This window comes from Solea senegalensis, linkage group LG1, assembly GCF_019176455.1.
Source record: "Solea senegalensis isolate Sse05_10M linkage group LG1, IFAPA_SoseM_1, whole genome shotgun sequence".
Lineage (NCBI taxonomy): Eukaryota > Metazoa > Chordata > Actinopteri > Pleuronectiformes > Soleidae > Solea > Solea senegalensis.
Genome location: NC_058021.1, coordinates 17418286 through 17640437, shown reverse-complemented (window position 1 = coordinate 17640437; position 222152 = coordinate 17418286). Strand labels below are relative to the sequence as shown.

The window sequence follows — 222152 nt, the reverse complement described above, 5'->3', positions numbered from 1 at the left end:
ACATGTTTCGGACGGGTCTGAGGTCTCACATATCAAATTTCAAGTGGATACAACAATCCCTGTTCGAGCAGCATGATAAACTGTAAATGTAATTTTGTCTGCCGTCACCAAGGGGTGCTGATTTTGACATGGAATATTTTCATGTAGATTTGTATGCAGGTACCTCCATCATGTGGCGAAAAATGACTCAGTTGAGTGAATCCTTTGCAGTGTTGCCATGGCAACACCGTTGAACGGTTTGTTATCATATTCAGCACGCATCATCTACCATGTGTTTTGAGTGTTTTCACTAATTTTGAGTTTGATACGATGAACTTTGTAAAAGTTATAAGGGAAATTGTGAACTTGTATTTTCTGTTACCACCAGGAGGCGCTGTTTCAAAATGTACAGTTTTTGCCTAGGCATCTTCAGCAAGGCCCCATCATCAATCGTCACAAATTTGGTTAAGATCTGACCTTCCATCGCAAAGTTATAAGAGTTTGTTGTGTGTTGCGAAATACCAGACGTCATAGTGTCTGCCTTCACCAGGGGGCGCTGTTTTTGAAAGTGAATATTTTCATATAGGCGTCAACGGTGTTGCCATGGCAACACTGCAAAGTCAGATATTTGTGTCAAAAAAACAAACTGCTACAACTTTGCGAATCCTAGTCCAATCTGAGCCAAACTTGCTAGGATTGATGAAAGTCCGGTCCTGAAGACGCCTATATGAAAATATTCACTTTCAAAAACAGCGCACCCTGGTGACGGCAGACACTATGACGTCTGGTATTTGAATGAACTAGTCCTAGAGCTTTCATGGGATCACTTTTAAAGTTGGTGAGGTCACTGTGGACAAGTTGAGGATCTAAAGTTATCGAAAACTTTTCAATAAGTATCATGGCATACAAGATAGGGGGCGCCAAAGTTGGCGTTCATTCATATTTTTCACAACAAAAGGTGAAACTCTTAAAACCCCTAAAACTTGTCCTCCTGAGGAGCACGTTTAATGTACATGCATGAAACTTGGTACACACGTTCCTTAGGTCGGGACGGTCAAAAAAGTCAGCGTAGCCTATGCTCTAAAACGAACAGGAAAGCAGCCATCTTGGATTAAAAGTACATTTTATGCAGATTTTGGCCATTTCGCACCAATGGTATTTGAACAAACTTGTCCTACAACTTTCATGGGATCAACTTCAAACTTGGTGAGGTCACTGTGGACAAGTTGAGGATCGAAAGGTATCAAAATCTTTCCAATAAGTATCATGGCATACAAGAAAAAGGGCGTCGAAAATCACGATTCTTCACAACACAAAACAAACTCTTATAACTTTGCGATGGAAGGTCAGATCTTAACCAAACTTGTGACAATCGATGATGGGCCCTTGCTGAAGATGCCTATGCAAAAACTGTACATTTTGAAAAGTTCACAATTTCTCTTATAACTTTTACAAAGTTCATCGTATCAAACTCAAAATTAGTGAAAACACATAAAACACATGGTAGATGATGCGTGCTGAATATGATAACAAATTGTTCAACAGTGTTGCCATGGCAACACTGCAAAGGATTCACTCAACTGAGTGGTCTGTTTGTTCATTTTCATGCAGTACCTTTTTTTCGCCACATGATGGAGGCAGCTGCATACAAATCTATATATATCTATATCTATATATTTCTACTTGAAGCTCTTACTTTCTACTTGAAGCTCTTACTTACTTCTAGCTCTTATATGTACCCAAATGTTTAAATGCACTTTTGTAAGTCGCTTTGGATAAAAGCGTCTGCTAAATGACATGTAATGTAATGTAATGTAATATATGAAAATATTCCATGTCAAAATCAGCACCCACTGGTGACGGCAGACGAAATTACATTTACAGTTTTTCATGCTGCTCTAACAGGGATTGCTTGCCAGGCCAATCCTGGTGGGAACCGGCGGGTCAACTACGTCAGCTGTCCGGGGAGCCCAATACAGAGGCCGCAGGTTGCGGAGATTTACCCCGCGCCAGCAGGGACGAGGAGCGCAGCGACCACGGAGCTGAGACACCCGGATCGGGCCGATGACAGGAATCACACTGGCGTCCGTAGGCAAGTGGAGCCAGGGAGAGCGCCGGGAAAAGTTGATCCTACAATCTGACGAAAGACGCAGACAGGCCTTCAGCCTTACCAGCTGACCGTTGCGTTTTCCCCGGCGGCGAGTGCACTTATGCCGCAGAGGTGAAGCCGGGGCGCGGCAGAGGTAAGTTGGGATCCTCGATAAGAGCGGAGGCAAGGTTTTATGGCCATGATGATCGAAATTAACTAAATCTTTTGTTTGTAGTCGAAAATTTAGTAGAGTTTGGCGATCGTACACCAGCAGAGAGTAGACATTCAGAGTTAAAAGTGACACAAACACACACAGCATTGCCGCGACAGACGGCAGGCCACACACGGGCGCCATCTTCACCCAGGTTTAACCATTGCATATGAATATGAATGTGTACCGGCTTCTTGTATCATTTCCGGCTATTAGCCAGTAGTGGACACTGGTGCTTTGTAGTACTTTTTTACACCACTGTGACACTGTACACAGGACCAAGAGTCGTTTGTGAAGTTTTTATGCAGCAGTAGCTCGGCTCCCAGTCACATTATCTGGGTGTTACTTTCAGGAATTAAATTCTGTAGTTATCTAAACTGTGTGAACTTGTGGTTTGAATCTGTCTAACAGACATTTATTTCTTTTATAGGTTCAGCTCTACAGTTTTAAGATTAATTTAATCTGGAGAGCAGAGTGTTCCCAAATGCCTGCTGGGAAAAAAGGGGAGTCTGATTTGTTCTAACATGCCCGCTCTAGAAAACCACAAAGCTGAGGATGGGGGAGAAAGAGAGATCTTTGGAAGGAAGAAGAAGGTAAATAAACTGTTGTTTTACTTTACTCGGATGTGCTTGTGTTCAGACCTGTGTCAGAGAGATGGTGATTAAAGGTACACAATAGCTTCAGATAAGTCCTCTTATATAATTGCAGCCAGCAGGGACTTGTGCAAAAAAGCATTGGACAAATTTGTAGCTTTGCACAGACAAGCGTTTGTGTGGGAATACATGGTTGGAGGTGAAACGTCTAAAGGGGTACAGGAGTGTGAAAAGTCTGGGAACCACGGGTCTGCAAAGAGAATTAAAGAATGTCTTCAAAGTTTCTACTGTGAAAGACTTTGGTTGCAGATTTTGATCATAAACGTGGATGATGCACAAAGAGGCTGTTTACATATGAAATATTATAGGACAATGGTAGGATATAAATTGTAGAAGATGGTGGTACTTTATAATGTCTCGTATTAATACCTGTAATTATCTTGTGTGGTTCTTTATAATCTGTGTGGTATGGACCAGAGGGCATAGAAATAGTCATTAAAAAAACTAATTTCCATATTTTTGTGTCAAATTACAAGACAGTTTGATCATATTTGTTCAGAAGAACAGAACAGTGGCAACAGAGCATCTTTTTCCCAGGTTCTTTATTCACTCAGCACTGTTCAGAGCACCACAGCCACAGGCAGGGTGCTGATAGTGAGCAGCATGGTGGACATGTGACATGTGACACTGTGTGTTCACACAGAAGAACAGAAGGCAGGCAGCATTACACTTTTTCTCACTAGTTTTTACACTTTTACACTTTTTCTGTGAGCCACAAAAAGAAACAGTCGCTTCAGTGGTTCAGCATCGACTGAAAATGTATAAAAATATAGTACAGTACGGCATGTGCCCTTAACTTTTGATCATCACATATTCAGTGCATTTTTGAAATGTTAGCGACACCTGTGTTTGGATCATTGAGAGGATGATACAGGCTGGAGAACCTGCCTGTGTGGCTCAAACACAGCAGTTATATTTACAACCAAACAAAACGTATAAAGAAACGCAATGCTAACTTTTAAGGGAGGCGTGGTCGTCAGACGGCTGAAGCAGTTTAGTAAAAAAGCAAGGCATATTACAAATAGTTGTCACCTGTTTGTGCTATTAACTGTGGTGCTTGTGTTCAGTGAGAAAGGGAATTGATTAAATGAGGAGAAAGGCTGTCGCTGTAAAACAAAGCATCCATGCTTCCTCCTTTCACTAATAAAACCCCTTTATCTTGAACACAAGACGCTTAAATGAAGATATCAGTAACTCTTAACCCCCTCTTAAGAACCCTCAGTCTGTATTTAGGCAGCAGTTTCCTTGACCTTTTCAACCACAGCGTCAAGCTGTTCGCGGATCTTGGTGGCGTATGGGGACAGCAGATCGGTCAGATCGCCAATCTTGCCCTCCAGGGAGGCGCGCAGCTCATCAGCAGTGGCCTCCAGCTGGGTCTTGAGAGACTCAGCCTGGGTCCTCAGATCTTCGGCCTGGGTCTTGAAGCCCTCGGCTTGGGTCTCCAGCTGCTTGCTCAGAACCTCAGCCTGGCTCTGCAGCATGGTAGAGAGGTCGCTGAGCTTCTTGGAGGCGGTGTCACTGGTCTGCTGGACATAGGGCTCAACATGATCCCTCACGGTGCCGAGGTTCTGGGAAGTGCGGGACTGGAGCTCGCCCATGTAAGTGGCCACGGTGCTGGTGGTGGAGAAGAAGGAGACATTTAGGTTTCAGAAGACACAGATTTGAAGAGAGTTCTGAAAGCCACCACTCTACTCACTTGCGAATCTCCTCGGTGTCCTTGTCCAGGCGCTTCCTCAGCTTGCTGGTGTAGGCACCGACACGGCCACGGACGTCATCACTGTTCAGCTCCACCATGCTCTTGAGCTCACCCAGATAGTCGGTGGTGCGATCCTTGGCATCCAGCATGTCCTTCTGCAGTTTGTTGGCCAGAAGCTGCAGGTCCTGAGTCAGCTGACTGGTGGAGGTTTCGGTCAAGGGGGTCAGCTTGGTCTGGATGTCATCTCTGTAGGTTTTCAGCTCTGCCATGGTGTCGGTGATCAGGGTGCTGGAAACAGAAGAGCAGGGAAAATAGTTAGGAATATAGATGAAGGTCAAAGGCCAAATGCATCAAGTTTGAATGGGAGGAAAAAGATCTGGACAACACACACACACAGGTGAAGGTAAGGTAAGGCTTAGAAGGAAGCAAACTTACTCTAGCTCCCTGCTGAGCTGAGAGCTCTTGACGTTTTGCAGGGCTCCATCGGCTTGCTTGTTCAGCTCAGAGATGTACTGCCAGAACTGGTCCACGGTGTCCTCCCAGCGACTTACAGAGACATCAGCCTGGGGCAACACACGGGCATTGCAGCCTGGGGTGGACACATATGGAATGGATGGTTGAATAACACACAACTTGTGAAAAATATGCTTATTGTAAAAAAAAATTACCAGAAACACTTACCGGTGATGACTGCCAGAGCAAGGACCAGAGCTACAGACTTCATGGTTGTTTTGAGTGTTAGACCTGTGAAAGAATGCAGCAATACCATGAAAACACATCCAAGTAGACTCATACAAGTGTATAACTATGACTACAACAGCAATAACCACATTATAAGCTACTAAATGCAATAATATAGTTAGAAAGTTAGCTGTAAAAGTGAGACATGTGGTGTCTCTGCATGCTGTGCTGTCCCAACACTCACCTGAGAGAGTGAGCTTCCTCCGTGCTCCCTAACCGGTGACTGAGGGTTTTTATATTAGTCCTGGGAGGAGACTCCTGCTGGGGGGAGGGCGTGTGTGAGTGAGTGGGATTGGCAGTATGTGAAAGTGACTGTGTGTTTGTGTGATGGTGATTCGTGCACACAGAAATCCAGTTTGCCTGCACGCAATGTGTCACCAATGGTTTCACCGGTTTGCAACATGTGAGGAGGTTTGATTGAGCAACCACATTATATAAAAAAAAAAGGTCAACTTCAGCCTTGATAGTTGTTTTTTTATTGTTATGTGCAGATTCCCCACTTTAAATTTGGAAACTGTTGTAGCTGCTCACTTAAAAGCTCGAGGTAGACTTGCCCAAAAAGCATTAGCAGGTGACAAAAAGGTAAAAGAACCTGACTACCTCTACAGTGTCGTGCAGGGACTCCATATGTTTGTGCCAAAAAATGTTAAACTGTTATCTGATCATTTTAACATTATATATGTTTATACCATACACATTACTATTTATTAATACAGCAATGAGCCATAACTAAGAAGCCAATAAAGAGATTACATAAAGAAAATCAAAAGGCAAAAAAGACAGCAAAAAGAATTCTAAAACGTTTTTAGCACGAACATGGCCCGGCTTGTATAGAGCATTTAGAGTCATTTTGGGGGTGGGGGGAGGTTTAAGCCTTATCACATATGCATTAGCTCGGCCTTTAACACCAATGGTGCCAATGGCCGTCTACTTAACCCAGACAGACACACAACCCCCAATCGTTTTACATGGCAATCCCACTCTGATACACTCTGACCAACTGGTGAATGCAGCAAGTGTGAGTTTACTGCATTTGCTCAAATAGTATATAATAATGTGGCATCAGTGACCTTTATGTATTTATTTATTTATATACATGACATACTGTAAATGTATGCACTGAGGCACAAGAGGGGTAAGAAAAAAAGAAGAAAAATACCTCCCTCACAAACACAAAACATACATGTGTCAGCAGTTATTCCCAAGGAATTTCCAGGATTTTGAAACATACTTTGGAAAGAGAGTGTTTTTTTTCCCCAGCCTATTTAACAGCAAATATTTGTTTAATGTCAATATACACTGTTGCCATGTACACCGGTGCATGCCTCGATTACATAAAACAGACAGTGAAAAAAGAACATGGTTGACAGACTGAAAAAAATGTCTTACACCGAAATTAATTAAGTTCATTCAAACCAAAGCAAGCGTCTACAAATGACTTGGTCAGATTTTCATAAATCAACCAAAGATTCAAATCCAGAGCTCCTGTAAATTCATACTGCATCTGAATTAGATTTACTTATAAGAGGAACTTTGGGCGGGTGTTGCATGATTCTCATTAAGAAAGTAGAAGCAAAGATCCTCATTTTGACCTTTATGTTCAGTGAAGGATCCTCATTACATTATGTTCATTTAAAGCAAGAGCCCTGGCCTGGAAGACTCTGCATAAATCATATACTGTTGTTTCTACCACTGACCACGTGGAACGACCAATGCCCTTTAGAATTTGGCCTCTTTGTTGTCAACACACTAGATTCCAATGTGCTGTAGTTTTTCACAGAAACCTGACACAGGAACAAAGTTTGAATAGTCAGGTAATTAGTGTGAGGACACGATAACACTGCTGTGTGATAACTAACACTGTTCAAGTCAGTGATTATAGAGCAGAACGGTGAGGTGTTTTTGTAAAGACTGTCTTTAAAAGACAAAAACACTGAGGTGAGAAAGGGCGTTACTTTTGAAGCGTGGCTGTACTGGGACGCCCCGCGGTGCTGAGAACCACATTGTGATGCAGATCGTCACTCTCACTAAAAACTGGCTGCCAGCAGGGACACAAAACAGTGAATGAACCTAACAAAATCTACACCAACTGAAGTCTGCATTATCTTAAGAGCTACTTTATTCAGACAAGAAAAGACGCTTCTCTGCACAAAATAGACATAATAGAGAAAATCAACTGCTGTCTCCATCAGTAGTTCCATGTCTTTTGTGTACATATTGTGTGACTTTGTGTTTGAAATACTCAGTTTTCACCAGTGAGTTAAAAATGCTGATAGTTCCTGTGGACTTTGGTGCAGGAGAGTAGAACATGCTGTGTGATAAAGCAGCAAATACACTCTTAAGATTAATTAGATGAGTATTTTGCAGTTCTTTGTGCACCCAGTGGCAGCCATGTTTGGACGGAGAACGTGCATCAGTGTCTCCAGGTTGACGAGGGTGAAGGCAGTGAGCGGGGGTGTCAGTACCTCAAGCAATCAAACACTTGAAGAAGAAAAGACCTTTGAGCGTTTGTGCCACTCACCGAGACCGTCTGTATCTTCAGGTTGATAACAACACACAATCAAATCAAATTGAATTCTCTCTGAGTAAAATGATCTCCTGCAGCGACGTCTTTCTCTTCTCTTCTTTCATTTCACAGGATGGTTTGCTTACACTACACATTTTAAGGATCCTAAATGAAGATAACAGACATTACCACATAAACATGCAATACAGCGAGGACAAAGAGACAGGAGGTGTATGGGGTGGGGAGTAAAACTTGAATCAATCAAGAACTGTGACGTCACACAGGAAAATATCTTACATCTACACTATGCTGCTTCTCCAACACAGGCAATGTACAATGTTTATCAGGACAGTGTGTGAGAGGGCATCTTTAAACACTTTGACCGAAAGTAACCCGAGCCTTTGGAAGAGTTGTGTTTTTAGTTGAATCTGAATGATCTCACCCGTCTGAATGTTAAAATATCTGTTTGGATGAGTCAGCAAGGTTAGTGCAGTTAACATATGTGGGTGAGGAGCTGCTGAACTTCATATTTGAGGTCAGAAGACTTGTTGTTTTTCTTGGTGACTTCTCCTCCATCTGAGTCAGACTGGTATCAGCTGATGGAGATTTGTGCTGAAGGGCTGCTGAGGCTATCGCTCCATCTGTCTGTAATGATGGGGTTACAGGGCTGATGCATGCGGCGTCCAATGCTCGAGGCGAGATGGTAGAAGCTAATGGCTATGGCAACACGGTGTCTGCTGTTGTTAGCTGCACTCTCTCCGACAGAGACACCATCAGTGTGTTTTGATTCTAAAGGAGTGTCCACACGAAGGGAGTGTCTGTAATGAATGAATCTAGGTGAAAAGTTTCGTATTGTATCATCGATATATGCATGGAAACAGCATTTCGGGAGCACTGAAATGCTAATTTCAGAAAAGGGGTCCCAGAGTGGTTAAATCTCAAAACGCCACCCTTGCATTTTCATGAAGAAAACCAATATGCAACTTTGAGAAAAAGATGATGTCATAATCCCGCCTCTCTCTTGCTCCGGAACATCACTGTCGCTGATCTTTGTTGTTTGAGATTGTTTGGCCCGTTCCATGTATCATAACCTTTCTTTTCTTTCCTTGGTCGCCCTCGCTTTCTTCATCCTGCCTCTGTTTCTGTGATTGTATACATTGTAATGTATACTTACTCAAGTAAAGCTTTATTTCAGTGTTTGTTTTTAAAAAGTTTGTTCACAGTGCACATGCCCAAAGCGACCTCTCCTCTGGTTTTGGTGTATTTCTTGAGCAGCTCTACAGTGCCACATACAGGCCTGGCATTTCGTGTGGATGAAGACATTTCCTGAAATGGAAAAGTTTTTCAAAATGACAAAGAAAAAGATTGCTAATGTTTTGTTTTCAGTTCACATTTAAAGAAATGTTTGTTCCTGTTTTTGGATAGGGCCAAACATTTCTCCACTTCTGCCACAAGCAGCTCCAGCAAGGCATAGCAACAGATCCACAAAGCTGATTAGAGTTTTCTACAAACATTTGCAGCCATTTACGTGCTAACAAAAGAAAGAGAAAGATTTGTATGTCATTTCAAGTTGATAAAGACTCCAGCTTGTTTGGTACTGTAGATGGAGGTAGGGTTTATTCATTTGGTTCCAATATACACTTTCCTTGAAAGTCACTAAATCAATAGATTATGACTATGTTAAAAAGCAGCCATCCAACTGTTATACAATAGTGCACTGTGTGGGAAAAGTAGCTGATGTGTGTAATTATGCTATGTTATGTACGTTAGGTATTCAGAAGACGACTTGAAGCCTTCACACAATCAGACAAAAAGACAAACAAATCAAATCAGAGCTGTGTGTTGGGAGGGTTAATGGTGATGTGCTTTGCCGGGAAACAGCTGGGGGGCGAACACAGGAATGTTGTTTGCCACTGGATAAGGCAGCGTGGGAGCAATCTGACAGCAGGGATGAATACATCGAAGAAAAACAAAAAACAAGGTGGAAGCACATTGTGTTTATGAACTCCCAGACTTGCAGAGACACACCAGGACACGTCCTTTCTGACACCCGCAACTGAAACCTAATATGGCGTGATTTTGTCAGTCGACACCGGGGAAAGAAAAAAAGTTTTATTCCTCTATGATATTTTTGTTGTGGAGTTTATATTAAACATCTGGCTGTTATTGTTGTTGATATAAGCACGTGGATGTAACTGACTGACTGTTCACTAGATGGCACTCGTTCTTTTAACGGAATGGTTTTATCTGGTGTTGTATCACAGCAAAGTCCAACATGATTTATTTTCTTTGTGCTTGTTGACCACTGACCACATGTAGGGGTCAACATTACTGCCTGTTGTACCCTCAGTCAACCAAAAGTCCTATTACATGGAAAAATCTAATTTGTTTGACAATAAACAATGTATTTTAATCTTAGGTAGATTAGATTTTCTCCTGAAATATAATCTGATATAATGTAATGTAATATGATATAATATAATATAATATAATATAATATAATATAATATAATATAATATAATATAATATAACATAACATAACATAACATAACATAATATAACAACGTGGACCATTTCACAACCACATTTGGAATTCCCCATACCCCCAGAATTAAATATTTTTAAATAATTTTTGTGATTAAATTCTACGACTGATTATTCTCACAACAGGATTTTATTCATTGACAATGAAACTTCATGATTTGTCTGGTTATTGTCATATTAGTCCTTGAAAATCTAACTTCTGATCAAATATTGTGGTTTATGTTGTACTATGTCACTTTTTTGTTCAGTTCCCTGTTGTTCTACAGTGTATTCACCTTATGTTCCTTATGGTTTGCATGTTTGAATATTGTTTAAATAAATTAAAAAGGCAAAAGCAAGCAATAAATCTTATCACCAGAGAATAACAATAATAATCATTTCACCACCACTTAATAAATGATACAGCAGACTCTGGCACTTAAGTTTGGCTTTCACTTTATTTCCATATTATGGGGAGAGAACACTGTGTGGTCATAGACCAACACTTAATATTTATAATTTATGTGTTTTTAATACGGTGAAAATATCTGTGGACTCTAAATAAGTGAGCTTGTTTTTTCAATGCAGTTCCTTCTGGTGAAACGTGGCGTGGAGATGGACTTAGTTGCCGTTGACAATGCTTTCGTAGAGGCTGCTGAGGTGTGCCTGCACCTCCTCGATGTATGGGGAAAGCTTTTCCCTCAGGTCATCAACATGAGGGGTGGCCATTTCTTTCACCTGCTGGACTCTCTGGGTCAGCTCACTCTGGACTCTCTCGCTCATGGGGGCCACGTGCTGCTTGAAGTCCTGCAGGTGTTGGTCCACCTTCTGCCTGAGGTCCTCGGTGTAGGGACCCAGCTGATCCTGCATGTCACTCACACTCTGCTCCAGACTGGCCTTCAGCTCCTCAGTCTTCTGCATCAGTGTGGTCCTCAGGCCTTCAGAGTCCAGGGAGTCTGCGTATGGGGCCAGCTCGTGCTTGAACTCCTCCACTTTCTGCTGGATCTTGGCCTTCAGGTCCTCAGTGAAGGGCTCCAGCTTTCCCCTGACAGTGCTCAGCTCCTGGGCCATGCGCTCTCTCAGCACGTCGGCCTCAGCAGTGACTTGGATGATCAGGTCCTTGGCTGCAGGGGGAAGCTGCTCCTTGGCGTTGGTTGCGTATGTGGTGGCCATGCTGGCACTTTCCATCAAACGGGCACTGGACAAAAAAGTGAGCAATTATTTGCATTTGTAAGAGAAATGCAAAGTCAAGGTGGTGCTATAGACTGTATATCAAAAGTGGATTATATAGTCATCCAGTTTGCAGAGTGAATCTAAACCATCAAACTTCCTAAAGAGCCACCAGGGGGTGACTCTACTGGTGACAAAAAGAACTCTGTTTGAAGTCTATGGAGAAATAGTCCATAGATCTGTCCCCCAGAAAAGTCTTTGGGAAACTGAGCTTCTACGTCTCATTTGATTCATAACGTCAGTAAACATTTTCCTGTGGAGTTTATGATCTCATTCATTAGTCTTTAGGTCTCCTTCAATGATGGAGCATGATGTTGAATGTGTAGATTTTCCACATTCAGAGGAAATTAGACAACAAAGCATGGCACTTCAGTGGACACGAGTGTGTAATCGAATGTTAGTATCGTCCAATAGGAGCCTGGTTGTGTCAGTCCGACAGAAAATGGACTTTTAAAATACAGGTTAACATGTTTGTCATCCTGGAATTACAACTCCTTGTAATCATCCTTATCTAGTTATGTAAGATCTACTTTACAGAGGCAATAAAAGCCCCCTATCATGGTCAATTTCAGATACTTCAACAGCCTTTTGCCCCATAACCCCACTAATTTCCTACCCCGCGTACCGTTTATCAGCATTATTCAATCCTGGAATGGACACCTGCAGTTTTCAGGTTTCAGGTCCTGAGGACCAGGATTGAGAAACCCTGCTGTATATCACCTCATACCTCATACACCCCTACTTCACATAACCTAAACTATATCCTTCAATCATGGTGACACATTTTGTAAAAACCTACCTGAGTTCCTGTCCAAAGTCTGATTTCCTGATCATTGCCAGGGTGTCATCAGCTGTCTTTGTGGATTTGGCAACATAGTCCCAGAAAGTGTCAACCATCGTGTCCATCACTGGCTTGGGTGCATCAGCGAGGAAGAGGTTGGCCTGACAGCCTGTTCAGTGGGAACAAGAGTGAATGTTTTTCAACCACACGCCAAGACACCCGGCTGATCATGGAAGAACGTCTCACTATACTCACCGCTGAAAACAGCAAGGACGAGCACAACGAGGACCTTCATGGCTCTGGATCTTGTGAGGAAAAAGAAGAAAAAGTCAGACACGCAAAACACGGCAAAGCAGCAAATGGCAAGGTCTTCCCTTTGAGTTCTCCAGCTTACCTGAGTCTGCGAGTGTACTAGCAAGTCCATTTGGCAGAGCTTATATAGCGAGGAATGATCCCAAAGTCCAGGTGCTGGCTGCCTTGCTGTCATCCTGCCTCACCCTGTCGTCATGAACACTCTGTTCCAGACAGAGTTTATGCATGCACAAGCCCATGCTATCAGACCACTGCACATACATGCTGTACATACATAACTGGTAGTTAGCTTCATACTGTAAGTCATGTGATTGTATGGATACTAATTATTCAATGTGACACTAAACCTCTCACACGTCACACACTGTCTTACACGTTGGTGTGAATCATCAGTGCGAAGACAAAATCCATACATTTAACCTCAAACAAACAGACCTGTGGCTGCAATGATCATGATCAGTGGTTACAGAGATATAATCACTGTTTCTCTGTCCCATGATAACGCTTCAGCGTAACACACATGATGTCTGTCTTTCATTTATTTCATGCTTCATGCATCCATTTTCTAGTGCTTTATCCTCGTCTGTGCTCTGTGACTGGTTTGTGAATGTCACAATATTAAATCTGAATTTGCATATGATGGGGCTGCAATTGTTCATTATTTCTTATTGTCATTATGTTTGGGGGTTCTTAATCAACAGTGGTGAAATATTTCCTGAAGCAGCGGATGGCATCTCATCTAAAATCTAGAAATGTGGCAATTAGGGCTACTAACTTTTGATCATGATCGACTAATAGATTGGTATTCATGTCAGAAAATGGTGAAAAATGTCGGCCCGTTGACACAAAATCACGACTTCCTCAAAGCAAGTGTCAAAGGGGAGCAAAGAAACTTAGAACATATCACACTTAAGAAAAACACTTAATCAAATATTCAAATTTAAATATAGTTGGCAATTAAGTATTCTATCAATTAATTCCTGCTTTCACAGTCAGTTAATTAAAAGAAAAGTGTCAACTCAGTATATATAGAAGTTTGAATTAGGAAATTGTGTGGGTTTTTTTTAAAGGAAAATGACTATTCAGGCTCATTTGGGCTGTGTCTGTTCCCCTGGCAGGAATGCCAGAGGAGGGATCATCTGAGCTGACATAGGGCGATAGGCGGGGTCGCACCCTGGACAGTTCGCCAGTCCATCACAGGGCCACTCTCACCTATGGTCAAATTAGAGTGACCAATTTACCTAATCCCCATATTGCATGTTTTTGGATTATGGAAGGAAACCCGGAGAAAACACACGTGCACACGGGGAGAACATGCAAACTCCATGCAGAAAACTCCTTGTTCTGACAGGGTCACGAACCGGGGTCTTCTTGCTAACCACTACACCAGCCGTGTTGTTTTGATTCAATATATTTTAAGTTACTTTTTAAACGACATCTAACTTGATTGTAGTTACTCATGGCCCTACTTTGTGTGTCACGTACTTTATATCAGTCTGGCCAAAGGTTAGCAGACTCAGACACCGTCAGCTCTTGAAGGACAAAGTATTTTATTGCCCCGTCTTTTCATACGTGCAGTGTCTGACATGTGAAAGTTTGATAGTTCAAAAGCTTGTTACATTAAAAACAATGTCACACTGATTAACTCTATGAGCTCCGCGCGACTCACTCAGTATTTGACAGGATAGTCGAGTTTAGATCTTAGAACATTCTGAGCACCAGATCATTATTATTATTATTATTATTATTATTATTATTATCTTAAAACTTTAGTGCTTAAAAATACTTTACTGATGTCTCACCATCTGTCAGCTCTATTAGAAAAGCTTGGGGAATGGAGATTGAGGATGTGCTTCAAGTATGGGAGACTGCACTATCTCGCATCCATAGCTGTTTCATTAAGAGTAGACGCAGGTTAATTCAGGTTAAAGTCCAGACTGTCTTGTCTTTTTGGCATTAGCCAACCTGATCGGATCTGTTTCTGGATTCTTGATGGCCATTTATTGAATTAGTTTGCCTGCCTGGTTAGACTGACTACATTTTTTGATCAAGTAAACTGGACACTCTCTGCCAGTGTACTTCACATGTAGTGCCTGACTTAAATATGAGCAAATGTTAAGTTAGATTCAAACCATTTTTCTCTTTAGACTTCACACATAAAGCCTACGAGCTCCACACGACTCTCTGTGCGAATTATTGTGTTAGTCTGACTAAAAATTGACTTTAAAATACTGACTGAAAATTGTCCTGAATCAAATTTCTCAAAGTTGGACTAACACGCCCAGATAATGGACTGAGATTTGAGCTACTGGATATAGAGCAGAAGTCGGACTTAAGCTGAACTGGGTGCTCTGCGTATGTGCTACAGTTGTCATACCAACCTAATACCCGTGCATAATAGAAGAAGACAGCGACAAAGACGTGGAAAAATTGAAGCTGTACATTTTCTTATATTCTGCCAGCTTATATAATTTGATATCTTTAATCGATGGTAGGAAGATTCTAAATGGTGCTGGACATGCTACCAACGAGCCACACTCAGATGCAGCAAACTCAGAAATCCAACAACGGTAGATTACAGATCAGAAATGATCACTCAGTGCTGCACAAACCTCTGCCACGACTGCTCTGGTTTAGAGTCACATATTGATCATGTGTGGTGTCTAATTCTAAATAAGGCAAAAATAGGCATACAGTAGAAAAGACTGTATCAGACTGTTTTGCTGTCAGAAGATACTTAAGGCTGTGATCTTGGTATCAGTAAAAATGTATTTACATGAACCTGAACATTAAATCTATTTTTGTTGCCCCTGTTTTCATGGAGACTGGACCTTTTATATTCTGAAGGTGGCAAATAGAATTTTATAAATGAAATATTATGTAGCAATAATTCATATTTTCTATTTTCTTAGCCATATAGCTCTTCATATTCTCATTCTTTATGCTCGGAGAGAGTGTGCCGTGAGCTTTTTGTTCCATGAAAAGTAAGGAAAATACAGAGCGACCTTTTACGAGCAGCAAGAAAATATTGTACTAAGGTTATGCAAAAGTAACTCATTGTACCTGCTGAAGACAATTAACTAGGTTAATCTCATGTTTAGTTCTTTTCAATAGAAAAATAAAGACGGCATTCAAGGGCCTTGTGCCAATTTATCCGCATCGCCTGACCCTAATACAAAGTCCACTTGTGTGTGGATGCCAAAGTTATCTGGAGTTATCTGTGGACTGTTAGTCCTGAGCTAAGTGGTTCGTTTATCGATACTTCCTGTAGAGAGGTCAGAGGAGAACTACTGCTCGCACATCAACGTCTGCCCTGTGATAGGAGCCCAGAGAAGCCGCAGAAACAGGAGGGAGAGCCTCAGTGACAACAGGGCAGGGACTCCTGGACTTTGGGCTCTTGACGACAACAGTCACCATGCTTCAGTATATATACGCGGAAACACTCACTCACGACACACACTCGCAAAAACACTCGCTAATCCCTGAGCCAGCCAGTGACAGGAGGTAAGAGTTACACGACATTACAACAGGAACATCCTCAGAGCAAATAAATGGTTTGGATTTTAGTCAGTAAAATGTAACTAACTCCATCATTGTTTTTCAGCAAGAAGCAAGACAACAACCATGAGGCTGTTTGTGGTACTGGCCATTGTAGTGCTGTCTGGTAGGTTTTTGTTTTAATAGCTAATGCAAAACTAACATAAACCTAAACTGATGCTGGATTTATTGTTGTTCAATGAGAATAAAATCTATTATGTTCATTTCCTCTACAGGCTGCCATGCCAACCTTCTCTATGCGGATCCACCAAAGCCGCAGATGGAAGTGCTGATTGACTCTTTCTGGGACTACGTTGCCAAGGCCACACAGACAGCTGATGACACCCTGCAGATGATCAGGAAGTCTCAGTTTGGTCAGGAAGTCAAGTAAGTGACATGATTGATTGATTTGTTGGTATTATACAGCCTTCATCCTGGTCTAACCCCCACTTTTTATTTTCCTCCTAGTGCTCGTCTGGAAGATAGCGTTTCCTTTGGCAGCATGTACGCAATCTCCCTGAAGGAGCAGCTTCCCCCTGCCGCTCAGGACCTGATGGCTAAGATCCACAAAGAGGCTGACACACTGAGGAAAGTGCTCACCAACGAGCTGGTCGTCGTCAGGGACAGCCTGGAGCCCTATGCTGAGGACATGAAGGCCCAGATCCAGCAGAAAGTGGAGCAGTTCAAGCAGGAGCTGGCTCCCTACGCAGACTCCCTGGACTCCGAGGCCCTGAGGACCACGCTGGTGCAGAGGACCGAGGAGCTGAAGACCAGCTTGGAGCAGAGTGTGAGGGACATGCAGGCTCAGCTGGGTCCTTACACCGGTGACCTGAAGGAGAAGGTGGACCAGCACCTGCAGGACTTCCAGGATAGGGTCTCCCCCATGACCGAGAAGGTGGAGGTTGAGCTGAGACACAGAGCCAACCTGGTGAAACAAATGGTGGCTCCCTATGCTGAGGACCTGAGAGAGAGGCTGGACCCGTACACCCAGGACATCCAAGCCCAGCTAATGTCCTTCTATGAGTCCTTCGTCAATGCTAACTAGTCCTCCATCCTCCTCCATCACCAGCCTTGTTTACCTCCGTTTCAACCATGACATAATTTAAATATCTGAATTGTACTGTATCCAAAATGACAACACATATTTATTTCTAAATACAACGTGTATATATGTACTTTTTATTATATGTTATGAACTGAGTATTTTTTGTAATTTCTATTGGATGTTAAACTAATAAATTCATGAATCTGGAACATATAGTTTGTCATATTTTAATCTTCTTTGTGCTATATTTATACAGAATGTGTCTCACATGGAAATGATGGTGTGTGTTTTAACACAGTACACAACATACAGTATATTTGAGGATCACTGTGGTCCTGAGTCACAGTTAACAGGCAGCTGGTGTTTTCATCTAAACTGTGTGTAAACGTGCCTCGGCTTGTGTCACTGCTTACTTTATTTCCAGAGCGATGCACTACTGTTCTTATTCTCTGACTTGTCGTTACTTGCCATGAAACTGCACTTTACTGGTGGCACCACTCAAATGGAAAACATGTGTGAGGCCCAGGATTACAGAAAATAACAGAGTTGCATATGAAGATGTCTTCGTTTGCCTCCCTTCAAAGTGATTTGAGCCAATATTAATAATAATATATTATTATAATAATATAATAATAATTATTCTGTAATATGTAACAAACATTGTGTAACCTCCTATTATTCCACAGCATGACACAGAGTCTTATCTGTCTCACTCTGCTGCTCTATTGACTGTGCCAGCATCCAACATGGAGGGTCAGAGTCTAATGACAATTATAGACACACAATCACACACAAACACACACGTACACACTGCCTCACCACTTTATTAGGGACACCCGTACTAGAATTAGTTTATTTAAAATGTAGAATTAGTTATTTTTGCACACACACCTTTTTGAGACCGAGAGCTACCTGAAGGGTAGAGAATAATATGGAGGGCCACAATATTAACATTGGGGTCTCAAATTCAAATGACAAAGTCCACAATAAAAAAATATGTTTATGATGCAAAATGGATCAGGACCTGATGTTTGAGTTTAAGACCTCTGCTGTAAACAATGACATGTGAAAGAAGGCGGCCAAATGTGTCACCTAAAATCAAAAGACAAACCATTTATTTATGAACATGTTATAGAAAGATATCGTGTGGGCTTAATATTTACAGTTTATGGTTTTTTTTTTATTTACTGGATAAATGAATATAAGTTTGTTCTCCTCAGAACTCAAGTCTGCCCCTGGGATCGTTACAGCATTTTAAAGTGTTAAATCCTCTGAGATGCAAACTGCTCCAACTCCCGCTGACTTCTCCGAGACTTTACAAATGCAGATGTTGAGCTCACATTTTCACGTGTCAGCCCGCTTTATACCTGATTAGCACTTGTGTGGGTGCCCAGCATGATGCATTATCAGTCAAAACAGCCAAAAGGCACCGTTAAGGTGATAATCCTAGTGGCTGCATTCTAAACCGAGGGCCTGCTGCATACTGGGGGGAGGGGTGTTTGAACGAGACACATCTTCAAACATTTCAGTGTTGTTGTGATGTAGATAAGATGCTGTGTTAGCAGTCGTGTGATAAGCAGATCAGTGGCTACGTGAAGTCTCACATCACACTATCACACTGATGCCCTCAGGTTTGTTGCCCCCTATGAATGGGGCTGGTTTCAGGGCACAATCACTGTCACGAGATGTACTGCAGTGTTAAGTTAGATGCTTTACAATGATTTTATATTTCACTCATTCCCCTAAAAAGTGAAATGATGTTAAAATGAACAAAAGACAACACATTTTTACAACATAACCTGATTTGGAGGGCAAAGATAACTTATTTATAGGCTAAAGAACATCCACTTACTTACTTTAGTTCAGTACAGCTACTTGTTTACTTGAGTTCTTGGATTTACTGACCCCCTTATTCCAGAGAGTACATTCATTTTATAAAAGAGTATCTGAACTGTACGGATTATGTGAATTTTAATTCACATAATTAAAAAAAAAACAAAATTAATAGAATTTGCCAGAATTTAAAAACAACAACAAAACTTTCACTCAGAAATCCTCCTTTATTTTTCTCTCAAAGCTATCATTTTACGTTTACATATAATATATATATATTGTGCAAAAATAAAATAAACTACGCTAAACTCTGATAAATAAACTCAGACTTTTCTGAAAATTCTGACTTGAATCTCAGCATTCCCTCTGAGGTGTTCTATTTATTTTTTCTATTTAGTGAGAAAAATGTCCTCTTCTACAGTGAGATAAGTAAGGTTTATTATAACCCAGGAGTTCTCAAACATTCTGGGGCACAGAGCATTTATTTTGAAATGGACCAAAAATCTCCCTCATTGTCTTAACACCAATTAAGCATTGCTACTCCTAGATGTCGAAAAAATACTCTGAATAAAAGTAGAATTATATGTTAAAATACATGTTAGTCGAACTGAAATTGTGCACAGAAATAATGTGTTTGGGAGTCAAATTACTATAATTATTATTGCATGTGTACATTCAGTGGGACCCAAACTGGCCTGGACAGTCGTTGTAACTTAACTTAAGCTAGACATAGTAGTTTGACTGAAAGGCATACGCTACACTGCAAAAATTAAAGGTGCAGTGTGTAACTTTTGAGAGGATTTGTTGACCGCCATTTTGTGCCATCATGTTTCTGCAACAGGCCAAACAGACATACAAAAGCCAGATGATGTTTTCTACCCAAACGATGAACGTCTCTGGCCACACAAACACAATGGATAAACCTCTGCAGATTCACCATGAGCTGTCACTGAATGAGGCACTTTATATGTCACGCAGGCACACAAGGACATTTGTCTCTTTAGCCTGTGTTCTTAATTTAGTCTGTTCTGTGTTTGTCTGTCTCTATTTTAAACTCTGGTTTCTTTTCTTTATCAATTTATTTTGTTTCATATGTTTTTTATAGTGAGAGCTTGCGTCCGCTTTCCAATGTGGTGTTCTTGTAAACATGACAATAAACTGCCTCTGCCTGCCTGTAATTAGTAGTAGTACTAGTAGTAGCAGTGGGAGTTGCTGTAGTAGTTGTTGTCGTGTGGGGCATTGCTGCTTACTTGTGTAAAAGGACACTTGATCAAATGGGATGCGAGTGTTTTCCCAACAGATGGTGCTACACTGCCACCCAGTGGCAGAACTGTATAAATACTGCATCACATGGAGAATTACAGTACTATGTGTAGTATAGGCAGAAGTATTATAGGAGCAGGTGTAAAGGTTTGTTGCCCTTGTCTAAGCACGTCATTTTAATGTTTACTAACTTTGTGGTGTTCTGTATCTGGCCAATGAACATTCATACTCACTGGAACTGTATTTTTGACACTCACTTAGTTCAGAAATGTTTTTGTTTGGTTTTCATTTTCATAATGTCTCAGTGTCTTGAATGAAAGCTTGAATATCAGTCAGTCAGTCATCATCTAACCGCTTTATCCTCAACCAGAGGGTCGCGGGGGGTGCTGTGCCAATCTCAGCTACATCGGGCGATAGGCGGGGTACACCCTGGACAGTTCGCCAGTCCATCGCAGGGCCACACACAGATAGAGACAAACAACCATTCACTCTCACACTCGCTCCTATGGTCAATTTAGAGTGTCCAATTCACCTAATCCCCACATTGCATGTTTTTGGACTGTGGGAGGAAGCCGGAGAACCCGGAGAGAACCCACGCACACACGGGGAGAACATGCAAACTCCATGCAGAAAGGCCCTTGTTCCAACCGGGGCTCGAAACCGGGTCTTCTCGCTGCAAGGCGAGAGTGCTAACCACTACACCACCGTGTGGCCCAAGCTTGAATATGTCATTGCTAATACAAATATTGTTTATGAGAAGGAAAGTAAATACAAAAATGAATGAGTTTAATGAGGGAATCAATAAATGAGGAGGAACTGTCTGTAAATGGTTAGAAGAATCTGACAAAACTGGACTGAGGGGTTTCGAGAGAAAAACACAAAGCGTGTGTGAGAAAGGAGCACTTGTGTAACTTGAATTTTAACACAGTCATTCTTGTGACAACAACATCTGGTTTGATGGCATTGTTGATGATAAGAAAGAGGAAGGGGAGGTTTTCTGACTCCCACACTGGCAGCTGCTTTCAGGGCAGCACAAGTTCCTCGAAACCTGAAAAACTGAGTTCCACCAAAACCATAAACCCCAACACTGATCCACACACACGATCAAGCTTTCGTTGATACATATTACATATGACTATAACTTTACCATATTGACCATATTACTACATGCACATGAACCGTTTGCAGATCAGCTTTTAAACATTGATGAGTAACAGTTTATCAGTTTTCTGGGCAGCCCGCGGCTGGGCGGATAATAATTAGACTTGTAACCAGAGGGTTGCTGATTCGAACCCCCATCAGGTCAAGGGCTGAGCAAGGTACCTAATCTCTACGACTGATCATAGGCACGGGGGACATTTGCCCGAATAAATGTGAGGCTTACATCAGGAATGGCATTAAACGGGCGTTAAATCTCTGCCAAATGAAATATGCCGATGATTTGCAGTGACAGAACTCGACAGGAACTCGAAACTGGCTCAGGTGAATCTGAACTATAGACCTATAGGCTGGGGAAACTCCCATACTGAGAGCTTCATTTTTTCACTCCCCTTTGTTCCTCGCTCTGCAGGTACCTGTAGCTCCGTGCTGCAGGTTCACCCTGGACAGCTAGTACATATAGAGATGAATAACCCTTTCCTCTCACGGTCATACTTGTCCAGTTAACCTAATCCCATGGAAGTCATACTACCCAGTAAGTATTAGTAGTATAGTCATAATTTTATTAATGAAATTGATATCAGTATATATAGTAATCTAATTTAGTTGCCTATTGTATGAATAACATTATAATATCATCAAGACATTAAGACCATCTTTAGTACTTGGACAGTTCCCAATACAACCATCTGCTCGCGGTCTTGAAAGAATGTATGTTGTGATTTCGCACTTGACAAATAAAATTATTATTAATTAACCCTAACCCTAATAAAATTTGATTTGAAATACTGACACAAATTCATATGCATCTCTTTGAGTTAGACATGTTAAAGACTGTAGTGTAGACGTATGGGAGACAAAAGACAGTGTGTTTCATTTAAATAAACACACTGTAGCTGCTGAGTCTTTTGGATAAATCTGTTGTCAGGATTCTGTTGCAGGCCCAATGTTACTGTTTTTACATTTACATCCTTACATCTAGTGATCCTGTCCTACAGGTTAGGGTCATTTGCATTTTCAGTTGCACTTCATGTTCATGTGCTGTCAGTTGTCATTGTCTCTTGGTATGACATGAAGTCTCACATATCATACCACAGGCTACAAAGGACGTGCCTTTGCCTGGTGAAACTGTCTGGAATGTCTCTTTCTTCCCTTGTTCTTTTTTTCCCCAGGTATACATGGTGCACACAATCGTCTACTTTAGTGTGATGAGTGTATTTCACCGGCTCGTACAGTAACAGATAAAATAAATGAATGATGCACTGCAACATAGCAACATGAAATAATATTTTTTTTTACATTAAATAAATTGGTATTTTAATTAATTAATGACACATTTAAGTAATAATTTAATTATTGTATTTTTTTATTTAATTGTGGCACTTTCCGTCCTCCGCGAATCACAGGTGACGTGGTGAAATGCGAGCTACACCCTGGACAGGTCACCAGTCCATCACAGGACCAACTTATGGAGACGAACAACCAGTGTACCATATGCAGTGTACCTCCAGAGGTGGTACAACTGGACTAGTGTTACTTGCGTTAGTGTAATTGAGTAGGTTTTTAGTGTACTAGAGTCAAGTCAAATCAATCAGAATTTCCAGGAGCTTTTAGTGTTAGTTTTTACAGCACACGTCGACCTTTGTAACTGTTCCCTTTGTTTGTCATGCTTCCAGTCATCACATGATGAATCGCTCGTCTCCTGATTGTCTGATTATTTGCACGTGTCCACAGCCCATTTCATCTCTAAATGAGGCACTGATGGTGATCTGGAATAGACTCAAACAAAAAGCTTTGTAACTCATCACAACTGGTAATGGTAACTTTTATATGTAAAGTAACTGATTTTTAATTTAGTGTACCACAGTTAATTCATGTAGTGAATTGTGTCTGAACAGGTAACGTGATATAACAAAACGATCAACATGTGAAGAAAAAAAAAACACAGCGTACAAACGAATGTGCGAGTCATGGGTGACTGTGACAAAGACTGTGGAAATACCTGTGTTTCAAAACCTGCATGTCCAACACCACCTCCTCATCTGACAAAGACGTGACATCGTTTCTTTGATGCAGGTGCATACTCCTGTACTCCTTACTCCTGTATCGATGAGTACTCAACCTATTTTAACATTGACAGATAAATGTGAAAATCTCAATTTTAATGTGAAGCATGTCTACCGTGCTATAAATGAAAAGGATTTTATGTTTCAAAATCGGTTGAGACAGATATAAATTATACAGACTGTTCAACGCATCTGCTCTGTCTGACAGAGGAACACGTGGACCACCTGTTGCATAACAATAACTTATTCCGTACTTTGCACAAACTCTGTACTTTACCCAGGTTTTATGCTAATTTAATGTCATTTTTTTGCACACGCTTGCACAGAATTTCTCATTTGAACTGATTATTTATTGTCGTACATCTGGATATATACAGTATATACATTTTTTAATTCCTTCCTTGTACAGCTGAGGCCATTTTGCCCGAGGCCCCCCAGAATCTAGGATCCTCTCCTGGTGTGTAAAATGGATTGGTTCAGTGCAGAGGTTAAATTCATCATCACCTTTTGTTGTGTGTCATTCTTATTCTAGAAGAGGCAGCGAACGTGTTGAGCGCCATAGACCTATCTTTTGTGTTTTTACAAAAGATGTACTAAACCTAATCCTATCAAAAAAAATCTGAGAAGCCTGACTAGCCGGTAGGTTACATGACAGATTTTTGTCTTGACAGCAGCGATGCTTTGCAATGCAAAACCTGTTTCTGTTATGAAAACGTGTTGTCGTCACTGCGTATAACTCAGCCAGTGACAGACAAACGCTCTCATTGTTGCTCAGAAACCGGACAGTCCCTGTGACAGACGGTAAGCATCAATGTCATTTTCATATCTTCTTCCACGTAAAATACAATTGACAATTGAGAGAAATGAAAAATCTGTATATAGTATATAAATTGTATATGGTACACTTATTCCATTTTACTTTTAATATTTAGAATCACTTCAATTGTTTCTGATAATATCTCTTGTTTTAAGGTTGGACCACGAGGATGAAAGGCTTCATTTTCCTTGTGATGAACTTGGCAGTTTCATCTACATTCAGCCTAAAAGTAATGAATGATTTATTGTTACTGCAAACTTTCAAATGTGCAGTATCTTGTTGAACTATGACCACTTAAATGTTCTAAATTCAAATGTTTAATTTGAGGTTTTTACATGTAAACTAGTGTAGTCACAGTCGTTGTAATGTTCCCCACTGATGACATTTTATGTGATGTGTCCTGTTTTTCTTTTCTTTCTTTCCAGAATACACCAACATTCCAGAGTAATATTATTACTGGTTTTCAAAAATGATTTTAACTTGATTAGTTTCACTTTAACGGGAATCATCTCATCTCACCTCTTTTTCTTTTTTGTAGAATGGACAACCGACGACATTTTAGAAATAAACCATGGTAACATCTAAAAATATCAATCCATGAAATTTGTCAGCTTTATATTTGACATAGCAACTTTTCCATATAATGCCAATATCCATAATGATGCCATTACTGTATGACCACTAATTATTGGTCTGCTTATCTTGTGCTCAGGAAAAGATGATATTATGGTGTCAAAGTTTCTAAGGAGTTCTGTTAGTGATGTCAACAGACTGTGGACGTCCCCTATCGCCTATGTGTTGGATGAAAGCCTTGGTAAATGCTTTTTTTCCTGTGTGATCAAATACCTAGAGAGAATCATCAGTGAGTGTGAGTGAGCAATATACTGACATTGTCATCTTCTTGTTTTTCTTCATAAAACAATGGAAGAAATCAATGCTAAAGCAGTCATCCTGAATGCCTTTGAGCAGTTCCGGTTGAAGTCATGCATTGACTTCAAACTCAGAGACTCTGAAGAGGATTACATCATTGTCAAAAAGTTAGGCGGGTATGTATTGTTTACGTTTGTGTCTTTTACCCTTACAGTTTTTGATTAAAAAAATGTTTTGCTACTCGTAGTCTGTCTGCTCTTCTGGTTTTTTGGGTCGTTGAGAACTGAAGTGCGAACGATAGAAAAGGTTTGATGTTGAAGTTTTAGTTCATTCTTCATCACGATGGGTCTTTGTTACATTTACACTCTTTCCATCCTGATCGGTCTCCCATTCTGAGCATGACTGGCCCTGCTTAGGTGTTAAAATGGGGTGTGGTTGTGGACGTCGTTGAGGACAATGAGGGATTTTTGACAACAAGCTCTGAAGTCAATGGAAAAGTATTTTCTGTATTGTTTTAAGGATTTTCAAGACACTATGTGCCAGCCGGGGTCCAACTTGGTCTGCTAATGCACAAAGGGGTAAAAAAAAGCAGAAGAGAGAAGTGCCTCTGCACAGAAGTGTTTTTTCTTTCTCTATAAAGGCTCCCAGTATAATACCAGTATAATACCAAACTATGAAAGCATGTTCTTTTTCTGTTTTAGATGTTTCTCATACGTTGGGAAGGTGAGTGGTGAGCAGGTGCTCTCCATTGGCCGATTCTGTGATGAGATTTCCACGGTTGAACACGAGTTTCTCCATGCGCTCGGCTTCGATCATGAACACAACAGATTTGACAGAGACAACTTTGTGACCATTGACTTTGACAACATCTTAACAGGTTTAATTATTTTATTATTCCCATAATATAACATATATATATATATCATTATATAATTTATTTGCATGGAAAAAGGTGTCATGATCCAAGTTTGTCAACCAGTCAAAATGCAACCATGACCCAGGGCTTTACCATTCCAAACCGTAGCCTACTGCACTGTACCAAACCAAACCATACTATGATGGAAACACAGCACATCAGTTCAACTGTTCATATGAACCCCAATTTGGGTGACGATCGGCATATATCAGCCCTGTCGTTTGGAATGATTTTTTTTCCCAAACGGGCTGGACCGCACCAGAGTTTTTGGATTGGCATCTTTATAAGACATATTTTTATTCCAATCAGGCTTTTAAAGTATTTTGATTACTTGAGTCCATGTAAACATAGCTACTATCTGAACTTGCAGGAATACTTTTATAAATGGGATATTTCCCGTCCGAGACCTCGACCATGCAAAAGAAAAGGTCTACCACAGAAACAGTGCAGCAATAAAAGTATTCTAATTCAAGTTCAACTTGCAAGAATACTGAGCTGTCCGTTGCTGGCAGCATGTGAACGTGTATGAAAAATGAGATGTTAAGTGGTCTGTGCTGTGGATGGCAATACTGAAGTTTAAAGCAGCTTTGAGTGGTCATCAAGACAAGAAAAGTGCTATACAAACAACTCATCTTAATGCCTGAATATTTTCCTAATTATATATATAAAAAGAAAAATATGCATGTTTTTGCAAGTGTATAGCAGATGCTAAAGTAAGTGGAGATTGTTCATTTAATATAGCAGATACAATAGCTATAAAATTAGGTATGATGAAAATTTGTCAGTCAAATATGTGATCATTGTGAAAGGTTTGGGTCCAAATAATAGTAATAATAATTAGTGTATGATGTTGATCTCTTGTTTTAATTTAATTAATGGTGTGATTTGATTTACTGTACATCACATAGGTTTGGATTACAATTTTGACAAAGTGAACGGAGAAGATTATACTGATATGGGAGTCCCTTATGACTATTGGTCAGTGATGCATTATGGCAAATTTGCATTCAGCAATGGTAATGGGACTACCATTAACAGTAAAGATCCAAATTTCGAGGATGTGATTGGTCAAAGACGGGACATGAGTCCCAGTGATACTCTGGAGCTGAACCGCCGCTACAAATGCAGTAAGTGCTTGGACATAAGTAGTATAATTCCTTTTTAATGAATATTTATTGTTTGATTGAATGAATAATTAATTGGTTTAATGCACAAAACACAACATGTTGTTATACACCGAAAATAAATTGTTGGCAATGTTTCACTTACAAGAAACAGGTTTTCTAGACAATATTGTAAAGAAAAAACTGTTATAAAAATGATTCACATGAGACCATTATCAACTGTATGGTTAAAATTTTAAAATTTGGAAAACATTTATCCATGATGATGTGTAAAATGTGTACAGCAGATAATTTAAGCATTTAAAAAGGTCACCAATTGGTGCAACAGACCAAAACACCAAACAGAAACAGAAACAGTTTGCGGCCTGGAAATGATCATTTATTTTATATATATTCTTAATTCTTAATTCTGATTTGTATTGTATGTTTTAATATAATACATTTCTTAGAGATTTCACCTTTAAATTAAAGTTTTTATTATTATTATTGAATAAGACTGAGCTCATTAGTAAACCAAATCCAACCAACCATTACATTCATTCATTCAGGTGATTAAACAATTGAACAGAAATGTCTTGATAGGGAAAATGATATAATGCACGTCAAAAATAAACCACTACCTGCAAAACAGATGTCTGAATTATAGTTACGGCACACAACTTGTTTACGGTTGATTGACTGAAAATGCAACGATACGTGGTCCTAAATCCCTTCTTCACTCACCTCTACAGATTCATCCCTTGCATTTAAGATGTACTGTGGCTTCTCCAAGAGGAATATGTGTCAAATGAAACACTGTTCAAATTCTGACGTTGAATGGGAGTTGGTGACACGTGCAGAGGGCGGTCCATACTCTGACCACACTAATCTACCCACAGGCCTTGGTCATCGTGGTGGTGAGAAACTTCAACTTTTCTGTCATCTACATGTTTAATTTAATAAATACATTTAGATATCTGTGGGGGGATCATTACCCTGTATCAGTTGAGGGACCATAAAAAGGGGCCTTTGGTATCAGTTATTGGCAATCAAAGATTAATAACATTAGCAATGAAAATATCAATTTTATAATCATAGAAAAGATAGCTAATTCACTGATTCAGTCTCATGAATTAATTACCAATTTAGGTTATGATTAACAATTAACTTCATAGTGCCACAACAATTGTTTTACCAGGGCCAGAAAGGCATTAAATAAATGTAGGACATGTTGTGACATTACCACAAAAATACAGCTAAGCATACGTTCAGTTGAGGGTGAGGACAGCAGTTTACACAAAACAGCTAACAGGGAGAAAGCAAACCCCAACCAAAGCTGTACAGTTTAAGCAAAGTTAACACCAAAAAAGTCCGTGAAGGTTCCAAGTCATTCGTCCCAGTCATATGCTGTGTTCCATTTACATCGGAACTCGGAGCTGGGAGTGATGTCACCTCCAGCAAAGTTGCTGAAGAAAAGCAATACCAGTTGATGTAGTAACATGTCTATTGTTAATAATTGAACGGTACTAAAAATGATTTACTGCGCAGAAGTGTAAAAACAGTAAAAGTGGCAGTCCTAACTTTGGGGGACGTGACATTTCTCGGAGTTTCTGAATTCACAGGGCCTGACCTCTGAAATTTTAAGATCCAAGTACAAATGGAATACAGCAATAATCATCTAGTCTGGTTTTTAGGGGGTAAATAGATGGAGTGGGGCCACACGTTGAGGCTAGCCCTGTTGCCTCCCAGCAAGAAGCTTGCCAGATTTCTATCCCAATTCAGGCCTTTTTTATCTGGAGTGTGCATGTTCTCTTCTTGTGTGCATGGGTTTTCTCCAGGTTCTCTGGTCTTCTCCCACAAATTTAAAAGACATGTAAGTTAATAGGACACTCTAAATTGACCATAGGAGTGTGAGAGTGAATGGTTGTTCATCTCTGTATTTTTGGTCAGAAGCTTCAACTGAGAACCTTAACAGACAGAACACAGAACAATTATTCTAATTCTTTTTAGATGTATATATTCTTTCAGCTGACTTTGCTCTTAATTCCGTCATTAGTCACAAATTTTAATAATCATTTTGTTCTCAATCTTAGAGTGGCTTTTTTTTTACATTGCAATGTTGGGCTAAGAAAAGTTAAGGCTTCTCAACTGTGAGGCACCTGGGCATGAGTGTTTCTGAGAGACTGCACTTCACAATTTCAAAAACGGTTGTTCCTATATTAGACCATGGGTTTTCTGTCCATGTCTGTCCAAGTAATAACCACAATTACCAGTGGGTAAATTGTCATCTCATTTCTTTAGATCTGTCATAAAATAAATTCTAAAGGTAAAGGTAAAGGTACACAGTAAGATTTTTATAGAAGAAGAATTGAGTTGTATAACATTTAATTACATTGAACCAAACAAATCTAATCCCTCCATAGGTAATAGGGCTATTGTGAATTTAATCCAAGCCCATATATGTGGATGCATATAGAGTCATCCTATAAGTGAGAGATGTACACCCCTAAGCATTAGACAAATGAATTTTGGACACCCTCTTAGGTCGAGATGACGGTTACTTCATGCATGCTAGCACAGTAAGTGGAAGAATGGGAGACTCTGCCCTGCTGGAGACCCAGAGGATGACCACCACCAGGAAGTGTAATGTCAAGTGTCTCCAGTTCTACTATTACCACAGTGGACATGAGTCTGACGACCTCAACATTTGGATCAGAGAGTTTCAAAGTAAAAGGGACTCAGAAGGAAGTCGCCGCCTCATGGGACAGATCACCGGTAATGTTAGACTCCATGTTGATAAGTATCATCTTCCGTAATTGGCATTAAAGACTCAGGTAAATCATGAACATGTGATATTTCCTTCCTCCAGGTTTGCAAACATTTCACTGGCGGCTCCACTATGTTACATTAACTGCCACCAAGGACTTCCAGGTGGAATTTGAGATTGTTAAAGGCGCAGGGATTTCCTCAGGTGGCTTCTCAATCGATGACATCAATCTGTCTGAGACAGAGTGTCCACATGGAGTCATGCAATTGAACGATGTTGTGAAAACTTTCAACACAACTACTGCACAATTCATATTCGGCCCAAAGCAATACACGCAAGTGGGCTATGCTTACAGGATAGTAGTAGCAGGATATGACGAGTTTGTGGGAATGGGTATACAACTTGTGTCGGGTAAATATGATGACCAGCTGGAGTGGCCTTGCCCATATAGGCAGGTGGTTCTTCAAATAGTGGATCAGACACCTGATCTCCAGCTGCACATGTCCAAGGAATTAACCTTCACTACTGACCCAAACGTCAACACTTCTGCAGGTACATTTAAAAGAACAATTAGCAATTAATTCAAATATACAGTCAGTGTACTTCATGATATGCCACTGTATTTTCTCTGGACAGCGATTGTCTGGTATGATGATCCTCGCAAGACTGGCGACATCATCACCACTGAGAAGAATGAGACTTTTTATGCTGGACCAGTGAATGGCTTTTTCATGCTCAGCTTTGAAAACCTGATATCCAGAGACTTCATTAAGGGAGGAAATGCCATGTTTGCCTATCGCTTCCAAGGCAAGCTGATTGAAAATGATTTTCTTTGTTGACCTACTTTTAAAATGTTACGTCACAAAACCCTTTAATGTCCAGCATGGTAAGACTGCAACTGTAACAAATGGATTCCTACACACATCCCTCCTTTTCCCAAACACATTGGCAAACTACAGAGGCCTTTGTCTACCAGAGAGAATGTTGTTCTTCTCCATGTGTTTGGAAAGCTTCCTTCATAAATCATGAAGTGTATGCTCTGGCCAGCTTTTCCATTTGGAATGCAAGATCGCAGCATCTATAATGTAATGCCCTTGCATAGAATAAATATAAAAGGCTAATTTTATGGCAATGTTTCTCAATCCTGGTCTTCATGACCCACTGTCCTGCATGTTGTAGATCTTTCTCTACTCCAGCACACCTGATTCAAATGGTCAGCTCATCAACAAGTTCTGCAAAACTCTGGTAACGTCCCATTAATTTCAGTCAGGTTTGTTGGAGCAGGGAAACATGCAGGGCAATGGGTCCCGAGGATCAAGATTTAGAAACACTGTTCTAAGGTTGGGCTCACTGTTGGGCAGCCTGTGGCCAAGGGGAAAGGGAACTTGACTTGTAACCGGAGGGTCGCCGGTTCAAATCCCCACCCGGCCAAAAAGGGCTGGGGTACCCCTGAGCAAGGTACCCAACCCCCAATGCTCCCCGGGCGCCACTGCTCCTAATTCTAGGATGGGTCAAAATGCAGAGGAAAACTTTCCCTAAGGGGATTAATAAAAACTAACTTTAAACTTTAAGGCACACTTACACAAAAATATGCCACTCTCAATGTTACACACTGGACAATTCCAAAGAGGTTCCAAACAATACTAAAATGTGACGTCAACAGACTGCCAGGCACAGATTGGAAGAGAGTGTCGGAACGGGAAGAATCATGCACGTCGCACTCATGGATCTTCCAGTTCCGACACAATGACCAAACCAAATGATGCTTAAAATCCCCAAAACATGCTTTAATCTCCAACCTTTAGTTTTAATGATATAGATATAATGATGATACAATGTGCCTGATACCAAACCATGTAGAGTCGAGTAGAGCCAAGTAGTGCTAGAAATGTATGATGGAAAAGCACCATGAGTTTAGTTGCACAATTATATTGAAACTTTCTTTGTTGTAGATATCACTCCTCTAGTCAATGGAAGCAAGCTACCTTGTAATCCTTGGACACCAATGAAAATTACTTATCCTCCTAGGGGTGTGGATTATGGCTCATGCTCATCACGGTAAAACATTATGTCAATTAACTCAGACAACTTCTCATTTTGAAGCAGTTGAAGTTGAAAGACAAATGTCGAATTGTTATATAATGATATGTCTTTCACAGGATTTTACCCACCAAACAACCAACAACTGATGACAGGTATTTGGATTTACTCGCACATTTTACACTTGTGAAATTGGTTAGAACAGCAGCCGAGTAGTAAAGCTGTTGACTCTAGTTAGCAATGGCTACAGTTTGACTAAATACAACTGATATGTCACAACCTTTCCTGTCAAAGTGTTATCTGGCAATCATACAGTCCAGGAAATGTCTTCATCCACATGATGACAGATTTTCTCACTCTGCGACCCATTAGCGTTTCAGTGCTCCCACAATGTTGTTTCCATGTGGATAAAACACAGATATGCTAACCCATGTGTCAATTTTCATAAAATGTCATAAGATGTCACAAGCACAGTAAAAAGTAAGGTTTCCCTACAAACATTTGTGGGTAAAAGCCTATACGTACTCCACAAGAACAGAGAAATGAGTTCTCCCTCCCAGGGCTGTGAGACATTAATGATGCCATTATGTTCTTGCAGCCCTTGTTTTTGGAGTTCTTGCAGCTTGTTCTTGACACATCATGTGGGCAGAACTCAGATGATGTAATCATTACATTACATTACATTACATTACATTACATTACATTACATGTCATTTAGCAGACGCTTTTATCCAAAGCGACTTACAAAAGTGCATTTAAACATTTGGGTACAAATAAGAGCTAGAAGTAAGTAAGAGCTTCAAGTAGAACAAACTATGAAGTGCTAGTCATAAGTGCAATACAAGTTTTTTTTTTTTTTTGTCGTCTTAGTCGAGGTAGAGTCGGAAGAAATGTGTTTTTAGTCGGCGTCGGAAGATGTGGAGGCTTTCAGCTGTCCGGATGTCGATGGGGAGATCGTTCCACCATTTGGGAGCGAGGACAGTGAACAGTCTGGAGTTCTGCGAGTGCCTCTGTGATCCTCTCAGTGAGGGAGCAGCAAGCCGGTTTGTCGATGCAGAGCGGAGTGGGCGGGCTGGGGTGTAGGTTTTGATCATGTCCTGGATGTAGGCTGGACCGGATCCGTTTGTAGCATGGAACGCAAGCACTAGAGTCTTGAAGCGGATGCGAGCAGCTACAGGAAGCCAGTGAAGGGAGCGGAGGAGCGGTGTAGTGTGGGAGAATTTTGGTAAGTTGAAGACCAGTCGAGCTGCTGCATTCTGGATGAGTTGCAGAGGTCGTATGGCACACGCAGGAAGACCAGCCAGGAGGGAGGTGCAGTAATCCAAGCGTGAGATGACAAGAGCCTGGACCAGAACCTGTGCCGCCTTCTGGGTTAGAAGAGGCCGTATCCTTCTGATGTTGTGCAACATGTATCTGCAAGATCTAGCTGTTGAAGCAATGTTGGCAGTGAGGGAGAGATGGTCGTCAAGTGTCACACCCAGGTTCCTTGCGGTGTGAGAAGGAGTTACCACAGAGTTGTCGAGGGTGATGGTTAGATCTGTGGTGGGAGAGCCCTTTCCTGGGAGAAAAAGAAATTCAGTCTTGTCGAGATTGAGTTTCAGGTGATGGTCAGACATCCACTGAGAGATGTCAGTCAGACAAGCGGAGATCCGTTCTGCTACCTGTGTGTCGGAGCTGGGAAAAGAGAGAATGAGTTGGGTGTCATCGGCGTAGCTGTGATAGGAAAAACCATGAGAGCGAATAACCGAACCAAGAGAGTTGGTGTATAGAGAGAAGAGGAGAGGGCCCAAGACAGAACCCTGAGGGACCCCAGTAGCTAGAGGACAGGGTTCCGACACGGATCCTCTCCAGGTTACTCTATATGTTCGGTTTTGAAGATAGGACAAGAGTAGGGTAAGTGCAGAGCCTGAGACACCTAGTTCTTGAAGGGAGGAAGTAAGGATCTGGTGGTTAACTGTGTCAAACGCTGCAGAAAGGTCCAAGAGGATGAGCACAGAGGAGAGAGAGGCAGCCCTGGCAGTGTGGAGTTGCTCAGTGACAGCAAGAAGTGCAGTTTAGGTCGAGTGACCTGCTTTAAAACCAGACTGAAGAGGATCAAGAAGGTTGTTCCGGTGCAGGTAGGAGGAGAGTTGATTAAAGATAGCGCGCTCCAGAGTTTTGGAGAGAAAAGGAAGAAGAGAGACAGGTCTGTAGTTATTTACTTCAGACGGGTCAAGGGTGGGTTTTTTAAGGAGGGGGGTCACTCTGGCCTCTTTAAGAGAGTCCGGAAAGCAACCAGATGATAGAGATGTGTTAATGAGGTGGGTGAGGAAAGGAAGAAGATCAGAAGCAATTGACTGAAGAAGGTGAGAGGGGATAGGGTCAAGGGGGCAGGAGGTGGGGCGGGCAGAGGTTATTAGGGAAAGAAATTGATCCTGAGATAGAGGGGAGAAAGAGGATAGAGAAGGAGCTGAATGTGTGGTTGGTAGAGTGGTGAGATCGGGAGGTGGGGTAGAGAAAGAAGAGCGAATGTCATCTACCTTTTTTGTGAAGTAGTTGACAAAGTGAATTTGTAGAAGGGAGGAAGGAGGAGGGGGGGTGGGGGGATCAAGGAGGTTAGAGAAGATAGAGAAAAGTTTTTTGGGGAGAAAGAGGATTGAATTTTAGTCTGATAGAAAGATTGTTTGGCTGCAGAGATAGAGGCAGTGAAGGTGGAGAGAAGAGAATGATAGGAAAGCAGGTCATCAGGGTGTTTTGATTTCCTCCATTTTCTTTCTGCTGCCCGTATCGTGGCTCTCTCAGCACGCACTGAGTCCGACAACCACGGGGCTGGGGAGGACTTACGAACCCGCCGGGAAGTAAGAGGACAGAGAGAATCAAGAGAGGAGGACAGAGTAGAGAGGAAGGTGTCTGTGGCAGAGTTGGGATGCATGAGGGAGAAGGAGTCAGCTGAAGGAAGTGCTGATAGAACAGTTGAGGAGAGAGAGGAGGGAGAGAGAGAGCGAATGTTGCGACGGACAAGTGCAATATCTGATGAGATGAGATCATCAGATTGGGAGAGTGGGAGAGAGTAGGAAATGAAGAAATGATCAGAGACATGAAGTGGGGTTACCTTGACGTCGGAGGTGGAGCAGTTTCTGGTGCGGGCCACACAGTAGGTCTTTTCTGCCCGGCTCAGTGCATGACTGAAGTAGGCTACAGCCCGCTCTCCGCCTTCCTCCTGCTGTGACAGGACAGCTCCAACTCCCACGTTGCTGGCGTCTGTGTTCAGCGTGGGCATCTGGGACAGCCAAGACTGGAGCTTCAGTGAGTGCTGTCTTGAGCCAGTTGAAAGCTGTGGCACAGTAGTTGTCCCAGTTGAACGGTTGCCCCTTGTCTGTCAGACAGTGGAGTGGGCTGGGTATGGTGGCAAAGCTCTTGATGAAACGATGGTAGTAAGATGCCAGGGCCAGTCCTGTACAGCAGCTACTTTTGTTGGATTGGTGGCTACGCCCCTGCCACTGACCACATGGCCCAGGAATTCAACTGTAGCCCTGTCTGCCGGATGAAGGTGAATACCTCTCACAGGTTAGACAAGGCCCTGTCAAAGTCATTGGCATGCACCAGCAGATCGTCAAGGTACACAATGCAGTGGCTGCGGGGTACATCTGCCAGCACCCTCTCAAAAGTAGCTGGTGCATTGCAGAGCCCAAAGTGGCAGTCTTTGGTCTTGCATCAGGGGCCAGTTCCACCTGCCAGTAGCCACTATGCAAGTCAAGGGAGCTGAACCAAACAACGCAGTTGAGGGTGTTGTTACAGTACAGGGTTATTGTTGCTTGACGGGCTGGATGGTGAGACACAGGAGGGTGGTGTTTGCTGGGATATTGCTGCTTGGCAGTTGGAGCGCTGATCCCAGGCCCCTTTCGTCTCCCCCTGACCGGGCTGGATCGACATGGTCTCCGTACCAAGAGTGATGGTTGCCCTCACCACGTCTACACAGGCCCCCCAGTGGGTCAGTAGGTCCAAGCCTATAATGCAGGGGTCCTGGATATTGGCGAGCCAGAAGTCAAGTTCCTGGTCTCCGGCCTGTATTCGCAGTGGCTTTTTCCCTCTCATGCCAGCCTTTTCTCCTGTCACCGTCATTAGCTCTGTGTTGGTTGGTGACCATGTAGCTGTGAGTGTCCAGTGGTGCCCAGCAGGATGCCAGGTCGTACCAGGAAAATTGTAGACCGTGTATCTACCAAGGCCTGGCAAAGTTGGCCATCAAGTTGGCAGGTCAGATACAGTCCTTTGGCGTGCCTTAGGCTTCCAACCAGCGTGCATTAGCCGTGGAGGGGGCTAGAGGCTGGAATGATGGGGCCCTCGTAGGGCGGACGCAGCTGTCCCCTGTGGGCGTCGTGCCGGATAAAGACATATTCAGCCGTTTGAAGCCCAGCTGGGACGTGGTATGAGGTAGGAACGGGTGCAAAAAGCCTCGTATTGTCCAGGATCGTTTCCCAGAGTAGAGTCGCTGACCAAGGGATGGTGGTGTTGGGGACAAAATCCCCTGGAACCCGCAGCGGCTAGCCATAAACAAGCTCCGCAGATGAGGACTGTAGGTCTTCCTTTGCTGCAGTCCTGATGCACAGCATTACCCACTGGCACCGGGAACATCTCCAATGGGGCTTTAGTGTGACGGTGTACTTTGGCCCGCTGACATTCAAGACAAGTGTTAGCCCAGTCTCTAATGTCCTTTTTGAGGCCATGCCACATGAACTTCGCTGCCACCAGTCTCTGTGATGCTTTCGAACCAGGGTGGGAAAGACCATGGATGGCATCAAAAACTTGTCGTCGCCATCCCATTGGAACGATTGGCCGAGGACTGCCCGTGGAAATGTCGCACAGGAGTGTGGTGCTGGCATCACCAAAAACCATGTCCTCTATTTTCAAACCCTCAGGAGCTGCACATCCTGGTCCGTGGCCTGGTCTGCTGCCATGCGGCTGTAATCCAAGCCAATGCAGAGCTTTGACAGTGAGTGGGCGTGGAAAATGTGTGACCACTTCCACCTTCGATGGGTGCGGGACCGCACTGTTTTTGGTGACTCTGTGCCCCAGGAAATCAAGGGTGGAGAGCCCAAATTGGCACTTGGCGGGGTTGACAATAAGTCCATGTTGGCTGAACCGCTCGAAAAGCGCTTGGAGGTGCACAAGGTGCTGGGATTTGGACGCACTCGCTACCAGGATGTCGTCCAGGAACACAAAAAGAAAAGGCATGTCACGTACCACAGAGTCCATGAGACATTGAAAAAGACTGGGCTGAGTTAAGGCCGAAAGGCATCCTCAAAAACTCAAAAAGACCAAATGGTGTGTGTAAATGTCTTTGAGACAGATTTCATTGTTATAAACTGGAGTTCTTTAAGTGTTAACATTAATACATAGGAGACAAAAAGGGCTGTACATTTATGCATAAGTGAATTAAATTATGTCTGTATAATAATTTTAATGTCACTTAAATACCTTGAAGTAAGGTCATTTTATTTTGAAGTGCATGCTCACATGACTGGGGTCAGTTTGAGGTTAAACTGAGGGATTGTGGGTCAGAAGCCGGAACACTGTCATGGAGATAAGAGGTTAAGATTTCGTAAGTTTTCTGCACTGTGTTCAGGGGGCGCACACGGTAATTAGACTTATATTAATTGTCATATGTATTTCATTTTTGGTTTGTTAAAATAAGCCTCAATGGACTCATATGGACTTTTATGTTTGTATTTATAGTTTTCACAGTGTCTTATGATTTATTGATGTCGACGGCGAAGGAGAAGAAAATAAACAGAAAATCAAGACAGCTGTACGAATCGTGGCCTTTTTGTTGAACCTGTGTAGCTACAGTGTGCTTACTGCTGTTCTGGGAATGTCTAGTGAGTGTACAGGCACCTGATGATATCCCCTCTAGAAAAAAATCACCATACTAGCCAGGTGTGCTGAAAAATCCTGAATGTTGGGGACTGGGTATCGGTCAGGTGTCGTTGCTTTGTTCAGCCGCCTGTAGTCTCCACATGGGCACCAGCCACCACTAGGCTTGGAGTCACGACTCACAAACTCCAGATGTTGATCCACTTAGTGGATCATAAGTCAGTGTCATAAGCCGCCCCATGATTTTCACAAAGGTTATGCAGAGCACAGCAAATCACCACCATGGATTTCACAAGTTGGAGATGACAGTGATTACTTTTCAGGTGAGGCCACCTTCAGCCTGCCGAAAGCATTTTCAAACACCACCCGTGCTCTACTGATTTTTTTTTTTGGTTTAATATGTGCTGTTCTGCTGTGAGCCTTCCAGTGTCATGAAATGTTTTCAAGAGCCAGTTCTGCAAGGGATATGCTGAGTCACCTAGGATGCCTGTTTCAAAGTAATCACTATCTCTTAATGTAAAGTAGGCAATAGTATGTATCATTAAATCATTATTATTAATGTACAATTCTAAGTTAAATTAAAAATAACATTTCATATTCATATCATTCACATTTCATTTCTTTTTTAATGACCACATTACAGCATTAGAAATAATGTGTTATTTCCTTCTGTTATGAAATTGTTACCATACACACTCAAAAAATCATTATAGCCCCTCTAAGGGGTGACACATTTTAATAGCATTTAACGTATATAAATAAATCAGTTAAAAAGCTATTTAAGTATATTTCATTGATGTAACACAAAATGTCTAAACATTTATTCAAACATTATGTATGACACAAAGTAACCTAAAATAATTGAGTTCACTTGAGAGACCGCCTTCTGATTTTAAATCTGGCAGGCTTTTGAGCTGTTCACTCTGAGGAGTTTCTCGCATCGGACATTTTCTCCTCTCCCTGCTTGATTGAGGACATTGCGTGCTAAATCATTATTGGGTAAGTGTTTTGTTTTATTGTTTTATCACGTATACATAACTGTGTAACAGTCATGATAACATGCGTTACAACCTGACTGGCTCAGTGTTTTAGAGCTCCTGCCATTGTGGTGTTATGTTGTTTGAATGAGATAAATTAACGTGAGTTCCTGTGATGGGTCGGTCGTGAACAGAGCTGGATTAGTGCCGCGATCGAGAGAACTGGCTTTTTTTTTTAAATTGTCTTTTAAAGCCGCATTGGTCAACATGTGTGTAGGTATTTGGACTTGAATTAAAACCTAATTATGGGTTGGTTTTAGATTTTAGAGCCGGAAATAAAAAAAAATTATAATGCTGATATAATGAACATAGCCCTGTAACACTGGGTCAAACAATGATAATAATAATTTACATTACATGTCATTTAGCAGACACTTTTATCCAAAGCGACTTACAATACGTGCATAGAGCTAGAAGTAAGTAAGAGTGCTAGTCATAAGTGCGATGTATAAGCAAGTGTTTTTTTGTTTGTTTGTTTGTTTTGTCGTCATCTTAGTCAAGGTAGAGTCGAAAGAAATGTGTTTTTAGTCAGTGGCGGAAGATGTGGAGGCTCGATGGGGAGCTCGTTTCACCATTTGGGAGCTAGGACAGTGAGCAGTCTCGAGTTCTGTAAATGCCTCTGCGATCCTCTCAGTGAGGGGGCAGCAAGCCGGTTTGCCGGATCAGTAGTCCAAGCGTGAGATGACAAGAGCCTGGAACAGAACCTGCGCCGCCTTCTGGGTTAGAAGAGGCCGTATCCTTCTGATGTTGTGCAACATGTATCTGCAAGATCGAGCGGTTGCAGCAATGTTGGCAGTGAGGGAGAGATGGTCATCAAGTGTCACACCCAGGTTCCTTGCGGTATGGAAGGAGCTACCACAGAGTTGTCGAGGGTTATGGTCAGATCTGTGGTGGGAGAGCCCTTTCCTGGAAGAAAAGGAAACTTGGTCTTGTCGAGATTGAGTTTCAGGTGATGGTCAGACATCCACTGAGAGATGACGGTCAGAAATGCGGGGATCCGTTCTGCTACACGTGTTTCGGAGCTGGGAAAATATAGAATGAGTTGGGTGTCATCGACGTAGCTGTGAGAGGAAAAACCATGAGAGTGAATAACAGAACCAAGAGAGCTGGTGTACAGAGAGAAGAGAAGATACAGACAGAACCTTGAGGGACCCCAGTAGCTAGAGGACAGGGTTCCGACACGGATCCTCTCCAGGTTACTCTGTATGTTCGGTTTTGAAGATAGGATGAGAGTAGGGGAAGTGCAGAGCCTGAAACACCTAGTTCTTGAAGGGAGGAAGTAAGGATCTGGTGGTTGACTGTGTCAAACGATGCAGAAAGGTCCAAGAGGATGAGCACAGAGGAGAGAGAGGCAGCCCTGGCAGTGTGGAGTTGCTCAGTGACAGCAAGAAGTGCAGTTTCAGTCAAGTGACCTGCCTTAAAACACAGACTGATGAGGATCGAGAAGGTTGTTTCGGTGAAAGCAGGAGAAAACTTTGTATTTACTCTTCAATAATCTGTGCTTCCCCATAACCTTATTGTATTATGTAAGGAAATTATTGTATTTTTGTATAAGTGTATAAGTCTTGCTGTTTGCATGGATACTTGAATGAACTTAATCTCAAACAATTGCATTGAGTTCATCCAATGAGTCATTTTTATGAGTGATGTAGCACAAAGTGCTTTACATGATCAAATCAAAGCCCACCTCTATAACTAATCACAATCATCAATGACGGAATTATGGAAGGATTAGGACCATGCTTGAAAATTGAAGTTTTATTGTAAAATAAAATGGATACTGTAATATTGTTGATAGAACATTTTAAAATACACGTGAAGGTCAACATACTTCATACTAGAGATTTAATTCTCAATATATAAACACTGTTAATAACAGACTGTGAGTTCTCAGAGACAAAGTGGTTGGCTCTTAAAAGAGCCGTTGTTGTTTTGTTTGATGACAAAGTGAAGTGAGTTTAACCGCCAAAGCCGTACAGAGTTCTTCCCTGTCTCTTCAGAGCATAAACCACGTCCATGGCGATCACAGTCTTCCTCTTTGCGTGCTCGGTGTAGGTGACAGCATCACAGATCACATTCTCCAGGAAAACCTTCAACACACTGCGAGTCTCCTCGTAGATCAGACCAGAGATACGCTTCACTCCGCCATGGCGAGCCAGACGGTGGATGGTGGGCTTGCTGATTCCCTGGATGTTATCACAGAGAACTTTGCAGTGACGCTTGGCGCCTCCTTTACCGAGACCCTTTCCTCCTTTTCCGTGAATTGTAGAATTCACAAATATGGTGACTATAATGCTAAAGAGTGACATCAGGAGGGGGCTGGAAAGGTAGGAGGAGGCAAAGGTTTTAGCAAAGGAAGACCAAGGCACAAATAAGGAGAAGAAAATAAAGAACACAAGAAACATAACACCCTGTGTGTGTGCATGTTATTTACATTAATATGTGTGTGTGTGTGCATGTGATGTTTAGGAGAAGTGCTCTACAAGTGCATTTATCGGGTTATGGGGGCTTTGTCCAGTTCTGTGAGTGGGGGTCCCTGGCCAGCTGCAGCATGAATGACATGGGGGTATCAACAGTGGTGTGTGCTTCCTGAATAGTTTTCTGGAGAGAGGGGTTGTTTATTGCTGTTGTCATGTATTTCAGTGCTATGACTTGGTGTCTCTGTCTGACGGTCTGGATGCCGGTTATGGTGCGGATGTAATGGTTGCTGATGTAGGACGGAAGCTTGTGAACCAGTTTCAGTGCTTTGTTTTGAATGACCTGAAGACGTTGTAACTGGTTGTCGGAGATATTGATCCAGGCAGGGACGGAGTATTCAAAGAATGGTCTGATGTATGCCAAGGTAGACTTTAATGACTGTTGGTGGTGATGCACCATGTTTTCCACAGAAGGCTTTGAGGTGGTTGAGTCTATTGTTTGCTCTTTGTTCCAGGTTATTGATGTGTTTGGTCCAGGTCATGTTGTTTTGAAATGTTACACCAAGGAATGTTGCTTCTTTGCTTATAGTGATTTTGTGATTGTTGAGTGACAGATCGATATTGTTGGGCTGCAGGTGTGAGTTCTTGGTGAAGATGATGCATTGTGTCTTGACAGTTTCAGTTATGCATGTTTGGAGTTTCTTGGCTGCTAGATTTGGGTGTTTAGAGCTGGACCAGTAACAGAGGTCATCTGCAAACTGTGAGACTTTGGCTGTGGTGGCTGGGGGATAGTAGATATCAGAGATGTATAAGAGGAATAAAAGTGGGCTCAGAACTGCACCCTGTGGGACTCCAGCTTGAGGGAGGAAAGGTTTTGAAATGGTGGAGGCAACTTTCACTTTGATTTGGCGGTTATCCAGAAAGCTTGAAATTGGATTGGGTGGGTTTTGGCAGTTTGAGGTTGGTGTCCAGTAGTCGGTATTTGAGTCTGTTGTGCCATACTTTATCAAATGCTTTTTCAATGACAAAGAATATTGCCAGGGTTATTTCTTTTTTGTTGAAGTCTATATTAATGTCTTCTGATAATCGGAGCATGTTGTCTGTGGTGGCTCTCCCCTTCCTGAAACTGACTTGGTGTATTCCCAGGAGGCCCATTGATTCGATGTGGCTGGTGAGATGTTAGGTGAGTATTCTTTCAAATAATTTCCTGATGTGGCTGAGAAGGCTTATGGGGTGATAACTTGAGGTGTTGTGTGGGTCTTTTCCACTCACCAAGGCCACTTGGTGAGGGGAATGTCCAGTGGAGAGGCAGGTGGAGAAGAGCTGTCCAAGGTATTGAAAGTAAGTGGCTGGTGTTTGTTTTATTAGAGTGGTGTCAACATTATCTTCTCCTGGTGCTTTGTTTTTCATTTTCTTTAGGTACAATTGTATTTCCTGGATGATGACTGGTTTTGTGAGTAATTGGGACATACACAGTCCCGTATGTTCACCTGGCTAGATCAGTGTTTTTATTAATTATTGTGCCTGATGATTTGAGTGGTGGTGTGTTGGTCTCTGGGTCTTCATTTAGGTTTTTTGTTTTTTGCCAGAATGTCCAGGGGTTTGTGTAATTTGGGCGAGTATTCCATGTTTTCTGTCGGTGGAGGGTGAGTTGTGTTTTCAGAGCGCTTTGCAGTCTGTTTAATTCTGTTATTATGTGGAGTGATCTGAACCTGATGAAAACTCGTCGCAGCTTCCTTTTGTGTCTGATGAGTTGGAGGAGGTGAGCAGGTAAAGTCTGTTTTGCAGAATATTGGGATATGGTTTCTTCTCTGGCTTGGATGAGAATTTGGCTTAGGAGTGATGCTTGTTGGTCCAGATGTTGATGTGTGGTGATGAGAGTGATGTTCTTCAGTTTGTCTTCAATGTTTGATCTATATTTTTCCCATTCTGCTGTTTTGTAGTTGTATTTCTTCTTGTCGGTGACTTGTGGCAGGAAAAAGAATGTAGTGAGAACAGGTAAGTGGTTGCTGGAGAGGTGGTTGGTGGTGGAGAACTTATGGAGTTTAGAAGCCAGGTCGGGGGAGCATATAATGAAGTCCAGGATGTCTGTGTTGCCAGTTAGTGGAGATATGTAAGTGTGTTCATTTGTGTTGACGATTGTTAAGTTGGTGTCAGTGAGAATCTGTTCGTGGTCGAGCCACTTGAGTTTATTTTATTGCAGTAGAAGTCAACATGTTTGGCATTGAAATCTCCCATGATGAGGGTGTGGCTGGGGGTGGATACGACTTGGAACAGGTTTGCAGAGGGTTTTATTCCGGGGGGACAATAGATACTGATGACTCTGATGGAGTGATTTAAATGAGTTTTAATTTTTATTGCAACATATTCGTTTCCGTTGAGTTCTTCTGATGTGAGACCAAAATATATTTCACTGTATTCAATGTTATTTCTGATTAAGATGACTACTCCTCCTCCATGTCCTGTATGTCGCTCTAGGAGTATCTAGGAATTTTGATCTGTGATTTGGTTGATAAAAGTGTTTCGTTACAGAGATGTTCTTGTCATTTAGCAGTTGGATAGGTTCTTCTTTATTTCCCCTTATTCCTCTGATGTTTATATGTAAAAAGGTGCAGAGTGTCATGGTGAGAATTATGGGGAAAAAAGACCGGTGTAGAGTTCTTGGTGAGAGGGTTTTGTTTATAAACTGTGGTGTGTGTGTTTTCTGATGCTTTTGATGACTTCTTCTATTTTTGTGTCGTCCATGGCCAGTTTTTTAGGTCATCTCGGAGAAGGGCAAGATGGGTGCTGTCTCTAGAGTGCAGGCTCGGGCAGTTGGTGGGTTTTCCAAGGGGTGGTGGCTTATTGGCAAGTTGAGTCGTACAGGTTTTGTGATGGTGATTTTCTCCGCATCTCAAGCAGACAACAGGGTTGTTGCAGTTGATGGATATGTGATTGAACTGCTGACATTTGAAGCATTGTTTAATGGTGGATGGAGGCCGCGCCTTCTCCACTCTGTACTGGAAGAGGTCCACTTAAAATCCTTCGTGGAGAAGGCCGGCTTTATTTCTGCTTATAATTCTATGTAGTCTGGTGATGTGGATGCCTTGATTTTCCAGTTCTTCTTTAACTTGTGTTTCAGTGATATTGATGTTGATGCCTTTAATGACCAGTAGTTTTACAGGGGGGTCAGATGGGGTTTCAGTGCCTTGTTTACGTGCTAGTCTGCAGGTGAAATGTGCTCCGTTGAATGCTCCTTCGGGCCATGGTGACAGAAGACTGTTCAGGGAGGAGATGTCCTTAGGGAAAATGAGGAGATTAGACTGGTTTTCATGTGGACAGCCCCCGAAATGAAAATGTCTGACCTGGGGCCCGTTTCAGAAAGCAGGTTCAACAAACTCGGAGTTAAAACCTGAACTCTAGGTTGACCAACTCTGAGCTGTCAAACTGAGTTTTGGGTTTCAGAACAGCTGATCAGCATTAGTTCAATCAACTCAGAGTATGTTCACTCTGAGTTAAGCGTGTGTGTCGGGAATGAAAAAGCCATCACCAATGGATCTTTGACACTACAATTCACCATGGCAACGGATAAACAAAGAGCACACCCTCTATTTTAATCCAATTGAGCAGAAACATTAACGCATGCCAATGACCATGACATTTATGTTCAAAAACAGGAGTGAAGAGAGAAGTCAATAAAAGAACACCATTACATTTTTTTACAGTGTAATCCACACTTTCATCATTTAACAGACTTCATTAATGATGATAAATGCTGCAGTCCAGTCCATATGTTACATTTGGACTGGACTGCACATCACTAGTAGAACCCTATTGAGAGCCAATGTCCGAGGGGCGGTAACGTATTGTGTCACTTCCTGTGCTTCCACTGGTGTTCCGCTGTGTGTCTCCTGCGCTCTCTGCAGTTTTATATCTACTGGAACTATAGTTTCACTGAATAAACACTCGTTTTATTACTAATACTAGTACTAAGACTAATACTTTCACCCGCTACTTTTGCGTAAACTCTATCGTTTACGTAGATCACATACGGTGTTTCTTTCTAGCTAACTTCTAGCGTAAAGTTAGCTTAGCAGCGATGGCTTCTCTCTCTCCCTCTCCTTCTCCTGCTCTGTCCTGTGTTGTGTGCCACATGTTTAGTTACTCCTCTGCCTCCTTTAGTGATAAAAGTACTTGTAAAAAATGTAGCTTGCTGGCTAGGGTGGAGGCAAGGCTTAGTGAAGTAGAAACTCGGCTCCGCACCATAGAAGCTAAATCAGTTAGCCAGTCCCCTCTAGTCAGTGCGGACCACATAGCATTAGCTTCCCCAGCAGCTCCCGTGCAGCCGGGAGACAAACAGGGCAGCTGGGTGACTGTCCGCAGTAAGAGGCGTAGTGTTAAGCCTAAGAGTCCTGTCCACCACCAACCTGTTCACACCTCAAACAAGTTTTCCCCTCTCAGCACCACACAGACTGAGAAACCAACTCTGGTAATTGGTGACTCCATCCTGAGGAACGTGAAAATAGCGACGCCAGCGACCACAGTCAGGTGTTTTCCCAGGGCCAGAGCGGGCGACATAGAGTCTTATCTGAAACTGCTGGCTACAGATAATCGTAAATTCAGTAAAGTTATTATTCACGTCGGCAGTAATGACACCCGATTACGCCAATCGGAGGTCACTATAGTTAATGTTAAATCTGTGTGTAGGTATGCACAATCTATGTCTGACAGCGTAATCTTCTCTGGTCCTTTGCCCAATGTAACCAGTGATGACATGTATAGCCGTATGTCGTCATTCAATCGCTGGCTGTCGAGGTGGTGTCCAGAAAACAACATTGGGTTTTTAGATAACTGGCAAAACTTCTGGGGGAAACCTTGTCTCATGAGGAGAGACGGCGTCCATCCCACTTTGGATGGAGCAGCTCTCTTATCTAGCAGCTTAGGGCATTTTATTAGAAACCCATGACAATCCAGAGTTGAGACCAGGACACAGAGTTGCAGTCTTTCATGCTTCTCTGTGCTTCTTTTCGAGCAGTCACCTATTAAAAACCCCATAGAGACTGTGTCTGTCCCTCGACCTACTAAAGTAAAAACTAAAGTAAATAAAGTAAATAAACCAATAACAAATAGAAGAGGAGTTAGACATTCTAACTTAATAAAGATTAATACCAACAATAAAATAGAGTCAAATAATACCACTTTCAAATGTGGACTATTAAATACAAGGTCTCTCTCCTCAAAATCTGTTTTAATAAATGATCTTATCTCTGACAATTGTATTGATTTATTCTGTGTAACTGAAACTTGGTTACATGAAGACGATTACGTCAGTCTAAATGAATCAACTCCACCCACTCATGCTAATACCCATATTCCTAGAAGCTCAGGCCGAGGAGGAGGAGTAGCAGCCATTTTTAATACTAGATTATTAATCAATCCCAAACCCAAACTAGGATATTCATCGTTCGAAAGCCTTATTCTTAATCTATCTCATCCTAGTTGTAAATCACAGAAACCAATTATAATAGTCACAGTTTATCGTCCACCTGCACCTTATTCAGAGTTCCTATCAGAGTTCTCTGAGTTCTTATCTGAGTTGGTGCTTAAAACAGATCAAATCATAATTGTAGGGGATTTCAACATCCATGTAGATGTTGACCGTGATAGTCTTAGCTGCGCATTTAACTCGCTGTTGGAATCAATAGGTTTTATTCAACACGTTAATGAACCAACTCATTGCCTTAATCACACCCTCGACCTTGTTTTAACTTATGGTATTGATATTGATAATTTAAACATAGTTCCTCAAAACCCTCTCCTTACTGACCATTATTTACTCACATTTAATTGTTCAATAATGAACTACAATAACATAAATAAGAAATACAGCTACAGCCGGTGCCTGTCTGATAATAATATTAATACATTCAAAGAGACAGTGCAACCTTTATTTAACTTGGTGCCATATGTCATTACATCTGAAGGTACCTTTTGTGATTTTACTCCCGCCCTCATAGATAACCTTGTTGATAGTACAGCGGCCTCACTGCGTACTACATTAGACTGTGTTGCCCCTCTGAAAAAGAAAGTGGTGAATCAGATGAGACGAGCACCATGGTTTAACTCCAATACTCGTGCTCTTAAACAGACGTTACGTAGATTAGAAAGAAAATGGCGTTCCAGTAACCTAGAGGAACTTCATATAGCCTGGAAAGATGGTTTTGTAGCTTACAAAAAAGCCCTACACAAGCTAGAGTTGCCTATTATTCTTCTCTAATTGAAGAAAATAAGAATAATCATAGATTTCTTTTCAGCACTGTAGCCAGGCTGACACATAGCCACAGCTCCACTGAACCATCTATTCCTTTAACACTGAGCAGTGATGACTTTATGAACTTTTTTGTGAATAAAATAACATCAATTAGAAAAAAAATTGATCATTTCTTCCCTCATATTGGGACTGACTCATCTTCTAGCACAAGAGCTTTAGAAGCACCAGGTGCACAGTTAGACAGTTTCTCCCCTATAGATCTCCCTGAGTTAACATCATTAGTTTCATCATCTAAGCCATCAACCTGTCAGTTAGATCCTATCCCCACCAAACTGTTTAAATATGTGTTTCCTTTAATTAACAACTCTATATTAACTCAAATTAATCTATCCTTATTAACTGGATATGTGCCCCAAACGTTTAAAGTAGCAGTTATTAAACCCCTTCTAAAAAAAGCGACCCTTGACCCAGATATTTTAGCTAATAATTACCGACCGATAGAAAAGGCAGTTGCCAATCAATTATGTGAATATTTGCGCATTAATGTCCTGTTTGAAGATTTTCAGTCAGGTTTTAGATTAAACCATAGCACAGAAACAGCACTAGTTAAAGTTAGTAATGATCTTCTCTTGGCGTCAGATAATGGTCTAGTTTCTTTACTTGTCCTGTTAGATCTTAGTGCTGCATTTGACACCATTGATCATGATATTCTACTGCAGAGATTGGAGCAGACTCTTGGTATCACAGGTGCTGCCCTCTGCTGGTTTAAATCATACTTATCTGATAGATTCCAGTTTGTTCACGTTAATGATAAAGCCTCACTACAAACAGAAGTTAATTGTGGAGTTCCACAAGGCTCAGTGCTTGGGCCTATACTTTTTACCTTATATATGCTTACTCTAGGGAACATTATTAGAAAGCATAACATACATTTTCATTGTTATGCAGATGACACACAGCTATATCTATCGATGAGGCCGGATGAAATAAATCAGGTTGTTTAACTCCAGGAATGTCTCAGAGACATTAAGTCCTGGATGACCTGTAACTTTCTACTTTTAAACTCAGAAAAAACTGAGGTCATTATACTCTGCCCTAAACACCTCAGAGAAAAACTTTCTGATCACATTGTCACTTTAGATGACATCACCCTGGCTTCCAGTTCCACTGTGAGGAACCTTGGAGTTACTTTTGACCAGGAAATGTCTTTTGATTCACGCATAAAACTAATTTCCAGAACAGCCTTCTTCCACCTGCGGAACATTATGAAAATTAGAAACATTCTGTCTTTACAGGATGCTGAAAAACTAGTTCATGCTTTTGTTACATCTAGATTAGATTACTGTAACTCCTTATTAGCAGGATGTTCTAACAAGTCTGTTTGAATCCTTCAGTTAATTCAAAATGCTGCAGCACGAGTTCTGACAGGAACTAGAAAGAGAGACCATATAACTCCAGTGTTAGCTTCTCTACACTGACTCCCCATACAGTTTAGAATTAAATTTAAAATCCTCCTCCTCACGTACAAAGCACTTAATGGTCAGGCCCCTTCATACCTGAAAGACCTAGTCTTACCCTATCATCCTAATAGCCCACTTAGGTCACAAAATACAGGTTTACTTGTGGTTCCCAGAGTCTGTAAGAGTAGAATGGGAGGCAGAGCCTTTAGCTACCAGGCTCCTCCTCCTGTGGAACCAGGTCCCAATTATAGTTTGGGAGGCAGACACTCTCTCTGTATTTAAAGTTAAACTTAAAACTTTCCTTTTTGATAAAGCTTATAGTTAGAGCTGGTTCAGGGAAACCTAAACCATCTCTTAGTTATGCTGCTATAGAACTAAACTGCTGGGGGATTTTGCTGTGGTACACGCACATTCACTCTCTCACACTCAGCATTTGATTATGACTTTTTATATGTCATTAACCTTGTCTCTTTCTCTCCCTAGTTTGTGTCTTTCCTTCCTTCCCTCTCTCTCTCTCTGTATTCTCATCATGCAGGTTGCAGGATCAAGATCCAGTTTCCGAGGCTACGCTCATCGTCACCATTATTATTATTTTGTAATTAAAAAGTCGATATCAGTAACTGTATAAACTTGTAACCTGATACAGTTGTTGTGTATCTGCTGCTGGTCTCCCTCTCTCTCTTCTGTCTCTCCCTCATCTCCCTCTTGTCCTTTCTCTCCCCCCATTTTCTGTCCCCCACCTCTCCACTGTCCCCCATTTTTCCTTTCACCCCAACCGGTCGAGGCAGATGACCGCACATCTCTGAGCCTGGTTCTGTCAGAGATTTCTTCCTGTTAAGAGGGAGTTTTTTTCTCTCCACTGATGCCTAGTGCTTGCTCATTGTGTGAACTGTTGGGGTTCTCTGCTCTCTTTGATGTTGTCTATGTACAGTGCCTTGAGATAATGTATGTTATGATTTGGCGCTATACAAATAAAATTGAATTGAATTGAATTTAATTGAATTTAATTGAATTTGATTTGATATTTATTCAGCTGTAACCTGACCGGGACAAATGCATGAGACAGAAACTGACGATGAGAATATGGATCAAACTGATGAAACATAGTTTACTTATGGAACTATAATTATTAAGTCAAACTTAAGTGTCGATGTTCAAACTGACTCACTTCTTTGAGCTTTTTTTTTTTACATGAAAACATTTTGCTCAGCACTATTATTATACTATATTTCCATGTGTAAATATAAACACAGTCACTGAAATGCTGTCAAAGCACATTAAGATTTGTTTGCAGCTAGATTCAAATAGTCACTTCTAAACTATATTGAAGTTAAAGTGTTTCCAGCTGCTGGACTGGTTTACTATAGTGAGAAATGATGATGAAACTCAAATCAAACTAGTTGATGATTCATGGTTAAAGTTGCTTCCCTACATTTCACATAATTGATAACTGATCAACCTACAACACATCAAAATTATTATTATGAAAATAACATGACCATCTTATAACTATTGTACTTACCAAGTCATTACATTAGAAATGAGCTGCTATTACTATAGCATCACCTCCTATTATATGAAATGATGTGACAAGACATGTTCAGGAGGGTGCTATAAAAGGAGACATTGGTGTGGGTTCTTATAGTATATATAATATATATGTAAAACAATAACACTTTCGTTAATCAGCAGTTGGCAGTCAGTAAATAAGGATGAGACTACTTTATAAATGAAGTTAAGGACACTTTTCTCTACTGTAACAGTTTGAACAGTATAGTTCTGTCAGTGTTTACCACATTTATGATGACAGCTTTGATTTTAGTGATACTGTAATAAATCATATTTGTTTATTCATAATAGACAACTATTGATTGTTAAGTCGCAGCAGAGATATGTTGTCTAGAGTTGAGAGTGAGGTGGCTCTTAAAAGAGCCGTTGTGGTGGAGGTTAGTGAAGCAGCACAGAGTTTAAGCTCTCTCTCCACGGATGCGGCGGGCCAGCTGGATGTCCTTGGGCATGATGGTGACTCTCTTGGCGTGGATGGCGCACAGGTTGGTGTCCTCGAACAGGCCGACCAGGTAAGCCTCGCTGGACTCCTGCAGAGCCATGACCGCGGAGCTCTGGAAGCGCAGGTCGGTCTTGAAGTCCTGAGCGATCTCTCTCACCAGGCGCTGGAAGGGCAGCTTGCGGATCAGCAGCTCCGTGGATTTCTGGTAGCGACGGATCTCTCGGAGAGCCACGGTACCGGGCCTGTAACGGTGAGGCTTCTTCACGCCGCCGGTGGCAGGCGCGCTCTTACGCGCAGCCTTGGTGGCCAGCTGCTTCCTGGGAGCTTTACCTCCGGTAGATTTACGGGCGGTTTGCTTGGTTCTTGCCATGTTTCTGCTTGTTGCTTTCAACAGGAGAAAAAGTGAAGCAGACACGAGCGACTCTCTGCTCTTAAACTGTGGGAGCAGCTGTGACACGGTGACGCTGCTTCAGTCCTCCGGCTCCTGATTGGTGGTGAGCGGCTCTTCCAGTGCGAGGCCGCCGCTGGGTGATCCCCCCTCTGCTGCTCTGCTCTGGTTGGTCTGGCAGGAGTCTCCCGCGCTTTCGTGGACATATAAACGAGGGTTTGAGCTATCTGAGTCACAGTTTCTCTGAGTTTGTCAGAAAAATCTAGTAAAAATTAACCATGTCAGGAAGAGGCAAAACCGGCGGAAAAGCCCGCGCTAAGGCAAAGACCCGCTCCTCTCGCGCTGGACTCCAGTTCCCAGTCGGTCGTGTTCACAGGCTGCTGCGCAAAGGCAACTACGCCCATCGTGTGGGTGCCGGCGCCCCCGTCTACCTGGCCGCTGTGCTCGAGTATCTGACCGCTGAGATCCTGGAGCTGGCTGGAAACGCCGCCCGCGACAACAAGAAGACCCGTATCATCCCCCGCCACCTGCAGCTGGCCGTCCGCAACGACGAGGAGCTCAACAAACTCCTGGGCGGAGTGACCATCGCTCAGGGCGGCGTGCTGCCCAACATCCAGGCTGTTCTTCTGCCCAAGAAGACCGAGAAGGCCGCTAAGTCCAAGTAAACCACAACAACTCCGCAAGCAAACAAACAAAAGGCTCTTTTAAGAGCCACACACTCACTCTGAGAAACTGCTCATCCTCTTTGGATAAGTACTTTGTACTGAACATTGTAACTACTTCATCTTAATATCCTGTCCAGAATACACATGAGGAATAACAGCCAAATAATGTATGTAATTGGGACATTTTGTAGTTCAAATTGTCTGTATGTTGTTCTCTTCATATTTATACACTTGTCTTAATTTACATGCAGCACAATTGACAAGAATGACTAGTTTTAAAATAAGCTCTTCATATAGAAGAGCTGCTTGGCGGCTTTTCACACTCGTTTCTCTCCTAAAAGCAGGAGAAAAACACCAGAGCTTCACCAAAACCTGTTTTGCAGCTCCTCAGCAGCTGCTGATGATCACTGTGTAATAAAGTGCACTTATTGTGCAGCAGCAAACACACACTGCTGATGGCCGAGGCTCATGCTCAAGTTCACACACACACACACACACACACACACACACACACACACACACACACACACACACACACACACACACACACACACACACACACACACACACACACACACACACACACACACACACACACACACACACACACTTGTGTCACAGCTGTGAACTGAAATGACAACAAACCTCAGGCAGTGATGACTCTCCAAATAGTTTTATAGTTTGATATAAATAATTTACTACATATTTATTATTATTTCACAAAATAATATTATGACGCCTCATCTTCTAGTTTGTTCTTGGAACATTGTTATGATGTAGCATATGTGCTGATCGTGTCTTTGTCTCTCATTAGTTCTTACAAACTCTTTTAAATCATGTTCTGAATAAAAGGCAAACACATTGTGATAATATAAATACATATGTAAAAAACAGGAAAAAAACATTAGTCATAAAAAAAAAAAAAACAAGAATTACTCAGAAAAAAAGATTTTTCCTTTTTTAAATGAATGCAATGCACTTCCGGAGAAATCAGAGACAAACATTTAATTAATGTATTAACATGTCATTACTGTGTTTTTAAAGCTTGTGTGGACAATAAATATATGATTGATGTATTTATCTCATTCATAATTTATCTAACATCAACATCTCAACTCAAAACAACCGGGATTGACCAAAGTGCTGTACAGAATGAAGACCAGAAAGAGGAAGAACTGAAGGACAGTAGCGATTTGTTTCTTTAATAAAATGTATCATGTATTTGTTTCTAAAATGTCTCCAGTGTGTTTCAAACAAAGACAACACTATCTCCTCCTCATCCAACCTCGGTGAGAGAATCAACCAATCACAGGAGGGGGAGCACACAGTGGTGTTTGCATGGAGCCTTTATAAGTAGAGTCTCCTCCGTCTGGTGCCACTTATTGATCTGTGTGAACTGTCAGGATGCCTGAACCCGCCAAGTCCGCGCCCAAGAAGGGCTCCAAGAAAGCCGTGACTAAGACCGCCGGCAAAGGAGGCAAGAAGAGGAGAAAGAGCAGGAAGGAGAGCTACGCCATCTACGTGTACAAGGTGCTCAAGCAGGTCCACCCCGACACTGGCATCTCGTCCAAGGCCATGGGCATCATGAACTCCTTCGTCAACGACATCTTCGAGCGCATCGCCGGTGAGGCGTCTCGCCTGGCTCACTACAACAAGCGCTCCACCATCACCTCCAGGGAGATTCAGACCGCCGTGCGTCTCCTGCTGCCCGGTGAGCTGGCCAAGCACGCCGTGTCCGAGGGAACCAAGGCCGTCACCAAGTACACCAGCTCCAAGTAAACACACTGCTTAGACTGGAACCACCTCATCAACCCAACGGCTCTTTTAAGAGCCACACACTTTATCTAACAGAGTTCATATGATCTTTATACAGTGTGAATAACATCTGTGAGGCTTGTCTGTTTTACCCTTCTCGTCCTTTCTTTGTTTACTGTAAGATAAATAAAACTGTGTACAGGTTTGCAGCATTAGAACTTGCTTCTTCCTGACGTCATTTACCCGCATGTGTGCACATCGCACAGAATCATTTACCGCCAGTTTGTGAATGAACCAAACTCAGGAGACCGACTGGGGGGGGAGAAGAGCGCGCTCCAGAAAACAGGAAAACGGTTTTCTACTCACGCAAATCATAATAAATGATAAGTCATTAAATGTTGTTCAGTACCACATGAAGATGTTTAGGAAAAGTTGCCATTTGTTTTTTTCATTTGTAATGGAAGGACAATATTTTGTAGTAACTGAAAACTTGAAGACTTTCTTTCTCTGAACGAGGGATTGTCTGAATTATCTTATCACACTGGTTAAGATATAAAGCCACTAGAGCCAGAAATAGATTAATCCTGGAGGAATTAGTTTAAATCATTTATTTTGTCACAGTCCAAAATACAGGATTTGTTTTTTAATGTTTCTTTTTTTCAAAAACAGAATTTGAAACAACAATATTTTTGAGTAAACTGACCTAACTGAAGAAACATAAGTTACGGTCAAGACAGTTATTAATCATTTATTACCAGAGACATTTAATGTTTACTTCACTATTGATGACAATCAACAAAGTTATATCTGCAAATCTTACACACTTACATATATATGTATTTATATTTTCACACTTTATTTTGCCCTTCATTCAGAACATGATTTAAGTGAGTTTGTAAGAACTAAAGAGAGACAAAGACACAATCAACACATGAACTATACACATATTACAAGGTACAGGAAGTGATTGTGTTTGAAAATAAAACAAATAAAGACTTGAAGACATGATTAATTTAAAAGTAAAACTACAGTGTATTTATAAAAGTATTGATATGTAACCTAACCAGGTAAATATTTATTTATTGATAATTATATGATCCAAGTACTGCAGACTTGATGTCTTATATGTTGCAATCATCATCCCAAAGTAAATGGTACATGATTTGAATCACTTCATATTTAAAGTATGAGGTACATGTAAAAGTAATGTCATTTCGCAAGTTGCATATATTAAGAAATGTATAATGATTTGTTCATTTGCTGCTAATGTTTGAACAAAGGCTGGGTCAGAGAGTTACTGAAGGAGAAATGGAGACTAAAGCACCAGAATCTATTCTCTACATGAACCACTGACAAACTCCTTTGAGCAGACAGTGTAGATATCATATACTCATGAAAATGCTCTTACGTTGCATTTAGAATGGAAGGACAATATTTGTGAAATGAATGTGCACCAAACACTTGTTTGTTTTTCCTCATCTGAATGAGGGATTGGCCGAATTATCTGACTTTAATCACTCACTGATTACAATAGAAATACCACACTAGAGCTGAAAATAGATGAATCTTGGAGGAACTCTTCAACTCTTTACTCCAAATCTCTGAAGCAAACACCGCAAGACCAGAGTCTTGTATTTAATGTCTTGGACTGATGAGTGACATCAGTAATCACTTTGATCAACTTTCATAACTGAAGGAATATAAGTTGCAGCTACGGTAGTTATTAACCATTGAGTAATAATTTAATGTTTTCTACATCATGATTAATAAACATCAACAAAGTCAAACATGCAGATCAAGTTAGTTTTGCTGCTATTTAAGATACAAGCAACACAAATACTACTCATTTATTATGAGGTATAGAAAGTTATTGTGTTCACTACACCTGCAGAGAGAATCATAACAATGTTCCAAGAACATGATCCAGACAAATCACAGCTGGAACAAACTGTAGAAGATGAGGCATCATAATATTATTTTGTGAAATAATAATAATAAATATGTAGTAAATTATTTACATCAAACTATAAAAGTATTGAGAGAGTCATCACTGCCTGAGGTTTGTTGTCATTTCAGTTCACAGCTGTGACACAAGTGTGTGTGTGAGAACTTGAGCATGAGCCTCGGCCATCAGCAGTGTGTGTTTGCTGCTGCACAATAAGTGCACTTTATTACACAGTGATCATCAGCAGCTGCTTGTTTTGACTCGGACTCTGAGAACAAACGTGTGCAGCAGCAGAGAAACAGGTTCTGGTGAAGCTCTGGTGTTTTTCACCTGCTTTTAGGAGAGAAACGAGTGTGAAAAGCCGCCGAGCAGCGCTGCTCACCGCGGTGAACAGCTGAGGTTCGTTTGCTCCACAAAGAAAACACAGAGAACATCAGAGCTCTTCATGACTTCAATATGAAGAGAGACCAGTCCGCTATGGACTCCGTTCACTGTGAGCCTCCAGCTCCTCTCACACACTCATTTAAACTCTTTTGTGAGTGAAGAGAAAACACAAGTGTCCCGGTGTCCACGCTGCACACAGGAGCCGCTGCTGCGTTGAGTCTTCACGGTTCTCATGCTGCGTTCAACTACCGCCTCCTCTCTGTGTGCTCTCTAATAATCCGCTCTCTTTCACTGCGATCGTTGTCAGTCTGAGCTCAACTTAGAAACCACGAATCATGGCAGAAGTAGCTCCAGCTCCAGCCGCCGCCGCCCCGGCCAAAGCAGCCAAGAAGAAGGCGGCTTCTAAGCCGAAGAAGGTCGGCCCCAGCGTCAGGGAACTCATCGTTCAAGCCGTGGCCGCGTCCAAGGAGAGGAGCGGCGTGTCAGCGGCCGCCGTCAAGAAGGCTCTGGCTGCCGGAGGCTACGATGTGGACAAGAACAAGGTCCGCGTCAAGACCGCCATCAAGACTCTGGTGTTGAAAGGAACTCTGGTCCAGACCAAGGGAAGCGGGGCCTCCGGATCTTTCAAGATGAACAAGAAGGTAGAAGCCAAGAAGCCAGCACAGAAGGCCGTTCCTAAAGCCAAGAAGCCCGCCGCCAAGAAACCCGCAGCGGCCAAAAAGCCCAAGGCAGCAGCAGCTAAGAAGCCAGCAGCTGCTAAAAAGTCTCCTAAGAAGGTGAAGAAACCTGCAGCGGCCAAGAAAGTAGCCAAGAGCCCTAAAAAGGTGGTGACCAAGAGCCCCAAGAAGGTGGCGACCAAGAGCCCAAAGAAGGTGGCAGCGAAGAAGGTGGTGAAGAAGGCTCCAGCAGCCAAGAAATCTCCCGCCAAGAAGGTTGCCAAACCCAAAGTGAAGAAGACAGCAGCCAAGAAGAAGTGAGCTGTCTTCACTGAGACATGTCCATCCTGTTCAAAGGCTCTTTTAAGAGCCACACACTTGTGTCCCCTAAGAGCTCAGCCATTTTCTCTATTTTTAATATGAATAATAATAGTTCATATCGTGTCTTAATGAATAATATATAATAACGTTTAAACATAGTATTTGGTGTAATACAGCTGATGTCTATTTCTATTCATTGAATATGTTCTCACTACATTATTTATAATTGACAACATTGTATTTACGCTGCTGTTTCATTTACACACCTTGTTTACGTTTTAGTCAGACCTCAGGAAAATCAATGTCAATAACCAGTGTTTTGATAAAGTACACATCACAGCTTTACGTTCTGACGAGGCAAACAAACGAGTTTGGAACACCTGTCTTTGCTTTCCTTTCATTTCAAATGAACCTCCTTGATGAAGGAGGCTGCGCTGGTATCTGTTCCTCCAACTTAATCTACTGAAGGCTTCATTTCTTTAGACTTGAAAAAAGGGACAAAAGAACAGAAGACAGATGTGAACATTCACAGAAAACAGATGTAGACAATCTTCTGGACAGATGGGGACATGTCAGCTATTAAAATAGTCTAATCCCAAGAGCTCCTGATATTACCTGCAACTACACAGACAGATCCACCAGGACCTAAACAGCTCATTTTGTCATGAGCTTAATTATCCATCTTGTTGTTAAAAAAAAATATTTCTGTTATCTGGCACTTGAGGACAGCAGGAAGAAAATGTCAGCAAAGAGGATAATTAAATCTCATCGCAACGAACAGTGGGGAAGATTAGACAGGAAGGCGATGATCGCTGTTCCTCACACTCTCACTCCTTTTAAAAGTAGAGAAAGAGGTTGCAGATTGTTTGAGCCACTGTTGCTGCCATCTATAAGTCAAAAATACAAATAAAATACAATACAATACAATGAAAAATTAAATTAAATTAAAGACATTGCAATACACAATGAGCCAAAACTATAATATACACTATATACAATACATATTGTATAACTGAAGAATAGTTAAATATAAATAGATAAAAACACATGTTCTTCCTTTGATAAAGATCATTAATAATCATGAAGATGCTGTGGCAAAAACATGTTCAATGGTTTCTGTCTGAAGGAAGAACTGAAGGACAGTAGCGATTGTTTTCCATTCATAAAATGTATCATGTATTTGTTTCTAAAATGTCTCCAGTGTGTTTCAAACAAAGACAACACTATCTCCTCCTCATCCAACCTCAGTGAGAGAATCAACCAATCACAGGAGGGGGAGCACACAGTGGTGTTTGCATGGAGCCTTTATAAGAAGAGTCTCCTCCGCCTGTTGCGACTCACTGATCTGTGAGAACTGTCAGGATGCCTGAACCCGCCAAGTCCGCGCCCAAGAAGGGCTCCAAGAAAGCCGTGACTAAGACCGCCGGCAAAGGAGGCAAGAAGAGGAGAAAGAGCAGGAAGGAGAGCTACGCCATCTACGTGTACAAGGTGCTCAAGCAGGTCCACCCCGACACTGGCATCTCGTCCAAGGCCATGGGCATCATGAACTCCTTCGTCAACGACATCTTCGAGCGCATCGCCGGTGAGGCGTCTCGCCTGGCTCACTACAACAAGCGCTCCACCATCACCTCCAGGGAGATTCAGACCGCCGTGCGTCTCCTGCTGCCCGGTGAGCTGGCCAAGCACGCCGTGTCCGAGGGAACCAAGGCCGTCACCAAGTACACCAGCTCCAAGTAAACACACTGCTCAGACTGGAACCACCTCATCGACCCAACGGCTCTTTTAAGAGCCACACACTTTATCTAACAGAGTTCATATGATCTTCACACGGAATGAAAAATCTTAGTGATTTTACACATTTCAATCTTTAAGGTTAATTCTATGATCCACATATGGCGCATTTCCACAGGCTCGACTCACCTCGCCTCGCGAAGGTGCTTAGTAGGTGCTATGTACGATCGGACACATCAGCTGAGCCAACAACACTCTGCGCAGGAGGGGGAGTGGAGGCGTTACAGACACTCGCATGCCGCACACAGCAGCGAACACGAACAGGGGGGAGAGCGTGAGGAGCGCAAGAGGATTTTACCTTTTTACCGAAGATGAGTGACAGCAGGAAAAGTACAATTTGGACACATTTTAAAGTGTCAGACTCCGGAAAGTCAGAGTGTACACTTATACATAAATAAATAAAAATGTCATATCAAGCATGCTCCACAAACAACCTGCACAGGCAAGCTAATGGAGTTGGAGAAAAGACGGAGCAAGGGACTCTGCTAATGAAGGTGCCAGTGTGTCAACTGTTGCTGAGACAAAGCTACAAGTAACACATGCAATTGTCTTTAATTACAAGAGTTATTCACTAAAGACACACAGTTATCAAAATGAAATGATGTGTATCTTTAATAGACATGTTTACTCTTGTTACATATTATAACACATATTTACAGTCTGTCTATTAAGTATTTCAACAAAATGACTACATGTCAATAATAATACAAAAGTAGTTCCTATTAGTATCACAAAACGTGAGAGACCTGCAGTTATTTATTGATCATTTTATATTAATGTAGTGATGCTACTTAATTATTAATAAACAATAACAATCAATACTGCATCACAGTTCTTTACTCAGAACTTTCATGAATCAAGTTAGGAAGTTACTGAAGTTACCTCACATATTTGAAAGCATCACAATAGTGATTTGTACATAAACATAAATACAGAGTCGTGAGAGGCTTCAGCACTGATCAGTCTTTTTTTTTCCAACATTGAACGAATCTGAATAGATGATTTGGATCCTAATCATTCATTATTGTCATTAATAACTTGATTTCAAAAGGGTGAGACATGTCATTAGTTGGTGCCTGTTTTTATATGAATTGTTGCTCCACTAACGACCAAACCGGCTCTTTTAAGAGCCACCTTACTCTGAACTCAAGACCACCTCTGATTAATTATGTATTCATATTGTTCCTAACTTTTACTGTCAAATACAGACAAGGTCCCATAACAACTAGAGTGCTATGTGCCTTAAACTATGACCGGTTTTAGGAATATGTATAGACTACACATTATATATTTTAACTGTCTTGTAAATTAGAATTGAAATGAATCCACTTTCTTTCATTTGAAAGAACCATGAATTTATTGACCCAGGTTGCTTTATTATCTGACACCCTTTTATAACTTAGTCCAGGAACAGTGGAATCTGTAAGTCTTACACTCAATTTACTTTGAGTCAATAGGAATAAACAAAAAAAACATGTTGTCTCGCTTCCAGGTCAGACATTTTCACTTCAGTGTCTGTGGTTTTATCCACATTGAAATGCTCAACATCTCTGTTTTTGGTAAAGCAGCATTACAGCACTGCATACAGACATTCCTGTCTGCCTGGCCACATATTTTCATCTTCATCACATATCTTCACGTCATCCCTTGCAATACAGAGAGGAAAGTATCTCCTGGAGTGGGAAACCCACCCTCTGCATGACTCTGCCATTTGCTTGACAGAATTTGATAACTAGTTCAACAATTGTGTATGTAATGACTCAAGCAATGAAATGAAGACTATTAGTTTTATTGGGAACAACTATTCATCATCCATAAGCATAGTTCATTTTGACTGACATGACATAAGCAAATGATAATGTAATAAAACAGCAGAGAATTGAAATGAAAGCCACTGATACATGTCCAGGAGCATTTGCAGTTTGTTCAGAGGAAGGAGAAATTGCTACAATGATGTGCGCAAATGACTAAATGTTGTGGAGGTTGAACTTATAGTTCTGAGAACTTTCATTCTGATCTGAGAAAAGCACCAAAGCGACTGAGAAAAACTGTCATTTAACTAATAATCATTTTCTAAGTACTTATTTTTAAATTAACTTACAGAATGTTTTAAAATCACAATTTTCCATATTCTTTAACACATTTGTTGTTTTTTGTTTGTTTTTATATAAACCCTGACTTTTTAATCTTTTATTTTGGGAGACTTCTGAGACATGGTCACTGACTCTCTTCTCCTGTTGGCGGCGCTGCTGCACCATAGACAACTTTATCCACCATGAAAACCCACAGAAGAAGAATATGGCGCCTCTGGCTTCAACCAGGTCCTCAAACAGACTTTGAATATCCGTGAATCTCGACATAGTCACCACATTTGTGTATTCTACAATCCGATAAAATGAGTGGCCGTGGAAAAGGAGGAAAGGGTCTCGGTAAAGGAGGCGCTAAGCGTCACCGCAAAGTTCTCCGTGATAACATCCAGGGAATCACCAAGCCCGCCATCCGCCGTCTGGCTCGCCGTGGCGGAGTGAAGCGGATCTCTGGTCTGATCTACGAGGAGACTCGTGGGGTGTTGAAGGTTTTCCTGGAGAACGTGATCCGTGATGCTGTCACCTACACCGAGCACGCAAAGAGGAAGACTGTGACCGCCATGGACGTGGTTTATGCTCTGAAGAGACAGGGAAGAACTCTGTACGGCTTCGGCGGTTAAACTCACTTCACTTTGTCATCTAACAAAATAACAACGGCTCTTTTAAGAGCCAACCACTTTGTCTCTGAGAGCTCACAGTCCAGCAATTTATATTCCAGTTGTTCATACAATGGTCTTTAAAATGTCTATTTAATATTTAAAACACATGAACGTGTCAGTCGTTTCCTTAAAAATTTATATAAGTTTTCTAGGGCAAGGTGCATAGAACCCTATTTAAACTGTTGTTTTCTTAATTATTCTTCCTCGAAGCAAATAGCTATCTGAAAAAATGTGTTATTGCAACTGCATCAATCCCGCTGTAAATGTATGTTTGTTAGTAATTCAGTAGTTATGCGGTACTAGTTATTTTTATATTTGAATATTTTTTATATATATATCTATAGCTATATCTTTTCCTTTTCCTTTCGGCTGCTCCCTTCAGGGGTCGCCACAGCGAATCAACCTCCTCCATCTCACCCTGTTCTCTGTATCCCCCTCTCTCACACCAACTAACTCCATGTCTTTCACTGACACTTTTCTCCACCCATTCCAACCAGCTTGAATACGTTTCTTCACCTCTTTTCCACAATCTCCTCTGCTCTGGACTGTTGACCCTAAATACTTAAAATCCTCCACCTTCTTTATCCCCACTCCCTGTAGCCTCATGGTTCCACTTGGGTTCCTCTCATTCACACACATATACTCTGTCTTGCTGCGACTAACCTTCATTCCTCTCCTTTCTAGAGCATATCTCCAACTCTCAAGCTTTTCCTCCACCTGGTCTCTGCTCTCACCACAGATCACAATGTCATCTGCAAACATCATAGTCCATGGAGATTCCTGTCTAACCTCATCTGTCAGCTTTTTCCAGATCTACAAAGTCACAATGCAGCTCCCTCTGATCTTCTCTGTATTTCTCTACCAGCATTCTTAAAACAAATACTGCATCTGTAGTACTCTTTCTAGGCATGAAACCATACTGTTGCTCACAAATGCTGACTTCTGCTCTCAGTCTATTTTCCACTACTCTTTCCCATAACTTCATCGTATGGCTCATCAACTTTATTCCTCTATAGTTACTGCAATTCTGAACATTTCCCTTATTCTTAAAAATGGGCACCATCAAACTTCTTCTCCATTCCTCAGGCATCCCCTCACTCTCTAAGATCCTGTTGAATAGTCTAACCAGAAACTCTACTGCCTCCTCTCCTAGACACTTCCATACCTCCACAGGTATATCATCGGGACCAACTGCCTTTCCATTCTTCATCCTCTTCAGTGCCCCCCTAACTTCAGCTTTACTAATCTCTGCTACTTCATGGTTCACAGTAGTCACCTCTTCTACCCTTTGCTCTCTTTCATTTTCCTCATTCATTAGCATCTTCCCATTACTTCTGTGGCACCTGTCAACACATGTCCCTCTCTATCCTTAATCACCCGAACCTGCTGGACGTCTTTCCCGTCTCTATCTCTTTGTTTTGCCAACCTGTATAAATCATTCTCTCCCTCCTTACTTTCCAACCTAGCATACAGGTCATCATACGCCCTTTGTTGCCACCTCTACCTTTACCTTGTGCTGCATCTCCCTGTACTCCTGTCTGCTCTCTTCAGTCTCCTCAGTGTCCCACTTTTTCTTTGCTTACCTCTTTCTCTTTATATACTCCTGCACTTCCACCACCAAGTCTCCTTATCTACTTTCCTTCCAGACGACACACAAAGTCATCTCCTACCTGTCTCCTGGTCCAGTCATCTGGGAGCTCTCCCTGACCACTAAGATTCTTTCTCAACTCCTCCCTGAAAACCATAGAACAGTCCTCTCTTTTCAGCTTCCACCACTTTGTCATTTGCTCTGCCTTTGTCCTCTTGGTCTTCCTTGTCACCAGATTCATCCTGCAATTCATCCCACCATCCTATGCTGACTTGCTACACCCTCACCCACCACTACTTTGCAGTCACTGATCTCCTTCAGATTACATCATCTATACAAGATGTAGTCTACCTGTGTGCTCCTACCTCCACTCTTATAAGTTACCCTATGCTCATGCCTCTCCTGGAAAAAAGTATTCACTACAGCCATTTCCATCCTTTTTGCATCCTTTTCTACCACCATCTGTCCCTCTGTGTTCCTGTCTTGGATACCAAACCTGCCCATCACTTCTTCATCATCTCTATTTCCTGCACCAACATGTCCATTGAAGTCTGCACCAATTACCACTCTCTCACCTTTGGGGATATTCTGCATCACTTCATCTAACTCACTCCAGAATGTTTCCTTCTCCTCTAATTCACATCCCACCTGTGGGACATAGCCACTAATAACATTTAACATCACACCTTCAATTTCAAGCTTCAGACTCATCAGTCTATCTGACACTTTTCACTTCCAGGACATTCCTAACAAACTCCTCCTTTAGGATAACCCCTACTCCATGTATCTTCCTATCAATACCATAGTAGTACAACTTAAAACCTGCACCAAGCTTATCGCCTTGCTACCTTTCCACCTGGTCTCCTGGACACACAGTATATCCACCTTCCATCTCTGCATCATGTCACTCAACTTTTAGTCTGATAATAACAACAGTAACAGTAATGTAATGAGGAAGGACTTAATGATGACACGTTTGACACAACATCAATTCAGTGGCATTAACAAGAATAGTATCTTCTCAGGTCAACTTAACCATTCACACCATATTTATATGTAACTTAACTGCAATGACACATTAAACTGTCAAATAAATACAATATGATATAATAGATTACATTAAAACATTGTACATTCACTGCAATAAACAAAATTGTCTCGTATTAACAACTCTTAAACGAGAAGACATTTTGTTTGATTCTTGCATTTATTTCATTAATAACTAATTTAACAAATGTGGAGAGATCACATTTATGTTCAAATGAAAGGATAAAATGACTGTAAAACGATGTGTTCTTGTTTATAGAAAAAATGTTAAATGTGAGTCACAGGAACAATATTTATGTCTACCCTTTTTTCTGTCCAAAGAAATAACTGAAGGACAGAAGCGATTTGTTTCTTTAATAAAATGTATCGTGTTTGTACCATATTCCCAGTCTGGCACGGTGAGGGCAGCCCAACTGTTGGGTCCTAGTTGGGTCCTGAGCCGCTCCGCGAGCATATTGTGGCAGCTTCATACTGAGATGAGACATGTAAGTTTTGTAATGGCTAAAGGAATATTTCACCGATTTGCATTTAGCTTTGTATTACTGTAATAGGTATATTTGAAAAAGAAAATGTGTTCCCAACCTCAGTTTCCACCTGAGTTAAGAAATACTTGGTGATACCATTGATACTTGGTCCTGTTAACGTAGCTGTTAGCGAAGATGGCGTACACTGTTTACTGTTTTGAGGTTAGTTTACACATGTTGCATTTCATGTTGTAATTTGTAAGTTTTCCTTTATTACACGTGTATTTGTTCGTGGCCAATTCATCAACAGCATTTCTAATATTAGTTATTTCACTGTTGGCTGCACTTATTTTGTATTCAGTTGGTTTGTATTTCAGAAACCATGTCATATGCTCAATCTCAGTAAACAGTGCTGTGTCCATATCATCGTTGCTTCTAATCGGGGCCACCCAGGTTGAGATATACAATGATGGAGGAAAAGGTAATGGATAAAGAACATTTTTTGATATTGAACACTATGTAAATGGTAATTATTTGTATACATTAAATCATGTAGGTTTGGTTTGCTAACCAGTCTGTATGCTGTAATGATAGTGGTTGTAATAGCAAGCAAGCAATTTTTTTAAACAAGTATAATAGCAAGTTTTTTTAAACTTTATTCATATAGATGTTATATTTATCTAATTTTAAACCAAGAAACGCATAAGATAAACGACATGCTCATTATTGAGTTTTGCTTAGTTTTTTAATCTCTTTTTTTAATCTTTAAATGACACACAGCTTTGCTAATTTGAAATCAGTTCTTCAATTGTTAAGATAAAAGATAAAAGATTTGATGATGAATAATATATTACATGTCATTTAGCAGACGCTTTTATCCAAAGCGACTTACAATGGACTTAGGGTACCAGTCTTAACCACTGAGCCACTCCACCCCCAATCACAGTCAACAGTGTCATTTGATTTGATTCGCCTACATATATTTTATGACAGGGAAATTTTTATAGGCAACTGCAATCCAGTTAATTACCACTTGATTGTGGATTAAACATTTTCTCATGTTAATACAAAATGCATTTTAATTAATTCTCTTATAGAGCAACACTACTTTTGCCAACGGAGCAGGCCCTGAGCTGAGGAAATGCGACTCGGACACTTTTCAGTGTCCAGTTTGCCTTAAAAAGGGGACCTACCCAAAACTTGTGGCTCACCTGCAGGGCCACAGACGGTCAATTGTAGAGTATGGTGGTAAGTCCAACTATATTATCAAATATTTTTTTCATTTCCATGCTGAAAGGCCTTCATTTCCCCACAAGCCTTACATGTTATGAAATATTATGTTTTTTCTCTTTGTCCTGACCATTGATAACTGTGACCATCAAACTATTCAACTCATCAGAATCAGAATCTTTTATTGTCATTGCACATGTACAACGAAATTATAGAAGACAACGAAATTATAGAAAAAATCCCTTTGAGTATTACACACTCACAATAAGCAAATTAATCTTGCAGCCATTTCATCTATGATATGTACTGGACTCAACACATATAGAATCTTTAGTCTAGTCCAGTAAAATAAAAAATAATAATGATTGTTCTTTGAACCTCTTCATTAAGAAGTAATGTAACAATCTCTCAGGCAGGGCTTAAAGAATGTATTGTTATGTTTGTTTCTTGAAACTTCTTAATCACTTTTCCTATCTGTCTTTTAGGATACTGTGTCTACAAATGCCAGCTTGGCTGTGTGCAAAGCCACCATTATCACTGTGGCTTTTGCACAAAAGTCATTGTGACAAAGGAGTTTTTTGTCCGTCACTTCAAAATCTGCTGCACGACAAAAACCACAAATACTACTGCAAATTTGGCATTCACAATGACTCCAGCATCCACTCCAGCAGCTATGGTGACTCCAGTGTCCACGGTGACTGCAGCGTCCACTCCAGCAGCCACGGTGACTGCAGCGTCCACTCCAGCAGCCACGCGGTGACTTCAGCGTCCACTCCAGCAGCCCGCGGTGACTGCAGCGTCCACTCCAGCAGCCACGGTGACTGCAGCGTCCACTCCAGCAGCCACGGTGACTCCAGTGTCCACGGTGACTCCAGCAGCCACGGGGACACCAGTGTCCACGGTGACTCCAGCAGCCACGGGGACACCAGTGTCCACGGTGACTCCAGCAGCCATGTCGATTCCAGTGTCCACGGTGACTCCAGCAGTGATGGTGAAGCCGGTGTCCGTGGTGACCATGGCGGCCCCAGCAGCAGACCATCGCAAAAAAACATTGTTGGTGGCACGCAAAAAAACAACATGTTGTTTTTGTTGCAAACCAATCCTTAGAAAAAACCTCAAAACACACATTGAAAGGCAACACAAGGAAAAATCCTCGGACATAACAGCAGATCACCACCTGAACTCTGTGTGTGTCGATGGGAAAAGGGGGATTTTTGCCGTGTCTAGGTCTTTCAAGGCTACTGCACACTATATCCATGCCCAAAAATGTACCTGGGGTAGTCACCGCCATGTGTCCTGCCAATTGGAGACATGTAACAGGGCATATGACAATGCACTGCCAAGTGGGTTACTGGAGTTTGACTGTGTCCATGTTCGGTCCTTGGCATTTAGTCCTGTGACCACCACACCAGCTGTTTCTCTTGATGATGGGGTTCTCACTGAAATGCTGGAAAACAAGTGGTTAAGCCAAAACAGTGTGGCTGAATGTCTGACAAGGAAACTGGCTGCTGATGATCAAGGTGCACCCCTGAGTGTGGTGGTAAACTTCGAAAATGAACAGGGATACATTTATTTTTCTGTGTTTGAGCCACACATTTCATTGTATTCTAGATTTGGGAGGGTCATGGTCCACTATGACAATTCAGACAACTCATTGAATTGCCCCTGCTCAGAACCCTGGACATTTTGCCCACACAAAGCCATATCAAAGTGGCACCTGCACCAATTAAGGCCTGACTTCTTTGTACAAAATATGGATTGTCAAGAAGACTCCTCCCATGCACCCATGGAAGATTATGCACCCATGGAAGATGATGCACCACCCGTGGAAGATGATGCACAGCCTGAACATGGTCTTCTTTATCCCCCGGAAGGAAAAGCACTGGTTGAAATGGTTGATTACCTCATTTCAAATAAAGCCCTGCCAGCAAACCTTCCGAGGAATTTGATTTCATCAGTGGATATGCCAAGGCACTTAGTTCCCAAAGAGAACTTCTGTCACAAATGTCCCGGCAAAGTTCCTCTCTCTGGGGCGATAGCCATTTGCAATAATGCAAAGATTGTATCAGTCACTGGAATTGTGGAGGGTAGGTTGCATTACATTACATGAAAAGTTATTGCTACATGTTTCATGTTTACACTAGTCAGTCATTGTGTAACCGTTATATACCTGACAAGACTTTAACATCCTTTTCTTTTGTAGGTATAACTACATATTGTAAATTATGTGTCACATGCAACACATTTTATCGATACCAGGAGTGGACAGACGGGCTACACAATTTTAACGATGGTGTCATTTTGACACACCATTTCTGCATTTTCCTAAGGAACTCTGTACAGGTCATTTACAATGCTCTCAATGTCTGTGCTTTGTTAGCCTGTGTTCATTTCCTTTGGATATTGACCTGACAGTTTTTCATCCACATTCATTTGCAGAACCATACAGCAGTGGCGAGTGCTGTGGCAGCTTTACAAGCCACAAACAAAGATAAATATCCAGACCATGACTGCATACTTCACGGGTACCTTCATTTTGAAGCTCTTTCAGCACATGAGTATTCATTCTCTTGTGCGAGTTGTGGAAACCATCCTCCTGTTGTCATCATGGATTTGCATAAGAAGGGAGTCCTCAGCGTTCCAAGTAAGTCCGTTATTTGGGGACAGGGTACACTGTCAACTGTTATTTGACAAATGTTTTTCTTTCAGTGAGTGACCTTAAAGAGCCCCCATCTGACTTTAATGGTGAGGTTGACATGGAAGACTTTTGGCATTCTGTCAGCCAGGAAATTATTTGCAGAGGCTTTGTGAAGAGTAAGTGAAGATTTTGTTTAACTTGCCCTATTTAGTGTAGTTTTGCAATAATAATGTTTCTGCTTGTGTTGTGTGTTGGCTCTTATCTAGGCAATGCTGCAAATCCGTGTGTGGTATCTCCATCATATCACAAATGGGCACCATGGATAGGTCCTCACACCAGAGCCAGCAATATGGTGTTTAACAAGGAATACAAGAAGGTCAAAGGCAGTGAAGGATCCAACCCGCTAAAGCAGGCAGAGGTGGATAGATTGACAACTGAAGTAATGGACTTAAAGGTGATATCTACATTCAAAGGTTAACCCACAAACTCTAATTACCAAACAATGTTTCATATTATAAGAGATTTTTTTAAAGGAATAGTTCACCAATTTGCAGTGTTACTTTGTATTGCTAGAATAGCAATAGTATTTTTTTTTTTTTTTAATTGTGCTTCTCCCCCTTAGTTTTCCACTGAGTTGTAAAAAGTTTTTTCATTTGACTCAGAATAGGGCAAACATGGGTTCAAGGTTTGTAACTACAATGGCCATCTCTGCACTTTTTAGACCCAGTCATATTGGGACGAGACCACATTCCCAGAATGTAAACACAGTGTCCGCCATCTTTGATAGAAATATGCTGACTGGCTCTTGCTCTGCAGAGAAAGTGGTAAAAACAATGACAGAAGGGAGTTTTCAAAATGATATGGCAGAAGAAGAAGAGTCCTGGCAGTGTAATCTGCAGTGCATTCTGGGAGTTGTTGTCGTTCATCACACATATTTAAATTCATACTGCTGCTATGTACATGTGCAATATGTTTCAATATGTTTCTTGTGTACTTATAACTTATGTAAATAATATAATATAGCTACTTATTTAGCAAAACTGCGTTTTAAATTTATTTTCATTTTTATTTTATTGCTGCACAGTTGCACAGTGGGGCCTGTTGTAAAGTCATTTCACTGGGGGTGTACTTGTACATCCACATGTGACAAATAAAAACTTGAATCTTGAATCTTGAAAATGAGCCAAAAATAAATTTTTCTAAGAAGGCACTTGCTTCAAATATTATTTTGCATTTCTACTACATAGATGACCCAGTTTTAATAGACATTCATCTTTGCAATGGTGAGCTCGAAATACATTACTTTTAATGTCTGTCCATTGTTCTGGTTGTTGATGTGCTTACCCATGTTTTAACAGGTTGATTTACTTCGGACTTTAGTAAAACAGTGTGGCCTTGATTCATCTGGATCAAAAATGGATCTTATCATCCGCTTGAGAGAACAGATGAAAGGCCGCAGTACCTATGACAAGGTGTTTCAGAATGTCTGGGGTGCATCAGGTGAGTTGGAATTAACTTTTTGTTGTGAGAAAATTAAACATATTCAGCAAATTGTGTTGTTATTACTATCCACAAGCTGCTATATGTTCCACTTAACATTATTAGTTGTCAATATATTGAGATTTTCAATTTATTTTCCTGTTAAGGTGGCTGGGCTGTGATAATGTGTCCCTGTGGTGTTGTGAGTTCAGTGAAGTTCAATATCCGAGCAGAAAGTCCACAGGATTATGCAGACATGCTGCTCTCCTTCAAACACCTGCCAAATGTAGTCATGGCCTCACCTCAAATTCTGGACTCCGCCAAGAAGTTTGAAATGGAAAAAAAACTGCCCTGGCTAAAATTGCGGAAGAGGCCTGCAGACATAAATGCACACCCAGGCACAGGATCTGCAGATCACTATGCACTATATGACACATTTCATGAGGCAAACATGAAAGACCTAAAAGACTGCCTCAGAAAAGTTGGTCTTGTCCCAGAAATCCGTGGATGGGTGAATTCCCAAACAGCGGAACAATTGTTCTCCAAAATGAGGAAAAACAATCATTTTCTGAGCACGATGTCCCCAGGAAGCCATGTCTTTCTCATGAGATGTATGATTCATCATCATAATCTGACAATCAATGAGAAGACACTAACAGGTCTTCAGGAAATATCGACCGAGGACATTGCCACAGACAGGGCTGGACTGGGACCAGAAAATAACCCTGGCATTTTAGGCTTTGGCGGCTCATCATGATTATTTAACTACATGCGGGGGCACATGACATGTGAAATACATGACATGTTGAAAAATGTCGATCAAACCTGGAATTCATGATGTCTTTTAAGTTTTAATGGGTTTTTTGGGGTTTTTTTTGTCAAATGGAGCACAGAAACCAGAAAATATTCACATTCAAGACATGTTTGTATTACAGTAACGCTAATTAAATTCAGTGTCATTGATATTGTTGAATGGCCAAATAAATACAAGGAATAAAATGTAATAGATGACATTAAAACATTAAGCATTTGTTGCAATTGACAACTTTATTTAACGATCTAGTATTAGCAACTTTTGAGAGTTAGGACATTTTGTCTGGGTCTTGTGTTTATCTCATTAATAATTCACGTAACAAACATGGAGGCATCACATTCATGTTCAACTGGAAGGATAAAATGATTGTAAAACAATGTTTTCTTCCTTTAACTCGAGGTTCGATCATCATGATTCTGAGTTTCTACTTGATACAAAAGCAGAAAAGTGTAAATGTGAGTCACAGGAACAATGTTAATGTAGTCACTTATTTCGGTCTGAATAAATAAGTGAAGGACAGAAGCGATTAGTTTCTTTAATCAAATGTATTGTGTATGTTTTCTAAAATGTCTCCACTCTGTTTCAAACAAAGACAAAAGCATCTCCACATCCAACTGCAGTGAGCGATGCAACCAATCGCAATCATTTTTAATCAACTGATGACACCACTAGTAAATATAATAAAAATGTGTAAATAAAGTAGCCCATGTTTATTCATACAGAAGTCATTATGTTCACTACATCAGACATTTGAAGCATCAAATCTGTAGAAATCTGAAGAAATAACTTAAGATAATTTTTTATTATTATTAAAAAATATATATATATATATTTTTTATGAAATATTTTATTTAAAATTTAAACTTTTTGACACAAGAGCTGAAAATAGATGAATCTTGAAGGAACTCTTCAACTCTTTACTTCAAATCTCTGAAGCAAACTCTGTAAGACCAGAGTCTTTAATTTAACGTCATAGACTGATGAATGACATCAGCAATCACTTTGATCAACTTTCATAACTGAAGGAATATAAGTTGCAGCTACGGTAGTTATTAACCAATCATTTATTATGAGATATAGAAAGTTATTGTGTTCACTACACAAACGCAAATAAAGTCATCGTTATTCATTTAAAGCAAAACTACAGAGTATTTGTATGTAAGTATTGATATGTAACCAGGTCAATATTTTCACGTAGAGACCTGCAGAGAGAATCATAACAATGTTCCAATAACATGATCCAGACAAATCACAGCTGGAACAAACTGTAGAAGATGATGCGTCATAATATTATTTTGTGAAATAATAATAAATATGTAGTAAATTATTTACATCAAACTATAAAAGTATTGAGAGAGTCATCACTGCCTGAGGTTTGTTGTCATTTCAGTTCACAGCTGTGACACAAGTGTGTGTGTGTGTGTGTGTGTGTGAACTTGAGCATGAGCCTCGGCCATCAGCAGTGTGTTTGCTGCTGCACAATAAGTGCACTTTATTACACAGTGATCATCAGCAGCTGCTTGTTTTGACTCGGACTCTGAGAACAAACGTGTGCAGCAGCAGAGAAACAGGTTCTGGTGAAGCTCTGGTGTTTTTCACCTGCTTTTAGGAGAGAAACGAGTGTGAAAAGCCGCCGAGCAGCGCTGCTCACCGCGGTGAACAGCTGAGGTTCGTTTGCTCCACAAAGAAAACACAGAGAACATCAGAGCTCTTCATGACTTCAATATGAAGAGAGACCAGTCCGCTATGGACTCCGTTCACTGTGAGCCTCCAGCTCCTCTCACACACTCATTTAAACTCTTTTGTGAGTGAAGAGAAAACACAAGTGTCCCGGTGTCCACGCTGCACACAGGAGCCGTGGCTGCATTGAGTCTTCACGGTTCTCATGCTGCGTTCAAGTACCGCCTCCTCTCTGAGTGCTCTCCACTAATCCGCTCTCTTTCACTGCGATCGTTGTCAGTCTGAGCTCAACTTAGAAACCACGAATCATGGCAGAAGTGGCTCCAGCTCCAGCCGCCGCCGCCCCGGCCAAAGCAGCCAAGAAGAAGGCGGCTTCCAAGCCGAAGAAGGTCGGCCCCAGCGTCAGGGAACTCATCGTTCAAGCCGTGGCCGCGTCCAAGGAGAGGAGCGGCGTGTCGGCGGCCGCCGTCAAGAAGGCTCTGGCTGCCGGAGGCTACGACGTGGACAAGAACAAGGTCCGCGTCAAGACCGCCATCAAGACTCTGGTGACCAACGGAACTCTGGTCCAGACCAAGGGAACCGGGGCCTCTGGATCTTTCAAGATGAACAAGAAGGTGGAAGCCAAGAAGCCAGCACAGAAGGCCGCTCCTAAAGCCAAGAAACCCGCAGCGGCCAAAAAGCCCAAGGCAGCGGCAGCTAAGAAGCCAGCAGCTGCTAAAAAGTCTCCTAAGAAGGTGAAGAAACCTGCAGCGGCCAAGAAAGTAGCCAAGAGCCCTAAAAAGGTGGTGGCCAGCGAAGAGCCCCAAGGTGAAGAAGTGGCGACCAAGAGCCCCAAGAAGGTGGCAGCGAAGAAGGTGGTGAAGAAGGCTCCAGCAGCCAAGAAATCTCCCGCCAAGAAGGTTGCCAAACCCAAAGTGAAGAAGACAGCAGCCAAGAAGAAGTGAGCTGTCCTCACTGAGACATGTCCATCCTGTTCAAAGGCTCTTTTAAGAGCCACACACTTGTGTCCGCTAAGAGCTCAGCCATCTTCTCTATTATCTATAAAATGAATATTAAGCCTCAATGAAATATATTTTAATAACGTCATAACGACATGAGGTGTAATATAGTAGCTGATGTCTATTTCTATTCATTGAATATGTTGTTCAAAGAATAATCAAATCAAGAGTATTAAAACTGTGACCTATTAATAAAAATATCAACATGACTTTCACAACAGAGAATCATAACCATGTTGCAAGAAGATAGGAAATAGGAAAGTAAAAAAAGCCATCGGCAACAAAAAATACCTCATTGGCTGCATGCCATAAATGAGGGAATAGCAGGGTCCTTGAAACTTGTTCTCAATGTCTTTGCAAAGAACGTAAACCTTATAAAGTTGAGGAATAATCAGAGCGTCAGTTTGAGCATCTTAAGTGAGTAACCAAACTACGTCTCCACAATAAGGAGAGACCAGGGTTGTAAATAATGTACATAAGAATAATCACATAAATCAAATCATGCGTCACGCAATATCAGGAAAACCCAACATTAATATGAAATGTAAATATATAAATGTAAATAACTATGAATTCAGGATATAAATAAATAACATCAATGAACTGTATGCACCATCATGGATGCACTTACATGTATAAATGTGAAGAAATGACAAAATATACAGAACATCTGAATGACAGAATGTCACATGGTAAGTCATGTTAAATTACAATGGTAATAACTTCATACATTGTTTGGCTGTTATTCATATTCTGTTTTAATGTATGGACAGGAAAACTTTGACTGTATATTTTATTTAAATTGCAAAATGAGTACACATAATGTTAGGATTTGTATATTTTCTAAAATGTCTGATGACATTGAACGTTAAAAACACATTTTCTTCCTTTGATAGAGATAATTAATAATCATGAAGATTCTGAAGCAAAAAAATGTTAAACGTGTCTGACTGAATCATAGTTAGGATTTGTTTCTTTAATAAAATGTATCATGTATTTGTTTCTAAAATGTCTCCAGTTTGTTTCAAACAAAGACAACACTATCTCCTCCTCATCCAACCCTCAGTGAGAGAATCAACCAATCACAGGAGGGGGAGCACACAGTGGTGTTTGCATGGAGCCTTTATAAGTAGAGTCTCCTCCGCCTGTTGCGACTCATTGATCAGTGAGAACTGTCAGGATGCCTGAACCCGCCAAGTCCGCGCCCAAGAAGGGCTCCAAGAAAGCCGTGACTAAGACCGCCGGCAAAGGAGGCAAGAAGAGGAGAAAGAGCAGGAAGGAGAGCTACGCCATCTACGTGTACAAGGTGCTCAAGCAGGTCCACCCCGACACTGGCATCTCGTCCAAGGCCATGGGCATCATGAACTCCTTCGTCAACGACATCTTCGAGCGCATCGCCGGTGAGGCGTCTCGCCTGGCTCACTACAACAAGCGCTCCACCATCACCTCCAGGGAGATTCAGACCGCCGTGCGTCTCCTGCTGCCCGGTGAGCTGGCCAAGCACGCCGTGTCCGAGGGAACCAAGGCCGTCACCAAGTACACCAGCTCCAAGTAAACACACTGCTCAGACTGGAACCACCTCATCAACCCAACGGCTCTTTTAAGAGCCACACACTTTATCTAACAGAGTTCATATGATCTTTATACACTTTGTTAAGAAGTTGCATTAGTCTGTACACTGCAGTCTAATGTGATCTTTATACGGAATCAATATTCAAATGACTTTACACATGTGCATTACAGTCCTTAAGGTTAATTCTACAATCCACATACTGTAAAGATGTATTTATTAACCCTTACCTCAAAGTACAAATGGTACATCATTTGAGTCACATACATGAAATACAAGTGACTTGATTAAACAAGTTGTGTTGCAAATGAAATGTATCGTCACTGGACTATTTGCTTCTGGGTTTACATTTGAACATGGGTGAAGGAGCTCCTTCACAAAAAATGGAGACTAAAGAGCAGCAGGATCTATTCTCTAAATTAACCATTGACAAACTTCTTTGAGAGGACAATGTGTGCATGTCATATCATATCACATAATATATAATCTTGAACAATACTTTCATTCATATAAACATTAAATTAACTAAAACACCCCCTCTCCTAAATACGTCACAGTTTGTGTCTTTCTGAAGAGTTGCCATAGTTACCAACATCACATTGTTTTAGAAACATTTGAATATTGGAAATGGGTCGTTAGTTACTTCAATGACTGTATCAGTTCACCCGCATGTGTGCGCGCTGCTTCACACAATGATTTTGCTGTAAATATGTCTATTCATTGAATGTTAAATATCTTGATATTTACTACGTTTTAAATGGTAGTAATTGCTCATCAATCCCAAGACCCTCAGTGAAAGCCTACAATTGGTTTTGCTGCTGTTATTTTTTCCACATCTTATTTGTCCATCTTATCAAAAAAACTTAAGAGAGACAAAGTTACAAGTAACAATTGTCTTTAATTACAAGAGTTATTGTGTTCACTAAAGTCACACAGTTATCAAAATGAAATGAAGTGTATCTTTAATAGACATGTTAACTCTTGTTACATATTATAACACATATTTACAGTCTGTCTATTAAGTATTTCAACAAAATTGACTACATGTCAATAATAATACAAAAGTAGTTCCTACTAGTTTATTGATCATTTTATATTAATGTAGTGATGCTACTTAATTATTAATAAACAATAACAATCATTACTGCATCACTGTTACTCCGAACTTTCATGAATCAAGTTTGGAAATTACTGAAGTTACCTCACATATTTTAAAGTATCACACTCATTTGTACATAAACATAAATACAGAGTAGTGAGAGGCTTCAGCAGCGCTTTATCAGTTTTGTGTGTGTGTGGCTTTTAAAAGAGACTTTGCGATGATGTACGATGTTGTTTAACTGCAAATGAACAGTGAAATTGCATAATACATGATGCTGGTTTTTTAAGTTTTATAAATTTGATCATATTAGGTTCATATTTTTCTGAGTTTGTAATAACTCAAAATTACAAGCAACCACTTTGTTACACAGTTGAGGAATTGTTCATTACTTCAGACATTATATAATCAAATTTGAAACGAGTCTTTAATGTCATTTCTATTGTTTACATTATTTGGCTGTTATTCATGGTGTACATTCGGCTTTAATGTCTTGACAGGATATTTATATTTAGTTCATAAAGTTATATTTCGTTTAAATTACATTAGACAAGAAGGCTAATTGCAATGTTAATTATCAAGTTGAAAACGCAAGCTTAATGTGCTTTGTGAAGTTTAATATTTTCATATTTTTACAGACACTGACAGTTAAACTGTATTTAAGAGGAGGATGAGCAGTTTCTCAGAGTGAGTGTGTGGCTCTTAAAAGAGCCGTTTGTTTGTTTGTGGAGTTGCTGTGGTTTACTTGGACTTAGCGGCCTTCTCGGTCTTCTTGGGCAGAAGAACAGCCTGGATGTTGGGCAGCACGCCGCCCTGAGCGATGGTCACTCCGCCCAGGAGTTTGTTGAGCTCCTCGTCGTTGCGGACGGCCAGCTGCAGGTGGCGGGGGATGATACGGGTCTTCTTGTTGTCGCGGGCGGCGTTTCCAGCCAGCTCCAGGATCTCAGCGGTAAGATACTCGAGCACAGCGGCCAGGTAGACGGGGGCGCCGGCACCCACACGCTGAGCATAGTTACCTTTGCGCAGCAGCCTGTGAACACGACCGACCGGGAACTGGAGTCCAGCACGAGAGGAGCGGGTCTTTGCCTTAGCGCGGGCTTTTCCGCCGGTTTTGCCTCTTCCTGACATGGTTAATTTTTACTAGATTTTTCTGACAAACTCAGAGAAACTGTGACTCAGATAGCTCAAACCCTCGTTTATATGTCCACGAAAGCGCGGGAGACTCCTGCCAGACCAACCAGAGCAGAGCAGCAGAGGGGGGATCACCCAGCGGCGGCCTCGCACTGGAAGAGCCGCTCACCACCAATCAGGAGCCGGAGGACTGAAGCAGCGTCACCGTGTCACAGCTGCTCCCACAGTTTAAGAGCAGAGAGTCGCTCGTGTCTGCTTCACATTTTCTCCTGTTGAAAGCAACAAGCAGAAACATGGCAAGAACCAAGCAAACCGCCCGTAAATCTACCGGAGGTAAGGCTCCCAGGAAGCAGCTGGCCACCAAGGCTGCGCGTAAGAGCGCGCCTGCCACCGGCGGCGTGAAGAAGCCTCACCGTTACAGGCCCGGTACCGTGGCTCTCCGAGAGATCCGTCGCTACCAGAAATCCACGGAGCTGCTGATCCGCAAGCTGCCCTTCCAGCGCCTGGTGAGAGAGATCGCTCAGGACTTCAAGACCGACCTGCGCTTCCAGAGCTCCGCGGTCATGGCTCTGCAGGAGTCCAGCGAGGCTTACCTGGTCGGCCTGTTCGAGGACACCAACTTGTGCGCCATCCACGCCAAGAGAGTCACCATCATGCCCAAGGACATCCAGCTGGCCCGCCGCATCCGTGGAGAGAGAGCTTAAAGTCTGTGCTGCTGCTGCTGCTCCTCCACTAACCTCCACCACAACGGCTCTTTTAAGAGCCACCTCACTCTCAACTCTAGACAACAGTCCTCTGCTGCCTCAACATATTTTATAATGAATAAAATTGTCTCCTAACAATTACACATCGTCTTCAATTAAGAATAAACGTTATCAGTTACAGTATCATGAAGATCAAAGCTCTCATGATCTCCTACATCACTGTTCAAACTCCATTATAGTACATTTCTCATAGAAAGTGAGAATGTGTCCGTTTCATAGTCAAAGACATTTGACCTTTATTTATTAAATGCCCACTGTTGATTAACAAAAGTGCTATTTAATATAATCCCATTAGATTCCACACCCATTTAGTCTTGAAGGGAAATTAAGACACAAAACAGGCTCACACACCCTTGTCACCATGTGTCCTTATGGCTTGGATTTCATAAAAGAATATTGTAATAATTATAGTAGTAGGAGGTGATACTATAATAACAGCTCATTTCTGAAGTAATGTCTTGGTAAGTAGCTACAAGAGTTATAAGACGCCATTTTGTTTTCATTGTAATAATTGTGATAATTATGATGTATGAATGTAGGGAAGCAACTTTAACCATGAATCATCCACTAGGTTGATTTTCAGTTTCATGATAATATTCATCTTTTGCACAGTTTAATTTGTGTGTCAGTGTGACTCTGACACTCACATTATTTTGTGACAAACCACCAGATAAAACATTGGTCTGGCTTCCAGGTCAGACATTTTCACTTCAGGGGCTGTCCACATGAAAACCGTTCTAGTTTTTTTTAACCATTTGACGGTTTTTATGCTATGCTTTTTCTGTGGACAACCAATACACTATTTTGGGAAAATTATGTTTACCTCTCACTCTTACTCTGGCATTTCCTGTCACTATTTCATTGTCATCGTTGGAATCATCTTGTGTTTGGAAATTGTCTGTTTTATTCACTTTATAGAAATTGTTAATTTCTTTACCTGGTCCATTTCATTTAAGTTTGCACAAAGTGCACATCCTTTATTGCAATGCTCAACATCTGTGTTTCTGGTGTAGCAGCATTACAGCAACACATACAGGCCTATACTCAATATTCACAGTCATTTTAAAAATCAAATAAGTGAACCACACAGCTGTAGAGGGAGGATCCAAAAAGAAAGAAATGATTGAAGCTGCACATCTTGTGAAACTACACCATCAGGAGCTTTTTTTTGTTTGTTTTTTTAACTTTAAACCTTACTTTGACATGTTTATTTAAAGTTCTTTAAGCTTTTTTTAAACCCTATTTTTTCAGCTTGATTCACAAACCTGTCAGACATAAGTGATTATGTCATGTCATGTCTGGATCATACTTTATTTATTTATTTATTTATTTATTTATTTATTTATTTATTTATTTATTTGTTTGTTTGTTTGTTTGTTTGTTTGTTTGTTTGTTTCGGTCATGACATTTAGATCACTTATCACACATCAGTGTAGTTCACACGGTACCGAAAGGGAAAGCGGGAGAAGCAAAAGCTTATCTAGTCCCACCCCCATTATCATCATAGATTACATAATTATTCTTTTCTCATGACATTTGACAAAGAAAAACATGTTTCAGCATCAGCACTCAGAGATATAGTCTAGCTCTAGACCAGTGGTCCCCAAACTACGGCCTGGGGGTCGGACACAGCCCCCCTCCACATTTGACCCGGCCCCCTGAACAATTCCAGAGACACATTATTTTTTTCCCCGCATTATTATTTTTTCAGTCTGGCCACGCAATCGAGACTAAAGCAAGCATAGAACACTGGGGTGAAGTGGGCCTGCCTGACTGAATCCCAGGAAATGTTTCCTTACGTCAATGAAGCTCATTTGAATTGAATTGTGAGCCACACAAAAAAAAAGTTGCTACTACGACCTCACTTTATCCCAGTCATAGAACGTGAACGTGAGCCGGGCCAGCTTCTGTGTTGCTCAACTGATAGCAAGCTGTGGTAAACCTTTCACTGAGGGAGAGTTTGTCAAGAAATGTTTGAATGTTGTCGTGGAGGAGGTGTGTCCCGAGAAGAAAGATGTCTTTAATGCCGTGAGTCTGTCGGCGAGTACAATCACCAGGCGCGTCGAAACAATAAATGTTTACATTTAGGCAACCCTGCGATGGTCACACTTTTTCTGTTACAAACTGACTGGCCCCCCATCAGAGAAGGGAAAAGTTATGTGGCCCTCACTGGAAAACGTTTGGGGACCCTTGCTCTAGACAGTCAAATCAGACTCCATGTGTGTCTGTACATGTGTCCATGATATTCTGTCGCGAGTGACCGTCTCGACTTGTTGCCTGGCATATTCAACTTCCCAAAAGTCACAAAACAATCCAATCAATCGAGGTCAATGCATAATTTTTTTCTCTCCCTTTAGTCATCCATCTCATCTGTAGGATTCGCCTCGCTTTGCTTCTCCATTCTTTTCTTGTGCTCGAATAAACACAAAAGTAAATAAATCAGAAAATTAATAGTTATTTTTGACATGCACAATTATTCATACATTACATGTCATTTAGCAGACACTTTTTATCCAAAGCGACTCACATGGGAATTGAGTACAATCAGCCAGGGGTGGAGTCGAACTTGCAACCATTGCCCTTTTCGCACACAGGTACCGGTCTTAACCACTGAGCCACTCCACCCCTCCACCATACAGAATCTTTTAAATCACCTTTTTTCTTTTCTTTTCTTAATTAACACATATATTTATTAATTGTTGTACTGTTTTTTCATGAATTAATTCATTTTGTTGGCCTTCCACTCTTTCTCTGTTACGTGATGCAAATGTGTGTTTTTTTCTATTAAATAAGTGTTTATTTTTTAATTATTTAATTATTTTTAATTATTTTGTGAGACCTCTGGGACATGCTGTCACTGACGCTCTTCTCCTGTTGGGGGCGCTGATGCACCACAGACTCCTTTATTCACCATGATAACCCACAGAGGAAGAATATGGCGCCTTTGTCTTCAACCAGGTCCTCAAACAGACTTTGAATATCCGTGAATCTCGACATAGTCACCATATCTGTGTATTCTACAATCTGATAAAATGAGTGGCCGTGGAAAAGGAGGAAAGGGTCTCGGTAAAGGAGGCGCTAAGCGTCACCGCAAAGTTCTCCGTGATAACATCCAGGGAATTACCAAGCCCGCCATCCGCCGTCTGGCTCGCCGTGGCGGAGTGAAGCGTATCTCTGGTCTGATCTACGAGGAGACTCGTGGGGTGTTGAAGGTTTTCCTGGAGAACGTGATCCGTGATGCTGTCACCTACACCGAGCACGCAAAGAGGAAGACTGTGACCGCCATGGACGTGGTTTATGCTCTGAAGAGACAGGGAAGAACTCTGTACGGCTTCGGCGGTTAAACTCACTTCACTTTGTCATCAAACAAAACAACAACGGCTCTTTTAAGAGCCAACCACTTTGTCTCTGAGAGCTCAATCATCTGAATGTGTCATATTATAGTTTTAATAATATTTTTGTATGCATTTAATCCATAACGTGGGACAATCAATATAACTTAAACATTAGTAGTAGAAGATTATTATGGTGAACGTCTCTTCCACCATCTTTGTTTATTTCATCCAAGTTTCACAAGTGTCCTCTGGCTGGTGTTTAACGTGAATTACCGTATATATCAGATGTAGAGCTGAGGAATTTGACTGTGTATAAAATAACCTCTGTGTGAGATAGAGGACCATCATGAGAGCAAATGATCTTACTGGGAATAAATCTGCCATCTGTGCAAAGTCTGTAGCTGACTTGCTCTATTTACGCCATCGTATTTTAACATTGGTGATAATGGTGTTACTGAGAGAACTCAATATTTTCTCAGGTAGTAAATGTGTGAGAACCACTGCTCTATAGTTTGTTTTATTACATTCATTTCAATTTCATTTCAATTCAATTTGAGGCCTAGCTTTGTCCTGTAGCTTTTATTCAAAGTTATCTTAAGTAATTATTTAATTTAATATAATTCATGTGTTTGAAGACTGAAATTTAAATGTATGTTTAAAACTATATATTTTTTTAATGTGGTTTATATATCATTCTGTATCAAGACATCCAATCATATTTGAAATGTATGTGAAATAGTGTCACAAATGTTGTTATTGCTTTATCACAACGGAATATTGTTTAATGTTAAGCTCATATCATCCACCACAACTGAACAGGTTTTTTTTCCCACACAGACGGTTGGATGTTTTTCAGATGACTGGTTGTCTTTGCATTTATTTTTAATAGTAATAAAAAGTGATTGTGTTAAACTGCAAAAAGTATTTTGATCTGTTGTTTGTCCTCAACCTTTATCTTCTTTTTCTACACAATTAATATGTTATATATAATTGGATATAGGTAGATTATTATGTAGTATTATCAACTCTTAAAAGTTAAGACATTTTGTCTGGTTCTTATATTCAGCTTATTATAAGTCTAACAACACAGTAATACAATGACATGAATGCATCACATTCACATTGAACTGAAAGGATGAAAAGATTATAAAGAATTTCTTCTTCCTTTTACCAGAGGTTTGATCATCATGATTCACTGAGTTTATGTTTCTTAAATGTTACAATAAATATATAAAAACACATTTTCTTCCTTTGATAAAGATAATTAATAATCATGAAGATACTGAAGCAGAAAAATGTTAAACGTTTCTGACTGAATCATAGTTAGGATTTGTTTCTTTAATAAAATGTATCATGTATTTGTTTCTAAAATGTCTCCAGTGTGTTTCAAACAAAGACAACACTATCTCCTCCTCATCCAACCCTCAGTGAGAGAATCAACCAGTCACAGGAGGGGGAGCACACAGTGGTGTTTGCATGGAGCCTTTATAAGCAGAGTCTCCTCCGCCTGCTGAGACTCATTGATCTGTGTGAACTGTCAGGATGCCTGAACCCGCCAAGTCCGCGCCCAAGAAGGGCTCCAAGAAAGCCGTGACTAAGACCGCCGGCAAAGGAGGCAAGAAGAGGAGAAAGAGCAGGAAGGAGAGCTACGCCATCTACGTGTACAAGGTGCTCAAGCAGGTCCACCCCGACACTGGCATCTCGTCCAAGGCCATGGGCATCATGAACTCCTTCGTCAACGACATCTTCGAGCGCATCGCCGGTGAGGCGTCTCGCCTGGCTCACTACAACAAGCGCTCCACCATCACCTCCAGGGAGATTCAGACCGCCGTGCGTCTCCTGCTGCCCGGTGAGCTGGCCAAGCACGCCGTGTCCGAGGGAACCAAGGCCGTCACCAAGTACACCAGCTCCAAGTAAACACACTGCTCATTCTGGAACAACCACATCAACCCAACGGCTCTTTTAAGAGCCACACACTTTATCTAACAGAGTTCATATGATCTTTATACAGTGTGGCAACTACGAACACTCGGCACCGAAGACTTACCCTTGCTTATCTTAATTGTACCTATGTAATATTTGTCTATTACAGGGTTCAGAAAGTTTTTGTGTTCTCATAATCACATCAGACGTTCCACGTATCGTAAAGTCGTGTACTGAGGTCTATTAATAATAGTGTGTGTGTGTGTGTGTAGAATGTTATGACAGTATGTCATTTAGCAGACGCTTTTATCCAAAGCGACTTTCTGAATATAATTATATGAAATATATCATTAATCAACATAAACAACCCTGCAAATGAAGAATGAAAGTGCATGTATTATGCTAATGTTTGTGCATATGTCAATGATGAAGGAGTTTATAATAACAAAAGGAACCGTTGCAAACAACACCTATAGTTACAAAGTTTAGGAAGTTATTGTGTTCATTACGTCAGACATTTCAAGTACGATTACTAACATGGTATACAAGTATATAAATATGAAAAGATTAAATATACTAAAAACCTGAAATACAAAATGTCACAATGGTAATAACTCAGTAGTTTAGCGGTTACAATTTTCTCGTGTGTATCTGGACAGAATATTTAATTTGCTAAATTAGTCAAAACTAATTAGGATGATTATATTGAGTGCACATTTTATGGTACTTTAGATGATGCAATAATGACTGAGAAAATCGCGCAGATTGACAGTGAAAAATTAGATATGTTTAAGATTTATGGTTTTACTGTATTTATTTAAAAGAGGAGGATGAGCAGTTTCTCAGAGTGAGTGTGTAGCTCTTAAAAGAGCCTTTTGTTTGTTTGTTTGTTTGTGGAGTTGATGTGGTTTACTTGGACTTAGCGGCCTTCTCGGTCTTCTTGGGCAGAAGAACAGCCTGGATGTTGGGCAGCACGCCGCCCTGAGCGATGGTCACTCCGCCCAGGAGTTTGTTGAGCTCCTCGTCGTTGCGGACGGCCAGCTGCAGGTGGCGGGGGATGATACGGGTCTTCTTGTTGTCGCGGGCGGCGTTTCCAGCCAGCTCCAGGATTTCAGCGGTCAGGTACTCGAGCACAGCGGCCAGGTAGACGGGGGCGCCGGCACCCACACGATGAGCGTAGTTGCCTTTGCGCAGCAGTCTGTGAACACGACCGACTGGGAACTGGAGTCCAGCACGAGAGGAGCGAGTCTTTGCCTTAGCGCGGGCTTTTCCGCCGGTTTTGCCTCTTCCTGACATGGTTAATTTTTACTAGATTTTTCTGACAAACTCAGAGAAACTGTGACTCAGACAGCTCAAAAACCTCCTTTATATGTCCACGAAAGAGCGGAGACTCCTGCCAGACCAACCAGAGCAGAGCAGCAGAGGGGGGATCACCCTCTGTCCTTTCAAGCGACTTTTGTCCAATAAGCAGCGGGGTCTCGGGCTCCTCTGGGCGGCGCTGCGCTACAAGAAGAGCCGCTCACCACCAATCAGGAGCCGGAGGACTGAAGCAGCGTCACCGTGTCACAGCTGCTCCCACAGTTTAAGAGCAGAGAGTCGCTCGTGTCTGCTTCACTTTTTCCTCCTGTTGAAAGCAACAAGCAGAAACATGGCAAGAACCAAGCAAACCGCCCGTAAATCTACCGGAGGTAAAGCTCCCAGGAAGCAGCTGGCCACTAAGGCTGCGCGTAAGAGCGCGCCTGCCACCGGCGGCGTGAAGAAGCCTCACCGTTACAGGCCCGGTACCGTGGCTCTGCGAGAGATCCGTCGCTACCAGAAATCCACGGAGCTGCTGATCCGCAAGCTGCCCTTCCAGCGCCTGGTGAGAGAGATCGCTCAGGACTTCAAGACCGACCTGCGCTTCCAGAGCTCCGCGGTCATGGCTCTGCAGGAGTCCAGCGAGGCTTACCTGGTCGGCCTGTTCGAGGACACCAACCTGTGCGCCATCCACGCCAAGAGAGTCACCATCATGCCCAAGGACATCCAGCTGGCCCGCCGCATCCGTGGAGAGAGAGCTTAAACTCTGTGCTTATGCTCCACTAACGACCAAACCGGCTCTTTTAAGAGCCACTATACTCTGAACTCAAGACCACATACCTCTGCTGCTTCAATGTTTTTAATAACGGATAAAAGTTCCCTAACTATAATATGGTATATTACAGTATTGTTACAATATCAAGTAGTTTGACAATCTTAGCTGTCATCAGTAATTATGGTGATCGTCAGCACATGCTACTGATCACACATTGAGCATAAGATTTATTGCACACTGCATTCGGTCAGAACTAGCATTGAGATGAACGAGGAAATATTAGCTTAGAAAAATAAATTTCAGTTGAAGAGGATGAAGTCTGGCAGTGACTTTGTTTTGCAGGTGTGAACCAAGCAGACAACCAAACAATATGCATAATAGCTAAAAACATTTTTTTATTTTGTTGTCTGACATGAAATAATGAAAAAGTGTGTGCCATAAGTGAAGATCCTGGTCAAATCACATTGATGTGCTCTGTGTTCCCTTTGGCTTTGGTGGAGGAGGCTTAAAAGGAGAGACAGAGAGTATAATTTTACAACAAGCCACTGCAACACTTATACATAGATTATATATTTGTATATATAATGACATTCTTAACAGTTAACATTTTTTGTTACCCTTGTTTCTGTCCTTTGTATGGAAGAGGATTAGTGCCACATGTAAAATAACATTTGATTACAACATTGAATAAATAAATAAATAAATAAATGAACCAGAATTCTTTCTTTTTTTTCCTCAGAATTTTGACTTAAATCTCAGATTTTAATTTCTGGCTTTTTTATTCATCATTTTGTTTAAACAAAAAAAAAAAAACACATCAAAAACAAAAACCTGAGGGAAACCAACCCGTGGCAAAATTCCACACGCTCCATGTTTTCTCCAACATCCTACATTGAGATGTGGACGTTTGGACCTCAGTGCTGTTTTTGGAGGTCCTCTCTGTGATAAAATGAGAATACACTGATAATGTTATCAAAACCGCTCCACAGTTGTTAAACTGGTGATCTACTCATCACCTTTGTCAAGTAGGTTATATTTTTATGTGTTTTAAATTAAAATTATTTATAATATTGACAAATATACTGAAATGATTCCACATGGATTACATTTTGATGCACATCTGGTTAATTTCTCATGGAATTTCCAACATATGATGTTTTTTTTCTATTGTAAGAAGTAAACAGATGCCGTATAACCTTTGACATATCTATTTCTGTATTTTTCTCTGTTGGATCTTCTTACCCGAGTATGAGCCTGTCGTTCACGCTCTCTCACTGGAACAGCTGCATCAGTTGAAGCGCAAGTCGTGAGGAGCAGGACAACCTGCAGACTCAGGAGGACCAACAGATACCTTTTGTCCATGACTGAAGAGTTTGAGCCAACCTGTGAAACCCACAGGTCTTTATAAACTCACCCTGCATACCAACAAAATGGCAAGCAACAACACAATACCATCAATTTACGTCAGCAGCAAGATGTTGCAATCTGGGGAAAATTTAACAAGTCGAAGTTTCACAACAATATTACACATGGCAGATGGAAAAAAACAATATTTATGAGAAGTAGTCAGATTTATGCCAACTCTGAAGCAAATGATGTGAAACATAATAGTTAATGGTGTGATAATAGACATCACACCATTTTTCTGTCCGGCCTTATCACGCTGACATCATTGTGTCCTCACCTAGCAAAACTCTCTCTCAAGAGTCTCTGTATTCTAAGGAAATCTGTTTTTTGATAAGGCTTATATTTGTGGCTTAGTCCTCAACTATGCCTTGCACAGTGAACTAAGCACTGTGCAATACCAACAAACTTGATGTGTTTTTTTTCTTCTTCTTATGTGTTTGTTGAGTCAAAGTTATGATAGCAATGATTGTGCAAGTCACCTAACAAGTCAACTTCGACGTATTTCCAAATTTCACAAATTCAATCCGATTTTATGAACATTTTGAGTACTTTTTGCTCAGGTGTGTTTATATAGTTGGTAAAAATGTAATTTATTTTTTCATCAGATTATCTAGGTTGTGCTGAAAAAATAGGATATAAGACACTCTATATTGCACATTCTTATAGCCGCTGCATATACTGTACGTTTTAACATAGTTATGGAAAAAAGCAGCCATAATGCTCTGTGTTCTAAAGGCTTATATGACCAGTTGCATTAACTCAGCATTCAATCTATCATCATAAATGTCAAGAAATGGATATCATCCATTTATCCTCCACATGAGAGTCGCTATGTCACCTGACATAGGGTGAAAGGCGGGGTACATCCTGGACGGGTCACCAGTCCATTACAGGACAAACATAGAGACAAACAACCATTTACTCCTGGTGTGAAAGTTCTTTTATATACTACACATGCTTCTGTTTTCTGTTCAAACAAATTATCGTCATCTGAACCTGGCTGTGCTGCAGAGTACTTGTACTTGTGTTTGTGTGAGTCATGGCAGGGTGTGGTCCCTGTGGTAATCGTGTATACATCACCTGGGCACTTGATTACTCAAATACTATTGGGACAGATCCTGTTAATTCTGTCAACAACATGGTGACACACAACACTTGCCACACGACAGCCCGAATAAAGACAATCTAAATCATGTTCTGTATTAACCTGAGAGTGAGAAATAATGAAGGATTATTTCTCTTTTTCCCCTGAAACAAAATCCAAGCAACATCATTTACATATTACTTTGATTTAAATGGAATTTCATTTAGAAAAATTTCTTTTTGCACCCTTGTGTGCCGTGCTCTACCTTTTGGTCTTCCTAAAAAGAGTACAGGTCAACTTAACCAACTGCAAACACTGCTGCACTTCTGTGTTTAAGAATAAAAGAAAAAGCACATGTAACACAAATATTGAATTTTAAAGGTTCAGTGTGTATGAATTAGTGACATCTAATGATGAGACTCTAGACGCTTCCTCCACTCTCTAATGCCCTTATAATGCAGTATAATAAGGTCATAAATCCTCTGGCATTTGCTTTTATAGCCTTTATAGGTGTGAGAGCGCAGACTAAGATGGATTTTATTATTAAACAGAAAACAGGTGTATGGATGGGAAACAAATTGTTTATTGATTTTTAGTTCTTACATTTAGTATAAAAGCATGCACAGTTAGTTGTAATGGAACATTTCTTCCAAACATATGGCCATAAAGTGTAAGCTGCGACTCCATCTTGTGGTCACATTTTATGTTGCACTGAGATAATGTCAGGGGTTTGGATCGTTGTACTGTCTCTGTCTCGCTGGGAACACACACACACACACACACACACACACACAGAGAGAGAGAGAGAGAGAGAGAAAGGGAGAATTATAAAAACACAAAACAACATCAGAAATGACTTGTTTTGGCAATGCTTTTTACATAATTATTCAAAATAAGTAAATAATAAATAAGTACATCCGTTTTAAAACTGGGTGAAATGCTTTTTTGACTTTATATTACTTATATTATACTAGGAGTCCTGCGATGATCCCATATCCCGTGTTTGCCCTTCTCCATTATTATTTGGCATTTTCTGAAAAGTGTCTGTAACGTTTGTCGCAGGAGTTCACAGCTAAAGGTCGTGATCAAATCTCACTGATGTGCTGCTCATTGTCCGGTGAGGAACAAGCCACTCTATTCATCATTAATCTTTCCGGTAATATTCATTACAATGAAGCATACATTATGTTTTTTTATTCCCCAACATTTTTCAAAATGTTATATCGGACTGCACATTTTAAGAAAAAAAAACCCGGAGGAAGCTCACCTGTAGACAAAATGCCACATGCACCGGGAAATTTCCAACAGTTGAATTGATTCGGTTTTCCCTGCAACAAAATGAGAATAAAGAGTGTCATTAAAACCAGGTGTTAAACCTGAAAATCCACTCATCCCCTTCACAGAGGTAACCGGATCCAAGAAGCGCCCATTTTCTAAATGCAGTACGTGAGAGACTAAATGTGTGAACCCTGAACCCACAACAAATCTCCTCACAGTCCGTGACCTGCACTGGATCTTCTTACCCTACGAGGAGGCCGTCTTGTGACCAGATCAGCTGCATCAGCACAGGCTGGGAGGAGCAGGATGACCTGCAGACTCAGGATGACCAACAGAAACCTTTTGTCCATAGCTGAAGAGTTCGATGTAACACACAGGGGTGAGTGAAGCACACAGGTCTTTATATGCTCACTGCTAAACCAGCATTTCTGTGACCACAAAGGGGAAGCTGCTGTAGCACAGAATCCCACAGAATACAGCTACATCTGCCTGATGACCTGACCCCTGGTCACCTCTTCCACTGAAATCTCTCTCTGTCCCAAGGAATTCCTCAGGGTATCATGCTTGAACTGTTTTGATTCATTCACAAATCTGATGTTTAGATGTTTAAAATCAAGACTAAATGTGACTAAATGTTCGGAGAATGTTTGCTCTTTATTGATATTGTGTCATCAATGTTTTATTGAATTTTTTTCTTTTATTCAACACTCCGTATGAAAATTAATATTCATACTTTCCAATCACACTTGCACGGATCTGTGCCGCAGTTGCACCCATGGTAATTTGCCATGGTAATAATACACAACTCCTTATATGGACATCCTGGGTGGGTGGGTGTGTGTTTATAGGTATTTTTTCCATCCTCTTATGTTGTTGAGTCAATATTATAATTAATTTTCTATACATTTTTAGTAGTGATATAAAGAAGCAATAATTGTGCAGAAGCCACAAAATTAGACCGCTTTTCTTTTCTTTTTGTTCATAAAAACGAACAAATGAACTTTGAACTGTGACGTATTTCCAAATTTCACAAATTCAATCCGATTTTAAACATTTGTTTGAGTACTTTTTGCTCAGGTGTGTTTATACAGCTGGTGAAAATGTTTTTTCATCAGATTGCCGAGGTTGTGCTGAAAAAAAGACACTCTATATTGCACATTCTTGTACCCTTTGCATATGCTGTCTGTTTAAACACAGTAATGGAAAAAAAGCACCCAAAATGTACCGCTTGATTTACCAGACGTAAAGCAGCAAAAGAAAACATTGTGATGTTTATTTTATACTCCGCTTCAATGCCTGCATGTTTTTTTATTAAGTTAAACAAGTCATATTTTACAGTTGTCTGGTTGTAACTGACTCATTTATTCAAACAATTATTGAGTAGTTGTTTTGTGGGAATGATGTCAGGGTATTTGGAAATATGTCGTACTTACTGTAAGTCGTTACTCACTTACTGTAAGTGTTAATTCTGTCAACAGCATGGTGATGGTAGCATAGCACAACAATCCACGTCAGTGACTGACCCAATGTAAACATTTTTAGCAGATGATGTTGGTTGATGCAATATTCGTCACATATTTGTAATTCCAGGAAAAATGCTGAGACATGTAAAAGGTTTATGAGTTCACATATCCTGAATAGACTTCGGACACTATTTAATTTTTTGTACCCTAACCCTTGACCTGGTGGGGATTCAAACTGCCACACCTCTGGTTGCAAGCCCATCAGCTGTCTTTTATGGTCTGCCGGTGCAGTAATATCTCAGCTGCGGACAGGAAGAGGCTGGACAGACTGATTAACAAAAACCAGCTCTGTCCTTGGATGTCCCCTTGACCCAGTGGAGGTGGAGGGAGAGAGGAGAATGGCCACCAAGCTATCATCTCTGATGGACAATCTCTCCCACTCCCTGCAGGACACCATCACAGCACTGGGCAGCTCCTTCAGTAACAGACTGAAACATCCTAAACGTCTGAAGCAGCGTTATCGCAGGTCGATCCTCCCTGCAGCTGTTAGACTCTACAACAAGCACTGCTCTCCTCGTTCCTACCGTTCACATGCAATATACTGTAAAGTGCAAAGTGCAATATACTCAGACTTATACAATTTCCCATGTTCAACTTTTGTTTATTTATACTGTAAATATCAAGTCCATACTGTGTATATTCTACAAACTGTCTACAATGTACATTCCACATTCTATTTTAACACATTTATAGTCTTAATGTTAATATCTTTATATATTGTACATTTTTTTGGTAATGCATGTTTATTATGTATTATCTTTATCTTTACTGTCTTTGCTGCTGTAAAATTGTAAATTTCCCCACTGCGGGACAAATAAAGGACTATCTCATCTTATATTATCTTATCTTATCTTAATTCCAATCTGCTCAGTCGCGGGTTGCCCATATTGTTTTATTTAATAGTTATTCTGCCATGTAATTGATACATGTGATCAGCCTGTTTTTCCATGTTTTTACCTCATTGTGATGTTGTCAATTACTGGAAAAGTAACAAAAAGTTTAGGTATTCGTTTTGTATTGTATTGTCTAATTTATTTATGTATTTATTCAGCAGTCTCCTGAATGTCTCTTGAGTCACTTCTTAGCCAGCCACAATGCATTTCAAATGCATCATCTTGTATCCATGGTGCATGCCATATCTGTCCAGCTGATCCTGGACAAACATTGCTAAGTCCAGCAGATCTGAATGGGCTTTCCTTCTGAACAACCGCAAAGTCCTCAGGTGCCTGCATAAAGTCGACAAACTAATGGTGACACCATCTATATAAATTAAGGACAGGACTATCAGTGGACTTCCAGTGTCTTCAACCCAGATCAAAGTAAAACTTGATTCAACCAAACGAGCCGTCTATGTTGTTATAAATGGAACTCTCAATAAAGGAATGAAAGTGTTTATTGTTTCAAATGCGTTTTAAACTTGGAAAAAAAATCAGTAAATCAGAAAAAGAATACTAAACAAAATGAACCATGAAAATAAATTACTCTGAAAAACAGAGAAAAAAAACAAATTACTCCGAAAAACAGAAATAAAAACAAACCTTTTTTTTTTTCAACTGAATGCAATGCTCTTCCGTATTATATTGCTCTATAAAGGTGTGAATGATTGATTGATCACTGGCTTGTTGGTTGTAATTCTCCACCTGTCCACTTGTCGCCCTCAGCGAGCTTCGCTGCTGGTTTGTGGGTCACGTGATCGCGCACACCTGCTCCTCGTTGTGTAATTCAAAGGGTCTGCGTTAGATTATACGTGTTATAGAAAAGTAATGAATGTTTTTATTATTTTGCGTTATGACAGATTCACTTTTTCGTTTTCAAACGAAAACGAAAGATATAAAGATTCACAAAGATATTTTATGAAAAAGAAGAAACGTTCACAAACGTCCATGACGTCGCCCACCTCACAGAGGGAGGACGTGGTCCAGCAGCAGCTTTTCCTGCGGTCACCACCGACACACACTCAGGTTTCTCCTCCTCACTCAGAGAAAATAACCACCGTTTTGTCTATGTGTGTTGTCATTTTTCTTCTGCTCTTTGGAGAAGGGCAACATATTATTATGTCAAGCAGCGAGTTCAACGACCCCAGAAACCGGTGAGTTTTTCCAAAATCTTTTGATTCTTTTAGAGCAAAATACAGGATAAAGTTGAGAGAAATTAATAAAGACAAATAAAAATAAATAAAGACTGTTATACTATAAACCCCCACATCTGTATATTCTTTTGACAAAAACCTAGACCTGCTATTAAAATCCATTTCTGGCAGTGACTTGCATATGTGAGTTCAGGACATCATTGACTCTGAAAATCAATCAGTTTTACTGTATAGTTTTGGAGAAATTTCAAATTTAATGTTCATGTGACAAAAACGTCAAATTTGGATGTGGGACCCATAGCAATTAATTCTGTTTGACTTGATGAAATGAGGATGTCCTGAAGACATAAATTCACCATTACCCCGATTTATGGAGGCATTTGTTTTGATAGTTTTGCCATTTCACAAATTCTTTTAAGTTATATTGTAGTGCTCTTTCTGCTGTTATACTTATTTTTTTTAATGTTTTATTTTGAAACCGATGTAACTAACCTTGCATATGCACTCTCCAAATGTGTAGTGTCAGCTGACATGACTGTAGTTGTTAATTATATTCAAATAGTGGCTTCTTGTTACAGACATGAAATAGGCTTTTAATTTTTTACAAGTGAATATTTTCTGATTTCTTTCCTACATCTCACAAAGACATCATTAGATCTGAATTAATTTGACAACATCATGATTTCCAGTTTTGGAGAAAACACAGATGAACATTTTCTGACATTTTATGGACCAAACAACGAGTTTATTAAGAAAATGGTTCTGAATGAGTGTGTTACTGAGTAAGTCCCTGCTCAGGAATGCTAATGCAGAAATCCCAGATCCTGGTCTGCATTAAAGCCCTGATTTACTTGTGTAAGTGGCTTGTATTTCAAAGTGAGTGTGAGGTGCTTATATGGACACAACAGAATGTTTGAATGTGAGCCGTGTGTGTGTGTGTGTGTGTGTTATACAGTCAAAGTTGCACTGCAGGTTATGCAGGAGAGTTTGGCTCACAGTCTAATCACTGAGCCTGAGGGCCGCGATTGGCCCGTGGGCTGGACTTTGGACGTGCTTGGTATAATCCCTTTTAAAATAAAAATACTTTAGTTTTTCATAGCCTTATAATAAGTCTTTTTTATATACTTGTCCTCTCCCTTGTGTCCTCTTCTGTTACACTAACTGTCCTCCTTCACCATATCCATGATCTTTCTGTCTTATTATTATAATAATAATAATAATAATAATAATAATAATAATTGGAAAGAGCAGGAAGAGTGAGAGGAAGATTGGAGAGGGTTTTTGGTATGTGAAGTACTGTAGATTTACTTACACAGTTGACCTTTTAAGAGTAACAAAACATACTTAAAACATAAATGTATTTAGACACTGACAGTGATTTAACGATGCTTGTGTGTTCTTTGTCTGATTTAGACGATAGTTGATCGGTTGGTTGGTCAGAGAGCCTGAGTGACAGCCAGCAATGGGTCGGAAGTTGGATCTATCAGGGCTCACGGACAATGAGGCGGAGCATGTGCTGCAGGTGGTGCAGAGGGACATGAAGTTACGCAAGAAGGAGGAGAGGCGTCTGAGGTGAGCTCAGAACACGGCACGTTTCACACACACACACACACACACACCTGCCAAAGGGAAGCTGAACACTCGTGACTCAGTGTGATGAATATCAAGGTTTATGTAAGAATTAGGCATCAACAAGGCATTTTCACCCAGAGAACTGCCTCTCAGCGGGTATTTTCTCTTGGTGTGTAAAAAAATCCCATCTCTAGTTTCTGAAATACTCTCTTAAATCACCTTTTTTCCCCCGTGTTCAGTTGCTCACTTTGGACTTTAGCAGGTAGCCTTAAGGCATGAAACTATTTATTTATTTTCATTATAAAGACAAAGCTTTCTGATTTTTCAGTTCCTTAAATGTGAATATTTTCTGGTGTTCTTTGATCCATGTAACAAAAAAAATCATTAAAATATTTTGGTTTGTGGACAAAACAAGACATTTAAGAACATCGTCATTTTGAGGTTTTAAAAATACTGGTCAACATTTTATGCAAACAAGTACTCGCTTAGTTGAGCGAGTAATCAACAAATCGATTATGAAAATAATCGTTAGCTGCAGCTCACAATCTGCCGTTTTGTGTGAAACTCTGTTTAAATCATCTGGGGAAATTTCTTTTTCCTGCCTCTCTGCTCTGGCAACTTTTCCTCAAAACACTGCACAGGAAGTGACAGCCCTTTCCTGTTGCACTCAGACTAACTTCCTCAAACGTGTGTGTGTGAACAGTGATACTGAATTGTACATTGATTTGATCAATATCAACTCTGAGCTGCACACGGACCTATGTGAGGGGCATAATAGTCGGAAAGGATTTGTGTTCAGATGTTAATAATAACTCGGGTCAGGTCATTTCCTCCTGACGTGCTTCATTTTGAAAGCACTTCCTTCGCGCATTAGCCCTCTGCTGACTTTACTGAACACATGCTGTGATCAGAGCACTGGGTTCAAAGATAAAGGTGTTGATTTTTGTCAACACAATTACTCTAATTTCCTTCAGATTCTCTTGTGTTTATTCTGTATCTTAAAAATTAGCTGGGAAGTTGATTTTTATATCAGTTTTCAGTTCAGTTTTGAAAATGTCTTTCTGTAGCTATATTATTTCTAACCACTGTTAGAATATAGAGCACAAAAAGTGTGCTGTTTTGTGTTTTGTCAGCAGTGTGTGAGGCCCTCGACGGCTACACTTCCTAAAAGTCGAGCTGGTAACTCTCCACTTACCTTCCTTAGAGGACAGTTGGCTGATGATGACGCAAACCACTTGTTTCATGCAGGTTGTGCACTTTTGTGCTTCTGCTTCCTCAGTCTTTCAGTCCATCAAGTGGAGACTTCATGTATCTTGTCCATCAAAATTCTTTTGCATTAACATCCCCTGAGGAAAATATCTCAGCAGCCTCATAAAATCTTAAGCAGCCATGAATGATTGACAGGGGCGTATACATATATATATATATATATATATGTATATATGTATGTGTATATATATATGTATATATATATCTATATATATATATATATATATATATGTATATATATATGTATATATATATCTATATATATATATATATATATATATGTATATATATATGTATATGTGTGTGTGTATATATATATATATATATATATATATATATATATATATATATATATATATATATATATATATATATATATATATGAGAGAGAGAGAGGCTTGTTCTCAGCTATGTTGGTCTGGATGAAGATTGTTATTATCTGAAAATTTTGTGTTTTCACATTTTATACAGTATGATACTCGGTATCGTCTGATACTGGTCAAAATCAGTGGATCGCATATCGGTGAGTTATCGATATCAGTAGCTACTCGAGATTGTGATATCGGTATTGTATCGTAAAAGACAAAGTGGTCTTGAGCCGTCTCCAAAATGTGGTGATATGAATGTAGACCTCAGAGCTAAAACTGAGTAAACAGTCTTGTATCTCTGCTCATGACATTGTGCCATCAATAGACTTCAAATGTTTTTTTGTTTTTTTTAAATCCATTGATAACCCAACTGAAATGAGTGTTGCAACACTGACAACGTCAGACAGATTCACACATACTCAAAAAGACAAAGAGGGAAATCTCTGAATGGGATTAGCGGGGATTTGTCAGTGATGTTGAGCAGTGTGAAGGCTTTGAAATGGCATTTATGTGGATTATTTGACTACTGGTGTGATATAATCACACCTACTTTGTGTGTGTGTGTGTGTGTGTGTGTGTGTGTGTGTGTGTGTGTGTGTGTGTGTGTGTGTGTGTGTGTGTGTGTGTGTGTGTGTGTGTGTGTGTGTGTGTGTGTGTGTGTGTGTGTGTGTGTGTGTGTGTGTGTGTGTTATAAACTGTTTATAAATGAGATTATATTTGACATTATTGAGAATTAACTCACTAATTAGTGCCTGCTCTTGTCTGACCATCAATGACCTGAATATAGTTGTACTTCCTATTAAGACTTTTACATGAGTGAAAACTTTGAGTGCTAGTTTCAGTAAAACCCTGAAACTATTCCACTGTTTAATTTTTAACACTGAAATAATACCTTCAGTTTGTCCTGATCAAAACTTAACAGTAGATCTTATACTAGTAGTGTTATACTACCCTGTCTACACTGTCACATTATACAAAGTAAATGTTAACACGACTGTTATTGTACAAAAGAAAGAGAGACTGATCCCCAGCCATATATTTGAACACCATCTCACACTAATGTGAGTGAACATTAGGGGGATGTCACAGCTGCTTATCACCAAGAACCAGACGTTTTATGAGGATAATAGCTGGTGACACATCTCCAGCCCGTTTGTTCTCGGAAGCTAGAAAATATCCTTCATGCGAGGTCAGAGCTGCTCTACAGCACAGCACTGTGTACAGTGTGGATATGTATGTGTTGTACGTGTAATCATGGCTATTTAAATGAATTGTTGTTGAATCAGAGTGCTTTTTACCTGGATGATAATGTGCACAGGTTACTTCCCACTTGTGTATGTCTGTGTCTGAGAGCTGGTGTGTGTGTGTGTGTGTGTGTGTGTGTGTGTGTGTGTGTGTTGTGTTTCTGGGTTATTTATAACATCCGTTGAGCCAGAGTAATGGACTGTGCTGCTGTGGTGAGAGGGCAGGCGTCTCTCTGTCAGACAGGCATGTGAGGGACACTGTTACATTTTTATTGCTTTGGAAGTTACAGAAAATATGAGTGAGAGGTTATAGCTGTTTGAATTGCCTGCGCTGATGTTTGAGGAGTGAAGGATTAAAAAAAAAAGGAATATTAAGCCTTTATCTGCAGACTCTGGACCAGTTTTTGAACACAATTGTACATTTAAAGGCATCAACATGGGCTTTAGGAAATGGTGCGAGGCAGTAATAGATTGATAATCAAAAAAAACAACTCAACTACTAGGATGTTATGTGTGTGTCAGAAACCAACTTGCGTTGTATTTGTTTTAACAGAAAATCAGTCGGACACAAAGTACTTTTTAATTGTAGAGATGTTCTTACGCTGTCTGTGTGAGCAAAATACAATGTCGTAATATATATGATAAATGCCATCTAAATTAAAATGAGAAATAAATCAAAGTTGGATACATGGATTTTTCAGGTGTAATTACCAATAACTGATTCATTCATTGTTTTTTACTACTGACTTTTTTTTCTCTTATTTTATAACTGAAATGTCTTTCTTTCTTTCTTTCTTTCTTTCTTTCTCCGCTTTACAGACGTGGTTCACTCTCACTGCTCTTAAAATGTTTGTTAATGTAAGTTGATGGTAATGCTTGAAATGAATAAAAACATGAATGAATTTAAGCATCTTTTGATGACAACCATGTTAACATCATATTCTGACAAAGATTGAGGTATATGACAAAAAGCCCCAGAACAAATACTGTCGATATTATGGTTGTTTGCTTAACCCTTAAAACCCACATAGACCGGAAGCTCCAATTAACGCTGCGTGTGTGTGTGTATCTGCGTCATTACCTCGTTTATGAAACCCTAAAATTTCAGAACAAACAGTTCAGCCACTGCTGAGAAAATAGTGTTGTATTGTTTTCCTGGGCTCTGCGAAGCGGATCGGCACTTCCTTAATTTGATGTCGTCATCAGAAATCCTCACCACTCCTCTCACCACCATAGCGCCTCCTGGTGTGGGCACTAGTCTGGGCACATCCGGTTGCGTACATTCAACCGCAGAAGAAGAAGAACTACTCTCCTTGTAGCTGCTGAGATGCAGAGCATCCACCGTGCCAGAGGGGGAGCTGTGTATCTGAGAGCTGGCCTATCTATTACGTCACTTCCAGGTACCTGGCCAATCACAGGACAGTGGGAAAGCTCTCGTTGGCTGGCCAATCACAACACAGTCCACATTCTAGGGGTGTGGTTTTGGTCTGAAACAGCGCGGCTGACGAGAGCGTCAGTGAGGAGATATTTTGATCGGCTCGTTTGCAGCGATTAGGAGGTTTTATCATGAAAACAATTTAATATATGTAAGTAGACCTCCATAACTAACATATATGTGTGATACAAGCATTCTATGTCACCTTTAACATATTAAATGGCATTTCTATCACACGAATCTCGTACTTATTCACATGGACTAGCGGAGCCGGAAATCAAACCCTCAACCTTCCAGTTGAAAGACAACCCGCTCTACCAACGAGCTACTGTTGAATGTCTGAGACAAATATTAGTTGCTGCTGTCAAGGAAACTCACTGCATTATTCAGCTCATCCTCCACCTTTAACCTCATTGCCCATTGATATTGCTGCTTTTTCAATCATCATTATAGGGTTTTAAATGCTCAGGAACAATCAAATGAAAATCACATGAAAATCAAACTTGTGATTTTCTGTGCGTGTGTGTGTGTCCTCACTGTAAGAATCATCCCTTTTCAACAGAGTAAATCCTCAACTGTGGGGTTTATCCACTCTCTGTCACACATGTACTCGGATATAAATATGCTCTATTTTTAGATTCTCACACGCACGCACAGGTCTGTGCAGGTATTGTTTTTGAGATGCTTCAACCATAACCACTAAAACCTAACTTCAATTCAAAGCTTAGTCCTGAACTTATCCAGCTCCTCAGAAATGAGTTTTTGGTCTCTATAAGGACACTCCGTCTCTCTCTCCTGGTTTTACGATGTTCTCCCTATAACCATCTCTCCTCTCCTCCTCTCTCCCTCCCTCCCTCTCTCCCCCTACTCACCACAGTGAACGGAAGCAGGAGCTGGATGAGGAGGGCAGTCGCTGCCTCCTGCTGTCAAGGCAGCGTTGCTTCAACCAGCGCTGCTGCATCCGCTGCTGCCTGCCCTTCACCTTCCTGTTCAACCCCAAACGCCAGTGTCAGATCTGCCGCTACAACGTCTGCAAGGCCTGCCGGGTCTACGACAAGCAGGACAAAGCCTGGCTCTGCTCCTCCTGCCAGAAGAGCCGGTAAGGTCAGCGCCGTTAGTATTAGAGAGAGAAGTAGTGGTGGTGGTGGGGGGATTTTGTTATTAAGGTCTTCTTCTGCTGATTGAGAGATAGATTTAGCAGATAAAATGAAAAACATATCATCACAAGAAACGATGCAGGATAAATTCCATTAGGGCTGACACAATTACTTGACTAATCGATTACCAAATTAATCATCAACTATTTTGATCATTGATACTTTTGTCAGATTTTTTCAGCTTCTTTAATGTGAATATTTTCTAATAAAAATTCTGAGAACTGAATCATTGAATCACCAAACCATTACTTGATTAATTGAGAAAATAATGGACATTTTAATTTCACCCCTAAATTCCTTGCATCTCATCAATTTTTTCCTTTTTTAATAGTTTGCATAAGTCACTCTGTAGTGTGGTTTTATGCTTGGTTGTCTTAAGGGAAGCGTGTGTGCAGATCTTTCAGACATTTCTAGCAGTAGCTCCTCAGGCTGCAGCTTCAGAGAGAGTTTAGCAAATGATGTTGGTCTGCTGCAGAGTGAAGGTGATCCTGCACTGGACGCACTCATCCACACCTTTGAGTCAAGTTGTGCAGAAGGCACAGAGACAGACCAAGGACAGAGTTTCTGGAGTCAGCGATGAGTTATGTTGAAAAGCTTTATTGGAGAGATCCGAGGAGGACTGAGACATTGAACAAGGAGATGTTAACGGCCTGTTAATCCCAGAGTTATAGTATATCTAAGGGTTTGGAGAAAAGGTGGGAGAGGGGAAAGACGTCAGGTCAAGATGTCTGGCACCTTCCTCTGGTGATACCTAGAGTCGACCTTGGGTACGACTGCGTAGTTAGTTATCGATCCCAGTTAGGTTCAACAAAGATATAATGAGGAACACTCTGTAGACACATTATGCCACAAAGTTGCAGCTGGCCTTGTCCTGAGTCTGTTAGGCTTGTGCTTTTAGGAACTTGAGTTGCTCATTTAACGAATAATATGTGTTTCTCTTACAAGAAGCAATATTAAATGTTTCGTGTTCCATGGTCAAATACGGCTCATCAGTCAATAAGATGTTCAGCACTTTTTCATCAAACTTTCGTTTGTTGCAGACTAGGTTAACATAAAGTAAAAAATTGTTGTCTGTCTGTCTATCCTTAGGCTGTTGAAGACACAGTCGCTGGAGTGGTTCTACACTAATGTGAAACAGCGCTTCAAGAGATTTGGTAGTGCCAAAGTCCTGAAGACTCTGTACAGGAAGCACCTGGCTGAGCACAGTGCACTCTCTGACCTCACTGGTAAACTACTGTTGTTACTTTTGATCATTTTTTTGATGATTGTTCAATTAAAATTAAATGTTACACTTGCGAAGAAAAAATCCAACAAGAAATAACAGTACTTGTTTTTGTGATGGTGTTTCTTTAAATCTATGAATAGTTCAGATATTTTCTACAAACCTAATCTTTCCTTGAATGCTGTAATGAGATTACTATGGAAGCCCATTTCCTACAGAAAAGGAGGTACAACTTAGCCTTGATAATAAATTAAATAAATTATGAGATAAAAAGTTGAAATGATGAGGAAAAAAAATTATGAGATAGACATTATGATATAAAAAGTAATCATTGATAAGATAACTTATTTTAGACGAGATACTATACTATGACCTTTTTGTTTCATTTTGTACGACAAACTATACTATGACTTTTTGACTTATTTTGGACGACATACTATACTATGACCTTTTTGTCTCATTTTGGACGACACACTATACTATGACTTTTTTGTCTCATTTTGGACGACATACTATAGTATGACTTTTTTCGCTTATTTTGGACAACCTAAATTAAGGGCGACGGTAGCTCAGTGATAGAGTGAGTTGTCTCTCAACTCGAAGGCTGATGGTTCAATTACTGTTTCTGCCAGTCTACATGCTGATGTGTCCTTGATTAAGACATTTAACCCCATCTTGCTCCTAACAGCGGTATTATGACCTTTTTGTCTCATTTTGGACGATATACTATACTATGACTTTTTTGTCTCATTTTGGATCACATACTATACTATGACTTTTTTGTCTAATTTTGGACGACATACTATACTATGACTTTTTTGTCTCATTTTGTACAATATACTATGACTTTTTTGTCTAATTTTGGATCACATTTTGGATCGCCTTTTTTTTTTCTCATTTTGACGGCAAACTATACTTTGTCTTTTTTGACTGATTTTGGACGACACATTATAGTATGACTTTTTCACTTATTTTGGACAACCAAAGGGTGACGGTAGCTCAGTGGTAGAGTGAGTTGTCTCTCAACTCGAAGGCTGATGGTTCGATTACTGGTTCCGCCAGTCTACATGCTGATGTGTCCTTGGGCAAGACATTTAACCCCATGTTGCTCCTAACAGCTGTATTATGACCTTTTTGTCTCATTTTGGACGACATACTGTACTATGACACTTTTTTGTCATTTTGGACGACATACTAAGCTATGACTTTTTTGTCTCATTTTGGACGACATACTGTATTTTGACATTTTTTAATGGTTTTGGACGACATACTATACTATGACTTTTTTGACAGATTGTTGACCACATACTATACTATGACTTTTGAGTTATTGTAGACGACATACTATACTATGACCTTTTTGTCTCATTTTGGACAACATACTATACTATGACTTTTTTGTCTCATTTTGGACGACATACTATTCTATGACATTTTAGAGTGATTTAGAATGACATACTAAAATTGACATAATAAAAACTGATCTTTGAAAATGTCCACTTTGACATTTTCGAGTGGTTTTGGACGACATACTATACTGTGACTTTTTTGACTGATTTTGGACGCCATACTGTATTTTGACATTTTTGAATGGTTTTGGACAACATTCTATACTATGACTTTTTTGACTGATTTTGGATGCCATACTTTATTTTGACATTTTTGAATGGTTTTGGACGACATACTATACTGTGACATTTTTGAGCGATTTTGAAAGACATACTATACTATGACTTTTTTGACAGATTGTTGACGACATACTATACTATGACCTTTTTGTCTCATTTTAGACGACATACTATACAATGACTTTTTTGTCTAATTTTGGATGACATGCTATACTATGACTTTTCGACTGATTTTGGACAACATACTATACTATGACTTTTTGAGTGATTTGGACGACATACTATACTATGACTTTTTGACTATTTCTGGACAACATACTATACTATGACTTTTTGACTGATTTTGGACGACATACTGTATTTTGACATTTTGAGTGGTTTTGGACAACATACTTTACTATGACATTTTTAAGCGATTTTGAACGACATACTATACTATGACTTTTTGACTATTTCTGGACAACATACTATACTATGACTTTTTTGACTGATTTTGGAAGCCATACTGTGTTTTGACATTTTTGAATGGTTTTGGACGACATACTATAGTATGACTTTTTCACTTTTTTTGGACAACCAAAGGGTAGCTCAGTGGTAGAGTGAGTTGTCTCTCAACTCGAAGGCTGATGGTTCGATTACTGGTTCCGCCAGTCTACATGCTGATGTGTCCTTGGGCAAGACATTTAACCCCATGTTGCTCCTAACAGCCGTTTTATGACCTTTTTGTCTCATTTTGGACGATATACTGTACTATGACACTTTTTTGTCATTTTGGACGACATACTATGCTATGACTTTTTTGTCTCATTTTGGACAACATACTGTATTTTGACATTTTTTAATGGTTTTGGACGGCATACTATACTATGACTTTTTTGAGTTATTGTAGACGACATACTATACTATGACCTTTTTGTCTCATTTTGGACAACATACTATACTATGACATTTTAGAGTGATTTAGAATGACATACTAAAATTTACATAATAAAAACTGATCTTTGAAAATGTCCACTTTGACATTTTCGAGTGGTTTTGGACGACATACTATACTATGACTTTTTTGACTGATTTTGGACGCCATACTGTATTTTGACATTTTTTAATGGTTTTGGACGACATACTATACTATGACCTTTTTGTCTCATTTTGGACAACATACTATACTATGACTTTTTGACTCATTTTGGACGCCATACTGTATTTTGACATTTTTGAATGGTTTTGAACGACATACTAAACTATGACATTTTTGAGCGATTTTGGACAACATACTATACTATGACTTTTTTGACTGATTTTGGACAACATTCTATACTCTGACTTTTTTGACTGATTTTGGACGCCATACTGTATTTTGACATTTTTTAATGGTTTTAGACGACATACTATACTATGACCTTTTTGTCTCATTTTGGACAAAATACTATACTATGACATTTTAGAGTGATTTAGAATGACATACTGTACTTTGACATTTACGAGTGGTTTTGGACGACATACTATACTATGACTTTTTTAAGTGGTTTTGGACAACATACTATCCTATGACTTTTTTGACTGATTTTGGACGCCATACTGTATTTTGACATTTTTTAAGGGTTTTGGACGACATACTATTCTATGACATTTTTGAGTGATTTTGAACGACATACTATACTATGACTTTTTTGTCTCATTTTAGACGACATACTATACATTGACTTTTTTTGTCTCATTTTGGATGACATGCTATACTTGGACTTTTCGACTGATTTTGGACGACATACTATACTATGACATATTTGAGCGATTTTGAACGACATACTATTCTATGACATTTTTGAGTGATGTTGAACGACATACTTTACTATGACTTTTTTGACAGATTGTTGACGACATACTATACTATGACCTTTTTGTCTCATTTTGGACAAAATACTATACTATGACCTTTTTGAGTGACTTTGGGCGACATACTGTACTATGACTTTTTCGTCTCATTTTGGACGACATACTATACTATGACATTTTAGAGTGATTTAGAATGACATACTATACTTTGACATTTACGAGTGGTTTTGGACGACATACAGTACTATACTATGACTTTATTAAGTGGTTTTGGACAACATACTATCCTATGACTTTTTTGACTGATTTTGGACGCCATACTGTATTTTGACATTTTTGAATGGTTTTGGACGACATACTATACTATGACTTTTTTGACAGATTGTTGACAACATACTATACTATGACTTTTTTGTCTCATTTTAGACGACTTACTATGCAATGACTTTTTTTGTCTCATTTTGGATGACATGCTATACTAGGACTTTTTGACTGATTTTGCACGACATACTATACTATGACATTTTTGAGCTATTTTGAACGACATACTCTATTATGACATTTTTGAATGGTTTTGGACAACATACTATACTATGACTTTTTTGACTGATTTTGGACAACATACTATACTATGACTTTTTTGACTGATTTTGGACGCCATACTGTATTTTGAAATTTTTGAATAGTTTTGGACGACATACTATTCTATGACATTTTTGAGTGATTTTGAATGACATACTTTACTATGACTTTTTTTGACAGATTGTTGACGACATACTATACAATGACTTTTTTGTCTCATTTTGGATGACATGCTGTATTAGGACTTCTTGACTGATTTTGAACGACATACTATACTATGACATTTTTGAATGGTTTTGGACAACATACTTTACTATGACTTTTTTGACTGATTTTGGACAACATACTATACTGTGACTTTTTGACTGATTTTGGGTATGCATACTGTATTTTTGACACGGAAAGAGGGTTTTGGGCGACATACTATTCTACTATGACATTTTGCGGTTGATTTTGAGCGACATACTATACTATGACATTTTTGAATGGTTTTGGACAACATACTATACTATAACATTTTTGAAGGGTTTTGGACGACATACTATACTATGACCTTTTTGTCTCATTTGGACAAATACTATACTATGACTTTTTGACTCATTTTGGACGCCATACTGTATTTTGACATTTTTTAATGGTTTTGGACGACATACTAAACTATGACATTTTTGAGCGATTTTGGACAACATACTATACTATGACTTTTTTGACTGATTTTGGACAACATACTATACTATGACTTTTTTGACTGATTTTGGACGCCATACTGTATTTTGACATTTTTTAATGGTTTTGGACGACATACTATACTATGACCTTTTTGTCTCATTTTGGACAAAATACTATACTATGACATTTTAGAGTGATTTAGAATGACATACTATACTTTGACATTTTCGAGTGGTTTTGGACGACATACTATACTATGACTTTTTTAAGTGGTTTTGGACAACATACTATACTATGACTTTTTGACTGATTTTGGACGCCATACTGTATTTTGACATTTTTGAGCGATTTTGAACGACATACTATACTATGACTTTTGTGATCTCATTTTGGACGACATACTTTACAATGACTTTTTTTGTGTCATTTTGGATGACATACTATACTACGACAATTTTGAGTGATTTTGAACGACATACTCTATACTATAACTTTTTTTGAGTGATTGTAGACGACTTACTATACTATGACCTTTTTGTCTATTTTTGTACAATATACTATACTATAACATTTTTGTGTGTTTTGGAACGACATACTTAATTCTATGACTTTTTGACTGAATTTGAACAACATACTGCACTATAATATGACTTTGACTGATTTTGGATGACATACTATATATTATGACTTTTTTGACTGATTTTGGATGACATACTATCTCTTTTTGACTGATTTTAGAAGACATTCTATACTATGACTTTTCTGACAGATTTTGGACGACATACTATACTATGACTTTTTTGTGTGATTTTTGACATGTGGAGCCAGTGGGGACATGGGAATGATACAATAAGGTTTACTTATCACAAGAAAATTATACAGATAGTTGATTCACTAAACTGATGCAAGCAGTCACTCCTTAAATAAAAATATTTCATTTTATCATAAACACTGACAATAGGCCTGTTCACATTTGTTGTGGTTTGTTTATTTATCTTTTTTATAATTATTACAAATTTACTTTGTGTTTAATATCATGTTTAATATCTCATGTGTGTGTTCTTGTTGTGCAGAAGGCAGTGGCTACGAGGAGAGCGTTTGCAATGAGGGCAGCGTCTGTGGGAGCGACTCGACCTTCTACAGACAAAGTGAAGGTGCAGACGTGTCTCAGTTTTTTTTCTTTAAACTTTAGTCGAGTCTTGGACACTTCACTGGTTCCCAAACTTGGTTTTAAGTTGATTGTTGAGAACCTGCATGTTTGAATAACCTGCATATTAAATAAAAGGTCTTCCATCAAAGATTTTTTTAAACAAATTTGATTTACATTTGCAAGTAACATTTATATAAATGTTCAACTATTTTTGAATGACTATGAAAAAATGTTGGAGTAGCCTTGAGACCAGATAATGAAACTATTAGGGATGGACATTTTAGGCAAAAATGGATATTCGATGCAGGGATCAGGACATGTTGAGCTAAGAGGAGCAGCTTCAAGATGCATTCAGTGACCCTGATAAATCCTGTCACTTCAGCTGGAGCTACAGCATATTGAGTTTAGATGCATTCAAGAATGATGTGTTTAAACAATGCAGTCAATGATAAAAGATTTCTCAGGTTTGTATCTTTTTAAATAAATTATGATTAGTCAAATTAACTGATTTATAATCAAACAAATAATGAAATAATCAGATATTCATGCCCATTCTGTCCACACAAATTAGCCTTTAACAGAGACGTAATGTAGGGGCCAGACCATCCCTCCTGTCTGTTGTGATTGCTTTGACTTGAGTTGTACGTCAATCACTGTTGAAGTAATGACTGAATGGACAAGTGACGGATGTGCTTCCTTGTTTTCAGAGCACAGCATGGCAGAGACGCTCACTGTGGCCTTGCGCGTGGCGGAGGAGGCCATAGACGAGGCCATTTCTAAAGCAGAGTTGGACACTGACAGTCAGGTTATTCACGTTTGCTCATGTCCTGTCTGTGCTAAATCCCACAGTTCATTCCTGGTGCTGCAGACAAGAGAAAGAATTGAACACTGCAAATATGTCTGTTCAGAATTCATACATAGGCAAGTAATCAGCTTATAAAGTGAGGGTGTGTGGTGCTGAATAGTTCTTTTTGTGTGTGTGTTTGTTGATCAGGAGAAGCAGAAAGAGGCTCTCTATCTGCAGGAGCACAGAGGAGAGCTCATCGAGGAACTAGCCCAAACTATTGTGCAAAAGGTAAGAAAGTATCACGAATATGATGTGATGTCTGAGCTATAAACACTCACAGATGTGAGTTTTTTATTTTAATACGAAGAACAAAAATGGAAATGTCTAGAGGGTTCTCCACACTAGGTCAGATGTAGGTCGCCAACAACTAGTGGATGACCGGGATCACACGCCCACCATTAGATGACCTGTACATAAACATGTTACTTTAGACTTTAAACGAGGATTACAATGTAACTTTAACTTGCTCAGGTTGATTTTTAACTGGATTATTCCTATATATAATTAAAGCTTTAAAACTCAAATATAAACTAAACTAAAATAAACTTTAGCTAGCTAGCTAGCTGTCTGCTTGAGACTGTTGAGATTTCTGTATCTCCTGAACGTTTCCTGAAAACACATTCCATTACTGTCTTTTTTAATTGTGTGGGGTTTTATTTAGAAGTAAATGCACCACTAATCCTGTGTCTGCATACAAAAGATCATTAGCAGCAGGAAGACTCTGGCTGACACGAGGGAAAAGAACAACCAGGACTGGCCGCTGGAACAAAACGCCGATCCTCATCATCGTCATCATCCAGCCGCCTGTGATCAAGCCTGCAGCTCTCTGAAACACCAGCCAGGCCTCTGGGTAAAACACACACCACAGTCATTTGTGTGCGCTGACCTCTGCTGGTGTAGCTGTTGAACACACTGTCGAAATAAAACACACAACAGCAGGGTGAGTGAGACTCATTTGTGTTCCGCTTTTAATTTGTCCTCCTTCTCCTTCCATCTTCAGAGGTCACACTCTGCCTCTTCACTCCTGGACGACGACTCTCCAGCGCTGATACGAGACTCTCTGCAGCCGCTGAAGAAGGAAGACAGCGAGTCCACTATGACGGCTTGGAAGAGCGCCGATAGACTAGACAACACTGGTAACGCTGAAAAAAATCCACCACAATGTAAAATTAAATGACTTTATTTCGAAACAATATTCATCTGTCAAGCTTTCAACCAGAAATCAAAAGTGGTGACTCTTACCGTTTTCTTTTACCTATTGGTTCCCATCATTGTTTGCAATTTATTTATCATTTTATTTATTAGGGCGACAACAACTTATTGATTATGAATCAATTCCTTTATTAATCTGCAATTATTTTGATAATTGAATAATCAGTTGAAGTGTTTTTTTTAGTTCTCTGATTCTTGGTTCTTTTCTCCATATCACAAAGAAATGATCAATTTTGATTGTCTTCCAAACAAATGATTACTATTAAAGCTCCTGTATTTCTCAAAGTTGCAGTGTAATAATATCTGTTGTAAGAGTTTTAGGCTTCATTATTTTTACTGTTACCATGATGGATAATAATATAACCTTATTAAATAACATTATTTCAGTCATTCTTAGATAATAATGTGATGGACTACAACATTATTAATTAATACTTAAAAGTAGAGTTCAGAGAGATGCTAGGACTTTAATTTTTTATACGTATTTCTTTAAAAACCTCCCAAAAAACACTTCTGTCAGCTAATATCTGACTTCAGTGTTGTGTCTTTATGTTGTTGCATGATTGATGTGTGTGTTTCTTTCTGTCTGTATGGTACCTGTGTGACTGTGTGTCGTCAGTGCTGCAGAGTGCAGACAGGAACTGGATCGCCCTGCAGAGCATCCAGTTGTCTCGTCCCGGTCTGTTGACCAAAAGGAAGAGCCTGGTCTACAGTGCCTTGGAGAAGGAGTCCAGTGTCGTGTCCGCTTACGAAGGTTTAGGCTCTGACAATGAAACCAAGCCTGAGTCTGACAGCTCCCAGGGCGCCGCACTCTGGGAGATCCACAAGAAGTTGACAGACTCTAACTTCAACCCACAGGGCACTCGGGTCAGGAGCCCAACTCCACGAACAGACTCCACTGATCTGCCTTCAGACTCTGATGGGAAGTGGAAACCTCACAAACCCCTGCACGCTTTTTATAAGAGGAACGACATGCCTGTGGAAGTAAGGCGAACGTCAGCGTCCAGAGGGACAAGTATCATTGATATGAACTTTAATCCAGCAGTAGCATCAGAGGAGGAGAGCAGTGTGGCTGCTGAGGTGGGAAAAGTCGGGAGATCACGGAAGAAAAGGAGGAGTAAAAAGGAGCAAGCAGCTACTTTTTCTGTGATGGTAAGAAATAATTCACGTTAAAACTGTACTGTGTCACTGCTGTTTCTCAGTCTTTCTCCCTGCACACAAGAAGAGAATCATTTCATGTTGAGACAGATGGAGGCAATGGCAACAACGTGCTGTGAGACAGCGTTTGACAAGCAATGGTAAAATGGTCTGTATCTACAGAGGTTGCTTAACACTATACTACCCATATACACGCTGCTGGCACAGCCGGCAGGAGCAACGTGGGATTAGAACACAAGACATGTAGACTAGCAGAGCTGGGAATCGAACCCACAACCTTCAATTTGGACTTGCTCTATCGCTGAGCTACTGTGAATTCTACTGCTCAAAAAAACCTTGTTGTCCAGCTGTTTGATGCGGCTTAACGAACGTAATGCATTTAGGATTAAATGTCTCAAAACCTATTATTTATGTATTTTTAAGTTGATTTCATTATGAGGTAACTTGCAAACTGCATGTCTCCTTGTCTTTCTTCTTTGATATTATTTGGACGGATGAAGTATTAGAAATGGCTCTGAAACAAGCTTCACACAAAGGCAGGAGTAATTACAAGTTTTACTTTTATAGCGTTAGCTCGGTGTACCTAATAAACTGGTACTTGCATGCGTATGAGATTGTGCCCAAATCAACACACAAACCTATATTTTGACTCTGTGCTTTCCTTTATTTATAGGAATTAAACAAAAACGATTGGTCCCAACCTTCCCCTGATGCCCCCGAACAGTTTGACCCCAAGAGTGACCTGACGGACACGGAGCTCACTTTCAAATCACGAGAGCTTTCAGGCCGAGTATGTGACTCTACTGGTAAAGAAGAACGTGACAAAGAGACGGGTTCCAGTGATGATGGACAGAGACAAGGAACTGAGGAGACCGATGGTGAAGATGAGAGGTTTTGGAAGACAGAGATGGAACTGGATGATGGAAGAATGCAAGATGATTTAGAGATAGACGAAGAAATGGAGTGCAGATTGTATAAAGTCGTTGAACACTCCAGGCTCACTTATCTTTCCTCTACTGATGACGAGTTAGACAGAGTAAACCAGAGTGAAGGAGAACTGGACGAAGACAATAACGAGCAAGAGGGACTCACTTTTAAACTCTGTCAACTGGAGAAAGAACTGAAAGCGTCTCAGTGCTCATCCACGGAAGACGAGCTGGACAGAGTTGGCGTTGAAGAGAAGGCGGGGGGTGGGAACAACGAGGAGCTGGCTGTCAAAGTGTGCAAACTGGCAAACCAAGTCAATGCCACTCAGTTTTCCTCCACAGAGGATGAGTTGGATAGAGTAGGCAGAGACGGGGAGAACGAGATAGAGGAGGAGATACTGTGGAAGTTACAGGCACAAAAAGCTGTTCAGGCAGCTCACCTACGTGATTTGAGCAGCCTCGTCGACACCACTCAGTTTTCTTCCACTGAGGACGAGCTGGACGAAGCTGAAAAGACTGAAGGAGAGAGCGATCTGAGGGTAAATGAAGGAAGGAACGAGAGCAGCTGTGATATGGAAGATGTGTGGGACACGGCAAAGGAGCGAACAGAATCCTTCACCGGTTTGAACGTGAAGATGTTTGATCTCGAAGATGCAACGTGTGAAAAAGTAACATCTGAGAATGTGCCGGACAATCACATGGAGACCAATAATGTCCAACAAGTCAAAACAGCGATCGAAGATCCTCAAAAGAGACGGTGCTTTGAAGAGACGTCAGCCAAAGTGACTGAGGATGAAATGATAGAAGAGTGTATGTGTGTAGATGCAAAAGAGACAAAGTCCATGGCAGGAGCAAAGGACACAGAAATAATCAGCTCAAACGAGACAAGAACAGAACAAGGAGATTGGGCAGAGGCTGAATGGTTGGAGGGAAATGAGGAAGAGAAGTTTCAGGAAAGCGGTGACGATCAAAGGAAATGGGAAGCAACAGCAAACAGTGACGAGGAAGATGCAGAATTTGACAGAATAATCAGCAGCATGTTGACGATGACTTTAGAGGACATGCAGGGAGAAACACTCCAGAATACAGACGCAGAATCTGGGAGAACAAATCTAGAGCTAGAAAATGCAGATGGGAGAGTTAAAATAAGTGGTTTTAACGACAAGGTCATCGTTGCACAAAGTATAAATGCATCAAAAGAGACGGGAAGTGAGAAGGAACTTCAGAGACGCTGCGATGATGTGAGGCCAGAGTCTGCCGGGAATGAAAAAATCACTGGAGACGAAACTTACAGAAAAAAGGAGAGAGGAGCGCGGATGAGCAGAAACACAAATGAGCAGCAGCACAAAGAAAGAAGAAATGTGGCCCAGCAGATGAGTACAGAGGAGGAGGAGGAGTGTAAGGACCAGAGGGATGGAAGTGGAGGAGCTGCAGCAGAGGAAGAAAGTGATGAAAAAGATGTGGCTGACAAAGAGCAGAGGAGCAAGTCTTCTCAACGTGAGGGTTTTCTGTCACCAGAGGAGATTCAACATGTAAGCACTGCTGCAGTAAATGAACTATATTATTATCTAGATTATTCTTCACTGTGCTGCAACTAACCACTTCCACCTCGTCTGCCCTGTTTCCTCGTCTCTTTCTTTTCTCTGTGTGTTGTAGTGTAGCGACATGGAACTTTACAAATGTGTTCTGGAGCAGGTGAAGAAAAACAACATATAGGAGAATGAAAACTAATATTTAATGTGGCTGAATTTACATTTCTCACTCTGCTTATATGCAACTTAATATGTTACTGCCATTGCTAATGTATTCACGTTAAAGTGTGTGAAGATGATAGAGGCTCTTCCTCCACTAAATTAAAAATACTTCAGCTTAAGTTGAGATTTATTAGGGATTTCACTTTTGAGTTTGACTAATCCATGTCATATAATAATATCAGTATAATCCAAGGGTGTTAAAGCCCCATCACCATCAGAACACTGCAATCTTTTTCATGTTTTTAAGAGTCAGTACCTTCTACGAGTTGTCTTACAAACGAGACAGAAGAAGAAGAAATGGAAAGTTCTGAACTGAAGCATTTTTGTGTGTGTGTGTTGTAGAGGTATTCAGCTGTGTCCCTGTGCAGCATCACCACTGAAGTGCTGAAGGTGCTCAATGCCACAGAGGAGCTACTGCAGGGAGTCGAGGGAGGAGACGATAACAGACTCTCCGCCATCGACGCACTGCCACCAAACACAGATGTCAAGAAGCTGGACGAACAATTCTGCAGACTGGAGGAGAACGTTAGTCTGGCTCCACTCAGTTTTTATATGATTTACCGCACACACTAACAACCTGACCTGGAACATTGTATGCAGCAAAATATAGAAGTAGGAGTGAAAGATTGCCATGATTCATTTTGGAAAACCCTTGGTGTTCATTAGTTTTTAAAGAGACTGTATTACGGTCATATTTGTATGTTTAGTTTCCCTATGCGTTCATGCTTTGGCAAACAGTAATGTGACACAATAAAACTGAGACAACACAGCGGCTAACTAGCAGTACCACATATTTCTTTCCTCACTCTTAAAGTTTCATAGGGGAGATTTTAGCTTATCTAAGTATACTATTCTGTTGGTTTACAAGCACCAATAAAGTGAGATCATCTTCACATGGTCATGTGATACTGGCTTTGCTGCAGGTGTATGTGGCGGCTGGTGCAGTGTACGGTCTGGAGGCGGAGCTGAGTGACCTCGAGGAATGTGCCAGGGGAACCAGCACCTCCACGCCCGACATGGAACTGTCCTTCCTGGAGGAGCAGGTGGCATCGGCAGCTGCCAGAGTCCAACACTCTGAATTACAGGTGGGTGGAAAATAGGACATTTTTTGAACTTGGAAGGGCAGATGGGTGAGTCATTATTTATGTTGTTGTTGTTGTTCTCGAAATTAAGTGAGCTTATGAGAAAAGCACAACCCTGTTGCAATGATATGATCTCAAAGTTACTTGACTCTAATGATCTGTAATAATCACTCCACAGTAGCTATTTGCAAAACTGAACATTATACAATTGTTTAAATGTGCTGCAGTACCTCTACAGCCCACACAATGTACTTTTTTAATACATTAAAAGGCAGTGATTTCTGCTCTAGTTTATATGAAACAGTTCAGGACATATTTGGCACTGACTGTACTAATTAAGTTCATTCTGTAGATTTGTGACATCTCTGCAAGAGTTGCTGCTTTGAGAAGTGCTGGCCTCATCGTGGACACACAGTCACACCTCACTAAGACCAGAACCACCCCAGTTCTGGTAAAGTACCTGCATGTATGTTAAGACAGTTTACCAGAACGTATCGAACATGTACATTAAAGTGTTTTTTCCAGCCCGTCACCCTGGTCTCAACAAGACAAGTGAGGAGACGATTACCTGCACCACCAGCAAAAGGTAAGATTCACATTATATGGCAAATAATCACAACATGCATTTATAGTCAGAGTAATTTTCAGTTAACAGTGTGATTCTATTTCAGAAGACAAAGAATCCTAAATCACTGAACCAGGACTGTTGCAGGTGCAGTAATGCGTTCACTGTGTGACTCTACAGGCCAGTATTTGCCTTAATTTCACTTCATTTAATGTAAGACACTATCATTATTATTATTCTTTAACTGTGCAAGAAATCACTGATTCTGGTGCCGCTTTTTCAGAAATTAGTTTATTTTCACATTGGTAAAAAAAAATTGATGTAACAGAGCAGCATTTTAAGACTTCATGAATAGGGTTACACAGTATGTAAGTGATTTTATTTATAGACTTTTTAATGCCATTAATTGTAGATTTGACATCCATGGAAAAGCTTATATTAATAATGTGTAGTGACTTAAACCAGGCAGTCATGTCTACACTTATTTTCCCTTGTGTATATAATATTGTACAGCAAAGCAAAGTGAGTGTTTAAGTATGAAAAATAAAAGAATTTGAAGCGTTGCCCCTCAGCTGAAGGTGGGTGTAATGGTGAGGATTCGACACCCAAATATCACATTCCTCCTTGTGAAGTAGGTGTGGGAATGAGAAGTGATCGCAAAACCTGAGTGAAGTAAACAAGTTTTATACAACTTAACTCCCAACTGTAATAAAAATATTCTACGGCTCAACCAGCAAACATGAAATCTGTAGTTAGAGCTTCTGTCCTTAAAGCGCTGCATCACCATTTAAGGAAGGAACGCTAACTCACATAGAGAACCAGCTCTGTCCACTGAAGCCTTCTGGGTTATGTAGTTTTTGGTCAGGAACTGTCAGAGATCAGGAAGCATTCCTTCTGATCGGGGACTATGAATCCTTCTTTCTGCTCGCTCTCTCTTCTGTCCGACATGACAAAAGACTGTTTAGGGTCAATGACCACGTTGCCGTCTTTGTCCTGACTGGGAGCTTCCACTTCTGCGTACGAGGGCCGACCAGAACCACGCCGGAACTTCATGATTGGCCAGCGTGTTGGCCGTCGCTGGGGGAGGGGAAGACACAAAAGGTCATTAACTGCACCGATTTGTACCAGTGTCACTGGTGGGCACAGTAAGAAAAGAATGAAGATATTTCTCGACTCATGGTTGAGAAGCACAATTTTTTAAAAATACTACCGCTATTCTAGTAATACAAAGTTAAATGCAAATTGGTGAGGTATTCCTTTAAAAACAACCTTTCAACTGCTTGTTAACACTAATATCTAATCAACTCAAATAACCACTCATTACAGCAGCTTTAGACTAAAACTAATTATAGATGTGTTGTGTGTGTGACCTCACTGTATTTTACCCATCAAGGGAACAGAGGAAAAAACAATTAGCAACATTGCACTTCCAATGTCCTTGATGGTAAATAATCGAATTAACAAATTTCTAATCATAAAGTAGAATGTAGTTGTACCTAGTAAAGAGGCAGCTGAGTAGGATTTAAAAGAAAAGTCCACTGTGATGAATTATTTTCATACTCAATATTCATATAAAGTTGGGACACAAAATGGAAGCACTGACCTCCATGAGGAAGAGGCTGACGCTGGATGTTGGATGGTTGTATATGTAAAAGGACGACAAGACGACCGCTGCCATGACGACCATCGTCACAACGATACCCGCGAGGAGGCCGATCTGCAGCCGCTCTTCACTCGGTCCCGTGTTATTGACGTGTCCTGCTGTACAGAGGTGAAGACGACTAATCACTGACCTGTGACCTCTATCAGGTCATGGTTGTAGTTCCTGGACTTTGTGAGCCTGTACATTTGAAACATAATTTTTTTTCTTTTACAAATATACATCTAAGTAGATAAAACTTGACTTACGTGCTTCATTGATGTGGAACAAGATCTTTCCATCGTCTACAAATACAAAAAAAAAATTACATTCAGTATCAATCTCGACATCTCAGAGGGAAAAATAAAACTGTTATTACTGTAGAACTTTTGATGTTGACTACAGTCATTTTGTTAGTGGAAGTCCTGAGCAGGGCCAAGTGAGCCGCAAAATCCCAGAGGAATCAAATCTACAGTGTTTATGGGTTTTTTTCCCCTGTATTAAATATCACAAGGGACTTTATATTAATTTAAGCGTGCTGCTGTAATAATACTCTTGGGATCAATGAGTTGCATCTGTCCGTCTATTGAAACAAAAACAAGGTTCTACAGCAGCAGACTGATGTGAAAGCCTGCTGTGCCACTCACTCACTCACACAGAGATAAGCACACACTGCTCAGGACTTGGATTGGTGGAGTCAAGTATGGATTTGTTTTGTGAATTATGCTTTTATTATGCTCTACATATGTAAGCATGAGTAACGGATTACCATCAGGTCTGAAAAACAACTGCTGCCTCATCCTTGGGGTCAATTTCAAGTAAAAACTACTCGACTAACAGCAGCTGTACACTCGTTAGAGGACGTTACAAACAGCCAGTGAAAAAACAAAACAAAAATACAGTGTTTCCCTGACACAACAACAGCGTGATGCACATACAGTACATCGAGTCATCCCTCAGCAGCTGAGGACACTACGCAGTATTTAACATGCCACTGTATACACTCAGCAATGATCTAACAGATGCCTGGGAAATAGCTGACCCTCGGAATGTGAGACCTTACAGAAAACAAGGGGCGTGGATAACTGCAACAACAACACCACATTAATTCACCAGGTGGTAATGACGTCTACCCTGTCCCTAAATTTAGATCTGTGGAATTACTCTAAAAAACAAACTGATGTTTAACATTTGTCAGCTTACCGTCTGTGGGATTGCTGTTTGAAGGCTGTGGAGCTAACGTGCTGCTGGGTGTTGAGGGGTCGGTGGCGGTGGATGTCGTGCTCAGGAGGTTGGAGGTGACGCTGGAAATCCTCTGCTGCACAGGAGTCTCTGTGACGGGAGTGAGAATCGTGCGGCGAGACGTGCCGTTCGTGACGTCAGGACTGTGGAGGCACCGGGGATCCCTTCTCTTTGGGGAAAAGAAACATGGGTATCATCGTTTGTGCAGAGGCACAGAAATGTGAATCAGCTGTATGTTAATTGAACGTCATATTAACCTCCTCTGGACAGCCGAGGTCGACCCAGTCCTGTCTGTTACGATCAAAGCCACTGGAGCATCTGAGAATGGAAGTAAATATTGACATTTAGAATGTGGAAACATTTAAACTGAGCCTCAAGGTGGAAAAGGATGATTTTTTTATTTTATTTTGCACATGTTTGTTTATGCTCCAATAAAGAAGGGAAATGTGAATAAGAAATGTGTTTACAATATGGAGTAAATGTACACATTTTTGCCGTGTGATGAATAAATGATACGCTACAGTGCAAGTTTAAAGTACTTAACTGCAGTGATGGAAACCCTTCATCTTATTTAACACCCTTAAATAAGGGTTTTTATATTAATGGAAAGGTTATAATTTGACAACTTTATGATCACAAAAAAAAAAAAAACACACATCTAAAATAGGCAACAACAAAACAATACAGCAACACAACCTACATAGCCAGATATTAAGGAATACTTTGTATTACTAGAATAGGGGTAGTATTTTTGGAAAAATTGTGCTTCCCAACCATGAGTTGAGAAATATCTTCATTCTTTTCTTTGTTACGTGGCCACCAGTGACATTAAGTCCGAGCCTTGAAACTGCTACGCTAATTCCGAACTTTTTAGATCCACTCGTAGGGGGACAAGACCTCATTCCCAGAATGTAAACAGTGTCCGCCATCTTTGCTAACAGTTATGCTAACAGGACCAAGTGTCACCGGTTTGCCATGTAACAAAATAAGGAAGATATTTCTTGACTTAGGGGAAACTGAGGTTGGGAAGCACAATTTTTCAAAAATAATACAACTATTTTAGTAATACAACACTAAATGCAAATGGGTGAAGTATTCCTTTAATAGGTTTCTTGCACTTTTCCAGTTAACCTTTGCAGTCGACTGCACCAGCTGCAGTTAAAGCCAATGGGAGACGTGACGCACGGACCACAGCTGGAGAACTGGAGACACGCTGAGAGACAGGAAACCATGGAGACATGAGGGAGAAAAAAGTGTTTAGCTCCTGAAATAAAAACCTGAATGCTACTTAAGTTGCAACTGATTGTACAAGTAAAATGAAGAGTTTGTAAACAATAACAATGAGTTAAATCTGTGTCTTAGCAGTACCTTTGGAAATTGATCAACTTACTAGGGAGTGGTATAATCTCCACACATGTAGAGTTGGAGATTTTGGACTTAAGGATGTCAACTTTGTGATACTCATAGATGGTTCTCCTCCTAACATCTGCAATGTGACAAAGAGGATATCATGGTCTTAGCTGTGAATGACTTGCAAAAAACTTATGACAAATCTGCTTCTTACTGGGAATCTGCTCTATCTCATGAAGCACCACAAAAGCATCCGATAAGCCCACTTTGACAGGGTGATTGTCAGTGCTGATGTCGCCGATGTCGATTGGAATCTATAAAAGAAATAAATAACTGATTAGTTTTGCTTTGACAGGAGCCCACGAAAAAAAGAAAAAGTCAGTCACCTCTTTGTATGCAAAGACGATCCGTCCGTCACTGTGGAGAACGGCCTGGAAGGTAAACGTCCCCAGACTGACGTCCTGGAGGGGAACACGGTTCCACTGAACCACCAGTGCAGTTCCTGATGATGTGCAGACGTGGTACATTTCATAAACAAAGAATGTACAAGCAGCTAAAACTAAATGACAATAAGATGACGGGAATGCTAACCATTATCAAAGTAAAACACAGTAGAGTTTTTGGAAAGGCTTGGGTCAAAGTTTGCCATCAGAGGAGCGATGTACTGAGTCGCTGTGAGCAGACGGTGGATGATCTCTCCTGTGTAAATGAAACCTGCAAGCAACAAACATGCAGATTTCACCATTAGTCATTTTTCATGGTGATCTAAGAGTCCCTCCCTCCAAAGTGCTTCACTCAGGTTCAATTCTGTTTGTTGTAAGCAGATCCTCAGCAAGCAAAAAAAAATTAATGAATAAAAAAATATGCTTAAGTTGCTTTTCTCACAGTTTTCTTGGACACTCTCTAGCTGTACATTTAAAATGGGGAAATAGTGTAAAAACTATGAAAATTCATCCTAAATCCATAAAATGTTGCTCAAAACAGAGAAGATCTCAAACATTCTCTGCTTTGTATCTGTGAGACAGACGTGCCGGTGACTAACCTCCGCTTGTCACTGTGATTTCTTTCAGAAAATGTCCGTAGAAAGGAAAGTCAAAGGAAAGATTCACTCGCTGGAAGCAAACACAGACAAAGTCAAACATCAACTGTGTGTGAAAGATGGTCAGCGACCGTGGTTACATCAGTGTTTCCCACAGGCTGAGATTGTACATGTGGAGGTGGGACAGCACAGCCTGTGACTGACGCAGAGAAGAGTCTAACCTCCGGTTTGTTTTTTCTTCTGTAGATACAATTACCACAGATGCTCACTGAACTGACTCACATACAAGCTATCACTGCACTTTACACAAAATAAACTACCTATTGTCCCATTTATGACACACAGGTATGACGTCATACCTCGGCCTGTCTGTGGGTGCTGGACAGGAAGCCGCGGACCTTCCACTCGTCCTCCTCCATCTCATCAACATTCACCCACAGCTCTTTACCAGCTGCGTCTCCAGGGCCGTAGATTTTAGATGTGTAGTAGGCGTGATCGGTGTCCTGGTGGAAAAACGAGGCGCACACCATGTTTCAAGAGCTCACCTAATAAAATCTATGTTTGTAAATGACTCACTCCAGCTGCACCACAAATCGATTGTTTCAGCTCTAATCCTAAATATCTCAGGTCATTCTTCCCTGCTGCTATAACATGTTACCTGTGGTTTACTAAGAGTAGAGCATGTTGTACAGTCTATGTGCAATTTAACCCAACTGGTGCAATATCTCATATGTAATATGGTTTTACACTGTAGCTACTAATCTCATAATGTATACAGTATATTCTGATTACTTTATGTATGGAGATGTCGACTAAAGATTAGAAACAGAATAGACTATACATTGTACATTGGTAGATGTGAAAATGCATGTTAATTATGTATTACCTTTACCTTGTTTGCTGCTGTGACAAATAAAGGATGTTTCTTGTGTAAACCTACCACTATCTGAGTAGAATTGTCATGTCCTTCTTGCATCATCAGGTCGAGGTCGGACTCCTCTGGTTGGTGCTGGTCTCTGTAGTGGTTCCTCTTATCAGCAGACCACTCAGGAGCCACAGTCCTGGGCCTGGACGGCCACCTCCTCTCGCTGGACTCGGGACTCTCCGTGTTTCCATGCAGGCCTCGCTCCGGCAGGTCACTGTGGTCAAGTCCTGTGGGGTAAAAGAGGCAACAATATTAAAAAAATAAATAAAACAAAAACTAAATAATATAATGTTGTGTTAATCATGTTAAACTGATTATCATAGTAATAGTATTTTGTAGGGCTTAAACATTTAAATTATTAATCAGTTACTAAATTAATAGTTAACTATTTTGATAATCTAATAATTGGTTTGAGTGCTGTCGTTTTCCTATTCCTAAATCATACATTTACAATAAAGCATTCTGGAAATACATAGCATTATTTCAACAAAATTTTTTTACATAATTATTATATATAAAATTTGTTATTCGTTTCGTATCATTAGAGATACAATAAATTTCAGACGTAAAAACAAACGAGAGAAAACACTGAATCTAAAAGGTTTTCCTGGTTTCTCCAGAAACTTTAACCCACATCTGCCCAATCTACCCAAATATACATTATATACATTATATCATAGCATGCAGCCGTAATATCCTCAATCCCACTAAAAATTCAATTTTAAATTAAAGAAAAACTGGGAGATTTAACGTATATGTTGCAACAACTTCATCATTCCCATCAGATCAAATTGTGCAGCTTTTGAACACATCTTTGATTATTTTTCTATTTTATAATTAACTTTCTGCTGACAGTTCAGTATGATAAACAAACATAATGCAGAGTTGGCTGCTTTATTGTGCAACACAAGAATGGGGATGAACAGACATAATATTCATTAATTAACACAGTTGAACAGAACCTTATTTTACTGCTTTTTCATTGGACATATAATCAACACAACCTCAACTATTTTCTCCATCAAAGTAATGGTTGTATTAATATACATTTAAGTAGTGAATGAGTATATACTGGAATTAGAGCTTGAGAAAAACGGGTACACAGCATATTGTATGATTTGATATTAAGTATGACCACATTAAAGCTACTTGAAGGAGGAAATAAATAGGAGAAACATCAAGTAAAGTTATTTCAGAGTCTTATTTTCCACATGCAACCAGACATGGACAGTTCCTGAGTGTGTGTGCCATGTGGGAAACATGCGGTCATCCCGGCCCTGCAGCGACAACAGTGCATCCTGACTTCTCTCTTCACAGCACAGGGTGAAAGCATGCTTCACATTCTTCACACCTGCAGATCCAGGAACCAGGCATGTGAGGCCGCAGTGTGTGTGTGTGTGTGTACACTAAAGTCATTCTAAAGTATATTTTAGTAGCACTTTTATCAAAACCCGAGGACAGTAACTGTATCACTGGCTCTCAGTCAACTCACCAACTGTATCATTGCCCTCTGTTGCTCTTTGTTTCCCTTTAGTTTTTCCACAGAGAATTGATAACGCACACAAACACAACGACACATCTGACAACAATTACACTGGTAATTAATTAGAGCGTAATCACCTCCTCCTTCATATAAAACTATCTCCACCTAGTGGATGGATGTATTAACAGAAACGCTGCCATCAAAGAGACATGAAGCCAAATATTGCTCCCGCAGTAAAAGCAGAGGTTGGTTTAGATTTGTGTTCATAATTAACATTAGTGACTCTTTAAATACATTTCGAGAATAGTTCATGTCACCTTACTTGATACTATAACATACCATCGCCATTATCATGACTTGTTTTCATATTTTATATACTGATTGCTTAGTTATATATCACGTATTTATTAATTTTTAATATACATTTCAATATAAAATATATAGAAACGACTCAAAAACACTGAGCTTATAAATGTTTCCTTTTCTACACACCTGTACAATTTTCTAGCTCCTATTTGTTTTGCAAATTGACCTTGTGTTTACAGCGTTATTCCAAAAACAACAACATATTTCTTGGTAAATGACTCACCCGTGGCAGGTTTGAGCTTCATCGTGGAGCTTATTTGAAAGTGGAAAACGATGAGCACTCCTGCAATCACATGACTCGTCTTCTGCACCGCCATCCTTCTTCTGACTGACTGCCAGTGTGCACACGGGGGGAAAAACTGTGAGAATTCAATAAAGAAAAAAGAAACAGGCGTATAATGTAAACTTAATTGTTTCCGTCGCTTCGCAGTGAGCTTCTCCTCTCGTTAACGTCCATGTTAAAGTCAACTGTGCGTCTGTTCACTGCAGCTCCGAGTGTGAAGCTACGACGCCTTCACGTGCTGTCGTAACTTTCACTATTATAAACAAGTGTTTTCTTTTTTTAAAACATAGGGGAGAAAAAAACTGAAAAATATGCAAACAAAAAAAATTATCACCCACAAAGCACTGTATTGTATAATAAATACACTAGGTGTTCCTTTTATGATATTAACACGCATTGTTTCAAATCGATACATCATAATCAACAAACCACACAGCTGATAATAATTAAATTAGTGTATTTTCTACACTAAGAGTAATGACATGAAACATGCTAAAAAAAGTGTTTAGTCAGTGTTGTCATTTAGCGTCTGCTAATTGACATGTAATGTAATTGCTAATGCTTAATTTCATAATTTAATTGTCTCTTGTGTTCATATGTCAAACCACTAGTAGAGACATATTGTACTTTTCAGGGTCCATTTCAGAGATACTGTGAAAGGCCACTGTAAGTGTGATTAACTTGTGATGTCACACCATGATCAGGGTCATCAATTAATGTCTACAGGTCATTATAGACCTGTTAATATACTAAAAATCCAACAGAAGAAAAATTTTTAACTATTAGATGGTGATGTGAATAGAATTCATAACAAGTGTCTTCCATAGTGAGTCAAGTGTTACATGTGACCATGAATGAAACATAAAATATGGTTAACAGTTTGTTTTAATGCAAGAATGCAACACCCACAGATAATACCATTTCAAGACACAACGTAGAATTAAGACATTTCAGGAAAAAAAAAGAGGAATTGTGGGTTGAATGAAGAGCACTTCAGGCCTGTAACACGACAGGAGCCAACAGAGAAGTTCAAGGATATAATGAATGACAACATGAGTAAGGATGAAAAACAACCATGGTCCATTAGTTTCCCCAAACGTAGAAAAGGACTCGACGAGTCAAAGTTTTTGCTGCCAAATCAATAATCAGAACGCTGCCTCGAATGGATAAACTCAGACCAACAAAAAGTTCTTCTTAATCAAGTTTGTTAGAATAACAGCATCCTCCAAAAACACAAGTGCCAATGGAATGTCCATTTTTTTTGTAAAATGTATTTGTTTTTCTCCTCATTCCATGAAGCCTTCATGTGCTATATAAAAGCTGAAGAATAACTCAAAGATTTAACATGACAATACAAAGCGTGAAGACCCAATAAATCCTGTAAGTTTACTCAACATATTGTGTCCACTTAAAAACAGGCCACTTTAACACTAGGATTTAGATATTCAGAAAAAATGTGTTAAAGAGTGAGTTTTAGATTTCTGATTTCAGAGACCCATGCAACTCTCCAAGAAAGCAAAGGATTTTTTTTTTTTCATAATGTACAATTCTTCCATGGTCGTTTAATCTTGCCACCAATAATACCTCTTAAAATAGCATGATTGCTTTCGTTTGTCAATTGTTTTTTGTTTTTAATTTCACCAGGATATCAAAATCATTTTTTATACCGATGCTACGAACAAAACCTTACATGAAGCCATTGTTTGTGTCAAAGATGTGGGTGGGATACAAAGAAAGGAGAGCACTAGACTGGACATTTCAGAAGCTCAACTTCGAAGATGAGAGTAGCGTTGGGGGGGATGACAGGCGGGTATCCCCTGCTGCCATACGCGTAGTCTGGCGAGCAGGTCAAGTGTGCCACCTCTCCAACACTCATCTGTGGAGGAAATGAAGAGAACGTGAGGCTACATTTACGCTAGCAAGTGTTGGTTTGGAAATAGTCATTTCAAATGAATACAATCAAGCATTTTAGCTCTTAAAAAAATAAAAGATAAAGATGCATGAAAATTATGACATTTTGAAAATTTCTTCATTGAATAATGTTGAATAACTCGCAAGTGAGTTGCACGTGTTGAAGTTTGAATGGTCTGAATATCTTGAAAGCTGAAGGAGGAGTTATGTGTCAAAAAATGGCAGAACAATAAATAATTCCTTGAACATTACCACTAATTAACAAGTAGTCCTGCAGGGGATACCGTGAGCGGAGCTTGGCCCACTCAGATTTTGAGGTGACAATGGAGGACAGAAATCAATCAAAACTGTCCAGAGTGTCTCCAGAGCAACAATCACGACATAAAAGCATCTGAAAAACAGTTCAAGTATTTCTGGCTCCACACCATAGATAGTGAACAACAGTAACTCGTGTGTCATGCGAGACTAGTGAGTTTGGGTGACTTTGATAGTCCTCCAAGATTTGTGCAGAGAAAACAATAAAAAGGCATACATTAAAATCAATACATACAATCCATTGTTCAAACTATTGATTTGAAACCTTTGTATTGTGATAACATTTTCAGGACATATTGTAGAACCATACATGTTTTGTAATGCCTTTAGTATTGTCTAGTACTCTTTCACTGGCTAAGTAATGCGAGTAAAAATCTGTGAAATGGCAAGGGTAATTTGATCCTTACCCTTGCTACACCTTCATCCCAGCCACGAATGACTTGACCCTGGCCAAGGACGAAAGAGAAGGGCTGTCCACGTTCCCTGGAGGAGTCAAAAACCTTGCCATTCGTCAGCCTGCCTGTTGAACAAAATGTAATTCTTAACTATTAATTGACGGACAAAAAAAGTTTATTGAACTTTGTCAACCATTTCCTGATTCCAGCTTTTCATATGTTCACATCCACTCTGCCAAATCCAATTCTTAATAGCAAAACATGAAATGCAGACAGTCCTGTGAAGTGTTAAAAATGGCCTTTAAAAAGGTCCAGTGTGCCAGAATTAGTGACATCTAAAAGTGAGACTGTCAAATGTAACAAAATGAGTCATCCTTCCCTTTTCCATTTGTGCCAAGAAACTACACATAGCAGAAATTATATCATTCGTCTTTGTTTCCACTTTAAAATGCAAAACAAACTCTGGCTGGTTTGACCATTAGCTTCAAAAGAAACATGATGGTGCAAGATAGCAGCATCCAGAAAGTGAGGCACTTGCTTAACATACATACATACATACATACATACATACAAGAGGCTTATGGCACTTTTCCATTATACAGTTCTATCACTACTTGGCTCTACTCGCTTTGGTTGGCACTTCATATTCCATTACTACAGTACCTCCTCAAAGCGGGCGGGGTCGCCATAGCTCTGCACGAAACTGCAGTGAGGTCACGAACACAGAAACTAGTAACTAGCAAAGCAGTTATTTTTGGTGTACTGAATCATTAGAACCACCAATTCATTAATAAGATAAGTTCAGTGCTTGCTGCATGAACGGAGAGCAGCAAATTCTGCCCAACAGTCACTGAACTGAAATACGGCAGAATTGGTTGTGACTTGGCTCGCGATAACCGGCTTTCAGCAGTGCTGTCCCTAAATACACAGGAATCGTCTGTTAAATAGTGAGATTTTACATATTTCCTTGCTAAATGTTGGAGATTAACACACATTTACAGGAGTGAAGTCTTTTTTACTGATCTCCAGTTTGGCACTGTTGGATTTGATTCTTGGGTCGGACGTCATACTCATCACTCTTCCAGCAACAACGCTCTGACCAATCAGTGGCCAGCAGTCTGTTGAAGTCACATTTTTGTATCTGCTCAGTTCGCTTGGAACCGCACTAGAGCAGGAACCAAAAAAAAGCATCAGGTACTATTGCTTATGGAAAAGCAAAAAAACAATAAGAGTTGAGACTGTGCTAGAAGTGTATAACGGAAAAGCACTATTAATCTAAGGCTATAAAATCACAAAAGAAAAAAATACTAATGGAAAATATATTGAATTTCTGCCCATGGAACCTCATTAATGTTACACACTGGACCTTTAAGAAGCTGATAGAGAATTTGCTTTGATTTTATTCAAATTTAAACAGCTGGTCATTACTTTGGTTTGTGATTGGTTGTTCATGGTTGTGCAGCAGTAGCCCTCAATGGTGTATTTTTAGATTTCAGAGGAGCGTCATGTAAATTTACAGTTAGTGTGACATATTATGAACTAAACCAAAAAAACGACTAAAAATGATGTAATGAGACGCCTTTTCAACCTTACGTCAAACGACTAAATAACCGTACGGGCTGAAAAAAAGAAGAGTTAACGGCATTAGTCGAAGCACACAGGGTCTCAAGCTACAGAGCTACACCCACGACTCCGTTAGCATTGTTGAGCTTAGCACAAAGGCGTGGAAATGCAGAGGAACCGTTAACCATGCTCGGGAGTGGCAAAATGGCATTGGTAATTCACTTAAATGGCCTACAGTAATGAAATGTATCGTGTGATGAAAAAAATAAATACATATGTATATATACACATATATATTCACAGCCAGCTATACCCCTGGTTTCCAGGCACTGTGTTAATCCAGCCCAAGCTAACGCCACGATAGCTTCTGTAACGCCAATGAAATTCGCTATAGAACAAACACCATAAAGCATTTCAGGTTAATCTAATTGAACGACAAACAAGTCACATTTGAGAGAAGAAAATTATTTATTTCCAGTCAAAGTGGGTGAAGTAAATGATCAATGTCTTACCGACGTAGTGCACCAGGACATTCCGTCCTTTCTGGGGGAAATGCGCACCTAAATGGAGACAACGGAGGTTTAAAATCCTGTATTTTTAACGACGGCAAACCTTTCAAGATCTGAATGAATGAATTTTGAAAAAACCTCACCGTCTCCTGGTCTGACAGTATCGACTTGGACACCCATTGTTCTTTCCGTGCAGCAGCGGCAGCTGAATGTGAATGTATGAAGCTTCACGGTATGAAAGGTGTCACACAGAAAAGGGCTCGGCTAAAGGCCACGAGCTCGGCTGCGCTGTCAATTTCAACAAGCTTTATTGACATGATGTCACGTGAACATCATTGTCTAAGTAATACTACCATGCCAAAGAGGTTGTTACGAATTAAAACAAACAATTGAAAATATTAAAACAGGTGTACGTGTAATATTATGTAGCCTATGTATTTGTTGATTAATAAAATAATAAATTAAAAACAAATACATTGTATGGGAAATTCAAATTATTTGTATTCGTGTATTTACAGCCACATTCGCACAATTTGTCTTGCTGTTACAGCACTGTTGTTAATTAAACCTTTTTTTAAAACTTTCATAGTCAGTCCTGTTAAGTACAAACATCCACCTTCCAAGCCTTCACGCTGCTAAAGTAAACAGACATACCTGACAATTGCAATGCACTCTGTGAGGTAAGAGTTAAACAAAATGCAGTAGAATGTCTGCTCACATTGTACTTTGGACAACACACATGCACAACACATGCTCAATTTGTGGGAATGTTATATTTCATTAATGACACTAACATTTCAATTCTGCTTAGTAGTAATAATAATACATGCTGAAGTCACATTAAGTCACTCAAGTTTCTGTGATATCCCAAATCCCCTGGAATCTCCTCCCTGAAATCATTTGATTAAACAGCAAGTATGTGGTCCTGCGTCTGGACTGGATCTTCTAGTCTGTGCTTTCTCAGGATTTAAATATTAAAAATCAGTTACAAAGTTCATTGTGTCTCTGGTCTCCCAGGATTTGAAAAATCCTCAGTGTGGGGCAGGTTTAAGTGAGAAGATGGTGATGGAGACACAGGCAGATGAGGATTTTGATAACTTTGTATTTATACATCAATGTCCCCTGTAACAAATTTTTTTGATGATTTATCCAGGGCACACTATAGCATGAATGCAAGCCAACACAACAAAATGGCTGCCCAGAACCACAACAATTTTTATATATAATATAGTGTGTTTAAAAGTTAATTTCAATGATTAAAATTTCAAGTTAAGCAAAGATGTTTGTTGGAATGGGCCAGGCGAATACAAGTAATGGACTTGCATCCTAAATCCTAAAAATATCACACAGATGAAACAGAAAGGCAAACACTGCCAAAAACATCAACAAAGGTAATAAAGCGAAGTTAAAATATCCTCATGTGGCATTATTTACAAACTGTGAGGTTTTTATGTCTGTTGTATGACTCTGGGCTAAGCATCAGATGAAACCACACTGGCATCACTTGGTGACGGGCCGTACACCTTGTTGTCAAAGGAAAGATCACTGCGATGTCGTGTGCCCTTATGGGGAAAAAAAACAGCTTTACTTATGAGTTTTAGTTAGTCAGGGCAAGATGTGACATTTTGTAATCAGACCCTGTTTACTTACATCTATTTGACAGTCAAAGAGGTCAACCGCATCATTATTTCTCGTTGGTGACAGATTCCTACGACACACAAAAGCAAAACACATCAGCCCGCCACCAACGAGCATTACTCAGCGTTATAATGTACATTATGGTATGTATTTATGTTACTTACTTTAGACTGCATTTCCTGTTCAACATAAAGAGGAGGACGGAGATGATGAAACCAGCCAGCAGGGTCAGAGTGACTGCGAGGACTATGGACGTAATATCTGCAGAGAAAACCAATCCGATAAGGCTTACAATCAACTACTTTTAAGGATTTTCAAAAGGACAGTGCATAATGTGTAAAATTATTAGTATTTATTTAAGAATCTGTTTAATGTGTAGCTTAGTCCTGTGTGTTGAAAGCCTTTGGAGGCAAGCTGTGTTTGTGATGTTGGGCTGTATATAAACAAAACTGACTTGACTCCTGGGGGGTATTCCATCAAGCAGGCTAAAGGCAAAGCAAGCTTAAATGGCCAAGTCTGGCTAATATGAGTGAGAGTTCGGTTCCATCAAAGAGGCTGAGATTAGCCCCAACTCAGTAACCATGGAAACTATGACTCTGGCTAAGCCTCAACCATGGCTAAGCCATAACTGTGGCTCAGGTTTCTGTTCCATCAATCTGAGCTTCAACCCTGTTCCACCAAGGTGGCTAATGTGAATGTCAGCCAAGTAACTATGGTAACTTATGCTGCCGGGCAAACCTGGTCTGTAGCAGGCTAAAAGTGAAGCTTAGCACCATCTATGATCAAAGAATGTCCAATAGACAGAAACAGAGACACACAACTGTCATGGAATGATAAAATAATATGTAAAACATAAACTATATAATAAAATGTATTAAAGAAATTATTTATACTAATAATTATATATTATCTATAAGTACATTAAAGAACATTTTCACCAAAATAAAATATAATAAAAAATAAGACACAAATAAATAAAAAATTAAACTAATTAGCAAAAAAATATAAAAGGAAATTTAAAGAGATCATTACATCATTCTTTTGATGTAACAAGGGTTAGGGCCTCTGATTGATAGGAGATAGATGATTGATTTGCTGTCACCTCCATTCACTTACTGTAATAGGGGTCCTCGTGTCCATTGAATTGCTTGATTTGCTAAAATTATTCTAGATAAATAATAACTTTTTTTACAATCAATAGATCTGTCATATGATTATTTCCTATAGAATGATAACCAACATTGCATTTCTTCATGTAATAATCTACCATCAAATGTATGATAAATGTGATGAGTCATGTAAAATACTTTGATTAAATGTAGCCTATTATTATTTTAAAAAATGTAAATGTAAATGTAGGATTTAAAGTGCTTCAAAGTGATTCAAAGTGCTTTACATAAAATAAGATGAAAATACAACAATTCAACATATAGCATCTGGGACAAAATACAGAAGTAGCACAAATACAGCATGTAAAAATGACAGGCTTAAATGAAAAGTATATAAATTCTGTACAATTGGCCATGCAGAAAATAAATGAAAGCTATCCCATCGATAAATGTGATGAATATCACGTTCTAACATTACTACTAGGGCTGCCAAATGATAAAATATGGAGAATTTAAAAAAATAATGCTATTTTAATTATGTTCATATGAATGTTACTTATTAGGGCTGTCTTTTTGTTCTTTGGGGATTTTCCTTTTAATTTTAGGGGTTTGTTGCATTAATAGGTCCACATAATTGATTAGTTTAAAACAAAAACCATCAAGAAATCAATTGGTAGATTATTGTCTACATATATTTTGTCCCTTTGATGGGGGATTTATATAACATGATGATACTGAAATTTTCTTTGTCACTTTTACATTACATTACATGTCATTTACCAGACGCTTTTGTCCAAAGCGATTTACAATACAATCCCTCGCTTTATTGATTGCCGCGGTATTGCCCTTCTTTGGGATTATGTGGCTGTAATCCTCATATACCTCCATGAGGAGGGTTTGCTCCGCTGCGGAGAACATCTCTGCACGCTCTTTTCCCTTGCTTTTCGGCATTTTTCAGTTTCCGCGCTCGACTAGAATGGGCTTTTTATTTTCCCTGTGGCCGTGCACAAGTTGAGGCTTAACAGGTGAGGCTTGACTAAGCGTCAGGTGGAGCCAGCTGATTTCACTTGATGGAACGACTTGGAGCTAGATTGGGAGGTGGAGCTTAGTCAAGCTTCAAGCTTACACCGAAGTCTGCCAATTCGTAGCCACGTTGATGGAATACCCCCCTGGTGTATGAGTAGATGTACATACAAACTGATTTTACCTCCTAACAAAATGTACTCCTCAGAAAACTGTTTGTGTCGCTTGGTAAACTGCTCACTTCCCACATTAAAATTTATAGAGAAAATTAGTGACTTACAAGCCACTGTTGCCCCCACCTGTAAGTTTAAACTTATTATTTTCTGACTTTGGTGTTTGAAATCATTCGTTTGAATTTATCCATGTGACTCAAATTCACCAGTTAAGACTGCTTCCATGTCCCTGTGTGCTAAAACAGACTTTAGTGCAGTTTTACTAACTTCTGTTGTAGAAGCTGCAACAATCATATTTTTAAGATCATTTTGCAATGCTTTTTGTTAACTGGCCGATCTGTTTTTCCCTTGCAGTGAGCTGCTTCTCAACAATTGAGGTGTGCTGGTGCCACACACAGTCAGTGTTGACTCTGTGTTTGTATCTAATTCTACCACACTTAGAAAAAAACCCGGACCATCACTGTAAGGACGTTACCATTGCTATCCTCAGGAGGGGGATCTGAGTAGCAGCTGCTAGGGAAGACGGTAATGTCATCAAGAGCAACATCCCCACCTGGATTCTTCCCCCTCTGATACACAAACACCAACTGTGACAAAAAAAAAAATAAAAAATTAAGATATATACATATATTTGCAAATATTCTGAACTATCATCTACCCATAATTACCCAGAACGCTGTTTCATGTTTGAAAGACACAGTGGCCGTCTTCCACTCATCTCCCCTGTTTCCTGTCTCAATCCAAATCAGCATCCCTTCTTCATTTCCACCCGTGTGCATTTGTCTGTGGGAAAACACATCAGCAACAATTTAAAAATGTTTACGTGAATTACAGTTAATAACACTTCAGGTCACAGTGGCACCTCCTCATACACTGAGAGTCAGTTACCTGTCATTTATGAAAACTCTGAGAGTCCCAACATGGTTGCCATACATGTGGTACCAGAAGGTGAGACAGTGCCCTCTGGTGGACGGCTGGAACACTTCACTGACAAGGAAGGACATGTCTCCCCACTCACCCACTGAGCTGTCCACATACAGATAGTGACCTGGAGGAAAATTACAGTTGTTGTTTTTTTACTCATTCTATAAACTGATATAGTCACTTCAGACACTGAGGTTGGAATGCAGCTTTCATTTTCTGACCAGCATTGTGATTTTTTTTACTGTACCCAAAATAAGATCCATGTGTTATGTCAACAAATACCAACCATGTGTTGAGTTGGTGGTGTGATCAGTGCTGGGTCCGGCGTTTGGGATTGTAGAGGCCCCTGTGCCACGGAGCCAGTCGCCCTGGTCCACTCCTCCGCCCAGGTTGCTCCAGCCGCACGTGTTGATCTCAAAGTCACAAAATCCAGGAGGAGGACACAGAGCGTCCGTCAGATGTATGTCGTCAAAAGCCATGTCTCCCTCCTGAGTGGGGCCGGCTTTCACGCCCTCCACAACAATCTGAAACAGCGCATAAACACTGAACATAAGGAGCATTTCACGTCACAGTAGTCTTATTAGACCATGTCACTGTAGTCTTATTAGACCACATCACTGAAGTCTTATTAGATCAAGTCACTGTAGTCTTATTAGACCATGTCACTGTAGTCTTGTTCGGCCACGTCATTGTCATAACTTTGGTACAAAGTAATTCAGGTGACCTGACCAAGGCTTTCCATCTTCCGAATGTTGTTTATAAGTTTGCATAAATAATGTATATACATGTATATATATATATATATATATATATATATATATATATATATATATACACACACACACAATGGGTTATTTTAAATTGCATACATGTAAAATGGTGGAATAAACACTACCTGCAGCACAGTTACAATGACATAACAAGTGTTATAGTATGTGCTTAAGCTAATTCAGACAATTTTTTTATGTCCTTTCGGGTAGTTTAATTCATTGTATATCGATGCATTATTCTATATCTCTTAATCATCTACATACAGTAGCAGTAGTTACCGTGGTGTAGTATACTATTCTTGCAAACTGTTTCAGCTTGTTACTGGTGATTAAAGCTTGAAAATATTGGTTATTTTTGTAGTGTGAAAACCTGCTTGTCAAGATTTATTTTTTTTAATTCGGGCAAAAAAAAAATTAATTGAAAGTCTTGCTTTGCAGTGTAATGTAAGCAGAGGGCACTAGTATCTCTCGTTTCCTCACTGACTCTGGACTAGCAATCTGTTGTGGGTGGAGCTTTGTGACTCACCTTGTACGGCTGAACCCGAGGCAGAAGTGAAGCCTGAGCGAACCTCCACAGCTTGCCATGGTCTCCTGTCTGAGAGAAAATCAGAGCCTCCTTCCCATCTTCGCTCTGCTGGTAAACATTGAGCGTCCCCATGCCTTTGCCATACATATGGTACCACAGCTGAACACAGGCTCCTTTTTCTGAGGGGTCATAGGAAGTAAAACCACATCAAATGTTACCAAATTAGAAATATCACATTGACTATGCACATTAAAAAACACATCAGTAATTCTCTAAACTTAAGAGCGATTTCTACTAATCTTCTGGTCAGTTTATTAGAAACAGTTAGGGATTGTTAACATACATGAGCTATGTCCAACCCTAAAAACACACCTATTAAAACAATTAATTACATTTTTTGCACTCTCTTTTTTGGGGAAACATGTGAACCTGATCAGACTTGGAGCTTTGACACCATGTTGATTTCAGCTTGAAAACCTCTGACCTGTGGGGAAGAGAGGTGACGACATAGCAGCGGTCTGGCCAGCGCGGTCAGCAGCAGAGGAGGGCAGGTAGTAATAATGGCCCGTGGGTGTGTTGGTGGTGTGGTCCGTGTCTGGTCCCGTGTTTGGGTTGTGTGTGGAGCCCGACTCTCTGATCCAGTCAAAGTCGTCAGTGGTGTGCTGCTGCCAGTTACAAGTCCCCTCCTCAAAGTCACACAGATCTACAACAGAATGTTTTAGAATTAGCATTATGAAATGTCATGTGGTAACTAAATGTTAAGCTTATGATGCGTGTGGTAGTAGAATGTGAGGCGAGTACTGAGCTATATATATAAAAATAATCTCTAAATGATAATATCTATCCGATTCACTGTTGTCATTAAACACTGCATGGTTACTGTATCAGTTTGTCTGGATGTTGTCCATATGCTGTAGTTTGAATGTGACTCTCCTACTGTCACATGACAGAGCTCTGTATAAATCAGTGCACTGAATTTCGTTCTATACATACACAAACGCTTAAATCTAATATCCATGTCATGTGTTCTCTAGCTTCAGCCTCATTACCAGACACAGGACAGTGTCCACTGATAAAGGAGATGTCATCGATTGCGATGTCTCCTGCTTCTCCGCCAACTGTAGCCTCCAGAACCACTTGGTGGACTTCCTGTAGCATCACGTGACTCTGCACCAGCAGCCACTCATCCCCTTGATTTCTTGATTTTTGCCATACCTACGGGAAAGACAAGAGGCTGATTCACTTGTTGCAATGAGGATGTGAGGAGGTTTTTGCAACACTGCAGTATTCAAACTGTGCAACTCGCACTACTATGCATTGATGTTATTTTGCAATAGGCATTTCACAATAACGAGAAAAGTATAATATCAGAGAGAAAATGCAGGGGAATTGTTTCACAATCTGCCTCGCTGCCATTTTTCCTGACGCTGAAAGGAAGTAATGTCTTAAGACATAAATAGAATCAACGCAGGGAACAACATGGCCCTTCTTAGAGACAACGTAGAGAGGAAAACAACCAAAGCAAATTCAAACCAAGTATATTTGCAAAAGTTAAATTACAGATTACATAAATAATAATAACAATAATAAAAAAAATCTTTTACCAGTGTTTTGTTCATGGGATCAGCTGTCTGTAGAAGTATCCTCAAAGAGCCCACAGTTGCTCCAAACATGTGGTACCAGAATGTCAGACAGTATCCTGTTTCTCCAGCAGGTGGCAGTGGTAAGGACTTCAGCTGGGCCATGTGCCCCTTAACACTTGGAGGGGAACTCTTGATATATAGATACTTCCCTGTCACACAAAAAACAATTCCCTGCATTTAACCATGGATTTCTAGGAGGTTCTAGAAGATTGTGCTGTACTCTTCTGACACCTCAGTTTGTGAATCTGTTAAGTATTTTACACTGAAGAAACATAACAACTTTGTTTTGTTTCTGCACCCAATAAAGTATCATGTGACCCCCTTTAATTACTCTTAAAACCTCTTTGGAAGCCACCATGTTGTGTAGCAACTTACACTAAACAAGCCAATGTAACATTTGTGTACAGAAATTAATACTTTCCTAACAAATAAAAAGCAGAATTCTTAAGAGCATCACTTTTCAGTTGAGTACACTCACTCAGGGCTTTTGCTGACACAGCACAGCATAGTCCAGTATGACTGTGTAACTGACATACTGATACATTTAGGACACAGATGTTGTTGTTCCATTAATGTTTAAGACTTAAGTGGTACTGGAAATAATTAATAGCTGCATAAAATCAAGTTAGATATAAAATGTTTCTGGAGACGTTAAAGATTCTCCAGAAATGGAATTACCTTTGCCGGAGGTGTGGTCTCCTGCAGGCCCGGTATTGTTGGCTTCAGTGGGACCAGACATGCTGAGCCAGTCCAACTCATCCTCGGCCCCCTGAATCCAAACGCACAGACCATCCTCAAAAGAGCAGCCATATGCAGACAGAGCTGAGGAGGAATATAAAACGTAAAACACAACATACCACCCAACTAACTAATACACAGAGGATGATGAGATCTCATTTACCTGGTGGTTGATAGTATTTTTCACAGTTCAGAAAAGAGATATCATCCACAGCAAAAACCTGACCTCCAGTGTTCACGGCACCCCGTGTTGGTTTATTTGTGCTACTTAACAAAACCTGAACGTACAAATTATCACACAAAGAAAAACACCTCAGTATTATATATAATTGGACAGATGTGGTATAGTATATGTAATCTGATCGCAAATTCTGCAAAAAATATGGAAAATGCGTTATTATTTTATATGCTCCAAAAAATTATTTGAAGATATATAAATAAATAGCTCTCAATTCAGAGTATATACTGTACTGTATATCGTTCAGACGTGTGACACGCTCAAGAAATGGAAAAAACAAAAAAACATAAAGTGTTTTTAAAGATGTTGGTCATCTGAAAATCTCTTGTTATGTTTTCTCCACTCCATAATTCAGGATTTGTTTAATACAGTATGTGTACATTTAAATATGTATCCGTTAAATAAAGATTTTTACGTTTTCATACATAATAATAAGAAAAAACCACATCAGTAAATGTGATTGTAGGACTGTATATGATGGGATAAATGGCATATATTATGTTATCTGATGCAAAATAAATGCTGCAAAATATGGAAAATATATTTATTCTATATGTTCCGAAAACCTTTGAGGATACATTGTATCCAAAAATCTCCTGTACGTGCAATCGGATGAGATATTGCAAATGCTGTAGCATACATTGACTTCCATGTCATGTATTGGAAGGAGGCATGTGCTGTTATGTTTTCTTCATTCATTCATTTAGGATTTTCAAATACAGTATGTACATTTCAATATGAATCCTTTAAAAAAAAAGATTTAAATGGAATATTAGAGACTTTAACCTTATAAGGCTGCTCGTGCAGGCCCAGAAGCAGAGTCTCGGCAGACCAATCGGAGACAGTGTTGTGACTACGTGACCACAGGATTGCTTCACTCCCTCCAGCTTGCTGCATAAGCACTCTGAGTGACCCAGTATTCTCTGCGCTGATATGGAAGTGAAACCTGGTTTGAGGAAAGAAGGAAGGAAGAAGGGGAGAGTGTTGGATTGGGAAGACAGTTAAGTGGTAAAAAAGATGGGGGACTAGTTGAGCATTGAGCAATTCATACAACTTTTTTTTATAAAAAAAAAATGTTTTGCAGACATCGGGGAAGATTGTTGAGAGAAACATGGTGACCGTGGGTTTCACTCACAGAATTTGGCAGTAGTGGGATGATGGTGAGAGTTGAGGACTCTGGAGGCGGGCCTCACTCTGTGTGGACTCTTGACTGACATTCACTCTCATGTAGTAGCCTTGAGCAGAAGAGATCACATCCTGAGTCTTGAATGTGCTGAATCAACATCATTTGAGAACATTGCAACCAAACAACAGATTAAGCAACGGACCAACCACACTGGTTGCCACCAAAGTCACTATTCACCTGTGTGTGTAGTGTGGTCGGTGGGTGGCTCAGTGGTGTCACTTGCTTTCTCTCGCTGCCACTTGCTCTCTCCCTCACTGATGTCAGTCCATTGGCACAGATTGTTTTCAAATGAGCACGGCCCTAAAAAGGCATAAACAAAACAGTGAGTAATGCTGAGAAGACAGGGGTGAACACTGGTTCATGAATCATGTGTCTGTCCAACAGTTGGGACTATTATTATTCACTTCTGAGAACATGGACTGTTTTTCTGTATAACAATAAAAGGTCATGTGTAGTTTTGCAATCATAATTTCATAAAGCTTACATTTAAGAAGAAAAAACACTAATAAAAAGTTGTTGCAATATTACAAGATTTAAGTCGTGATATTACTTTCAACATCTCAGATGAACAGCTTCATCCTTCGACAAGATGAGGAACGTGTGAAGTTATACTTTGGTTGGGCTTCACAAATAAGGAAATATTTCATCTTTTGGCACATCAGCATCAGGGCTTTGAAACGATTGTGCAAGAAATTGAATTTTTTCTGAAGGAGAAATCACACAGACTTGGAGGAAATCCTCTGTCTTTTGTAAAGGAGGAAATGGCTGGTAATGGTCGCCTGCAGGGCTGCTGCTGCTGCTGCTGCTGCTCACAGCTGTGGGCTACGCATAGAGGTTATAGTTTCCCAAGAAAACATTTTTTTTTAGATTTTGGATCCAGAAGGAGGGGAGCACGATGACTCTGATGTCAGAGGAATAATTGAGAAAAAGTCAGAATAATACAAGAAAAAAGTTTATTCTTGCAGGTTTGAATAGTTTTTTCTTCAGTGTGGCCCTAAAACTCCATTATAGACTCGACTCATAGACATCATAGACTTTGTTTCAGTCTTATTCTCACGTGTGACATTTCCTCTTAGAGAGATTTTGGATTTTTAAATGATGTGCTGTCCCAGTGACCTCTGACCACACTTAACAAGGTTGAAATCACATGTCCTGTACACATTCATGTTAATAATTCAGCATACGAGATTAATTAGGTTTTTTCATCGGCCCATTGAGCTCCTAACAGTGGGCAAGAGGCTAATTGAATTCATTCTCTTCACATCTGTTGGTTTTATCCAAATGCTTAACTTTTTTCCTCCCACATTAAAAAGGACGAGTTAAGTCACCCCCACCAACATGTTTGCCTTCTTGTAATTCCACATGTCAAGTTAACTGCAGATGCCCACAGCCTGCATAAGATTGATGCAAAATGCAGCTCTCACCACAGCCGTCCTCGTCCTCCCCCTGGGGGCAGTCTGAATGATAATCACACTGCAGGGTTGCCAATATACACTCTTCTCCAGTCGATGCCCAACAGAAGAACTCATTATCCTGCAACAACAAATAAAAAAATAACATGCATGGTGCATTTAAATAACAATCATTTCATACAGTTGATGTATGGAAAACTTAGAGGCTCCATGGAATTACCACTGTTAAACGGCAAAGGTATTTACCTGACAGGGTTTGACTTGTGTAGTAGAGGTGGTGGCGAAAGACGTGGATGGCGGAGAGGTGGGCACTGTGTCGGGGAGCTTGTTGTTCTCAGGATCAAATTCACACTCTTTGGAGAAAGATATGTCGTCCACTGCGACCAGGCCTCTGTGGGTGTCCCCATGCTCATATCTGAAGACAATCTGAGGTATTCAGATGAAAATGACAACAAAAAACATGCTTATTCCTTTTCCTACAAGTTACAGAATAACTGGTGAAATACTGTGCATGAAACACACAGCATACAGATTCTGCCTTTTTGCTTAATGTCTCCCTACAAAAATTCACAAGAAATTCCATTCCAATTTATTTTTGTTTTGAAACCAATGTAAGTCACAGATAGTCTTACACAAAAGCTAATATCTGTAACTGTCAATGTGTAAAAGCCAGTGACAGTTTTACTACTTATTGTGACATCATAAATGAGACCTTTCTCCTCAGGCAATCCTCATAATCAGATCTACAGTGACAGTCTGTATCCTTACTGACCTTACTGTTGGCCGATGAGGAGAACATGACATCGGCTCTCTGCCAGTTGTAGTTCTGTGAGTTTTCCCTGAGCCATAAAAGAGTGTCGCCACTACCAGACCCCAGTGTCCTGGACAGGACTGTTAGTCTGGCTGCAGCATCATCATCCAGGCTGAAGTAGAAGAATCTAACCTTAAAAAAAACAGAATTATTGCTGCAACAGTGAGATGAATGATATGATAGTATATTTTAAGAATGTCCGGTGCAGCTATAAGAATGGTTAATGATGTACTAGTACACATTTATATAGCGGAGATAAGCACAAGGGACATAAAACAAGTGCACAGTGAATTATCACAGGATTATATTCTAAAGGTGTTCTGTGTTTGGTAAACACAGCAGAAACATGCCTGCATTGATGGAAACACATCTGCAATATGCACTTTGGTGATGTTTACATCACTTCAGCAACAAAGACCATTTCTGTATTTTATTTTCTCAACCCGTCAAGATGCCCCTCACTTTGACTCCAACATATCCACTAATTTTGAAAATTTATGCTGATTCTTCCAAATATTGTAAGTCTTTTACGATTTCACTTTGTGAAGAACTATCCATCGTGTATGTACAGTATGTTGTCAATAGTTAACAGTAAATGTATTCTCTCAACCAAAAAGGTTATATTTACCTCCGCCAAGGTGGTTATGTTTTAATTTGGCATGGATTTATCTGTAAGTTTGTCCTCCTTTCAGCAATTTCCTGTCAACAGTTTGTGGCAGAGCAATCTGAGGGACGTTCCCATTAAAGTTGGGCAAGAATACGCCAACTGATTTATAATAAATCCCTATTTGGTATAATGGGTAAAACTGTAAATATCTCTGTCAGAACTCATTGAATTTGAATTTAAATTTAACAAGGAAAGTCCATTTTAAATTCAGATGCACATAGTAAGCTAATGTAAATGATAAGATAATATTAGCTATAAACAGCTAAAGTTACATACAGATCAAGAATGTCTTTTGGATACAGTGGATCAAAATGCAAACATTTCTGGTACCAGAATGTAACACACAGATTATTGTAATAATAATAATAATAATAATAGTAATAATAATAATAACAATAACAATAACAATAACAATAATAATAAAAAATGTATGTGTTGGTGGGGCCACATGGTGGTGTAGTGGTTAGCAGAGTTTGCATGTTCTCCCCGTGTGTGCGTGGGTTCTCTCCAGGTTCTCCGCTTCCTCCCACAGTCCAAAAACATGCAATGTGGGGAATAGGTAAATTGGACACTCTAAATTGACCGTAGGAGTGAGTGTGAGAGTGAATGGTTGTTTGTCTCTATCTGTGTGTGGCCCTGCGATGGACTGGCGAACTGTCCAGGGTGTACCCCGCCTATCGCCCGATGTAGCTGAGATTGGCACAGCACCCCCCGCGACCCTCTGGTGGAGGATAAAGCGGTTAGATGATGACTGACTGACTCACTGTATGTGCTGGTGACCCGGACACAGGTCTAGATTCAGAATTAAAAAAAACTTGCAATACACTGGAGGATTGCACACTGAGTGCGTTCCCTTCTTTTGATTTAATAAAAATCTTCACACTGAATACAATCTATTTAGCCTGCAAAGAGAATACTCACGTTGCAGTTCAAACCAGGCAGTAAAGTTTTGGACAGAATCTCTGATGTCTGACCCTTTATGGTCAGGTGAGTCGCGGGTATAATATAAAAACCTACAATAAAAGAAATAAAAGGGCAAAGTTTAAGTATAACATTGATGATTGACAACAGAAGACATTATCCTTCCGTGGACTCATATAATCAAGACTCAAAACTGATGACTAGTACGTGATGACTAGCCAAGTGGCTTTTAGAGTCTATTACCTGCAGCAGAGTTTTGGGTGTGATCCCTGGGAGGTCCGTGGTTGGGCCACATGTTCAATCCTTGGCCAACTTTCCACTCGTCTCCAGGTGTGTCCACATCGCTCTGTGTCCAGGAACACAGGCCTATGTTGAAGCTGCAGCGCTCCACCACGCCATTTTGCTCTACATTATTTTTATTTTCATATAAACAGGGAGAAAAAGGAAGAACCAAATCTTACATGCCTAGAACTATACAGAAACAGTTATGTCTTTTAATGTAGTGTTAGCGTGTATGTTTACTTCAAAATTGCCGTCTCTCACTTAATGCAAAAAAAGTTACTTCATAAGTAGCTTCATAATATAATTACAGGACATGAGAAACACTATTTCACTATGTCTACTGTATTGCTGTTTGTTCTTTTATTTCAATAGAATTTATATCAGTTTAACCAAAAAATGTGTGACACTGATGTATGGTTTAATGTAGAGGAGGGCGTATTTTCATGTCCAGTCTGCTGCAAAGCCTTGTTTTGCTTTTGCTTCTTGAAAATCAATATACATTTCCTTTTGATATGTTGTAAAATAGTTTATTATTTTCCGTGAAAAAGTTGTGTTCCATTTATAGTTGGAACTCAGAAGGTTCCAAGGGAGTGGGAACTTGTTTTTACAACTTCGAAACTTGGAGCAACCTCACCAACACTAACATGATATTCCAAGATGGCTGCCGCTACACAAACACTGCTACATTTACTGTTAATAGCACCTCTGTTGTGTTTGTTTTACAGTAAATCAGTTGTACACATAATACTCTTTATTTTTCAACAGTAGAAATGTTGCTACGCTGTTTGTGTGCACAGAATAACATGTAGAGTGTTAGTGACTGGTATCGCTAACAAATGCTAACGATGGCTAGCTAGCCCCAAATATGTTTGTGTTTCTGACTTCTGACTCAACCCCCACTTCCGACTTTCCGACCAAATTTCAATGATAACGGAATGCAGCAAAACCACGTTGATAAAATGGATCTACAGATTAATTCAGTCGTCAAATTGCAGCTTTTAGTAAAGGTCAAGCCTTTCCTGTCTTTTAATGATTTTGAAAGGTCATACATGCTTTCATCTCCACCAGACCTGGTTACTGTACTGCCCTTTATGTTGGTGTTAGCAGTTGGTCTAGAACCCTGTTGCATGTCTGCTGACTGCAACATGCAAGCGAGAGCATTTAACACCTTATGGCATCTGTGCTTTATTCTATGTGTTATTTTTAGAATTAATTTTAAAATTCTGCTTTTTTATTTACAACCCCTTAATGGGCTTGCTCAATTTCACCTCAGTGATCTTTTACACCCATATTAACCATCACAATCACTGAGGTCTGAAAAAAAATCTGAAAAAAATCCGTTCAGGTCAAGGTTAAAACACTAGGGAGACAGAGCCTTAGCTGTGTTGGAATTATGGAACAAACTGCCCGCCTACATTAAACTTGCTCCCACGCTGCCAGTTTTTAATTCTGGACTAAAAACCCACTTCTTCTCCTTAACATTCCCTGACCATGTATATGAATAGTGTTTTATATTCTCATTGATCTTGTATTGTGTGTGTTTTGTGGTTTTATATTCTGTTTTTATATGTTTTTTCTTTGTTTACATAGTTTCCTGTCTATTTGTACTTATGCGATTGGATATTTATTTGGATTGGATATCTCACCACAGTTGATCTCATCAGACCAATCCCCACAGTCATCACTGAAGTCACACACATTGCTGTGCTCAACACACACTCTGTTGTTGCATATGAACATGTTCTCTGGACACAGCGGTTGTGGCTCTGAGAAGGGAACCAACGACATGTTTTCATTCACGTAAATCATCTTAATGCAATTATAAACATGTTTTTAGAAAGCGAAATGTCTACCAGGCAGAGTGCAGTTCCTGAAGTCTATGTCATCAATAGCCAAGTGTCCAGGTTTGTTGAAGGTCCTGGTGGCTGTAAAGAGGATCTCGAAATCCTGAGGGACTCTGCCAACCGTCACCTCGCCATGTTGCCACAGATCTCCTTGGCTGCCCGAAAGCCACCACAGAGCGGTGGACCTGGAACCCACCCTTAGCACCACATTCAGCTCTTTTATGTCTGAAACAGTGTATCCAACACAATATCTTAAGGTCTCGGGCAGACAAGGGAACAGAACACAATTACATTTATGATTTTTACCATCGCCATATAAGTTGTAGAAAAAGTGAAGGGCGCAGGTGGCACTGGCGTCTTTCATTGCAGGACTCTGCAGAGCTGCAGGGCTTATCTGATCTCCTCGTTCAGGCTCCACTGCCATGTACCAACCTGGAAGATTCAAGAAAGAAGCAGAAGAATCCCAGGAAAACGATTCAAACACACAGAATATAGCTGAAAATATGGTGCAGGAGCAAAGTTATTAAGTGAACATGAGTGGAAAGTTGTAAATAGAAGGCTTAAAAATGGAGCTGCTGTCAGTGAAATCCTTCAGTTAAAGTGTTGAATAACACAATATTCCAACAGCAATCATTGATCTAGAATGTTTGGTCAGTGACAAAATGGTCCTTACACTCCATCCTCAAACATGTTCATTAGGTGGCGTAAGGAGGAGGAAGGGGAATGATAACAGAATTAAAGGACGGTCATTGACAGCTGCTTTAAATATGAGTAACTATCCTAATCTGCAGCTAATTTCAGCTCAACATGCATGATAAGAGATATGTGCATCACAGGTCTACTCATTAGATTTAATGCCACTGTGTGAGGCGTTAGTGTGAGGTCCTACCCAGTTCAGTGCCCAGTGTGTTGTCAACATGGGGTCCAGTGTTCGCAGTTGCGTTCCTCCGTCTCACCCACTGTAACTGGCCATCACTGGTGTCCTCCCAATCACATGTGCCACTTTCAAATGAGCAACCACCAAATCCTGAACTTGTTTCATTCACTACAAGAAACAGGGACATTTGTCTTTTGTTTTTTTTTTATTCAAATGATTATGAGAAATGTTCCAGAAAAAAAGGGAGTTAAAAAAAAAAGTATCAGTACCTTGACAAAGACCCGGTGTGAGACTGATGTCATCAATTGCAATAAATCCCACATTAGTAGCCTCTGCTTCAATCAGCAGCTGAAGGTGATGTTATTCAAAAAGTCAGTGAATATAAGTGTTTTTACCTTTTTAATCATATTATCCACAGTTTAAGGTTACCTGAAAAGGTTTGGTCCTGTTCACAGAGGTGGAGAACCTGCTCCAGCTGTGTCCGCTGCTGTTACCGCGGAACAGCTGATCCTTGTCGGATGGACCTGAACGCAAGTAGACCCGCAATGTTCCACAATCACTGACAAGAGAAATAATTACAAAAGTTTATTGGTTATACTACTTCAACCAAAAGAAGAAGGAAAAAAAAACAACACATTTCACTTCACAAAATTCTCAATACAATAGAAACAACAATACAATAGTCATGACAGCCATCATAAATTCCCTTCCTAGTTATCAAATGTGTTCTAAATGAGGTAGACATTTAGGTGTTTAATTAACAAAACCCACCTCTTTGCTTGTGAAATTGTAAAAATGGCTCTTAAAACACATGTAGAGCATGTCTGAGCACCCTTTAAAAGCATGATATAGACAAAATGTATACATTTTTAGGGGGTTGAAAGTATTATTTTGTAAATATGAAGTCTTGTGTAAGACTGAACTCCGCCACAGAAGAGTCTCAGTCTTGCACAAACCAAGACAGATGATCCACGTCCAAATGACATTTGTACGCACTTCCTGAGGAAGTCAACAAGGAAACTAACCAGGGTAAACAGGATAAAGTGCATCTTCTGCATTGTCACATACATTGTGATGTAAGAATTGCTTTTCTTTATGCTGACCTGCTCTCCATATAGTACCATAGGCTGAGACAGTGGGCTGTGTCTGTCAGTTGGATCCATTCTGACACCAATTGTGCTAAACTGTTTAGGTGAAGTGATGAGCTCAGCAGAAAACCACCTGCATGCAAAATAAAATAACGAGAATAGGATTTGTTAGTTAACCCATACATTTTAACCCAAACTACAATCTTATCTAGTACTGCGTTCTCTTTAATCTTTGATTTAAATGTCTAAGCAGAAATCAAAGTTAGTTGAAAATCAGTAATGTTAACAACTGGCAGTTTCTTACTTCATTATTCACTCATCATTATTTGCAACATTGGCAGTTGCACCTTAAAGCCACATAAACTGTTAACTATATGTAAAAATTGGTCAGAGTCGTCGGGTTTCCTTGCTGAAGTGAGTTAGGAAGTAAGAATATACTGAATAGTCATCAGGAAGCGACCGTCTGGAATGTAAAAAGAAATATTATCATAAAATTTATATCAGTAAACATTTTCCTTAAGAGTTAATGGTATGAATTGCTAATTTTCAAGTCTTCCCCAATAGAAAATGATGTTAATTTTGGTAATTATGCTACCATTTAGCAGACAATAGATGATAAATTAAAAGTCAAAATGTGGGTTGAGTGCGGTTCACCCGGTATCTGATAGTGAGAAATTTTTTATGCTTAATGTTGAGCTTTTTAACTTGAGGTCTGATGACATCTGATGACACACCCTGTGAGGTTTGAGTGGTATGGTCTGTAGGTGGGCCATGGGAACCCCCGCTGGCCAGGAACCAGTCATGTCCACCTTCTTTGGGCACATTGATCCAGCTGCACTGTCCAGACTCAAAGTCACAGCTACCTGGAGGGGTGCAGGCCCCATCCCTCAGAGAAATATCATCAAGTTTTGCTGTAGGGTTGGTGCCTGGCACTTGGACAGCTGTAAATCCCACCTGGTGAAGAGCATTCATTGTTTTAAGTAGTATCTCACAGAAAATTACAGATATGAGTTAAAAGAGATGGTTTCACAAAAAAGTAGAAAAAGCAAAAAGTAGAGAAAGGCATACACGAAATTTCACTGGGGAGGACACAGTGACCTCTGCCACCTCCCAGTCTGTGAAAGATGCGCCAGACCGTTGCCAAAGGGCTTCATCTTGCAAGCCACTCTGCAGCACATGGACAGCTAGGCTGTTAGAGGAACCTGCAGGCAACCAGTACCTGAAGATAAACAAACACTTACATCGTCTTCAGAGGATGTTTGACACATAATGTGTGTGAGGTAAAAACAGTACTCACCAGAAACGTACACACATCTCTGTATCTGATGAGATCTCTGGTGTGAGCAGCTGAGCCACTTTGTTTGTTACCATCGCACTCATGTAGAAACCTACAGGAAAAAGAGTTAGAGGATAATCACATCGAGCTAAAATGCAAACATGCTGATATTTACTCAATTTTTTATGTCATTTGTCTGTCTCTTTGTTTGGTATAACACTAAAACTAGTGATGTTTTCTTTCTTTCTTGAAACTGGGAGGATGGGAAACAAAGAAAAAACATATAAAAACAGAATATAAAATCAATTTGAACTAGATTCAGGGGGTAGATGAAGGAACCGCATTTCACTTATATTACTATAACATTGAATGATGTTTTTTTGACAAAGAGACAAAAAGAATAACCCCATTGGCAGAGGTAGGTGGGTTTTTTCTTACTTTTGACTTTGGAAGTGAAGCAGTGTTCTCATCACAAGCTGAATATAGCATATTGAAAAGTTGCTAGCAGCTGCTAGCGACCATCAAAGACTAATAATGAAACCTGGCCCATGTTATTGGGATTCTTTTGTATGATTGTAAAAACATGAGTTGTGCTTCAGGAAGTACACTTGTAAAATCATGAATTTGCCAAACTTGGGAGCAAAGGTCAGTGTTGCCAACTACTTTCAATAGAAAGTACATTTATACACATTTGCGAACATCAGGTTGATTATATTCTTTAAGATACACTGCCTGGCCAAAAAAAAAGTTGCCACCTGGATTTAACTAAGCAAATAGGTAAGGGGTTGCTGAAGTTGGTCAGGTCTAGGTTCAGCAACATTATGTGCCCAAATGAGCCTCAGCGAATGAGCGCTGTAATCAATGCTAAAGGCGGTCCAACGTTGTGACCCTTTTTTTTAGGTGGCAACTTTTTTTTTAGCCAGGCAGTGTATCTTAAAAAATATAATCAACCTGATGTTCGCAAATGTGTATAAATGTACTTTCTATTGAAAGTAGTTGGCAACACTGACCTTTGCTCCCAAGTTTGGCAAATAAACTGATTCATCAGATATACAGTACATTTAAAAGCCTCTCTGGTTTTTCCTTCTCATTGAAGGTACAACAGGAACTGGAAGGGAGGACTCGAGTGTTGTAGATTAACAGTTAAACCGAATTGTAAAATAAGGGAAGTGGAAAACAAAACCCATCTTCACAGACACTATTTTATTTGGATCACAGTACAGAGTACTCATTCTTGTCTGCGATTCTCTCTCTGAGGGGTCTGAAAATTCCCTAATCTAGCAACAAAGTTGCCAAATTGGCAACTCTGGGAAAGATGAAATGTAGCCAATCTGTAATGGAATGAAGTGTAAGGGAATTTCTGACAACAACTGATGCACTGACTTGTGTCTTATAGACCCATGAACATATGAAAATATCAGACACAATATAAAAAGTGAATTTAGTCTTCTAGTTTTGTTCTTTGATACCAACCAAGGAGAAAGAATATATTAAACAGCCACCAGGGGGCAATTTAAATGGAAGTATATGGGAAAATTGGCTTACTGCGATGGTTTCAGTCTCAAGTTAATGGTTTCAATCACTAGTTTCAGGTCTTCTTCAACAGAACATAAAGTAAATTTGTAAAGTATGTTCCCATTTAGGTAATAAACATTGAAACTCCAGCATGATTGACAGCTGGTATTGTCCAATAGGAGCTTGGTTAGCGGTGATATTTGTGAATTTCTGCTTGGTTCTGGAAATCTCTTTTGGAAAGCACTTTATATACTGTAACAACTTTCATCGACTTGTTGTGAGACCATGATTGCTCCACTCTTTCACTCGCATATTTCTAAAGTGTTCCTTGCTGCCACAGTTTTCCACTCACCATTTTCAGTTCCATAGGTGTGATCCACATGTTGTTTTGTTCCCTTTTTGCGAGACCAGTGACCAAAATGACTGACATCGTTCTCAAAACCACACAAGCTGGACTCAAATGCGCACACATCTAAACGGGGAAAAAGTGTAATAAATGACTGGTATACTTTAACTTCCTATTAATATCAGGTAGTGTTGGTGTCTTCATACTCTGATCACTGCAGGCCCCGTCTTTCACTCTAATATCATCAATGGCAATGAATCCTTGGCTGTCGGTCTTTCTTTGGCCAACAAACATCATCTTTAGGGAACGAGGGAAAACATTTGGCTATATTAAATCATTTGGCAAATACTTTCATCCAAAGTAAACTGATAAAAAAACATAGAAGACTTCGCTTTTCAGTGCATGTCTGCTCCTGTAAATTTGAAGTAATAGTTTGAAGTCAATACTAAATTCAATGTGGGGCAGTGCTGGCAGTGCTGCCATTATATATGAAGTAGCTTAACCCAGCAAAAGTAATGTCATTATTATAGCCAAATAATTATATGATTAGAACACAATCCATATCAGTATCGCACAAAAAACCTACAAAATTCCACATTATAGTGTTGGTGTGCAAATCAACATGTGCTTTTATTTAAAATTCACCTTTGTGATATCACTCCCGCTGATGGTTACTTGTGCGTTCATCCACTCTGGATTCTGGGTCCCTCTGCGAGTCCAGACTAACACTTCGGAGGATTTCTAGAATGAAGCCATACAGTCACTGTAGCTCTGAGGTAAATAAATGGAAACAGAACCTGTGAAAGAAGGTTTGTCGCGACACAAACCAGTTACGTACTGTCTGAACCAGCAGGTCCAGCGTGGATACAGAAGGCCCAAGCATATAGTACCAGAATCCAACACAAACATATGATTTAACATTGACAGCAGGAACGGAGATGACTGCTCTCCCGCCATTCTCTGATCTCGTGCCATTCAACAGCAAAAAGACACCTTGGTAAAAACAAAACATGGAGAAGCTGTGACAAGGTGTCTGTTTCATCACTGACAAAGCAATTTCTCCATATAAACATACAGTAAATGGACCTTTCTCAATAATAACATAATAAAGAAGGACAAAATCAATAAAAAAAGTAAATGTACAGGGATTAAGCATGAAGCAGTCTCTCATATAGTAATATATATTTGAAACAGACACTTAAACACTGTTTCTCAGAGTTGTTAATTAATGAATCCAGTCAACTGACATCCCCACTGGGCTACATGTTCTGTTTTGTTTTTACCATCAACAGTCAATACCTTGATTATTTCCAACAGTATGGTCATACTGAGGTCCATCCCATGGTTGGTCCACATGAAGTCCATTGCTGAGAGTCCACTTTAAATCATCACTGTCCTCTCTGACCCAATTACACAGACCTGATACACAAGAGATTTAAATGCAACAGTTGTATACAAGCCTTTAATTCTTGAGAATGATGTATGTTAAGCAAAGCATCTGTGAGTAAACTGATTTATTACCCCAAATTACATCTTGAGCATCTTTCCCAAGGCTTTTAAAATGTATTTTATTAGTTCAGCAACAAGCAATAAGTTATAGTGATCATGTCATATCTTTTAAGGGCAGTTAATGATATATTCTGTAATGTGCCCGAGCAATATACAATTTCTGTGACAGAAACTTTGTGTGTCACCTTGTTCAAAGGCACAATCCATGGCAGAGGCAGGAGCAGGGGTGGTTGTTGTGGCAGGGGCTGAAGTGGTGGTTGGGATGATGTAATCGCAAGCCCTGTTCCTCATGATGTGGACATCGTCCAGGGCAAAGCATTCACCCAATGTGGTAAAAGAGCTGGCTTGTAAAATAATCTGTGATATACAGTAGGTCAAGGGACAGTTCATTTAGAGCTTTGCTTTGATTTCTACTTTTTATGTGCAGTATCTTCTCCAGAAAGGCAATCGTCTATAAAGGTCATTCTACCTGGTGAGGCTCTGATGCGCTGTAATCCACCCTGCCTTGGATCCATGTTTTATTTATGTACCCTGTTGTGTTCCACACAGCATGCAGTCCAACAGAATCCTTTACAAAAACTGTCAGTGTTATGGAAGAGGGCCCTGAAAGAGTTGTTGAGGAGTTGTGTTTATTGACAGATTTTTGAGAGACTGTGGATGATGCCTTGAGAGGTAAAGATGAGGAAAGTGATACGACGTTGACAATTAGATGTACAATTCGTGAAGATCAGAGCATTCCAAAATCCCCTCTCTAGTGAGAGTAAAATCTCATGCTTTTTTTAGCATTATAGTTTGGATGTTTTAATTTTATTTATTTTTTTTTTTACCATTTTTTCCCTCCCATTGACTTCAATCACTCAGAGAATGCTTATATTTTATTTGTGCGTGTAAAAAAGGTTTTGCCTCATGTATAAACTCAGGGGAATAAAGGTTATGTACATAGATTTTTCAAGCACACAGATATTTATTCTTATTGTCATTGTAGATATTCAGTTTAATTCCTATGATATTTTTTATATATTAATGTATTAATTAATTCTACCTTTTACATGTTTTATAGTATATAGTACAGTATTATAGTATTTCTGCTGTCCTCTGTGTATCTTGTACATGCTGCTGAATTGACAATAAAGTTTACTTTGACTTTTATATATAGTATATAGATGTATTATGAGCTGAGCAGCTGAGCTGTTGTGAAGACCTTATGGGGTTAATTAATAAAAGAGTAATAATAGAGCATATTGTAATCCTGTTTTGGGCCCCTGACAGCCCCGCTTCAACATACAGTTTCATAAATGTATTATAAATGAATCATAAATGTACATGCACAGAGATGCATGTATATAGAATGTAAAAAAAGTACAAGATTCTTCATGCACATACATTTTTCTTATTGTAGATTTTAATAGTATTTGATTCCTCTGTGTGCCTTATTGGAGATTGGAGACAAATGTAAAAACAATTTGGAAAACAGCCTGACTTTTGAGATTAAGTGACAATTCTGATTATATTTTTAAATTTTAAGTTTTAATTCCAAAAAAAATTCATACCTGGCCCCCATCCTCTTCCATAGTGTCTTGTACATGCTAAATTGACAATAATCTTGACAAGATTTTGTGTAATTGAGTTCATATATTTTCCCCTGTTTTGATATGCCACATCATGACATCTTGACCAGGAAACTGTTTTAGTTTGAACTCAAATGTTGTGTTGACTCTGAGATTAGCTGTTCTTTTGCATGTCCAAGTTACATTTGGTTAGAGTATTAACTAATGGTACAGGAAATTATTATTTCAATATATGCATTAAAAAAGTGGGGGGGCTGTTTTTTTTAAACAAAAGCTGCCTTTTTTTAGTTAAATAATTATTTTTGTTTTTACTCACTTTCATCTAACCATCCATCTGAGTAGTGCCAGAGCTCCAGGCAAGCTCTGTCCACAGCCGCCATCGTCTCACTCTCAAGTCGGGCATGATCATTTACCTTAGAGCCATGAAATGACACAAAGTGGCCTATAGAGACAAAAAAAACAAAACATTTTCCAATGGTGTCTTGTGTCTGCACGCTATAGCATGGATCCAAAAAATGATTGTAGTTGGGTTCAGTCACTTCAAATTCCAAGTTAGAGTAAATTAGGCCGAATTCAAATGTGTTGTTCTTCAATTGCTTTATTGAAAATCAATAGATGTATAATGTGTGAAAAACAAGTGATAATATATAGAAATTAATAAGTGATTGACCTAGCATTTCTGTTTAGATCAGGGGGCCCCAAGCAAAAAATGACAACTAAAATGACTACTGGACAAAGGGACCATTCAAAGTATCATAAAACCATAAAAACATGCATTGATAAACATTATTTGTGAATGTAAAATCCGTCTTCTGTCTGAAGTAAATCACTGATGTACTAACTCACCCAAAGATGAGTCTGTGGTGTGGTCCCTGTCTGGGATTAATTGTCTTTCACTGTGGGGTGAGAGCCAATCCCACTCCATTCCAGACTCTACTGGAGGATTGTTCACCCAACCACACAAGTCCATCTCAAAGTCACAAAAACCTACAGGAAATAGACAGAAAAGAATGTAGCATCCAGCTCCCATCCTGAATATAATACGCACATTTTCATCTCTTCATAAATGACTGTGAAAGATTTACTTGGCAATACATCTCATTTGGATTCTTTCATCAATTTTCGGTATCACCTTATTTTGGTCATGACGTGTACAAAAATGGAGGACCAAAGCACAGTTATCAAAAATGAAGAGTGTTTAATTAATTAAAAGGCAAAAAATAAAACATGAAATGAACCAACACAGACACTGGAGCACAGAGACTGTAATTCAGACTGTATCCCAAATCGGATTTTTAAGCATATCCAATCAGATTCTGATCATCCAACGGTTCACATTACATATTGCAAGTGATCAGATCTGATCTGCATGCGTCCACATTGACATTGCCTGGTCTAGTCTTCCACATGGATTTCTATAGTTACAGGCCACGCCCCGAAAAACCAGTAGTCTAAACAAAATGGACAGCTGAAGTCTGTGCCTGTTTCTGTCCCAAAAGGCTGTGGAGGGTGGTACAAACCTTTATATGTTTCCACTGTGTTGACCGTTTAACGCAACTCCAATTAACTTCCTTCTCTCCAGGTCTTCATTGTTGTTGTTGTTGTTGTTGTTCGAGTCACAGAGCAAGGGATGCAGAACCCTGGGATTCCACTGCATGCATGGAAATACGATAAGGTGTCAACACAGGGACTTTTATTTTGAAAGTGGACGCTTTAAGTTGTATTGGTGTTTGACTTCCTGTCCCTCTCGCGCTGAATTCTTCTTAATTGAGTCGTTGTGTTCCATCATCTGGCAACGGACTCACGGAACAACAGAGCCAGTACACAGCGTAAACGGAGTTGGTGGAAGCTGACACATTGACTAAAGTGGATGCTTATTACTTCCGATGCTGCCACAGAGATGCTACGTGACGGATATGCATGCAGTGGAATCCCAGGGGAAGACATTTTGAAATCCTATCCAAATAACCAAGATGTTCAGATTGAAACAGATCTGTAAAAACGCATAAACGCATTTGAAACAACCTCGATATGTGGTTTGAATCAGTTTTGAAAAAATAAGCTGTCCAAAAAATCAGGCTAGATACAGTATGTTGTATATGCTTAAAAATCAATCCAATTTGGGATGCTAAACAAGGCCTGAATACACACATGTGCAGAGACAAACAAGACACAGGTAAAACACATTAGGGCGGGAACAACAGACAGGGCAGGAAGTCACACTAAACAAGGTACACAAAAGGAAAAACTTCAAAATAAAACAGGAAACTAAAAAACTGTTTTTCACTTTAATTAGATGGTCCTGACACACATTTGCAGGTGCAAGTGTCGTTTCCCTTCTAATAGTCTGTTCACAGTCAACTAGGAAGTAGTAGAGTAAAGTAGTTAGATGTTAATATAATAACAGGCACTTTTCTAAAGGGTTAGGTTTAGAATCTGTGAAGCAACATTAGAAGCACAACTACAGTTAACTGGCAGTTAGTTAATTGTTTGTCACTTATCAGCTGAATAAGTGTCAAATGATAATCTGTTCATCTGTACTCATTGATTACTAAAGGAGAGTCAACAGTGGACTGTCAAAACAAAGTGTTACCCCATTTTTCTTTGTTGACTATTTGTCACTAACCTTCTTCGGGACAGGCACCATTCAGGACAGTGAGGTCATCAATGGCGATATCGCTCCTCGGTTCATCCCCAGCAGTAGCTTCAAAAATGACCTGTAATGTAGAATCACATATTTAACTGGACATGTCTTTGTCTTTAAATGAAGGGCGTTCATTTCCCAAAATCCAGAACAAAAGCAGTGGGAGTATGTACCTACCTGATATGAGGTACCCGGGCTGAGAAGTGTTACTCTTCCATGTCGCCAGTGTCTTCCCTGATCTCCACTTCTGTGCCAGAGCTTCTGAGGATTTTTGTCACTGTCCAGTGTCTGAAGGTACACAGTGAGTTCACCCACTCCACTTCCCTCCATGTAGTACCAGAAAATGAGACATTCCCCATCAAGAGGAGTGGGCTCCATGACTGCTGTCATGATCGTGCTTGTAGACCCAACAGGGTGACCCCACAAGTGGGCACTCAAGTAATAACCTACAAGTTATGCACAAATTACTGATTTGTTAAAAAACACAAAAAACTAGCAACAGCCTGAACTGTCATGGCAGCACGATTTTAGTCAAATGAGAGACTCAAACCTTGCTCTGTCCCCAGAGTGTGATCTGTGTTGGGGCCAGATGAGTTGGCTGGTAGAGACGACCCCCTGATCCGGTCCCAGGTAAGAGATGGTTGAGGCTGGAAACCACAGAGGGAACCCTGGAAGGTGCACTCTTTCTCAGGCAGACAAGAACCATTTGCAGCGCTGTACACCACTATGTCGTCGATGGCTATGCTGCCTTGGATACCACTCGCAACAGCTTCTATAATAAACTGGAAAACGGCACGACTCTATGAAGTGATGTTCTTGGTTTACGAGACGTTAATGAAAATAGATAATCAGCCAATCACACTGCAGGAACTGCAGTAGACATGACATCAAGACAATCTACTGAAGTTGAAACCGAGCAACAGAAGGAAGGTGATATAAGGGACTTTGGATGTGCATGGTTGTTGGCACCAGAATAGGTTGGTCTGAAACTGTAGATTTACTCAGATTCTTTTGCACAACCATCCAAAGGGTTTACAGATAATATCCTGAAAAAGAGAACATGAGAGACAGTTCTCTGGGTGTAAACGCCTTTTTAATGGCAGAAAGACAGAGAAGAATGAATAGACTGGTTGGGGATGCGAGAGAGAGAAAGGTAACAGTAACTCAAATGACCACTTTAAAGATCCAAGGTATGCAGAAGACTAAGGAGGACAAAAACGGACATATCAACAAATAAAGAAATAAATAGAGAAATACACATATGACTAAATAAATGCAATAATAAATGACCAAGTAAATCGAAAAATAACTTAACACTGAAATATAAGTATTTCTTTATTTATAGATATGTCTATAAATATACTATAGTAGGTGCCCTGTGTACCTAATAAAGTGGCCATCATATATAAGGATGTCCACTGAACACAAAGTCACACGTATCAAAAGTCCATCTCAACTAATCCAATATTTGACAAGAACACAGTGATTATACAGCTAACTGAAAGAAAACATGTAAGAAGTGTTTGTGGAGTTCTGGGTTGAAGACTGGTTTCAAACTGCTTTTCTGTCTTATCAGGTCTTAAAATGAGCTTGACAACACAAAGCCGAAGATACAAACACATCAGATAACAATCACAATACCTGTATTGGCTTGTCACTGTTGAAGGAAAGATCAGCCAATCGCCATTTGTTTCCCTGGGTGCCAGTCCTCATCCACACAACTGTCTCTGGCTCACCTGGGTGCTTCGTTATGAATTTCAGGGAACCTGATAAAAATGTGTGGGAATCACAATCGATTGTGAAAACTGAAAACTGATGAAATTAGGCATTTAGTTTTGTAAACTAGTAGACGATCTGGATTTAGTATTTTACAGAAGTATGGTTATGGCAAGATACGCACCAACACTGTTTCCAAATATGTGGTACCAGAAGCTTACACACAGCTCTTGACCTGCAGGGCGAGGGAAGCTGACGAGTCTGGCAGAGATATCTTTGTCTGCAGCTTCGATGAGCATGCAGTAATCTGTAGGGGAAAAAAACAAAAAAAAAACATGATTAGCACTGGCTTTGGAAGAAGCTAACCAAAAAAGCTGCTCAGAGCCCCTTGACCTTTAGAGGCAATGAAGGCTGCAGTTTTAGGGTTGTGATAATGCACTAACGTAAGCACCACTTATGTATATTAAAATCATTACATGTCGTTACTGGTCCTTTAGTTTGCACAGACAGGCCAAAGGGGAAATAAGAATATGTTAAATAGCCACCAGGGGCAACACCACTGGTTTTAAATGGATTCAATTTGAATGGAAGTCTATGGGAAAATTAACCTATTTTTCACCTGATTTAAAACGCCAGTAAACATTTTCCCGAGGAGTTAATAGTCTTAATTGCTAGAGTCAGGTCTCAATAAATAAATCATGTTCCCATTTAGAGACAAATGGATGAAAAAGCATGGCACACATGAGTGGACACCAAGGTGATTGACAGCTGGTCTTCTTCTTTCAGCTTCTCCTTTTAGGGGTTGCCACAGTGAGTCATCTGCCTACATCTTGTCCTATACCTTGTGTCCTCTTCTGTTACACCAGCTGTCCTCACGTCCTCCCTAACAACATCCATGAACCTTCTCTGTGGTCTTCCTCTTTTCCTCCTGACCTGCAGCTCCATCTTCAACAGGCTTTGTCTGATATAATCACTATCTCTCCTCAGCTCATGATCGAACAATCTCAACCTTGACTTTTACTTTATTTTCCCTCCTGCCTTTTAGACGGTGTTACTGTCTCCCAAGGCATACATCATAGCAGGTCTCACTACCGTCTTGTAGAACTTCCCTTTCGCTTTCGCTGCCATCCTTCTGTCACACATCAGCCCTGACACTCGCCTCCATCCACTCCACCCTGTCTACACTCTCTTCTGCACAGTCCATTGCTTTGGATAGTTTGACCGCCAGATATTTAACTCTACTGCTTGCATCTTACCCGTACCATCTGTCTCACTCTAAGTCCTCTTCTCTCCAGTGCATAACTCCACCTCGCCAGGCTCTCTTCCACCTGTCTTCTACTCTCACTACAGATTTTAACGTCACCTGCATGGATTGACAGATGGTATTGTCCAATATATGCCTGCTTGCAGGTGATGTATGTGAACCTCTGGTTGCGAAACCTCATCCAAGTGTCGGCCAAATCCTCAGGCTTCAAAAAGGAAGGTCACTTGGTGTTGACGAGCCTTAAGGTTACAATATCTATTGTCTTTTTTACCACAGAGTAACTGTTAAAAGGCTTATGTTTTCTGTCAATAAGATACAATGAATGCTATAGATCAAAAGTGAATTTAGAATAGTTTAAACTTTAAGATAGGATTGCCATAAAGTATGAACAACACATACTCTTCTTAGTTTCATCTTGAAATTTCCTCGCATTCCGGTCCCACAAAAGCCTGGTAGTGTAGTCATGGTACCAGGAACACGTGTCCATTTCAAAATCACATGAGAGTTGGTCTGATCCTGCAGGGACATCACCCTCTCCACAGTTTTCAAAGCTGATGTCATCCAGCATAATGCCCATAGAATCCGATATGGAAGGTATGAATGAAAACAGCAGCTGTGGAAACAGAAGTCTTTATTCTGCACTTGTAGATTTAAAGTTCATGGTAATCGAATCACAGTTTCTTTCTTCATTCATTTATTTATTTAAAAAAATAGATGAGTGGAACAAGATGAGACGTCAGCAAACAGTCAGGATAGATTTACCACAGGATAGGAGGAAACATGCTGAGGACTTTGTGTATTTTGTATGTATGCTGCAATGTGACAGCTTCATTAGTCAACATCATACCCAGAACTCTGTTGATTAGGGAAATCTGATGGGATCACTTCCCCTTAACCCCAGAGTATGTGGGAGGGAAAGGACTTTATGAATGACAGAATGTTAAAGGTCGGCAATGTGGGCAAAAAAATAATAGCTCAAATAATACCTCAATATTATTCTGAAATTTTGCCGATAATGATAATTAATGGATATCCTGTAAAATTTTGGGATTTTAATTCATTTTAAGTCATTAATTGTTGCTTGCAGATTTCAGGAAAACAACTCTTATTATCTTTAATCTTTAGCATTCAAGTAAAAAAATCCAAAGACTGAACTAAACGACAGTGTAGAAACATTTCACTCTGGGTAAACAGAGTTGATCACACGTGGCTAACCTGTGTGGTAGGGAGGATACTAGCGAGAGGTCATGTGATCATGTTAGTCCACTATTGGTCACAGGACACTGAATCCTGCTCACTGCTGCAGCAAGGAGGGCTTCGTATGTGTGGTGTCTCAGTGCGTGTTCCGTCGTTTTTTGGGAAGTCATTAGAATACTTGATATCATTTTGAATATCTTTAAAAACAACAATCACAAATTTATCTTAGATCCATGGTTCTCAAACTGTGGTACGAGCTTACTCTGGTCGTACTTAGAGGAAATTTTGATTAGAGTACGTAGAAAATTAAACAAATACTAAATTAAATAATAACAATTAGTGTCACCTTATCGCTCACTCCATCTAAATCTAATTACACTATACCAGTGTGTGAAGTACAGTATATGTGAGGACAATGAGAGCAAATTCATCTAATTATTAATAAATCTGCCTCCTGTGAAAAGTCTGTCGCTGACTTTGCTCAACCTATCTATACCACTGTGTTTTAACGTTGCAGATAATGGTGTTACTTTGAGAGCTCAATATTTTCACAGGCGGTACTTGGTATAAAAAGTTTGAGAACTACCGTCTTAGACGACATGTTTTACCCACCTCTAATGGACAGTCAGAATATTTTACTAACCTTGTATCCTCCTGGCAGGTTACCAATACTGGCCGAGTCCTTTTGCCAACTCTTTATTGTACTAGAAGGAATCTCCAGCAACATTCTCTCAGTAGTGCTGCTGGTAATTTTTAGTTGAAGGCATTGCAATGATGATGGACTGTCCATATTAATGTAGTACCAGAAGCTGAAACACATAAATAAACACAATAATTAAAGTTGCATTTGGTATATGACATCTTCTAATCTTGATTATCTGTGTAGGACATACATGTACTTGTAAAACATGTTTTTTGTGTGTGTTTTTATTAAAAGTACCTGATCTGACATGCCAGCGCTGCGTGTGTATCAACAGAGTATTCCAAATGAACTGGCTGGAAACCACTTTTATTTGTATACATGACATGTCCTGTATCAAGCAGAAAAACCTCCAATTATCAAAGGCTAGATCTTGCAATGAAAACACCTTTATCACTCAATGCCAATGCATCCAAAGTAATAATAATAATCCTTATTATTATTATTATTATTATTATTATCATCATTGTTATTAGACATAGGATGTAGAATGTTAATATTCACCCCAAGGGGTTCCTGTAGTGTGGTCCTGTCCAGGTATCCCGGTCATGTTTACCATCTGCCGTGTCCACTTATTCGAGGCATCTTTCCAACGGCAGGTGTGGAGCTCAAAGTCACAATCTCAAGAAAGAGAAAGGTAACAGAGAATTTACCCAGAAACACTATTCTATTCTATCCTGGAGTTTTCTACATCCTCACAGTGTGAGAGTATTTTTTAGTTTCCCACTGGAATTGATCTATGCATTGATAAATACTTGAATAAGTGCATCTTATTTATGCCTTTACACCATAAAACCTTTTTTTTTCTAATTGATAGTTTACTTAGGGTTCCTTGCAGCTTTATAATTTCTCAGTTTAATCAAATGATTAGCATACTACAAAGAGAACATATTCTGTAAATTATGGTAAAAGAGTTCAGTTGAAAATGATTTACAGGAAAACCAGCATACCACAGAATTCCTCGTCAGAGCCATCTTTACAATCCCTCTTAAAATCACAGACCACTTGGGTGGAAAGGCATTCTCCAGACGTGCATTTGAACTCGCCGTCCACACAAGCAGACACAGTGACCAACAACACTGTGGAGAGAATCAGATTATAAGAGTCGCTTCCATGAAAACACACATTTTCAACCAAAACAACCACGACACAACTGTGTCATTTATGAATGTCAACTTTATTTGCATGTAGAAAAAACACACAATAAGATAAAAAAAGAGTGTAAGATATTTAGTGGAGAAGACTCTTACCTGACAGAACCAATATTTGCTTCATGTCTAAATAAACATGACACACAGTCATGCTTAAAGAATTTGGGATTTCTCAGTACTGTCACCTCAGCTAACTTCCTCATTAGGAGCATATGACTGAATTATTGGAGTGAAGCCTTTACAACAACCAAGCTTCACGAGACCTTATCAGTAAAACTCGGCTTAAAGTCCATACTTAACCCAGGAAATTATGTTACATTTATGGCTGCTGGTGCATGTCTCACTTTATGTTTAGATTACGAGAATGACCTAATGTTGTATGAATGCTACGGGTGATAGTACACGCACAGACTTTGATAATCTCCTGTTGTCAGCAGTTATGATATCATTTCTTTTGACGATACAGTATTTGGCACTATCACAGAATGTGTCAGAAATAATCTCAAAATGATTCTGTGATTAATATGAAGTTATATCATATGCCCTTTTTTTTTACCCCGTTACATTTATATCACATATATTACATTCCCCACTGACAGGTCACAAAGGTCACCAGTCCATCGCAACCATAAACAACCAGTCACTCTCACATTAACAGGTCAATTTAGTGTCACACACAGGGAGAACATGTAAACTCCATGCAGAAAAGGTTGGGAACCTGGGATTCTTTAACCTTTGAACTCATTTGCTATTTACAGGTTGAACAGGAAAGCTTCAGCTGTGTCATTGTGAAGGTGAGTAGCTGTGCTACTTTGTGGCTGCTGTAGCACAAATAGAATTATTGTTGAATTTACATACTACTAAAATTGTAACATGGGCCCTTCATGTTCAAATTTTACTATGTAAATTCTAGGGGGAGCTACAGTGGATGATCGTTGATTTGGCAGAGGTTTTTGCATATCAGTGAGATTACATTCAGGTTTTTTTCTATTTTAACAGCATTTTTACTTTTAAAATTTAAATGCTATGCATATTGCATAAAGATGGATTTACTGATTATTATTTCATTATTTAAAAACTTTTATTTGTGCCCAGCCCTTAAACCTAGCGGGGACTCAAACTGGCAACCCTTTGGTCACAAACCAAGTTCTCTTTCTGCTTGGCTATGGGTCGCCCAAAAAAATCATGTGCACATTAAACAGATCAGGTTAATGACCTTGGAAAACCTAAAATGTTTATGTCAGTCACAACCAGAATGGTCATTTTATGGTTGTAATTTAATTGCCACTCTCTGGTGCAAACATAAAAACACAGCACAGAATTAAATGTTAGACATTATAGTATAATATAGTAATTATGAGTACTGTAAATAAATATATATATATATATATATAAATATATATATATATATGTAACTAAACAGTTGTAATGTAAATTGATACCATTCATTATCTTCTTGCATCAAAGGTCTAAAGTCAAACTTGTGACAATGACTGTACGCTATCAAAATACCTGTGCAAAGGTTAGTGTGTTTTCAGGAAATGATGGCGCAAGAGTGAAGTCAGTGAGGGCTGGGAAGGCAGGAAGCGGCTATGATGCAGACTCTCCATCAGCAGAAGGGAAAAGACGCAGGAAGCAATTTTATCACTTTTAAGTGTTGACACTACAGAGGGAGTGATGGGACTGTTTCATTCATTTCCTGTACAGAGTGACCAATACTTAGAACTATTTAGCTCTAATTTATTTTAATTAGAAATAATTAGAATTAAACTCTATTTATTTCATTAACTCATAGAGTTGAGTCATTTCAGTCGTTTGTTGTTGTTTCGTTTCTTTCTTTTCCTTTCGTCTCAATTTCAATATTTCTATTAGTACAGGTGCACATTTTAAGAAAGAGAAAGTAGCAACAGCGAAACGAGACACAAATATGTACGCATACAACACAATCCTACATTCTCACATAACACAAAATGACACGTTGTGGATGAAGTACTGGAAATACAGTATTATGGTAACATAAGGACTAACGTATTAATAGTCAAAATTCCTCATGACTTGCAGTCATAAATACATGCATTCGTGAATATACTGGATATATTTGTATAAGTAATAAAAGTTTACCATAGTACAATGTGTAATTAGTCTTCCATACTCACTAAGAGTGGCTGCAGAATATGCAGAAAAATAGCTTCTTTTCTTTCTTTTTTTTTCACTGCAAGCGCCCTTCCTTTTTCTATGCAGTTAGTTCAATTGTATGTGGTTTATGATGAATATTTACTAGGGTTATCCTGTGATGAACTGTGCATGTTTATCAATTAGGTATTGATATATACATATATACATATACATGTATATACATATCCATATATATACATATACATATAAACATATATATATATCTATATATATATATATATATATAGATATATATATATATAGATATATATATATATAGATATATATACACACACACACAGACACACATCATTTTTAACACTAAACTAAATAAATAAAAACACCTCTGAACATGTTTGAAAGCAGACATTTGCTACTCTGGAACTAAACCAGAGTGCAGGACAGTGTCCTCATCCTGCATCACTGCATTCACTGATGTTAATATTTCAGCACAGTCTTCCAAACCAAAAAAGGAGAATAACAAAAGAGGAAGTGAGAATGCAAAATGCTATGATAGATGTTAAGGAAGAGGTGGAGACCAAACCTCAACATGTGAAGGCAGCTGCCTCTAAACAGGATACTGTGTTGCTACACTCAGGATGCACAAAATATTCTCTTCATCAGCAACAATCACTGTAATCTAATAATAATTGTTGTTATCATATAGGATATGTGTGCCACACCAATCAGAGAGCTTTACTTATCTTCATGTGTATCAGTCAATGTACAGGTTACAACACATTGTTGCTGTCTGACTATAGTTGCGTCCATGTTTACATCTGCCATGTTGATATATGAGACAGACAGACAGGGTCACAAAAAATATTATTATAAAAATGATTAAGACGAAACAAAACCTGAACAATTGGGTTGTTTTTATGCGAAGTACTTTGTGTGAAAAGTGTGATATAAATAAAGATTGATTGATTGAAGCCAATGCACAATGCACTAATCCTCTATATTGTTGATAGCGGATTTAAACGGAGAATTTCATTTAAATGCAAACTGATTGCAGGCAGGTTGGTGATGATCCTACAAGTCACACCATCACACCACATTTATGCCTGTGTGAAACTTTCCTAATAATATCAAAGGGAAAAATGACAGCTTGACAGCCAGTATTATTAAACAGACAGATAAATTGTTTTCTATAGCGTACACCCCTAAGTGATGAAAGTCTATGAGGATGGATGTAGGTTTGAAGCAGCGAAACTGATGAGTCATGGTTAACGTGAATCTCTTACTTATCCTATGGACAGGAAGTCAGTGGGGCCACTTTTTCTGGAGTGCGACATCTGTGCAAGAAAAAAAAACCGTGTATGTTGCCCATACGTCCCTCCCACCCCCAATAGCAAAATGCTGAAATGTGCCAATCTGAAACATGACACTTTCTCAATGAAAAGGCGGAAAAAAAAAGACAGCGTCGGTACTATTAAGATTCCTTCCTTTTCATGATCATGCTCATAAGTCCTCTGCTCACGGACAGTGACTGCAGCTGTGAGACTTATTAGAAGAATGCTACGGTTAACTTTAGCAGCCCTTGTGCTTGTCATCCTAACGTCTCAGTGTTCAGCGGCAAATGGTACAGTATGAATTCAATTACTTATGCATTATGTACAGAAATTACAAAGTGCTTTGTTGTTCTTTTAGATCTTACCAACTTTTTTTTTTGCAAGTGCAAATTTTCACTGGCAGAACCACAGTGGCAGACTGTACTGACGGTTGTTTCATGGACGCCATAAGCGCAACTCTAAGTCTGTCAAAGATGAGCAGGAACACGTGATCTGGACAAAATGTAACTGTGTGGATTTCAACTGAACGCATTTCTCTTTGCAGATTCTCCCTTCTCACTCATGAACAAGGCCACTGGTTTTTGCTTGTTGAAAAAGTCAAGCCGCTGCCACGACATCCGCTGGACGTCCGGCAACCGCCTTTTTACAGTCACCACCAAAAAGTGTCTGGGGGCACAGGGCAAAAGTGTGGGGAGCGAGGTGAACTTGTACGACTGTGACGACAAGTCTGTCCTTCAGAAGTGGGAATGCAAGAATAATACATTGCTCGCCCTCCAAGACAGTGATCTCTATATTGAAGTCAAACAGGATCAAACGATTGCTCTGTCCAAAACCATCGGGCCAAATAACCACCTCACCATCACAGGGACATCCAGCGGTGCTTGCACAAGAACTCACAGAGGTATGAAAGTATGAAAACTATGGGTGAAAGAACATGCTCTACCTTTAAATTGATCTTTAAATTCTTCATATGATCCTGTTCGGCTGCCACAAGCCCCTGCAGAGAGATAGAAAACTGTCCAGTTGAAAAATAATCAGGCATAATACATTTTAAAGCCATAATTTGCCTGTGCTTTTTTGGAATCAATCAATAATGAAGACAGGGCTAAAAAATGTCCTCCCTAAAAAATATGACAAACCAATACTTTGTGAGAGATCAATGTAAGTAGATTAAATGTGACTAACCTGTTTTTCTCTCTCTTAGAGTATTATTCCCTTGAAGGAAATGCATTTGGGAAGATCTGCATGTTTCCCTTCCTGTACAAGGACCGATGGTTTGGAGACTGCACCACCTACGACTCCTCACAGAAGCGTCTTTGGTGCGCAGTTGAAACAAAATATGAACATGAGCAGTGGGGACACTGCCCAACTAATTGTGAGTACTGTATTTAGAACGTAAAGCACTGAATATTAAACCACAATTTGAAGTTTTGTTCTATGGTTTAATGTTTAATGACTGACTGAAGGATTTTATTTATCCACATCAATGAGCAGCCAGAGAACACTGGACAAAGAACCTGGCAACAGGAGCATTTTACCAGCTCAACACGATGTCAGCTCTGACCTGGACACAGGCTGAGGCCAGCTGCAAACAGCAGGAGGCCTCGCTGGTCAGTGTCACTGATCCCAATGAGCAAGCGTTCATCTCAGGTAAGGTGCCACCCGGTGGCTGTTTGCTGATACTGAGACAGATATATGTCATATGCAGGTAATTACAAACACAACTACAGAACTATCAAACTATGGACACCCATATCTGTAGCACATAATATTATTCTTTTTTTTGTATGCTACTGTTTTTTGTATACTTGAAAGAGAACCACTGCTGCAGACAATGGTTGTAAGCTTAATAAAAGACTTGTATTTATTATTACATAAATGTATGTTTCATTAGCTTACTATACATTATACATTATTGTCCAATAACTCATATATCACCTTAAATCAAACAGATATTCATGCAAAGACATCCAGACACTGACACTGAGTAAAACTGCTGTTTTAAAAAGTCACTGTGGGCAACAAGCAAATGTATGATCACAGTCTCCTTCAATTGATGATCAGTTTGTTTTAATAAATACTTTGAAAGCTAATATTTGCACTAGGAACATGATTAATATGATAATATAAACTGTATGGTTGCTTCCCTTGCGTCTCGATGCACTTAAATTAAGAAATAATGTTTTTGTCTTTTTGTGGAAAAAAAAGAAAGAAAAAAGAGTGTGAAGAAGAGGAACGATTTATTTACTCTGTCTTCTTCCCTTTTTGTCCCTCTCAACGGCACAAAAACCCATGAATACTCACAGTACTACTAGGATCTTCCAGACAAAAACTTTGGATTGGGGTGGTTCTTGACCCAGAACATGGCTGGCAGTGGACTAACGGGAAGCCTTTCCGTTACCTGAGATGGGACAGTGGTAAGTCTTCATTCTGGTAAAAAAAATAAAGACAAAATGCTCTGCTTTAGTTCCCTTCAACAAACATGCCTCCAAGAATAGTTTTAGGAAATAGTTACAGAAAAACTGCAGCACGAATACAAAAGAGTTGTCCTGTAATCTGTCGTCAAGAATGATAGTTCATGTGACAAGCTCTATGAAGCACTATTCCATCTTTAAATTCATTGTTTCTGTTTGTTTCTAACTTTATTCTCTTGGATAAGTTGGACAAGTCCGCATTATTTCCAGACATTGAATTAATAAACATGGTGCATTTTATCTGCTTATGAAGAATAATAATTAATCCCAGGTCAAGTGTACTGTAAAACACATTTTGTTTTATGTAATTGTGATGCAGACTATGGTGATTGTATGGGTCTTTTTTTAAAAATTGTGCAAGCGGAACGGCTGTTATGCAAGTCAAATTTTAGACTTAACAGTCTGAAAAAAAATATACATCTCCATGGCTCTCAAACTGTGGTACATGTACCACCAGTGGTACATGAGCTTCCTCTGGTGGTACTTTGGGGAAAGTCGGAAATGCTGTTCTACTCTATATACATGATCGGAGGTGAGGTATTTTGACTGGAGTGCATACAAAATGAAACAAATAATAATAATAATAATACAATTAAATAATAATAGTTAGAGTCACCATTAACCATATACTTCAGTCAGCATTGCCTTAAATATATGAGGAAGAGGGGAATGATGAGAGAGCAAATTATCTTAATAGCAATAAATCTGCCTCCTGTGAAAAGTCTGTAGCTGACTCTGCTCAACTCCTCTCCTGCTCCTATCTACACCACTGTATTTTAATGTTGGTGATAATGTTATTACTTTGAGAGCTCAATATTTTTCCAAATTGAATGTTACATTTTAGCTTTTTCAGCAAGGCAGTTACGTATAAATTACACTGAATTATGTGGAGTGCAGTACCTGTGCCTTTTCCTTGCATTTCTTATTCAAACAACATCAAAGTCAGCACTGCACACACTAGTGTCACCGGCCTAGTTTAGACAGATGTCACATCTTGGTGGATACAAGAAAACCTGTCTATTTGGATACCCACTTTAAAAATGTGTACTGCTCTCTTTAGGACACCCACTTCCTAATCCAGGACACAACTGTGCATTTCTCGACACTGGCGGCCTGCAAACCTGGCAAAGTTCATCCTGTGCAAAGAAACTTGGCTACATCTGCTACAAAAGTGGAGCTTCACCAACTCCACCACAAGGTACAGATAAATATACCACACTCCTCTGGTTCCTGTAATGTGACACACTCGATGAATGATGGACAGATAAGTTTGTTTTATCTTTATCAGTTGAGCAAGGGTTTTGTGCAAGCCCATGGATTCCCTACAACGGCCATTGCTTCCACCTTCATCGTACACTACAAACATGGACTGATGCTCGGACAGAGTGCCGCAAAGGAGGAGGGGACCTTGTGAGCATGCGCAACGTGGAGGACCACAGTTTTGTCATCTCCCAACTTGGATATGGTATGAAGACAGTCCAGCTTTAGCAACCACTTATAATTCTGTTGGTGTGATTATTCTGTAAAATAATTAGAGAACACATTTTCTGTTGTTTTTTTAATTATCTTAAAAGAAACAACGCACAAAAGGTCATCCAAACATTAATTTCCTTCTGTGACCTTTAACTATTACTGTTAACAAAGTCTTATGAGAGTATAAGTCTTCTTACGAAATGGAGAGAAGCGGTAAAATGGCTACAGTAAAAGAAACATATGCACAAATGTATCAATCATCTAAGTATAATAACCTGTGAGATATCTAGGATCATTACTTAAAGTAGAGAGCATTCACAACAATGAAATCTCTGCAGCATCCACTGATGAGCTCTGGATTGGACTGAATGACAGGACAACAGAGAGGCTGTTTGACTGGAGTGACTTCTCCGCAGTCAGCTTCACCAGCTGGGAGTATGGGAAACCTGCTGTGGCCTCTGACGCAGAGGACTGTGTTCTGATCAAGGGCAAGGTAAAGAGCATCTGATCATTTCTGGATTCATGAAACTTTTGCTTCCAGTCGTTTAATCTTGACTTACAAATATCCACAGATTCTTATTATGATTATAGTGTCATGTGTCGGATGTGATGACCCCCAGGCAGGGAGAGGCTGAAAAGAGATATTTGAAAAACGAATCCAAATACTAGTGGAAGATGTTTAAGCATACTGTATAAATTAGGGATGGGTATTTCTATTGAATATTTGAATATTCTAAACTGCATGAGTGCTAATGAAAATAATGCAGGCTTCACAATATGTTTAGCTATAAGGAGCAGCTGCTGAGAAGCATTTAAAGACCCTGGTAAAAACTCACCATTTCTGCAGGATCATGTTAACCTTAAAAGAACAACTTAAAGACACATTGAATGCAGTCGAATAACCAAATGCTCGCTGCTGCTGCAACTTAATGATAATAGATGCTATACAAATATACACCAAGTAAAATTACAAATACTTGTAGATAGATGTTCATCTGCTTTCTTCTTTCAGAACGGGAACTGGGCAGATCACTCGTGTGATGAGAAACATGGTTTTATCTGTATGAAGCAGAGCAACACTGAGCGTACCGGACAAGAAATCGATGTGGACATAGGCTGCCAAGCAGTGAGTGAAGATTCCATGTCATAAAAGAGTGTGTGGCTCTCCATATTTTGCTCCACAATGCCTCAGTTATAATAAGTGTTCAATTCCCAACAGGGTTGGAAAAGACATGGCTCCTACTGCTACTTTGTAGGAACTGAGACAAAGACTTTTAATCAAGCCAATGATGACTGCAAGAAGTCAGACTCTTACTTGGCCGATGTTTCAAATGGGTAAGCTCATCTCCTGTTTATATAGGTCATGTTATCTTAACACAGTTTATTTCCTGTGTTTCTATCCCATAAGAGACAGGATTGTGTTATCATTTCCAGGGTGGACAACGCATTCCTTGTCAGCTTAGTGGGGTCGAGACCAGAGAAGTACTTCTGGCTTGGGCTCTCAAACCAGAAAAACATTGATGAGTTTGTGTGGACCAACACAGATTCAGTGAGCTTTACTCACTGGAACGCTGAGATGCCAGGTACACACTAACACAAACAGGAAACCCCCCATAGATATGAAGGATTAAAAGCAACATCACAATTTACAAGAGACAATTTTTCCACCAGGTTACAGACAGGGTTGTGTTGCCATGATAACTGGGGTCTTTGCTGGACTCTGGGATCTGCTACCTTGCACCAACCAGGAGAAATACATCTGCAAACACCTGGCAGTGGGCGCCATTGTAACCGTTCCACCTCCTACTCAAAGTGTCCCACAGTGTGCAGAAGGATGGATTCCAGTGGGAAGAAGAAATTTCTGCTCTAAGGTAGAAACTCAACCTCAGCTAAAATTAATAGTCGAGTGTAGTTTAGTTTAGTGTAGTTTAAAGCTGTATCCCTGGCAATACTAATCGATAACAAGCTCTACACGGTATGTGGTGCACACAAACAGTGTAACAACATGTCTATGGATATAAATGAAACAATACTATGTCTACGACTGATTTACTGCGAAACAAATATGACAAAAGTGCTTGTGTGGGAACAGCCACTATTAAAGGAACACAGCATTAAGTCATGTGTCACCCTGCGACATTCCTGAGCTGCGGATGTGATTCTTTTTTTATATATGTCAAGACAGAAGGAGGCAACAGCAACAGGGTGGAGTTTGATTGAAAACACAAAAAAGTGCCCACTAAAAGTTTCAGAAGTGAATCCAGTCAGTCAGCAATGCTTCGTGCCTCTAACCGCCCCTGCAATGTCGCTGTATACACACAAACGCTCCCTCTGTCTGGTATTGTTTGACAGAACCTGTTGTCAGATGAAAGACACAGCAAACAAATAATGTTAAATCATTTCTGTTCACAAAGACCAAACAGATGCAGGATAATAACATCAACAACAAGTTACACACTGCAGCTTTAAATCTTTAAAAGGCAGACATTACACAACCATAATTATTTCAACAAAGCATCTACTCTGCTGCATCCCTAATCCTGTTGACTTTAATCCAGCCTACACTTTCTCTAAGTTTTTCACAGGGCCTCGTTCATATGAGAAGACATGGTATCAGGCCAGGGATTACTGCAGGGCCATTGGAGGAGATCTGCTCAGTATCCACAGTGCTGCTGAGCTACTAGTGGGACGGTATGAATTGGTTAATTATACTTTTATATCAAAGATGAACATCACCAATGTTTAAAGTAAGTAAACATCCAGTAGTGAATGCCTTTAGAGGAAAAAATGCAAAACTAATGAGAGCACAATGTTTTTAAAAAAAGAAAAATTGGTTAGATTGGCCAAAGTATTATTATCTATATATTGATTTGTACCGCAGTCATGGAAAAGCCTGGATTGGACTCCATGTTCCTGATGCAAGCACTGGAACAGGTTATGTGTGGAGTGATGGATCCCCGGTTAGTTGTGTTCTAAATTTTTATTCAAGTAATTCCAAATGGTTCAGTCTTGGTTTTTTGTTTACTATGTCTGGGTTTTTGTTTTTTTTTTACAGTTGAACTTCCAGCATTGGCAAGATGGAGAGCCAAACAACTTTAATGATGTAGAGTCTTGCACTGAATTCAGAATATACAACTGGGATGAGAGTGGGTCCTGGAACGATTTGCACTGTGAGAGTTACAATGACTGGCTGTGCCAAATACGTGCAGGTACAGTTTTGTTTATTAATAGTTTTCTTAGTCATACACTTGAAGATCCATACACTTGCAGATATGCTTTACATGTTAAACATGCCTCTTTATCCAAAGTGTGGTACAACTATAATAAAAAAAAGTTGACTCCTCAGCCATAAAACAGATAGTGTATAATTTTTAAGGGCCAGTTACTATTAAAGGCAATCATATAAAGCTTGTCGGGTTTACATCAGTTACTATCTGGTCCTCCTCACCATCATTTGTTAGATCTGATACTTTTTACAAACACATATCCTGCTTTCTCTTTCATGTAAATATCACTCCTAAGGAAAGGCCATCAACATTGGCCTGACCCAAACTGTAAATCTTGGCCAATTAGTCTTTTTTCTAAAACATTGGAATTGATCTTCTGGCATAAAGAAACCTAAAAAACACACACACAATGTAATACTGTCATATGTGCCCCCTATGTTGTACATAAATCGGGGATATTCCTTTTGTATTTATTTAGCTTGATTGGTGTAATGTACTGTTCTCATCGACCTCTTATATTGTAATGGGCCTTTCTGTGTGGAGTTTGCATGTTCTACCGATGTAATGGGTTGGGTGTGTTCTCTCCGTCTCATGTCCAAAACCATGCAAAAATGATGGATTAGTTTATGGATTGATTATTCTAAATTGACTGTAGGTGAGTATGAGAGAGTGAATGGTTGTTTGTCTGTTTGTGTTGGCTCTGCAACGGACTGGCGACCTGTCCAGGGTGTACCCCACATTCCTGATAAATGAATGAATGAATGAATGAATGAATGAACTCACACCATGTGTGTTATGATACATATGGTTGTCATTATCCACAAGCAAAATGCTTGACGTGATGACTTTGTGTGCTTTATTCTTGCAGGAGTGACCCCAAAACCTCCTCCAAATGACACTCTACCTGGTAAGTTGACCTCGAATACTACACTTTTCAACAGCTCTGAGTAGTAACTTCACATATCCTGCAGCTGAGATGACTGTGATCTAAATATGAGGGTCTTACACTTTAGTGTTCAAAAGGGCTTTCTCAAATGGCCAATCATAAATCATTTTGCAGACTTCAATACCACTTCAGATGGTTGGCTTGTGTGGAAAGGCAATCAGTATTTTATTAACTCGGACTCAATGTCCATGGAGGATGCTCGTCACTTCTGTAAAAAGAAGCATGGCGACCTGGTGTCTATCAGCACCAAAGAAGAAAACACCTTCATATGGAAACAGGTAATGTATACTCTTTGTTTGGTGAAAATCATGCTAAAATTTGTCCGAAGCTTTAATAACAACTAACAAATACAGATGTTAAAGCTGGTATGTGTATGTTTGTACAGATTTCCAGATCCTACGGCAGATATTTTTTAGGTTTATCAGTGGACCTCGATGGGTCATTTTGGTAAGTATCAATACTCTGTTTATTTGATAGTTACAATTTACATTTGGTTTATTTAAATGTGCCAGATCACAAATGTGGGATTTACCACAAAGTTGGTATGGGGTAAATACTTAAATATATTTTTCAGTCTCATCTATGATGTCAGCAACAAAATTTACAATCATGTAATTTATTACAAATGAAAAGTGATTGACTTGATAGACAATATGCTACTTTACACCATTAATTAATTAATTCACAGCCTTAACCCCTGGTTCTAATACTGTGCTGCGTGTACCACCAGAGGTATGCATGCTTTCTCAGGTGGTACTTGGTATAAAAACCATGAGAATCACTGCAATAAACCAACATTTCACATTCTTCTACTGCTGCTTTTGGCTTCTACCTTTATGGATCGCCACAGCGGATCATCTGTCTCAATCTTGTCCTGTTTCTCACGTCCTTTTCTGTTATACCAACTGTCCTGTGTGTCCATCCTGGTCACTCCCAACGTAGATCTTCAGCTCTGCCACCTACAGCTCCACCTCGTCTTTTAGACAATGGATGAGTTTAAATACCTGGGGTTAACCATGTATTTAAACTCATCCACTTAATCTACCTCTACTCCTTGCATCTTCACCTACCACCTGTCTCACTGTCATTTCACACACACAGGTATTTTGTCAAACTCTTGGAGACCTCCACCTTCAACCTGTCCCCTACTCTAACTACATATGATATGCAAATACTTAGTACATTTATGCCAACAGCTCAGCAAGTAATGCACAAAACGAAGCCCAGTATTTTCAATGCTAATGTGTAATTCATATTAAATGTTTATGCTTTAAGGTGGATGGATGGGACATCAGTGTCAGTGCAAAGATGGAACGAAGATCAACCTGATTCAACTGCCTTTGATCATAACTGTGTGACTATGTCTTATTACATGGGTGAGTAATCTAAATGACAGATATGCCACTCCAAGGAAAAACATATAAAAATGGTTGACACATGTAAAATAAGGCTGATGACATGCATCTCACTGAATCTCACAGGCTTCTGGGAAACTTGTAACTGTGGCAAAGAGTTCAAGTCCATTTGTAAACGAGGACTCTCATCGCCTGTCAACAGCACTGCACCCCCCACAGTTTCACCTAAAGGTGGCTGCCCAAACAAATGGAACAAATTTGATTCAAAGGTGAGAAATCGCCCTCATTTTATAAACCTGCAAGATTTAACAGTTAGAAGTACACAGACAATTGAGTCACATTAGATGGAAGCTTAAAATCTTTGTCATTTCATATCTACAGTGTTATAGTGTCAACAGTGGCCGCAAGATCACCTGGGAGGAAGCGAGGAAACAGTGCATTAACATAGGAGGAAATTTAGTCTCTATTCCCACAAGACGTGTGCAAGGTTTGGTCTGTTTTTGATGTGTTTTTATCATTAGTTCAACATTAATATCTGAAAATTAGAAACTAGAGCTGCAACTAACGATTATTTTCATAATCGATTAATCTGTCGATTATTTTGGATGAATCGTTTGGTCCATAAAATATCAGAAAACCTTAAAAAATGTTGATCGGTGTTCGTCAGACCTGGACATGATGATGTTCTCAAATGTCTTGTTTTGTCCACAAACACAAAATGACTGACTTTTAATGATTTATTTGTTATCCAGAGCAAAGAAATTAACAAAATATTCACATTGAAGAAGCTTAAACAATCCGAAATCTTGTTTAAATCATGAAAGAAGCTTCAAACCAATTAATCGATTATCAAAATAGTTGATTAATCTAGTAATCAACAAGAGGTGTGACCAAGCGATCAAGATGACATATGCAGTGTTGTATGTGGCCAGGATTTCAGGATTTGTGCATTTGCTTTTATGTCACGTACTGTAGGTCTGAATTCAAGAATATAGTCATTTCCTATTGAATTTTAAGAAAATTAGAAACTTGACTATGACTTCTCTTTACAGCATACCTCATCACCAAAATGGTAGAAGCAGCAAGTACAGACCTGTGGATTGGCTTGAATAGTGTAAAACAAGTGGGATTTTACTGGGTTGATGGAAAGTCAAGGCGATACACCAACTGGGGAAATTCTGTAAGTACAATCATGCAACATGTCATGTAGTATAGATTACAAGTACATTCTGTGACCTTCTGTCGTTTACTTGACACGGCTGTGAAACTGGGAATTTTAAAATGCTTACATGGGTTTTCTATGTTATAACAGCCTACATAGGCAATTATCTACAGCATGCAACGTATTTGATTTCATTTGTTCTCTTCCTTAGAAGAATCGTCGTCATCAGGGATCATTTTATCAAAGGTGGAATGAGGTAAATTTTCAGTGAATGACAAAGCTGTTTTTTTGTCTGAAATTGTGCTGCGAATAGATTTTGAAACCCAAACCACTCATCTGTATTAAACCAGGAAGACTGTGTTGTGATGAACAGCCATCCTGCCATTGGTGTCGGCAAATGGATGACAAAGTCTTGCAATGACACCAACGGATTTGTCTGCACCAGAAATCTTGGTGAGGCTTTGTCATGTTTCAAAAATAAGCTAAAAAATATCTGGTAGTGTGTCTTAAATTAAAGCTCCAACGTCTTTGTCTTGCTCTCTACAGACCCAAGTATTCCAGCTCCACCAGAACCAGTAGTTCCAAGCATCTATGTAAGTCTAGGAAATGACAGCATCAAGGCTGTGACTCAAGCTCTGAACTGGGAAGAAGCCAAGAAACACTGTGAAGGTGATTCAGCTAAACTGGCTAGCCTGCGAAATGAATGGACACATTCCTACATTGAGCTGCTGGCTAAAGATCTAAACGCTCCACTGTGGATCGGACTGAACAAGAAAGAGGTACATGGATGCAACCGTCTGAAATTGCAACACTGTTCCATAAAACTTAGAAAATGATAATTACATTGCATGATTGAAACAGAGGTCTCAAACTCATGGCCCATAGGACACTATTTTTGCATCACAAATACATTTACTGTTCCATATCGCATACACTCACAGTACTTTAAAAATAAAATATAGATAAAATACTGATAAAATAAATCAGTGTATTAGTATTACTATTACATTGAAATTCAATGAAATATCTCAATAAAAACTATTAGTGCGACATAATTATGGAATATTGTGATATGATTTTAAATTCATTTCACCCACTTTGACTGAACATTTGTTCTCCCTCCAAAATGTTGACCTTTTTTTCACTTTTTAAGTTTTGTGGTGCCATATCAACTTAAGATAATAACTGTAACCTCAGAAAAAAGGTTAGTAAATGAATTGTTTGGTGCCTCCACTTGGTAGAACATGAAATAAAATATGATGAATCCTGCTAAGAATTATGAATTTAAATGGCTTAATGTGGGCTGGTCCCTTTCTTTGGTTCACTCAATATACTTTAAACCTGAAATAATAGTAAGAGTTATTCTAAACCCAATCAATATTTATAATGAATTTTAATTATCACTCACAGTACTTTAAAAATAAAATATAGATAAAATACTGATAAAATAAATCAGTTTATGAGTATTACACATAAACCAAAACGATCACTTGTTAAAGGCAATAAACCCACTTACAAAGGTTTCAGAACATTCACAGATCTTTCAGTAACATTCACAATACCTTAGAACAAACAAACAGTCCAATGTTCAAATAAATGACTATGTTCACACTATGCAGTATAGTGTGTTTTTACACTGTTTTTAGTTTAAGTATAGTCTATACTTAAACTATAAAACAGTGCAGCCCATGAGGTCAGAAACTCAGTGACCGCTTCGTTTAGACCAGGCATGTCCACAGTCCTTTTGTTTTTCACTCCTGCGTGGCCCAGATGTGGTTACATTGCCATTTAAAAACGATAATTTTAATTAAACAGTGCATGTGTTAAGTTATTGTTAAAAAAGGTCTGAGGTGAGATTGGCCCCTGGACATCTTCACATTATCAAATCTGGCCCTCATTAAAAGAAAGTTTTGGCACCCTTGGCTTAGATACAACGGCGTGTTAGGGCCACATTCAGGAAAAAATGTTAATTCATTCATTGATGAATGAATTCATTCATTCATTCATAAATTATCAGTTGGATTATTTCTTGAGAAACCACAAAACCCCTCTGAACGGCCGCTGATGCATCCACCGATAACCCTGCAGTGGACCGGTTAAAGCTATTTCCCCCTCTACAAAAGCAGTGACTTACTTTCCATAGTCCTGATACTTGATACTGATACCTGACACTACTACTGCCAAAAGATTAAGTATCTCCTTGTTTATGAAACCTATTCTAAAATACACGTCCACGAAATGCTCCACAGCCCTCATTTTAACAACTCTCCTCTTCTAAAACAACAGGTTAGAATATTTTTATCTTTATTCTCGTAAATTTACGACTTTATTCTCATAAATGTATGACTTTATTCTCGAAGTCTGTGAAAAATGTTTTTGTCGTACTTAGATAAGCAAAATAAAGATAAATAAATGTGCAGTTGGTTTTGTACTCACACTGTCCGTCCTCAGTTAGCATGTGATGTGTGTGAAGATGATGGGAGGGGGATGAGAAGGTTATGGATGGATGATGATAATGATGAAGAGGGAAAAGAGAAGACCCGTGACCGCGGCCTTGACCTGCGTGGCTTCTCACTCACAGCCAATACCTGCCGCTCACAGCTCTGAGGGCAAACACGGTCCAATAAGTGTATTCATATGGACAAGTCTCTATACGCTTCCATGAGTTCATTCTGAGTTCACATAGCAAACAACAGTAACACACAACAAGTAACGTGAGGCTACTACAGCCGTTAGCAAGCTAGTGCGAGCTAATCGCTAATTAGCATTCACAGTGCAACATTATTAGCAGTAACACAGCCCGTGATTACCACAACATAAACATTTACCTTTTGTATGTCCATGAACTCTGCATCTATCCTGGCAGGAGGACAATACTCTGGCATTACCATGTCGTCTTTTCCTACGTTCTCTCAGTCTCTGGCGTTGGTCTAACTGCATGTCCCACCCCGGTATCTCACGATTGGACAACAGTTCGATGACAACTGAGCAGGCAACCAATTGACAAGCTTTACAGGACTAAATGACACAACGAACAGAAACAGTTACACATAATATTATAAATTACAATCAAATGAACCTTTTTTTATGAAAACTATTTATTTATTATTTATTTATTAATTGAAAAGATCAACTTATTTACAACCTAATGTTATTTTAGACCAGGTTACGTGTATGTATTATGTGTGTTTTAAAGAGTAACTTAACCACTTTCTTTGGGTGGAAACCAGTGCATGTGGGTATCTGCCATTGGCTATTCTAGTCCATGCTTGAGTCACTGGTACATGCTTTTTTAACTCTCTTGTCTAAGATTGGGTTGTCTGGTGCCCCTCCAGTAGATGGCGCCCTAGGCGACCGCCTATATGGTCTATGCCTAGAGCTGGCTCTGCAAGATAGAAGGCAGATTCTGTGACACAGAGAAGCCAAACTAACATATTCCTAATATTTATCAGCAGCTGCAGCTTCATATATTTATATTTCACTTTCCGATTGAAGTGACTGCAGTCTTTTCCCCAAGGTCACGTTGTCGAATTCCTCGTTCTTTTTAATTGCATATAAAATTGTACACTAATTACTATGTCTGTGAATCTATTGATATTGAAGTGAAAAACTGTACAAAAATGAATTATGGAAGCATGATGAATAATTTGATCAAATTCTGCTTTCAGACCAACAATTATTTTAGGTATATTGACGGCTGGTCCCTCAGCCTTACCTCGTGGGCTGATAATGAGCCAAGCAGCGACCGACCTTGCGTGTACATGGATGTAGATGGAAGTTGGAGAACTGCTTTCTGCAATCAAACCTTGAAAAGTGCTTGTATGCAGTCCACAGGTATGGCTGTGGACAGGTCATGTAAATAAATGAAAACAGTCCTTCAGTAACTCTAGGATTAAGTCATTATACTGTTTATGCTGAATGTTACTTCTTAATGTCATCTTGTCCATCTATCCCTTACCCATGACTGTTATGAATGTAATAACATGTAATTAGTTGATATGACCATCATTATGTCTTTCACCCGCAGATGTACCACCAACAGAGTCAACCAGCTTTCCAGGAGTTTGCCCTGAAGAGACAAATACATGGTTCCAGACTATTACCTGGCTGCCATATAAGAGTAATTGTTACTTGTTTGTAACAGAAGAAACTGAATGGCCACATGCAGCGAGCAGCTGTGTAAGACACGGTAAGAGTTTGAGACAATTCATTCAGAGGAAGCCTGACTCTCTCATTTTAGATCAAATGAAGACTGACTGTGTGGCTCTGTAGTTGCTGTTGTTGTCAGTAAATACAAGTGAAACAGACTCAACTCAATGTGTTTGGTAAATGTTACAACCAGCGTTTTTCTTGTTGTTGTTGTGAAGGTGGATCCCTGGTTAGCATTGAAGATCCTTCGGAGCAACAGTTCCTCAAAAGCAGTTTGGAAGTATTTGCAGATAGCTACAGCTCGTTCTGGATCGGCCTGTATAAAACTCATAAAGGTATTGTCACTGCTGCGTGGCATGACTGCTGCATCTCGGTCGCACACCTTCTCACACCGCCAATTTGTTTATGACTATGAAAGGTCATGTACCCTAATGTTTAAATGCACTTATTGTAAGTCGCTTTGGATAAAAGCATCTGCTAAATGACATGTAATGTAATGTGATTTTTGTTTACTCAGATGGATAGAAAGAGAGAGAAAATCTGCTCTTCACCTGATAATTATAATCTAAGTAGGGTTTTCACGTAGTTGTAGCTTCCACTTTCTCTCATCAGATCTTTTTGCAGGGAACACGTGTGGCATGGAGTGTGAACACTAGTCGGTGATCAAATTACATCAAAACATTTAGGGGAGTCCTACTTCCAGGTGGCACCGCTAGTAAACATGAGTGAATAAAGACATATTGATATATTAGGTTCATTTTTTCTCCCGTGTAATTCAAACCATGACTCTAATCTAGTCAATTAGATTTTATTTTTCTTGCTGCCAAGAGTGAACTGAACTGTAGCACAAAGTAATTTTTTCCAAATGATCTGCATGAAAATGGTAACATACAATTTTGGTCTGGCTCTAGGGACATGGAAGTGGTTGGACAAAACAGTTCTGGACTACACAAACTGGTCTGAAGATAATCATGACTATGACTTTGGAAGGATTTCAACTTTTGATGGGCACTGGATATCGAGTAACAGATGGACTGAGAGCCCATACGTCTGCAAAACTCCTAAAGGTAATGTAATCATTCTCTTGTATGTTTTAAAATAAGATGTTTTATACGTACACACACATAGACTGTCCTGGATGGATGCAGCAACCCGGTCTCTTAAAAGTTGCGTTTCTATACTAACTAAATTGCATTCACTATTAGGTTTTTCCAGATGAAGATTGTTTTTGACATATCACCAAAAACATCGCAATCATTTCCTCATGTCAGCCAAACACTATCAAGTTGATATGACACAAATAAGTAACATAAGTTGCATTTCTTATGAAATGTAAGTGAGAATTAACGTGTTGTAGGTGACAAGGTTTAGATACAAAGTTAGAAATAAAGAGACGAGTTATCTGATCATTCTTCTTTCTTTCCTCATTAGTGTCACACAGAGAATCAGATACAAAAACTGGTAAGTGGAAATATAGCACTGTATGTATATATATATATATATATGTATGTTAATTTTTTTTTAAGTGTTCGGACCGATCTCCTTTGTTTATTTTGCAGAGCCTCACGAAGGTCAGCATCCTAGCAGTCGAGTCCGCACGAGTTTGATCGTTGTGCTGGTCATTGCTGTCACTTCTTCGCTGATAGCCATTGGATTCTTTGTCTACAAGAAGTCCCCTCGGATCTTACCAACCTTTGACAATCCACTCTACTTTGATCGTGAGCGATCTCAGCCAGATGTGGTGGACACCAATAAGCTGATAGAGAATGCAGAGGAAGCAAACTCTGAGCCTGTTGTGCTCTGTGCTGTATGAAGTAGCAGAATATAGTGGGACCTACACTATATATACTGCATCCCAAATTGATGTATTAAACTTTGATGCTTCATTTATATTTTTTTGCTTTTTTTTGTTTTTAACTAAATACAGTCTGTTTTCAGTTATTTAACGATATGTTACTAAATGTGGGTTTCAGTGGTGTCTGACCTCGTGGAACAGAATTTAGGCTCTAGGATGTCTCAGTGATTTTTTTTTTCTTTTTTTGTGATTGAATGTATAAAATTGTACTTGAAGAACTTGTGCAAGAAATCTGTCAGTCTGTGTTAATGAACATTAAATTGACTTTTGATTAACAAGAGTTTTTTTTTTTTACTGACAAACCACTTAGGTCATCTACATCAAGTCATGTGTATATAATGTATACAACTGAAATCCAGGAGTGTTCAGTGACACGTATGCAAATGGCGTGTAAATCCATGCATGCAGTAAAGATATGATTTACTCAACACCGATGACTCAAGAATTTCTTAAAATTTAAAAATACTTAACAATCGTAGGTTAATCTACAACAATTACCAAGGAAATGTCTAAAATCTTTGTCTAAAAAATGTTGGCGTATTTAGTGACATTTTAATTAACTGATTCGCGTGATTTTATTATTATTTTATTACAAGTCACTAATCACTCGTTTTTGTGTGTCGCGTTGCTTGTGTGTAAAACAAAGTCACCGCTGTGCAGTGATGACTCCACCCATGCTGAGTAGGTACTTTTTTGTAGTGAAGATGCAACCTTAATTGTGCCATGCGTGCCGTGCTGAGGCGAGTCGGACACATAGCGGAAAAGAACAGTGTCAAACAGTGTAAAATGAGGCCTTTCAGGGTAGAAAGCAGAGGTAGTGATTCAATCAATGAGTTACATTGAAACTCATTATCCTGAAATCACTGACTCTTATGATGTTTTGATTTACGACCAACAAGCACTGTACAAATATACAATATGTAACTCGTTAAGACGTTTATGGTTTTTATTTTAAGCATAAGATGAGCATGTCATGTGCCGATGCCACCTTCTTCACCCATAATTTCCTGTGGGCTGTACACTGAGAGGTGCGACGATGCCCTATACAGTAAAAACTGTTTCTGATCCAAGTTCAAAGTTCGTCAACACAAGTCAAAAATCCAAAATCTGTTGTGCAGTTTTAACATCAAAGGAGCAAAATCACTCAACACATTTCAAAGACCTGCTTCTTCAAAGTCCTGTTCCTCAAAATGTTGAAATGTTGGTTCACTGAGAATGTGCTCTGATCTTGGGTCCTTTGACATGACCTTATATGCAACTGACAGACAACAATACCAAGACAAAAGGAAGAAGAGGATAGCTATTTGGATGCCAACAGCCACCATTTTGAGACTAACTGATGTCCAAGTTTGTGTACTGAGTAACAGATCACCAATGTTAAATAATGAGTTCCCAGTATTGTAAACTTTTTGTTGGTGGACTGAATGTGAATACTGACAGCAATGATCTGCGAAAGCATTTCGAGCAGTATGGTAAGCTCATTGACTGCACTGTCATCGTGAATAAGCAGCTGCAGCGGTCCCGTTGTTTTGGCTTTGTAACCTTCACCACACTGGAGGAGGCTGACACAGCAGTTAAAGCTGGGCTGCACACTATCGATGGCCACATAGTTGAAGTGAAGCAGGCCATCTTAAGAGAGGACGCCAACAAACCAGAGGCCCTCAAAAACATGAAGAAAGTCTTTGTTGGTGGTCTGAAAGATGACATTGAGGAGGAACATCTGATTAACCATTTCAGGCCGTATGGTGATATTGAGAAGGCTGTAGTAATCTCAGATAAGGATACAGGAAAGAAACGAGGGTTTGGCTTCATCTTCTTTGTTGAACACAACGCAACCAAGAAGGTGATCGCAGAGAAGTTCCACAATATCAATGGACACACAGTTGAGGTGAAGAAAGCCATGACCAAGTATTTGATGCAGGACACCAGCAGAGGCAGCATAGCAACGGGCAGACAGACAGGTAGAGGCATGAGGGTAAATCGAAATGGCAACAGCGCCAAGGACTATGGTGCAAACTATCACTATGGAAACAGGAATGGAAACTACAGAAATGGTGGCGACTACAACTTTGGCAGCAGCTATAGAGGATACCCTGGATATGTTGGAGGTTATGGAGACCAGGAAAGTGGCTATGGTGGTAGAAACGGCTATGAGTTTGGAAGTGGCTATGGCCAGCATGCATCTGGTTATACATCCTTTGGCCCTCAGGAAAGTTCTGCCCCCTATAGCAGAGGCGGCGGCGTTGGCTACCCGTTGGAAGGTTATGGTAGCAGCTATGAAAATAGGATACTCCATGGAAAATTGAGCACCCATTACACACCACATTACTTCTAACCAGGATTTGAATTTCAAATCTTAGATTTGTGAAATCTAAATCTGGTAGAGATAATCTGTTCATTGCTTGTACTTAAAATGTTAAACAATTGATCTGACACTGTAAAAAGAATGTTAAACCTGGCTTTAAAAAACCCATATGCATTAAACATACCAGTTTTGGGTATCTGTCCAAAAACAATTATGAAGACACTGATAAAGATTTAACCTTTCTGTAAATCTTCTGTGATGGTTTGGCTCTTTCCTGTAAGTCTGCAATAAAAACTAATTTCACACACAGGGCTAATTTTCTCTATGTAACATGGTGATGTGACATGCCTGGAAACGGATAATGACTAATTATGGGAATGTATTTTCTGACATTTTATCATGATTCACAGGCTCAAAAACAGTTGCCACATCACAGTCTGGCAGGAACTGTGCTCTGTGTAGAATTAGAATGAGTCATTTTTCACACACACCCACACACCAATTATTGATAGTGACCTTGTCCTCTGCATTGAACCCGTCCTTACTACACACCTGTAGTGAACACACACAAGCAGTGGGCAGCACTAATCTGTGCTTGTGAAGCAACAGGGTATTGCGTGCTGGACTCAGGGGCACCCCAGCCCACCCGGGATTGAACCAGCAACCTTCCAGTTACGAGCCCAATTTCTTTCCTCTTGTACATGGGATGCCCATAATGGCTGCATGTAAGAATAATCTGCACAATTGGATCAAATTCAGCTGCAATGTTTGAGTAAATTATGTATTTGCTATCGAGAGTAAAGGTGCACAGGTGTGCACATGGTTTCACCTCTTAGGAGTACACCATCTTTTAGTCAGAAAGCTGTGCACTCTTTTGTCCATGAGGCCCCTGTTATCAAGCTCCTGCCTGCTGCCACAAGCAGACAGTCAGCTTTTCTCAATCCTCTTCCCATGGTTGGTCTTCAACAGCTCTTTGCATCCATAATCCATAATGTTGCATCACTGCCTTCTTCGCCTGGGTTCTGATTCCAAAGATTCAGAAGTGACTTCTTCATGCTTGTCTTCTAATTCCAATCATATCAGGCAGGCCGTAGACTGAAAGGTGTAATGCTGCCCCCTACAGTTCAAAGTTCCCAATCACAGTTGTCTTCCTCCAATAATTCTGACAGGCTTCACACCAAGAGGTGCACTGCCTGAAGTCCAAAATCACTCATCTCTATGCCCCAATACTTCTTTGTAAATCTGCCCTCCACAGTTTGAAGTTCGTACACATGTGGAACACTGCTTTCATCTCAGTTTGATACCTCACATTCCTTTGATATGACTTTGTAAGTCCTCCATATATGCAATTGCCAACTGCTGAAAATAGAGAAGGAGAAGAAAAGTATCGCAGATGTCAACAGTCACCATTTTCAGATCAACTGTTTGGCTTTACCGACCCCATTGTTAAAAAGGAACATGAGCCCCCAGCACTGTAAACTTTTTGTCGGTAGATTGAACGTATACACCAACAGCAATGGTCTGCGCAAGCATTTCGAGAAGTATGGTCCAGTCATCGACTGCACTGTCATTGAAGATATGCACCTGCAGCGTTCCCGCTGTTTTGGCTTTGTAACCTACTCCACAATGGAGGAGGCTGAAACGGCAATAAAATGTAGGCCGCACACCATTGACGGCAAAACCGTTGAAGTGACTTGGGCCGTAGTGAGAGAGGATGCCAACAAACCAGAGGCCCTCGCAAATGTAAAGAAAATTTTCGTTGGTGGTCTGAAAGACGACATTGAGGAGGAACATCTGATCAGCCATTTTAGCCAGTATGGTGACATCGAGAAGGCCACAGTCATCTTGGATAAGGATACAGGAAAGAAAAGGGGGTTTGGCTTTGTGCTGTTTGTCGAACAACATGCAGCCGACCGGGCAATTGCAGAGAAGTTCCACAACATCAGTGGATATAAAGTTGAGGTCAAAAAAGCCCTGACCAAGCATTTGATTCAGGACACCAACAGAGGCATGATAGCAATGGGCAGGTGGTCGGGTAGAGGTGTGAGAGTAAATAAAAATGGCTACAGTAGCAGGGACTACGGCACAAACTACAACTATGGAAATGGCGGAGGCTACAACTTTGGTAGCAGCTATGGAGGATACCCTGGATATGTTGGAGGTTATGGGGATCAAGAAAGTGGCTATGGTGGTAGAAACTGCTTCGAGTTTGGCAGTGGCTATGGCCAGCATTCATCTGGTTATGGTCCCATGAAGGGGTCCTTGGGCCCTCAGAGGAGCTCTGCTCCCTACAGCAGAGGCGTCTGGGCTGGTTATCTGATGTGGCATGCAGCAAGGAACCTGGGCTAGACCTGAGCCTGGGTCACTGTAATGAGCCTCTGTCCACTCTTCCACGATTGCTCCCCATGGCATGATTTTTTACTATCATTACATTTTAAGCAATTAGATTATATTTTGTTTTCTGGAGTAAACCCACTGTGACTTCAATGCTTGAGTTTGAGAAACCTTGTTAGTAATGTGGTTTTGAATTCAGCTATGTTGTACGTAATAGCATGTATTTGTATTATGATTTACTTTGGTTATATGGCAATTAGTTTACTTTGATAGGTTTAATTTTAAATAAAACACATCACTTGCTTTATTACTGCATCTCACTTATTTGACAAGGCTCCCTGAAGGTAGTCCACAGCATTTCTAAAGTGGCATACTTTAGTTACATGACATCTTTTCCAGCAGTTCCCATATACTCAGATTGGTGAAATGAACGGGTGAAGTCAGCCATAGCCGGAATAAGAAGGGGATAGTCATTCAACACTAGAAATGCCAACTGCCATGAAACACTAAAAAAAGTAGATGACCAACACGGAAGACGAGGGTCACAGGAATCTGAGTCACCCAGAGGTGAAATGCTGCCCTCTACAGGAAAAACAAAAGTTTCTGTCTGAAGTTCAAAGCTCCCCATTGCAGTTCAAAGTTCCTCAATGCAGTGCAAATCACAATGCAGTTGACCGCGACTGTTACAAAAGGTGCAATAATACTTTTGTCCACACAAGCTGGATAACATTTACCAGAAGGGATGGAAACATTTTGGCAGTTGTGACAGAGCAAATGAATCAAAATCCTTAAAAAAAAAATAAAAATGGTTCAATGGTAAAGGAACATCGTGCTTTAATTCGTCATGGCTCAGTTGTCAGTTGAGTTTGGAAGATCCGTGTAATAAGAAGCAAATAATAAGTGTAGCCCATGCTGGCATAAAATGCGTTTTTTTGTTTATGGTTTAATTTTGATTGTTTTTAACAATAGAATGCATATTTATCAAAATTAAGTTCTAAACTCTGTACAAAACAAAAATATCCAAATCAAACAATACAGAAAGGAGGAGAGAAACCTCAAGTTCTAACAGTGCGACCAGTTCTCTGGTTCTCTCTACATGTACCCAACAAGGCATTCATGAATTATGTACAAATGCATAGAGTTTGTATTCAAGCACTATATTTTATCACAAGAGGATGCATAGAGTGTCCAGCATAGAGCACAGGTCAGTGTCACCAAAGGAGTTTTCATGCTTCCAGAGCGAATGCAGCTCAATAAATATGACTGAACACATTCTAAAAAGTAGGAGGAATCAAGTAGAAAAATAGTTAGACTTTGAAGTGCCAGTGTTTAACATAAACTGTTGACTTCTGAAGATATGCATCTGGTTTTAAATACATGAGTTGTTTGATCCCCGCAGTCGTTAGACCATTTGATGAGACAAAACGTCCCAGACAGACATGAGATGTATTCAATGCACAGATACAAAGAACACATTAGACTCAAGGTGAGGCCAAGTCCTGAGATTATGAGTAAATTACGTGATCATCTATTTTAACTTAAAATAACTGAATCGATACAAAATGACGCAAAAGAAAATTCACATTATAGCCAAGATGACGTCCTCAGATCACCTGTTTTTTGAGCAATCAAAGCGGCAAACTGTCACATTGCAGATAAAGTTTGACATTTATGCTTGAAAGAAATCAATTATTTATTATCAATAATTTAACCATTTTTAATTAATCAGATATTGTGAATGTATCATCCAATTTCCTAAGATGCGGTCATGGAGACAGAATTCTATTTTTGCAAAACAATAATCTTGCCATCACACAAAATGTTTTTATCGAGATAATAAGAAAATTAATTTCCAGTTTTTGATAAAAAATGAATGTGAAATGAGCTGCATGAAAACTACTGGACTACCTAATAAAACATATTTGAGTTGGAATGATTAGTCAATCACCATATAATAGAAAATAAATCAGTATGAGAATAAAATAATCCTTGGATTATCACTCATTTGTTGGTTGTTACTTCTCTCTCATGACGGAATGCTTTTTATTATCACATGGGATTGAAATGTCATTTGGTTTCAAAGTCTCCGTCCACAAGAAATGCGTCACTTTGGTGTTTGGGAAATGTTTGACTATTTCAGATTTCATTTTATTGAAAAAAGAACAAACCCAAACAAAACACAAAGATTAAATGCAGCCTTGTTCTTGTACAGAATACTGCCTGAGTAATGAAGTTCATTTGTACATAAACGTACACTGAGAAAAAAACATTTCCTATAGGTGGCAAAGAATCGGGTAAAAATGGCAAAACAATACGAGGAGAAACTTTTTCTACTGAAACAACACATTCTGCCTTGTCTATTAGTGCATTCAAAACTTGAGCAGCATATAATCATGCACCAGTCCGAAGTAGAAGTCATGAGTGTGTATAAGAATCTCTGTGCCATTGTCTCGCATCTCTGTCCCTGTCTCGACCATGATCTCTATCACGGTCTCTCTCTCTGTGCTTGTGTCTGTCTCTGTCCCTGTTTCTGTCCTTGTCTCGGTCCCTGTTTCTGTCCCTGTCCCTGTCTCTGCCGTGGTGATGGTGGTTGTTATGATGAACAGAATAGTGATCCGTGGGGTGCGTTCGTGGTGGAATGTGCTGGTGGTGCCTGTGCTGTCGATTGTGCTCCTGTTCATAGTCTTCTTCGACGTGTGGCTGACTGTTCCCCCTGTGATGCTGCTGATGTTGATGGAGGTGATGGTGGTGGTGGTGGTGGTGGTTGCTGTTATGATGGTGGTGGTTTTGGCCCCGGTGGTTATAGCGAACCTCCTCCTCTTCCTCCTCCACCAGATCCTCTCCCTCCTCCTCCCTCCCCTCGTGCAGGTGCCTGCGGGGAATCCTCTGGCTATAATCCCTGCTCGATTGTACTTCCATGCCACCGTGTGTTTGACTGTGCTGGGGGTGACTGTGATGCTCCATGCGGCGGTGATGGTGGTGGTGGTGATGCGTGTGCTGGAGTCTCTTTGGTTCAGTCCTCAGGAGCCGCTCCTCCTCCTCCTCCTCCTCCTCTCTTTGACCCTCCTCAGCCCTCTGCTCCTGAGCCTGGGCGGTAGGCGGGTGCTGGTCCAGGTGGTTCTCGCGGGAGCCCTTCCTCTTGGGCGCTGATGCCTTTTTGTTTTTATGCTCATCCTGGGACAAACAAAAAAGCAACATAGTGTAATCATGCAATCAGTACATACCCATGCCCTGCGTTGTCCACTTCCTGCATTTGGTTGACTTGAAGCGATCCGAGACCTACGTTTTTAGGCGGACCAGAGTTTAGAGCATCAGAGTTTGGTTGCGCATTCACACCTCCCCCAAAACCGATGAAACAAACTTATTGGACTTATTTAAGAAGAAGCTGGTGTGAATAAGATGTTTCCCTGCTCCAACACACCTGATTTAAATGGTCAGATAATCAGCAAGCACTGTAGAAGCTGAGAACAAGCCATTTATTTGAATCAGGTGTGTTGGAGCTGGGTTGACAAACCCTGGTGTAGATCATTGTGGTCAAATGAGTGAAAAGTCCAAATAAAGTTTTTACACTGATTCTGACTGGACTGCTGTTACATTTAAAATGCATTTTACTGGTTTCTCAGCAAGTAACAGTTTGTCTTGACAGAATACATAATATATGCATGTTTGTCCTCGGTCGCTAACCTCTGCAGGAGGAGGAGTGTCTGTAATTCGTCTTCATTACTGCACTGAATGGTGAAAATGCAACGGAGAGAGAATTGCAAAGTGTCTCACTCACCAGAGGCAGACCTATCTCATTTCAGCAACTTTCCAGTGAGGGAAGGATGAGGAGAGATGACATGAAAATGTTAGATGAAAGATGAGAACAGATACATAATGCAGCACACTGGCACCATTACATGCTACTCCCCCAGCACAAACTTTCATTTACAATGCAGTTCTTCCACATTCAGCGGACTTTGTTCAGATGACATGAGTGGGATGAGATGACATGAAGCTATGAATAATATTATCTTTCATCCTCTCTTTTCGTTGTATACACTATGCATTTGTGTTTGATTTGTACCGGTATTCCTGAAGGACTGGTGGGCAGTGTATTCTCAGCCAGCCGGGCCACCACTGCGTTGACGGGCTCCATTTCTGGCGGATGAGTGGCTCTCCAGTAGGACTCCAGGTAATCAGCGATGTGCTCGCACGCGTCTGTGAGCTGGTTTTCATCCAAGATGACATCAAACATTTCCTGCAGGGGAAAACAACAAAGAGGAAGTAAAGAACAACACAGGAAACAACAGGGGAAGACGGATACGGCGTGCGGCTGAAAAGATATTTTTGAAAACTGGCCGTGTAGGATGTGTGATAAGAAAGTCGGGGCTGCGATTATTCATCCATTATGAATCGATGACTAAATTATTCTCCAACTAGTTTATTTACGGGGTGGAGTAGCTCAGTGGTTAAGACCGGTACCCTGTGTGCAAAAGACTTCATGGTCGCAAGTTCAACTCCACCCCTGGCATGTTGTACTCAATTCCCTTGTAAGTCACTTTGGTTAAAAGCGTCTGCTAAATGACATGTAATGTAATCATTCAAAACATCACAGTTTGAGGTTTGAAAAACACTGGTTAACATTTTAAGATAAGACAACAGTTGGCCGATAATGTACACACTATGCATTATCTCCATCCAATCGGCGACATGGTTTTCAATAAGCCAGCCCAGCTGTATTTCCTGTAAGCCGTAAGCCAAAGATGGAGAGATGTGACATGTGACACGGCATCCATCTGCCCATCTGCCCCAGCATCCATCACCTGCCACTGCACCAATTTTACACTGTGGCCACCAGATGGCACTCACCGGCGGGCACTGGGCGAGCTTGTCTGCTGCCACCAGCTGAACGTTTAGATGTTTGGTCTGAGACTTTCCTCTTGTCTTGATCAGTCTGGTCAACACCTACACGGTAAGAATAAAGAGAAGAAGGGAGATTACAGTTTGTTTTTTTTAGGATAGAAAGCAGCGATACCTTCACTTTGTAAGGAAAATGTCCTAATTCTACATCACTCTCTGGTTAAACTTACTTTTGGTGAGGAGATCTTGACATAGACTAGAATTGGGGCCAGCGAGGTCTTGGACACCTGGAGAGGATGATTGATTGTGTCTGCGTCTAGAACCACCAGCTGCAGGCTGCGTGCGAGCTCAAAGATTCGCTCCACCTCCCCCTGGATCTGGGCTGCAGAGGAACACAGCACGAGCATGATGTCAACACTTAGAAATCCATCAGCCGTGCATCCTTTCATTTCCTTGTCTACATGTCTCAAGATGTCATATGTCACAGGTAAGTATGTTACTGTATAAAAGAGAATAACTAAGCAGAAGGCACTTTTCTCTATTTTGTTCTTACTTAACACGGTAGTTCACCACTTTTACGTTAAAACTCTCGTCACATGAGTTCACACAATCCTGATTAAGTCTATCAGCGCCACATAATCAGTCAGTGTTTCTCAGTATAGCTGTGTTTAAGATGTCATATCTCTGTGCAACATTGCTGCACACAGGAAGTGAACGACTTTATGTCAAGATGGCTACAGATTTAACATACATGAGCTCTTTCAGTCAGGTTTGACAGTTTTGCTTGTTTACATAATAATAACATCATCAACATAAAAAATCAGAATCACATCTATATTGTCATTGTACGAGTACAAACAAATGCAGGTAAAGTTCAGCTTTCCTTTAAAGTTTAAAAGACAAACAACAAATATTGATTGGTTAAATAAAGAGATAATAAATTGTGAACTATAAAACATTTGAATGTTTTTGTCAGGTTTAGCAGTGGGGAGTGCATTTCACACAACAGGCACTGCACTAGCCCCAAAACAAGAGATTTGTATGGAAACAAAGTGGTTATATAAGAAAGAAATTATCATCATTTTCAGCTTTAAAATATCTAAAATGAGCAAGAAGAAAGTGCACAAACATGTCAGAAGTCACATCATGTACAGGTATCCAGTATCATGTCAACACATAATCAGTTGACAATTATTGAACAGATTAGTGATACAATTATATATAACTGCAAATAAATATATGAACTATGAATATATGAATATATGACTATAAACTCTTGCATGATCAAGCCTTTGTTGATTACCTGTTTGTTTGTGTTGGCATGTCAAGTATCATATAGAGAGCTGCAACTAACAATTATTTTCCTAATCCATTAATCTGTCGAGTAATCGTTTGGTCCATAAAATGTCAGAATATGTGAAAAATATTGATCCGTGTTTGTCAAACCTGGAAATGATGACGTTTGCGAATGTCTTGTTTCGTCCACAAACCAAAATGATTCAGTGTTTAATGATTTCTTTGTTTTATCGAGCAAAGAAACGAAGAAAACTTTCACATTTAAGAAGCTGAAACAATCAGAAATCTTGTTTTAATCATGTAAAAAGCTTCAAGCTATCAAAGTAATTGACAATTCATTTACTAATCGATTAATTGAGTAATTGTTGCAGCTCTAATCATATAGCTCACTATCACCAGACTATCAATAGGGAAACTACAAGATTCTCTGTTGACATGATACTGAAGAGAGTCAACAGTGGACTATCAAAATAAAGTGATACAAAAAAAACACACACACGCGCACACACTCGTCCTACTGACTAAAACCAGATTAAGTGGTGTATTTAAATTCTCTTGTCAAACTAATCCATGAGGATATCCAGGATATTTGACACTACATTACAGTAGGGAGAGTAATTCAAAGTAAAGACACTAGAGGGAGGGAGGCTTGTGGATATAGTCCTAAAGAAATGTTCACACTCATAAATAACAGCAAGTTACATCTGAAACAAGCCAAGCCATGTGTCTGCTCTTTAACGGTTGTAAAAAAAAACAAAACTGTCTACTATATTTACGCATGAAACGGTGTCTCAACAGTGTCTGGTGTCAGGCAATGAGAGGAGGGAGAGGGAGGAGGTGGAAGAGTCAAAGACACATGGGACCACCAGAGCTTTCAGTCATACGTACCGGCAACATCTGTGTCGAGAGAGCCATGAGAGAGACAGGAAAGAAAGGAAAGAGAAGACGGGGTAAATCTTACTCCCTTTCCCGTTTCTACTTCTAACCAATGAGGGGCAATCAGGATGAACCTGCTGTACAGAATTCTACCATTTTAAAAGCAGGGTTTATCTTTGCAAAAAAAACAAAAAAAAAAAAACACCTCATGACAACAGAAACAGTCAAGAAAAAGTCCAGGACATGAATTTAGCACCTGGGTCAGATCGTATCACTTTCTAATTAGAGTTCCGAGTGGCTGAGGTTTGCCACGTGGGACAGTGAGATGGGTGCCAGAGCACTCGGACAATTAAAGTTATTTTGCAGTAAACTCCAACCATCTGGCACTACAGACTGATTAAAGAGGTGCCAAAGTCTATTGGCTGCAGGTTAGGATTATAAAGCCTCCATACATCCATCATTGTGTACTTTATAAGCTGGTTTCCTGGCCTTCATAAGCCTGAGGAGACAGCATCATTGGTACACTCTTATTTATAAAGCCACGTCGGGCAAAGTGCCTTCATATCTTTCACTCACAAATGAGACTTTGACTACATGAAAGAATTCAAAGTGGTAACTGAAAGTGTTTCAATGTTGCTTCCTTTGTTGGGTTTTTTTCTAAATTGTCTGCTCTCCAATGATGTTTCCACGATGATTTTCCTGGTTTTCATGACACAAAACCAACTACAAATCCTACAACGTGTTATTTTGATCTCAAAGTTTCCGTCGAGGTAAAATGTAAAATAAAATAAAACACACCTAAATGGGAACGGGTGTTGGAGCGGTCCATTAAGGCCTTTTTGCCAGGGTTGTTGAGGATGGACCGTTTAGCCAGAGAAATGTCTGCTGTGACTCGTGTGATAGTAATTCTGAGAGAGGAGACACAGTAACAGGCGTCATTACACGGACAGGATTTTCATTATGTTTCATTTCCACATTAAAGCCGTGAACACTGAATAACTAACCTGCCTTCAAATCGATGTTTCAGAAAGTCAAACAGTGCTTTTTGCATCATATCTGTAACCTGGACAGAGACACAGAGAATGTGGGTTTAAAAACAGAACATCTTAGGTTTCGTCACAAGTCAAAATGAAAGTCATTGGGCAACAAAGGCTGGACGATGGGAGGCAGATTTACCTCTAATCCCTTCAGTGATGGTCCCATTAGAACCACAGGACGCATTGTAGGCACTACATCATACATAGACACATGCTCCCCCTGTGGACACAGATATTTAAACACTAGATCAACTCCAACACATCTTGGATGTCGGGTCAAACAATACGAGCAACTTTTCACCACTTTCTTTCCTTTCACTTGCAAAAAATTAGGAATTAATGCAAACTTACAATAAGCAAAGTCAGCAGTATTGTGAAAAGTATCACTATTTGATTCATATCAATCAAATATGGGGAATTTGGTCAAGCAGCTGTATGGTAATTACAATATTTATGGATTACATTCATTCCTGAGGTAAAAAGGAACTTGAAAAATAAAAATAAAACTAGAATAGCACTGCCAGCTGCCAGCAAGGTTACATAATATAGACATAACGTAATGCTTAATGTACTTGCTAGCATTATTATAATAGTAATAATAAGACATATATTAGACAAAATATTACATTCAACATTAAATTATACATATCTATAGTTTTTTTAATTATAGTTGTCCATGTTAGTTTTTACTTAATTTTGGTATCAGTCCATATCAAAACATATCAACAAAAATATCCTTGTGATATCATGAGAGAATATTGTGTCATAATTTAAAGATAATTTTTCCAATATAATTTTTTTTTTGTTTGTTGATTTACTGACAAGTAAACAAACATGACTTACAACATAACAATCATTCACTATTAAGTCAGTACAGATAAAATCTAGGACGGGGGTCTCAACTTCAAATGGTCTGGGGGCCACTGAGCATCTAGGCTGGTCAACAGGGGTTCAGTGTAGATCTACTTTTTTGGGTTCAGTAGGGGTGGGCAATAAAAGCTTAAAATTATATCACGATAGCCCATCATTTTTTTTAAATTTTATTTAACCTTTATTTAACCAGGAAAATCCCATTGAGATTAAGGACCTCTTTTTCAAGGGCGTCCTGACCAAGATAGGCAGCAGCGTATACAAAACGCTCAAGAGTTGCACATTTAAAACTCAAACAGAAAACAAATAAAAGAATCCAGATTAAATTTTACAAGCACATTATGAAAAACAAGTGCATAATGTGGAGTCAGCCTCAAGAATTCTCAGTTTGGATTTGAAAACGCTGAATGAAATGAACTGATCACCTCATATTTGTTTCAATATGGAACAATGTATATATATATATATATATATATACACATATATACATACATATGTATACATATATACATACATATATATACATATATATATACATACATATACATATATACATATATATATATACACACATATAAAGCCCACAAGAAAAAGGCTAAATGAATTTGTAAGTAAAAACACAACAATAAAATGTATGTGGGAGGCGGGCAAATTATGTAAAACTCATATTTTGTTTCATACATAACGAATTTCGATGTCCACTCTTTGTTGCATTGTTTATTCCTCTATGTAAAACCTGTCTGATCACCTGCTGTCTTATAAATAAACACAAGCTTGGGTCCATTTTAAGTTTTCCACAGACTGGTGTGGAAAATACATTTCGTTGATGACTTTATAACAAGAAAAAAAAAGAAACAATTGATCAACTAACCGGTTTCTTTTTCACTTGTTGATTGGCTGTTCATAGAGAAAGACAGGAGATAAAGTTAATGTACAAATCATATGCAATTAAACTGACAACAACAAAAATAATATACAGTATTTTGGGCTTATTCAGTGCACACTGACCTTGTGACGGGGGAGTGTACTTCTTTGAGTTCATGTCTTGAGCTGCTTGAGCAGATGCTTTACTGAAATGAGAGAAAAGTCCAGAATTAGCTCATGTTTCATCTTTCACGGTCCTAAAAATTATTTTTAGACTTCAGTCACGATGAAAGCAAAGAAAGTGGAAAGTGCTGTCAGTATTTCTCTGTTTATTCCTGCGAGACACAACTGATAGACCATACTTAAAAGAGTAAAAAGAGTAAGGAATTAGCGTAATGGCATGTTTATGTGTTTGTGTAGGTACAGTATGTGGTAGCGTTAATGCATCCTGTGGACAGACCTCATGTTGCACAAAAACACACAACACACACACCTTCCTAATCAAAATGTACTTTGACTAAACCACAACCGTTGTAAATTAGTGTTTCCCAAATTTACTAAATTAAAGATGGCAAACAAATGTGTTTTAATTTTCCGTTTAATCAATTAAAGTACCTGGTGTTTTTTTTAGAGTCAACACTAAAATGTGGCGTGACGTCCGAGACAAGAATCAAGCCGAACAATGCCGAACTGTAGATCAGTTAAATAGACTGAAAAAATCCTGTAAACATGCGTTAATCTCCAACATTTAGCATAGGAAATGTCTAAAATCGCATTATTTAAAAGAGGAGTCTGGTGTATTTTAGTGACAGCACTGCTGAAAGCCGGCGATCGCCAGTGTGGAGCTATGAAGAGATTGGAAAATGACGCGTCTGATACCAACCCTAGCAGAGTAGAGCTAGAACTGTATAAAAAGTGCCATCATTTACACCCATGTCTGTCACTGCTAGTGTCATTTTGAGTTGGTAAATGAATCAGAACGAGACATTTGGTACATTCATTAAAACATATTATTTACAACATATATAGAGATAAATCTTGAGTAAAATTCTGAAAATTTGTTTCTGGCCCAGTGACCCAGTCTTTGAGAACCACTGTGTTAACCAACATCAGCTGTGGACCTAAAATAACTTGAATCTCTTGTTTGTTGATGCAGCAGCACAACACACTGGGTTTATAAGATAAAAAAAAGATAAAAAACTCTCCCTCTCTGCCCTGAACCGAGTGGAGAGAACGACATCATGTACATACTTGGCTAAAGCTTTGGCAGCTTTCCTCGCCTGGACTTCTCTTCTGATGAGAATGGTTTCCAGATTGACTGGACTTGGGATGAAGCCCACCACACCATCCTCCTTCACCGGCCGTCCGATCCACCAGTCATTGTTAAACTTCTGGAAATTGGGTAAATGAGTGTAATGGTTAAAGCTTGATTCTCAGGGGATGAGAACTTAATTCCAGCTGCACTGTGTGAGTGTCATTGTGTGTGAGTTTATTTCAAAAGAACCTCTTTGACGTGGAGGAAGTCTCTGGCCTCGAAGGTGACAGCCTGGCCCGGCACGGGGACGTTGTCGTCGTCCGCTGGAGTGTAAGAGAAGTTGCAACGTACGGCGAATGCAACAGGCTTGTACTGGGTAAACAGGACATGGTTATTACTAACGATCAGTTCAGCCATACATGTACTTTCTTAAGAATCATTAGTGTTATGGAAAACTGGTACTCTTCTCCCAACCCAGATGCGCAGTGGGATTGTAAAAGGATCAATAAACAGTTAGAGTATAGTTGTGAATATTGTTTTTAATCTTCACAGGATACGATTATTAACATTTGTTCACAGAGCTAAACTGGACATTGTGTTAGCAGCAGTTGTCAACTTTGGCTTTTGTCATACAATACTGCACGGCCAAACTCCACCAAATCAAGATTTTAATTAAATCTAGTGTCATCACTGGCATTCCTTTAGCCATAAAGACTTAAGATGCCCTCTAAGTAACTAAGTAAGTACTTTGAACCATACAACAACCAAAAACCTGAGGATTTTTAATACATGTTTACTACAAAACATTATTTCTCAGCATGAAACATGTTACGTGCTGTATTTCATTGTATTTCATAAAAATTCAAATAAAATTTACAGGATGAAGAAAATTCTGCAAATTTGTACGGGGCCCTCAAATAAATGACCTGTCAGTCTTTGGGAATCTCTATTTTAAACAACACCAGCTGTGGACCTAAATAACTCTAATCTTGTATTTAAGATTTTGGATCTTAAGGGAGAATCATGCAGCAGTTAACAGCAGCGTGATTCTCCCTTAAGATCCAAAGGTTTTAATGGCTTAAACTAACATTTTTCTGAATTGTTTTGAATTCAGCACATTTTTCTTTGCAAATGTGAACTATCTCTGGCAACACAGTAACGGTAGCTATTTTCACAGAGGACCTTTTCACACACCACAGAGGGAAAAGCTCTGGTAATAAAATTTGCAGCATCAGTTACAGGACCCTGGTCATGTCAGTTGTAAAGCGCTGTAATCCCATCAAAGTCAAATGTCAGCGGCGAGCGCGCCGAGCTGCTAATTACTCCACTTTGGAAAGATGAGGCAGTGGACGCTGAGATCAGCAGGGGACGAGCAGAGGGTGTTTGCCGCCTTAATTATGAAGCGGCAATTGGGAGAACATCAAACATGTGGGGGAGGATTAAATTTAATTGAATTGAATTTAATATTCAATGGGACACGTTTCAGCACAGTTTAATATGAGTGGAAGAGATTGGACTCGCAATTACACGGAAAAAAACAATACAGCAAACAAAAAAACCCCAGCTTTTTGGTCTTATTATAACTATTTATCTATTTCATTTGTCTCATTTCAATTTAGTCTTTGTCAATATATATTGATTATTGGCTGAAAATAAGTGAAAGAGCTTTTGATGGAAGAAACCTGAAACTTTAATCATTCTGAATCCAACTCTATTGTTTAGTATATTTAATATTTGGTCATGCTGTTTAAGCACCTAAAGGGAACTTTTCTCATGCTCAAAGTTTCCTCCATGTGCTGCTTTTGTGACATTTTTGAAGAATATTAGCCTTAATTTAAGTTTCCGTATTCATGCCACAGGACTCCACATTTGTGTGTGCTTTATTTATTACTGTCTCCTCATAAAACTTGTGGATTTATTTATGAAGCACCTTTTAACTGTTTTTGAGAAGTGCTTTAGTTCACTGACTATTATTTGGGAAGAAAATTGCAAGTGCAATGTCTGTAATAAAACCAAAAATTGCAAGTAGATATTTCCCCCAAACGATTGAGCCCTATTGCTCACATCAGCAACTATCACTGCCCTTCATTATCATCCTTCTCCCGTCACTGAACAGATAAAGAGACGATACGGGTGAAGTCCACAAGGACTCGTTTTAATGGCAGAATATCACTCTATTAATCCACCTGACGTCTGTGTTTCCTGTCTGCGATGTAAGCGTGTCCTTGACAGCAGCCTTTCTAAAAAAAATGAGTCAATGTGTGAGAAGCGGTGGGTCGGGTCAGCTGAGACCATGATGCAACAGTGAAATAGTACCTTGGCCTTCTCCAGCTGCACCTGGGCGTTTCTCTCCTCAACGGCATCCGAATCGTGACGCTCTCCCTGCAAGAGGGAGAGAGAGAGACACAGTAATGACTGTTCAATCACTTCAACTGGTCACTGCAGTGTGTTCAGTGATGCAGACTAAGTGGACTGTGAATATTTGGTTACATTTATCACTGAAGTCATTTTTAGTCAGCTTTTCTTTGTCATACATGTGGTGTGTGGCTGTAACACTCGCCCACTTCCTCCTCATCACTGTCCAGACTTCAACCACCATCACCAAAGCACAAATGAGTTTATCATCACATCTCATTATACGATCTATAATTTCTATATATATATAAATATATATACATATAGTATATAAAAACTATTCATTAACTATCTCTACTGATTGAAAGGAGAGAATTCATGTCTTTTGTTTGACAAAAGTACTTTTTTGTCATTACATTACCGTACATTACATGTCATTTAGCAGACGCTTTTATCCAAAGCGACTTACAATGGAATTGAGTACAATTAGCCAGGGGCGGAGTCGAACTTGCGACCATGATGTCTTGCGCACGCAGAGTACCGGTCTTTTTTTAAATAAAAAGCGGTCTTAACCACTGAAACACTCCACCCTGACTATTTTTGTCAAACAAAAAACTGTCATCTCACCCAGAGCCGGCCAAAGGCATAAGCGGGCTAAGCCGCTGCTTGGGGCCCCCTGATCACCAGAGGCTGTGTGGAGAAATCAGTAGTTTAACATATTAAAGAAATCTAGATATCTTTATATTTAGATATATTTAGATATCTATAATAGTATTATACTTATGTTATTTGGTTAGAAAACTGCTTTACTTAAGTTCAGTGTCAGCACACTTAGTTACTTCACTGAATACGAAAGTGCAAATTAATACTAAGCCACTTTTGTGATACACTGGTTTGGTGTAAATAACTATAACTATTGTAATTCATACTTTTACATTTGCATCAACAATAGGTGCCGGCTACTCTGAGGGCTTGGGTCAGCACTGGTTTCATGATGTCCCTGGCACACACAGACATTTATGAGCTAGCTTACAGAGAGTTGTGGTTACTTAGTGGACCCCATGTATCTCCCCCAAAGCAGCAGCTTGCTACGTGTAGAGAGAGGAGTGTCCTTCATGTGGACTTGCATCTCCAAGAGCTCTCTGTGCTGGATCCTAAGGCGTACTACTTCAAACGGTCTATGAGACTGCAGCATGCATTTTCAAACAGGTCATTACAGCTGGACCATGAACTTTACACCCCACGTTTGAATCAACGCCGAATTTCAAATAAGAAGGGACAGCTCTAGTACAGGAGGTCAAAACTATTATTATTTGTTTATCAAATTTCTTCTACTCTCTGCCCAAATGCAAACTGACAGAACACTTCACTGTTAAGCTCATCACTTCATAGCATCTTTCTCATTTCCATTCCTTTTCCCCCACATCCTCCCATCTTCAACTGTCAAGAGGTGTTGCAGTGAATCCCTCCAGAGGATGCTCTGGGTTGTGTGCCATGTGTCCCAGAGATTAAATTGTCCCCTCAAAGACATGGTGATGAACGTCCTCTGTGTCATAGCCAGGATCTGGCGCTCGTGATACACACTTGCATTCCAAAAGTCACAAATTCTCTCTCTCTCTCTCTCTCTCTCTCTCTCTCTCTTATATGTAATTATGGAGTTCTGTTCAACTCGATAATAAGAACAGAGAGAAGAGCAGACTCCTGCAGGACTGTAGCTAAACCAGCTCTGTGTTTGTGTACAATATGAAGTTAAACTGCCACCAAAGTGGTAAAAATGTCACTTGTTAACATGGTGTTCACATTTATATTCTGCGATACGAAATACGCTTAACCATTTCTGACACTGATTCAGAGACAATGACCAACAGCGACTTTCGTGGAGTTTGACCTCTAAACCAAGTAGGTCAGTACTTCAGTTCCTCCATCAGACATGGACTCGTGTACATGCTCTAGCATGTTCAGGCAGTTCAGCAGAATGTCACTTCTCAGTTGAACAGGAAGTTTGATACAAGAGCATTTACGTTTATATTCTTTCATAAACGTGGACAAACGTGGCATTTGCAGACTTTGGTCCCCACTAAAGTGGACACATCCCACGCGTCGCAGAGCACACAATGATAGATGAATTGAAAGCTTAATTTTAAACACTTAATGACTTTTTTTAATTACTCCAATTTGGCAAGGTGGTTAGTGACACATTTTCCTGTGGGGGGGAGACAAAGTTGGAGGATATTTTTTATAATCACTTTTCATTGAGTTTAATGGCTTAATTTAAGGACTAAGTGTTTCATTACACACTTGTCCGGGGGTTTGTGGTTTCTTTGATCATTTAAAGCATGAATAGGAGAAGCTTTGGTTCAAAGTGCAGTTCAAAAGTCCAGCTGAAAAATGTTTAACTTTGGTAAAAGGAAGATTAACAGAACAGTTTAAGTTTCATATACTTTCATTGCATGATATGATTGATTTGACTGCACCATCGCTGAACCTCTTCAACCCTGTTGCAGTGAAATATTTCAGCCTAATTCTAAAGAAATGTAGGATTGAGGTTATCGTTCTGTGCAGCACTTTTCCTGTATTGGATTTATTTATACCAAAGGGGACCAAAGTCTTTGTTTTCACAAAAATAAACCAGCATGGCAAAGCATTCATGTGATTTGTACAGGCTCATGAGATTGTGTTCAAACATCATGCTCGACCAGCAGGCCACAATTAGAGCTGCAGCAAACGATTATTTTCATAATCGATTAATCTGTTGATTATTTTCTCGATTCATCAATGAATCGTTTGGCCCATAAAATATCAGAAAACCTTAAAAAATGTTGATCGGTGTTTGTCAAACCTGGAAAGGATGCTGTTCTCAAATGTCTTGTTTTGTCCACAAACCAAAATGATTCACTTTTAATGATTTCTTTGTTATCCAGAGCAAAGAAATGAAGAAAATATTCATATCTAAGAAGTTTAAACAATTGAAAATCTTGTTTTAATCATGAAAAAAGCTTCAAACCGATTCATCGATTATCAAAATAGTTGTCGATTAATTTAGTAATCGATTAATAATCGATTCATCGTTTTAGCTTTAGTAACAATTCCCCTTTGGATCTCCTTCATCCCGTCACTCCCACCGTCTATGTTATTCCAAATGAGAGTTCTGCCTGACAACTCGTGAGACACTCTGTCCCTGACAGTGACGGATTATGCTGCAAGTCATTTAATGCATGGAACTGACTCCAAAAGACTTAATATCTCACATAAAAATGAAGTGAGAACACTGAAGGAAAGGTGGAGGGATGGAGGGAAGAAAGACAACATAATCTACAAAGGAATCTACAAAGGAACTGAAGTGAGAATAAATGTCATATGAAGAAAGAAAAGAAGGTGTGTTTTGGCGGAGGTAAAACAAAGACAAAGGAAATATATTTGCTCAGGGTGACATGAACTTACGTAAAAACATTCACAATGAGAGAATGTTTTCTGGGTTTTTCTGTTCTTAGATTTGAGTTTATGTTGAGTTTCTAGTGGAGCTGAGCAGACAATTTTAGCCACTTCACCTGTGTAATTGTACAATTGCTGCATTTCCTCTTCATTAGACAGGCTTTTCTGCCCAGAATGAGAAGTTTGCCTCACACTCCCACACCAACTTCCATACTAATTTTAAATGCCTTGTGAATTCCAGGGTTTGAAATCCTTCCTTCAGATTTTTCTAGGTGCCACAAACTCATGAAAACCAGAAAAAATCTGCGGTAGAATTATACCCAGGGAGGGTTATTTTGTTTACCCATGACTGGTGTAGACATCTGTTAGCACAGCAACCGCCTCTCCTGCAAGCCAAAGTCACTCGGCCAATTGTGCAAAAACGCCAACGCTGAATTATTAAACAATCATGAGCTCACTACTGCAGAGAAGCTGTCTACTGTATAAGTGAAGGTGAAGCAAAATGAGGTTTGTATTCGAGAAAAAGGTCACTTCTTAATGTGTATTACTGAAAATATGATTCACATTCAGTAGCTTAACTTAAAGCACAGTTGTGGTGGCCATCTCAGTCGTCCATGCGGCATGCAGATATATTTGCTAAAGGTCAAGTATTAAAAATGCCACAGAATCCTCCCTCTGTCCATTAAAAGCCCAATTTTGACAAATACAACCTGTAAAAAAGATGTTGTCACACATGTTTCTTTCACTCATTCTGTCTTTTTCACCTTGGACACGTCGCCAGTCCATCGCAACAGGAGACCAACAGCACCTATGGGGTCAATTTAGAGCAGGGGTAGGCAAACACACATTTATCCGTCCCTCAATCATCTCAGCTCATTAGTGTGATCACATGGCTTCAAAGGAAGGATGATTTGAAGTGAAGCTGTGGCCTTTTTCTCTCTTGTGCACTACCTGAAGTTGACTCACGCAAGAGTGCCACACAAAAGTGTTTACACAGCTCGTTCTGCACATGCTACAGGAGTACATTAGGAGGGGAGTGTCCGACTGGGGAGATCAACTCAATCCCTGAACTAAAATAAATCGAATCGAGAGCCATCGACTCACCAGGAGCCAGCTGGCTGACCTGGATCACTGCGTTTCACCAGAGGACACATGAAACTGTGCTCTTGAAAGAAGACTACAACATAGCATCGTCATAGCCTCTTTCAATCAACTCCCATATTCTCAACAACACATACTGTAACACAAACAGGAAGTTATGAATGAAACAAAGTAAACTTTCTCTTGTGAGCTTCAGACTGATGAAAATGCAAAAGCAACCTACAGCACAAAATAATGAGCTGAGGACAAGAGAAGCAGATGCCTGCCTTCAAATACTTTCATTGACCTTTATACAAACCACTTGAACATTAACCAGGCTTGGTTAGACATCACCTCCATTGCATCTACTGCATGAGCCACTATTGGTACACTTCTTCTTGGTCCTTTTGACACTTTTTTGGTCCCTTTTGAGACACGAAGAGCTCAAGTTGCTTCATTCCGGATGCAGATATTTTGCAGACTTTTAAATTACCTATTGTAATCTGAAGTGTTTTTTGTCTTGTCATACATGTTTGTTTCTGAATCTAATTGACCTTAGGGAATATATATTGACAACTGCCAGACCTACCTATATTTAAAGCTGAACTATGCAGGTTGGCTATCGGAACAAAGGCTTGTTGTGGGCTGTCTCCACTCCCCCTACTGTCTGTTAGTGAAAAACCAGCCTTGCAAGATCAGCGCCGCCAAACTGGAGTCCACAGATTTGGGAGGTCTCACAAAGTCTTAGGTCTCACGAGACACACAAATTGCTTCACAGAACGAACACACACACACACCCTAGCCAGGTACTGTAATTAAATAATAATTAAATAAATAATTAATAATATTAATAAAACAGCAAATTATAAATCAGACAATAACCTCACCTCTGTGTGCCTTTAACACATTTGTTTCTAATGTAAAACAGAGTTATTGCCACCGTTTCGGTTGTTGTTTTACATCCATCAGTCTCAGGGGTCAACAATGAGCACATTAAGGTTTTAGAAGAGCATAAATCTACTGCACTCTTGCAAAAGCATCGCACAAGAGATTTACAATTACAAGCCAGTGCTACAAGCATACAGAACATTACAAAAACAAATCCAGAGTTCATAAAAAATAATTGAAATAGGGGTTAGGGTTAGCAATGAGAGTGAGTTAGATGATGATGACAACAACACCCAAGATTCATTTGCAGTGTCATTTGCAGCGTAAACTACTCTAAATTGGTCGATATGTTCTGGCTCGAGCAAAATTCGGATTTTTTGCCATGGTTCATTTCATCAGGAGGAAGTACCAAGTGCTAATGGGGCTGTTTTCACAGCACCCCGTTTCACAGGTAACAGCGTGTCTTCAGAGAACACCCCCCTTTGTTTTCACTATTTTGGATTAGCCCAACCCACTAGAGAGAGATTAAAGACCATCCGTCAGTCCTCCTCTAACATCCATGTCAAAGACATCGGCAGTGTGGCAGCATTTTACAAAAATAAATGGCGGGGAAAAAGTCGAATGCCTGTTTTGAGTACATGATCATCACAGAATTATATTATATAATATTTCAATGTTTGAGTCTAATAATCGTTGATTCGCGTTATAACTGCAGGCTATTTGTGTCTGAATGTTCCATCTCGCACAGAGCAAAATTCCAGGGCTTCAGTCGACCAAGACTTTCTTTGGTTGATTACAGCCCTAGTGGCTAGTAGTTTTGCATGACCCACTGATCATCGAATTGTGCAACATATGGGGTTGCAAAATTCCAGGAATTTTCAAAATGGGAAACTTTCCATGGGAATTAACCGGAATAAACTACATATTTTCAAAACTGAAGGGTGGGGTCGTAAATATAGTTGGCAACTAATAAACTGTAGCATAATCTTAGCTAAAAGAATCAGATTTGATGCAAATACAGTCAAATATCAAAGCTATTCCTCATCACAGATGATTGCTAGATTTTCTAGCCACACATTTGAGCCCATGGACTACGGGACTAGGGAGTTCATTTTATTTTACATTTCCTCTCAGCACGACTTAGCACAAGTAGAAATTGTCCACTGCAGCAGATTCTGGTACACACTTGGTGTACGTAACACATTGGGAGCCATTACCATGACAACCATTAAGCGGAATATGCAACCTCAGCATAAATGACTGGCACTGATGACAATTCTCAACATGCTGTGATCCTCAGAACGACACAAATGAAGATAAAAATCATCCTCCAGCATATTCACTGTTCAGTGTCTTCAACTCCAAATTAAATTCACTCCATCCTCATAGACCAACTAAGAAATGAAGGAGATCCATTAACTTATAATGAAGTCTAAGTTTAAGTTTGGCAGAGCTCAGTTCCACTGGTTGTGCTTTATGTCAAACAAACCTCATATTCTCATTCAAATCCACTACATGACCAAACACACAAAAGACGAAGAGAAGGACAGGAATAAAGATCTGGTAATACAATCAGTGCCAGTAGCAGATTCTCACCCTGACTCACACAGTATGTGCATCTTTCTCACATAGCTCGGACTGAACAGCATTCAATTTAAAATGATTAAAGCAGAACTAAGCAGGATTTGTACCCTTATTTAACAGCTTTGGAGACATTGTGAGGGTTAAATGTCTTGTAGCGGGGAGATTGGGGGCTCTCTCCATTCCCCCTACTGTCTTTTAGTGGAGAACCAGCCTTGCAAGATCATGGCTGCTGACCTCAGAATCAGGAGGTCTTGCAAGGTCTCGGGTCTCCAAACATGAATTGCTTTTTTCCGTATGGTGAGAAATGAAGAAAAACAGAAGCGTGCTAAACGGATGCCGACGTGGCGTTCTTGCAGTTGCACTTGCGAGTGTCTTTTGAATAATCTCTGTGTCCTCTATGTATTTATGTGTATTTACACTTCCTGTTTGCTTTTGTTGTGAAGGCATTTTCTCGATCATTTCTACGAACAATGCCCATTGCTGGTTTGTTTTCGGTGGGTGTTCTTCCATCAGCAAGGACAATGCACATGGCCAGGAGAGGGGGAATGGGGGAGGGGAGTTTTAATGACAGTGGAGATAAAACAGTATACGCAAAAGGGAGTTCCGTCAAGGAAAAAGGCGGAAAACTGACCAGACTTCCAAAGTTCAGCTTTAAAGCAGAGGCCACATGGACACAGTAGTAGCCCCCTTCGGACCTGATATTAGCATCAGTTCTGAGACAGAGTGGATCTGGCTTCAACTGCGCTGACATTGAGGCTGGTCATGAGGAAAAACCTGTGTTTTTAACCAGCTCGGCAGTACAGATGTGTCCATGTGTTAACGTGTGTATATCTGTGTAAAATATTAATTTGGTGATATATCGTCATCCTTCCTCTTTTTGGCACGCCAGGGCAAATATTGATATTGTCATTAACAAATGAAGGCGCCCTGAAGTAAAGTCTCAGATTCACTTGCCGGGCATTGCAACTTCCTGTCTCCTCAAATGAAGGGAAACTTGGGCAGAAGTTACCTGGCCCACGAAGAGGGAGTTGGCCATCCGCGTTCAATACATAGACTTTATACACTTTGTTTTCTATGTGGTGAATAAATAGAGAAATCCTGCATTATTAACTTTAGACAGATATCTTGATGTATCACTGTATGATTGTCTTGCAATATGTCGATTATCACAGAATCACTGTATCGTGATATCATCGGTACACTATGATTCCCATCCCTAATCTGTGTCCATGTATCGGGTTAGTCAAAGTGACAGTGTCATTAGTCTTTGACCTAAGCCTAATAACCTTCATTAAAAACCTTGCTCGTGAAGATAAAATCATGCGCCAGGAAAAAAACAAACACTGCCTGCTTACTAATCACCCTTTACTAAAGCTCCCTGTTGTCTGAAGAGCAGGTCACTAATCTAATTGTGACAAATTTTCCTGTCGGGCCTCTTAATGAGCTGCTGGCGCTGAGCCCAGGTGTTTGAAAATTCCTTATTTTCACCTACAAATGTCTGCCTGTAACGGAGGAACAGCTCAACTTCTTTGCCGCTTTGTCTCTTGGCAGTTACCAGACTTTCTGCACACTGTGCACCAATCCCATGTACTGTCTAATCAGCTGCTTTGCATCATCTGGCACCAGGCCTTTTGCCTGATGCTCCCGTGGAGCAGATATATCCCAGCTGGCACTGCCGTCTTTACTTTGGCATGAGCTGCCGTCTGTGGAGTAAAAGGCTGTGTCACGGCACTTTAGATCTCCACTTATTGGGACTTGGGTTCTTTCTCATTTGTTTGTGTGTTTTTTTTTTGCTTTTCATTTCAGTAAGTGAGTTAAAACCATACTCCACGACTCTGAAATGTGTGCAAATGTCTGTTACATTCAAACCATTTTCAAAATGTGTTCACACAACGCCGATTAAGCCTCTGAGCGCCACTCAAGTCTTCGAGGAAAACAAACAATTCCTATTTGATTAACTTCATGTAGTTTGGGTTCAGGCTTTATTCAAAGTGTTAAAGTAACAATAGAAGAGCTGTACAGTATTACATTATCTGCCACCACGAGTCACTGTGGTGACGTCTGGTAGCTGACGTCACACAATCAAGAAGAAAACGAGGATATTTTGGCAGGAAGCTGCGCTGTTCAATTCCATGGACATATACTGGCAGTATACAGTATATACACTACATGGACAAAAGTATGTGGACACTTGACCATTGCAACAAATCAGAGACAGCAATGACGTATTCAAATACATATACAGTACTTGGATATCACAGCTTCCATTCTTCTTTGTAAGACTTTCCTCAAGATTTTGAAGTGTTTCTATGGTGAATCTGTGTCCATTCATTCTGTAGAGCATTTATGCAACGGATGTTGGACGAGAAGTCCTGGCTCACAATCTCTGTTCCAGTTCATCCCAAAGGTGCTCGATGTGATTGAGGTCAGGGCTCTGTGTGGGTCAAGTCAGGTTCTTCCACACCAAAAACCTGTCAAACCATGTCTTTGTAGTCCTTGCTTTGTGCACTGAGACACAGTCATGTTGGGATGAACCTTCCTCAAATTGTTGGACGCATAGCATTGTCCAAAATGTTGAGCGTTAAGATTGTCCTTCATTGGAGATAAGCGGTCTAGCCCAAAGCCTGAGTGAAGCACCTGCATTCAATACTTGGGTGGCCAAATACTTTTGTCCATAAAGTGTATGTCAGGCAACTGGTATCTTCACTGGCTGTTTTTGATAAAAGTGAAGAGGGTAGATGGTAGCCAAAACAGACGAGGACAAGCAGAGGGCAGAGCATTTTGCTAAATCACCAAAGATCCTGAGAGACAGCACAGATGGATCACTGCCATTAAATATGCTCAAAGCGAGCATATCACTTCACATTAGGTATAGATTTTGTAAACAAAAGTAGTCACATGACATCTGGAGCTCTATGGCAAAAGTCTGCATGTTTAAAATATTGTCGATGCAAAAAGAACAGAAAGATTTGCTTTGAAAGAAAAGCAAAATCCATCCATCCATTTTCTACCGCTTCATCATCCACATGGTGGTCGCTGTGCCAATCTCAGCTGACATAAAGCAATAGGTGAGGTACACCCTCGATGGATCGCCAGTAAAAGCAAAATCAAATGGGAAATTCAGAGGAATTACAGAGGAAAAGCAACATGTATGCGCTCTCTCTCTCTCTCTCTCCCTCTCTCCCTCTCTCCCTCTCTCTCTCTCTGGGTCATGATTGTCTGTGAGTAAGGAGATTAAGATAGCATGTGTCAATCTCGGATTTGGAGAGAAAGAGAGATGGAGAGAGACAAACTTCTCACCGACAGACAACAGACCGCTGCTCAGACTGAATGTACTCGAGCTCTCTGCGAGGCATCAGATACGGATACAGAATAGCTGCATTCATTTTATCTATACGACTTAAGTCCTGGCCCCTGTAAAAGATAGGTTTTATACACACCAAGTCTCTTTGCCCGTCACTGCACAGCACCATGATGCAACATGATTAGGGTTGGCTGAGGACATCCGTGTGCGTGCGCACACACAAGTGAGGGGATTATTTAAAAATAAATAAATAAATTTTTGCCATTCATTCGTGCCTAGATGATTTCTCACTCTTTGCATCAAGTCACTCATCGGGTGAAGTGGGAGCCACGGACGTAAGTCATTTAAAAATCAATTTGGAAACCAAAGGAAAGGAAGCATGAGGCTCTACCAAGTTTTCCTCTGGAACTTTCCACACAACTCACTCCAGCACCTCATTGCTCCACTTTCTGCCTGGAAGAGGAGCAGGTATCTGGATGTAATGCCCCACTAACAGCTACTAAGAGGCTTTTCCTATTCTGGGTAACAAGTAGTGGGCCAGCACTAACCACGCACTGAAATCCAATACAGTACACGGCATCTACAGGGTTCTACACAATCCCTCTTGTGCCTCTCATTTGTTGTTATTTATCAATGTATTACAGTCTCCACCGGCTGTTGACATAAATCTGACCCTGTATCTGCTAAAGGCTCAACTATGTTCACTGTTGTTTGAACTATAATGTCAGACCTGTAGCTCAGGAAATCTACACCTGCACAGTGGACACAACATAGATTTATCCAGATGGTTAAAACAGGAGGGGTGTTGAGAATAATGCATCACAGTGTGGGCATGCAACAGTGTAATGACAGCGCACAATCCAGCATAGCCATGTAACATCATTGCTTGTTGAATTTCTAGGTCCTAGAAGCTGCAGCTCAATATTTGCCAACATCCAATCTGCCTATATATATATATATATATATATATATATATATATATATGTACAGTATATATATACTGTATATATGTATATATATATATATCGGGAAAGCTTGGGCCGATAAACGACACTGGTAGAGATACCTTTTACCCTGTGGCCAACTGCAGAGGTTATTTAGTCTCCTCTGTTTTAAAAATAAGCAGAATATTTTTCTAATTCATGTTGCCACAGATGTAGATATATAGTTTCAAAGGGAGCAAGTATAGAAGTCATTAGAAATGTAGTCATTCGTCATATTGGGGGGATCTGGACGTGTTTGCAGATATCCGATATCCTATTGATAAACTGGTGCATCCCTACAGCACATAATCAATTACAGTCGCCTTTAACATTAATATTTGTTGATTTTCCAGGTACTAGAAGCTGCAGCTCAACAGCAGAAAAATGTGCATTGTTTTTCGGGGATGGAAGATTTCAATTTCATCTGTAAAGAAATGTTTAAATTCCATATGTATTAACTGGTAAAAAAAAAAGAAGGAAAAATAGCGATGTGGGACAAAGAGCATTAGGGCTGAGATGCATCTTGACAGTGATCAGAATCAAATTGTGAGGCCAGTGAAGATGCACAGCACAAATACTCAGTGAATCCAATGCACAATGTTAAAGTATTAAAGGCTTTTCCACTGAAATTTTCTCTCAGTGCTTGTAAATGACATTAGTATTTCAGTATTTAGAAGGTCCAGTGTGTAAAATGTAGGTGAAAGTATTTCCATTTGGTAGAAATTGAAGAAAAATAAACAAGTATCTATAATTTTGTGTACAATTGGCTCATTGCATGCGTGTTGTTTTATTTCATTACCTCAGAATGAGCCTATACTAATATCATTAGCTGGGTCAGCTCTACAGAGGCCACCATTTTGGACTATCGTGATTTTACGACGGCCCAGTGGACAAACTGAACATTATTTCCAGTTGTGATGCGAAGTGAAGGCTACAAAAGGTGAGGAGAGGGATATTCCGCTGCAATGTGCAACTTCACCAAAACAATTTTGCGGATTTTGACACTCCCTTTAAGCAAAGTAAGTGTTTCATGCAAAAGATGAGACTAACTGCTCAACTCGAGATATAATAGTATACAGAGTAATCACACAGAGCTGTAATGCAAAATATCCATCCTGCAGAAAGAGAGAATAAATAAATCTCTGATAAATGTCCCACAATATGGAACACCAATGTCTCACACCAAGTCCGAGAGTTCTAATTGAAAGAAACAATAAGTGCAGGAGGGGAGAGATTTAATCCATGTGATTTTCACAGGCCATCGGTGATGTAACCCTGTCTCTGAAGCCTGTGGCGTTCAGTTGGCCACAGCATGGCACATGATACATGCATGAGGATATGAATCCCTGTCTGCCCTGCGCATTGTGACTGTAACAGTGAGTGCAATGATGTGGAAAGGCCTCACACCAGGATTAACGCGCTGTGCAACAGATGGTGCATCCTCCTACTCTTCCTGTTCAACAAACACACACACACACACACACACACACTAAAAAACAAACATTACAAAGGTAAAACATTACAAATCGCATGTTTTACCTTTTTCTTAGGCGGCATGGTGAGTTAAACGAGCCTCTCGTGTTATTCCACGACTTTAATCCCCAGTCCAAATTATCGTTCACCTGGCTCCATGAGATTGGACACTGACAAGCATGGCACGATACTGTGTCTACCTTTACACCAGGTGGATTCAGCCAAAGACGCCGTCAAATGTTCCAAAAAAACGTCACCGCGCATTCATCCAGCGCCGTTCCGTGCGTAAAAGTCAAATATATACCAAAATATGCAGCCGCGACGCGACGCACGAGACACCGCCGGAGACACGGGTGAGTTGCGTGCGAGGTTTCACTTAAATCCGTGTTGAGAGAGTGGTTATACCCTTTCCCGAGTCCCGAGGGTATTAAAGGCTTATTTCTCTGTGCGGCATCTGTTGCGCTGCACACCGCTCACTCTGACAAGCACCGAGGAGGAGGAAGGTGTCTCTGGTGTCTCTGGTGCCTGTGTCCTCTCTGTCCAGCATGACTGATACACAGCAAAGTGGGGACTGAGTCAGAGTTAGTTAGCTCCCTCCTCTGAGGCTGTGATGCCGGATATGTATGTGTGTGTGTGTGTGTATTTATACTTGTATTTATATCTTTGTGAGGTCCAAAAACCTTAGAAACCTTTGTGAGGACATTTTTTCTGGGCCCCACAAATTTAAAGGGAATTCTCAGGGTTAAGACGTGGTTTTACGATTATGGTTAGAATTGGGTTAAGTTTAGGCTTAGGTACTTAGCTTTAAAATTAGAAAAATCAGGCCTTTCTTTTTTTTCTGAGGTCGTTTCTGATCTTAGCGCCAGTAATGTCACCACAACTGCTAATATCATAAGACCAGCAGTCCTCACAGAGACCAAAACCTGGTCCTTCAGAGGCAGAAACTTATCTGTGAGGATCCTGTTAAGTTTAAGGCTAAGATTTGAACGTACTCACCTCCCACTTGCAAGAGTTTGACCAGTGGACATTGATCAAACTGCCATTGAACACAATTGGATAGACTTACAACCAATCAGGCCAATGATCCGCATGATTTATGCAGAGCAACAGAAAACCTGCCAACAGCCACAAAATAGTCACCAGAAATACCAGGAAAGATAGAAAAACAACATTTAATCACAAACTTGAGTGAACTGACCCTTTGAAATCATGGCGACAATTTTGACTAAGACATATTTAAACTAAATATGTGTTATTCCAAAATACTTTCCTCCATTATTGTTGAAAGATAAGTAACACTCATGACACTCCATGGTCCATTAGTAGCTGTGACCTGTCTGTCCACTGGATAGCCCACAGGCAGCGGACATCAGCAGATGGGCAACATGGTGAAGTACCAGAATCTCCAGGAAGAGCTTTGGGAGCCGAGGGACACAGGCGAGTGAGTGTTACATAAGTGAGAGGGAAAAAGAAAAGCAGGGCAGTGGAAGTGTGTAGCAAGGGGCTCTGACACTTACACATCTGGACCTTCAAGACACACACACCGCTGTACCCACACACATTCCCTATGGACCCTATTTTTTAAAGTAACTAAGGGTCCAACTTCCTGTTTTTGTGTGGCATTTCCAGGACTATCGATAGGGACAACAGCAACATTCCCTTCTTATTTGCAGCTGATGATCAAAACATTCCGGTTCCATTAAAGCCCGTTGTTTGAACCCACTTCTTTCATAGCAACCCCTGTTTGCACACATGATACCTGTTGTTGTCCTGCCTGCTGCCTAACTACTGACTGGAAATACCAAACTGGACGCCTCGCAAGAAAATAATGGCATACGTATACTTAATGTTTCTGCCATATAAAAGGTCTATTTGTATTCCAAAGCCCTAGCAATTAGCCCATGACATGGGATTGTTCCAGAATCTGAACTCGCTAAATCTGGCCCCTGACATCACAGATCTCCTCCAGCAGGAAGCGCCCATCAGTTAACACAACTGTGTAGATGTCACAAAAGGCAGTCAGATTAGTTCTGTCATGAAACAGAGGAAGTCCTAGTATTCTCAGTAAATAAAACCCAGTGTACCGTTTATACGATGCGTAAATTAGCTTGTTTCCTTTCAAGCACTACACCCACCCTGCAAATTAAGTTTGTTTCTCTCTAACAGATGTTAGTGAGGTGTCTTCTGCATTAATCATTATCCGCCAAGCTGTCTAACAATCACACTGACTGCAGAGACAACAATTACAGAGACCATTAAATAGAAGCCTAAGGATAAGCTTAAAAAAATAAAATAAAACTACAATTCCATGTCCACTGAACTAACTAACTCCACAGCTCCACAGCTAACGGTTACTCAAAACTCAAAGAAATGAGAGTAGGTGGACGTGTACTTGAGATTCTTCTGTCGCATCAACAGAGCACATGCATGAGTGTGTGTGGCATGCACAGTTTCAGGCAAAGACCCAGGCAGCCTCCCACTCTGGTCTCCACTGGGTCTAGAAATGAGAAGATGACCCACCTGTTTGGACTTAGAAAAAAAAAAGAAAAAAAGACCCATTATAGGCTGCAAAAAGACAGAGGTGAAAATCATTTAATCGTATTTATTCAACTGTGGTCACGCAGACTCAGTACACATTAGCTGCTTCCACTCTCGAGGCTTATCGTCACTTTTTGGTTAATACTCCTTGATTCAGGGCAGGATGGTGTAATGCAGGTTGGAGCTTTGGGATCATTTTTGACTGCACAGCTGTTGCACACATTAAGGCAGAAACAAAGGTCATGTTTATTTACCTGAATTATACCCATGAAACATCCTTGTTTGGTCCAACACAGAGCATCTGTTTAGATAAGTACAAGCCCACGAGTCTAAATTCTCTATATGTCCATCCATCCATCCATCTTTTTACCACATTTTGGTGCTTTTCTATCATACAGTTCAAGCACTACTTTTTAGTACCTGCTCTGGTGAGGTTCCAAGCGAGCGGAGCCGATACTAAAAATGTGACCTCAATAAACTGCCAGTCACTGATTAGTCAGAGAGTGTCGTCACTGGAAGAGTTATGAGCACGACACCCAACACAAGAATCAAACTGAACCATGCCGAAATGTAGATCAGTAAAAATAGACTTCAGAATCCGGAAACATGAGTTAATCTCCAACTTTTAGCAAGGACATTTCTAAAATCTTAATATTGAGGAGTCTGGTGTATGTAGCGTTTTGTGCAGCCGTGCTATGACGACCATGCCTATGTTGAGGAAGGAGGTACAATGAAGTGATGGACAATAACAAGCTTGATACCAAACAGAGTACAGCCGAGTACTGTATGATGGATGAATGTCATTAATCCTCCACACAACATAGGGCAGGCTGACATAAGGCAAGAGGCGGGGTACAGCCTGCGCAGTTCACCAGTCCATCGCAGGCTCAACATACAGAGATGATCAAGTCACGGTCTCCAATTAACCTAATCCCCAATCTGCATGTTTTGAACTGTGTGAGGAAGGAAGCCAGAGTACCCATGAGTACTGAGTCTCAAGAGTACCCATGCACAAAGGCCCTCGCCTCAGTCAAACAAGAATCTGAACCGGTGACCTTATTGCTGCCCACTGCATGCCTATGTGTAGTGTATGAGTACAGTACACAGTATACAGTACACAACACATTTCAAAACAGCACCACCAACAGCGTTCCCCCTTCACACCCAGTCAACTCCCTGTCCTCTAAACTACCAGGCTGAACGGCCATACTCACCCAGGAGACATTTTTGTTCTTGGACACTTTTGACATGACTTCCAGGGCCAACTCTGGATACACTCACACACACACACAGACGTCCCGTCCACCTTTAGCAACAGCAGCAGCAGAACTAGCAGCAGCATCAGCAGCCCGCTCAGAGATGGAGACGAGCTTTTCATTTGACGCCCTCCACCGTTTCCCCCGTGCCAACAACCATTGCCAGATTTACATCTGCCTGGAGCGTCACCAGCCAATCACACCACAGCAGTGCATGTTCCAAAACTGACTCCACGAGAAAAAGGAAGAGGAGGAGAAGGAGTGGGAGCACAAGAGAGAGAAAAAAAAAACCAGAATAGCTCCAGAACTGTCTGTCAGAGGCAGGATGTGCAGTAAAGTTTCTGAAGCGCTCTCTTCCTCCTCCTTTTTTAGTGTTGGCTGCCGGCTCTTATCAAATTCATAAACCCTGTATGAATATGCAACCCGACATCTGGCTTATGCTCCTCCTCCGTGATGCCAGAGGCTGGGGCCAGTAAACGGCCAATCCTGCCATGAGCTGAGCTAACATCTGTGAGAGGAGATTGACGGGGGATGGATGGAGGAAAGAGAGAGAGGGAGGAAGGAAGAGAGAGAGAGAGGTTGGGTCAAACCATGACAAAGAGGTGGATCAAGTGGAAGGAAGAAGGAAGGAGGTGATAGACGGCCAATCTGTTGAGGGCATGGCAGATTACTAATCCACTAACATGAGATTAAAGACAAAACAGACACATTGTGTTGAAATACTCTACTGCCATTTCTTGCCTACAGAGTAAAGACACTGCACAGTGACTTAAGAGAGGGATCGAGAAATAAAATGTTTCCTAAATCTCACACAGAGTTTTGACACACTCTCTCTTGGAGTCACAGTGGCATAAATATAAACATATTGCTGTCCCTGGCTGTAAATCCGGTCACAACAGGTTTACAAGCAACTTAAAATAATAGTGCAGGGGAAGCTATAGGAGGATATGGACGTAGATTATTATAGCAGGGATTTGTATATTATTATTATAACTAACTATTATTGTTATAACTAATTTGGACATTATGACTTTTTTACTGTGTTATTATTTTAGCCACCAGGATGCAAACTGCATGTGTTAGTCGTTCGCTAACTAAAAAACCATGTTGTGTTCTCCCAGTATCTGTTGTCACTGGTGGAAATGGCAAATAGTGGAACAGAAACGACTCTGCGGCTCACACAGAAATATACACTTGCATCGCACGTGGACACAAATCACTCGCATTGAACCATGAACATTGCCAGAGAAGTTGGAGTAATGTGTGCACTTGTTGGTGACAATGCCAAAACAGATGACTGCTGCCAAAACTGTGTCACTGAAACAAAGGATAAGAACGAGGAAACAGCGAGACAGAGCTAACAACAGTGCTCTAAAGACTCACAGAATCTTTATGTGTATGTTTTCTGACCTTAACCTGTATTCCATGCTTTCTAGTGCGATTGTAGATAAAAAATATTCTACCCATAAAACACATTAAAAGTGAAATATGTGGAGACAGCGTGGTTCAACGGAGGCAAATCATTTTCATATATCCTGGGACTGCCCCAAATTGAACTTGTATTGGAAAGACATCCATAGAATATTAACCACTGTATTTAGGACTCAAATACCCATGGACTTGGAGACTCTTTATCTAGGCCATGTTGTGTTTTTAAAATGAAGGAGAGATTCAAAGCTGCTGCAGGCCCTTTTGGCAGCAAGTAAAAAAATCAATCACTAGAACATGGTTAAACCCTGTCCCACCTACATTGGAGGATTGAGAACCTTCAACACCATCATCCCGGCTCTGCTCCAGGAGAAGCTCTCCCAGCTGAGCGTGCCTGACTCCATCTGCAGGTGGATCACTGACTTCCTGTCTGACAGGAAGCAGCATGTGAAGCTGGGAAAACATGTCTCCGACTCACAGGTCATCAGCACCGGATCCCCCCAGGGCTGCGTTCTTTCTCCTCTGCTCTTCTCCCTGTACACAAACAGCTGCACCTCCAGTCACCAGTCCGTCAAGCTCCTGAAGTTCGCGGACGACACCACCCTCATCGGACTCATCTCTGATGGTGACGAGTCCGCCTACAGGTGGGAGGTTGACCAGCTGGTCACTTGGTGCAACCAAAACAACCTAGAGCTCAACGCTCTAAAGACAGTGGAGATGATCGTGGACTTCAGGAAGAACTCAGCCTCACCTGCACCCATCAACCTCTGTGACTCCACAGTTGACACTGTGGATTCCTTTCGCTTCCTGGGAACTATCATCACCCAGGACCTCAAGTGGGAGCTGAACATCAGCTCTCTCATCAAAAAAGCCCAGCAGAGGATGTACTTCCTGCGGCAGCTGAAGAAATTCAACCTGCCAAAGACAATGATGGTGCACTTCTACTCCTCCATCATTGAGTCCATCCTCACCTCCTCCATCACCATCTGGTACGCTGCTGCCACGGCCAAGGACAAGGGCAGACTGCAGCGTGTCATTCGGTCTGCAGAGAAGGTGATCGGCTGCAATCTTCCATCTCTCCAGGACCTGTTCGCCTCCAGAACTCTGAGGCGTGCAGGAAAGATTATGGCTGATCCCTCCCACCCCGGACAGAAACTCTTTGAGTCACTCCCCTCTGGCAGGAGGCTGCGGTCCATCAGGACCAGAACCTCACGCCACAAGAACAGTTTTTTCCCGTCTGCTACTAGCCTTATCAACAAGGCCCGGAGACCCCCCCTGACACTCTGACTCCTCACACTCCTCCTCTGCCTCTACATGTCACATTATCATTACATCCTTTTATGCGTTATATTAACGTCATTACTATTACTTATTACACTTTGCACTGTTACTCACTTCTGCCCAGTCGTACTGCTCTTTACTGCTCTTTACTGCTCTTTCTGTAGTGCTCTTTTTCATCTTTAAAAACATTTATATACTGTGTATATATACGTTTACTGTTCACTTTTAAAAATTTTGTATGCTTGTTATGCGCCAATGACACCAGAACAAATTCCTTGTATGTGCAAATCGTACTTGGCAATAAAGCTCTTCTGATTCTGATTCTGATTCTGAATTTTAGAAATTTTCATAATGGAAAAGTTGACTTATTCTTTGAAGACCCAAAAAGACCAATTTATCAGGTTTGGAATAAATGGATTGAATTTATAGCTCCAATGTGAGTAGACTTGTATGACCAGGCCAACAATCATTCACTCACTCATTCACACAAAACTGAGACGAACAGTTCAACGATCAAAGACACACAGTGACACGCTAAGTTAAATGTCATAGTTCAGGTTGACATGTCATTTTAAGAGGTAGTGAGACGTTGACCATGTAAATGTTGGTCTTCCAGTTTCTTCCTGAAGCCAACTAGGAAGCAAGAATATACAAATATATTATTGAATAAATAGCCACTTGGGGGCGATTCTGATGGTTGCAAAAATAACACAGATTCTCATGGTCACAGCAACCGCACTGGGGTCAAGGTTCAGAGTGGGGGGGCAGCCTGGGAGTGAACCAAGGGTTAGAGGTGACCCTCTCCTCCAGTGAGTGTCCTGCCATTGAGCCCATCGGCCCTGGGAACCTCAACCCTTGACATCTATCCGGGGGTCATGTCCGTAAATTTGAGTAAAATCTCACAATCTCACTTAACACAGATGTGGGGGTAAGTTCTAAATAACACGAGGTGCCCAGGTTATACTAATTCTGTGAGATTAGGGACTTGGAAAGTATTTAGCGACTGGAAACTGTTTGTGCACCAAAATTCTACATCACGTCACACACAAGTCATTTTGTGACTGGTGGCAAGAACAAGAACAAAGTTATAGTTTTGGCCAGGATAATTCCTACTTCACAAGGAAACACAAGTACAGAAACACTGGGAAGTCCTCATTTCAACATTTCTGCATTAAATGTCTCCATCAACCACTTGAAATCTGCCCAGATGATGTTTTCAGGAACAAGCTGTAAGAACTCCCAAATGAGGGCTGCGAGAAAATAATGACGTAATCCTTTCTCGCAGGCCTGGGAGAGAGAACAAAAGTCTCTGTTCTTGTGGAGTATACTGTATGTACAGTAGTGAGGCAGCACTGGAACAGCAAGTATCTCCACATCTTACCTAACACACCGTCATTCTACTTTGCACAATATGTTTAAATTAAACTATTTCTGATTACTGTGTTCTAATGGCAGTTTTAGAGTGCTGTACTCAGTATTTTGTTCTAAATAACCCACAGTGGAGGAACAATTGTGTCTAGTTCACCTATTTTCAGTTTGTATGTTTATTCCACATGTATTCTTCAGTGCACTGGGGGAAACCACTGTCCTAAAACAAGACTTAAACTATGATTGATTCATCTTTTTGAATCTCACAGATGACAGTGTGTCGTTGCCCACACAACACATAATGTGTTGCAGCAAATGAAATGAAAATGGATGAGTAATGTCCTTGCAGCACATGTGGCAGACGGGCCTCACTGTTTATCTTAAGCGTTTTCAAGTCTAAAGTAAATATAATTCTTTTATTTATTTTTTTTACATCTTTATGATTTCCAGCATTTTCTCAGCTCAGAGTTTTAACGTGAATCAATAAGACACACTCTGCATGTGGGCACCAGGTTTCTATGCACTTGAAGTCTCACATCTTTTAACCGTGTGTGGCTTTTTGACTCGCTAAGCTTCTTTTTCTGGCTTGTTGCTGAGGTGGGCACACATTGCACACAGGCATACAGTATGTGGTAATCTGCGAGGCTCTGCACTGACAGCATATCCAGCTTGTTAGAGGGCTGACAGTAAGCCTATTTCATATAGGACTGTGGTAATGACGGGGTTCTCTGCAGTCAGCAGCACTGCACAATGCACAGTTTGGAGACTGTGGAGTATCGGCCGCAACAGAGGTCAGAGAGACAAACGTACACAGAGAGAGAGACAAAAAAAAAAAACCCTGAATAATTGACATACAGTTGTGATGAAGAAGAAAGAGTGAAAGAAAGTGACAGAGCAATGGCGGGAAAAGAGTTAGAGGAAACAGGTGGAGGAGAGGAGTTAGGTCCTCTCTGTGCTTTTCATTGAGAAGAAGTTAAAGCTGTAGTGCTTAACATTAACCTTTAGTGCTCACGTGGCACAGATCAGTGCCACAGGCACATCCTTGGTAAATGGACATCCTGGGCGTGTGTGTTTATAGGTCACATCTTCAGGCTTTACAATAATGCATTTTTGATCCTATCTTATGTGTTATTAAGTCAAAATTATGATTAGTTTTGTATCTGGGTTTTTTTCTTTCTTTTTTTTTTAGAAAGGAATAGTGATAATTGTGCAGAAGTCACAAAAGAGACTGTTTTTATTTATTTTTTTTATATTGCCATTTTTACAGTTTGATCTGGATCTGACCTGTGTAGAACTGTAACTGCTTCTAAAAAAAATTCATCCTGATCAGTTCAGATGTCACTGAGATACACACATCTGAACTTGTTGTATGGGACTTCCCATGTCACGATCCCAATTTTGCTTCTCATGAACATGATCACCCAATACTGATAAATCGTGCTGGTCATTAAATATAAGTAAATTAATATGATTTTAGTTTTCACTTTTGTATTTAAGTTTTAAGTTGCTGTGAAATATGTACGATAGATTATAAGAAATAAAACAGTGTAAGTATCCAATGTCAGCCAGTCAGCATACAGGCCTAACATTTCTGTATTTGTACTGTGTTAATTTATTCATTTTCATTTGTAAATTGTTGTGAAGCTAAACCTTTCATTACATGGAGCCCAGCTGTTATAACCACCTGTGTGTGATGAAAGATAAGATGAGAAAATAAAATGAAGTTGACTGATTTTAAAAGTATGTGCCAAACACAGCTGCTGCTGCTGTTCACTGGATGAGGCAGCTCCAACTTTCCTGGATGAAATCTGATTTAAAGACAGATATACGACAGGTAACTTTACAGAAGACCCGGCAGAAGAAGAGCGGGGGAGAGCGAGAATCTACTGTGTTTTGGTGACAGAAGTTACACACTGGAGCTTTAAATCTGGGTGGTAATGAGATAACTGCACCTGTCAAATGATGTGAAGGAGAGCAGCTCTCCTTGGCAGCAGTCATGTGTTTAAAACCACTTTATCACTGATATGTACGACGATTAATAAAAGTGCTCACTTCACTCCGTTCAGGGATTAAATCAAACTGTTGCCTCGCACAGTGAAAAAAAACAAACAAATAAACCATGCATTATCAGTTTTACAAGTCATTTCTGAAGGAAGTCCCACACAGGGGTCTTTACAGAGAGCTGTTTTTTCAGTGCTGATAAACTGCAGCTCTCACCGTCACCGCGTGAACACCTTAGCAGCAGAACACAGGATGAAGGAGTCATACACACACACACACACACACACACACACAGCTGCCTGTGTTATATACTGCAGATGCCTGGATGTATGAATGAAGGACACAGCAGCAACAGTGCATCAATGTTCACATGATAAAATAATGGGCACTCTCTTGTGCACATGAACAACATCCACCCTTTGTTGCTATGGATGTGATGCTGCGATGGTCACTTACATAGGTGGACTGCACTCTCCGCCAGTGTCCCAGCCCACAGCAAAACATCAAGACATCCAGTTAGGGAGAGAGGAGGGGACAGGCTGATAGGAGCCTCAGGAGTGGGTCAATTCAGGGCAGGATCGTCATGGCACAGGTTGCTCCACGTGATCTCCAGCTCGTCCAGTGGGTTTAGGATCTGGAGACAGGGAAAGGAATCCAATTTCCTACCTCCACAGGTTGTCGCAAGGGAGGTTTCACCTGGGGTTTGAGTTTCAGCTCCACTAAGTTTTGTCCTCACATGAGTGCAGGCATCTCACAGCATCTCCAGTGCTATGTGGGGAGTCTCATGCAGTCTGTGCAAAATCCAGCAGTTGTCCCAAAGACTGAGGTCTTGTGTTGAGATGTGGCTTTGTGTGTGTAAGCATGTGCTCGCCTCACCTCAGAAGGACAGGTGGTGAGGTGGTTGCCATGTGTTCATTTACCCT

The 222152-nt window shown here is 40.1% G+C and overlaps 27 protein-coding genes and 1 long non-coding RNA gene across 31 annotated transcripts; 18 read left to right on the top strand and 10 right to left on the bottom strand.

Annotated features, from left to right (window-relative positions):
* Window positions 1-3457: 3457 nt before the first annotated feature.
* LOC122766503 (apolipoprotein Eb-like) lies at window positions 3458-5629 on the bottom strand. The gene is made up of 5 exons (XM_044021425.1): window positions 5554-5629; window positions 5310-5372; window positions 5064-5217; window positions 4629-4916; window positions 3458-4546 (listed from the first exon to the last, which is right to left on the bottom strand). Exons 2-5 carry the CDS (start codon window positions 5350-5352, stop codon window positions 4162-4164), a joined length of 870 nt encoding a protein of 289 aa, XP_043877360.1. The 5' UTR covers window positions 5353-5372; window positions 5554-5629; the 3' UTR covers window positions 3458-4161.
* A 5209-nt stretch (window positions 5630-10838) lies between these two features.
* Window positions 10839-12752, bottom strand: LOC122766484 (apolipoprotein A-IV-like). Its single transcript, XM_044021389.1, has 3 exons — window positions 12666-12752; window positions 12429-12579; window positions 10839-11597 (listed from the first exon to the last, which is right to left on the bottom strand). Exons 1-3 carry the CDS (start codon window positions 12703-12705, stop codon window positions 11021-11023), a joined length of 768 nt encoding a protein of 255 aa, XP_043877324.1. The 5' UTR covers window positions 12706-12752; the 3' UTR covers window positions 10839-11020.
* Window positions 12753-16140: 3388 nt separating this feature from the next.
* Window positions 16141-17513, top strand: LOC122766509 (apolipoprotein A-IV-like). Its single transcript, XM_044021438.1, has 4 exons — window positions 16141-16226; window positions 16327-16386; window positions 16496-16646; window positions 16728-17513. The coding sequence occupies exons 2-4, from the start codon at window positions 16347-16349 to the stop codon at window positions 17302-17304; spliced, it is 768 nt and encodes a 255-aa protein (XP_043877373.1). The 5' UTR covers window positions 16141-16226; window positions 16327-16346; the 3' UTR covers window positions 17305-17513.
* Window positions 17514-24379: 6866 nt separating this feature from the next.
* LOC122766408 (meprin A subunit beta-like) lies at window positions 24380-32637 on the top strand. The gene is made up of 14 exons (XM_044021243.1): window positions 24380-24425; window positions 24597-24670; window positions 24867-24885; window positions 24980-25015; window positions 25154-25255; window positions 25370-25487; window positions 26013-26188; window positions 27136-27354; window positions 28083-28247; window positions 29875-30105; window positions 30200-30649; window positions 30734-30904; window positions 32050-32155; window positions 32257-32637. The coding sequence occupies exons 2-14, from the start codon at window positions 24611-24613 to the stop codon at window positions 32351-32353; spliced, it is 1950 nt and encodes a 649-aa protein (XP_043877178.1). The 5' UTR covers window positions 24380-24425; window positions 24597-24610; the 3' UTR covers window positions 32354-32637.
* An 8345-nt stretch (window positions 32638-40982) lies between these two features.
* LOC122766561 (histone H3-like) lies at window positions 40983-51529 on the bottom strand. The gene is made up of 2 exons (XM_044021528.1): window positions 51201-51529; window positions 40983-41319 (listed from the first exon to the last, which is right to left on the bottom strand). Exons 1-2 carry the CDS (start codon window positions 51527-51529, stop codon window positions 40983-40985), a joined length of 666 nt encoding a protein of 221 aa, XP_043877463.1.
* Window positions 51530-51814: 285 nt separating this feature from the next.
* LOC122766607 (histone H2A-like) lies at window positions 51815-52278 on the top strand. The gene has a single exon (XM_044021600.1). It carries the CDS (start codon window positions 51826-51828, stop codon window positions 52210-52212), a length of 387 nt encoding a protein of 128 aa, XP_043877535.1. The 5' UTR covers window positions 51815-51825; the 3' UTR covers window positions 52213-52278.
* A 1329-nt stretch (window positions 52279-53607) lies between these two features.
* LOC122766678 (histone H2B) lies at window positions 53608-53994 on the top strand. Its single transcript, XM_044021741.1, has one exon. The coding sequence runs from the start codon at window positions 53617-53619 to the stop codon at window positions 53989-53991; it is 375 nt and encodes a 124-aa protein (XP_043877676.1). The 5' UTR covers window positions 53608-53616; the 3' UTR covers window positions 53992-53994.
* Window positions 53995-56585: 2591 nt separating this feature from the next.
* Window positions 56586-57364, top strand: LOC122766572 (histone H1-like). Its single transcript, XM_044021554.1, has one exon. It carries the CDS (start codon window positions 56632-56634, stop codon window positions 57271-57273), a length of 642 nt encoding a protein of 213 aa, XP_043877489.1. The 5' UTR covers window positions 56586-56631; the 3' UTR covers window positions 57274-57364.
* A 1262-nt stretch (window positions 57365-58626) lies between these two features.
* On the top strand, window positions 58627-59076 carry LOC122766659 (histone H2B). The gene has a single exon (XM_044021703.1). The coding sequence runs from the start codon at window positions 58636-58638 to the stop codon at window positions 59008-59010; it is 375 nt and encodes a 124-aa protein (XP_043877638.1). The 5' UTR covers window positions 58627-58635; the 3' UTR covers window positions 59011-59076.
* Window positions 59077-61394: 2318 nt separating this feature from the next.
* Window positions 61395-61785, top strand: LOC122766709 (histone H4). Its single transcript, XM_044021792.1, has one exon. The coding sequence runs from the start codon at window positions 61460-61462 to the stop codon at window positions 61769-61771; it is 312 nt and encodes a 103-aa protein (XP_043877727.1). The 5' UTR covers window positions 61395-61459; the 3' UTR covers window positions 61772-61785.
* Window positions 61786-64963: 3178 nt separating this feature from the next.
* Window positions 64964-68336, top strand: LOC122766455. The gene is made up of 3 exons (XM_044021328.1): window positions 64964-65390; window positions 66007-66157; window positions 66625-68336. Exon 3 carries the CDS (start codon window positions 67092-67094, stop codon window positions 68247-68249), a length of 1158 nt encoding a protein of 385 aa, XP_043877263.1. The 5' UTR covers window positions 64964-65390; window positions 66007-66157; window positions 66625-67091; the 3' UTR covers window positions 68250-68336.
* Window positions 68337-68564: 228 nt separating this feature from the next.
* Window positions 68565-71609, top strand: LOC122766567. Its single transcript, XM_044021541.1, has 5 exons — window positions 68565-68783; window positions 68849-68953; window positions 69044-69231; window positions 70136-70277; window positions 70424-71609. The coding sequence occupies exons 1-5, from the start codon at window positions 68747-68749 to the stop codon at window positions 71011-71013; spliced, it is 1062 nt and encodes a 353-aa protein (XP_043877476.1). The 5' UTR covers window positions 68565-68746; the 3' UTR covers window positions 71014-71609.
* A 1412-nt stretch (window positions 71610-73021) lies between these two features.
* LOC122766581 (histone H1-like) lies at window positions 73022-73980 on the top strand. The gene has a single exon (XM_044021566.1). The coding sequence runs from the start codon at window positions 73059-73061 to the stop codon at window positions 73692-73694; it is 636 nt and encodes a 211-aa protein (XP_043877501.1). The 5' UTR covers window positions 73022-73058; the 3' UTR covers window positions 73695-73980.
* A 939-nt stretch (window positions 73981-74919) lies between these two features.
* Window positions 74920-75631, top strand: LOC122772555 (histone H2B). Its single transcript, XM_044030725.1, has one exon. The coding sequence runs from the start codon at window positions 74929-74931 to the stop codon at window positions 75301-75303; it is 375 nt and encodes a 124-aa protein (XP_043886660.1). The 5' UTR covers window positions 74920-74928; the 3' UTR covers window positions 75304-75631.
* Window positions 75632-77136: 1505 nt separating this feature from the next.
* On the bottom strand, window positions 77137-77803 carry LOC122772545 (histone H2A). Its single transcript, XM_044030698.1, has one exon. It carries the CDS (start codon window positions 77543-77545, stop codon window positions 77159-77161), a length of 387 nt encoding a protein of 128 aa, XP_043886633.1. The 5' UTR covers window positions 77546-77803; the 3' UTR covers window positions 77137-77158.
* Window positions 77804-77826: 23 nt separating this feature from the next.
* On the top strand, window positions 77827-85954 carry LOC122782630. The gene is made up of 5 exons (XM_044047063.1): window positions 77827-78246; window positions 81312-81637; window positions 83189-83560; window positions 84494-84692; window positions 84913-85954. Exons 1-5 carry the CDS (start codon window positions 77842-77844, stop codon window positions 85627-85629), a joined length of 2019 nt encoding a protein of 672 aa, XP_043902998.1. The 5' UTR covers window positions 77827-77841; the 3' UTR covers window positions 85630-85954.
* Window positions 81336-82036, top strand: LOC122772564 (histone H4). The gene has a single exon (XM_044030737.1). It carries the CDS (start codon window positions 81345-81347, stop codon window positions 81654-81656), a length of 312 nt encoding a protein of 103 aa, XP_043886672.1. The 5' UTR covers window positions 81336-81344; the 3' UTR covers window positions 81657-82036.
* LOC122772546 (histone H2B) lies at window positions 83169-83582 on the top strand. Its single transcript, XM_044030713.1, has one exon. The coding sequence runs from the start codon at window positions 83190-83192 to the stop codon at window positions 83562-83564; it is 375 nt and encodes a 124-aa protein (XP_043886648.1). The 5' UTR covers window positions 83169-83189; the 3' UTR covers window positions 83565-83582.
* On the bottom strand, window positions 84055-85095 carry LOC122772535 (histone H2A-like). Its single transcript, XM_044030684.1, has one exon. It carries the CDS (start codon window positions 84864-84866, stop codon window positions 84480-84482), a length of 387 nt encoding a protein of 128 aa, XP_043886619.1. The 5' UTR covers window positions 84867-85095; the 3' UTR covers window positions 84055-84479.
* Window positions 85955-88693: 2739 nt separating the features above from the next.
* On the bottom strand, window positions 88694-89808 carry LOC122779585. The gene is made up of 3 exons (XR_006361581.1): window positions 89656-89808; window positions 89400-89460; window positions 88694-88889 (listed from the first exon to the last, which is right to left on the bottom strand). It is a non-coding gene; the product is annotated as an uncharacterized LOC122779585 (long non-coding RNA).
* A 3031-nt stretch (window positions 89809-92839) lies between these two features.
* On the top strand, window positions 92840-115258 carry LOC122770070 (rab effector MyRIP-like). The gene is made up of 16 exons (XM_044027075.1): window positions 92840-93022; window positions 94436-94594; window positions 99788-100009; window positions 101157-101293; window positions 107075-107155; window positions 107859-107956; window positions 108146-108226; window positions 108699-108848; window positions 108999-109134; window positions 109830-110362; window positions 111042-112826; window positions 113391-113573; window positions 113972-114133; window positions 114483-114581; window positions 114656-114716; window positions 114802-115258. Exons 2-16 carry the CDS (start codon window positions 94485-94487, stop codon window positions 114816-114818), a joined length of 3855 nt encoding a protein of 1284 aa, XP_043883010.1. The 5' UTR covers window positions 92840-93022; window positions 94436-94484; the 3' UTR covers window positions 114819-115258.
* Window positions 114965-123314, bottom strand: LOC122769909 (plexin domain-containing protein 2-like). Its single transcript, XM_044026843.1, has 14 exons — window positions 122963-123314; window positions 120906-121117; window positions 120325-120468; window positions 119969-120038; window positions 119518-119640; window positions 119313-119428; window positions 119141-119240; window positions 118967-119062; window positions 118708-118789; window positions 117834-117894; window positions 117538-117745; window positions 116604-116639; window positions 116299-116456; window positions 114965-115772 (listed from the first exon to the last, which is right to left on the bottom strand). Exons 1-14 carry the CDS (start codon window positions 123054-123056, stop codon window positions 115557-115559), a joined length of 1716 nt encoding a protein of 571 aa, XP_043882778.1. The 5' UTR covers window positions 123057-123314; the 3' UTR covers window positions 114965-115556.
* A 575-nt stretch (window positions 123315-123889) lies between these two features.
* On the bottom strand, window positions 123890-127979 carry LOC122769983 (peptidyl-prolyl cis-trans isomerase FKBP1A-like). The gene is made up of 4 exons (XM_044026958.1): window positions 127859-127979; window positions 127719-127766; window positions 125656-125768; window positions 123890-124898 (listed from the first exon to the last, which is right to left on the bottom strand). The coding sequence occupies exons 1-4, from the start codon at window positions 127893-127895 to the stop codon at window positions 124767-124769; spliced, it is 330 nt and encodes a 109-aa protein (XP_043882893.1). The 5' UTR covers window positions 127896-127979; the 3' UTR covers window positions 123890-124766.
* Window positions 127980-128194: 215 nt separating this feature from the next.
* On the bottom strand, window positions 128195-160704 carry si:ch211-106h4.4 (MAM and LDL-receptor class A domain-containing protein 2). The gene is made up of 51 exons (XM_044026726.1): window positions 160571-160704; window positions 160271-160399; window positions 159825-159941; window positions 159561-159651; window positions 159264-159429; window positions 157823-158036; window positions 156344-156466; window positions 156085-156209; window positions 154994-155225; window positions 154621-154889; window positions 154426-154516; window positions 152646-152786; window positions 152116-152241; window positions 150701-150834; window positions 150417-150588; window positions 150022-150141; window positions 149561-149715; window positions 149368-149463; window positions 148929-149019; window positions 148729-148848; window positions 146883-146973; window positions 146654-146804; window positions 146320-146539; window positions 145601-145718; window positions 144927-145056; window positions 144767-144845; window positions 144510-144665; window positions 143927-144052; window positions 143630-143845; window positions 143423-143542; window positions 141738-141899; window positions 141495-141586; window positions 139868-140038; window positions 139342-139521; window positions 139108-139216; window positions 137861-137983; window positions 137633-137732; window positions 137284-137443; window positions 136423-136537; window positions 136200-136343; window positions 135483-135670; window positions 134928-135093; window positions 134363-134581; window positions 133879-134057; window positions 132869-133106; window positions 132547-132706; window positions 132327-132441; window positions 132134-132245; window positions 129518-129614; window positions 129366-129423; window positions 128195-129277 (listed from the first exon to the last, which is right to left on the bottom strand). Exons 1-51 carry the CDS (start codon window positions 160620-160622, stop codon window positions 129188-129190), a joined length of 7149 nt encoding a protein of 2382 aa, XP_043882661.1. The 5' UTR covers window positions 160623-160704; the 3' UTR covers window positions 128195-129187.
* Window positions 160705-164084: 3380 nt separating this feature from the next.
* Window positions 164085-180857, top strand: mrc1b (mannose receptor, C type 1b). The gene is made up of 31 exons (XM_044034655.1): window positions 164085-164228; window positions 164483-164839; window positions 165143-165313; window positions 165433-165588; window positions 166245-166355; window positions 167473-167610; window positions 167701-167877; window positions 168224-168378; window positions 168898-169011; window positions 169105-169220; window positions 169320-169468; window positions 169557-169756; window positions 170461-170576; window positions 170767-170845; window positions 170941-171094; window positions 171981-172019; window positions 172173-172336; window positions 172444-172505; window positions 173334-173434; window positions 173540-173682; window positions 173795-173900; window positions 174466-174593; window positions 174787-174831; window positions 174926-175028; window positions 175122-175354; window positions 178244-178409; window positions 178603-178764; window positions 178943-179059; window positions 179636-179791; window positions 180156-180185; window positions 180284-180857. The coding sequence occupies exons 1-31, from the start codon at window positions 164162-164164 to the stop codon at window positions 180535-180537; spliced, it is 4269 nt and encodes a 1422-aa protein (XP_043890590.1). The 5' UTR covers window positions 164085-164161; the 3' UTR covers window positions 180538-180857.
* A 1106-nt stretch (window positions 180858-181963) lies between these two features.
* On the top strand, window positions 181964-182914 carry LOC122782624 (heterogeneous nuclear ribonucleoprotein A0-like). The gene has a single exon (XM_044047050.1). The coding sequence runs from the start codon at window positions 181964-181966 to the stop codon at window positions 182912-182914; it is 951 nt and encodes a 316-aa protein (XP_043902985.1).
* Window positions 182915-184329: 1415 nt separating this feature from the next.
* On the top strand, window positions 184330-188391 carry LOC122776473 (heterogeneous nuclear ribonucleoprotein A0-like). Its single transcript, XM_044037037.1, has 2 exons — window positions 184330-185177; window positions 187958-188391. Exons 1-2 carry the CDS (start codon window positions 184343-184345, stop codon window positions 188314-188316), a joined length of 1194 nt encoding a protein of 397 aa, XP_043892972.1. The 5' UTR covers window positions 184330-184342; the 3' UTR covers window positions 188317-188391.
* Window positions 188323-211958, bottom strand: cacnb2b (calcium channel, voltage-dependent, beta 2b). 4 transcript variants are annotated; one of them, XM_044037071.1, is made up of 15 exons: window positions 211424-211958; window positions 198575-198640; window positions 196508-196630; window positions 196255-196394; window positions 195148-195209; window positions 195011-195036; window positions 193409-193489; window positions 193237-193295; window positions 193031-193140; window positions 192245-192253; window positions 190291-190442; window positions 190070-190165; window positions 189285-189458; window positions 188997-189024; window positions 188329-188392 (listed from the first exon to the last, which is right to left on the bottom strand). In XM_044037071.1, the coding sequence occupies exons 1-14, from the start codon at window positions 211439-211441 to the stop codon at window positions 189013-189015; spliced, it is 1128 nt and encodes a 375-aa protein (XP_043893006.1). In that variant the 5' UTR covers window positions 211442-211958; the 3' UTR covers window positions 188329-188392; window positions 188997-189012. The 4 variants fall into 4 exon arrangements, 3 of the variants coding, with proteins under 3 accessions (XP_043892997.1, XP_043892985.1, XP_043893006.1); XM_044037062.1 differs by having other exon boundaries at window positions 188323-189024; XR_006361228.1 differs by having other exon boundaries at window positions 188346-188392; window positions 188997-189458.
* Between the last annotated feature and the right edge of the window lie 10194 nt (window positions 211959-222152).

Coding starts and splice junctions, on each gene's coding strand:
- LOC122782630 (XM_044047063.1), top strand. CDS start 77,842: ATGGCAAGAACCAAGCAAACCGCCCGTAAATCTACCGGAGGTAAGGCT. Junction 81,638..83,188: donor AAGAGACAGGGAAGAACTCT/GTACGGCTTCGG, acceptor GTGAACTGTCAG/GATGCCTGAACCCGCCAAGT. Junction 83,561..84,493: donor ACCAAGTACACCAGCTCCAA/GTAAACACACTG, acceptor ACTTGGACTTAG/CGGCCTTCTCGGTCTTCTTG.
- LOC122766659 (XM_044021703.1), top strand. CDS start 58,636: ATGCCTGAACCCGCCAAGTCCGCGCCCAAGAAGGGCTCCAAGAAAGCC.
- LOC122766455 (XM_044021328.1), top strand. CDS start 67,092: ATGTCGATTCCAGTGTCCACGGTGACTCCAGCAGTGATGGTGAAGCCG.
- LOC122766561 (XM_044021528.1), bottom strand. CDS start 51,529: ATGGCAAGAACCAAGCAAACCGCCCGTAAATCTACCGGAGGTAAAGCT. Junction 41,320..51,200: donor CTGTTCGAGGACACCAACCT/GTGCGCCATCCA, acceptor GTCACTCTTTAG/CATTATAGTCACCATATTTG.
- si:ch211-106h4.4 (XM_044026726.1), bottom strand. CDS start 160,622: ATGACTGTGTGTCATGTTTATTTAGACATGAAGCAAATATTGGTTCTG. Junction 150,142..150,416: donor GGATTGTGCCTTTGAACAAG/GTGACACACAAA, acceptor CTTGTGTATCAG/GTCTGTGTAATTGGGTCAGA. Junction 139,522..139,867: donor CCTCATCGGCCAACAGTAAG/GTCAGTAAGGAT, acceptor TGAATACCTCAG/ATTGTCTTCAGATATGAGCA.
- LOC122770070 (XM_044027075.1), top strand. CDS start 94,485: ATGGGTCGGAAGTTGGATCTATCAGGGCTCACGGACAATGAGGCGGAG. Junction 94,595..99,787: donor AAGGAGGAGAGGCGTCTGAG/GTGAGCTCAGAA, acceptor TACTCACCACAG/TGAACGGAAGCAGGAGCTGG. Junction 114,134..114,482: donor TCCAACACTCTGAATTACAG/GTGGGTGGAAAA, acceptor TTCATTCTGTAG/ATTTGTGACATCTCTGCAAG.
- LOC122772564 (XM_044030737.1), top strand. CDS start 81,345: ATGAGTGGCCGTGGAAAAGGAGGAAAGGGTCTCGGTAAAGGAGGCGCT.
- LOC122772546 (XM_044030713.1), top strand. CDS start 83,190: ATGCCTGAACCCGCCAAGTCCGCGCCCAAGAAGGGCTCCAAGAAAGCC.
- LOC122766678 (XM_044021741.1), top strand. CDS start 53,617: ATGCCTGAACCCGCCAAGTCCGCGCCCAAGAAGGGCTCCAAGAAAGCC.
- LOC122772545 (XM_044030698.1), bottom strand. CDS start 77,545: ATGTCAGGAAGAGGCAAAACCGGCGGAAAAGCCCGCGCTAAGGCAAAG.
- LOC122766509 (XM_044021438.1), top strand. CDS start 16,347: ATGAGGCTGTTTGTGGTACTGGCCATTGTAGTGCTGTCTG. Junction 16,387..16,495: donor GGCCATTGTAGTGCTGTCTG/GTAGGTTTTTGT, acceptor TTTCCTCTACAG/GCTGCCATGCCAACCTTCTC. Junction 16,647..16,727: donor CAGTTTGGTCAGGAAGTCAA/GTAAGTGACATG, acceptor TTTTCCTCCTAG/TGCTCGTCTGGAAGATAGCG.
- LOC122766607 (XM_044021600.1), top strand. CDS start 51,826: ATGTCAGGAAGAGGCAAAACCGGCGGAAAAGCCCGCGCTAAGGCAAAG.
- LOC122782624 (XM_044047050.1), top strand. CDS start 181,964: ATGAGTTCCCAGTATTGTAAACTTTTTGTTGGTGGACTGAATGTGAAT.
- LOC122766484 (XM_044021389.1), bottom strand. CDS start 12,705: ATGAAGGTCCTCGTTGTGCTCGTCCTTGCTGTTTTCAGCG. Junction 12,580..12,665: donor CGTCCTTGCTGTTTTCAGCG/GTGAGTATAGTG, acceptor CCCACTGAACAG/GCTGTCAGGCCAACCTCTTC. Junction 11,598..12,428: donor GACTTTGGACAGGAACTCAG/GTAGGTTTTTAC, acceptor TTTTTTGTCCAG/TGCCCGTTTGATGGAAAGTG.
- LOC122772555 (XM_044030725.1), top strand. CDS start 74,929: ATGCCTGAACCCGCCAAGTCCGCGCCCAAGAAGGGCTCCAAGAAAGCC.
- LOC122766408 (XM_044021243.1), top strand. CDS start 24,611: ATGAAAGGCTTCATTTTCCTTGTGATGAACTTGGCAGTTTCATCTACA. Junction 25,256..25,369: donor TGTGTTGGATGAAAGCCTTG/GTAAATGCTTTT, acceptor AAACAATGGAAG/AAATCAATGCTAAAGCAGTC. Junction 32,156..32,256: donor TATGGCTCATGCTCATCACG/GTAAAACATTAT, acceptor TGTCTTTCACAG/GATTTTACCCACCAAACAAC.
- LOC122769983 (XM_044026958.1), bottom strand. CDS start 127,895: ATGGGTGTCCAAGTCGATACTGTCAGACCAGGAGACG. Junction 127,767..127,858: donor TACTGTCAGACCAGGAGACG/GTGAGGTTTTTT, acceptor GTCTCCATTTAG/GTGCGCATTTCCCCCAGAAA. Junction 125,769..127,718: donor TGTCCTGGTGCACTACGTCG/GTAAGACATTGA, acceptor TTTGTTCAACAG/GCAGGCTGACGAATGGCAAG.
- LOC122766709 (XM_044021792.1), top strand. CDS start 61,460: ATGAGTGGCCGTGGAAAAGGAGGAAAGGGTCTCGGTAAAGGAGGCGCT.
- LOC122766572 (XM_044021554.1), top strand. CDS start 56,632: ATGGCAGAAGTAGCTCCAGCTCCAGCCGCCGCCGCCCCGGCCAAAGCA.
- LOC122772535 (XM_044030684.1), bottom strand. CDS start 84,866: ATGTCAGGAAGAGGCAAAACCGGCGGAAAAGCCCGCGCTAAGGCAAAG.
- mrc1b (XM_044034655.1), top strand. CDS start 164,162: ATGCTACGGTTAACTTTAGCAGCCCTTGTGCTTGTCATCCTAACGTCT. Junction 164,840..165,142: donor TTGCACAAGAACTCACAGAG/GTATGAAAGTAT, acceptor TCTCTCTCTTAG/AGTATTATTCCCTTGAAGGA. Junction 178,410..178,602: donor TGCTTGTATGCAGTCCACAG/GTATGGCTGTGG, acceptor TTTCACCCGCAG/ATGTACCACCAACAGAGTCA.
- LOC122769909 (XM_044026843.1), bottom strand. CDS start 123,056: ATGGCGGTGCAGAAGACGAGTCATGTGATTGCAGGAGTGCTCATCGTT. Junction 121,118..122,962: donor GAAGCTCAAACCTGCCACGG/GTGAGTCATTTA, acceptor TTTACCCCACAG/GACTTGACCACAGTGACCTG. Junction 119,429..119,517: donor TGTGTTTTACTTTGATAATG/GTTAGCATTCCC, acceptor GCACATCATCAG/GAACTGCACTGGTGGTTCAG.
- LOC122776473 (XM_044037037.1), top strand. CDS start 184,343: ATGAGCCCCCAGCACTGTAAACTTTTTGTCGGTAGATTGAACGTATAC. Junction 185,178..187,957: donor GAGGAGCTCTGCTCCCTACA/GCAGAGGCGTCT, acceptor ATGTTGATGGAG/GTGATGGTGGTGGTGGTGGT.
- LOC122766581 (XM_044021566.1), top strand. CDS start 73,059: ATGGCAGAAGTGGCTCCAGCTCCAGCCGCCGCCGCCCCGGCCAAAGCA.
- LOC122766503 (XM_044021425.1), bottom strand. CDS start 5,352: ATGAAGTCTGTAGCTCTGGTCCTTGCTCTGGCAGTCATCACCG. Junction 5,218..5,309: donor TGCTCTGGCAGTCATCACCG/GTAAGTGTTTCT, acceptor TGTCCACCCCAG/GCTGCAATGCCCGTGTGTTG. Junction 4,547..4,628: donor GACACCGAGGAGATTCGCAA/GTGAGTAGAGTG, acceptor CTCCACCACCAG/CACCGTGGCCACTTACATGG.
- LOC122766567 (XM_044021541.1), top strand. CDS start 68,747: ATGGATTTGCATAAGAAGGGAGTCCTCAGCGTTCCAA. Junction 69,232..70,135: donor CTGAAGTAATGGACTTAAAG/GTGATATCTACA, acceptor ATGTTTTAACAG/GTTGATTTACTTCGGACTTT. Junction 70,278..70,423: donor GAATGTCTGGGGTGCATCAG/GTGAGTTGGAAT, acceptor TTTCCTGTTAAG/GTGGCTGGGCTGTGATAATG.
- cacnb2b (XM_044037050.1), bottom strand. Junction 193,490..195,010: donor AACAAGTGAAAAAGAAACCG/GTTAGTTGATCA, acceptor CTGTGTCCACAG/GGGGAGCATGTGTCTATGTA. Junction 193,296..193,408: donor CATCACTGAAGGGATTAGAG/GTAAATCTGCCT, acceptor GTCTCTGTCCAG/GTTACAGATATGATGCAAAA.